Genomic DNA, 210,739 nt, shown 5'->3' with positions numbered 1-210,739 from the left:
CATTTCCCAATTGTTAATGATATTGAACATATTTTAATATATTTGAGAGCAATTTGCATTTCTTCTTGTGAGAATTGTTTCATTCATTTTCCCATTTATTGATTGGCTTGTTAATTTTGTTAATTGTTAATTTTTTTGGTGTTGAATTGTTTTGAGCTCTTTTTATATTCTGGATATTAATCCTCTGTCAGAAGAGTAACTGGCCAAGATTTTCTTCCATTATTTAGGCTCTCTTTTCAGGTTCTTGTTTCCTTTGCTGTGTAGAAGCGTTTTAATTTTATGCAATCCCATTTATTGATTCTTGGTTGTATTTCTTATGCTCTAGAGGCCTTATTAAGGAAGTCAGGATGGACACTGTGGTGAATACCTATAATTCCAGCGACTGAGGAGGCTGAGGCGGGAGGGTCGCAAGTTCCAAGCCTGTTGCAAGTTCAAAGCCAGTCTTAGCAATTTATCAAGGCCCTACACAACTTAGCAAGACTGTCTCTGAATAAAATATAAAAAAGGGCTGGAATGTGGGTCAGTGGTTAAGTGCCCCTGGGTTCGATCCCCAGTATCTCCCCCCCAAAAAAGGAAGTCAGTGTTCCTCCACCTGTATATATTAGAGTGTTGACTCTATGTTTTCCTCTAGCAGTTGCAGTTTCTGTCCTAATTTCTAGGTCCTTCATCCAATTTAAGTTGATTTTTGTGCATGATAATAGATAGGGATATAGTTTCGTTCTTCTACAAAAGGTTATCCAAGATTTCCCAGGATTACTTGTTAAAAAGGCTGCCTTTTCTCCATCTTATGTTTTTGGACCTTTGTCAAAGGTGAGATAACCATATTTCTGAGGATTTGTCTCTGTGTTTTCTGTCCTATTCCATTGGTCTTCACGTCTGTTTTTATGCCAACTGTTTTTATTACTGTTCTTCTGTAGTGTAAATCGATGTCAGGTATGGTGATGCCTCCAACCTTGTCCTTTTTTCCTCAGGATTGCTTTTGTCATTTTGGATCTTTTATTATTTCATACAAATTTTAGGACTGTTTTTTCTATTTCTGTGAAGGAAGTCATTGGAATATTGATGGTGATTGCACTGAATCTGCAAATTGCTTTTGGTATTTGGTAATATAGTCATTTTAACAATATTTATTCTGCCTCTTCATTAAGATGGGAGATCCTTCTGTCTTCTAATGTCTTCTTCAATTTCTTTCTTTAGTGTTCTAGAATTTCCATTGTGGAGGTCTGTCACCTCTGGTTGAATTTATTCCCAGGATTTATTTTATTTTTTTCTTCATTAATGGAATTGTTTTCCTGATTTCTTTTTCCATTAGGTTCATTACTGATGTACAGTAAATCTATTTTTTGTTGTTGTTGTTTTAGAGGGCTAGGGATTGAACCCAGAGTCTCACACATGCCTGGAAAACGCTTTACCACTGAGTCACATCCCTAGCTCCCTATTGATCATTTTATGCTGTTCTTGTGTCCTGCTACTTTACTGTATTTATCAACTCTAGATGTTTTCTGATGTTTTGGGGGTCTTCTAAGTATAGGATTATATCATCTGCAAACAGCGACAACTTGACTTTTTCTTTTTTCTATTTGTATCCCTTTAACTTCCTTCTCTTGCTTAATTGCTCTGGCCAAAATTTCAAGAACTATATTGAATAGGAGTGGTGAGAGTGAACATCCTTTCCCTGTTCCTGACTTCAGAGGAAGTGCTTTCAGCTTTTCCCATTCAGTACAATGTTGGCTTTGGTTTTGTCATATATAGCCTTTATAAATGTTGAGGTGAATTTCTTCTATCCCTAGTGTCTTCCATCTTTTTGATAAGAATTGTGTTGAATTCTGTTAAAGGTTTTTTCTACATGTATTGGAATGATTATTTTATTTTTGTCTTTAATTATATTAATATGATGAATTATTTATTGACTTGTGAATGGTGAACAAACCTTGTATCCCTGGAACGAAACCAACTTACCCATGATACATATCTTTTTCATGTGTTTTTAATATGGGTTGTTAAATTTCATTAAAAATTTTTTCATCTATGTTCATCAGGGATATCAGTCTATAATTTTCTTTCCTTACTATGTTCTTATCTGGTTTTGATATCAGAGTGACAGTGGTTTTGTAGGATGAGTTTATGAGTGTCCTTCATTTCAATTTCATAGAAATAATTAAGATGATTGACATTAATTCTTCTTTAAAATTCTTGTAGAATTTAGCTTGAGATTCTTGAGAATCTATCTGGTCCTGGGCTTTTCTTTGTTGGAAGGTTTATATTACTGATTAAATATTAACTTGTTATTGGTCTGTTTAGATTTTATAAATCCTCTTGGCTCAATTTGGGTAAGTCATATATATCTAGAAATTTGTCAGTATCTTCTAGATTTTCTTTTTTTTTCACTATTGTTTTGAGAATACATCAGGTTTGCATTAATAATTGAAGAAACAATTCACCAGAAGAAATAATGCGTTTGACTACCAATGGTAAATATTTATTCACTCCTGACAACTTTCATAGTTTGAAATTTAATTTTTAAAAGTATTAATAGAAAATTAATTAACATACCAAGTAAAAAGCGGTAGAATGAATTGGGCTATTAACTCAGCTCCAGTGTTATCTGTCTCCAACATTCTTGGAGGATCTTTTCTCGACCGTACTTTCATAATTCCCAGCCCAACTGGATTATTTTGAGGAAGACCCAGACTTAATATCAAATACACTCCAGTAACAAACTTAAATATAAAAACTTTAAAATGCAAAAACTACTATATACACAATCTTATCACAACTAAAGAAAAAGAGTAATGTCTTATTATTAAATAGTCATTGGTCAAGTTATTGATTCTCTCACAAGTAATCATGTAGTTAGTTTGAATCTGGGTTCATAATATGTTCATATACTATAATTACTGATAATTTTTGTGACACCTTTTAAAATTAGTAGAGTGTTATTTAGTACAGTTTTAGGTTTTTGGATTAATGGAGCAGATATACTTTCCACAGTTTCCCCTATTATTAACATCTTACATTAGTATTGTAAATTTATTAGAACTGATACAACTAGTAGTGATACATTATTATTAACTGAAGTCCACACATTATTCAGATTTCCTTGCTCTTGCCTAATGTGATTTCTCTGTTCTCAGATTTTATTCAGGGTATCACATCACACATATTGTCAGGTCTCCTTAGGCTAACCTTGTTTGTGACAGTTTTTCGAACTTTCCTTGTTTTCGAAGTTTTGATATTTTCACATATTTTGTAATGTCCCTCAACGAAATTTGTCTGATGTTCTTATCAAGATTAAACTTGGATTGTAAGCTTGGGGGAAGAAGATTCAAAGATAAAATACCATTTTATGATATTAAGAACATATGCCATGGTTATGACTCTCAAAATTGATATTGACCTTGATTACCTGGCAGAAGTCATTTTTGTCAGGTTCTTCCTGTAAAGTTATACTTTTCACTGTCCCCTTTCCATACTGTAACCTATAGAAAGAAGACATAACCTTCAGCCTACACTGAGTATGGGGGAATTATGCAACCTCTCCTTTGGGGTAGAGTTTCTAATATAACTAAAACTCCAATTTATTTATTTATTCAGTCATTTGTTGACTTGTACGTATTGATAGACAGATATTGTGCTTTAGGCTATAATTCAATACTACTTTACCTATTTATTTTACTCAAATGGTTCCAGTTTTGGTAACTGGGATCTCTTCAGTTGACATTTGACACATCTCAAACCAGTGTAAGATTTTTATTTTTAGTGCTTTCCTAATTTCTGGCACTAAAAGATGATTCAGTCCTTTCTCGAAAATGCCCTGCCCAGTCATAGAACCAGCTATGTCTCCCTTATTAAAAAATAAGAATTCCTTATTCTTTAATTGTAGAATGGTATTTTAGAAACCAAGATTTTAATACTAGTTGAGGTCACTGCTACTGTGGTCTCATTTCTTTCATGCTCTCTCAACTGACAGAGCAAAGAAATATATGTGTATGTGTGTGTGTGTGTGTATGTGTATGTGTGTGTGTGTACTAAGTTGTATATAATAGATATCTATATATATTTCTGTTATCATCTGTATCTGTATTACATTAAATGTAAATTCATATTGTTCTCTAACCCTAATCCATTACTATATGAATCATTCTAGTCTCCTTCCCCTACTTAATTATAAAATTCCATTCCAACAATGAGAAACCTGGCTTCCACCATCTGTGCCCATTTATTTAATCGTCCCTTTCCAGTTGACATGTATAGTTGCATTAGGACTGTTAACCTGCACCTACATGGAACACAAATTGATCAACTAGAGCACAGCACCTATGTGTGCTGTTCCTTTTGCCTTTAGTTTTATGGACTCCATACACTTACAAAGTTATATTTATATCCCTGAAACATTTAAAATTTATTTCAATAGGTCACATTTTATCTTATTTTACATGTATTCCACTGGATCCCAGCACCATTAATTAAAATACCTGTATTTTAGTTCATACATTTGAAATGCCATCATTATCTTATGTTAAATACTCATATGGAGCTCGGTCTACTTCTGGAATTTGTTTTCTCTTCTATTTTTAGAATGTCCAGTCAAGCAAGGACAGCAGATCCTTTTAATTACACAACTTGTATGCTTATCGTCTACTAAAGGCAGTAATCTACCACCCATACCACTATACTCCTTGCTCAAGATTTTTCCAACTTGTTTATTTCTCCTTCCAGATGAGCTTTATAATCAAATTGAGCACCAGAAAAAAATTCTGATGGTCTTTTATTGAAATAAATACACAAATTAACTAAGAAGAAGTTAACATCATTTTGATGCTGTTTTTCAAGAACATAATTTTTTTTTCCATTCATTTAATTCTATGCTAGCACCTTATAGGAATATTCTACAGTTTTTATCAAATAGGTTTAGGGCATTTCTTTTCAAGTTTGTGACAAATTTTAAAATTTATTTTTCCTGGTATTTTTAAAAAAAATTTTCTTTACTTTTTATAGTACATAAAATCTTTTCTTTAACTTTCCTAACTGCTTTTGTTTACATGTCTGAATGCTACTGAATAGTACACACTGACTAATCATTGTATATTTTGCATTGATACTTTGGAGTTTTTCTAATAAATGGTTGTATAATATGCAAGAAAAGAGTTTTGATTTTTCTTTCAAAATTACTATAAAAATGTTTTCTATCCTCAATTTTTTGACTGTTAATTACAATTTAATGTGAAAAACTAACAAGGATAACAAGTTTCTTTGTCTAGCTCATTTTGTTAAAAAAAAAAAACTTCCTATTAAATAAGACATTAGCTTCTGAACCAATGTGTATGTAAACTATCATATTAAGGAAGCATCCATCAATTTCTATGTATTTGAGTATTTTTAACATGAATTACCATTCCATGCCTTTCTCTATGAAGATGTGAGTTATACTTTCTTCCTATGCTATTTTTACCTGATAGGTTTCAGTTTACAGTTTTCTAATATTGACTATTTCTTAGTTCCTTATAGCAAATCCCACTTTGTCATAGTTTTTAATGTGATGATGGATTTCACCGATAAAATTTTACTTAGTATTTTTTATTATTATTTACAAATACAAATGAGATTGATGTGTTGCAAAATTTTCTTGCTTTTCCATCTAGTCTGGCAAGGATTTTATTAAATTTTAGAAAATTCAAATTTACCTATGAGTTGGATTTGACAAGTTATTGGATCTCTTTCAATAAAAATTAGAGCATCTCTCACTGGAAAAGTGAAAAGTTCCTCCTCTGGATCTGAAAAAGTTTCCAATGTTCAGACTGTGCTCCTGGGGGTCTTCATTTTAGAAGGCTATAACTGTCATTTCAAAATCAAAAGAATATTGGCATTTCTCATTTTATAAACTATAGATAAGAAACAAATTGCGATTTCATATTTCGTAAAGGTTTCTTTAAAATAAGTTATTTGAAAGAGGCAATTTTATGGTCTCACTGAAATAGTCATCCCTTGTGACCTAAAATCTTGTGAAATTAAATATTCAAAAAGAAACATACTTGAATCACATTACTCAATCACCCATTTAAAAATGATGCCTTCCCAGAGTTAGGATTGTCTTTCAACTGTCAGCATTGAGAAGACAACAGTTTGAGAAATCACCCACTATAAAATGTTTCTGTATTTTTATCTAAATTACAGTTGAAAACAATGGGCAACATGCCTTATATATAGACCTATAAATAAATTTCTCCTGAAATAAATGTGAGGCCAGAAATAATGCATTTTGAAGACATTAAATTTAGTATTTCCTAGAAAATCCAGCCTGCAAAACAAATGAGACATAAAATTTATAAAATTTGAATAAACAAACCATAGTGACAAAGCAGCAAGACATTCAGAACCAAAGAGAATTATGGAACTTAAGGGACCTCTCTTACCATCAACAGCCCCACCTCTTCCTGAATCCAAAATTCAAACCACTATATTGCTTAATAAAATTCCAGAGAACACAGCTCTAATTATTGACTACCACTAACCCTAACCCAAATGAATGTAAAGTGTGTCATTCGATCCTATTCAATGAATTTTTATTATTAATCACCAATTATACCTCCATGTTTTCCTTGATCTTTTACTGGGCAGCATTTGCGCTCATGGTAGCCAACATAAATGTAGGGCATAAGCATTTGATGGCCAAACCATTTCCACAGTCTCCAAATTTGTGGAGAACTAGTGATGTGCAGGAACAGTTTTAATCTAAGATTCACATAAAATCTGTTCTATGATTTTAATACAAAGGATAGAATCTCTTGTTTTCAACCATCATGTCTTCCAAGTTTAAGAAAAAATAACAGGTAAGCATTATTTCTCTTCTGCTTACATACCATCCTGTACTTATGTCACCCAGAAAGGCAGAGAACTAGCAAATCTCACATTTCTGAATATTATTAAGTGCTGCCTTCTATCTTGAAAATTGACACTGTTGTAGTATTGAAATAGTTCTTCTTTTCAAGTGCCAGGGCAAACTCTGACTGATTCCAGTAAAATGATCTGAATTTTCAAGCATAGTACAAGTCAGAATTCCAGTCAAGAACAAGCCCAGAAGGAAGCCGTTTCCACTCACCCAAAAAATCCACAGGCTTGAGCTGACTTGTCGTGTATGCTTAAGGAAACCACAAGTGGTGCTATGCTTCTGAGAACCAAAATACTTCCTGCTATTCAAAACAGAACTTAAATTTGTCTGCTGGCTGTCCTGCAGTTGTCTTTGTTGGTTAAACAGGACACCACATGTTCCATTTATGTCCCTGTTTGTCTATCAGGACAGTGTATTTGTTTTTGGGATAAAGAGCAGTTTAACTGAAGGCATAACAGAATTCTTATTCTTTCCTAACTTTGGTTGAGAATGGCCACATTTATTTCATAAAAATAACAAAAAACATATGACTGAAAATAACATAGGGTTTAATAATGAAACTTTTGTTTAAAATGCTACAGAGAACATTTCCCCTATGAAATAAACTATTTTCTATGGTTGCCTTAAAAGTTTTACTATCCAGAGGATAGGGATAAAATAATATTAAAGTTCCCTGGCAATTAATTTGGTTTCAGTTGTGGTACACTCTCAAATGCTCTGAAACTGTCATAGACTAAATATTTTGTAAATTTTACATTCTATTAAATTTGAGTATCAGAATAGTCATCCACTGAGTTTTGCTGTAAGAACTATGGTTTATATTCTCCCTTTTAGCCCCTAAAACTGCAGAGATAAAACTGGGCTAAAATGAAATATTAGTGATAACTTTAAGAGAATAAGTGTGTTACAAATTTAAAAAATTGGAAAATCAGGGACAGGGAAAGAGTCAATGTGTTAGTCTTCTCTGCCTCTGGTCCTATAGCAGCCTTAAATGTAGAATACTCTCCCCTTTCATACAGGAGGAGGTAAAATGAAAGAAATTAGTTCAGTCTCCCAAAGTTATCAATGATGAAAAGTCTATTGTATATTCAGTTCATTTTGGCAGAAATATTTTTAATATGCTCAACAGAAAGTAAATTAAACTGTTCCCCTCCTGTTGTGTGAAATGGTCATATATAAGCATGAGGAGTGTATTTAGTAGCAACTGTTACCACAATTTCTTCTACTCAATTCCACCACTGTGCCTCCACAACAGACTTGGCTTCAAAACAAAGGATCCATGAAGGACTCCCAAACATGTTCTAACACAAATTAAATAATTTTTACAATAGGGATTAGTATATTTAATTAATGATCTATTTCTCATTCATGAAGTATTCAGATCTGTGACAATCTAAAGTATATTAGTAGCTCTCTGCTTCCCACTGTCAACCTATGTTTACTTATTTGTGCATCTGTGTAAACATCTTTCTTCCAAATTTTAAGTTTCTTTGAAGGAAGTAAACATAATATCTAATTCTGTATCAATTTTGTAGAAAAGCAATCTCTTTTAACAGTGCTTGGCATTTATGTATGTGTGTGTGTGTGTGTGTGTGTGTGTGTGTGTGTGTGTGTATTTGTTGATGGATGTTTAGGTTGGTTCCATATCTTGGCTGGTTTGAATAGTGCTTCAATAAACATAGGAGTCGAGATGTCTCTTCAACATAACGATTTGATTTCCTTTGTATATACAACCTGTAGTGGGAGTGCTGGATCATATGGTAGCTCTATTTTTAACTTTTTGAAGAAACTCTGTTTTCATAACAGCTGTTTCCATAACAGCCTAGAAGTATATAGTCCCATTAATAGGTTATAAGGGTCCCCTTTTCTCCACATCCTAGCAAGCCCGTGGTAACTTTTTAAAATAATATTCATTCTAACTGGAGTGAAGTGATATGTCATTGTGGTTTAAATTTATATTTCCATGTTCATTAGTGATGTTTAACATTTTTTATATGCCATTTTTCATTCATTCAGTTTTGGGGGTGTGTACTAAGGATTGAACTAAGGGACATTTGACCATTGAGCCACATCCTCAGCCCTATTTTGTATTTTATTTAGAGACAGTGTCTCACTGAGTTGCTTAGCTCCTAACCTTTGCTGATGTTGACTTTGAAGTGGCAATTCTCCTGCTTCAGCCTCCTGAACTGCTGGGATTACAGGCATGTGTTACCTTGCCCAGTTCTTTAATCCAATTTTGAGTTGATTTTTAAACTTGGTGAGATACAGTAGTTCACTTTTATTCTTCTGCCTGTGAGTATTCAATTTTCTCAGTATCAATTATTGAAGAGACTGTGCATTCCCCAATCCATGTTCTTAGCACCTTTGTCTAATACCAGTTGGATGTAGGTGTGTGTAGAACAGAAATAGGCTCTCTATTCTATTCCATTGGTCTATGTGTTTGTTTTTATGAAAATCCAGAGGACAGGGGATTAAAGCTCTTTGGCAATTATTTTGGTTTCAATTGTGGTTCAATGTAACCTGTCAAATATGCTCTGAAACTGCTATAAACTCAAGTTTTACAAACTATAAAATTTGAGTATAAGAAGAGTCATCCACTGAGTTTTGCTGAAAGAACTATGGTTTATGTATAAAATTAAGCTAAAATAAAATATCAGTGATAATGTTGAGAGACTGTGTTACCAAAAAAAATATGGACATTTAACAATATTGATTTTTCCAATCCATGAACATAGAATATCTTTCCATTTGTGTGTGTGTGTGTGTGTGTATGTGTCCCCTTACATTTCTTTCATTAGTCTTTTATATTTTTTATTATAGAGAACTTTCATTTCATTGTGTTTTCTTCCTAGACATTTTAAAATCATCATCATTATTGTACCTACAATAAATAAGACTGTTTTTATTTCAGATAATTCATTACTGGCATATTGGTTATTGATGTTTGTATGCTGATTTTGTATCCAGTACTTTGCTGAATTCATTTATTTATTCTATAAGTTTTCTGGCAGTCTTTGGAGGTTTAAATATTTATAACATCATAAATAGTGACAATTTGACTTCCTCTTTTCCAATTTGAATGCCCTTTCTTTCTTTCTTTTTGTTTTTCAGTTTTTACCATGGTAAGTTTGGCTATCCATTTAGCTAAACAGTTTTCCTCTCCCAATATATTGCTTCCAGTTACAGTGTTTCTTAATGATTCAAATTGACTAACTTGTCTTAAAAACTTGAGTTTCCCAAAAGCAACCTCATCTGTACCATTAACTATGACATTTTTTTTTCTGAATAAAACGATCTTCTTGTTATAAATTTGTTTATGTCAAGGGGGATTTTAAAAATACACAATAAAATCCCTTAACAGATTAAAAATAAATTGGTTTTCAAAGTAAACTAACCACAAGGAAGAATAAAAAAAAAGTAGATTTAAGTTTTTTATGTTTTCTAGCCCTGAAGAGTTATACTAATCACTGACAGAAATTGGGAAGGCTCAGAAGGGGGACTGTGGAAAATGTAATGCATTTAATTTTGTGTATTTTTTGTTTAGGATCATGATAAAATATTCAAGAGAAAGTACACTACAGGTTGCCAAAATGGGGATACCTAGAGTTCTGTTAACTCAGCAACTATGCTGACTTTATGATTATTCTATCTAATACTCTTGGGAACTGGGCATGTGTGATTGTGAAAACTTTAAAGACTACACTTCTTAAAAGCCTCTGGTACCATAAATTATCAACAGTGTATTTCTACACTAAGAATAACATACAGAAATATACTTCTAGGATCAGTCTACATTTTTATTAATCCCAGGTTCCAGTGTTGTTACTCTAAATGAATAGTAAGATAATAATGACTAGCATAATACTGTACCTATAGCATCTATATAACTTTCCTACCTTTTTGAAAAATTACAATTGCTAGCAAAGTTTAGATACTATTTCCAACAACCTCTTCCAGATATTCCCAATCATCCACTCATCCTTTAAATACCTTTTTAAACAAATCTCTATTTTACTGAAAGTTCCCATATTTTAGAGCATAATATTTTTACTAACCATGAAAATTGTAAATCATGGTAAGGAGAACCAAAATTACCTACTTTTTATGTATCTTTCATAACTCATTCTTGTCATAGATTAAACAGTACTGAGTTAAAATAATCAAGATAAAAAATTAAATAATTTTAAGGAACAAAGCAAATCTCATGTTAAAAATAAAACTAAGTTCATAATAATATGAAAAGAAATGTTTTCTGTAAAAATAAATGCAAATATTACCTTTTGAACACATGGCTAAATATTTATTATATTTGCTCCTCAGGAGATATGCTTTTTTTGTCTTACAGATGAGGACATAAACATAGAGAGATGCTACTATTATTTTTCTCAAATCACATTAGTGAGCAGCCAAAACAGGATTCAAAACCAGACTTAGTTTTTACTTAATTTCCAAATCCTAAAGTTATTTTAACTATGTTTTATATCTTTATCAGAATCAAGCAAAATTTAAGACATCTGACTTTTAAATATACATGTATAAAATGACACTGAAAATTAATTTAGTCACAAAAAACACCAAAAGAAATAAACATCCCCTGGATATGGGCTGGGGATATAGTTCAGTTGGTAGAATACTTGCCTCATAAGCACAAGGTCCTGGGTTCAATTCCCAGCACCACAAAAATAATAATAATAAACACCCAGAAAATGGTAACAGTACCAACTCTGATTATATTATTAGAATATGAATAGATAACTCCTATATACATTAATAAGAAAAATGAAATAAAATAAACTTATTTTCACAATCATAAATTTAGAAGATTATTACTTTTTCATGAGCAGGTATTAAATTTTTATCTCCTTTACTTAAAGGACAAAACCCTTTTTAGTTCTTATCTATTCTACAGTGGCTTAGCTTCATCTTATAAATAGATACAGATTTAAATGTAATCATATATCCCCAATAACTAACAATTTTAATAAAAGAAATATTTTCATGTAGGTTTTCTTCTGTGTGATTCTCATACTCTTTCTCCTAGTTAATTCTTTATGAAAAACCACTAGGTGGTGATCAAGCATCACTTCCCTTTCTTGTTCTGGTTACTAATATTATGAAGATTATATTAACATTGTGTGTATGTTTTAATAAACTGAATTTAGTACAAACTAATCACAGAAATGTTCCTAAATCCCCTTCTAGTTTAGCTTTTAAAAAAGCATTTAATTAAACACCTTCAGTTGTTTTAAAATTTGAATAAATGTCAAATGTGAATTACAAATTGTTTACTCTACCAGAAGTATATCCATCAGCAATCTCCAGGGAAACAGAACCAAAAGGAGATGTATTTTGGAAGAAATTTATCACAAGGTATAGGTTCATGTAATCACGCAGACTTAAAATTCTGCACTCTGCCCTCTGCAAGCTGGAGACCCACATCAGTGGTGTAATTCAGTTTAAGCCCAAAGGACTGAGAACCAGGGGCACCAATGTAGAGTGCAGGAGAATACAGATGTCCGAGCTCATGCAGGCAGGCAGGAAGAGATGAGTGAAGAATTCTTCCTTTTTTCCTTCTTCTTTTGCTTTTCATTTTATTATTTATCTTTTAATTCTACTCAGGCCCTTGGTGGGCTGGACGATACTAACATTGGGGAGGGCAATCTACTATGTCCACCTACTTAAACGCCAGTCCAAACCTCACTTGGAAACACTGTCACAGACATGCCAGATATAATCATCTGGCACCCCCTTGGCATAGTCAAATTAACACAAAATTAATCATAATAAGTTAATTTTTTATTCCCTCTGCCATTATATATTATATAAATTAACCACAATTTTAAAAATATAACATTTCTGCAAACAACAAGTCATCATTTGGAATTTGAAAATTACGTGATAATATAAAATAACTGTAATAAACAAGAGGTCTATTTTGAGAAAATTTATTGGCATTCAATAAGTTTTTGTTTCTGTTTTTTCCTGAAGTTTATCTGGTAAATCTTAATAATCACAACTAAAATTATAATAGTATAATGTTATAGTATAATTATAATAAGTATTTTAAAGGAAGTGTTTTAACTCTCAAAAGTCTAATGTTTATTAAGAAATTTGGGAAATTACAAATTAAATTATTAATAGACATTTCCAAAACAATAACCAGCATATAATAGAAAAGTATTTTATTTAAAAAATGGAATTAATTTTATTTTTAAATCAATGACAAAAGAAACAAATGATTTTTAAAAACTAACTTGTCAATTTACCCAGTTTTTGGATTGTGAAGCAGGCTACTTTAGAAGCAAGTCAATGTCTCCTTATTTCCTTATTTTTCAGACATACTGTGCTTCTTCTGTCAAGCTACAGAGTTTTCAATCTGAGCTTTATCATTTACTAATCATGCAACCTGAGAAAACTAATTAACCTAAGTCAGAGATACCTAATTCGCCAAACTGGGAGAATTTATAGTTCCTATCTGTCTGAATTGCTCAGTGGATTAGGTGAGTTACTATGTATATGCACTATGCTTCATACTTGGCCCAGAGTTTCTACTCAATTAATGTAGAACTATTATATAGGAAGAGCCTTGAAGAGTGGGTTGGACAAAATGGATTGTCTTCATAATACTCTATAATTATCTCACAAATTAGTTCATTATCCCATCCACTTCTCCGTTAGCTTTCAAATGATCTCTCAAAAGTTCTTCAGATTATACCACTTCAAGAATTCTGATTGTTTAATTTAATTGAAAAAAATATTTGTGGAACCATAAATAATAATTATAATGACTATAAATCAATGCTTATGGCATGGCACTCTACTGGATTCAATGAGGGATTTAAATAAAATTTAAAGAAATGGTGTCTATCCTCAAAGGTGAGAGCAGAGATTAAATAATCAATTAAAAGGAAAGAAGGGAAAGGAAGAGGGAAGAGGGTAGAGGAGAGGAAGAAAGGGAGAAGGGAGGAAAGAGAAAAGATGGAAAGCGGGGGAGGGGGGGGAGTTACTTACCATTCCTCACTCAAGCAATTCAAGGAGGCCTTAAGATTATAACCATATGCAATATACTACAGCACTACCTATCACAGCACCTCTGTATTTTAATGTTTTGATAGTAAGTGTTCACAAATCTATTGTACATGGAAATGCTTATGGGATTGACATTTCAGGGTTAGGGTTACCACATAGGGATCATCATGGAACATGGGGAAGAGAGCAAGCACCAGGAGTACAGGTCATGATTCAGTGGGATGATGTCTTTGGAGTCAGATATGCCCAACATAATATGAAATCTGTAAATTGGCAAAAATATTAGGCTTCCCACAGATGAAAGTGTTCAATTTAAATAAGGTCCCAAAGGACCGAATGACCTCAGATACATCAGTTTTGTATCTGAATTCTGTAAAACCTATGATGATGCTATAATTTTCAGCCAAATTTCACAGAATTATAGGGCAAAATATTTGTTATTTAGTTAGAGCTCCAAAATGATTTTGTAATTTCTTTCTGTTGTTGGTTCTAAGTGGTTGTTATGAAAAGGTTTCATTCTGTATAAAGAAAACAAGGAAAAATTCTAACAGAAGCATAGAATGTTCCTTTCCAGTTTTGCTTTTCTATTATCCACTTGTACAGGATAAATCATTTAAACGTTTTTTTAAATTTGCAAATAAATTTTAATTTAAACTCTTTCTTTTTTTGTGGTGGTGGGGAGCAGTCTCAGAGGCACTGGACCACTGAGCCACATCCCCAGCCCTATTTTGTATTTTATTTAGAAACAGTCTCACTGAGTTTCTTAAGCGCCTTGCTTTTGCAGAGGCTGGCTTTGAAGTGGCGATTCTCCTGCCTCAGCCTCCTAAGCCATTGGGATTACAGGCTTGCGCCACTGCACCTGGTTTAATTTAAATTTCTTGGCTACATTGGGAATGTGAGAATGTCTTTGTAAATAAAAATAATAAAGGGAATGTTTAAAACTCCTACTATTTAGACTTTAATGTGTATTTTATGTTCCTAAATCCAGATCCAAACATGTTTATATTTTTAGTATCTGGAAATAGCAAATATAAATACTAGACTAATTATTTCAAAACTTAATGCCAAAATATTTCTGAAGCCAGAATCTGAAATCCTTACTTAGCAATTTAGTGACAAATCTTGAAAGAATGAGAGGCCATTGTCATACATGTTTTTGCTAACCATTTTATTTTGCTAGACAGATAAGGAAGTTTATTCAATAAATACATATTCAAATGAAAGATTTAGGTTATGTCTACTTTATTCTGTATCTGTTTCATCATAAAATATAATTGTGTATCTGTTTATTTCCTGTGAGAAAATTAAAATGCTTTCATAAGATAGTGAAAAATACTTTTTAGAGTTCTAAGCAGGTTTCACTTGTAACTTTGAGGCAGTACTTTCAGGCAATGACTATGTCCTATCACTACTTTTTGAAACCTGCATTTTTTCCCACTTAAAATTGAATCCTATGTTGTAAAATGTGATTAATTTTACCTACCAATCTTAAAAGAATTAATTCCACATCATTATCTTTATTCTGTAATTTCCCATATACAATATTTTTGGGTTTTTTTCAGAAAGCATTAAAACTTAGTTCCTCATATCTTACCACATAAATATCTGTAAAACACACAATCTAAAAATTCCTTTCTAAAAAACTACATAAATCTGTTTTACTTTGTCAAAGACACCTCATGTACTATTAAAATGTGATATTTAGCTTTTTATCTTATAAATTTCTCATGCTTATAAATTATGAAACATATATTTTTGTTTCAAATTCTTTGTCAATTTTCCTATTTCTCCTGGTATAAGTGCCATTCTTTTCTTTTTTTTTTTTCTTTTTTCTTTTTCTTGTAAACAAATGGGATACATGTTGTTTCTCTGTACATGGCGTAAAGGCATACCATTTGTGTAATCATAAATTTACATAGGGTAATGTTGTTTGATTCATTCTGTTATTTTTTTCCCCTTCCCCCACCCCTCCCACCCCTCTTTTCCCTCTATACAGTCCTTCCTTCCTCCATTCTTGCCACCCTCCCTAAACCTAACTCTAACCCTAACACTAACCCCTCCCACCCCCCACTATGTGTCATCATCCACTTATTAGCGATATCATTCGTCCTTTGGTTTTTTGAGATTGGCTTAACTCACTTAGCATGATATTCTCCAGTTTCATCCATTTGCCTGCAAATGCCATAATTTTATCATTCTTTATGGCTGAGTAATATTCCATTGTATATATATACCACAGTTTCTTTATCCATTCGTCAATTGAAGGACATCTAGGTTGGTTCCACAATCTGGCTATTGTGAACTGAGCAGCTATGAACATTGATGTGGCTGTATCTCTGTAATATGCTGATTTTAAGTCCTTTGGGTATAGGCCAAGGAGTGGGATAGCTGGGTCAAATGGTGGTTCCATTCCAAGTTTTCTAAGGAATCTCCACACTGATTTCCAGAGTGGCTGCACTAATTTGCAGCCCCACCAGCAATGTATGAGTGTACCTTTCTCCCCACATCCTCGCCAACACCTGTTGTTGCTTGTATTCTTGATAATCGCCATTCTAATTGGGGTGAGATGGAATCTTAGGGTTTTGATTTGCATTTCTCTTATTACTAGAGATGTTGAACATTTTTCCATATGTTTGTTAATTTCTTGTAGATCTTCTTCTGTGAAGTGTCTATTCATTTCCTTAGCCCATTTGTCGATTGGATTATTTGCATTCTTGGTGTAGAGTTTTTTGAGTTCTTTATAGATTCTGGAGATTAGTGCTCTATCTGAAGTATGAGTGGCAAAGATTTTCTCCCACTCTGTAGGCTCTTTCTTCGCATTGCTGATAGTTTCCTTTGCTGAGAGAAAGCTTTTTAGTTTGAATCTATCCCCGCTATTAATTCTTGCTTTTATTTCTTGTGCTATGGGAGTCCTGTTGAGGAAGTCTGGTCCTAAGCCGACATGTTGAAGCTCTGGACCTACTTTTTCTTCTATAAGATGCAAGGTCTCTGGTCTGATTCCGAGATCCTTAATCCATTTTGAGTTTAGTTTCGTGCATGGTGAGAGATATGGGTTTAGTTTCATTCTGTTGCATATGGATTTCCAATTCTCCCAGCACCATTTGTTGAAGAGGCTATCTTTTCTCCATTGCATATTTTTGGAACCTTTGTCTAGTATGAGAAAATTGTATTTATTTGGGTCTGTATCCGTGTCCTCTATTCTGTACCATTGATCCACCTTTCTATTTTGGTACCAATACCATGCCGTTTTTGTTACTATTGCTTTGTAGTAGAGTTGAAGATCTGGTATTGTGATACCCCCTGCTTCACTCTTTCTGCCAAGGATTGCTTTAGCTACTCTGGGTTTTTTATTCTTCAAGATGAATTTCATAATTGCTTGCTCTATTTCTGTAAGGTACATCATTGGAATTTTAATTGGAATTGTATTGAATCTGTATAGAACTATTGGTAGTATGGCCATTTTGACAATATTAATTCTTCCTATCCAAGAACATGGGAGATCTTTCCATCTTCTAAGATTTTCTTTAATTTCTTTCTTTAGTGTTCTGTAGTTCTCATTGTAGAGGTCTTTCACCTCTTTTGTGAGATTGATTCCCAAGTATTTTATTTTTTTCGAAGCTATTGTGAATGGGGTAGTTTTCCTAATTTCTCTTTCTGAAGATTCATCGCTTATGTATAAAAATGCTTTAGATTTATGTGCATTGATCTTATATCCCGCTACTTTACTGAATTCACTAATGAGATCTAAAAGTTTTCTGGTGGAATTTCCTGGTTCCTCTAAGTATGTAATCATATCATCAGCAAATAGGGATAGTTTGAGTTCTTCTTTGTCTATTTGTATTCCTTTAATTTCTTTGGTCTGTCTAATTGCTCTGGCTAGAGTTTCAAGGACAATATTGAAAAGAAGTGGTAAAAGAGGGCATCCCTGCCAACTATTTATTTTGTCAATTTTTTGTATTGTTTCTTTTGTTTCAATTTCGTTGATTTCAGCTCTGAGTTTAACTATTTCCTGTCTTCTACTACTTTTGGTGTTGGTCTGTTCTTCTTTTTCTAGGGCTTTGAGCTGTACTGTTAGGTCATTTATTTGTTGAGTTTTACTTCTTTTATTAAATGCGCTCCATGAAATAAATTTTCCTCTAAGTACTGCTTTCATAGTGTCCCAGAGATTTTGATATGATGTTTCCTTGTTCTCATTTACCTCTAAGAATTTTTTAATTTCCTTCCTAATATCTTCTGTTATCCATTCATCATATAATAGCATATTGTTTAATCTCCAGGTGTTGGAGTAGTTTCTGTTTTTTATTCTTTCATTTATTTCTAATTTCAATCCATTATGATCTGATAGAATACAAGGTAGTGTCTCTATCTTCTTGTATTTGCTAACATTAGCTTTGTGGCATAATATATGGTCTATTTTAGAGAAGGATCCATGTGCTGCTGAGAAGAAAGTGTATTCGCTCTTGGTTGGATGGTATATTCTATAAATGTCTGTTAAGTCTAAATTATTGATTGTGTTATTGAGATCTATGGTTTCTTTGTTCAATTTTTGTTTGGAAGATCTGTCCAGTGGTGAGAGAGGCGTGTTAAAATCACCTAGTATTATGGTGTTATGGTCTATTTGGTTTCTAAAATTGAGAAGGATTTGTTTGACATACATGGATGAGCCACTGTTTGGGGCATAGATGTTTATGATTGTTATATCTTGCTGATTTATGCTTCCTTTAAGCAGCATGTAATGTCCTTCTTTATCCCTTCTGACTAACTTTGGCTTGAAGTTCACATTATCTGAAATGAGGATGGATACTCCAGCTTTTTTGCTGAGTCCATGTGCATGGTATGTTTTTCCCCATCCTTTTACCTTTAGTCTATATGGGTATCTCTTTCTATGAGGTGAGTCTCTTGCAGGCAACATATTGTTGGATCATTCTTTTTAATCCAATCTGCCAGTCTATGTCTTTTGATTGATGAATTCAGGCCATTAACATTCAGGGTTATTATTGAGATATAATTTGTATTCCCGGTCATTGGTTCATATTTAAAATTTTATTTATTTATTTATTCATATTTTGACATAACATGGTTCCTCCTTTATTTGACAGTTCCTTTAGGATAATTCCTCCCTTTGCTGATTTGCTTCTTTTTTTTTATCTCTTCCTCATGGAATATTTGCTGAGAATGTTCTGTAATGCTGGCTTTCTTTTTGTAAATTCTTTTAGCTTTTGTTTATCATGGAAGGATTTTATTTCATCGTCAAATTTGAAGGTAAGTTTTGCTGGGTATAAGATTCTTGGTTGGCATCCATTTTCTTTCACAGCTTGAAAAATGTTGTTCCAGGCCCTTCTAGCTTTTAGGGTCTGGATTGAAAAATCTGCTGATATCTGTATTGGTTTCCCCCTGAATGTAATTTGTTTTTTTTCTCTTACAGCCTTTAAAATTCTGTCTTTATTTTGTATGTTATGTATTTTCATTATAATGTGCCTTGGTGTGGGTCTGTTGTAATTTTGTGTATTTGGAGTCCTATAAGCCTCTTGAACTTGATTTTCCATTTCATTCTTCAGATTTGGGAAATTTTCTGATATTATTTCTTCAAATAGATTGTTCATTCCTTTGGTTTGTTTCTCTAAGCCTTCCTCAATCCCAATAATTCTCAAATTTGTCCTCTTAATGATATCCCATAGTTCTTGCAGATTCTGTTCATGATTTCTTACCATCTTCTCTGTTTGTTCAACTTTGTGTTTGAGGTTAAATATTTTGTCTTCAATATCTGAAGTTCTGTCTTCCAGGTGTTCTATCCTATTGGTTATGCTTTCTATGGAGTTCTTAATTTGGTTTATTGTTTCCTTCATTTCAAGGATTTCTGTTTGGTTTTTTTCCAATATCTCTAACTCTTTATTGAAATGATCTTTTGCTTCCTGTATTTGCTCTGTTAACTGTCGATTGGTGCGATCATTCAATGCCTGCATTTGCTCTTTCATCTCATCGTTTGCTTCCCTGATCATTTTAATTATGTACATTCTGAACTCCCTTTCTGTCATTTCTTCTGCCATGCTGTCGCTGGATTTTATTGATGTAACATCTAGATTTGTTTGGGGCATTTTCTTCCCTTGTTTTCTCATATTGTTCAGGAATCAGTGGGTCATTAAGATATTGCAGATTTCCTCTATCGACTTATAATGTCCCTGAAGATTGCTAGTATATCCCCTCTTATCCTTCAGTAGCCTGAAGTCTTGGAGGAAGTTGATAATGCGGTGCTCCACGAAGAAGCTGCCTCTCTAGGAGTTGTGACCCTCAGGTGGGGTATATTCCCTGCTAGTGGGCAGAGGTGCCTCCACTTGTTGACCAATGGTCATCCAACAGGGAACTAGGCTGCGGGCTGAGGCAAGGCCTGTTTGTGCCTGTGTCTCTGGTTTTACCGTCCCGGTGGGAAAACCTCACCCGGCAGGGAAGACTCACCCAGTGGGGAGGTCTCGCTGGTCAGTTCCCCTCCTAGAGGTTCCCCTCAATCTACAACTACTGCCTGGGCTGGGCTGTTTTCCTCTGCAATGTTCCCAGGGGCCCGGACCTACCTCCTGCGCCTGGGAGCCTCACCCTTCGCAGACGAGTCTCCTTAGGCTGCCTCTCCTCAGAGAATCTGCCCGTAGTCCTGGATACTTCGCTCCACCCCTAGGCGTGTCTCTGTGGGGCTCTTCCAGCAAGAAGCCGGTCCTGGGACCCTGCTCTGCACCTAATCGCCTGGCTATGCGGCCCCTCCTCTGAGCCGCCACCTGGAGCCTCGTACAATAGCTCTGAGACCCAGAGACACGCCACACACCTCTTCCTTCAGACAGCCGCCCGGTTTCCGACGCAGTCACTAGGAGTCCAAGCAACTCACTTCAGGTCTCCTCCTCCCGCCAACCGCCCATAGCCCTAGGCAGTCACTCCGAGTCCACGTGACCCGCCCTGTTCCTCCTCCTCCTCCTCGGGGTAGCCCCCCGGGTGTTTAGGAGCGGTGCCAAGTGACCGCCAAGTGACCCACCTCGCTCCTCCTCCAGGCGGGCCACCAGTGTTCAGGAGCGGTCTCTTTGAGTCCAATCAAGTCACCACTTGCCTCCTCCTCTGGCAGCCGCCTGTGGCTCTGATGCAGTCACTCCTAGATCATGCAACCCGCCGCGCTTCTCCTCTTCCTCCGGGCAGCCCCCCGGTGTTCAGAAGCGGTCGTTCTGGGTCTAAACAGCTCACCACGCAGCTCCTCCTCAGGCAGCCGCCCAGAGCCCCAGTGGTCGCTCCGAGTCCAAGCGCTGTGCTGAGCCGCCTCCTCTACGATGATCCCAGTTGTCCGTGTTTACCGCTCCAGCCAGGGGAGGGGCGTCTCACCGAGCAACTCTACTTCACAAAGTTCCCTGCATTCCGGGGCTACCGTCCCATCCGGGACGCCTCCCCAACGGGAGAGACTTACCCGGCGGCTTTGAGTTGGTCCCAAGTCTCTCACTATCTCCTCTTTTGAATCTTGCGTCCTGGAGCAATGTGAAATGCAGCCGCCCTCTAGTCCACCATCTTGAAAACCTCCCTAAGTGCCATTCTTTTGATCATTCAAACTGGAAAATATAAAGTCATCTTGCTTTTCTTTTAATTTCAATTCATTCCTCATGCTTCACCATAAATTTCATACATAATTTAGTTTTTGGAGCAAATATCCTGAAAAGTCAGAATACTTCCTAATATCTGATAAACAACTGTGATTCAGTGTAGTTTTTTACTTCAATTGGGACAACCTTAACTGCTAGAAAGCATAGAGTATAAATTCTCCATTATTATAGCCTTTTTTCCTAAATTTGGTTAAATAGGCAGATAAACATTTATTAAAAGATATTTATTAAACATGTATTATATGATTGATTAAAGAGTTTTATTATAATTTTGCTTCTATATCTGAAGCTTTTAATAGTTAAATTATATTTTAATGTTATTAGAAGTTGACTAAAATACTTCTGGAAGTAGATAATTGCATAAAGACAACATGAAAAACTGCATCTGACCCACTAACATATTTTATGATTTCTTTCTTTGAAAGATATACTATATTCCTTTTGATTTCTTAAAAAAAGGGTACACTCTGTCTCAGTCTTTTGCATACACATTGTTTTTGGGTGACACTGGATAGTAAGACAAGGAACTATAAATTACAATGCCATATCTATTATATGTCACTTTTTAATTCTCCAATAATATGTCTAAATAAATGCTCTAGGCAGGATAAACTACTTAAGGTAACCCATTGTTAGTTGGAGTGATTGAAAAAGGATGATTTGTGTACATGTGTCCAAGAAAATGATAATATCAAATATTATAAAACCATATAAGACCACTGGATCTACTAACTCTGTTACCAGCAAAAGGCTAGATTATCACATCAGGCTTGAGTCATTTTCAAAGTGCTCTTTTAAACGTGTTCCCTGTCTCTGTTAGATACCATTGTCTGAAATCATATTTCTTAAAAAATATTTCACTTGTTCATAGATCATCAAGGCTAAAGACCCTTCATTATCTATGAAATAAATTTTAATCTGGAGGCCTAGCACTCATGACTCTCTCATGTCTATTGTGGTCAAATAAAATTTCTCACATAAATACGTGTTCAGTAGATAATTGTGTAATTAATTTTCATCTTCAACATTCTTTATTATTCTTTGCATTTTCATTGTCATGCCTGTTTTTTTTTTTTTGCCTTTGTTCCTCCTATGACCTAACCAAAGTACCTGTCATAATGCTGCACATCCTTCAAGAACAAAATATGAAATCCATCTCCTATAAGAAACTATCCCAATTCCAAACCATAGGGAATTTCTCCCTATGAATCATCTTCCTCTTTTGACATGAACTTTTTATTCTAACACTGAATGTATTAAGTACAACAACATGTATTACTCGCATTTTTCATATTTCATTACCCTATCTAGATTTTAAATTTCTATAGAATTTCCACCCTCGCTGTCCCATTTTGTTCATTAATCCTTCCCTGGTAACTCAGACCAAAATAATCTAACTTAAATACCTACTCTTTATATTCTGTATATTTCATTGACCCTTTATTATATCCTCTATGCTGTTTATTTGTCATATATAGTTATTACTATCATTCTTCACATGCTCAGTTAACTACATCTGAAGTTTCTGAGGTGACAGTTTTTCATTTTTACAATGCCTAGAACTGAATTGCATAAAATTTCTATAAAAAAAAAGACACAAAGGTACATAGCTTTAAGAGTAAAGGACCAGAAGTTAGAAAACCTGAGTTCTAGTATGTGGGTTAGCCAACCAATCACTCATGTTGAATGGTATTTTAATAAATCTTTCTAGAGTAAAATTTGGTAGAAGATTGTTAAGATCTCATAGATGTATTGATTAAAATTAGGTCATGAGTTTGCCTCTTGATGCAGTGTCCAAACTGACACACAAGAAGTCAATGGTATTTGGAAAAGGGCAGAGATGATGTAAAGACCACAAGTTCTCTCAGAGAATATTCTTGGTTGTGCTTTGTGCTTTCCAGGCATTGGTTACCTACCTACCTTGGTAATCATGGATTATTATTTAAAGAAAGAGAACAAATAGAATGCGTATATATATATATATATATATATATATATATATATACACACACATATATGTATATATGGAGAATAGAAGTTAATTTTAAGAAACTGGCTCATGTGATTACGGAGGGTCATCAAGTCCTAAATCTACAGAGTTAGGCCATCAGGATGGAGACCTAGGTAAGAGTTGCTGTTTGATTTGAAAGATAGCATGCTGACAGAATTCCTTTCTGCTTGGGGGTGATCAGTCCTTATTCTATTAAGACCTTGAAAAGACCAGATGAAGCCCATGTACAGTACAGAGGGTAATCAGCTTTATTCAAAGTCTACCTATTTAAATATTAATACCCTCTGAAAAACACTCCAAAGAAATAAACTAGGGCTGGGGTTGTAGCTCAGTGGTACAGCACTTGCCTAGCATGTGTGAGGCACTGGGTTCGATTCTCCATGCAGCATATAAATAAAATAATCGTCCATCGGAAATTTTAAAAAATATTTTAAAAAGAGAAATACCTAAACAACACTTGACCAAATACCTGGACACATGGTCCTACCAAGATTTCACAAAAATTAACCATCACAAATGAATTCTGTTATTGAGGGACATAAAGGGTAATTTAAATGGCTTGCTTTTACTTCATTCCTTGCATATTGTTATAGTTTGGATGTGAGGTGTCCCCCAAAGTCCTGTGTTAACACAGGAATGTTTGGAGCTAAAATGATTGAGAGTTGTAACCTAATCAGTTGATCCAATTTGAATAGAGTACCTAGATGGTAAATGTAGGTAGCTCAAGTGTGGCTGTGGGATGTGGATCACTGGGGTGTACCCCAAAAAGGTTCATCTTCTCTATGGCCCTTTCACCCCTCTCTCTATTTCCCCACCACCATGGACTAAGTAGCTTTCCTCTGCTGGCCCCTTTGGCCATGATGATCCACCTCACATCCTGGGGCCAGAGTGAGTGAAGTAGCCAACCATGAACTAAACCTCTGACACTGTGAGCAAAAATAAACTTTTCCTCTAAGTTGTTCTTGTCAGAGTATTTGGGTCATAGTAATGAAAAGCTTACTAACACACACTATCAGATCTGTCCTCCATCATCTGAAACTTAAGAAAGTATAAAACTTAAATGTCTTCCCTTTTGTTATTCTCAATGGACTCAGCATTCTCAGTTATAAGCAGTAGTTATGGTTAAAGTATATGGGCTCTCAAGTTAAAAAATATTTATTTTCATTATCAAACTTTGCCACTCACTAACTTTAACTCTGAACAAATTACTTGGTCTTATTGAACCTCAGATTTTTCAACATAGGAACAGGAAGAATAACACTTGCCTCATAGGTACATTACAAAGATTGCATGAGGTTTTATGGGAAATGGTATGTATAATATTGTATTAACCCTATTCATTATATGTTAAACAAAATCTCTCTCTTAAAAATCTCTCCTAGCCAGGCATGGTGGGCACACCTGTAATCACCAAAACTTGGGAGGCTAAGGCAGGAGGATCACAAGTTCTATGCCAGTCTCAGTAACTTTGGCCCTTAGCAACTAAGTGAGACTCTGTCTCAAAATAAAAAAATAAAAAGGGCTGGCAACATAGCTAAGTGGTAAAGACCCCTGGGTTCAGTCCCCAGTATCAAACAAACAAATAAATAAATAAAACAAAACAAAATCTCTCCTAAAAGAACAATTCTTAAGATCACACAATTGACTCACATTAAATCAGTCATTTAGCAAATATTTATTGAATATCATTCATTGAATCTATAAACGTTTCCAAATCAATAATGTTCTATGAAAAATGTAGAGAATAATTACCAAAGGTATGGAATGGATAGTTCATAGTCTATATAGTTATTACCAATTCTGAAAACTCCAGGGTTGAAATGAAGTCTATTCATGTTCTTTTATCAATATTTTACATTTTTTGTAACAGTGAAAGGTAAGGCAATCTTTTTCACCTCAAACCAAAAGGTCAGCTGGGCCTGGGATGGAATAACATTTAATAATAACAGTAGGTCATTGACTTGGTGCTACTACCTAACAACAAAGAGGTCTTAGGTCAGATTCCCTAGATGCAGGGATTGAGAGGGGAATTCTTGTGGAAGTTATTTACTGAAAATAGCCTCCTAAGTTTTTGGGATTATAGGGGTGCCCACCATGCCTGGCTAGGAGAGATTTTTAAGAGAGAGATTTTGTTTAACATATAATGAATAGGGTTAATACAATATTATACATACCATTTCCCATAAAACCTCATGCAATCTTTGTAATGTACCTATTTGGAATTAGGGCAGGAAATAAAAGGTAAGTAAGGCTGTGGTCTTATATGAAGACTGAAGTTGTCCTATTAGCCACTGGTTGTGAACTTCCATTCATAGGTAGGACAATAACCTCTCAGGTATAGTAGTGCCCTTTCAAAGGAAGGCAATTCTTTGGAGAAGGAAGAAGTTACGGATCATTAGGCTACATTGATAGATACACCTTCCAAAGGCAACAACAGTCTACACTAATAAGGGTCACTGATGCTCATAATAGTAACAGAGACAGTGCAGAAATTTAATACCTCTCTTACTTCTAGAGAAATTTCAAAGACTTTTTAAAGAAAAACTGAATGACATCCTATAGGTTTTCATAGTATTCAGATTCTTTGAAAATCAACATTTTTTTAAGTTATATGTAATTTGTTTTGTGCATTAAGTTTCTATGAATGCTAATGTTTTATTGCCTACAATTTCTTTCTTATGAAGACATAAAATTTATTATGTTTTAAAAACAGAGATAGAGTCTTATTTCTGTTCTGTTGGTTATCCGTAAGCTGCTAAGAAACATGCAGCTAGGCTTAAGAAACTCTTTTAGAAACAACAAGAAAACAATAGAATTTATGCTATTAAAATCAGATACACGTTTTACCAAAAGCATACTTTTGGTATATATTTTATGTCATAAGTAAGTAAATATGATAGTATATTTTCAATGTAAATAATGCAAACTTTTGTAAGACATGTTTGCAAATGTAGGCATTTGTGTAAATAGTGATAATTCTACTTAACATAAGCATCCACAATGAAAATTAGAGCTTTATGTTTTTACTTTTACTTTTTTTTTTTTTTTTTGCAGTGCTGGGGATTGAACCCAGGGCCTTGTGCTTGCGAGGCAAGCTCTCTACCAACTGAGCTATATCCCAGCCCTTACTTATTTTTTTCTCAAGGCAAATCCAAGTAATTAATTATATTAGTAGTTAACAAATACTTCAAGGGTGAATTTCCACTAAAAGGTAGCTTTAGAAAATTAGTTATTTTCCTAAGAAAATGGGCAAAACCGGATAAAGCTGAAGTTCACAACTTATCCAAATCAATTCTGGGCACTTGTACCTATTCAAACTGCTGAGTTATACAACAATATAAATGATATTAGGAACAACTATAGTTGTTCTAAGGAAAAGAGATATAAATCTTTTAAAACTATGAAGAAGTGCCATTAGGCAATTTATAATAGAATTTTCCTCCTTTACCTTGTATAAATACCATGACATCAACATCATCAACATTAATTATTTATAATACTTTAAAGCATTTCAAAGCAAGCGTTAAGGACCCAGGAAGTTGCTATGATTAATAAAACTAAAATGGAAAGGCTCTTGATATTTTTCTGTTTTTTTTTTTTTCCCTCCATTTCCTTTGTACTGATAGGAAAATGAGCATCTGTAAAAACTTGGCTTTCCTGAAGATAACAGGCAAAACTGGATAAACCCGAAGTTCATAACTTCTCCAAATCAGTTCTGGGCATTTGCACCTATTCAAATTGTTGACTTACCCAGCAACATAAAAGGTATTAGGATATTTTTTGTTGTTGTCATATTCCCTATCCTAAATCTGTCTTTTCTGAGAAAGATTTAGCAGCAAATGACAACCAACTTCCTTTACTACTTCCCTCCTCTCAAAAAAAAAAAAAAAATTAAGGCAAAATAATTTCTTTCTCTTATATAAGTCTGGAGACAAAGGTCCAGATGCAAGATCTGGGCTTCCTCTGGCTTTTAGCTCTCTTATGATTACACTCTATTCCTAAAACCTCCATTAGGAATAGAGATGATTTAAGACAGTTTCCAGTTCCAGGTTTCATGTCCAAATTTTAGCAAATAGGAGAAAACAAAAGGAAGAAGAATGGGAAGAATGGCACATCCTCTTTATTAAAAAGTAAATTAAAAATTACTCACACAGAAGTTGCCATGATAGCTGGACTACCTAGGTGCAAGAAAGTTAGGGAATATAGTCCTTATTATGTATCAATATGCTCAGCTAAAATATCAGTGATACTGTTATGAAAATAATAACAAAAGGATATCAAGAACAATTAGCAATCTCTGCATAACCTCCCATCTCTGTATGTTTCTGTGTGTCCTACTGTTCAGGCCTCCCATGGTCTCATGTTGCATTCTCCTTATATAAGACTAAGTCATTCTTCTCCCACACAAACCTCTCTACACCCCTTCCTCCAACCTGATTCCAAACAGAAAGCTAATTCTGTTGCAGTCATCAGTTGCACCACAAATCTAGTTAGTGGACAAATGTGCTTCAAATCAAGGTATGAAATCCTAAATATAAGAATTTAGTCTTTAAAACCAGATAAACATTTTACTTTTTTCCCACCCACTCCCCATTCCAACTGGTTTATTTTCAAAAGGGAGAAAATAAAATAAAAAACACTATTAGTACAAATTCTCTAAATATTACCCTTTTCAACATCAGCCTTCTTCTGCCCACCATCATTAATCATACATATACATCTTTGGTGAATTCAGCAATGCAAAGAATAACAAACACTGGCACAGGAATGTATCTTAAAGATCTCAAATGCAGAATTAATTGACTGTCAAGCTTATGATGGATTAAACAAAGAACAGTAGCATAAAACTTAAGTTATATTTCCTCAAATAAACCTAATTTAATAATGATGTGATTGAACTTGGTCAATCTTACTTGGGACTTTTGCATATAGTATTAGGAGAGACATTATCCTGAGATTACCTTAGCCTTCAAAAGTTTGTAAAATTCACCTGTAAATCCTTCCCCATTTGGGCAAGAGAGTGAAGAGAAGTCTATCATTTCAATTTCATTAACACTTTTCATTCTACTGAAGTTTCTTTCATCCCAATTTTTTATTATATTCAGTAAAAATCTATTTCTCCAAGTTTTACATTTATAAGAACAAAGCTATTCAGAATATCATCTTATTTTTAAATCTGGCATATCTGAATTTATTTCCCCTTTTTAGAGAATGTTTTGAAACACTGAATTAGTATAAAGAAAAAACTAAAATTGTATTCCTAATACATATCATATGTAAACATGACCTCCTGAGAGAATAAAAACCTGGTAAGGAAGGACAGAAAGTATAATACAGAAAAATGTATAGGCAAATTGCCTCATAAGCTATAGGTGAAGAGAAATTTGATAAAAACAAAAATGAATTGGAAATAACTTTCCTATATTCATGGGTGACTATATGACCAGTGTTATTCCACATCATGTATAACCACAAAAATGGGAAGTTATACTCCATGTATATACGATATCAAAAAATATTCTACTGTCATGTATAACTAAAAAGAACAAATAATAATAATAAATCTCATTATTCACACCCCCAGCAAAATGCACAATCCATAAGAAAAATATACTGTAGTCCCCTTTTATCCTTGATGTTGCTTTCCATGGTTTGTTTCCTGTGGTCAACTGAGGCTGAAAACATTAAATAAAATCTTCTAGAAATAAACAATGTATAATTTTAAATTGTGTGCTGTTTTAAGAGGCATGATAAAATTTCAAGCCATCCTGCTGTCCTGACTGGGATGTGAATTTTATTCCTTTGTCCAGCATATTCATGCTGCATATGTTTCCCATCTGTTAGTCACTTAGTAGCCATCTTGTTTTTGAAATCAACTGCCATGATATTGCAGTATTTATATTTAAGTAACCTTTATTTTATTCTTGCTTCAAAGAGAAAGAGTAGTGTAGATGGCAACTTTATTACAGTATATTGTTATAATTGATCTATTTTATTATTGTGTTAATCTCTTACTGTGCCAGATTTATAGGTTAAACTTTATCATAGGTATCTACTTATAGTTAATATAGGGCTAAGTAATCTATGTGGTTTCAGGCATCCATTGAGTATCTTGATATGTATCCACCATGGATAAAGAGGAGTTCTGTATTGATGAATTTGACAGAATTAAAGTTAAATATTTCTCTTCACTGAATGACATCACAGGGAAAATTATCGAGTATTTGACAAATAGGAATAAAATTTTTCATGTAATTGAAATTAACAAGGGGTTACCATCTATATAACATAAGAAATTTACAAATCTGTAAGAAAAAGATGACAAGTATAATTTGAGAATACATAAAAGTAAGCAAATTATTTAAAGTCAAATCTGAATTTGTAAGTTGATGAAGAAAAAACTGAAAAAAATTACAAGTAAGCAGACACTAATGAAGTATAGGAAGATGGGTACTCTGTGCAGTGCTGATGGGAGTATACACTGGTACTATCATTAAAGAGAGCAATCTGGGCATACTTAGTGAAAATAAATATGATCTGGTAATCTATTCCAGGGATGAATCCCAGAGGAACTTGAGCCCAGGTTCATAAGGGGACAGGCACAAAGATGTTCATTGTAGTTGCAAGTTAGAGACAGCTGGGTGCTCTTTGTTACAGGAATGGATAAGTAAAATGTCCTGAATGTATACAGTAAGATATTGCACATTGTTCAGAAGCAATAAACTAGTATTACATATAGCAGTATGGATCAATCTCTGAATGAATAGTAAAAAAGATAACATTAAACTTAAAAGTTAAGTTTAAAAATTAAAATTAATTGAAATACAATTATAAGCACAGTGAAGCCCACATAAAAATGCCTTTTTATAAATTAAAAAAACAGATGCATATATAAAACAGCACCATATGTTTCAAGGAATCACATATACTCAATGGTTTCTGTGAGCTTGTAATGTAAATGCAATAAAATGGTCCTTATAGCAAGTGGGATGGTAAACATAGTTAAAATAGATGAATGAAAAATAATCAAAAATTTTTAAAAATTGATTTAAAAATTTAACGTACATGTACAGTTAAAGTATATGATGTGTACCAGGATGTATAGCCAATTTGATAAACTGTACCTGAGATTAAAAAATACATAAATTATGTAGCCATATTGCCTGTCCTCTGTAACTTAGCCTGGAAAAAATGTTATATATGAACAAAAACAAATAAATATTCTCCTTGCTTCTTTACTCACTGCCTCAGAACATTCCAAGCTTAACAACAATTTAAGGAGGCTTATGCCATCTTACCCTGATACTTAGAGATTGCTACCTATCCAATACACTCTTCAAGGTACATTTTAAGCTCTGCTTCTCTACAAAAACTTTTAAATTGTTTCATTCACACAAATGTCTTCCTGAAACTGTTTTTATAAGTTGCTTCATGACAACTAAGACTTAACGACACATACCCCCTCTATTGCTCTGTGTTATGTCTTGTCCAGGACTTTCTTTGATAGATGCTAACATCCTAGAAATGAGAGAGTTTCTTTGAAGCTCCCTATGAGGCCCAGAATAGTGCTGTGCACACAGGAATACCTCAATAAATACCTTAATTAGTAGAATTCAGTTGCAATGGAAACTTTATTTGAAATTTTGGTAGCAAAGGATGGATAAGTGGGATCATATGGAACACTGAAAAACTTTATTGTTTTGCAACTAGAAATTAGTTATGAAAGTGTTAGAGAACAGAGGTTCTTTTTGAAATTATAGTTCTTTGGGGAACTGAAAGAGAAGAGAGAGAATAATCCCTGTCACACTATTAATAGAGTAGCTCTACAATGGTGGAAGGAAACAAAGTTTGCTTCAGATTCTTCTCTATTTTAAGGTTTTCTTTCCTTTTCTTAGTGTTTTCTTGTCTAGGACATCTTTCTCTCAACAAATCTCTACCACTGACAGGCTACATACCTTGCTTTCTGATTGTCCTAGGCAATGGTAAACTATCACTATTTCTGCCCTGAACATGTAAAGAATTTTATTTTACTTCAATTTGAAAATTAAAACTAATAAAAGACCACTCAAAATGTGCTTCCTCAATCTATAAAACTCTTCACAGCCCACTTCAAAGGAAATATATTTTTGTTTTTGATGAAAATTATCATTACAATATGATTACCAAATATATGAATTGATTTTTGTATATGAAATTGTGGCAATTCCTTTCATGGCCATGGAAGGAAGAAATGTCCTACAAGGTAGAGATGATAAATGAAACAGTGTCCTTACTGAGATTCAGAATCTCTTTCAGCTGTGCTCTACAAATAATCTGAGAACCAAAGGTTCTCTTTGAAAGGGAACTTGAACTTTGTGCGAAATCCAACAAAAGGCTGTAGCTTCCAAATAAGGAGATATGTGTCACTTGCTCAACCCTCTGGAAGGTGAAGAAAAAATGTGGATCAGCTTCAGGGAATGGTGGTTGTGAGGAACATAATGCAAAGTGGAAATAATCATGGAGATGAGGTAATAAAAAGATAAGGGTTCAATATCTACTTCAGTTACTTCCCAGTTTTGTTGTCTGGGTCAAGTCAGTAACATTTCTGAAACTTTGCTTTTAATATGATAAGAATGTGGGAAGATCTCTTTTATATCAACCAACAAGATCACTTGGCAGCTAAAAATAGTATGTATATATAGTAGATGTCTGTTAGGAACATAAGAAAAGAAACTGAGCTTCATACATTCTAGCAATTGGTTAGTGATAAATGGACCTGAAGAACAGAATGTAATCCATAAATACTTGCTGAATTAATGAATCAGAAAAGTGGAATAGAACACTGAGGAAGTTAAGTCAGTAAAGAACACAAAGAGACTCACGGGCCAGGCATGTAGGAAGCTGAGGAAGAAACTTATGAAGGCAGAAAGGAAGAAGTCCTCTTGATTCAGGAGTCAGTACCAGAGAAAAGCTGCAGGAATCAAGGTAGTTGTAGTATTAAAATGTTGCAAGCCCAATACCTACAGAAAAGACTAACAAGCATGTTTAAAGAATTAAGATTAAACAGCCTGTCTGAACACTTGGATTTAAACATTTGATGTAGCTAGAAGACAAGGAAAGCAAGGAAGTGGGTAACCCAATGAAAGCATTATTAACTTTAGAATTAGAGCAATTTAAATTCAGTTTCTATCATTTAACTCTGAGACATCTAGACAATGAAGAATTTAATTCTGAGAAATAAAGATTGTAGTATCTACTTTGTAGAATTGTCTCTTTGACAAGAATATAAAAGGACCCAAAACATGCCTGACATTTCTGTCATTACCATTATTATTATTACTGTAGATTTTCATGTCCAATAAAGTCTGTCAGTCAATTCAATATTTGTCTTCACTGCAGTTCAAGAACTTGTAATTTGTAAAGAAACTTTAATTTGTAACTTGTAAAGTAAATGGCTTCTCTATTTTTGCATTTTCTTCTATGTGTACTTTTTCCTCCTTCATGTCCTTTAAAAGTCACACTTCCAACCAAATGAATAAATAAACAAATTTCTAACTCTGGTTTAGCACCACTGAAGGAGGAAAAGGGACCATTTCATCCTCATTCTAGAGTAGCTGGATTGCCTGCCTACCTGGCTGCCATCTGATCAGCTAGGCCCAGGATGTCAGAACAGGAGAGAGGGCAATACCAGGGGAAGGGCAGGAGGCAATTCAGGCATATTAAAGTTTTCTTTTTCTTTCTTTTCTTTTTTTTTTTTTTCTTTTTTTTGGTACTCGGGATTGAACTCAGGAGATTTTAACACTGAGCTGCATGATCAACCCTTTTTATTTTTATTTTTTAAAAATTTGAGACAGGGTCTTGATAAATTGCTAAGGCTGGCCTCAAACTTACCATCATTCTTCCTCAGTCCCCAAGTCACTGGGAACACAAGTATTTGCCACCGTGCCCAGTTATGGAGGCAGTTTTATTTACATGATTCCATACAAGAGATGGACTACAACATTCAAGTGACTTAGAGCACCTTCCCAATGAGACATTCAGACCTCAAATTTACTTTTTAAAAACAATAACTTCATGTGAGTGGATAGTAGTAAGAATCTTCCTTCTAAAAGGTTACTTGTTTGTAAGATGCCTACTTTTAATTATAGGCAAAAGTTAGACAACATGTTAAGATTTTTCAACTAAACAAACTAATAAGAAAAATAATGTAAGGTTTGTTATTTACAATACATAGATATTGATGACTTGCCGGTATATATACTAGAGTCAACAAACAAAACAGTTTATCACTCCTAAATTCAGTTTCCAAAGAAACTTAGTTGGGGTGAAATGTGTTAAGAATGTTAAAGAAGGCTAATGGAATGGTTTGTGTAGTTGGTTAGCTCCCCAGTTTAAACTCCCTGATCAAGCATAGTTTCGATGTTATCTCATTGGTTAGCTAAGCCAGCACACTATTTTGGCTCAAGGATGATAAAGCATAGGGTCAGGGTAGGTCAGGAGTAGAGGAAGATGGGGGAGGGTTAGGTTTCACTTCTAATTTTTGGCCCAAGCTGAGGAAATTGTTTTCAAGGAGTTCTAGCAATCTCAGTCCCACAATCCCGGACAGAAAACATGATTTCTCAAGGAAAATGATGTCTTAACTCATGAAGCTGTGTGTGAAAATAAAAGTCGAGGGGAATACCCTGTGGCCAAGTCGTGTGACCGAAGACAGGGAAATGGAAAGAGTGCTGCATACAAATGTAGAGCACCAGGAGGTCGGTATGGTTTGCTTTTTTGCTTATGGAGCTCCCGCAGAAGGAGAGGCAAGAAGACATACTTGCACTGATTGGTGATGGGGAGCCCATGACGCGCTGAGATATTCTAAAAAGGAGACTAAGGTAAGAAGCAAAACGGACTTGGAGTCGAACAAAGGCGCTGTTGGATCGCAGAACACAATTTGAAACAGCTCAGTCTTCCCAGGAGGGTGACCGCGAGAGTCGCGAAACTGAAGGAGCCTTGCTCAGACAGCGGCAGGCACGTCCCAGCCGCTCCCCGCCGCGTCCACGCCCCTCCGGAGCCCCGCCCCCTTGAGCGGACCAATGGGAGGCTGGGATGTTAGCTGGTGGGAGGTGCGGCTGGGTTGCTACAGCCGGAGCTGGGCGGCGGCGGGTGCTGCTGAGAAAGAGTCTCGCGGAGCCGGAGGCGGTGGCGCAATGGAGGGGCTGGAAGGTGAGGAGGTGAAGGGATGCGGGCCGGGGCTCTAGCGCGGCTCCGGAGCACTTGGGGGCCCTCAACACCAATCCCAGGGAGGCGAAGGCAGGTCCGGGATGGGGATTCCCGCCGCGCCTGCGGAGGCCCGGGCAGGCGGGAGCTGGACAGCCCCCGGCGCCAAGGAGCGAATGACTCCCAGGCTGCCCCACCTCAGACGGTCTTCAGCTGGGCTTCCCCACCACAGCCGGAGCCTGCCTCTGGCTCACGCCTGCACGTCCTCTCCTGCCGTTTTCTGGTCTTGGCGGAACTCCTGAGTTTCCTGTAATCGCTATAATCACAGGCTCTGGTCAGATTTTGTTTTCCTTGCAAACTGGTCTCGGTAAATGTCCACGGCCTCCCCACTGCCAAGTCTTTGCTGGTTCCACGGGATTTGTCTCCCACCTCCAGCCAGCTTCTGACACTTTCTTGGCCAGTTTCCCTAGATAACCGTTTTTCCATTTGTGCAGCATCTTCCATCAGAGAGGTGCCAGAGCATCTCCTAAGGCAGTGTCGCTGGCCAGCTCTAGAGCTAGGACAATAGATTACCACAAGGATTTAATGGTTTATTCACAGGGTTGTGTAAGGTAGAACCAGTATTGGTTCCTTATCTTTGGGTTTATCTTTGTGCTGTAACCATGACTCCAGATTTTGCTTTGTTCCCAGTTCTTTCACTTTTCCTCTATTCTCTACCCATTTTATCCTGTGTAAGGACAGCAGTCGCTTAAAAACAAAGGAAGGAAAAAAAACCAGCATTGGCAACAACAGCTTCAAAAAATTTTTTTTAAATTGTTAATCCTTCTGATGATGAACAAGCATTCAGATAGAAAGATCCGGTTGTCTTGATTTTAGCTTTCTGTTTTCTCCTAATTTACATGGATTCAGGTGAAATTAAGAATAAGCAAAGGCACTTCATGAATCCTTTGTATTGTTGCGTGATTGTAAAATACTTATGTTATGAAGTGAAAAGTGGTAAGTGGTAACTCCTTAGTAACCTAAAAGCAAGGGGAATAATATGAGTTTATTTCATACTTTTCTTTTGAGCTAAAACACTTATTGAACACCTCGATGATGATGAATTCTGACAGTTCTCCATTTGTGGGCAGCTGCAGCTAGTGACCTCGGAAGATCTTGTTTACTTAATTTATTTTTTGAATTTCCCATAAAATAAGAAGTTGTACTACTGATAGTACTCTTTTCTTTCAAGATACTCTCGTTTAGTGGACTCCTCTGGAGGCAACTTATTTTTAAATTATCTTAAGATAACCTGGTGATATTATGACAAAGTGTATTGGTGCATGGGTTCTGGAATTCTCATAAGATTATTATAATGCACATGAACTGCTTTAGTGTGCATATTTTTATTATTTTATTCAACATCTGCAATTAAAGCAATGATCATCATCTAATGTTTTGCTTATGTATTCTAAGCACTGTTCTGCCCTGGAAATGTACCAAAGAATAAAAACAGTTGAAGCCCTACCCATTTTGTAGACCTTACATTTTTAACAGTTCTGGTAGTACTATTGAAACCTTACTAAAATTATATTTAAAATATAATGGAAGCCTGTTATAATATTACATTCCATGGGTGGAGAAATACATAGATTCTGATATAGTATGGTATGGGCATGTTTTATGGGCCCAGCTTATGATATTTCATGTTAAACAGTAGTTGATATTTTTGGAACAAAATAGGATGTGGTGCTAAACTATAAGGTGTCTAATTGTAATTAATTAGGTTGAAATATATAAAAATTCCTTTTTGTCTGGCAAAACAGTTGAATTTTGGTCAGATGTTTCAACCTAATAAAGCTCTTGAGTTTTCTGTTGAAAGAAGACAGGCCTTTCTTACTTCATTTCCCTACCCCTTCTCCTTTTAAAAAATTGGTTCCAAATTAGAGCACATTTGCAAAGACTAAAACTTTGAATTTTAAGGTTGCCGTTAATTAATTCATTCATCTGTGCCTTCATTTAATAAGTATTGATACATGGTAGACATGTCTTTTCCCTGTATTGGAAATTTAAGTCTAGTGCTTTGACAGTGTCTGATAAACATTATATTGCATTATTGCATAATATTGTAATATCTAGTGTAAAATCTTCACGTTTGCATAATATATTGTAGTGTTATTTGCATGTAAATCAAATACCACTTTTGATCTTCTAGGGCTTTTATGCTCCTGAATTGTCAAAGAGATGAGCTATTACACTGGACACTACATTTTGAAACCAGATTTAAGTTAATGCTCATATTTTGTATAGTTGATAACTGAGCACTTCTGGATGGTTTGAACAATTAAAACTAAACCTTTCATTTCTTTTCACCTTAAAGTTGTGAGATGTATCTAAGAACAATAAAGGAAGGTTTAGATTTAGGAGAGTTCCAATCTCTTAGAAGTTATCTTTCGTAAAATTAAGAGCAGATAAAAATCTAAGCAGATTTTATCCTTATATGCAGTACTGTCATTTTCTTCATAATGTGATTATAACAATTATGACAGACTCTTAGGTTGCTAAAATTATTAGATCTTAGTATTGCCTTCTGAAACTTGATTAGAAATGAAATTGTTCTTCTATAACATTGCCCTTTTTCTAGTTGAAGATAACCATTATGTCCCATTAAAGTTTCTGCTTTGTTTTTCCTTAGAATAAATGTATACTAAGTCACTGAATAATTGTCTTTATCAATTTTTTTAGCATTCATTGTATTTTGGGTACTGAGTTGGATACCAGATACTTTAATGTCAAATGTATTTAAGAGGCTTATATTTGAATCTTTGCTTTGTTTCCTTTTATTTGTATGACTTGGTCATTTATTTAATCAGAACCCCAGCTTTCTTAGCTATAAAAAACTGTTGTTGCATACTAAACTATTATATTATTGAATACTTAAAGCATTTAGCTAATGTCTAGTACATTGAAGACCCTCTCAGTATATGTTTATTGGATGGATAAAATAATAGGAGGTGTGTTAGATGACTAAAGATAGTCTAGTATTCCTTACTGTGCAGTATTTCACCACACAGTTGTCACATATTTTATACCTTTTTTTGTTTTGCAAAAAAAATTGGGATACAATATACTCTATAGTCATGTATATCTAAAAAGAAAAAAGAAAAAAATTTTAAATTGGGGTACAACCAGTATGTGAAGCTTTTTTTTTTTTTTTTTTTTAAAGAAATAGGCTGATTGTACTTAAAAATCTTTAATTATTAACTGCCCTTAGTGCAAGTTTGGGATACACAAAATACTTCTGAAAATATGTTAAAATTGAATAGTCCAAACCTACAGACATCATTTCTTTATGATGTTTGGCGTACATTTTTCCAATCTGAGAAAAAAAAGTTAACCCATTAGTTGTTATTGATTTGTGCATTATAGTTGAAATAATATACTTGAGGAAATTTACTACAGTATTACAAAGTATGGACTTAGAAAATTTAATCTGTGTCTGAAGATTTTGCACAGCTGTCCTTGGTTTAGTAATCGGAGCATTGTCCTCAGCTCCACTCATATAAGATGTGCTTACCTTTAGTACTGCAGCCCTCTAAACACACCACAAATTGACTTTCAAAAATACACTGACCATGTGTGTACACTGAAAATTCTAAGCTTTGTCCTTGCAGTGCATGAGAAGACAAATGAGTATCCATATGCCACTGTAAATACATTACTACTCTAAACCTTTTAAGTGAGGTGATGAACAGAATTATACCATGTGACAGTTGTGCAATTTTGGACCAAAAAACAGGAGGCACTGATTATGCAGTGGTGCCAATTATGCAGTGAAATACAGCAGGTAAAACATAATATGTCATCCATCTCCCTAGGTAATTATGGCGGTACGGGAGATAGATGTGGATAGACAGAAGAAGAAAGAGGCTGAAATGCTTAGATGTGGTGAGATTTGGAACTAAGGCATTGGAATGAGGAATTAAAAGGGAGGACAGATTTAGAAGATACCTCTGAGGTAGAAAATTGAGATATCACTGCTATATGTGAAATGGAAAGAAATCAAAGATAAAGCAGCTTTCTAGCTTTAACTAGGAGTTGGGTAATATCTTTAAGAGGAAGATCAAGTTTTCTGGATGAGGTAATGAGTTTGGCTTTAGAAATGTGTTTATGTAGTACTTGGGGGTATCCTGTGGAAAGGTCTCATAGTTGCTTGGAAATATCTATGTACTTGGAGCTTTTGGTTTAGTAGTTATTGACATACGTTATGCAAGTGGGTGCAATCATCCAGGCAAACCGTATTTAACAAAATGAGGGAAGAAACTTGCAAGAAACTAATGCTTTAGAACTGAGCACGACAGGAAATTAGGGTGGGAGAGTCTAAAGAAATTTTACAAATTGTCATTAAAAGAAAATGGAGAAGAAACTGTGTCCTAGAAAAACATACATGCAGCACCTGATATTCCTAGGAAGTCCAGATACTAACCCATCCAAGCCCTGCTTAGCTTGTAAAATCTGGAAATTTGGGGCTTAGGAGAAAAAAACAGAAGCCAAGAGAGGAAGGAATTTAAAGATTGAAGAGATTTATCAATAGTACCTCCTGCTGCAGAAAGATCAGCAGAATAAGGATGCAAAAGCAGGATTCAAATTTAACAATTTAGTAATTTAATGGTGAGTAGTTATCTTCATTTCTTTAAGTCTTTAACTCCCCACATTAGTGAAGCTTTCCCTGATCCTGTACATTTCCCAAAGATAGCATTATGACTCTCTTTCTTCCCCTTATTTTGTTCTTCCTTCATTGTGTTTATCACCACCTGGCATTATTTATTTAACTATTTTTACTTCCTCCATTAGAATAGTAGAAGCTTCATAAGATTGGAGTTTTTGTTTTTTTTTATTCTTGGATTCCTAGAACAGTTCTTATCTTGTGTTAGGTGCTTAATAAATATTTACTAAATCAAGGAAAGAACCTGTTTTAATATAGTGGTTAGGATTAATAAGTATGCCTACAATACAAATAGGGAGTGAATGAGAGGTAGGCAGGGAATAAGCAGAAAATGTCAATGTCTCAGAAACTGTGCTGCTTAGGATTAGTCCTAAATATCTCTTTTAGGAGGAGGGCTTCTCATTAAATAAGTCTCCTTTTTTCTTTCTTTCCTTATTTTTCCTGCAGTACTAGGGATTGAACCAGGGCCTCACACATGTTAGGCCAAGGACCTCCACTGAACTCCCTTAGTCCTTTTTATTTTATTTTGACACAAAGTCTGGCTAAGTTGCCTGACTGGTCTTAAATTTGCAATCCTCCTGCCTCAGTCTCCTAAGTCAGGGATTACAGACTTAAGAGCCTGCCTCTTAAGTCTATTTTTTGAACGTGTTTCCTTTCTAGGTAGAAAGGAAAGTGCAGCCAGAAATGGGTTTACAGTAGTGTTTGTGGGTATACACTTGAAGATTACCAGTGGATACCTGAACCATGACATAATCAAAGGCCCTATATGTATTTTATTCCTTTACATAGCTATGATAAATTTTAACTTAAAAATTAAGCATAGTAAAAGATTAACAATAACTAATAATAAAATAGAACAATTATAGCAATATACTATAATAAAAGTTTTGTAAATGGCATCTCTCTTGACTCTCGAAAGAGTTAAAATGTATATTAATAGTTTTGGACTGTGATTGCCTTTGGGTACAGGGAACTGTAGAAAATGAAAGGGCTTGAGGATTTTGAGTTCAGAGGTGGCGGACTTTCTATGTCATTTTGGCAAAGTTTTTTTGTTTTGTTTTGTTTTTACTGAACTAGAATGCAAGTAACTAGTGTGGAGTGGAGGGTGAAAGTTGTGTCTTGAGTAGGTCGAATGTGATTGTTGAAGTCTCCTAAGATGAGCTAAAGAATGAAAATCTTGTGAGATTTTGGAGATCATTAGTCTGGAACCAGGCAGATTTTGGAAAGGATCTTTGGAAGAAAGGGTATAGATATGCTCCAGAAGAGAAGTTTGTTGAGTGTTAAAGGTTAGATTCAGATGAAGTGTGATAGAACATAAAACTGACTGCCAGTGGAGCAAATAGACATGCTCCTGTGGTGTCCAAAACTGTTTTATTTTCCAAGATTTCTTTTCTTTTGAAAATATTCTCTCCTGTTTCTTAAGTGAATACATTTTAGAGTTTTATGGTTATTTTAGATACTATATATTCCTTTATATCACTTATCTTGTTTAATATTACATAAAAATACAATTTTAGACCCTGTGGTGGCAATTTTTGAAGACACTAAATGTTAACAACTTAGAACAGAATCAGTGTGTGTTAGATAACTTTCTTAACATATATTGGCTTTTTGAGAATTCTAGAGTATTAAAGTGTTTTATTGACTTGACTTAGTTCTACCCATCAGTTAAATGCTTCTTTGACAGCATTGATGCTGTGCTACAATATTCAATCCTTCTGAATGTCATCTATCTATTTTCATGTTTCAAAATTTACTAGTTTTTGCCACTTAAGAGAGGTTAGTCTAATTTGCCTACATGCCTTGGAAATAGTAATTTTTATTTCTGTAAGATCGTGAAGTCTTTTAATATGTAACATCTTGGATCTTTCAAATTTTAAGGTAGATTGAACAGATAGAATCCTAGTTTAGCAAATACTAAACTACATCTGTTGTGACTTGAGTAGGAGGTATCCCCCAAATGTTCCTATGTTAATGCAGGAAAGTTTGGAGAGAAAATGATTAGATTGTGAGGGCTATAAGCTAATCAGTTCATCCTAGTTTAAATGGAGTAATGGGTGTGGTTACTGTAGGCAAGGAGGAGGAGGTAGATAACTAGGGGTGTACCCTGAAGGGTTCATATTCCCCGCTGTTCTCTTTGCTTTTTGGCTGCTATGGACTGAGTAACTTTCTTCTACTATGCCCTTCGTGAAGCTCCAACTTATGTTGGCGTCAGAGTGATAGAACTGGCCAGAGGTGGACTGAACCTATGAAACCATGAACCAAATAAACCTTTCCTTCTCTAAGTTGTTCTTGTCAGGTATTTGGGCTGTAGCAGGAAAAAGCTGACTTACACAGAAATTGGCACCAGGAGTGCAGTTGTTACTATGATTTGCCCATGTAATTCAGAAGCCTTTGGAAATGGTTTATGAGAGGAGTTTGGAAAAGTTTGGAGATGCAGGCTGGAGAAGCCTTAGAATGTGGTAAGCAGAGCTTAATGGATGACTCTGGTAGGAGCTCAGAAGACCAGAATGCCAAGGGGAATGCCAACAGTAAAGACTGTACTTTTGAAGTTTTAGAGGGGAACAGGGACTCTGTTAGGCATTGGACAAGAGGCCATTCATGTTACATTCTGGCAAAGAACTTGTCATCATTTTGCCCATGTCCTGAGACTTTGTGTGAGGATGAATTTAAAAGTTGTAGACTAATTAATTTGACAGAGGAAATTTCAGCACAGCATTCAGTCAGTGACATGGATTTTTTTCTGGCAGCTTTTAGCCAAGGATACTGTGAGAATCAGGAGCAGAAAGCAGAGAAGGAAGACTTAAAAAAACATTTGTAGTTTGGCCAGAAGAGTACTGTATGATTGGGGCCAAGGAAGGTATGATTCTTAAAGAGAATACAGCAAATAAAGAGAAAATTAATACTTTGTACAGAGACAGTAGGAAAGATGGTTTGAGGGCATTTTAAGAATTGGCAAGACCAGCCCATTGCAGGCTCAGGAGTGTAGAAGTGAAAACTCCGTTAAGAGACCATGAGGGTACCCTGCTCGTACAGAGGTGAGCAGAAAATTGTTTTTTCTAAGATTTGTTTCACAGTGCTCAGCCACCTAACAACTCAGAGACCATTGCACCTTTTGTCAAGTCAGCTGACTGTTACTCAAGCTATCTGTAGACCTTGGGATTTTGCACGCAGTGCTGGTTCTGCAGGAGTGCAGGTTGCTGAAGGTAGGGGATCATGGAGACTCCCACTGAGATTTCAAAGGAAGACCTTGGAGACCAGGCAATGTGTGGCTGGGTTTGAGTCCCTGTGGGGAGCCCTCGGTAGGGAAATACCTGAAGCTTTGAGAAGGAAACCAAAGCTACAGTGTAGACCCCTAGATTAAGAGATGCCTAGTGGATGCCAGTGTGGACTGTTTGCTGAGGAAAGCTGCTGGCTGCTAGAGAACCAGGCTAAGAGAGAGGTCATGAACACTGCAACCAGCGAGGCCAGAGGGGTGGGAATTTCCAAGCACTTTGGAGAGAACATCTCATCATGCATCCAGATGCTGGATGTGACACTGCAGGACCTAACATTTCCCTGGATGGATTCTAATCCTGCTTTGGTCCCATAACTTCTTTAGGAATATGAATGTTTCCCCTATGTCATTGTGTTTTGGATATATGTAGCCTCCTTTTTATTTTTTGGGGGACCCACAGCTAAGAGTTTGCCTTGAGACTCAGAAGAGAGTTGATTTGGACTTTTGGGCACTGATGGAACTTTTAAGATTATGGGGACTCTTGGAAATGAAATAAGTATAGTTTGCATTGCAAGTTGGGCATGAGCTTTTGGAGGTCAGGGTGCAGTGTTATGGTTTGGATATGAGGTGTCCACAAAAGTTCCTGTGTAAAATGCAGAATGTTTGGAGGTGAAATGATTTGATTATGAGACCCATAATCTAATCAGTCCATAGTTTGAATGGACTGAGTGGTATCTGTAGGCAGATGGGATGTGGCTGGAGGAAGTGGGTAACTGGGGATATGCCCTGAATGGGTTCATATTCCCTGTGGCACCCTTTCCCTTGCTCTCTTTGTTTCCTGGCTTCTGTGGTCTCTGTAACTTTACTGATTTGCCCTTTAGCCAGGATGCTCTCCCTCACCCAGGGCCCAGAGCCAATGTCACCAGGGCCCAGAGCAATGACACTGGCTGACCATGGACAGAACTCTGAAACCTTGAGACAAAATAAACTTTTCTTCTTCTAAATTGTTCTTGTCGTATTTTATTCACAGCTACCAAAGTTGAATAACACATCTACCCATGTGATTAGTCATACATTTCCTTGTAGTTCACATAGTGTGAAGACTTTTCCAACAAGGAGACAAAATGTTCTTCGCTATAGATCCTTTCAGTTTCTCAGCTCTATAGGTAGAAAAGTAGAAATGATTCATCAACATAGTACATACTCCTAAAATATTTATTTCATCATCTGCATCAGTTTAATCATTATTATATTTGAGGAACTTTTTCAAAAATATTATACTAGTAAAAAAGATGCATTGTCATCCATGTACATTTCTTGCTAATGTAGTTGTAAGGAGTAAAATTGTGTTACATTATAGTATGTTACAGGTATAAGGGGGCCACATATGTTATTTAACCTAACTTGTTTGTTTTGTACAAGAGGAATCTGAACCTTAGAGAAGTTAAAATCTTACCCAGGGATTTATAGTTCTTAGTGACAGAGTTGGTCTTGAAGTTAAATAATAGTAAACAAATTCAAGTGCCCTTTCAACCACTATCATTTCCTTTAGTGAATATCATTAGAAGAAACTGTGGCTTTGAACTCCAAAGCCTAACCTATTTTTCATGACCTCTGGGTATACGTTTTGTGTTTTCAGTAGATCTTGACATCAACACATGTGCAAGTGCTGTATTTCATGAACCACAATGGTATGCTTTTTGACCAGCAAATACAGCAGGGCATTAGAAATTTGTGTATATCCGTTTTGAATGAAGTAGTGACTTTTCACAAAGATTTTTCTTTTTATTGAGATAACTGCTTTTTAAATGTATTCTTTCTTTATGCCTTTTAGTGACAGCAATTTTCTTTTCCTTTAAGAAATTTTAAACATGCTTGATGACATGTGAAAATTAATTTTAATAACTGGATTTTATTGTATGGTAATATTATAGCTATTAGTTTTCTGTTTTTTGTATAAAAAATGGAAGATGATTTGTTCTCAGATATATAGAATAAGCAAATAAACTTGTGTTTGCTTTATGACAGCAGTGGTTTTGTCATTCCACCATTGTGCTACTATTACTTGGTATTTGCTTGGTAACTGGTAGGTACTCAAATAGGTACTCAGATTATTTCAATGTGTCAATTGATTTTTCTCAGTAGTTAAATTTGGGGGAGTGGAATTGCCAGTGCTTCATGCATGATTAAGTATGTGCTTCACCACTGAACTACAGCCTCAATAGTTCATTTTTATAAGATTTTGCTTTGTTATCAATTCAAGAAGTAGATACTGAAATATACTTATAAGCAAATGAAATATATATTTTTAAAATTGCGTATTGATGAAGTTTAAATCATTGCTTAGTATTTAAGGGGATACATGATAACTGTAAGCTTAATAGACTATTAAACATGCCATGTACTTTGACTATGTTATTTTAATTTGTTCTAGTTAGTTATACATGACAGTATAATGCATTTATACACTTTGATACATCATACTTAAATGGAGTATAATTTCTCATTTTTCTGGTTGTACATGTTGTAGAATCACACCGGTTGTACAGTCATATATGTATATGGGGTAATAATGTCTGTTTCATTCTATTATCCTTCCTACCCTCACGTGTCCTCCCCTCCCTTCACTCCTCTCTACCTAATCTAAAGTAAGTCTGTTCTTTCCTAGTCTCACCCCTGTTGTGAATTAGCATCTGCATATCAGAGAAAACATTGGGCCTTGTTTTTTTGGGATTGGTTTATTTCACTTAGCATTATATGGTCCAACTCCATCGATTTACTGGCAATGCCATCTTTTAATGAACTTAATGGTTAGTCTATCTAGTAACTGCTTCAGCCTTTTGGATTGTTAATGGAGTTAAGGGATCCAGATAAGTGAAATTGCTGTCCTTAAATAACCTAGTCCCTGGTATTATATAAAGGACAAATCAGGAGTATATTAGCTTTGCTTTTGTAATGTTTAGTGCTTAACTGCAACTATATAGACATGGTGTCTCACTGAGATGACAGTCACTTTTTTACCTGTAAAATAGGGCAGTGGAATACTAGAAAGATCGAATGAAAAAGTTTTTCTTTTGCTATATTAGAATGTTTTCTCACCATTGCCTATTTTGGTTTAGTTCACTAGTTTTCTGTGATCTCACTAAAAGCTCTAGGAACATATTATATGGAGTCAAAATTGACATTTTTTTTCATACTTTTTAAGGTTACTTCTAGAAGAAAATATTTTTGTCATTCATATGGTAAAATAATTTTAACAATAAAATATTAAACAAAATACCGGAAAATTGTATATGTTTACAAAAGTATCACTTTTAGAAAATTACTGGTATGAAAATAAATTTAGGTTGATAATTAGCTAGAAAATAAAATGACAAATGGATTCAGTTATGTGGAGTCTCAAATAATGTAGTTTTTAAAAAAAATAGTATAATTTGTTGAATGTAGGTACATGATGGATATATTAATTTTAATTAAATGGAAATTGTAGCTGCTTCTTCATTATTTAATGAATTGTGCTCATGAGGTCAGAATACCTGAATTTATTGGTTCAGCAAATCTTAATGTAAGTATTATATATATAAAAGAATGAAAATTTGCATAATAAATTTGTATCCTAGTTCAGTGATCTTACCCTTTTAGCCTATACTTTCAGTTTTCTGGAGATAATAGAAGAAAATTCTTTTTATTGTAGTTTCCCTAGGTTATGTCAGGAAGCCACTTAACCAGAAAATCAATGATAATTCTTTTTGCCTTGAAGATTAATAAAATTAATTTGATTTTTACAGTTACTAATTTACAGTGAAAATAGCTTATAAGTTAAGAGAAATGGTAAATTAGTTTGGTTAAATAATAGCAAGAAAACTAGACGTTTCTAATACTGTCACTTTGGTTATTAATCACTCTCATTTACCATGATCTTTTTGATCACTGATAATTCTAAGCCTTGTGTCATTTTAATTGATAATTTTGCTTATTTTGAAATGAAACAGTATTTTTTTGTAAGAACTAACAATTACCTATGAAACTAAGACATTGAAATTTGAAGCTTCACAATTTGAGCTACAGAAATTATTTATAAAATTCTTTCCTGTTTTAGAAATGGAAGTGTTGTCCAAGTTGGAGAATTGTTGCCTTGCAAAATTTGTGGAAGAACATTCTTTCCAGTAGCATTAGTGAGTAGACTGATTCTATACCTTTTTCCTTTGGGGTTTAAGAAATCTGTAATTGTGCAGTACTTCAATAACTCTCATGGGATGAACTTATGTGGAATAAGTTTTGAAGGGATATTGGGTAAAACTTCTTGAGGAGTTTGGATTTCACTTGTGTCATTCATCCAGAGTGTTTTCTTTACTTCAGAGTTTATATTATCAGAAGCACACGCACACAAACAGAAACAAAACCGCCCCACCCTCCTTTTTTTTTTTCCTTTGGTACTTGACATTGAACCCAAGGGCACTCCTCTGCCACTGAGCCACATCCTACGTTTTTTTATTTTTTATTTTATGTTGAAACGGGATCTCACTAAGTTGCCTAGGCTGACCTAGACTTGTGAGCCTCTTGCCTCAGCCTCCAATTACAGGCATGTTAACCATGCCTGGCTACCAAACATCTCTTATGTATACAATAATATATTTATAGATACAAAATGATATAATTCCTGGGATTTGCTTTAAAATACTTCAGGGGGAAAAAAAGCAGGGATGGATGAAACAAAAGTGCTAAAATGCAGTTAATTGTCCAAGCAGGTGAAGAGTACATGGGAGTTCATTATACTAATCTCTCAACTCTCCTGTGTTTGAGATATTCCAAAGAAAAAATTTATTTTGTTTTACAATATATAAGTACAACTAAAATATATTATTTATTCTTTAGTTTTAGTTGCCTAATCTATTCAAATAGAAGCCCTTCTAATTAAGTTTAATAAAAATTAGCTAAATATGAAAAAAATAAAAATTATGCCTTACATACCATAAATATTTTAACTTTGAACATAATTATGTATTTATTAAAACTTTGATAAATAATATCTTAAAAATAGGGATCTGCTGGCAAAATCTACCCTGCAGCTTCTTGTTTCCAGTTTGTTTCTTTAAAGCAAAATGAGGAATTAATGATCAAAAATGTTCTTCTGACAGTAGACACCTAAATAATTTTACTTTTTGTAATCCTTTAGAAACATGTAGGGATTTTTTTTTTTCTCATCAAATCACTGTTTTTCAAAGTATTTTCAAAGCCGTCAACTGAATTTTCACAGACAAAAAAAAAAAAAAGCCAATTCTTCCTCATTTATTTATCTAATATTTAATTAAATGATATAATTATAACAACTACAGTTTGTATAATCAGGTTTGAAAATAAACTCTACATGTACTCGACATATACAACCAAATTGTGAGAATAGACATACATGGGTATAGTAGAAAATCACATTCTAGCCTCATTTTTATTACTTAAGAAATCTTATTCTGATAGCTATAATTATAGTGCTTATTTGTTGAAATGAAATTGAAACCAAATCTGTGAAACAGTTGATTACTAATTGTCTACTGAAAGCTTAACAGACTCCATGACTTCAATCAAATAAGCCAACTCTCAGATTTACTTTTTTTCCAGATAAAATTTGATGGTTCCAGCTTCTTCAGAGTTTATTAGAACATGAAAGAAAAAAAATGCATATAGTGTAATGTATCAGTCAATATACTGTATATAGTGAAGGAAGATTTGTTTTAATCTAATTGTTTATTTAAAGTCTAGTTAAGGGAACTTTACTGGTATTTAAAATGAATGAGTTGGCAACTATTTAAAAAACAAAAAACCCTATAGGAATGGAACACTAGATATTTAAAAAAAAATAAGTCAAAGTCATAGGAAATCTTAGGTGAAGATAAGTAAAAAGTGTGAATTCTAGAAGGGGGAAAGAGATAGATATAGGACCACTTTATCTTTTTGTTTTTGTGTTAACATTAAATTAATGTACAACTATTACGTTACTTTTGGTAATTCACATTATTTCTGTTAACTTTTGGTAATACTAAAATAAATGCATTCTTCTCTGTTTACATTCTTTTTCTAGTATCCATGTTTAGGTGTAAAGACCTTTGCTTTTCATACAAGTAGTTTGATTTTATATTCTTTTCCTTTCCTTCTTAGCAAAATTTTGCACAAATATTTTCTACAATTTCTTGCTGTAAGAAAGATTACATATGGTATGCATTTATATATACATTTAAAAAATTATAGTTAAGACAATGTGTACTTATCATTATTTGAATCTTCATTGTTTCAGTTAGGCTCAGATTTTTAAACTGCTCTCAACTTAAGTTTTCTAATGTTCTCTTCTATAGGGAAGAAAATAATATGTGCATTTCTTCTCTTAACAGAAAAAACATGGACCCATTTGTCAGAAAACTGCCACTAAAAAACGGAAGACTTTTGATTCAAGCAGACAAAGAGCTGAAGGAACTGATATTCCAACAGTAAAACCTCTTAAACCTAGGGTAACTTTTGAACTGTATTATCCTTACTGTTATGTATATTAAAAATTATAATTATGTTATGCTATGATTCATAAAGTTCTATGTATGTGTTCAGTTTTAAAATTTTCATAAACTTACACTTTAATTGCAATTTTAACTGTAAAGGGGACAGAGAAGTACCATATCAAACTTCAACAATTACAGTGAGAATTTTGTACCACTGGAGAGATAATTGCTTACCTATCAGTGGGAAATAATTAAAACAAATATCTTCACACATTCTTTTTAAGTCATTATTAATATTTAAGATATAATTTAAAATTTGAACTCTTTACCATTACTATAACCTCTTAAATTTATATACAGAAAGTAAAGCTTTTTCTTATAAATTTGTTAGCATAAATTATAACAAATTGTTAGCATAATAGAAATTGCCTTAATGACTTGAATGATGACCGGTGTTTATAATTTATATTATGCTTTCTGGGGATAAGATTTTTCAGTTGTTCAGTTGTCCCACATATATCTTTTACCTTTTTTTTTCTTTCTTGGAACCAAAGTGAAGAACCTCCTGTGATAGTCTCTTAATATCTATCATATGTTATAGCTAAGAATAAATCACTTAAATATATTTTCAGATACAGTTTTAAATGGTCATTTCAGTGAAATGGTCTAAGTGAAGTATCTGATTGAATAATTTTGAAACAAAGCCCTGTTTTCAATGCTAATAGTTTTTTTCCCAGGGTATAAGGGGAACAGTTCCAAAGGAAATAAATCTTAGTAATGAAATTATTTTTTAATAGGAAAATCAAATGTTCATCTTCATTTTACAGTCTGTGAATACTTTGTGAATACAAAGAATGGTGAAATTTGAATAAGGTATAAAAATCATTATTTGAAGTTTTTCTTAGTAGCCTGCCAGATATTACAATTATATTAGCTTAAGTGGATAAACTAGCCCAATCCTTGAAGTCTGTATAACCTTATGTGTATGCCCAAATGCCTGGATTTGACTCCAGTTGTGCAACATGCAATGTTATTTTGGACAAGCTATTTAATCTGTGTATGCTTCTCTTTACCTATACAGTGGTGATAAAAGTGGTATCTATCTTGGGGTTACTGTGGAGATTAAATAAAATTATTCATAGGGAGTTACATTTATTTATTTATTCATTTTTAAATTTTTTTTGATTTTTTTGGACCTTTATTTTTATTTATTTATATGTGGTGCTGAGACTCAAACCCAGTACCTCATACATGCTAGGTGAGTGCTCTACCACTGAGCTGAATATTTAATATTTTTTTAAAGCAAAGTAAGAACCATTGCTTTGCATTAATTAATTTATTGCCTTGCTCCCAAAAGTGTAGTCCATAGAGCAGTAATACCAGCTGTATTGAAAGCTTGCTGGATTTGCAGAATCTTAGGTCCCACACAGATACTGAGTTAGATTTGCTTTTAACAAAATTCTTAGGTAAGTCATATACCCTTTAAAGTTTGAGAAGCGGTGTTTTAGAAGATTTGAACATTGTAGCATGGTTCTCAATGTATTAACCTGGATCAAGGAAATTCCACAAAATTATAAGCAGTCGGGGCAAAGCAATTGCATGAACTCCATTCTTGGTAAAACTGAAGGCACAGACTACCAACACATGTAAGTGCAAAGCAGTTGAGATCTAGGTTAAGGTACTGATAAGGGAAAGTCCTGAAAGTTTCTGGAGTCCCATGGATCAGATAGTAAGAATCTGCCACCTTAAAGTAAAGGATCTTATTTGCAGTAAGTAGTCTGGATCTGGTCTAACACAGAATATTGTTGCTGATATGTAGCCTGGAAGGCTACCTTAGGCCTCTCTTCCCAAAAATCTCTTGCAAGTAGCTGTGCCAGGAAAACCTGATTCATTCAATGATGAGTAATAAGAAACCTGTTAGTTTATATTGATACAAACATACTATAAGAAGAAAAGTAGAAAGGAGCAGTCATACTTGCCAGTAGATGAGTAGTATTCATTATGGAGCAGATAAAGTTATGAGCAGATATTTACCTTAAGAAAGTTTTTATATTTAAGATTTTTTTTCTATCTATAACCATGAATGATGTGGGTCTTTAATGTTTCCTTTTATCAAAGTTTTGTGGCTCTCATAATCCATTTGGAAAGTTGCTTTCTTGTGTTTTATTCTCAGGATTTTTGTGTAAGGTTGTCTGTAGGAATTCAAAAGTAAAGGCATCTAGACCAGAAGGTTTCTTTGTAAGAAAGCTTTTAATACTAGTAAATTCTTTTTTTGTTTTTTGTTTTTTTTGGCAGTACTGGGGATTAAACACAGGGCCTTGTGCTGGCAAGGCAAGCACTTTTACCAATTGAGCTATATCTCCAGCCCCATAAATTCATTTATTAAAATATGACTTATGATTTTCTATTTCTTCTGGTACCTGTTTTGTTATACTTTTTAAAGGATACTGCCCATTTCATTTTAATTACCAAAGTTATTGGTGAAATGTCTCTTTATAATTTCTTTTTCATGTAAAAACCATATCATACTATTTTTCATTTAAATTTTATCATTTTTCTCTTGCTTGGTCTGGACTTATTAGTGTTTTAAAGAACCATTTTTTGATTTTGTTTGTTGAACACATATTCTTGATTTAAAAAATAAAAATGTAATAAGAATAGCTGAGAATTAAAAAAATAAAGACAAAATCTTTATTTTGTGGTACATGAGTCAGCATCATGTTTAGTTAAAAGACATTGAAGGTAGTCCGTTAAAGTCAGGAATGAGATTAAACTGCAACTGATAGGGTAAGTGCCAGCTGATACTGTTAGATAAGAAAAAGAAATTAGATGCATAGACATTGGAAAAGAGTATTACTAGAAGATACAGTATACTGGGAGATATGATATTACTGGTTAAAAGAATTAACCAGGAAAACATTTCAAAAGGATAATAAATAGGATTACCCTGTCATATCAATATATGTTATAAAGTCTCAATATTTAAAATGCTAATACTAACTTAAGAAGAGTTAGAAAAGTGGAATGGAAGAGAAAGTATTGAAATATGCCCAAATCCAAAAGAGTTTAGTATGTGATTAATGTGTTTTCACAGTTCTGTGGGGAAAAAAAAGCTAAGGGGTGGTTTGATAGCTGCCTTGTCATGTTAAAAGAAAATAAAGTTGAATTCGTATGTCACACCATGTACCAAAATAATTACAACTGAATACAATTTTAAAATTTAAAAATTTAAAAAGGAAATCATATATGTTCCAGAAGGAAACATGGGAACATTTTGTTTTGCCTTGTTTTGTGTATGGTCCAGGCTTAATGTCACTGCAGATCCAAAGACCATGAAAGAAAAAGATCAGTAAATTAAAAAACAAAAGTTCTGCATATTAAAGGGCCTATGACAAAGTCAAAAGGCAGAGCAGTTGTTGGAGGGAATAATAGCTAAAGAACTACTAGAAATTGTCACAAACAGACCCAATAACCCAACAAAAAAACAGGACAAGGAATATAAAAAGTTCACAGGATAAATGGTACAGTTGGTTCTTAGTGAAATGAAAGAATGCTGAATCTCACTCAGCCCAAGAGAAATCCAATTAAATCCACATTAGAGAGGACAATATTTCACCTTTTTAATCAGTTGAAATCTCAGAAGTTTGCTAACTTTATTTGAGAGATTATAGGAAAACCGAGAAATGCACTATTACTAGAAGCATAAATGGATATAACACCTAAAAAAAAAAAAGCAGTGTCCATCAATTAGAATTATATTTTAAAAGTTGCATACAGTACAATTGCATAAAACGTTAATTTGGAAAGGAGTCTTTTAAGGATTCCTGTTAAGATATATGATATTAAATGATTTGACATTACCTCAAGTTTTATTTCCATTTATTAAATGTTTTGATATGGTTTTCTTTATTTATAGCCAGAACCACCAAAGAAACCATCAAATTGGAGAAGAAAACATGAAGAATTCATTGCCACCATAAGAGCAGCAAAAGGCCTTGATCAGGCACTTAAGGAGGGTGGCAAACTTCCTCCTCCTCCTCCACCTTCTTACGATCCTGGTATATATAGAATACTGTTGATACATATGTAACAAAACTTGAACCTAATGAAGCGTAATCTTTAAATCTTTGGTATTAAATAATGGTCATTACCCAGCTACCTAGGATTATAAAGATAAATCTGTAGAGCATCAGAATGCATTATCTTTTTATCACAATACTTGTATTTAAGCATAAAGAATTATATTTAAAAATTAATGTTAGTATCTAGGAGATAATTTAATCACATTCACTGTGGGTTGAGATACAATCATTATTTTCTTCATTGAATAGCTAAAAATTGCATTGTTCATTGTTAACAAAATGTAAAACAAGGTTCTGGCAAACCACATGAGATATTGTGAGCCTTTTAGACCTAACAGCACAATTGGCTATTGGTTATTAGAACAGCCTAAAGAAGTTTATTTTAATGAAATAAGTTAGCTTCATTAAAGTAGAATTAGTATTCTAGATTGAGGTTTATTTCCTAGGAAAGAGAATGTTCTTTAGCAAATCTAGATGGGATCATTTTTTAACATTTTATTGAGGAGGAGAGGTTTGCAAACTATTTTAAGAAAAGGTCATAAAGTAAACTTTTAGACTTCGTATGCCATAAGGTCCCTGTTGGAACTACTCAGCTCTCTCATTATTTCAGTAAGTCACAGATAATGTGTAAATGAACAGGCATAGCTGTGTTGTTCCAATGAATCATTATTTACATGAACAGGCAACAGGATAGCTGAATTTTGCCCATAGGCTATACTTTACCAAACACTATTTTAGAGTATAAGTAATTATCTTTAATTGTATGAATGTTTCTGAGATGCTCCAACTGGGCTTTGAAGCACTTCTGACTTTACTTTTCCCATGAAGTTGAATTCTGTACTTTAGAGGTATTTAGATATTGCATACATTTTTTTCTTTTTGTGTTTGTATTAGTGAGTGAGGGAGTGCTAATTCTTAGGGATGATGTGAGATTTAGAAAATTTTTAATCTCTTTGACTTGACACAAAAACAATTTCTTTGTTATCAGAGGTTTTAGTATTTCCAAGCTTTAGATAAGTGTAATTTCTAAAGATTACACTGCCTATTCAAAAGTAAATGTGTTGAATTCAATGGAGATTTTTTTTTTTTTTGAAACTTATTTTTTCTTTATTCCTCGTTTCTCATTTAGTTGAGGTCCTTTGTAATGCCACAAAATTTGGCTCTGGGTTAATTTTGACATTCAATATTAAAAGAACTTTGATTTATAGTTACAACATTCTGGAAGAATATTTTGTCTTAGAAATATTCATTATCTTAAATTTGAATTAATTATGTTAGTGAAATTTTTAAAAATCACTTCTTCTGTCTGTTAGGACCTCTAAAAGAAAGTAAAATTGTTGGAAGTGAATTAAACTATTTCTTGATGGTTTTCTGTAATTGATATATAAGATTCTATAGATAAACCCATATTTTAAGTGGTATTTTAGTATGGTTTGGTTTAACTAGTCTACCATATACAGTTTATATCCAGGATGAAAGCATATGGTATTATAGAAATAAAAGAGAAATGATATTTTTCTTCTACTTATTCATTCTTTTCTACTGAAGATTTATCATTTGTTCTTTTTTTCTCCAATTTGATTCAAAGTTAGAAAATTAGAATGAATTTTTTGGACTTTTTCTTTAAAGTCTTTACTAAGTTCGTATAAGTCAGGCTGGATGTTATGTGGCAATGGGAGTTTTTGCTTATCAGATATTAACCATGTTATGCATCTTGAATTACTGTTCATAAAAAACCAATGATTCTTAATATCCCATTTCAGTTATTCTCTTATTAATCTGTTTCTGTTTTTGTCTGTTTTAGATTACATTCAGTGTCCATATTGCCAAAGGAGATTCAATGAAAATGCAGCCGATAGACATATCAATTTCTGTAAAGAACAGGCAGCACGTATTAGTAACAAAGGCAAGTTTTCTACTGACACCAAAGGAAAACCAACTTCTCGGACACAGGTAAAATGCTCAATTATAATAATTTCTACCAATCAATGAGAAAATGGCACTTTGAAAATCATAGTTTATGTTTATACTTTATAGAACATTACACTGTAATTTTCTCACCTGCCAAAATAGATGTCTACAGGATTTAGTAAGAAATTAAAATGGTTAATTGAAAAAACATTATTAAAATTAATTAATTTGAAAAGTACTTGAGTTGGTAGGGGCTTGAAAGCATACCAATTTAAAGAGTAATAAAGTAAGAAAATTTGAAGAGTGATAAAGTAAGAAAATAAGTTAAACATAGGTGTACCAAATTCAGAGCAAACATACAAGAGTTAGAAGGCTGAGTTAATGGCATTAAAAGTCAAAATTTGAAATTTATGTCAATAAATTGTTTCCATGTTATTATGAGAAATGTACATGAAAGAAGGGAAACTTGGATTCACATCCTAATTGTTAGTTTGGAATTTCTAAACAAATAACATGCCAAGTATGTAAACCTTTATTAATCTTTGAAGTGATAGCTGATGATTATGAGAAGCAAATGAACAATGTATATGAAAGCATATAATTATAAACTATTAATATATAAGGTTTTGTTAGGGTAAATCAGTTTTTACAGCACTGTTTTTCTCTAAACACACTAGTAACACAAATATTGATAATATTTAGACTTTTAAGCATATTTCAGTTTTCATTTATGAACACTGTTTTTTTATTTCTCTTTTGAGAAGGGTTTGCACTGTGTTGCCCAGTCTGGCCTTGAACTCCTGTGCCTAAAGGATCTTTGTTCCTTCTCAGCTTCCCAAGTAATAGAGACTACAGATGTGTACTACTGTACCTGACTTAGCACTTTTTTTTTTTTTTTTGAGTGTTGTAAATCTAAACAACAAATGGTTGAGTCCATGTCTTTTATTACTTACAAATAATATGTTAGATTAAAACACCCCAGTACCATAGGGGGTGAGACTCCCGTACTCAGTTCTTAAAATATTATTAGAAATAGATCATGCTAAGTGAGATAAGCCAATCTCAAAAAACTAAAGGACGAATGATCTCGCTGATAAGCGGATGAGGACATATAATGGGGGGTGGGACGGGCTAGCATTAGGTTTAGGGTTAGGTTTAGAGTTAGGCTAAGGAGAGCAGTAAGAATGAAGGAAAGAAGGACTGTGTAGAGGGAAAAGAGGGGTGGGAGGGGTGGGAGGGGTGGGGGGGAGGGGAAAAATATAATAAACATCATTACCCTATGTAAACGTAAAAAAAAAATAAATAAAAAAAAAAAAAAAAAAAAGAAAGAATATTGAAGAACAAAAAAAAAAAAAAAAGAAATAGATCATACCATTATTATCTTCATCATTGTGGGGAAACATCTTTGTTAAAATGAGCACAGTGCCACATGCCCATAATCCCAGGTACTCTGGAGACTGAGGCAGGAGGATCACAAATTCAAGGTTAACCTGGGCAATTTAATGAGATATTTTCTTAAAATAAAAAGGACTGGGCCTGTAGCTCAATGGTAGTGTGCCTGCAGAACATGCTTAAGGCCCTGGATTTAATCCCTAGTACTGCAAAAATAAAAGTAAAAATAAAACACTTTTTGTTGAAAATTAGATTTTTCTTTATACCAATGAATTGTCTAGACACTTTAGTTGAATTTATTATGTGTGTGGATTTATTTCAGGGCAAACTGTTCTGTTTCATTGATTTTTATGCCTGTCCTCTAATTACTATTGCTGTACTAAATTTTGTACCTTAATTCTGAGAACAGTAGTCTAAATTACCTATTTATTTTTCTTTTTAAAAATAGATTTGGCTATTCTGTAATTCACCTTCATATGTGAATTTTACAATTAACTTGTTAATTTCTAAAAAAAATGGCAGCTAATATTTGAGATTATATTAGATCTTTAAATCAGTTTGGGGAGAATCAACATCCTAATGATATTGGATTGTTCAGTCTGTGAACTTTGTTCAATTTTTGTTTATTTAGGTTTTCTTTATTCCAGCAGCGGTTTTTGTTTTCAATATATACATCATGCATATATTTATTGTAGTTTTCACTGAGTATACCATTTATTTGGATACTTTTATGAATGAGATTATGTATTATTAAATTTTCCTTTGTTGCTAGAAGTACATCTTTTTAATATATTTATCTTGTATTCTGTCGTCTTGCTAAATTTGTTTATTAATTATAATAGCCAGCTTGTATATTTCTTATGATTTTTTTCTTCTGTGTACACAAGCATTTCATCCATAAATTAAGGACAGTTTTGGTAGCTCCTCCTAATGTCTATGCCTTTATTTCTTTTTGTGATGTACTGCTATTCTTCTTTTACTGTAATGAATTCCTGAAATAATCAGCTTAAAAATAGGAAAGGTTTATTTTGGCTCAAGTTTTGGAGGTTTCAGTCCATGACAAATTGGTCATCCCTTTGCTTCATCACTTTGCTTTGGGCCTGTAGTTACTAAGTGCATCATTGCTGGAGTATGTGGTATAGCAGGCCTGTTCACCTCATGGCATTCTGCAACTCCTTTTGAGGGCTCACTCCCAGTGACCTAAAACCTTCCACTAGTTCCTAGCTCTTAAAGGTCCCATTACCTTCCAGTAGTGCCACAGGCTAGAGACCAAGCTTTAGCCTTTTAGTCCATTGTTGAATAGGAATGTTGAGAGTGGATATGCTTGCCTTGATCCTATTTTTAGTTGAAAAGCATTCAGCTTTTCACTGTGGAATACTATATTAGCTAGCCATGGGTTTTCATCTCTGACTGAGAATGTTCTCTTCTATTTAATGAGGATTTATTTGTTTGTATTTGTTTTTGTTCTTTAACTAAAAATGGAATTTGAATTTAATAGACTACTCTTTATCTATTAAAACATTAATATAGTTTTCTCCATTGTGTTATGATTATGATAAATTACATTGATTTTCAGATGTTAAACTCAATTTGCATTCAGTGAGTAAATTCTTAGTTAAGAATTATTATTTTTATGTTTTTTAATTGATATGCTTAAATTTTGTTGAGAATTTTTGCATCTATCCTTATGAGAAATGTGATCTGTAATTTGGCTGGCATTGGAATGAGAGTAATACTTGCCACATCATAGGTTTGCAGTTATTTCCTATTTTCTGGAAAAGTTTTTATCATTTTTTTCTTATTTTTTTCCTAGAATTCATTAGTGAAGATTTCTAGGTATATGGTTTCTTTTTTCTGAGATTTTAAATTATTATACACATTATTTTATTAGCAGTAAGGTTGATCAGATGTATGTCTTCTTGGTATCAGTTAGCATTCTGCATTTTAAAAGCAGTTTACCTCTTTCATATGTGTAGTTGCATTTATTGATCTGAAATTATTAATCTTTAATGCCTACAAAATTTATAGTGGTATCCTCTTTTTCATTCCTGATACTGATATTTTTGTATTCTCATTTTTCTCTCCAACAAGTAGTTTTGTTTTGTTTCCCTCTTTTTCTAATCTAGCTAGAGGATTATGAACTTTATTACATTAAAAATTTTTTTTTTAGTTGTGGATGGACTCAATACCGCCTTTTTATTTATTTTTATATGTTGCTGAGGATCAAACCCAGTATCTCTCACGTGCTAGGTAAGCTTTCTACCACTGAACTACAACCCCAGCCCTTTATTAAATCTGTACAAAGACTTTTGATTGCATTGTTCTAAGTGCATCTTACAAATTTTTTTCTCCACATTTTTTTAATGAGTGCATTACAGTTGGACTTACTGATCGGATTTGTTATTTTATATTTGTACATGCACACAGTACACAATATAACAATATAATTTGACCAATTTCACTCCCTAACACTTTACCCCTTCTTCCCTACCTCCCTTTGGCCCCTGGTCCCTTTCCTCTACTGATCTCCCTTTAATTTTCATGAGATCTGTCCCCACTTTTGTTTTCCTTTTTCCTCTCTAGCTTCTGTATATGAAAGAAAAACATGATTCTTCCCTTACATTTCTGAGTTTGACTTAGTTTGCTTAACTTATGGTGTCTAATTTCTAATTCTATCCGTTCCCCTGCAAATGACATAATTTCATTTTTCTTTATGACTGATTAAAACTCTATTGTGTATATTTACCACATTTTCTTTATCATTCATCTGTTGATGGACACCTAGACTGGTTCTGTAGTTTGGCTGTTGTGAATTGTGGTGCTGCAAACATGGGAATGCATGTATCACTGTAGTATGATGGCTTTAATTCTTTAGGATAAGTATTGAGGGGTGGTATCACTGAGTCTTATGGTGGTTCCATGCCTAGTCTTTTGAGGAACCTCCATACTGATTTCCATAGTAGTTGTACTAATTAGCAGTCCCATCAGTAGTGTAAAAGTACTCCTTTTTCTCCACACCCTCTCCAGCATTTATTATTAGTATTCTTTTTTTTTTTATTGTATACAAATGGGATACATGTTGTTTCTCTATTTGTACATAGAGTCAAGGCATACCATTTGTGTAATCATACGTTTACATAGGGCAATGATGTTTATTTTCTTTTCTTCCCCCCCACCCCTCCCACCCCTCTTTTCCCTCTATACAGTCCTTCTTTCCTTCATTCTTACCGCTCTCCTTATCCCTAACCCTAAACCTAACCCTAAACCTAATGCTAACCCCTCCCACCCCCCATTATATGTCCTCATCTGCTTATCAGCGAGATCATTCGTCCTTTAGTTTTTTGAGATTGGCTTATCTCACTTAGCATGATATTCTCCAATTTCGTCCATTTGCCTACAAATGCCATAATTTTATCATTCTTCATTGCGGAGTAATATTCCATTGTATATATATGCCACAGTTTCTTTATCCATTCATCAACTGAAGGGCATCTAGGTTGGTTCCACAATCTGGCTATGGTGAATTGAGCAGCAATGAACATTGATGTGGCTGTATCTCTGTAGTATGCTGATTTTAAGTCCTTTGGGTATAGGCCAAGGAGTGGGATAGCTGGGTCAAATGGTGTTTCCATTCCAAGCTTTCTGAGGAATCTCCACACTGCTTTCCAGAGTGGCTGCACTAATTTGCAACCCCACCAGCAATGTATGAGTGTTCCTTTTTCACCACATCCTCGCCAACACCTATTGTTGCTTGTATTCTTGATAATCGCCATTCTAATTGGGGTGAGATGAAATCTTAGGGTAGTTTTGATTTGCATTTCCCTTATTACTAGGGATGTTGAACATTTTTTCATATATCTGTTGATTACTTGTACATCTTCTTCTGTGAAGTGTCTGTTCATTTCCTTAGCCCATTTGTTGATTGGATTATTTGTATTCTTGGTGTAGAGTTTTTTGAGTTCTTTATAGATTCTGGAAATTAGCGCTCTGAGGTATGGTTGGCAAAGATATTCTCCCACTCTGTAGGCTCTCTCTTCACATTTCTGATAGTTTCCTTTGCTGAGAGAAAGCTTTTTAGTTTGAATCTATCCCAGTTGTTGATTCTTGCTTTTATTTCTTGTGCTATGGGAGTCCTGTTAAGGAAGTCTGATCCTAAGCCAACAAGTTGAAGATTTGGACCTACTTTTTCTTCTATAAGATGCAGGGTCTCTGGTCTGATTCCGAGGTCCTTGATCCATTTTGAGTTGAGTTTTGTGTAGGGTGAGAGATAGGGGTTTAGTTTCATTCTATTGCATATGGTTTTCCAGTTTTCCCAGCACCATTTGTTGAAGAGGCTATCTTTTCTCCATTGCATATTTTTGGAACCTTTGTCTAGTATGAGAAAATTGTATTTATTTGGGTTTGTGTCCATGTCCTCTATTCTGTACCATTGATCTACCTGTCTATTTTGGTACCAATACCATGCCGTTTTTGTTACTATTGCTTTGTAGTAGAGTTGAAGAGCTGGTATTGCAATACCCCCTGCTTCGCTCTTGCTACTGAGGATTGCTTTAGCTATTCTAGGTTTTTTATTCTTCCAGATGAATTTCATAATTGCTTGCTCTATTTCTGCAAGGTACATCATTGGGATTTTAATTGGAATTGCATTGAATCTGTATAGCACTTTAGGTAGTATAGCCATTTTGACACGTCAGCCATTCTGACGGGTATAAGATGAAATCTCAGTGTAGTTTTGATTTGCATTTCCCTAATTACTAAGGATGGTGAACATTTTTTCATGTGTTTGTTGGCCATTTGTATTTTTTCTTTGGGGAAGTGTCTGTTTATTTGTCCATTTATTAATTGGGTTATTTGATTTTTTTTTGATGTAAACTTTTTGAGTTCTTTATATATTCTAGATATTAATTGTCTGTTAGAAGAGTAGCTAGCAAATGATTTTTCTCCCATTCTGTGGGTTCTTTCTTTCATTGTTAATTGTTTACTTTGCCTGTTCAGCAGCTTTTTAATTCGATACCATCCCATTAACTCTTTTAGGGGTCCTATTAAGAAAGTTGTTGCCTGTGCCTAAAAGTTGGAGAGTTGACCCTGTGTCAGCACTAGGAGTTGTGTAGTTTCTGGTCTAATTCCTAGGTGTTTGATCCATTGCAAGTTTTTTGTTTTTTTTTTTTTTTCTTTTGTGTTTGTGTGTATGTGTGTGTACAGGGTAAGAGATAAGGTCTAGTCTCATTCTTCTACATATGGATAACCTGTTTTCCCAGCACCATTTGTTAAAAAAGTCATCTTTTCTCCAGTGTGTTTTTGACACCTTTATTAAGGATCAGATGACTAGATATGTGGGTTTATCTTTGTATCTTCTATAGTACCATTGGTATATGTGTTTGTTTTGATGCTACTGCCATGCAGTTTTTGTTACTGTAGCTGTGTAGAATAATTTGAAGTCAGGTATTGTGATATCTCCAGCGCTTAAAATTGCTTTGAGTATTCTGGGTCTTTATTCTCTCAAATGAATTTTCGCACTTTTTTTCCAGTTCTGTGATGAATGTCATTGGTATTTTCATGGGAATTATATTGAATCTGTATTTTGCTTTTGGTAGTATGGCCATTTTAACAATATTAATTCTGCCTGTATACATATGTGAACATGAGAGGTCTTTCCATGTTCTGAGTTTTCCTCAAATTCTTTCTTCAGTGTTCCATAGTTTTCATTGTAGAGGTCTTTCACAATCTTAGCTTATTCCTAAGGTATTTTTTAATTTGTTTGCTTTTTGTTTTTTGAGACTATTGCAAATGGAATTGTTTTCCTGATTTATTTCTCAGCATATTTGTTGTTGGTGTTTAGGAAGACTGTTGATTTTTGCATGTTGATCTTGTAACCTGCTACTTTGTCAAATTTATTTAGCTCTAGCAGTCTTTTGGTGGAGTTTTTGAATCTTCTGGGTATAAGATCATATCATTTGCAAACAGTGATGACTTGATTTTTCTGTGTTTATCCTTTTCTTTCCTTCTTTTGCCTAATTGCTCTGGCTAGAATTTCTAGCACTACATTAAATAGGAGTGGTGAGAGTAGACATCCTTGTCTTTGTTCAGATTTTAAAGGAAATACTTTTAGTTTTTCCCCATTTACTATGAAGTTGTCTTTGGGTTTTTCATATTTAGCCTTCATAATTTTGAGGCAGATTCCTTCTAATCCTAGTTTCTTTAGTGTTTTTATTATGAATGTGTGCCAAATTTTGTCAAAGACCTTCTCTGCATCTGTTGAGATGACTAAGTAATTTTTATCCTTAATTCTATTTATATGATGAGTTATATTTATTGACTTGTATGTATTAAACCATACTTGCATCTTTGAAATAAAACCAACTTGGCTGTGGTGTACAGTCTTCTTCATATGTTGTTGAACATGATTTGCTAGTATTTTATCAAGATTTTTTGCATCTTAAGTTCAAGAGGGATATTGATCTACAGTTTTCTTTCCTTGATGTGCCCTTATCTAGTTTTGGTATGAGTGTGATACTGGCTTGATAGAAGGAAGTATTTCAGTCCTTTCTATTTCATAGAATAATTTGAGGAGTATTGGCATTAGATCTTCTTTAAGGGTTTGGTAGAATTCAACTAAGAATCCATCCAGGCTTTTCTTTGTTGGAAGGCTTTTTATTACTGCTTCTAGCTCATTTCTAGTTATTGGTTTTCTATGTCCTCTTGATTCAGTTTTGGCAGATCATATTTGTCTAAATAAGGTTTTCCAGTATATACAAATCTTAATAAGGTTCTTATTGTTCAGTTTAAAATTCAAAATTTGAAATTCTTTTACTCATAGTTTTATTTCAGAATGAAACATTTAGTTATGAATAGTTGGGGCTTTTCTTAATGTTTTATTTTTGTTTAATTCTCTTGTAGTCTGATAAAATATTAGGCAAAATTTCCATCCTAATGAGATTCGTTTTATTGACTCGAATTTTCTTTTTTCAATGAATGTTACATGGCATCTAGAGGGAAAAAGTGTGTTCTGTTGTTGAGTTTTACAAGTAAATGAATTTCTCTTAGTATTAACATTTATAATTTGTTATTTATGTCTGTCTTATCATTATGAAATGTCACTTTCCTTTGACAACATTCCTTTTGTTAAAATGTGTTTCTAAGAATATAGCCATTTACTTAGTTATGCACTTTTCGTTCCTTCTTTTCTTTAAATACATGTCTTTGCATACTCTGTAGACAAGCCTATAATTGGTTCTTGTTTTGCTTTTTAATTTAGCCTAGCAACCACAATCTGTTGGTTGAAGTGTCGAAACATTTCTATTTAACGTAATTATTATTGGTAGGTTGTGCTGAGATCTGCCATGTTGTTGTCTTTGATCTTTGATTCTTCTGTTACTTCTCTCTTTTGTCTTAATAAGCAAATACTTTTTCCTGTTAGCTAACTCTGCATTTTTAATAAAAATTTATCTAGGAATAACACAACTTATTCCTATCTATAGGTATTTCCATTTACCTCTTACCATCCTTAGTGCTATTGTCTGTTGTTTATATATTGTTCATATATGTGTGTGTATATATATATATATGTATATATATAAATAAATAAATAACTTTATAGATATTATAAAACTGTCAGTACTCTTGCTGTTGTTATATGATGATAGACTCATTACTTTAAAAATCATCTTCTTTTAGCCAGGCATGTATGTGCTTGGGAGGCTGAAGCAGGAGGATGGCAAGTTCAAGACCAGCCTCAGCAACTTAGCAAGATCTTGTGTCAAAATAAGAAATAAAAAGGACTAGGGGCATATCTCAGTGGTAAATCACCATTTTGCTCAATCCCCAATACCAATAACAAAATAAAACCCAGTAATCTGCTTTTAAAGTAATTGAAAATGTATAAACATTATATACATATGTATGTACACACACCTATATTAATTTATACATATACTTGTGGGTTTTTTTTTTGTTTGGGTGCTGGGGATTGAACCCAGGGCCTTGTACTTGCAAGGTAAGCACTCTACCGACTGAGCTATCTCCCCAGCCCCATACTTGTGTTTTATATTTACTCATGTATTTATCTTTCACAAACATTGTCATTCTTGCTTGCAAATCTAAGTTGCTATCTTTTTTTCATTTTCTATCAGTCTGGAAAGGTTTCTCAAGTGGGTATTGCAGATCTACTGACAATGAATTTTCCATTTTTGGTTATCTGAAAACAGAGAACTGTTTATTTACTATTACCATATTCATCACGGTCTCCTTAATTTTATTTTCAGAAGCATTTTGAACATGGTATGGTAACTATTTTTAAGTCCTTGATTGCTAAATCTGACACCTGTGCCCATGTGGAGTTGATTCTGTTGAATGTCATTTTTTGTTGAATATGCACCATATTTTCCTGTTTATTTGCTACAAATTTTTGGTTGAAAACTAAATATTGTAGGTAATATAGCAAATCTATTATTTTTCATTGTATTGTTCTCTTTCTAGGAGTGGGAGAGTGTCTTATATCTTAGGCAGTTAAACCCAGAGGACACACAGTTATGGGTCCTTCATGTTTTCTAGTCTCTCAGTCTTTTTTATTTTTTTAATCCTTTTGTAGTTATTATCTACAGGAGGATCATGCAGCCACTTTACCTCTTTCCCCCAAGTTTGTTAACTTGTTACCACATTTTTAATTTCTTAAAGTTGGCCATTTTTTAACTTTCCTACCTTTTATTGTTTCCAGTCTCCTGGAAATTATTCTCATATTCATCATTTATTTATTTAAGTGTAATACATGTAATTATTTTGTTGTAATATGTGTCTGATAATTGTAGTATCAGGCAGCCTTAAACATGTTCTGTCTTCTTCCCATATTCATGGACTAGACTCATGTCTTTGGTCATTATTGACTATTTACAACTTGTTATCATTAAAAAAGTATTTATGATGGTTATTATGCCTTATATGTGCCTTCTCACAGACAAGTTTTGTGTTTGTTCTTTCCAGGTATCAGGAATACTGTGAGTCTGAAAACAGTTTAAATTAAATTATTGGTGTTAGTTTGCTTGACTGATCTTTGTGATAGCCAAGCAGATATTATAATCTCAAATTGGAGTTAGACTGGCAATTTCTTTTCCTCTCATCTGACTTTCAGTGCTTTTAAAATTATTTTGTACATACATTTTGATATTTCCTGGTCATTTTTTTGTTTTTCATTAAAGGGTTAGTCCAAATAGACCATTTTCCAGAAAATAACTTTTTATGATTTCAGCAAAAATCTTTATAAATATAAATATTTTATTTGCACCATAAACATTTTAGTGTATAGTCAGTGGGATTAAATACACTCAGTGTGTAGGCATCACCATCATCCATCTCCAAACTCTTTTTTCCTTGTAAAACTAAAATTTTAGATTGGGAGAATGTGAATTTTTGAATTACTAGTTTGTAATTCATAATCAGAAATTACATTCATAGAATATTTTATTTTTATTATTTTAGTATAAGCCACCTGCACTGAAAAAGTCAAATTCTCCTGGAACTACGTCATCAGGATCTTCACGATTACCACAGCCAAGTGGCACTAGCAAAACTGTTGTAGGTAATGATGTCCACACAATCACTTAATTTTTTAAAACTGTGTTAGAGAAGGAAATGAAGATAGAGCTCTCTTCTGGAGTATTAAAATAGTTTTATAATTAAGAGATGTGCATTAATAATTATTTCTAGATACAAATGAAGCACCTTTCAGTAACTTATACTTTAGATATTTTATTGTTTTTTGTACTGAATATCATGTGTTCATGTAATAATAGCTAAGTTTTTGAATCTTTGACCACAGTATTTTCCATTCATTTCTACCTTGGTTCCTCAGACTTTTCTGATTTGATAATTATTCCTAATAAAAAAAAATTAGTGGTTTGAAGAAGATATTGACCACTAAAATGTACCTTTATTTATATGTAAATTATAATCTAGAAATTAAAAATGGATATGTTACTTCCTGGAAATAACATTTTAAAATATTACTTTTTAAGAAGAATTTTTTATTAATAATTTGACTTATAGCTGCAAAAAGCATTACTAAAGAATTGTTTTCCTTGTCAGATGCTGTATTCTATGTGAGTTTTCTTTTTCAGAGAATTCTTTAACTGTTGCCTTTTTTATTATAAGGTACACCTTCAGGTAAAGTGCCTTCAGTTAGCAGCTCTTTGGGAAACAAACTTCAGTCCTTATCTCCTTCTCATAAAGCTATAGCAACCCCTCAGGCAGGGTAAGTTTACATTCAATAATTTATTTATGGCATGTCTTTAAATGGCATTAACCTTTTATTTTAGTTCTGGAAATTGACCTTTTCATTAAGCTTAATTTTCTAGTTTTTTTTTTTTTTTTTAACCTATTGTTGATTAGAAATATACTCATTGTTGAGAATCTAAACTAGTATTACCATTTTAGAAAATAATCTGATGGTATTTATCAACAGCCTTAAAATGTTCATATTTTTGGATTGAATAATTTTACTTCTGAGGATATACTCTCAGGAAATACATTGAAATATAGAAGGATTTTGTAATGATTATAATTTACTAAGCATTATGTGTCAGGCACTGTGCTAGACATTTTGCATGTATTTTTATTAAAATCACTCCACACCTATAAATAACAAAATCAGAAACCGTTTTTTCAAAGCCACAAAGCTGTTAAGAGAAACAAGATAAAAATTGAAATCTGCCTAACTCTAAATATTTATTCATTTGTTTTTATTGTTTTCATTATGTTAAAAAATGAAATATAGTCACTAGCTTTGATTGAATAGTACATTGTGAAAGTTTTATAAAGGGATATTTTATAACCATAAAAATATAAATAAATTTTAATAAGATAATTCAGCTGTAAACAGAGAAAATGATACAAAACTCCCATGTATGGAACATTGTAGTATGTTGGAAACTAAAAGTATATGTAGAAAAAAGACAAAATATGCTGAAATGTTAACAATAGGTAATTCTTTTCTGTTTTTTAATACTTTTTTTACATTTTCTTTCTACATTGTTAAATAGATAGCTTTTAACCCATTTTATCCCATCATCCTATTTATGGAACATCTGTAAAAACTTAAATTGACAACAAGTAGGCCACTCTTGGTAATTTTGAAATAATTGTTATGTTGGCAGAATTGAATACTTGGGACTTAAAGGATTAATGAAGTAACTTAATTAACTTTTAATAATCCATTTTAATATGGAAAAATTGGTAATGCCAGAGATTTTACTACCAAGTCATCTGTTATAAATTCACTTTCCCTTCCATTTTAATAAATCAGAAAATTAGGGCATTTCTATAGGACCATTACAATGAAAGCTTTTGTATGTATCATTACATATGCTGATGGTTAAGGAAATATAGTCCTGTTATTTTCAAATGTAAGTACTCGTTGGCTCACATTCATTTTGATTTTCATGTAGGAAATATATAAAAGGGTATTTATCAAGTGAGATTAATGACCTTTTGTTTCCCAGTTCATACCACATGCAAAATATAAGACCTAAAAGAAGTTTAATGTAGTTATTATTGTAGGAAAAGAAAAATTTCAAGCTAATTAGATCTGATGAATTAAATACTTTTCTTATTGTTGTACTTCCAAAAATAAGAAGCAGACTATCTTTTAAAAAAGATACATAGTAATGGTAGAAGGGGTAGTTGAAAAATAAGATAGTAACAAATTAACAGTTGAAAAAATAAAAGAATCTGCATTAACTAGAATATTGCTATATAATTATACTTATACTGGTAAAAAAAATATTTTTTCCCTTCTCTTGGTTAAATGAAGTAGGTATTCACAGTGAATTTTGCAAAACTTTTTTTATCAAAGAATTGTCTTCTATGTTAGGTCATAGTGTTTGTAATATTGCTTATGGTTTCATTTATAGTGATTATGAATTTAAGAGGCAAAATTTTTTAGTGCTTTATACTGGTAATTTTATCAGTTGGCAATATTGTATTTAAACACTGTTCTTAAGTAGGATATGTGAAACTAGTATAATAAAAAGGATTGCTGATCTTAGAAAGCGAGGCTTCTGCTTTCTATGATGCCACTAATTAGGTAGATGACTTTGAATATATCCATTTCACTTTAACAACATTCTGAGTCTGTTTAGACCTTAGTGACTTATCTCAGAAAATATGACCAGTATTAATGACCTATACTTACCTAAAATATGTTTTTACTATTAAGCAGAGATTTTTGAGCACAATGTTTGTGTGTTGTTTATAATGCCATAAAGACTAAAAATTTTGTTTATCTCATATCTCATTAAACTGTGAATCATATCTGTTCAAATTCTGATTATCCATTCTATGTGTTAAAAGAGGGTTTCCTAGTAATGGAAAGAGAGCAGTGGTTATTTGTTTCTGTCTAATATATGTACTGCATTAACTAGAATATTGCTATATACATTAAATTAGAACCATTCACAACTGTTTAGTGACAGATACCATTCCTACTTTAGAACAGTTGAGGTAATAATTTGTTTCCCTTGCTAGATTTTAAGCTCCATATGATAGAGACCACAATATGACAGATCAGAGATATACCTACAAAAGCTGGCAGAATGCTTTCCATACATTATATTTTAGTGAAAAGTTAAAAAAAGAATTAATAAATTAAATCACTCATCTACACCTTTTTTCACATCATAGCATTATGGTCCTAGTGGAAGTGGGAGAATTACTTGAAGTTTAAATGGCAACCATTTTTCTCATTTATTCAGTTGATTCAAGATTGAGTAAAAATGAAATTAATATGTCTGGTTAACTATAACATTCAAGAAATTGAGCATCTGTTCACATTAGTAAATGATATCACTTCAGTGGCTTGTAGTTGCTTGAAGTTGCTTGAAGTCTGGTGTATGTACTCTGGTGTGGTTCATTTTAATCAGGTAACTAGGGATCTATAATAGCATATATGGGAGTAATGAAACAGAAAAATTAAGCTTTGCGCTTGGAAAAATTCTCATGTTTGGTAATTAAATTCTAGATATCCTGTGGGTCAACTTCAACAGATTTTTTTTTTTAAAGGAAAACACATTCTAATGTAGAAATTATGCTGTATTCTTTGCAGTTATCTAGTTATCTTTAATCCTAGGAAATTTTAGAAGTGTAATGAAACATTTAATTTTTAAATAAATATTGCCACAGCCACATTGAACCTTACATATTGGAGTTTTATACAGTTGTGCATTAAGAACTGTTTTCTTAATATCAGTTTAAATGTATCTCTACTAATAATTTTCAGTAGCTAAAATATCAATTTTCAGAGAGTTACTTCTGTTCAGTTACTATGAAAAACGTAAGATTACTTTGGAGATTAATAGATGAGGTAAAGTTACAAAAACATATAAGAAATATTTTTAATTAAATGTTGAAGTTGGTTTCTCTTACTTTGAAGTTTGAAACTATTGTATTAGGGAGCTAACTTTGCCATAATAGAATTGAGTACTGAATTATCTGTTAAGGCTTGATGGATTTAAGATCAGAAGTAGACGTTTGACACATTTCAAAACTTTGTCTCAGAGCATCATAACTACAGAAGTCCACAAAGATACAAAATGCTTCCTGGCAAACTTTTTCCCCAATATGAGTTCAGAAATTTTCTTTTTATTACATCTCAATGTACTATACTTACACAAGACTTGGTAAATCAGAGTGAGTGATTTATTTCCTAGTTGAATTCGTTCTTGGTGTCAACAGTAAACAGGGACCTTTCCTAGTAAATCTAGAAATAGATTGATGGCATTGTCAAATATTTTTTTTAAATGTTCATTGAACTGGGTGATGTGACATATACCTATAATCCCAACTGCTCAGGAGACTGAGACAGGAGGGTCACAATTTGAGTGAGGTAAGACTAGCCAACTTAGCAAGACCCTATCTCAAAATTAAAATTAAGAAAAGAATTGGGGATATAGCTCAGTGAAAGAGTACTTGCCTAGTATGTGCAAGGTCCTGGTTTCAATTTCCAGTACTTAAAAAAATGAAAAGAAGCTCATGAGGATGTGCATATTGTGAAAGCCTGCAAAAATACCGTACAAAATTTTGATCATTATTGAGGCATATAAGTTTTGGTTTTGATACATAGCTTAGCCATAGCAGATAATAGCAGAATGTAAGTTTAAGTGATTTTAGTTCAAAGATAGCATTTACTAACATTGAGCTTAGGAAATATTGAAATGTATAGGTTTATGTGTGTATGTGTGATCACACAAATATACTCACATAAAGTAAGTTGAATTTTATAACAGAAGTATGTGGTAAAAATCATCAGTGGAACCTGCCTTTAATTTGGGTTTTTAAAATCTGAAAATATTTATAATTACCCTTAGATTTTTATTTGATTCTATACATATCCTCTCTTAAATTGTATTTTGTTGATATTCACTTCTTACCATATTGGAAGAATCTGACTTTTTTTTTTGGCAGGGGGTGCTTAGGATAGAACTCAAGACCTTGTTTATGCTTAGCTAAAATTTTCTAATTTTTAATTTTAGTACCTGTTTTCCTGAGAAAGATCTTTTATACCTTATTCATAAATCACAGGTGCCATTTTAAAGATAAACCTAACCACATTGGAACAATAATGTCTTTTTAATAGTTGTTTTAAGAATTCGAAGAAAAAGTAATCAATTAGAATTCTAAATCTTTCTCATGAAGAAACCAATTTTAATCTCAAACATTTTAGAAATTATATTTATATACATATTTAATGAAGGCAATTTTAAAATTTTAATTCCTAATTTAAATACCACCACCTGCAGAATATTAATACCAACTTTTACAAAGAAACACTTGTATGTTTAGGCCACTGAAAACATAAAAATGAATGTAATGTGTTTCTCCTCAGAGACCTTTATAATCTCGAAAAATGAATAGATTCTTTTGAACATTAACAGTTTTTATCTACCACTATGCCCCCAGAAGTTAGCACAATGTCTGACACATGGTGCTCAGGGTTTATTGAGTTAGTGAATGAGTGGAAACAAAATGAATGAACAAATGTCTCTTAAATAGACTGTAATTTGAAAGTTAAGCAGTGTGTTATTCAGCAGTCATTTAGGGTAGTTTTAAACATTTCCTAATTTAATTTTCTCTTCCCACTGTGAATGTTTATTGGTTGGTAATGGTATATATGATGGAGTAATTTGGTTGATGTAAAGCAGTGAAATAACCTATCAACCTGCAGTTTGTACTTTATCCTCTAGATGGAGATCCTGTGTACCTTTGCCAAAAAAAAAAAAAAAAAAAAAATTCACATGACTTGCTTATTTAATTATTTTATGTGTGCTTTTTAATATTGGCATCCATGTTTTTTTCACATAGATAGTACTTTACTTTTTCCTACATAAAGTTTAGGAATAAGCTCCTTATTAGAAAGTCAGATATAAACTATTTAATTCTTATTTTTAGAATCTTAAAATGCAGAGGAAATTGTAGAATAAGATAATAGAGAGGAAAAGAGAAAAAACCATATGATTTGTGAATAACAGCTTGTAGTTCACTTCTAGTTTCACAGATTTTCATTGAAATATTTGTTGTCTTTCCTGATTGATTCCATTTCCCTACTATGTGTGAATGTGGTAGTTGATGTGCATCAAAACTGTCAGGGTGTGCTGAATAGTCAGAATTTGGGTGTCTAATCATGAATATTTTATGAACTCTCAGAGATTTTTTTTTTTTTAACATTAATTGTTACCCTGGCAGTTGGAAAATTAAGGGATGGTAGTGGATTTCTGATGAATCAGAATGTCTTTTTCTTAAAAAAAACTTTATATAAAGAAACAGTAGCAATCACCTTATGGGTACACCTTTATATATTTTAATAGTAAGATGGACAAGTTAGGCCCTCCACTTCGAACTGGAAGACATGTGCAAAGGTTGTATGACAGTGATACACAATCAGACAGTGCCATCAAAAGACATGAGTTATTACCCATTTACAAGTAAGTATTTGTAACTCAGTTTGGTTAATATTTTCCAGATTTTTAAAAGGCTTTATATAATACAGTACTGTAACTTTTACCTTCTTAAAAAGAAATCTTAAATCATTTTAAACCAAAAAGTGCTAAATAATCTCCTAGGACTTAAAACATTTCATTGTTGTTCAATATTTCTATTCTAACTAACACTATTTTTAAAGCATATATTTTATCCCATTAAATATTCATTTTTAAAGGATTTAATAGCAGTCACCTTCAGCAGTTGTTTTGTGGAGTTTTCAACAATAATTTTGAAAAGAAGAGTATGGAGAAAATTGTCATATATACTATGTAATACTACTAAATTATCTGTTAAGCAGATGCTGAAGAATTATAGCCAGGAGGAAAAGATCTTAGAAAATAATCAAGGGGTTCTTACTCATTTTTTTATTAGATGACTTTAAATTATATGTAAAATAGGGAAATGGTATTACACTGCCAAGATTCACTCCTTTGTGTTCTGGTATAGCTTACTGAGAAGAGAGTGTGGCAATGACAGTTATTTTTAAAATTCTACAGCATGAGTCTTCAGGGTTTACGTATAATACTAACTCTCATTTTAAATGATGAAGTTAGGGCCCAGTACATTAATTTACTTACTAAAACTACAAAGATTATTAAATACTTTATTTTAAACCAGTGCACATAATATAATAACATTCTGCTTATGTATATATGATATATAATAATAAATTTAACTAGATACACAGTAAAATAAAGATGGGAGAAATATTTATGTTACTGGTAGCAGCCATGGTTATTTTTAAGTAGTTAGTGATAGATCCTAGAAGGAAGACTTTGTATCCTAAGCCATTTGTGTTTGTGCTCCAGCTACTCTCTACCTTTTGAATCATATCTCAAACAAAAACAAAAACAAAAACTGACTAGAAGTAAGATGGATTTAAGTATAATTCTACAGTTAAACCTACCTTTCTTATTCATTTGAGCTAGAGCAAGCAAATTTCAGATGTAGATTTTGGATGCTAGTTTTCAGACTGGTCTAGAAGAAAGTAAACATTCAGAACCTAATGTATATTAATAATATTTAATAATGTATGTTATTAAAATAAATGTTAGGTTATTTAATATCACAGCTATTAATGTTAACAACCTCATATTTTCCTCTAAATGTAAACATTTTTAATGTATATATGTTTAAATGTATGTATTTTCATGGCTGTATTTGTGTCATCATTGTATATCTTGGGCACATATTATATGAAGGTGATAAGACTTCTAACAGGATTGTTCTAGAGCTTTAAAAAGGGGTGGGGGGGGGTATCCTTCCTAGTGAAATGCCATTCTTTGACAGTGATTTAGGAGATTAAATTTCTCAAAAGGCACTATAGTTATTCTACAACATCCCTAGATACGCTCTACAGAAATAGAGTAGAATAAATCTCATGGATGAACTTGGAAAAGTTTTTGAGGAAGTCTAGAGCATCTCATCCACATAGCAAGGTGGTTCTTTACTTACTGAAGAAGTAACTACCCAAAGCAGCCGCCTCATGGAAGGTAGAGTTACATATTGAATATGAAATTTGTAACATAACCTACTGAAGTTTAAATTCAAGTACTAATCTGGCCATATAATGGCTTTACAATTTACATCATTTCATTGAACACAGGCTCTTAAAACTGAGCCTGATGGTGCATATTATAATCTCACCTATTCAGGAGGTGAAGTTAGAAGGATCACTTGAGCCCATGAGTTCAGGGCCATTCTAATACAAGGCACCAGACCAATACCTCATCTCTCTCTCCCTCTCTCTTTCTCTCTCTCACACACACACACAGTTACTTAAGTTTTTGAAATGGGGATAATATCTTCCCTGAGATTTGTGGAATGATTATAAATTATTTGTAGTACTTGACTTTGTATTTGAAATTAATGTACTTGGTATTTGAAAAACAGTCAGTTGTTACCTATGTGTATTTTAGAAGTAATTAATTTAAAATTTTAGGAGATTTTTTCAACTTTTCCAAAGAGTAGAATAGGGAGAATTTCAAAAGCCCAAGAATTTCTAATATAGAGGAATTAGAAAAATATTCTACTTGCTCTTGTAATGTAACCTTGGTTATGTGTGAAATGAAAAGAATTGACTATATCTTTAAAGAAGGGGAAAGAACTAATTCTTTATTGAATGTCTGAATCCTGGCTTTACAGCATATTAACTGTTCACCTTGGTAAGTTACTCAAGGGTTTTTTGTCTTATTTGTTTCATCTTTAAAATTAATTCTTATATGTTTCATAGGATTATTAGCATTAAATAAGTATATATATGCAAAACAACTAGAAATATGTTTGTTTTATAGTAAGCATTATTATATAAGTATTGTATCAGTGACAGTAGTCGTATTAACATTAGTATCAGTAACAGTAGTAATAGTTATTATCATCACCAATGCTAAATATTTATATAAATTTATGTCTTATAATTTTCCTACAAATGATCATTTTATTAATGAGGGAACTCAAAGAGGTTGATCACTATCACAAAGCTGGTCAATAGCAGTTAGGATTTGAATCTAGTTTTATCTGATTGAAAGCCTTATGATATTATATCATCGTTCTACTTTATAATCTTTCTTTTATTTCTGAAGTTTAAAAATAGGAATTCAGTGATGATCCATTCAACAGTCTCCCTTATACTACAGATACCAGGCTGACTAGTTCCTGTAGTTAAATCTTTAAAGGGAAAATTAACCTATTTATTTTGTTGTTTCTTTGAAGAACTTTCATAAATTTTTATCCTGTAAAATGATTAGCTAATATTTCTTATATTTTTAAGTCATATCTCATGCTTAGGACAATAATAAATTGCTTGTTTAATGCATTATTTAGCAGTTATGTCTAGTCACTTAAAAGGAATACCTCTTAGGTTTTGAGGCATGTGTAACTTTATACTTTGAGAAACCTTTCAAAATAATTAACATATAAATTTCATGTAATGCATGTGTGAATATTTTAATTGATTTTATGTATTATCCAGACAGTCTTAGTGAATGAAAAATGCTGTGGTTTATCCTTAGTATTAACTATAGCTTGTTTTCAGTTATAATTATGTGAACTTTTGTCTTTTGAGCTTTTCTATAGAATCTAATTATCAGTCTAATCATGCAAATAGGTAATTTGAAAAATAAATGTCTATATTCAATACTTTTTCATCATTTCATCTCTTTGTTTCTTCTAGAACTAACATCAAATCTCGAAATTCCACACCACCTAGTTTGGCAAGAAATTCTTCCTCGAGTATACTTACAAACAAAAGAAAAACATATACAGATAGCTCCATAGCCAGGTATGTTTAGCTTTCTCATCCTAAAACTAAAATAAAAGTTGAGTATTTATAATTTTTGAAGTCCCATGTACAAAAATAGATAACTAGTTATTTATAGATAATCTGATTTTTTCTTGTTATAGGATTTATTATGGTTTTCAAGTTGTACACAAAAGAAATGGTTGGGGAATAACATTATCTTCTTAGACTCTGTAGATACAATTATTGTTTTAAATGCTCGGAGACTATTTTTTCAGTTCTACTGGATTTTTTTAGGGTTTTGTATCAATTTTAATTGCAACATGGATATTTTTACATCAATAAGTAGAAATAGACCTTGTGAACCACTGCAGTTATAATTTTCAGCACATTTTAATATTTAAAACTAACCTCTTAGGTGATTATTCAATTACTGTTCTTTCTAATTTGTCAAGATATGTGCCCAACTTTGGCATTCACTGTTTTTAAACATATAATTAACTCATCTCAATTGTATGTATTTAGGTAAGTAGACAGATATCCCAATTTATAAATATCCCAGCTTGTCCTAGAAAGTTTTAAGGCAAGGCACATAAATCCATTGTGAAATCCAATATTTAAAAATATATATATATTTTTTCTGAAACTGAACATGTTCAGGACCCTCCCAGAGATTTTGATATCATTGGTTTGGAGAGTGGGCATCCTCATTTGCCATATTAAAAGCTTTAAAGTGATACTTATGCATAATTAAGGATAAAGAATCATAGAAGAATTGACAAATTGCTGTCTTTCAAACCAGATTCTTTAAAAAGTACGTTTTGTCCAGTTTTTGATGTATACTAAATATCCAAGAAATAAGCATGTTTCTTAGAGATCTGAAATGTGGTTTCAGTATGCTGTTTTAATATGTGTAGATTGCAGTCTGTTTTTCAGCAACAGAAAATGCAGTTTAGAAAGCTCCCCATAAGAACACACATAAATTTAACTTACATAGGAATCAGTTTAAAAGCTAAGTAATAACTTTAATTTTGGTTGAGAAAATTTGGAAACTTCAAAGACAATAAAAAAACTAAATATGTATATTGTTCATAAAATAGAAAACTTAATATCATAACTCTGTCATATAAAGCTATCTACACTTCCCCCTCACCAAATTCAGTGCAATTGCAAACAAAATTAATGAATCTTGATGAATTGTTTTCAAAATGTATATGAAGAACAAAATCCTAAATTAGCCAGGACACTAAAAAGAAAAATGCATGAATGATATATGAAGTTGTAGTGATTAAGGTAGTTTGATATTGATTCAATGATAGACAAATAGAACAAAAAATTAGGGTGGAGTGGTTGGTTATAGAGAGACCTCATTTCCACAAATGAGTAGAAATCATCCACACTTTTAGAGGTAGCAATGCAGATTTCAGAAGTGAGCATACTGAAACTAACAGACATGCCTATGTGGAAAAAATTTTACACCTAAATCATCTCAGGTATTAAAAAAATCAGTTGCAGGACTGAGCTTGTACAGCATTTGCCTAATATGTGCACAGCCCTGGGTTCAATCTATAATACCACGCACACACACAAATAAGTTATATAAATTCATTAAAGTTCTAAATATAGAAAGGAAAGCTATTAGGATTTTAGAATAAGACACAAGGAAATCTCATTATCATCTGAGTTAGGAAAGGATTTTTTGAATAATTTAGCAAATACTAATGGTACAGAAAAAGATTAATGTGTTTGATCATATTAAAATGAAAAAATTGTTGTGTATAAGACTCACTGGATAAAGTGAAATGGCATGATGGATTGGAAGAGGATACTTACTATATACATAAGTAAACAAATTACAGCCCAGGATATGTGAGGGATTTCTACAAATTAAAAAAATACCCATATAAATAATATATCTGATTTTGATGGAAACAGGACAAAGAATCTAGGAAATGACAGTGGAAAAATATACAAATTGCAATAAATAAATAAATTAAAAAAAAGATGTTCAATCTCATAAGCAGTCAGAAAAATGTATTAAATCAATAGCAGGCTACCATTTCTCTCTTATCAGGTTAGCAAAAATGAAAATCTCTTAACACAGTACAAATTGCTAATGAAACCTGAAGTTAAAGTGAGAAACCTCATATACTACAAGTGGAAGTTTAAATTTTCTAATCAATTTGTAGAGAAATTTGGCAATATCTACTTAAGTTGAAGTTTTGATATCATGTTAAATTTGTATTAATGTATGAACATTTTCTTAAATGTATGTACCATAGTATTTAAAAGATCTTTTATATCTCGAGGTAGTTCTTATGTATCTCACTGACAATAATGTTGCTTTATTTTTCCCTTGGTACTTTCCCTCCATTGGTGTTGCGTGATTCTAATTCATTAGTAGTTTCTCTGTGATTCAAAGGAATTATGCTGATGCTACTAATTTACCCTCTAAAAAGAATGTGTTTTTTAATGTAGAGAACTGTAATTCTATACCTTTCCAGTGTGGCTAAAATTAGGAAAGAGTAAGAAGTATTCAAACACATAAAATGCTGACTTTTTTTTTTCCTTTTTATCTCTCTGATTTTTAGATCCATGGTGGCTTTTCTTGAAAATAGTGATTCTTTATCAACCTAACCTGTTTGTATGTAAGAAAGTACCCAAATTGGGGAGTATCTAGAGTTCTTCAGTAATTACCTCTGTTAAAAAAAATTAAAAAAGAATTTCTTTTTTAATAGTGTCATTCTTATAATCAGTGTCTTAAGAATCCCCTTCCTCAGAAAAACACCTGCCAGGAAGGACTGTAAAGATGTTCTTATAGAAACCAAAGAACAGTTTTTCTGATTCATTAATTACTATTTGATTAATAGGATATGCATTTCTCCTCTGGTTTCTTTTATGAAACCCTTATAAACTCAGGCACTTTGCTCTAAAGTTTTGTTGTTGGGTGGTTCTGCTAAATTATTCAAGAAATCCTTCCCTAACTCAGATGATAATGAGACTTCCTTGTGTCTTATTCTGAAATCCTAATAGCTTTCCTTTCCATATTTAGGCCTTTAATGAATTTATGTCTGTGTGTGTGTGTGTGTGTTGCTGTGGATTAAACCCAGGACCTATTTTACCTTCAGTACTGTGTCTTGTTAATAAAGCCTACCTTTCTAGTGCATGCATAGGACCTTGTTAAGTGTTTATTGAATCATAATAATCTAATGCAATTGAATAATAGAATCAAAGTAAATAATAAAACATGAGTGCAGATATCATACACCCCACAATCCTGTGGCCAGCGGGAAAGACCTGGAACCTAGAGATTTCCATCATTCCTCATGCCTGGGTTGCTGTTTTTCTCCTTGCAGAAAAGACATTGTAAATCATTCTTTTCCCATTTTGTGGTAAATGGCTAAACACTGAACAGATAGAAAGTATGGCTGCATTTGGTCATGATTAATTCTCCTATCAATGACAAATACAATTTTAAGGATAACATTTGAAATTACAATATTTACCAGCAGAGATCCTTCCTTAACTTTATCTACAAGAATATTAAAAATGAGATTAAACAAGCTTTTATTTAGATTTATTGTCTCCTATTTCTCAAGGGTTGTGAGTTAATAACTGTTGACTAATGTAAACCTTTATTTTTCCATTTCTTTCTCTACTGCTTCAGGTCAGATGTAGACTATGCATCTTCACTTAATGGTGGAAACATTAAAGGCATTGAAGGAAATTCATCCGGACACTTACCAAAATTTTGCCATGAGTGTGGAACAAAATATCCTGTAGAATGGGCAAAGTTCTGCTGTGAATGTGGCATTCGAAGAATGATTTTGTAAACAGAATCCCAAAAGAAACAGCCAGATTGACAGTTTTATGGTTATTGCTGCTTGAACAGCTAGAGTATATCCTCTAGTTATTTTGTGTAAAAACTATTCAAAATTTCTTTTTCAGTAAGTTTTGGAGCATAATTCTTTTGCTGTATAATGTATGTTTGTATATATGTGTATATATACTGTACATAATAAATACCTGATACCCCAAGCTGTGCCATTCAAGGAAATACTCATTTACCTTTCAGAAAATTACTTCAGTGGAATCATTAACTTAGGTATTGCCCTTCTGTTGTTAATGCACATTCAGTGTACCTCCACAAACACTCCTTCTCTAGTGGTTGGGCCTTCAAGCTTTAGGATAATCACAACTTCAAGCAAAAAATCAGAATAAATGTTATTGGTGCTATCTACAGATAGTATCATAGTAGGATGGACACTTGGAATTTTGTAATTGATGAAACTTTTAATTATTATTAGTTGATGTGGAGTCATTTTGCTATTGAATTCTCCAACAACTAATTTTATATTCCTAAAAAATAAGAGAAAGAAAAAAAACCTAAGGTCTGTTTTTACCCTTAACTTGGTGGATTATTAATTAATTATATAATTTAAATATAATTACTCATTCTGTGAAAATGTAATTATGCAATTTCCTTTTCAGAAACACAAGACTAAAAATACAAATGCATTTTATTCTATTTATAACAGTGCATTTTTTTTACTTCTGTGTTTATTAGTTAACATGTATTAGTTGAACACTACTTCTAGTGGTGTTCCTAATACCTGTTTTGTTTTCATAACTTGTTTAAAGTAGATTTAATTTACTGCTGTATTTTTGCCATATTTGAAAATGTAATTATTTAATGTAAGTGCCCCAAATTCTTTGTAAAATCTTACATGTTTAACCATTTTATTTCTGTGTATCTGCATTTTAAGAAAGTAATGGATTTTAAAGCACACCATCTAATCAATAATAATTGTGTAATTATTCATTAGTGTTGAGCATGCAGGTAAAAAGTATTTGAATTTCAGTTCCTTGTAGTACAATTAAAGGTAGTTATGAGTAGTTTAAGAGTATCTCTAATTTTTCCTACCCATATTTTCTTCTTTACTGTGTAATGCTGAAACACCATTCATGTCACAATGAAAAGCCACTAAAAAATGTACTGTTTTGATGCATAGCTGACTTATTATGTAATTAAACATACACAAAATCTATTTTTTCTCTTTAACTTGACTGACATAGAACACTGATCACTGTCACTCTCACTGTAACATGATATTTAGCAATAGCTTTCTTTGATGCTTGTGCAATCATATTTAGTAATTCTCAGTTAAAATTCAAGTTAAATTCAGTTAAAACTCAAGTGAACTTTCTTTTACTGTAATGGTACAAGCAAATCTTTTATATTTTATAGCTTTTTATGATTCATATCAACTATAAGGATCATTGTAGAAATTCATATTTTATAGTTTTATTTCTCTGAAATTTGTTTAGTTTTTGGTTTTGATTTTTATTTTGTTTTAGTTGGGGCAGGGGTTAAGACCGGTAGAATTGTCATTTTACTTATAGTTTCTTTTCCAGGTATTTTATTATCTTTTTTCACAGTTATTTTATTCAGTCATGTTGATGAAAAAATCCCATTTGGATAGCTGTAATGAATTTAGAAGACTAATGTACATACTAGTTTTCCATTTTAGTGACTTCTGTCCTAGTTGTTATAAATCATATGAAGAGCTCTCAATTCTTATTTTATCTAGGAATGAACACTATTTTCTTTCAAGTATATTTTTAAGAAAACCTAATCTTTTTCTGCTTACAGAGGGGATAGATAAATGAGTTTAAATTAAATAAATTGGCACATTTGTTTCTCATTGAATTTTGCAGTACAGAGATTATTATAAACAGTAAGTAGGTAAAACATTTATGACATATGAAACATTGTGACAATGTATCTAAGTGCATTTTTATTTTACTCTCACATTAATTTGTTGTACCATAGTTTTTAAACAATCTTCCTATGCATCATTTATTTTTATTTATTTGCACAAGCATTTGCCAATGTGGTAGAATGATGATTGTAAGCTTAAATTAAAAATGTAGAAATTGCTTATATATTATTCTGAAAGTTATTAGCTTGAAAAAGTAAGATTATTGTGACTACTGTTGTCTCTTCATTGTTTTTTATTATAAATATCTTCATTTTGAACAAATTCAATAAAGACACAAAGCATAAAAATGTTAGTTGTTATTTATGGATGTCTTATCTTTTAGCCAAACATAAATGGATGGATAGAGAGATAAAGACACATTGATATACAAATATAGATGGGTGGATGGATAGACAGATAAAGACACAATGATAAATAAAATATTTGAAATAAAAGATTTGTTTAAATGGGGAAGTATGTTTTCATTGTTTATGTCATCAGTTTCTTTTAAATTACTATTTTTATTGAATTAGGATTTTATGACTTTCAAATATTTTAAATATTTTAGTTTTAAAATTTTTAAGAGATAGAATTATTTTATTTATATCCAATAAAATTTAGGAATTGAAAACACTGCTATCAAGGTTGATAGGAAATGTGGATATTTCTAGTTAAGTACTATCCATCAATGCAAAAATCTATTTGTGGTGAATATTTAAGGGTTTAGGTCATACTTTAAAGTTATTATGAAAATGTGATTAGAACCAATTAATTTACTTGGTACTCAGTTTTCTTTGACTAGAGGTGAATACTTTCCCTAGGAGTAGAAGTTCAGAGAATGAAAATATAGTAGGAGAAATGTAGGGAACATTCCTCAAGCTTATCTGACAGCAATCACTGACACCATGGTCTAAGCAAGCCAAACAGTCTGAACAGAGAAACTGAGGTAATGGTAAAGACTTGCCATGGAATGAAGGTCTTTGCAGCTCTTGAGGCTGAGTTTGAACTGCGGGAAGGCCTCGTTCTGTCATGCATCCCAGAAAGCTGTGATGTGAGGTCGCCTGAGCTATGCTATCTTGCTCCATGCCGTGTGCAGGAGCTTGCCATTCCCCCCAGGCCTTTGTCTCAGACCTGTTGCTGGGCAGAATTGCTTAGGCATGCTTGGTTTGTTTACACTACCTCGACCCTCGACGTATAGTTCACCTATAGGCTGACTCTGTTATACTTTAATAAGCATGTTAACCTGATTGGATAATGTGCCTCTATATGTCCTGTGCAATCCTAAATAAAATTAGATCCGTGCCTTCAGAGCTCGATGTCCGATGCCTGAGTAAGCGCGCTGGGTAAGGCTAGGTAAAGTAGGCATCGTTCGTCCTCACCCTCAGCGAACCCGTCTCTGAACATCTACAGAGAAATGCACAGATGCAAGTCAGAAGAGCTTTTGGAAATTTATTTGCATTGGATATAAAGTATTTATATGGTAGGTATATTTTTAGTATTAAGTTGGTTGGTTTTTTTTCCAGTTGATTGTATTGTTGAATATAGCAGTGGAGAATTGTAACAACCACATTCATTTTTATTTTCATTTAGAAAAATTTCAGTTAAATATTATGCAGGGTGCCCAGTAAATAGTACAATTTTGCTTAGCTTATATATGAATTGCTTTTTTTAACCACTAGAGGGTACTATTGGATAATTTAATATCACTAGCTTCCAATTACTTTAAAGACCTTGCAGCAATATTGTTATGATTTTTTGACAACACAAAATTACAGCTATTTATAAGAGCAGTTTTTTTGTTTAGTAATTCACATATTGATATCTTAGAAACCTAATTCAGCTCATTTGGGGCATCAGATGATACTGATAGAAATATCTAATATTTATACTTCCCAATATTTCATTAGCATAATTACGCATCTCAGGCAAATTACCAAACATTTGAGATATTTCTTTGATGTTTCATATTAGTTGCATACCAATTTAGTAGGTAGGATTTATATATTTTTTAAGACAAAACTCTTCCTGTACCCACCTCCAGTCATCTAGGCTAACTTAACACTGTCTAATATATGAGAGTTAGCATGTATGTGATCAGTAGATAAGTGGTTACATACTAATGTAAGGTACGCGAAGCTAAAGCTTTATACTTACAACTTTTAGAAAAGGTTTTATGTGCTCTTCATTCTATGAAGTGCTAGAGATCAATAGAATAAATAAAATACAATTAAGTCCCTGCCTTTAAATTGATAAAATTTATTTGGAGAAACTGATGTGTAAACAAATAAATTGCAATTCTTTTTTTTTTTTTTTTTTTAAACGAAACTTTGTCATGAAGGTACCAACCAAGTACTACAGAGGAAAGGGCTTCTTACCACCACAAGTTAATACAGCTGGCTATTTCCTACCTCCTTTTCTTTGTGTCAGTGCTCTGGAGGGAACCTGGTAGAACATGAGGGAGAACTGCATTACCTTTGGGTGGAGAAAAGGCAAGTGACTGTGAAAACAATGTGTGTGGTGGGGTCCCTTGGATCTGATAAATGAACTCCTTCGCCCTGAAAATGGAGGAAAAACCATGTTGAGTAGAAGTTACTGATAATGCTCTGTGATCAAACTCCTCTCACATAACTTAGTCCTCTCATTTCCTTCTTTTTCCTTGTACAAATAATTATTTCTATGCCTATTTCGAATTTATAGCAATGAGGTCGGGGATAGGAGTACCCAGCAGTGCGTAGTGTTGAGTACCCTCAACAATTAAATGCTGATTTTTTATTCTTCAAATGATCAATCTTAAATTAAAAACTACAAACTGTTGTGGGGTATCATCCACTGATAGCAAACTATAAATTGATATACTTTTTTGAAAATTTGATTAAAAGGCTTTACATCTTATATTTTAATAATTTTACTTCTAATATTTTTTAGGGAAATCTGAAGAATAGAAAAATATGCAGAACATGGTTAATAATATTATATAGTAATCAAAATTGAGAAAATTTAGTAAATTAGTAAAGCACGTCCAAATAATTTTAAGGTTATAACAAGGTAATACTTAAAAAGCATTTTAAACAGTGCATATGTACAAACTATTTCAATTATATAAAAACTATATAGATAAAAGGCTTGAATATATTCAATATATTGTGCTTGTTTCTATGAGAACAATGTGGTTATATTTTTGTTACTAGCATCTTGTGAAAATCCTATTTGGTGAATTTTCTGTATTAAATCTTACTGCCTGAGTTTATTTTTGCATTCTTTTTTGCAATAAGAGAGAAGCTATGTGACTTGGAGAAAAATATAGGTACATATTATATATATATTTTATATATATATATCTCCATCCTTATTATATATATCCTTATATCTATATGTTTATATATATCCTTGTTTATATCCATATATATATACATATAATACATATAATATATATATATATATACATATAATTCCCTCACTCATGGAATTTATTAAATCGGCTTACATTATCAGAGAATGGATAGTCCCACAATGGCCATCTGTAGATGGAGAGCTAGGGAAAACAATAGCTGCTCAATTCAAGAAGTAGGAAACATCAGAACAAGTGGCACAAATTATGCAACCCCAGTTTCTCTCCAGGAAGTCCTGAGGAGAGTAGTTTTTCCAAGTCTGCATTCAAAGTCTAAACAATCAGGTGTCTGATATCCTAAGGCAATGGCAGCAGCAAAAAACACATTCACTAAAGAAGAGTAAAGCATATGTGTTATGCAAGTTTGTCACTTCTACATCTTGTTCCATCAGGGGCTAAGACTACTGAATGGTGCTGCTTACCCTCAGGACAGGTCTTCCCCACTGAATCTATTGATTCACATGCCAAAAGTCTCTGGAAACACCCTTATAGATACACCCATAAAAAGCTCTACCAATTTTCCTGATATCTCAATCCAGTTAAGTTTTCAACCAAGATTAACCATCACACTTTGATTCTAAAACAAATAATGTAAAGCAAATGCTGCATTCTCCATTTCCTAGGGAGACACTATTCTTTAAAGACAACAGTAGTAGCTTAGTATGACCATCACTGTAATCTCAGTGAAGGGAGGTTGAGGCGGGAGTATCACAAGTTTGAAAGGTCAGCCTGGGAAACTTAGTGAGACCTTGTCTGAAAATAAAATCATTTTCAAAAGAACTGAAGATGTGGTCCAGTGGCAAAATGCCTGTGGGTTCAGTCCCCAATACCAAGGTCGGGGAGAACAACAGAGAATTGAAATTGGCACCCTTATTTCAAGATGTGACATATTCCCCATGACAGCACTTTAACTGAATCTTCCCCTGGAGTAGCCTGTCTTATTTTGTGCATTGTTTCTGACTAAACACCCTTAAACTTGACTGTTTTCTCCCAAAGATTCTGTGAATTATTCAGTAACTTTTCATAAATTAATTTTTTGTCTAATGAATCTGAGGATTTGCACTTTGCATGCAAAAACTCTCCACCAATCATATTTCTAATGTCCTCATGATTCTCTTTTACAATGCCTTTGGTAATGGTTGAAGTACTTAAACCATATTCTACAGGAGAAATCTTCAATATAATGAATTAAGACACATTCCTTATCCAAATCATGGCATTGGATTACTTCCAAACTGAATTTTTTAAAAATGCACTTTGAGTATAATGTATGCCTATCTTGCAGGACTAATTTGAGGATTATTGGTAACACATATAAAATCTTTGCCACAATTTCTGATGCTTAACATGATCTCAATAAATATGAATTAATTATTATATAACTTTGGATATTGTGCATGTTATATGTTGATAAATTATATAATTCCCAATCAGACACTTATTTTAGTTCCAGTGAGCAAAGCAGTCAAAAATGCCTGTCCTTTGTATTCTAGTGGAGAAAGACTGAAAATAAGATCAATAAAATTTATATTACATTATGATAATGCTATAGGGATATTAAAAGAGGGACAGGAAGGAGAATGGAGGTGGGTTACAGTTTTACATTGGGTGTTCAGGTATGGTTTACTGAGAAAGTGATATTTTAACTCAGACCTGAATGAGGGGGTGAACTATTATTGTTTATCCTTTTTGTAGTTGCATTTTAATTGTTTATTGGATTATTTCCCTTTTTAGTGCTTTCTGTCAGAGTATTCAGTATAGTTGAAATGTACAAGGGAATGAGAAAGGAAAGAGCATTTCACACAGAGAGTAAAATTAGTGCAAAGGCTCTGAAGTGTGAGAAGAGTAGAAAATTAAGTCAAGTAACAAGGCAATTAGAGTGTATGCTTTAGAGACCATAATATGACTTTGGCTTACTCAGAGTAAGACAGGAGTAAGAAAGTGACATGATCAAGATTAAATATATAATCTAAACATATGTTATTTGGCATTAATTTAGTGAGAAAGGCAAGTGTAATAGTTGACCCTTATTCTTCCCTATAGTAACCATATGTATTGATCAAATTAAATAGTCTTAGCACTCAGCTTTCTGAAACTTATTACGTTTTTGCTCTTCGCTTGAGTATAACACAAAAGGAACAGATTCCTCACTTAACAGTACTCGACAGTTCATTAATCTGTCCTCTATTGTCAGTCATTAGACCCTATTTGTTATTAGATCAACTCCTTTGTCAAGTTAAGGAGACGGAAGTTTAGTCATTCATTCTACTTCCTGAATATGGTTCCTAATATTCATAAATAAATGACTTTCATTCTTATTTCCTCATTCAACAATGTAAAATAATCTCAATAAAACCTTCACATGTAGGGGACAGAGATCCCTCCATCTAAAATATATTGACCAAAGGAGTTTGGTGTAAATTGCATGTAGATTAGAACTGTCTGAGTGTACAATTTTATTGGTTCAACTCTCTTATTCTTCACTCACTGGTAAATACCTTTTTAGCTCCCCTATTCCTTCAGCTTGCTAATGTCCAACTTAATAAAACTTTACAACTTCCTCTCTATTTCAGACTCCTTGGTAAAATCCATGTGAGTTTGTGGCTCCAATTCCAGGTACAAAGCATCTGAATAAACACATTTTATTGAGTTATATGACTATTCCATCAATAGCAGGGTCTTATTGCATTGCCCAGTCTGGCCTCTAATTCCTGGGCTCCTGCAATTCTTCCTCAGATACCCAAGTAGCTGGAACAACCGGTGGAAACCTCCATGCCTGACTGATGACATGATCCAATATCTAGAAGATTGAAAAAAAAAAAAAAAAAACTAGAAGACTTGTAGAGCTAAGAAATGAATTCAGAAAAGTAGCAGGATATGAGATAAACATACAAATATTAATAGCTTTCCAATATCCAATAGTGAATTTGCAAAGAAAGAAAAAAGGAAACCTATCCAATTAATAATACATTTTTAAAATAAAGTAAAATAAAATAAAATGCTTGGGAATAAATCTAACCAAGGAGGTGAAAGACCTCCCACAATGACAATTTATAGAACACTAAGGAGAGAAATTGAAGACCTTAAAAAATGGAAACTCCCATGTTCTTGGATAGGCAGAATTAATATTGTCAAAATGACTATACTACCAAAAGAGTTACACAGATTCATTGCAATCCCCATAGAAATACCAATGACATTCTTCATAGAAATAGAAAAAAAAAAAAAAAACTACCATAAAAGTAGTACTAAAATTTATTTAGAAGAATAAAAGATCTTGACTGGCTAACCCAATAGTGAGTAAGAAGAGTAATGCTGGCAGCATCGCAATACCTGATCTCAAATTATACTACAAAAACAAAAACAAAACAAAGCAAAAACAAAAAATCCCAGCATGGCATTGGCATTAAAACAGACATGAAGATAAATGGAATAGAATAGAAGACACAGAGATAAACACATATTCAATCATCTGATATTCAACAAAGGTGTCAAAAACATGCTGGAGAAGACAACCTTTTTAAAATGGTGCTGGGAAAACTGGATATCCATATGTGGAAAAATGAAACTAGATCCTTATCTTTCCAAAAATCAACTCAATGTGAATCAAAAACCTAGGAAATAGACCAGCAACTTTGCAGCTGCTAGAATAAAATAGTCAGCACTCCAACATAGTAGAGTAGGCACCAACTTCCATGTCAAGACCCCTAAAGGTAAAGAAATATAATTCAAGAATCAGTAAGAGGGATGGCATCAAATTAAAAAGCTGTTGCACAGCAAAGGAAACAAGAGAGTGAAGGAAAAGTCTAAAGAATGGGAGAAAATCTTTGCCAATTGCTCCTCTGACAGGGGATTAATATCCAGAATGTATAAAGGACTCCGAAAACTTAACACAAAAAATCCAATCAATAAATGAATACAAAAACTAAACAGACATTTCTCAGAAGTAGAAATACAAATGGTCAACAAACAAATGGAAGAATGTTCAGCATCTTTAGCAAGCAGGGAAATGCAAATCAAAATTATATTTGAGATTTCACCTCATTCCAGTTAGAATGGCAATCATTAAGAATACATATAATAAATTTTGGTAAGGATGTGGGAAAAAATGATACACTCATGCATTGTTCATGAGATTACAAATTAGTACAACTTTGGAAAGCAGTATGGAGATTCTTTAAAATACCAGGAATGGAACCACCATATGACCCAGCTATTCCACTTCTTGTAATTTATTCCAAAGAGCTAAAATCAGCATACTGCGGTGATATAGGCACATCAATGTTTATAGCAGCGCAATTCACAATAGCCAAGTTATGAAACTAAACCAGGTGCTTGTCAACAGATGAATGGATAAAGAAAATGTGTTATATATACATAATGGGATTTCAATCAACCATAAAGAAGAATAAAGTCTTGGCATTTTCTGGTAAACAGATGGAACTAGAGAACATCATTCTAAGTAAAATAAACCAGACTCACAAAGTCAAGGGTCCAGTGTTTTCCCTCATATGCTAAAGCTAGATCAAAATAAGAAAGAAAAAAAGGCAGTAGAGGCTCCCCATGAAAATGAAAGGAAGATCTGTAGAAAAGAGGAAGGGGATTGAGGGGGAGGGAGAAGGGATAGAAAAAGGGAGGAACAGTGGGAAGAAATTGACCAAATTATGCTATGTACTTTAAAGACACAGAAATAGAAGGAAGACTAATAATGTAGAGGAAGGGGAACAGGAGGAGGGAGACAGGAAAGAGAAGTACTGGGGACTGAAATGGAGCAAATTACATTCCATGCATGTATGATTATGTAAAAATAAACCCCACTGTTATGTATAACTATAATGCACTAATAAAAACATTTTTATTAAATATTTAAAACTATGGGGACTGGGACTGGTAATTATCAATGCATCTACTTATTTTATTGTCTCTTCCTGTAACAGTTACATAGATTCTATTATTGATCAAAATTAAGTTTGAGAGAAATTTCACAACAAATAAAAATTAGAAATCAAAGAGATTTTTGAGAACACAAAGTTTTAAAGCCATACTCTTAAATTGTTTATAGTGTGTAATCCTATCATTGATTTTTTTGGGAGGGTTATTGGGGATTCAACCCAGAACCCAGAGGGGCTTAACCCCACATCCCCAGCCCCTTTTTATATTTTATTTTGATACAGGTCCTTGCCAAGTTGCTGAGGCTGGTTTGAATGTATGATCCTTCTGCCTCAGTTTCTAAGGTTACTGGGATTACATGTACCACCATGCCCAGCTTATCATATTGATGTTTAAGTGAGTTATATGTTATTGTAGAGATGTATTTTCTGTATCATTTAAGGGGTTTCATAATAGAATGGCATAATGCAATCCATCCTTACTTATTAGCTACTATTTTGTCTACTTTTATGTCTGGCTTTTCCCATGACAGGCTGAGTAGAAGATCATGTATTCATTCAGAGGAAATTAGCAATGTTAAACAAATTATATAAATAATGATTGTATTTAAAATAAAATACTAAGATGAATGTTTTCAAATAATAATACACAATATATGCGATAAAGTATCTAGAATTACCATGGAAGCCAGAACAATTGAGGAGAAAGAAATTGAGGTGCTCCTTGAAATATAAGTGGGATCTGCATAGAATTTGAAACAATTTTCTAAGCAAGTAAGATCTTAATATAGACATGAAAGTTTTATGTACAGACCATAAAGACTATCTGATTTAGAGTATACAGCACGTGTTTTCAGAGAAACATATATATAGTAGAGTTGAAATGTCCTTCTTAAGGTAATTGTCATGAAAGTATGGTCTACCTGAAAAGAAACTTCCCTGGTCCATGTTTCTTGTGGTTTAGTTTAAAGAGAATTATCAGGATAGAGAAAGGTTGGTCAGTGGGTACTAAGTTATAGCTAAGTAGGAGAAATAAGTTCTGGTCTACTAGTACACATTATGTTGTGTATAAATAGCAACAATATACTGTATATTTAAAAAAAACTAGAAGAAAAAAATTAAATATTTTCACCATAAAGAAATGATAAATATTTAAGGAAATAGATTTGCTTACTCTGATTTGAACATGACACAATATATACATACATTTTAACTTCATATGGTACCTCAGAAGTATGTAGAATTTCGTGTTGATTTAAAAATACTATAATTATCTTAATCATGAGGTGTATTTCCTTTAGTATACTCATGGAAAATCTGTTTTAAAAGATTTTTAACTGAGACCTTTTGTATGAAGCAATATTTATCTTGCTGTTATTCTAACATTGTGTTACTCTTGTGCTGCATCAATGGTTTTATATAAAAGTGGTCTTCTATAAATGAAAGATGAACATTTAGCTAAGTTAATGCTAAACTTTTCAAAAAGGTATACTAATTGTTGAGCGCAGCGGCTGAATTATAGGTCCTGAACTATCCTGTGATAGAGGTCATGCCCCTCTGAAGAACTCTTCTGGGAAGGCATCTCCAGATTGCTCAGTTGCTATGGTGACGCCATGTTTAATAAGAAGTTCTGTGCCAGCCATGGAGTTATTCAATTCTTGTCCTTGAGGTTCAGCTGCTTGCTGCTGGGGGTAGAAAGTTATGGGCACAAGCTAATAATCATAATCAGGCTGCTCATACTCATGAACTTGATTCTGCTTGCTTTGAAGAAACTTTCTTACAATCAATCCTTTGGACGTTTAAACCTATCTAATAAACTTGCCAAGCTTGCTTGTGGTCAGACTTTCCCACTGGGGTTGACCTAACCACCAGTCCGGTTTTTTCTCTATTTGTGTGTCTGTTTATCTTTTCTCAAGCCCCTCACTGCCCAGTTTAGCAACCTGAATAAACAGTCGTGCAGGTCATGGCAACCATGGTTTTGTAGACCGTTCCCTATACTTTTATGAATTGTGAATTCCTAAGAGAACATTTATATGACTCAAATCCTCCTTTCTAGTTTTGTTTATTCTTTTTAGTAGCATCAATAATGATTGTGATTTCTTGGGACAAACTGAGAAAATGCTGATTTAAAGCCACCTATATACATATTTCAAAGAAAATGTTCATTGAGATGAGTCTCTATAATTGGGGAATTAGGACTAATAAAAATTAAATATCCAAGATCATTATTAATGAACCCCTCACTTATATCTACTTTGCTAGTGGCTAGGACAAAATGAGAAGGGAAATACAACCATAAATATATGGGTAGTTTTTTCCAACCATTTAGCACAAATTTTTTTGAGTCTGAGTTTTCTCTAAAATAAAAAAACAAGGAAGAAGATTATAACAATTCTTTTAATAAGTATTTTTTTTTAAAAAAATTCCCTTATTTAGCCACAGTCTTAAATATTTTTTTTTTTTTAGCACTGTTAGGGAACATTATAAACAGCCTTTTAAAAGTTTGCCTCTAGAAAAGTAAATCTCTTCTCCTGTACTTGATGGCTTAACAACAGCACCCGTTCATCAAGGTAGAGGAATACCACATGGTTTACCATGTTTTACTGTGGCTACAGCCTACGTAGGGCCATCTGAAAAGGAAATTTTTGTGAGGAATTCTAACAAGTTTGGTCCAGTCCCTTTTCTGGAGTAAACAGTGATAATTGAACAGAAAAAAAAAAAAAAAAAAAGACTCAAATTTCTGTAAATGGGGCCTTACAACAAATTATATGCAAGGGACTATACAATTCTATTCAGCTATTTGTTTCATTGAGCATGAATCTCCATATGGGCTGGGTAAAATGAGGAGAAAGAAGATATGTCACCACATAATGAGGGTGTCACTGGAGTATTTTCTGTACATCAAACAGCATCAGTCAGCACATAACTAGATGGCAACAAAGCTGTGAAAGGTCACAAAGATTGTGAATTTAGTAAAATACATACTGGCAGTTGTTTGGGGGCCTTGGTCTGCCTGGTGTTTTCATTTCCCTTTTTAATGGAGTGAAGGCTGATTGTAGACTTTTCTAAACAGGATCTAAACAGGACACAAAATGTTTCTTTTAAAAGACTAGAATTTAACATAAAAAACAGTGTTCCTACTTAGAGTTTTGGGGACCTGTTCTCATTCTGATTCTTAGAAATAAGATATTAAAGGTCATGCATTCAAGAAAAGTGGGGGAAGATCAGACAGTGATGGAGTATGAAACATTTTCTGGAGATTAAGTGAATCTGACAGTGTTAACACATAGGTTGTTTCTTATCAAAGGAGAAATATTATCCAAAGTAGGCACAAAGTAAGAAATTTGCAATACTGTATGAAAATATTTTATATAAAGATATATAATGTCAAAAATTAAATATATACAATCCATTAATTAAAAGACTAACATATATTATTCTCTAAAATATACTTCCCAAATTGAAAACTCATTAAGACAAGTTTTATTATACACAAATGATAAAAGTTACTCAGTACTAAGGTTTAGCATCCTTAGAGTAAGTGAATTTCTATTTTTTGAAAGTATCCTTTATTTTCATTTAAGAAGATTTGCTATACTGTTATTGAAGGCACTGTGTTATACATTCATATTTAATTATGTCTCTTGAGATCTCTCTTAAGTATCTTGAACTTCTTTATGATGCCGTTTTTCAAAATGTAGGATACTCTTGTTCTCTGAGCATTATCCATACATCAATGTTAACCCTAAAACATCTCCATTACAAAAGATGAAAATTTACACTCATAATACAGTACATGGATGCACAGTGGGTCACTGAATTGCTTTGGTAATAAAAGTTTTAATTTTGAATCTTTAAAACCTTTATATTCTTCATAGATTTGATGTTTTCTCCTGAAATATTTACACAGGTTTAGAAAGTATTATTGCAACCAATACCTTACATGATTGTCTTTCAAAATTGGTATAGTCTCAATACCAAATGACATACGTCCACATGAATATGAAACTTTTGTTGATGTGCAGCATTCAGCTTTCATTGTTTATGTCCATCTCCGGGTACTACAATATGGATTTCTCAATTGTTCCAATCACTCTTACCAGAATGCATTCAGTAACTTCTAGGAGGTTTTCTATCCTGAAAAACTGCATAAGCAGATCAATTCTTGAAAGATGTTTATGTTTCTATATTGCCACTCCATAGTTTTCAGTGTTCTTTAATACCCCTCAAAATTTTATTCCAACAAGTTTTTATCTTTTGTAGTAATGTCTTTAGGAAACATGGGTCATTCTTTTTCTGTTCCTTTAAAGGTTTTTCTTCCTAGAGGAATAGATGAAAAGTTAAATTTTATATTTTTGTAAGAGTATATGCTTTAAAATATACAATCTTCTATTTCCATCATATTAAGTTGTACTAAAAATTCAGTGCAATATAAAAACAGAATCTTACTTGATATTTTGAAAACTATAATTGTATCCATAATTGTGATAATCAATGCAGGGAATTCAAGGTGGTTGTGCTTTCAGATTCAGTTGCCATTTTCACAACTTTAACACTGAACAAAATAATATTGTTTAAACTTTCATTAAAAATTTGTAGACAACTCAGTTGATTTTTTAACATGGAAAAATGTATTTTTTAGTAGAAGGAATACATAACACTGAAACTATTTAGATTATTTTGGCAAAGATGATTAATAAGGATATACCTGTTGAAATTATGTCCTATAGTCTAACCCCAAAATCTGGCCCTCATCAAAGAATGGCAGATGTCTGCCTCAAAGGTAGGTTTCAGCACCTGCTGAGACCCTTATAAAGGGCCACCTGTACAATGTAGAGAAAATGGAAAAAGAGGTAACCTATGAAGCAGACATAATGGAGCAGCTCTATGTGGATTCATATTCCTCTGAATATGGTTAAATTTTCATTTAGATAATAACTAGTTATTGCATATTTTCTAGGCCAGATATTGTAGTCAGTCCTCTACATGTATTACTTTATCTGCTTAATAATCCTATGAACTTAATAATATTACCTAATTTCTCAGATGAGAAAATTGAACCACAAAGAGTACACATAAGCACCAAGGTCACATGACAAGTAACTATAATGGTTAAATCTTGATTTTATCTGTCCTATTTTTAATTTATTCACAAATTCAGATCTCTTTTAATTACATATTTAGTAACACTAGCACATGACATTTAAGTAGTTTTAAAGATTAGCAACAGATTTTGAGGATAAATAGGAGGGTATTTTTTCATCCTTTTTTTAGTAAGGGTTCCAGGACACTTTTTTAAACTACAAATTGAAGCTTACTTAAGTAAGTGAATATACTTGAGTAGTAGAAATACAGTTAGCTTTCCACATCCAGGGGTTTCACATTCTCAAATTCAGTCAGTTGCAATTTGAAAACTATATGGTGAAAAATGCACCTGTACCAGACAAATACAGACTTTTTTCCTGTCATTATTCCCCAAACAATATAGTGTAACAAATATTTACTTGTATTAGGTATTATAAGTAACCTGCAGGACATGCATAGGTTATATACAAATTCTGTGTCATTTTATTAAGGGATTTGAGCATCCACAGATTTGGTAAGTGAGGGAAGGTCCATCAATACTGAGGGACAACTATACATAGGTGTGAAAAAAGGGCAGGAACAAGAAAGTTTGATTTTACCTCTGCATTCCTGAGAACATTCCCCTTTCTGAACTTTCCAAATTCTCTTAAAGACCTCAGTATTTTTACATTACCTCTAGCTCATATGTTCATTTAATTTGTCTAAAATTTTGTACTTCTGGTGGAATCTCTAAGGTTTCCTGACTTACAGGGTGTGTGGACCTCTAAGAACAGTGCAGAATTTTTATGCTTCCCTATATGTATTCATCAAATAGCATAATAATAATGGTAATGTGAAAGAACCTGTCACTCTCATGAACTAGTATGCTCATTTTTCTATGTCCCACTCTAATCAATACATCTTTTTAAAGTTTAATAAGATTATAATTAAGTATTCTGCCTTTTTTTCTATATTGCTTTCTATATTTTCTATATTGCTATATAATTTTTTTACTAATACCTCGTATATTTATATATATATATATAAATACAGAGTATTCATATATGATATATATATATTGTATAACCTATACTAAAAATAGATATGAGATGGGTACTCATTTAATTGTTATTTATTTACAAAGATGGCTTTTTAGAAAAAACGTGAGTAAGCACAGAAAATCAGAAATAAGCTTGTCAAATCTGGGACACCAAGAGAACATTGGCTTCTATCAAGTAGATAAAGTAGTAATAAATAAAACTGTCCAAGTTATAGAATCTCTATTTCCATCAGTGCCAATAGTGTTCAGAGGTAATCTTACCATTTTACTTTCTAGGGGAAACTTCTGGTACTCAAACAAAACAAATTGTTTTTTATGTCATCAAAATGTTTTCAAAAAAACATTAAGAAATTTAAGAAACCTTTGACATTGTATGTCAGCTAGTACTATCTCTAAAGAAGGAAATAATAATGGTAGTAATGGATATTATATTAAACTTTGAATGTCTTTTAGTACTAAGCACTTAAAATGAATTAATGCCATTTAATAATTCCAACATCCTACAATGTGAATACTATTATTTTTACATTTTGCAGATGAGGAAATTGTTATCTAGTGTCAAAATAATGTCTTCCAAACTACTTTGTTGTTTGATTGTAGTCCCTAACTCTTAGTGGAAAAGTAGGGGGAAATTAGCCTTAGATTGTATCTCAATTTTTAATGCCAAAAATAAAAGGAAAAATTGATGGGTATATATACCCAAAGTTTTAACATATATTTAATAAATACATTTTAGTACCTGTTTTGCTGACTAGGATTCATATGATTTTGGACATATATGGATTAAAGTTATTAAGTTTTGGAGATAAAAATTTACCATGCCTCTTGCAATCTATCACCCTAATTTCCTTGCAAGTGATTATGGCAATGAAGTATTCTTTTTTCAGTCCCCTCTCACAGACTATTTGTTCCCGTTGCCAAGGAATCAATAGGCACTTTCCAAGTGGAGACTTCTTCCAGCATGGAGTAAATATATCTCAATCTTAGGTGGTCATAAGCACTTTCAGTTCTATGATAATGAATGTGATAGCGAGAGAATGATAGTATCCCAGCACAGGAATGATTTATATTTTTCCTCAAAGTAAACACTCTCAGCTTACCTTGCTGGTGCAGTTCAACAATTTTAATGTGCCTTGTGAAATTCTTGATAAGTGGAGATCGAAATCCTCACTGATATTCATTTTAAGAAATTGGTTCAACTTGCGAGCAGCACGATTTAGAAAAGCAGCTTCCTATTATAGGAAAAAGTTACAAGGGCTGTGGTTCAAATAAAATATTAGAAACTGCAGCATTCTTAAGGAACCTAAAGTCAGAGCAAATCGTTAAGTAATACCCCACCTCCACCCCAGCTTTCTCTTCCTGTTAATCATGTGACTGACAAGTACAGGACTGAAACTGTTTAGCTCCTAGGCGACAGCATGAAATGCCCGGAACTTGGTTTAATGATTATCTGACTCTTAAAGTCTCTTTACTCTGTTATATGTGACCTTATCATTTATAGGTGAACACATTATAAGATTATTCACTTTTAAACAGGATAACTAAACGAGAAGGTTTCTGGAAGCAATAATGATGAAAGGTACGTGTGGTTTTTCTTACTGATACTACTTACTGATACTAACCTTTGAGCTATGAATGAATAGCTAGTTGCTAATAAACAAAAAGATCCATAGTCATGTATAACATACGCTTTTAGATATCTAAAATAAGAACTTTTAAAAAATAAAGAATTTATGGCTATAATATGAGATGCCATGAGATTAATTCAGATACTGAGTTAAAAAAAAAATTCTCAAATAGTACAAGAGATTCTGTAGGAAGAAATGATGCAAACTTTTAGAGATTTTGTACATTGTGATGTTATGCCAAGTAGAGGTGGTATTAGTTTAAAGTTAAGTAAATATTGAAATAAAAATTTTTTAAAACGTCTACACCTCAGTTTTTAACCCTTGACTTGTACTTGTCTATATGCAAACAAGCACTTAAGAAGTCTTTTCCCAAATAAGAAATTTAGAAAAAAGAGATACGTGAATTCAGTAGTTCTAATATTTTCAAGGTGAGAAATTGGATAGTACACAGAAAAAAATATCTATTAAGCACAGGGCTACTTGTAAAATAATAGCATAAAAGGAATTCATAGGATAATTTAATAGAATAATGGGAGTTGTGTACCTAAAAATCAAAAGAACATGCTATTAATATAATTGTCTAAGAGGAGCACAAAAAATTGAAGCTTCTATAAAATCAAGTTTGAATGACAAATAAACTCCAAATAATTATCATTACCTTTGTATCATCACATGAATGTCTTTTAAAAAAGTTAGATTCATTATTCACACAGTTGCTATGAACTTCTATCATTCTGTCCTATAATAAATAAAATATTATGGTTAAACCGAGGACTTTTCTAATATGTAGTAATTATAAAAACAACCATCTTATAATATCTATAATACCTTGTATTTATAGGTTGTATTTATATGTTTGTATTATATGTTATTTTAAAGGAGAATAAATTTTGCCTGGCATGACCAATAGTTTTCTATAGCTAAAGAATAAACAAGTATATATTCAATCCTCTCATATATTTAAAGTACTTCTTGCACTCCATAATTTAATTTCAGAATTCATTAAGAGAATTTAGGTCATATAGGGAAATAAAGTCCCTATTTTAGAGGTTATGCTATATAGACGGATTATTGTAAAATGTGAAATCAAGAAATTTGATGAATTTAAGAGGTCATCCCATCCAATAGCTTGCCATTGATCAAACAGGAAAGGGCATTTACATTAGAATGAAGGGACAGTGAGTTAAGTTGAAATTCATTCTACAGCTTTTTTAACAAGACAGTTTGGTATTGTTGAAATAAATTTTGCTGAGAAATAATGGGATTGAATATGTGTGTATTATAAATGTAGAGTGGGAAGACAGACTGGTACATGCTCATTTTTCATTTCTAAGAAATTTAGTTTAAGAAGTCAAGGTAACTGAGTCAAAAATGGTGGAATGAGACAGACATCATTACCCTATGTACATGTATGATTACACAAATGGTATGAATCTACATCGTGTACAACCATAGAAATGAAATGATGTACCCCATTTGTGTACAATGAATCAAAATAAAAGTCTGTAAAAACTTAAAAGATAAATTAAAAACAAGAATTTAGTTGATATATTACAAAGAACTCTTTAAGGATTCAGATTCTCTTATGCACAGGGTTGAACTAGCTCTGTCCAGTCAACTAGCAATTCCATGCTAACAGAGCTTCTAGAAAGACATCATGCAATCTTAGTCTATATGATATCATCAAAGAAAGAGAATAAAGAGTAGAACAATAACAGAATTGTCTGATTTTCATCTGCCCTTCAGAAAAGTTTGTATCACTCTTATCATGGATGGAAAGCATAAATGGTCTCTGCGTTTATCCTGACTTTAAAATATATACAGTATCTGTTTTACCTATAGGAAATCATGCCTGAATACATAATTGTTTCATTTACCCATTCAACATGTACTAAAGGCCAATGGGCAGGGTTCTCTACAAAATTCTACCTGGAAACAAAGATAAGAAAATATAGTCCTGGTTTCTTGGGTCCTTTGATAGAAAGGGTGGTTCCTTCATCCATGGGCACATTTACATCACTTCTTATCTTTAGAAAAATATGCTTTTGAAAATAGAAGATTTATTTGTGCCAAACACAAACATACTGCAAATATTTCAAGTGCAAAAGGTATATTTTCTTTAACTGTCTTCAATTTGCCATTGTACACATTCCTGAAAAGGTAGTGAAGAATTAATATTTGCCTATTAAGCTATTTTCTATTGATTTTCATTGTTTCAAGAAGAAAATAAATAATATATAATTTTTTCTCTGGTTAAACATGAATCATTTAATTTTTGCCATGCTACTCTTCATAAAAGAAGATAGACAAATATGTAGCTGTTAGTTATGATATTTTCCGATTCACTAAATATATTGTATGAAAATATATCACAGAAATAGTGCCAATTTCTTGGCACATTTTAAACAATTGCCTGACATGGTGTGTGGATATTTGAAAAGCATTAATGGTTAGGTCAATGTTCCAAATAACTAATAAAACTTGTTTTTGGAAGATCTTCAGAAAGGTAATGTAAAAGATTGACTTACATAAAGGTCACAATTATTATTAATAATTTGACTTCAACAAAATTTATGAATATGTTTAACATAGCTTTGCATGGGTGCCAATTATAGTTACTTTCTAAAACTGTTTTCATTCAAGCCATATCAGAGAACATTTCAGAGTAAGAACTATAGAAGTGTAAGACAGAATCTTAAGTACTCATCTCTTGACTTAATAAAAAATAGAATTATTTTACCAGTATCACAATAAGTTTCTAATAGGTATCTCAACATATGTGAAGGTTACTTCAAATTTGTTGTGAATATGGAAAATCATAAGAGAAAGATCAAGATTACATTGACTGTAAGCTGCATTATTTTCTAGTATAAAATATACTATACTATATTGTGTGTCTAAAATCTCCCCATGACAAAGACAGTGTGGCAGCAGTGGATAATGCAAGTTAATCTCCCTGTGTCAAATTATTTCTAAAATACATGTCCTTTCAATTTATAGAATTAGATCTTTCAATTCAGCAGTTTCCTTCTAGCTTTGAAGCTTTTTTATTACTTTATTTCTTCTATAGAAACACTACATGTAAGGTATATCTATTTCACTTCTTTTATGTATTTATCACTTAAAGCTTTTTTCATTTTGTGTGGTTTTCTCTACCATGTATTACGTATGCATGTTTTAGGTGAATTAATTTCTGGTCTATATTTTAAACTTCATTTTCCCCTCTGAAATCTAATCTCTTCTTTGATCTTGTATTGCTTTTTAAAAATGTTTTTACTTTATTTCTTACAGAATGTTAAGAAAATTTTGACATTTTTCAACTTTCAAGGATAAGTAATCTTTTGATGTATATTCTTTCTTTAAAATATTTTTTGGTTGTAGATGAACACAATACCTTTATTTTATTTATTTATTTTTATGTGGGTCTGAGGATTGAACCCAGTGCCTCACACATATGAGACAAGCACTCTACTACTGATCTAGAACCCCAGCCCCTGATGTATATTCTTCATTTTCCTTTTGCTTACATATTTGTGTCTTCTTTTGTTTATTTTAGTAGCATCAATATATAGTGCTTTGTTTTTGATTTTCTGAAGAGATATTAAAGCAGAATACATTTCAGCTAGTACTCAACATCTCTACCCACTGTATGGGAGAATGTATCAATTTCCCAGGGCTGCTGTAACAAATGACCAAAAATTTGGTGACTCAAAGCAGTAAAAGTTTATTATCTCATATTTCTGTAGGTCAGAAATTCAGAATCAGGGTGTCAGTTGAAGGCTCTGGGGAGGATCTATTTTTGTTTGTCTCTTCTATCTTCTGATGGTTGCCAGCATTCATTGGGGTCCCTTGCCTTATGATCATATAGTTAAACTCTGTCTCTATATTCACATTCCCTTCTTTGTGTGTGTCTAAAATCTCCCCATGACAAAGACATTTGTGGCAGCAGTGAAAAATGCAGGTTAATCTCCCTGTGTCAAAATTCTTGACTTACACCTGTGGATTCCTTTATGTTATAAATTTTCAGGGATCAGAATTCAATATCTTTGGGTGGTTATTAACATACTACAGAGACATATGTTCCTCTGATCATTGATGTTGGGTTTGACCAAAAGGTATGCTTTTGGTAGTGGATGTTAGCAGACTGGACCAGGGCAGACTAGAAATGTACATGCACTATGGATTTAGGTTCCCTTGTACTCTTGATTTTTAACAAGAAGGTGAGTATCTGGTAACAACTTGCATTCATTATTTATTACATATAATAAATTACTACAAAGGTAGTATGGGACAATAAACTATTGCTATGGTACAGTCTGTGAATGAGGGATTTGGAAGGACTTTCTGGATCTGCATCTTCCACGAGGATGTAATAAAGATGTGGGCCTTGTGTGTAGTCTCCTGGGCTTAACTAGGACTGGAGGATACATCACAAGATATCTTGTGTGTATGGCTATTGAAGGAGGCCTTAATGTCTCATTATAGGAGCCCAGTCATGGACTTTCTTCAGTGTCCTTACAGAATGATGCCTGGTTTTCCCCAAGTGTGCAGTGCACAAGAGAGGAAGGAGGAGGCTCTGTGCCTTTGGCAACTGAGTCTCATACTGCCATTTCTATCGTATTGTATTGGTATGAGTGAGTCACTAATTCCAATCCACACTCAAGGGGAAGGAAGTGAAACTCAACCTTGTGAAAGAAGTGTCAAGGAATTTGTGGGCATATGTTAACACAACCACATAGCTACTCCTCTATCGTTTTACTTAGAATAAAATGTGGAGATCATCAACTCTAGTCAACCTGCATACCTGTGAATCTGTGATCTGTGCATATATATATATATATATATACATATATATATATATGTATTTGATGCTTTTGTGGTTATTTTTTATACAGCAAATGCTGGCTGATAGAGAAACACTGCTTTGGAGGGTCAATCAATTGTGCAAAATAAAGATGGAAGGGCAAAGGTAATGAACAGGGTCAGCTGCTTATCTTACCCAATTGCTGTATTGTTTGTTATAAGATAGGTATCTACTTAATTGTTCCATGTTACTCTGTTCAGTAGAGAAATTCAATATGGCCCACAGTACATCTTCAGCATCACATGTGCTATAAGATAACTAAAGTCTATTTATTGCTCACAGCTGATTCTGGTCAGCAGCTACATAACTGGTTCCTGCTTCCTTTCCTCCCACATTACATTTATTTTGCGGGGATCTTTCTAAGGATTGGAAAGTTTTGACATAGCAAAAAACAATTCAACCTTAAGTCTCTTGTCATCTTTTGAAAATAAACTTGGCTCCTACATAAAGATTCATCATTTCTGATCATAATTATCACAGCCCATCCATGGACAAAACCTTGTGACATATAAAGACTCACTCGAGGGACATTATAAAATGTGCTACTTATTTTTAGAGAATACATACTCCCTATGAAATTGGTAAAAGTGTGTCCAATTTTTGAACACTTTTAACTGGAACATATGTTACCATTTGTTAAGTAGCTTATCAGTTTATAACATGAATTGGTATTTAATTCCTGGTTAAAATGAAGTCATTTATTCTTCACTAAAATACTTGTTGAGCATCCACCATGTGCCACTAAGTAGTGGGAATGCAACTGATAAAATTATGTATTATTTCTTCTCTGAAAGTTTGATGGAAAAGACAGACATTAATCCAGTAACCAAAGTTGATTCCCAACTTGATACTTCTTATAAATGAATATGCAACCATGAAAAAATATCAAGGAGATTTTACATAGGGACCTCAAAAGAGACTTCCCCTAGAGGAGGACACTTCGTCTGTGTTGTGAAGCAAGAGTATTCTGGGGGAGAAGAGAACAGGAAAATTCAAGTTATAGTAAACAGTATTCATGGCTACCTTTGAAGTGAAAGGGAACATAGCATGTAGGTGGCTCAATACATGGCAGCAAAGGAGCTGAGCGTGGTGGGGCATGCCGAGGCTGAAGCAGGAGGATGGAGAGTTCCAGGTTCAAGCCAGTCTCAGCAAAAGCAAGGCACTAAGCAACTCAGTGAGACCCTGTCTCTAAATAAAATGCAAAATAGGGTTGGGGGATGTGGCTCAGTGGTGGAGTGCCCCTGAGTTCAATCCCAGGTACCAAAAAAAAAAAAAAAAAAAAAAAACAAAAGACAGCAAAGGAAAGCAGGAAGGTGTCTGGCAGAGCTAGAGAAGCCTCTAGTTCCTAATAAAGTCAGAAGGTTTGGAAGAGACCAAATAATGCACAGTTTTAAAGGCATTTTTAAGGGGGTTTTCCTCAATCCCCAAAGCAATGGAGGAATGGTATTCACAGATTTACCTTTTTTAAGGATCATGTCTATAGGAGTATGCTAGAGAGTATGGAAGGATTCAAGAAAGAGTATCCAGATGGCTCTTTGTGAAGCTATTGCATAAAATATTCTTGAATAATTGTTTATTGGATTTGGTAGTGGGAGAGAATCTAGAGAAAGATTAATAGATTTGAAAAACATTTAGGAAGCAAATTTAACATGATATTTAAATGAAAATTTAGGAAGATTGATATATCAAGGATGATTTCTCAAAAAACTAAAGGACGAATGATCTCGCTGATAAGCGGATGAGGACATATAATGGGGAGTGGGAGGGGTTAGCATTAGATTTAGGGTTAGGTTTAGGGTTAGGGATAAGGAGAGCGGTAAGAATGAAGGAAAGAAGGCCTGTATAGAGGGAAAAGAGGGGTGGGAGGGGTGGGGGGGAAGGGAAAAAAATAAACATCATTGCCCTATGTAATCGTTAAAAATAAATAAATAAATAAAAAAAAATAAAAAAAAAAGGATGACTTCTAGGTTTTCTGATGTACATAATAGAATAAACTATGCTGCCATTCACTGAGATAAACAACAATAAAATAGATGGAACAGATAAAAATATGTGTTTGATTTTAAATGATTTTTGAGCTTATTTCAAAAATTCAAGATCAGTCACATACATAGATACAAGAGAGTTAGCAGAAAAACCAAGGGAATAGATTGAAGGAGTAGTGGTCCAAAATATAAATGTCAGTCAGAAAGTCAAACTAAGCTGTGCATGAAATTTATCTGCATACGGAAAACAAAAGTAAAAAGGAACAACAACAACAACAACAAAAAAAACTAATGATAGGCTGGTAAAGTAATGGTAGAAAATAAAATGCAAAATTAAGCAGATAATATTTATTTTGAGATAGTATTTATAAACAAGGGAATATCCCTATAATGAAACATTCAAAGAAGAAGATACTCAGAAGCATATATTGAAATGTGTATGCATATGTATGCACACGAACACAAATACGTAGGAGTGCCCTTAATTGACCTCTGTTTAGCTAATTTGCTGTCATGATCAATATTCCCTATCCTTCTGCAAAAACGTTGACTACTGCCCATAAAACATAATAACTCTCACTGGTAGTCTAATTTCTGATATATTCATAGCACTTTGACTCTAACCATTTCAGTTGCATATTTACTAAGTAAATTCCTTAATAGTGTTATGCTTATTACTTAATCATAATAATTATAAACAAATTAAATGTTAGTGTGAAAACAGAGTTGTTTCGAGGACTTCTAGTCTCTATTCAGGCATGTAAGAAACCCTAGAAGTTGCTACCCCATACTAACAACACAAAGGTTAACCCATTGAAAAATCAGCTCTTGGTAGATCATAGTACACATATCATCTCAAAACAAATATATCTGCTTAATATTTCATTTTATGTTCCATTATTACCTTTGCCATTCTATCATCAGTTTCTTTTTTCCATATCAGTTTGTTTTCCTTATGCAGATAAATTTTGTTCAAGACACAATTTGACTTTTTAGTTGGCATTTGCATAATGTACTGGCACTCATTAAAGCAATCAATTCCCTTGATTTTCCTTCTCTGATCTGACTGTGTAGATGAGCAGTTAGAGTAAACTGCTGCCCCTAAAATTGAAAGAAATAGACTGGTACAGAGATGTGGAGATAAGAAGCTCACCAAATTGGAGAAAGAATCACAAACTATTGAAGCAGAGACTTGTGAGCAGAAACCTCCTTAAGAATCAGTGTGGGAGTAGAGATACCTAAACAGTAATAGATGAATTTCTGGAAACATGCTATGGAACACCTCTGAGAGAAGTCTCACATTTCATAAGTTCACATCCAGTACTTCTAACTGCAAGATTCTCACAATGAATATCAGAGAAAAAAAAAAAAAAAAAAAAAAAAAAAACACAAAACAAAACAAATGAAAAAAAAAAAACAACCTTGTTTTCTTGGCAGGAGGAGAGGAAATAACTACTGTGATATAAGTCAGAGCATTCTGTTCTCTTTAGCAATTTCTACTTGGGAGAAACTATTTTTACCAAAGTCTAACCTTTTAGGGTCATATCAGAGCCTGACTTCGCTGGAGGAAGGGAGATATTCAACTCCAGGTCCTTCTATACTCTTAGAATGCCATACTATACCACCCACAGAAGGAAAAACAAACAAACAAACAAAAAACCTGGGAAATACTGGTAAAGTTCACAGACCAGGGACACAAGCTCATCAAAAAGCTAAGACAATCACAGGACCAGAATACTCTACTTCCCCAGCACCTTACCATGACATCACTATCAGCCTATTTACCACAGTTTCTTTCATCCAGATCAGCATGATCAGCTATCAATAAACAATTGCAAAGCATACTAAAAGGCAAAAGTCATAGTTTGAAGAGATATAACAAGCATTAGAACCAGAGTCATCTATGGCAGTGATGTTGAAATCTTCAGACCAGGAATTTTAAAACTCTGTAATTAACATGCTAAGGGATTTAATGGAAAAAGCAGACCACAAGCTACATACAATTGTCAGAAACTAGGGCTCCATAAAGAATGGAAGAGCATTAGAGAATAAGTGAAGATAAAATAGACTTTTATTTTTCTTCTTAACTGATACAACAGAAACACTTACTTCAACAATGTGTCCAATTACGTGTGTGTGTGTGTGTGTGTGTGTGTGTGTGTGTGTGTGTATGGGTGCTTATGTTTTTTATGTATACATGAAATGAATGACAGCAATAATAGAAGGAATTAGGAGGGAGGAATTGGTAAATTTTGTTATTGGAAGATCCTTGCACTGCCTTTGAAGTAGTATAGTGTTCTTTGGAAGTAGATTTGGATGAGTTGTTTATATGTATGTTACTATTTTAGTTAGTTTTTTCACCTCTCTGACCAAAAGACCTGGTGAGAACAATTTTAGAGGAGGAAAAGTTTATTTAGGTCTCATGGTTTCAGAGGTCTTAGTCCATAGATGGCCAACTCCATTGCTTTGGGTTCAACGTAAGGCAGAACATTATGGCAGAAGAGTGTGTGGAGGAAAGTGGCTCAGGACATGGTAATCAGGAAGGGAGAGAGAGAGAGCATGAGTGAGCGCAAGTACTTTCTGCTTATGTGGAACAAAATATAAATCCCAAAAGCATACCCTCAGTAACCCACCTCCTCCCGACAAACCCTCCCTGCCTACAGTTACTACCCAGTTAATCCATATCAGGGGATTAGTGTACAGATTAAGATTCTCCTAATCCAATCATTTCATCTCTATATTAGCATGCATTATCTCACACATGAGCTTTTGAGGGACATGTAATATCTAAACCATAACAATTATAAATTCTAGGAAAACAACTGACAACGGTGAAAAAAGAAATATTATAATTGGTATTCTAAGAAAGGAGAAAAAATAGAATCATATAAAGTGCCCAATGAAAAGAAAGAAAAAACAATTATGGAAGACAAAAAATAAAAAAGAACAAGGGCAATAAATAGGAAATTGTAACAAATATGGTAAGGATATTTATTCAACTATGCCAGTAATCATCGAGAATATCAATGATCTAAATGCATCAAATAAAAGACAGATTCTCATGTTGGGTAAAAACAAAGCTTACCTGTGTGTTTTGAAGAAACCAATTTTTACATAGAAAAAATTGTTAATTTCAAATAAAGGAAGGAGATATATATGCTCTTGCCAATCAAAAGAAAACATGAGTAGCCATATTGATATGCAAAAAAATTTCAGAACAAGGAAAGTTATAAGGGATAAATATAGGCATTACATATTGATGTGGACTCAATACTCTAACAACATAATGCCAAAATTTGTGAGGCAAAAACTGATAAAGCTACAAGGAGAAATTGAAGAGTTTACTAATATGGTTGGACACCATGATACCTAACTACCAGAAATAGATTAGCCAGAAATAAATCAGCAATGACATAATTGTATTCCATAGCACCATCAATCAACAGATATAATTGACATCAATAGACTACTTAATCCATCAACAATATAATACATATTTTTCTTAATCTAACATGGAACATCAGTAAAGATGGATCCCATTTAACAAATTAAAGAATAGAGGACACCTAATGTATACTTTCAGACTGCGATGGCATTAAAGTAAAAATCAATAATGGAAAGATAGCTGGAAAATTCTCAAACACTTTGAGATTAAGTAACACATAATGTCAAAGAAGAGGTTGGAAGAAATTTGAAAAATATTTGTGACTAAATGAAAATATGAATTACCAAAATTTGTAGGATCCAAAATTTGTAGGTGGTTTAAACAAAATTTATAGTATTGAATGCATATATTAGAATAAATGTCTAAAATCAGTAACTTCAACTTTTGAATGAGAAAACAATAAAATACAAACAAATACAAGTGTGCAGAGCTAAAGAATAAATATTAGATCAGAAATTAATCAGGTTAAATCTAGAAAATCAATAGGGAAAACTGAAAAAAACCAAAACCTTTAGCCAAGCTGAGGAAAAAGAGACTATGCAAATTGCTTCCAGGAAAAATGAAAAAGGGGATGTAATTGAGGTCCCATGAACATTGAAAGGATCATAAAAATATTGTAAACACAATTATATGTCTAAAGTTTTCACTTGATATTCTTGATGAAATAAACCAAATACTTGAAAGACTATCTGCCAAAATTCACACACAAAAAAATAGAAAATCTGAATAGACCTATGTGTATTAAAGACTTTGAATAAATAATTAATAATACTATTATAAAAAATTTAGTAAGACCAGGTGGGTTCCTGATGAATTCCATCAAACATTTAAGGGAGAAATTCTATCAGTTCTATATAATATCTTTCAGAAGGTGAAAGCAGAAAGAAAACTTCCTAGGTTGTTTTATAAGATCACCATCATCCTAATACAAAACTAGACCAAGATATTATGAGAAAAAAAAGGAAAAACTACAGACCAATATCTCTCATGAACAGTGATGAAAAACCCTTAACAAAATATTAACATGTTGATAATAAAGTACAATAAATAAAGTACAAGAATGTACACTTAACCAAGTAGTATTTATTCCAAGTATAAAAAACTGATTCAATTGTCAAATATTAATGATCATATCAATAGGATAATTAAGAAAAATTGCATGATCATATTGATATATGCAAAAAAGAGTTCTTGACAAAATTCAACCTCCATTCATAATAAGAATCCAACAAACTAGGAATAGAAAGTAACTTTCTTAATGTGATTTTTAAAAAATCTACAAAACTCCTACAACTAACATCATATTTAGTGGTGAGAAATTCAAAGTTTTCCTGTAACAAAATGTTTACCTTCTCACCACACCCCTTCAAAACATATTAAAATGCAATAAAACAATAAAAGGAAATAAAATGTATTATAGATTGGGAAGGGAAGAATTATCCGGTCTTTGTAGATGATGCACTTTGCTGTGTAGGAAATCTGAAAGAATAAACAAAATATTTCAGAACTAATACGTGATTATACTAAGATTGCAGGACACAAGGTGAATTAAAAAAAAAGTCAAATGCTTTCCTATGTATAGTTCACTGGGTTCACCACACATGGGTCAAAATCTGCATATTTAACCAACATCAGATTGAAACTATTCAGGATATTACAAATTTGACTTGTTGCTGATATGTATGATGTAGTTAGGACTACAATGTTGTGTATGAACAGTTTCTTGTCATTCCCTAAACAACAAAATATAACAGTGATAATATAGCATTTACATTCTAAATATTACAAGTAATTAGAAATAATTTAGTGTATATGAGAGAATGTGCAAAAATTTATGCAAATACTACATCATCTTATGTAAGGAATTTGAGCAGCCATAGATTTTGATATCTGTGGGAGTTTGGAACCAGTCCCCCAAAGGGACTGGTATTAAGGGATGACTGTACCAGTAATGAACAAATAAAATTTGAAATTAAAAATGTATTGCCATCTCCCTTAGCATCCCTAAACTGACATATCTATGCCAAAATCTAGCAAAATATGTATAAGATCTATATGAAGAAAGCTAAAAAACTTTGATGAAAAACATCAAAGGAGAAAAAAAAAATGGAGAGATATTCCATGTTCATGGATAGGAACACACTGTAGTGTCAAGGTGTCAGTTCTTTTCAACTTGATCTCCTGATTGAGTGCAATCCTAATTGAAATCCTCTAAGTTATTGTATAAATATTAAAAACTGATTCTAAAGTTTATGTTGAGGGGAAAAGACCCAGAATAGCAAACTCAATATTGAAAGAGAAAGAAAAATTAGAGGACTGACAGTCACTATCCAAACTTAAGGCTTACTATAAAACTAGTAATCAAATTAATTTGCTACTTGTGAAAGAATGGACACTGGGACAGAATAGAGATCAGAAATAGACTCCTGTAAATATAGTTAACAGCTTTATAAAAGGATTAGAGGCAACACAATGGTGTAAGTGGCATTTTTAGCAAGTGGTTTTGGAACAAATAGATATCCAAAGCCCAAAACAAAAATATAGATACAAACCTTATGCTTTTCATAGAAATTAACTCAAAATGAGTTATGCATCTAAATACAAAATACAAAATTAAAAACTTTTAGATGATGACCTAGGAGAAAACCTAGATTATGTTGTGCATAGTGATGATTTTTAAAAATACAACACCAAAGGCACAATCTATGAACAAAATACTTGATAAATTAGTCTTTGAAACTTCTGCTTTGCAAAAATTAATATCAAGAGACGGAGATGGCAAGCCACAGTCTGGGAGAAAATATTCATAAAGGATACATTAGATTAAGGACTATTATCTAACTCAACTCTATGTGGATCAAGGACCTAGACATTAGACCAGAGATCCTGCACCTACTAGAAGAAAGAGTAGGCCCAACTCTCCATCATGTAGGCTTAGGAACTGACATCCTCAACAAGACTCCTAAAGTGCAAGAAGTAAAATGAAGAATCAATAAATGGGATGGTATCAAACTAAAAAGCTTCTTCACAGTCAAGGAAGTAATCAAGAATGTGAAGAGAGAGCCTACAGAATAGAAATCTTTGCCACTTGCACCTCAGATAGAGCATTAACCTCCAGGATATACGAAGAACTCAAAAAACTTAACAAAAAACTCACAAAACAAAACAAACAAATAACCCAATCAGTAAATGGGTAAAGGAACTGAACAGGCTCTTCACAACAGAAGAAATATGATCAGTCAACAAATAAATTTTAAAAATGTTCAACATCTCAGCAATTAGAGAAATGTAAATTAAAACTACACTGAGATTCCGTCTCACTCCAGTTAGAATGGCAATTATCAAGAATACAAGTAACAATAAATGTTGGCAAGGATGGAGGGAAAAGGGAATGCTCATATATCATTGGTGAGACTGCAAATTGGTGCAACCCCTCTAGAAAGCTGAATGGAGATTCCTCAAAAATCACCACTTGACCCAGTTATCAGCATATATCCAAAAGATTTAGATCAGCATATTACAGTGACATAGCCACTGTTTACAGCAGCACAATTCACAATAGCTAAGCTGTGAAACTAACTTACATGTCCATCAACAGATGAATGGATAAAGAAAATGTGGTATATATACACAATGTAATGTTCCTCAGTCATAAGGAAGAATGAAATTATGCACATGCCAGTAAATGGATAGAACTGGAGACTATCATGATAAGTGAAATAAGCCAATCCCCCAAAACCAAAAGCCCAATGTTCTCTGTGATATGTGGATGCTAACACACAATAAAGGGGGTGTAGGAAGAATAGAGTTTCATTGGATTAAACAAAGGGGAATGAAGGGAAGGGAGGGGGAATGGAAATACAAAAGATAGTAGAATGAATCAGACATAAATTTCCTATGTTCATACAAGAATACATGACCAGTGAAACACCACATCATGTATAACAAAAAGGGATTTTAATTAGAATAAGTTATAGTCTATGTGTATATAATGTCAAAATACACTCTTCCATCATGTATATCTAAAAAGAATAAAAATTTAAATAAAAATAAGAAAAAAAGTCCATTATTTATACACAGAAATTCCAAAATTCAACAAAATAAGATGAGCAACTCAGTAAAAATAATGGACCAAAGGCCTGTATAAAGAACTCACTAAAGAAAATATACAGATGGCAAAGCATATGAAATGACACTTAACATCTTATGTCATCAGAGAAATGCCAATTAAAACAATGAGCCACCAAGGCACACCCATTAAAGAAAGGACAATATCCAAAATACCACACCAAATACTCTCAAGGACATTAATCAATAGGAACTCTCAATCATTGCTGGTGGGAATGAAAAATGGTACATAGCCATTTTAGAAGACACATTGATGGTTTCTTAAAAAAAAAAAAAAAATCAAGCAAACTCTTGATATACAATCCAGCAATCTTGATCCTTGGATTTACTCAAAGGATTTGAAAACTTATGCCCACACAATACATACAAATGGATGTTTATAGTGGCTTTATTCATTGTTTCTAGACTGTAGAAGCAATGAAAATGTCCTTCAATAGACAAATGAATAAATAAACTGCAGCACTTCCAGACAATGGAATGTTTTTTTTAGTGCTAAAAAGAAGTAAACTGTGAAATCACAGAAGAACTGGAAAATGAATTGCAAACTGCCAATGAAAGAAGTCAATCTGCAATGTCTAGATATTATTTGATTTTGATTATATGACATTCTCTGGAAAAGGAAATAATATGTACAGGAAGAACATCAGTGGTTTTTAAGGGTTAAGAAGGAGAGAGGGATCAGTGGGGGAGCACTGAGGATTTTTAGGGCAGTGAGTATATTCCAGAAACAGAAAGTACTATCACTTGAAAACATAATATTTGAAAAATAAAGACATAGGATGTACAACACTAAGATAGTTCAAAGCCAGCCTCAGCAAAGCAAGGTGCTAGGCAACTCAGTGAGACCCTGTCTCTAAATAAAATACAAAAGAGGTCTGTTGAGTGGGTTCAGTGGTTGAGTGTCCCTGAGTTCAATCCCCAGTACCAAAAAAAAAAAAAAAAAAAAGAATGTACAACACTAAGAGTGAACCTTGATATAAACTAGGGACTGTGTGTTATCATGATATGTAGATTTATCAGTTCTACTGTGGTAGGGCATATTGCTAGTGGGAGAGTTTGTGGGAGCAAAGATGCATGAGAACTACGTATTTTCAGGAATCCAAGATGGCGAACTAGGGGGAGGCTGCACTCCTTTGTCCTGCATGACCTGAGACTCAAGTAGAGGAAATACTGTTTCTCTGCAAGACAGTCTTTGCCTCCCCCTGTTCCCTTATTCTTTGCCCCCTGTTTGTCCGACATGATTACCAGCCCTTTGCCAGTACATTGCCTGCCTTTCACATGCAGAATGCTCGCTGACTGCTGTGGCACCTGCCAGGTGTCCATTTGCCTGCCTTTTGCCTCCACATTGTCTGCCTTTAGCCTGCACTATCACCCACCACCTGATGTCCACCTGCCAACACCTGCTGAGTGTCCCCCATTTGCCTGCAGATCACCTGCAACTTGCCCGTGGAGCACCTGCTGCCTGTTGCTGCCTGGAAGTCCATTGTCAGTGTACCCACAGGTTTATTACAGCCATCCCCACCATCTCGGGGCATGGCTGCCTGAGTCTAGGGACACTGCCAGGGTCTAGAAATACATTGTTGGGGTACCTGAAGGTCTGGTTGCACTGGAGGTCTTTCTGCTGGGTATGCTAGTGGCCGCCATCTAGTGGCCTCTTTGCAGGATCACTCCTTTGTGTGAGCGCATCCCTGGTGGTCTCTCTGCAAGTTGGAATGGCATAAAGATCGTGGGGCTGCAGCAAGGCAGAGCCTGGGGAATCTGAAGCCCAGGTCCTTCAGATTGTGACTGGGTTTGTGTGGGCCTGTCTGAGTCTGGAAAACCTGTGGAAAGCCAGAGACTAGGGGCAGTTCCCTGGGGGGAGCACAGGTTGGAGAAATTGGAGAAAACTGGGCTCTCTCCAGCTCAGTGACTCCTGAGGGGCACAGGGATGGAAGGGGCTAGCTACAATAGGTGGGAAGACTGGAAGAGGGCATGGGGGCATCTTGCTATCTGCTCATCCACCGGACTGGAGCTACTATCAAACCCCATCTACTGGTGGAGAAGGGATGCTGAGAAGATTTTTGAAAGCCAATGGAAGCAATCCGCAATTTTCCATAAGACTCTCCCTACCACACCTCTACCATCTTTGAATCGAAATATTTTTCATGCATCAATTTGTTGAAGAGTGGGAAGTCTGAATAGCATATTACAGTTTGGTTGTGTATTCTTATATTTTAATATTTTTTTAAACCTGTATGTATTTTTTCTCTCACTTATCTGTCTTCCTGAATTCTCTTTCTCACTTCTCTCATGCTTACAGTCAACCTCTATTAATTCCTCCTTCACTCTTACTAAACATTTTTACCTCTATCTTCCCTCCTTTTCCCTCAAACATTATGTCCTACAATACATCTGTTCCCTCTTTGACTATCATTTGAAACTGTAAACCTTTTCAGCAAACTTACTGTTTATATGATAGACAATAATTGAACACCTCATTTCTGTTTACTGTGACAAAACTGTAGATGCCTTAATAGGAGCTATTAAGTTTAAGATTATATGTTGTTTGCATTGGATGCTATTAATATTGGTCTCCCCCTTCAAGGTGAACTACTGGAAACCTTCAGGGATGCTATAAGATTACAGGGTAGAAACTGTACTTCCTCAGATTCATATCACTAGAGGGGAAGACACATAAACAACATGAAAAAACAAGGGAACAAAGTACCTCAAACAAACAAAGATGTTCCAACAATAGAATCTATAGGCAACACAGTGGAAGAAACAACAGAGAAGGAATTTAGAATGTACATAGCTAAGCTGATCTGAGAAGTAAAGAATAGCATAAAGAGTGAAATCAAAGAGAAAATACAGCAAGTGAAAGATCATGTCAATAAAGAGTTAGAGATAGTGACAAAACAAGCAGAAATTCTTAAAATGAAGGAATCAATAAACCAAGTTATAAATTTAATAGAAAGCATCACCAACAGACGAGATCACTTGGAAGACAGAACCTCAGACAATGAAGACAAAATGTATACTCTTGAAAATAAAGTCAACTACACAGAGAAGATGGTAAAAAACCATGAATGGAAACTCCAAGAAATATGGGATAACATGAAAAGACCAAATTTAAGATCTATCAGAATAAATGAAGCCATGGAGATACAAACCAAAGGAATGCACAATCTTTTCAATGACACAATACAGAAAATTTCCCAAATCTAAAGAATGAAATGGAAAATAAACTACAAGAGGCTTACAGGATCCCAGGTTGTGAGAGAAAAAAATCAGATTACATATAGGAGGAAGTAACTTTGGATTTCAGCTGATTTCTCAACCCAGAATCTCAATGCCAGAAGGTTCTAGAACAACATGTATCAAGCTCTGGAAGAAAACGAATGCCAAACAAGAATTTTATATCCAGCAAAACTATGCTTCAGATTTGAAGATGAAATAAAAACCTTCCAGGATAAACAAAAGTTAAAATAATTCACAGTTGAAAGCCTGCACTACAGAACATTCTCAGCAAAATATTCCTTGAGGAGGAAATGAAAAAAATCAATACCAGCAAAGGGAGGAAACATACTAAAGGAAAAGCAACTCTTAGCAAATACATAAAAATACAAATACAACCCTGCATTCTATCACATCATAATGGAATGAAACTAAAAATCAATGATAAAATACAAAATACAAGCTACTCCAACACCTGGAGACTAAATAACATACTACTGAATGACTAATGGATAGCAGTAGAAATCAGGGAGTAAATAAAAAAATTCTTAGAGGTAAATGAGAACACTGATACAATATATCAAAATATCTGGGACACTATGAGTAGTGCTAAGTGGAAAGTTGCATTGAGCTCATTCATTAATATAATAAAAAGCCAACAAATAAATGACCTAACATTACATCTCAAAGTCCTAGAAAAAGAAGAATAAATCAATACCAAAAGCAGTATAAGACAGAAAATAATTAAAATCAGAACTGAAATCAATGAAATTGAAACAAACAATTGAAAAATTGACAAAATGAAGAGTTGGCTCTTTGAAAAAATAAATAGAATTGATAAACCCTTAGCTACACTAACAAAGAAAAAGAGAGAAAATGAAAATTACTAAAAATCTTGATAAAAAAGGAAATATCATGATAAAAGATACTACTGAAATATGGAAGATAATAATAAAATATTTTGAAAATTTATTCTTAAATAAAATAGAAAATCTCAAAGACATTGACAAATTTCTAGAGACATATTAACTATCCAAACTGAATCAAGCAGACATACACAATTTAAACAGATCAATTTCAAGCAATGAAATTGAAGATGACAATAAAACCCTACCAACTAAGAAAAGTTCAGGACCAGATGAATTCTCAGCTGAGTTGTATAAGACCTTGAAAGAATTAACACCAATTTTCCTCAAATTATTCCAATAAATAGAAAAGGAGAGAACTTTTCCAAACTCATTCTATTAGGCTAGTATCACCCTGATAACTAAAACCAGACAAAGACATGTCAAAGAAAGCAAACTTCAGAACAATATCCCTGATGAACATAGACACAAAAATTCTCAGTAAAATTGTGGCAAATCTCATACAAAAGCATATCAAAAAGATAGTGCACAACGATCAAGTGGGGTTCATCCCAGGGATGTAAATTTGGTTCAACATCCAAAAATCAATAAACATAATTCATCACATCAGTAGACTTAAAGACAAGAATCATATGATCATCTCAATAGATGCAGAAAAAGCACTTGACAAAATACAGCACCTCTTCATGTTCAAAACACTAGAAAAACTAGGGATAGTAGGAACATACCTCAACATTGTAAAAGATAACTATGCTAAGCCTAAGGCCAACATCATTCTAAATGGAGAAAAATTGAAAGCATTTTCCACCAAAACTGGAACAAGTCATGGATGTCTTCTTTCACCACTTCTATTCAATATAGTCCTTGAAAATCTGATTGCAGAGAAATTAGACAGAGAAAAGAAATTAAAAAGATATGAAGAGGAAAAGAAGAACTCAAACTATCACTATTTGCCAACGACATGATTCTATATTTAGGAGAAAACCCCACCAGAAAACTTCTAAAACTAATGAAGGAATTCAGCAAAGTAGCAGGATATAAAATCAATACCCATAAATCAAATGTATTTCTATACAACAATGATGAATCAACTGTAAGAGAAATCAGGAAAACTACCCTATTCACAATAGCTTCAAAAAAACAAAATAATTGAGAATCAACCTAACAAAAGAGGTGAAAGACCTCTACGAGGAAAACTACAGGACACTAAAGAAGGAAATTGAGGAAGACCTTAGAAGATGGAAAGATCTCCTATGCTCTTGGATAGGCAGAATTAATATTGTCAAAATGACCAAACTACCAAAACTGATATACAGATTTAAATGAATTCCTATTAAAATCCCAATGATATTATTCATAGAATTAGAAAAAGCAATTGTGAAATTCATTTGGAAAAACAAAAGACCCAAAGCAAGAAGAGTGAAGCAGGAGGCATTACAATCCCAGACCTTAAATTATACTACAGAGCAACAGTAACAAAAAGGGTATATAGTATTGGCACCAAAATAGACATGTAGATCAATGGTACAGAAGACACAGAGACAAACTCATATTAATATGGTTATCTCATACTAGACAAAGGCACCGAAAACATACATTGGAGAAAAGATACCTCTTCAACAAATGGGGTTGGAATGAAGGGACTTTGGACTGTGCAGAGGGGAGTGAAGGAAGGGGAGTGGGTGTGGGAATGGGAAGGACGGTGGAATGAGAGGTACATTATTACCATATATACATGTGTGATTACACTACTGGGTGACTGTGCACCATGTTCAGCCAGAGGAATGAGAAGTTGTGCTACATTCGTGTACAATATGTCAAAATGCATTTGACTGTCATGTATAACTAATTAGAACAAATTTAAAAAAATAAAAAATTTAATTAAAAAAAACATGTATTTTCAACTGTTTTATTTGCTGTGAACCTAAAACTGGTGTTAACTGGTATTAACAAATAAAGTTTATTAATTAAAAAAGTCATTTTACGAAAATAAAATTGTATTGGAGTTACTTAAAATTATTGAAATAGGTATGGGTGAGACAACAAAAATATTGAGGTAAATCCAAAAGACCTAAGAGAAAGTGACACAGATTATTTTTCAAGTGTCTAAGGGTCTTGGAAAAATAGAATGTGGAAATTTTACAGGATGCATTATGAGTGTTTATTTTTGTAAGAAATGTTATGGGAAACTAGTAAATTCATATTTGAAGAAAAAGTTATGAAGTAAATTCATACTTGAAAAAAAAGTTTAGGGAATAGCAATGGATGTACTTTTACTTATTTAATATTAAAAATGGCAAGTATTTATCTTTTAACTGACATCCTCCATTAACATTTTCTGTTACTTCAACAATGACCAGTTCCAACCAAGCTAGGAATATGACAGGACTTCAGCAAGGGTGCTTCTGCTTCTCAGTTTCAAAGTCTACATTTTTCCTGTCACATAACCTGGGGTGCCAAAAAGTACAATTCCTTCACCTGTGTCTAACAAACACACAACACAATGTCCTTCTTGCTCAAAAAGCCTGCAGGTGTGTATTAGGCATACTGCACACAAAATATAGATATACAAGCAAATGCAGTAGTTATGAGGGCATTTTCCTTTCCTGTTTTATTAAAAGTAGCATAATAGTTATATATATATATATAGATGTATATATCTTAAACTTGTTTTGTATTATTTTAACTTTGCTCTGTATGATTACTCTCATTCTATATAAAACTCATTGAGAACAATTTTTCATAACCATATAATAGTACATATTAAGTGTATTCCACCATTCATTTAATATTTTACATATTGATGAGTAAACAAGTATTTGCTTCTACAATGTTATAATAGACATCTTTGTACATTAGTTGTATATACACATATACATATTATCTCCTTCTATATTAATGCCTCCCTAGTATTGTTTCCCAAAAGTGAGACTTGCTGAATAAAATGGTATACCCATTTTTAAAGTGATCATACTTCTATCACACTTCCACCAGCAAATAATGGAGCTTCTTTTGTTGTGTTCTTGCCAGTGCCAGACGTCATCAGTCTTTAACACTTTTACCAATCTCGATATGTGAAAAATTATGCCTCATTATAGTTTTAATTTGCATTTCCCTGACAACTAAAAGATGAGCATCATTTCATGTTAATCGACAATTTGCATTTCCTTTGCTATAAATAGCGTGTTCTTATCCACATTTTTATGTTGTTTGTCTTTAAGTGATCAATTTTTACATTTTATATTAGAAGAAGTTTTAAGACTTCCATTTTATTTTAGCTGTATCTGTTATATAGCATACTCTGTGTGTGTGTGTGTGTGTGTGTGTGTGTGTGTGGTCTCAATTTCAGAGTTTAAAATATATTGTCAGATATCCATTATATTTATGTTTCATAATTTGAGGGTTTGAATATGTTTTATTTTCCTTTTCCTATAGTGATTTGAACAGGTTATAATTCTTTTAAGTATTTTTCAAAAGATTACTAATATTGTATTCTCCATCAGTCTATTTGAACACAAATATCTACCAATCATTTTTGTATAAGAGGAGTGATTTATTTATTTATTTTTTGTTTTCAGCCCTTCTATAACCTCTTACTTTGCAGATTATTAATCCTCAGGTGAAGCATGTCACTGCAGTCTTTCTATTTTTACACCTATCTAAACATTACCAAATATTTCAGTATTTAATACTGATTGTGTTATATCATCACCATTTTTTTACAATTGTTATCTATTAATATCTTTTTCAATTGAAGTAATCTTAGAGTCAGGATTTGCAATTATTTTTCTGGTAAGGAATTGTGCTCTTTGTGGGTCTCGGGATTTTATTTTCCTTGGCATAGTGAGTAAAATTTGGGTGTAAGATTGTGGACCCACAATTGGAACACTTAGTTCTCACAAAACTCAGTAGACATTGGTTAAGTAGAGGTAAACATTGGTGAAAATCAATGAGTAGCCTAATTTTATTTTCTTTTGTTGTAACCCTCCTCTCCAGGAGAATGTTTTTGGGAAAAAAAAAAATCAGCTTGCTATATCTTATTATTTGTCTTTTCTTATTGTTTTTGACTCATAATCAATAGATGAGTATATATATATTTAAAAAATAAATCTCTTCAATTTTGGAATATTTTCTTTTATTTCATTGGTCATTTTTTTCCATCAAAAAAATTTATTAGTCATAGATTAGTTCTCTGCTTTGTCCATAGTGTCAGACACCTTTTCCTATTTATACTGAATACATGCACAAAGACCAATACATACCCACACACATAAACATAAAGGGGAGATAGGATGGGAAGATAGTATTCATAGGTGTATAAATTCTTTGCTTCTGATTTTTAGTAAACCTTTACACATTCTTCCTGCAGTGATTACAGCATGAAGTCACTCTTTTTCATACACACCTTGTTCTAAGCCTTCAACTTCCTATCTAATGGAGATAAACTCCCCTCAAAGTGCCTGTGATTTCCAAAATTCCCAGTGTTATCTATTGCATTATCTGTAATAAACTTTGTAGGACCTTACACTTGACCTCCACAACATCTAGCAAAATCTAGAGAAATCACCTTCATGAAATCACCACTGCTCTAAGTCAAACTGTTTTTCTAGTGAAAACTGCTGATAATCACACTTCATTTGTGGAGATGGATAGAATTTATTATGCCAAAAGGTTTTCCTGACTTTTATCTGATTTTGGAACTTCAAAAAAAGCACATTGTACTTACTGGATGTATGGTTATCATTCAACATCATATCTATCTCTCCATCTTAATTATTTTCATAGTTATGTGTTTTTTTTATGAAAGTTCATCTCACTCCAAGATCCAGGTTGGGTTTTTAAAATGTTATTACTATAATAATTATTATTATTATTTAAAATTTGGGATTTTATGTTTTTGTTTTTTTGAGATGAGTTCTCTTTATTTTAGGTTACCATGCTGGTCTGAAACTAAGGTAAAATGATTCTCCTGCTTAGGTCTCCAGAGTAGCTGGGACTACAGACCTGAGCCACTACACCCAGCTGTTGATTGGGCTTTGATCTGTGTAAGACTTAGATATGAATTCAATAAGAGTTATTCCTCCTACCTGGCCAGAGCAATTTGCTCAACTATCCAAGATCTAAAGCAGCAGAATTTTGTTCTTCCACTGACATAAGAATTGTTCACAAGGAATACAACCAGAAATACTTAATTTTAGGTAAGGAAATGATCATTCTACTGATTTTCAAAAAAGCAAGAAACCCTGGTTGCTCCCGGCAAGCCACAGCATGAAGCTAACTGACACAAGGAGGAATGTGGAGCCAAAGAACTCAAAGAAATATTTCTTTAGTTCTGACTGAGTCACAACTGACAGCAATCAACTGTGGAACTTTTGAGTTATTACAGGTCAATAAATGCTCTTCAGTATTCTGTTTTCTACTTGTATGGGAAATCATACCAACCCAAGTACTTAAGACAAGCACAGTCTGAAGTACAGTGTCTTCAGCCTGAAGGCTTTCATAACTGATTCCCAGTGTTCTGGTTATTCTAAAAGCTGCCCTTCCCTTTTGGATGCAACCACTGCCACCAGTGAAAATCTATGACTTGTTCCTACCACACTTACATGTGTCTGGGGGGAGTTTGCCCATAACATTAGATCAGATCTAGTCTTCTTTCAACAGATTTTTGGAGCAATGTATTTCCAGCCCCAAAGAGAAGATTAAGTTTCCTCTCCTGTTTGAAAAAAAAAAAGTCACTTTCCTATCCTAGGAATCCCTCTTTGTAGAATAACTGACAGGGCAAACAATGCCCAACAGTCACCACCACAACCAGACAGAACAGATTTATAAACAGATGAAGTAGGAAGACTAATGACTGTCAGATCTAGCTTGCAAACACAAGATTACAAAGTACGCAATTTTTCAACTACCAGGTTTGCCATATCAGTAATATGAGCGTGATTTTTAATTTCAGTCAAAAAAGTTTAGTAGAATTGAAGATATAAATTCTAGTAAAAAATACCAAGACAACACATTTTTTTCTAAATTCTGAAAACTGCCCATGTGGGATTGCTTGTGATAATTTTTTATGTTTAATCATGAATGTGTCTATTTTAAAATATTTATTGGATATATATGCTTATTCAGATTTTATGCATAAAATATATAATGATATCATCCTTAGTAGTCATCAAGATAAGCTACTACCAAAAGCAAAATTATTTTTGACTGTCCTCCAAATACAGTAGAACCTGAGCTTAATATTAAGTAGTACTTAGATTTCTGTATGTGATTGAGCTTAATCTTAAATTGTACTTAGATTTCTGTATGTGATTAATTGGAAAGACAGGGGAAGTAGGAGATTCCAGAATAGGAAACACAGAGCAAAGGTACTGTGGTACAAAAATGTTGAATTCAGTAAGTAATCCAGTTTGATTGTGGTATTGGGAGTATAATGGACACAGAGTGAAATACATCAAAACAGATTATGTTTCTGAAAAGCCCAGATAGAGAATGAATTCTGCATTGGGTAGACAACGAGTGATAACTTATAAGATGTTGAGCAGAGATAAGGCATGATCTCAACCCTGCTTTATGATGTTAAGTCTCTATTTGGGAAGTATTCATAATGTATTTCTGACTGTGAAGCTTATCTACTTTGTTTAGAGCAGAAAATTAGGGCATGGGTAGAGGTGAATTACGGAAGAAATAGAGCATGAGGAGGAATGAAGGCAGAAGAATCAGAAGGAAGGTTGCTGCTAAAAATTCTCTCACACTGGAAGTGTACAACCAGCTAAGTGAAGTCACTAGCTCCAATTCGGTCATATCTTATTAGGTAAATAGGCATTCTTTAGTTTGGAATGGCCACAAGGAAATAAATTATAAAGTAACTAACTCCAAATCTACAAACCATGTTCTACCAAAAAAGTAGGAGAAAGAAAAAGAAAACACAAATAGATATATTTTGTGAGCTTAACTATGTTTACTTTGCTTAATATTTTAAATTCCTCTATTTATGATACATTATGCTTATTGAACAATTTTTGAGAAGGTAACAGATAACCAAGTATTTGCAAAGATATGACAGTAGATTCTTATCAAACCTTATATCTCCTGTCTCTTCCTCATCCAGTGCCCAACATTGCTATTTTAACAAGCAAAGGGAGGAGTGGTGAGGAGAATAGCTGGAAAGTTTTGGCTTTAGAAGTATTTCATTGTTATGACCATAAATAAACACTATTTTCTGACAATCAAAAGACAGAAGATGCAATACAGTAGTTTAATAATCAAAAGGTATTTCCTACTAAGTTTTATTCTCTAATTCTAAGGTGAATACATACTACTATTAATTAATTAAAACTTTGAATACACAAAAGTGTGATCATGTTAGTTTCCCACTTCATCATATGACAAGAGTAACCCAGTGAGGCAGTTCTCAAAGCAATTTATTTTACCATGCTTCTCATTTAAGTTATAGTCCTAAAATAGCACGTTTCATATTGCATGTTTCTATAGTACAAAAAAAGAGTAGCAGGAATAGAAAATTAAATATTTAAACATTTAACATTGATGGTAATGCACTGTAGAGGACACCAACAATAAAAGCAAAGAATATCAGACTAAAGATGTTGAAAACAACTATATTCTTAACTATGGTGTTTCTGGATAACATTATCATGAAACATGATCCCCCATTATTTTTTACATAGGAGAATGAGAAAAGCAAACTTGACCTGGTTATTTTCTGCTTGTGAAAATACCTCTAAAGAATTTCTTTGATGAAATTTAACTTAAGAAAAATAAAATAATCTGCAGAATTGATTGGAAATACTAATAGTGCTGAATAGAGAGCAAAGGAGTTTCTCACAAATGGGTAATTAATGAGTCTTAGGTATTAAATTCATTCCTTGTCTTGTGTAAACCTGCACATGCATTGGATTCCATTTTCTGGAGGTGAATGTATGTTTTATTTTTGTGGGAAACTTTCTCCACTTTACCAAAGCACCTTAGAAACGCTTTGTGGTATTTTATTAATTTGTATTAGTTAAGATGTGGTTATGTAAGACTGGGGATAAGAAAGGGTGTTCCAGGAATTATATGATTCAACAACTGGCAGATTTCCCTAGATAACAATGTTTGTGTAAAATACAGACACTGCATAATTATTGAAAACCTGGCGGCATATCCACCTGCACTTGGTACAGTGCCACAGATTATAAAAGTATGTGTAGTATCCTCCTGTGGGTGTGTAGAAGTGTTATTATAGGATTCATCCAGGGCATCCATGCTCAGGGCTTTCTAAATAGCAGGCAAGCCTACAGCAGCACAATGGGAAGAACACTGAACTGGAGTTACAGATAACTGTGACTGTAATTGGAATTAAAATGATTTTACAACAGGGATGAACTTCAGAGATTACACAAGTCAAAATTCTTATTATGAATTAGGAAAGTGAGGCTCTAAAGTGATGAAGAGACTTGTCCAAAATCTCATAGCTAAAGTGGTAAAGTTCTGAACCCAAGCAGTTTTGTTTCTATCCCAATGTTTTTACTGTGGCATTGTGTACAGCCTCTCCTTGACTTTCCTCATATGTAAAATGGAAATACTGAACTAAAGCAGTGGCTTTCACACAAAGTAGTCCACGTAGCCCTGGGGTTCCTCATGGCCAATTGGGGACCACTTGGAAGTGAGCATATGACAATGTAGGAAAATCAGGGTTTAGGCCTCATCAGAGTTCTTCGTAGTATTTTATTTTAAAAAATTCATGACTAAATAAAAATTTGAAAACAAGTTAATAAAGATTCACTTCTAAATTCTACAATTGCAAAATGATCTTGTATGTTTACTAGAATTTTAGTCTCATAAGTCAAGCAATTATAGTCATTTTTTATTATAGGTTTTTATTTTCATCTGTTTTTATGGATGTGAGATAGCATATTTAGAAAGCATTGTTTTCAGACCTTTTATTTCTAAATAGATAAGAACCATCACTTTTTGAATGCTTACTAAGTTCCCTGGAACCGTTCAATGAGATTTACATATACAAACACATTTAATCCTTATAGTAACTCCCATAAAGTATGGGTATTAATGTCCTTATTCTAGATATAAAGAAACTAAGGAAAAGAAATACTAAGTAATTTACCTATTGTCACACAGCTATAAAATGGCAGATTCAGGCTGAATATTGATATGGGGTCCAGAGAGTCATGACATCAATAAGTGCACTTTAAATTACTCACCGACAGAATAAAACATATCTGTAATCATTGTAGTGCAAAGAAAACATTCTTTTCTGTAAAGTAAATTTTTACTTTTGTATTTATCCATACCAATGATGATCTTTAAATTAATAACTTGCATAAATAATTATCAATAGTAGAACAACAACTGCAGCACAAATATTATCATGTGATCTATGATGTCTTGATCAGTTATCTGTCTGAGATTCACCTTTATAAACACATAGGTAAAGAAGCCAGATTAAAAACAACTTACAATATCTAATGCTAATGTCGATGTGGGTTCCAAACCAAAAAAAACTCATATAGTAATTTTCATGAAATAGCTATTAAAACATAGGGGTATTAGACATAACATTGTCCTCCAAGATGAATGCACTGATTTAAGAGAAGGCCGACCAGATGTGAGTAAAGCAAGCCTTGACAATAAAAGTCAGCACTATTCAGAAAGGATTTTGAAGGGATCTTCCTTCATCATTAGGAAAGATCGTAATCATGGGGCCTTAACCCATTGCACCAACTTAAGAAAGCTTCTGCTTCCTGTCGTGGCGCTTGAGTCATTTCAGTCCCACACTCCTTTTGGGAAACATCTTTAAGAACTCCATCTACTCAATTAGTATTTAATACATTTTATTTACTTTTTCTTACTGTAAGAACTATGTTGTTTTGACAGTCTTCAAGATCTCCATTTTATTTCCATGGAATAAAAATATTAATGAGTGAACGACACTCCCAAACTTCGGTGGATATCAGCTGCCATCTGTAAATTTTACTATAGCTTTCAAAAAGTAACACGCCTTAAGCAACTTAGCAAGACCCTGTCTCAAAATGAAATATAAAGAAAGCTGGAGATGTGGCTTAGAGGTGAAGCACCCATAGATGCAATCTCCAATATCAAACAAATAAACAAACAAACAAAAAACTATGTTAAATTGGGATTGATGAAAGAACCTTTCTTTCAGAATGCATCCCAGCTCCAATTTATTTTATATGAGCTTTGTGAGTTATCTTTCTAAAGTCCAGATCTAATTGTACTGCCAATTATAAAGCCTTCAATGGTCACCTGTTACCTGGTCCCAGAAGATCGACTTAATATTTCTCAATCTGGCATATAAGGCCTTCCTTATATGTTTCATATGTTGAAATCAGATATCAGATCATACCCTAACTTCCAATTTTTCCATACTGAAATCTCTACCTAAGTTCAGGTCACAGGAGCCACTGACTTTGAATCTAACTACCAAATCCCTGGGGTCAAACTCTGTTCCCTAAATATTCTAAACTACAATTATTATTATTCCATTGTATTGCAATCCTTTATTTTGAGTCTAGTCCTCCTTTAAAACTGTGAACCTCACAGGATTGTGACCCAGTATGTAGACTAGTCTTTTTTATATTTGTGTTCACTATTTAACAGTTTGCATACAACAAACCACTAACAAGTATTTCATAAACACATGCAAAACTGCATTAAAAGTCAAGGTTACAGGTTTTGAGTCAAGTAGTCCTTTCTGATGAAAAAGAATTCTCTGTCATTTTAGTCTCCTAAAACATATAAAATTATAAACTCTCCTTAGTCTCTACTAAAATTATAAACTCTAAAATTATAGTCTCTCCTTAGACACTAGAGTTCTTGGAAAGCAGGTCATATCATTCACCTTCAAACTGGTATATTACTACTAGGAGTTACTTAATAAATATTTAATTAACTCACCTATTAAGGAACAGAAATTGAGATTTTATAGAGGTCTGGAAAAACTGATTGCAAACCTACCAACTTCTATGCTCTGATCATTTTAGGAGATTGAAATTGCTCATCAGTCTAAAGGTTAATGTGCAGTAATGGTTGTATGTTATCTTAAAAGTGGCAATCTAATCAGCAATTAACAAATGTGCCAAATGTGAATTTATAATCACAAGAGCTAACATACTTTACTCTAACTGCTTTCCTACTTGCCTGAACTTTGTATATTGATTTCAACTCTAGGACCCATTGGGTTTTATTAATGAGAAAATGTGAGAAGCCCAGTACTAGACTGAATATATTCAGAGTTCTGGCAAAGTGACATGGGGTGCTCACAGGTAGAACAAAATATTTACCATAAAGTGATGGCAAGCATAGTAATTAATCAAGTTTGGTAGGCCAAAATTTATGTAGAATGAGAAGGGAGTGTTTTGTTCTGAGAGCCTAACTGAACATACTGTCTTGTCCAGCAACAATCAGCAAGCCATTGGGTAGGCTGAAAGGGTTTGTGTCCATCGCACATAAGCCAGTAGCTGTGAGAAGCCACTGATATAACCAATACAGTAAAAACTCCAAGTCATGTAATGATTTTAAATGTCACTGCTATGTTCTGAATATTTGTGCCTCCTCAATTCATATGTTGAAATCTTGACACTGTCCCCCTCCAAAGTGATGGCATTAGGAGTTGAGCCTTGGGGAGGTGATTAAGGCAGGAGGGTGGAGCTCTCCTGAACAAAATTAACATCCTTATAAGAGACACCAGAGAGCTCTCTAGTTCTCTTTCCGCCTCCACATGAGGATATGTGCAGTCAGCAGTTTGCAGTCAGGAGGAGGGCTTTCACCAGGATCCAGACATGTTGCCACCCAGCACGAGGGGCATCCTTATGATTTCTATTACTTATGAACTACCCAGTCTGTGTTGCCTTGAAATGGCTGGCAGAAATAACCAAAGTGTAGTTCAGGTATTCCAACATCTTTACACTATCATTTAAAAATAACCTTCAACTATTTTTAATGTAAATATATTATAGTATGATAATTCATTCACTGAGTCTATCCATATTTTTAAAGTAGCCTGGACTGTCCCAGGTAATATTCTAGATGCTGGGGATACGGTGACTAAGACAGAGTCTCTGCCTTCACAGATAAAATAATTTCAAATAGTAGTTAACAGCCATGAGGAAAACAAAAGAATAAAAATGTATGGCAGAGAGGGAAGAGGCTGCTCTAATTATAAAAGACATGAGCTTTAGGTTATTGATTGACTTTTCACTGCATTTCTGCATTTTTTGGGGGGGGGTTTTGGTTGCACTTTACATCTAGAACTAACTTATTTCCTTCCTTCCTTCCTTCCTTCCTTCCTTCCTTCCTTCCTTCCTTCCTTCCTTCCATCCTTCCTTCCTCCCTCCCTCCCTCTCCTTTCTTTTTCCTCTCCTTTTCTTTCTTTATTTTCTTCATCCAAAGAATTTTCATTGTGGTTCTGACCCCTACATCCTGACATATGATTTTCCACCTGTGCACTTTATATTAGAATAATGACTTGGCTGGATTGTCTTTATATTAGAATAATGTCTTGGCTTAAGACATTTCATTTTCCTCAGAATGTTGTAGACATTCCATTATATTTTGCAGTTAGCTGTGGAAAATCTGAACCACTTTGGTTCTCCCCAAAATGACTTGCCATTTCTACCTCTCTCTTGAAATTTAGTTATTTCACCAGTATACAAGCTAATGTCAATCATTATGTATCATTTTTTATATTTCATCATATGTCATTTTACCTGTTATTTTCCTTCTTTCCTTCATTTTATGGAAAAATTTTATTTATTATAGGTTATTTTACTTTTCCATTTGAGTGGCTTCTCTTCTGTAAAAATCATGTTCCATAAATTGGTTTGTTATTGTTTCTGTGTTTCTTATTGTTTTGGCAACTACTTTGTGTTTGTTTTATTCTATTCATGTTGAATATAGAAAACCTATTATACTTTGTCTTGCTTTTTATTATTCATATTACTTCTAATGTATTTGCCTTGTCTGAAGTGAGGAAAGGGTCCATTTTGGGATTTTAATGTTTCCTTGTTTCTGTGATACTTTCATCTCATTCTGTTCTTGTGTCATGCCATCTTTCACTGAATCCATATGTACTTTTAAAAACCATGGTAAGAAATGCTAATGAATATTTTTATTCTGTTTCTTGAAATCTATCTTATTCTACGGTGGATTGTTTCACATGTTGTTTCTTTCACTTTTTTTGTTTTCACTTGGCTGTGGTGTATCTGTGTGGTTGTTTTCACCTCAAGATGAACCACGCTGTGCTGATACTTGACTGCAGATCTCACAAGTCCATTCTCATTTACCAGAATTTCTCTTCAGACATCTTTAAATTTTTTAAAACTTCAATAAATGGCATCATATGCACTTATCATGTACAACCTGATGTTTGAAATATATATAATATATATATATAATCATAGTACTATTATTAAATCTAGCTACTTAACAACTGTATTACTTCCCGTCATGATTTCTGTGGTGAGAACACTTAACTTTGAATTTTTCCAGAACATAATATATCATCAACAACTACAGTCATCTTGCTGTAAAAAAAAAAATTAAAATAAAAATAAAAAAATAAGAAAACTCTTGAATTTATTCTTCTTATTTAACTATAATTATGTATCCTTTGGTCAGTGGCTCCCAAGCTCCTCTCTTCTACCCTCCCCAGCCTTTGGCAAGCACTCTTTTACTGTCTACTTCTGTTGGATCTACTTTTTTGATTCCGCCTATGAGTGACAGCATTACTGTGTTTCTATGCCTAGGTTATTATATTTAACATCCTCTCTAAGTTCATCCATGTTGTCACAAATAACAAAATTCCTTTTTTTTTTTAGGGATGAATAATATTCCATGTGTATATATACCACATTTTCTTTATTCCATGTATTTGTTAATGGACACTTAGGTTGATTCCATTTCTTGGCTACTGTGAACAATACTGAAATAACCATGGAAGTGCAGATATCTCTTCAATGTACTGATTTATTTTCCTTAAATGTATACTCAGTAATGAGATTTCTGGGCAATATGCTGATTCTATTCTTAATTTTTAAAATGAAACTTCCACATAGTTTTCAGTAATGATTGCACTCACTAATTTCCATTCCCACCAACCAAGTGTGAGGGTTCCCCTTTCTTCACATCCTCGCCAGTACTGTAACTTTTTGTCTTTTTGAAAATAGCTACTTTAACTAGATTAAGGTTAACAACTCATTGTGGTTTTGATTTGCATTTCCCTGATAATTAGTGATATTGCACATTTTTTTCATGTCAGCTTCTAAGAAACATTTCTTAAAATCTTTTACCCATTTTTTTCATTGAGTTGTTTGTATGTGGTAAGTGAGCAACAGGATTATGTATTCTGTATGCTCATTAGAAAACCTAGGCACCCAGGTTACAGAAAGTGGGTATGTGGCACTAGTGCACCACACTAGAGAGTGGGAGAAGTTACGGGCAAATACATTGTTGGATAAAGACTCTCTCTCAGACTTATTTCAGAGCTGTTTTCACTTCACAGCAAAGTTGAGAGGAAGGTACAGAGATTTTCTGCATACTTTCTGTCCCAACACGTGCATAGCCTGTCATGGTATCAACGCTGTGCTCTCTTTTTAACAATTTATTTCTTGTTAAAGTGAGAGTGTGGTGAACTGAATCCCTTGGTGAGACTGGGGTCACTTTGCTTTTGAATTTCTTTGCAGTTGAGAGTGAAGGGTTTGCTTCTTATAGAGACCCATCCCTTCCAATTGTCCCCTCACTTCACCTGCCTTTCCTCAATAGACATCTCCACTGACTCTCTGCAAAGTGGAATATCAGAGAGCCATTTTTCAGAATGTTGTCCATTTTTATCACCATCTATATGAGTTTTGATGACTGATGTAACAAATTCTTCCAAAGGGGGTGGCTTAGAACAAAAGAGATTTATTCCTTCACAGTCCTGGAGACCACATTTCCAAAATCAAGGCGTTGGGAAGGTTGGTTCCTTTTGGAGGCTCCTAGGGATAGCCCATTCCATGTCCTTCTCCTAGCTTTCAGTAGCTGCAATAGCAGTCCCTGGCATTCTTTGGTTTGGAACTTTGTAACTCCAGTCTCAGTCTTTGTCTTCACATGAACCTTTCCTCTGTCTTATCTCTGTTCTTTTCTTCTAAGAAAACTAACTGTTGCATCTAGGATCCACCTAATCCAGAATTATTTCATTTAGAGAGGCTTGCTTATATATGCAAAGATGCTTTTTCCAAATACGGTGACACTAACGGGTTCCAGGTGACATGTTCTTTAGGGTACCATTGTTCAATCCTTGTGTATTGGGAAGAGTGATGTTTCAGGAGATACTGTTATTCATATGAGTATCTGGAACATTTCCTTCATTCTGCAGCTGTCACTTTTCAATGTCTTTTTAGATGAGGAAGTATATTTTCTTTGGTTTGAATTTCTATTCCTTTTAGGTTTAAGTTTGCAATTTTAGCTCATTGTAATGCTACCTCTAACATCCCAGAAATACATTTTAAATCATGAGTAACAATGGTACACTCACCTTTTGTATCATCCCAAAAACAAAGGGGGATAGTAACCACCATGTCCCAGAATGCCTCTTCTCTAATTCCAAAAACCTAGTCAAGCAAAGGGAACAACGAGAGCAAGCCTGGGATGCAAAGACCAGGTACATATTATCTTGAAGGACACTTGCTTTCTCTTATGCACACTAGGAACTAGGCAAGTTAGTGTTATCTGTAGAAAGCTACTTTCTTGCATGTGCACCAGGATAGTTGCTCCTTGGGGTATCGGTTGGACAAGCAAACTAAACAAATTGATGCTGATGATGTCACTGCTTCTTGCAATCTAACACATAAAACCCCTATAGCCAAGGGAGCAGGGGCAGAATTGAGGGCACTATGGAAAGGATATGTGTCACTTGTCTAGTGGTCTGTCCCAGGACTAAACACCGTGAGGAAGGGGAGGCCTTGCTGGGCAAAGTCCATGAGAGGTGGAGGTGCTCTCTGTCACCTGTTACTTCTGAATTTTTCTCGGAGCAGTCCTGATCTCTTGTAAGATTTTCCCAATAAACCAAATGTCTCCCATGCCATTTTCAGACACTTTCTTGGTCCTGTCTGCAACCTATCCCACTGCCCTGGCACAACCAGGCACCTTTAGACTATTGTGTGACCATCTAATGCAGTATGGTGAGGTTCATTATGAAGGTTAGAATCTATGTCCTGTTATTTCTTTCTTGTAATCAGATCATATTTCTCTATAAAAACAGGCATGACATGCTCCAGCAGACTGAGAGTGCACAAGAGTTCAGATCTTCTCCGTTTTTCATTAAAACTATCTTTATCATCAGTTAGACTAGTAGAAATTTCTCTTCAGTCTTCTGAATTGTCCAAGAACATACAGGATATATTTAGTTCAAAATGAATAGATTTCCTTCCATATAGAGAAAATGGGACTATTTTATCTATCTAGTTTATAGCATATGTTTTTTTCTTTCTGTCTTTTATTTCTGCTGTAGCTACAAAGTATCAACACAGAAATACAATACAGCATAGTCTCATATTCTTGCTGGTTTCAGTTACCTGTGTACACTCCAATATTGCATAGGTCTAAATACACATTTTATAATTATTAATTCATACTTACATGTAAAGCATTACCTCCAAAGACATTTGTAATGGCAGAGTACTTGGATCAGAAAGTGATGCTAATCCTAACATTGTTTTCCAGGGTAAACAACCAATTTGAATCTGCTGTTCAGTTCATGAAACCAATCAAGAATCCTTTTCCCCAAGATGAACTCCTCCCCCTTGCCAGTGGATACTAGTCAGGAACAACTCAGTCTTTCCTAAAGATTCTAGTATTCTGGAAACTCAAAAAATAAGGGTTGGGATCTTCAATTCATTCTTCCAAGAAAACTATCTATGGAAATGTAATTACTTCCTCCCTAGCAACTAGCTGTTCATGCCAAGGGATGCTGCATGTGGAGAATTTATATAGTTACAAAATAAATACTGCTCATTTCCTTTAATTTATTTTGTTTCCTAAAATATATATTTAGTTTATGTTCATTTTTACACATATATTTTAAAAACAGGTTTAATTTTCTAGAACCACTTTCCTGTCCTTATAGGAAAAAAGACAGAATTTATATATACCACCCATCTCCTACCCTCACCCCAGAGTTTCTCCTAGTTTTAATGTCTTACATTAGTGAGGTATTTGGCTAAAATTTACAAGTCAATAATAAAACGGTTTGCCTAAGTTCTTGTATTAGGCTTCATTCTTTGTGTTATAAAGTTATATGAGTTTTTACAAATGTATTGCTATGGTTTAGATATGAGTTGTCCCCCAAAAGTCCATGTGTCAGACAATGAAAGAATTTTCAAAGGTGAAATAATTGGGTTATGAGAACCATAATCCAATCACTGGATTAATTCCCTGAAATGGATTAACTGGGCAGTAACTGTAGGCAGGCGGGGTGTGGCTGGAGGAAGTCATGACTTTGGGCTTTATATTTTTGTCCATGGTGAGCAGAACTCTCTCTTTGCTTCCTGATTGCCATGTTCTGGGGTGGTTTCCTTCTCCACACTCTCTGCCATGATGTTATGCTTCACTTTGGTCCCAGAGCCATGGAGTTGGCCATTTATAGATTAAGACTTCTGAAACTGTTGAGTGCCAAATAAACTTTTCCTCCTCTATAATTGTTCTTATCAGGTCTTTTAGGTACAGTGGTGAAAAAACTGACTAAAATATGCATGAAGTTGTGTATCCACTGTGACAGTGTTAGAGAATTTCACTGCCCTTTCATTATTCTGTGTTCCACCTATTCATCTCTTCTCTCCCTCTGAAACCCTAGCAACCACTGGTCTGTTTATTATCTATGGTTTGCCATTCTAAAATGTCATATAGTTGGAACACAGTATGGCCCCTTTAGACTGGATTCTTCATACACTATGTATTTAAGATCCCTCCATATCCTTTTGTGGCTTGATAGCTCATTTCTTTTTATCACTGATTTTACTGCACAGAATGAAATGTCAGTTTGTTTATTTGTTCACTTATAAAGGATGTTTTGGGTCTTCCATTTTGGGATGTTATGAAAAAATAAACCTCCTATGAAGACAATCATGCAAATTTTGGTGTAGATGTGAGTTTCAAACCCATTTGGGGTTGCATGATTGCTGCATTATGTGATTATGGTGAGATTTGTAAGAAACTGCTGTGTCTCAAAGTGGCTGTGTCATTTTGCATTCCTACCAAAAATGAATGAGACTTCATGTTGTTCTATATGCCAGCATTTAGTGTTGTCAGTGTTTTAGATTTTAGATATTTTAATAGATGTGTAGTGTTAGCTCACTGTGTTAGTTTGCAATTCCCTACTGAAATGATATAAGGCATTTTTCATAGTTTATTTGCTATGTATGTATCTTTTTGGTGAAATGTTTGTTCAGATCTTCTGCCCATTTTTATTGTATTTTTTAATTGTTGGGTTTAATAGTTCCTTGGATATGTTGAGTACAAATCTTTCATCAAACATTTGTCTTACAAATATTTTCTACCAGTTTCTGGTTTACCTTTTCATTTTACTAACAGTGTCTCAGAGCAGAGTCTTAATTTAATGAATACCAATTTATCATTTTTGGGGGGGTGCCAGAGATTGAACTCAGGGGCACTGAACCACTGAGTTATATCACTAGACCTATTTTGTATTTTATTTAGATACAGGGTCTCAATGAGTTGCTTAGTGCCTCGCCATTGCTGAGGCTGGCTTTGAAGTCTTGATTCTCCTGGCTCAGCCTCCCAAGCTTGCTGGGATTACATGAGTGCACCGCTGCACCTGACAATTATTTTCTTAAATGGGCTGCATGATTTGGCATTGTTTCCAAAGAGTCATTATCAAATACAAGGTCCGTGAGAATTTTTTCCTACATTATGCTTTATTGCTTTTATAGTTTTGTGTTTTGCATTTAGGTCTATGATCCATTTTGGGTCAACTTTTATAAAAAGTATAAGGTCAGTTTTGTTTTGTATGTGGATAGTCAGTAGTAGCATCACTTACTGGAAGAGTTATCCTTTCTTCATTGAGTTACCTTTGATCTTTTATCAAAGAAAATATTATATATATATATACACACACACACACATGAGGGAGTATTACTCAGACATAAAGAAGAATGAAATTATGGCATTTTCTGGGAAATGAATGGAACAGGAGATCATCTTGCTAAGTGAAATAAACCAGACTTGGAAATTCAAGGATTGAATGTTTTCTCTGATAAGTAGAAGCTAGACCAAAATAAAGGGGGGGGGGTGAGGAAAAGAAAAAGGTTGGAAGTGATTCAAAATTCCAAGATAATAGAAGAGAGATCAGTGGAGTAGGGGAAGGGGGTTGGTTGAGGCAGAAGGAGGAGGAATGGGAAAAGGGAAGAACAGAAGACTGAACCTGACCAAACTTTCTTTCTTGTGTGTGTGCGTGTGTGTGTGTTTGTGTGTGTGTGTGCATATATATACATATATATATATATATGAATATACCACAGTTAACCTCACTTTTATGTGTATCCACAGGGAACTAATTTTAAAAATATGTAAATAAGTAGAAGAAAGATCAGTGGAGTAGAGAAAGGGAAAAGGGAATGGGGGAGAGAAGGGAAAGGGAAATTATAATTACTGGGGTCTGAATTATAGCAAATTATATTCCACACTTATATAATTATGTCAGAATGAACTGTAACGTTATATATAACTAAATGAACTAAAAAATGCAGAAAAACAAAAAATAGGCTAATTTATCTTGATCTGTCTGTTCTTTCATCAATAACACATTACATGATTACTGTAGTTTTATAGTAGATTTTAATCTTGGGGGGGTCAGTGTCAATTCATTGACTTTTTCTCTTTCAGTATTGTGTAGTTATTTGGGGCCTTTTTATATTCCATATAAACTTTAAAATCAGATTGTAAAAATCCACACAATAACTTGCATATTTTGACTAATCACATTGAAAAGAATAGGTATCAATATTTAATCTTCCTTTCCATGAGTGTGCAATATCTCCTGTTTTCAATTTTATCTCTTATTTTTATTATTTCTTTCATTCTGATTAGTTTAGTTTTGACTTCCTCTGTTTTACTAAGGTGGACACTTTTATTGATTTTATATTTTTCCTCTTTCCAAATATATGCCATTCAGTAGTCTAAGTGCTGCCATTCATTTGTTCAAAATATTATTAAATTCATTTGAGAATTCTTCTTGGACTCATATGTTATTTATAGGTGTGTTTAATCAAAAAATAATTTGAGATTTTCATCTACTTTTCTGATTTTATAGAATTCCAATTTAGTTTGAGACCACACTTTTAATTTATGAGTTATACATTTTTAAGAATTTAATATGTTTTATGGTCCAAGATCTGATCAATATTGTGAATTTTCCATGTGAACTTGTGAAAAATGTGTATTATGCAGTTGTGGTTGAGATATTTTATAAATGCAATTAGATCAGGTTGATTTATGGTGGTTTTAATTCAACTATGTCCTTACTGATTTTCCGTCTGCTGAATCTGTCAGTTACTGACAAAGAGTATTGAAGTTTACCACTTTAATGGTGGATTTATTTATTTCTCCATGCAATTTATCAATGTTTGCATTACAGATTTTAATGCTGATGTTAGGCACATACACATTAAGGATTCTTTTGCCTTATTAGAAAATTGATCCTTTTATTATTATCTAATGTCCTGCTTTATCCCTGATAATCTTCTTTACTCTGAGGTTGGCTTGTCTGAAATAAATAGGGCTATTTCAAATTTGATTAGTATTAACATGTATCTCATTTTTTAACCCTTATTTTTAATTTATATATGCCTTAGTATTCAAAGTGAGTTTCTTATAGATATCATGTAGTTAGGCCTTTTTTTCTTTTCTTTTCTTTTTTTTTTTTTTTTTTTTGGTAAATCCACTCAGATACTCTCTTTTAATTGGTGTATTTTCCCTTCATTTCTTTAGATAAAATATTCATAAAACAAAAAGACTCAACTCTTAAAAGGAAAGATACTTTGTGAAATTGCAACTTGATCATGCTCCCAATTTTATACACTGGAAATATGTATTATAATGTAGCATAACTTGATGAAATAACAATTTAATTTTTATTTTAGTCAACTTAAATCTTTTCTCTGTTAATTATTTGAATATAGTATATTCATAAACATTTTAAAAGTTTTATTTGACAAGAATTTGATCTTTCTTCAGCCACTTCTGTTAGTAAACGAATGAAATGCAAGACAAAATCCCCACAGGTATTAAGGGAGAAAGATAGAAAGGTATGAAATTTTAAAATGTTTTTATATTTTCATTATAGTTACACATGATATTGGGTCCATTTTCATATAATCATCGATGTATGGAATATAATTTGCTCCACTTCAGTTCCTGGTACTTCCTCTTTCTCTTCTGTCTGCCCTCTATTTATTTATAGATTTTTAAAAATTTGTCCTTTATAAATATACATGAAGTAGAAATTTACTATAGTATATTCATACATGTACATAGCATATTTTGATAAATTTCATTCCACGTTCCTCTATTTTCCTATCCCTCCTTCCTCCCCATCTATCCTCTTCCTGTACTCCATTAATCTCCTTTCTATTTTCATAGGGTCTCCTTATCTTTGTTTTTCTTCTTATTTTGGTCTAGCTCCAGCATATGAGAGAAAATATTTAACTCTTTTTTTATTTATCTTTTAATTTTTTTAAACTGCATTTTGATTCATTGTATACAAATGGGGTACATCATTTCATCTGCATGGTTGAATCTGGCTTATTTCACTTTTTTTTTTTTTTTTATTTTCAAAAAATATTATTTATTCTTCCTTTTACACAACTTCCAACATGGTCCAGCACAGTTCTGGTAGAAAATAAATATTTTGAAAATTTGCTTGTTTGAAAATGTCTTCATTCTATTTGTGCACTTTGTTAGGAATTAAATTTGAAATAAGAAATAATTTTGCTTTGGAAATTCAAAGGCAGCATTTCATTATCTTTTGACTTCCAGTGTTACTTTTTTTTTTTTTTTTTTAATTTACTTATTTTTTTTACGTTTACATAGGGTAATGATGTTTATTATATTTTTCCCCTCCCCCCCACCCCACTTAGTATGATATTCTCTTAGTTCTATCTATTTATCAGCAAATGCCAAAATTTCATTGAACTTTCATATGACTAAGTAAAACTTCATTGAGTATAGGTACCACATTTTCTTTATCTATTCATGTGTTGACAGACACCTGGTATGGTTCCATAATTTGACTATTGTGAATTGTGCTGACATAAAAATTGATATGCCTGTATCACTATAGTATGCTGATTCTAATTCTTTTGGATAAACACCAAAGAGTGGTATCTCTGGGTCATATGGTGGTTCCATTCCTAGTCTTTTAAGGAATCTTCATACTGCTTTCCAAAGTGGTTGTACTAATTTGTAGTACCACCAACAATACATCACATTCCCCTAACATCCCTGCCAGAATTTATTATTATTTGCATTCTAATTACCTTAGAGAATAAAAAGTGAAAAAGGCTAAGAGTGATTAAAGTGTTAGTTAATGATTATGAGTGGTATGCCACATTACAACTGGGTATATATTTCTAAATGACATTTGAATTGAATGGTTCTTGAGTTCATGGGGAAAGTGTAAACCTATTTGAGATCCATCAGTGCAAAGATGGAAGTTGAATCTGTGAGGGCCCTAGAATAGAGAATGAGTCAGAGTTTAAGACATTGGATGTTTAAAAAGTCTAACATAATCTATCAGTAATTAGATCTTATAACAAGACAATCTTTCATGCAACTGTGATTAGACTGAGTCATTCCTAGAAAGTGATCATTTCTAGCAGGCATTATATTTTGAAACAGCCTCTGTTTTGGTGACTGAGTTACATAATGCAGTAATATGAGCTAGGTTAAGGCAAAAAAGTTTTATGGATAAAATAACATTATCTAACATTAAACAGGTTAACATAAAAAAGTACCTGATATTTGACTCATAACTAATTTCCAAAGAAACATGTTCAAGAAAAAAAATACTTTCTAGCCCATTTGAAACAAGTTCTGCGTCCTTGATAATTTATGTTACTAATTTTCAATTCACATAATATTTGGAAAAAATAATAATATTGTGCTGAGCATTCTGTGAAATTAAAAAATAAATAAATCAAACATAAAATTTGTCCTTACAGATACTGCTAGGATAGTATGAAGAAATAAGATACATATTTACATAAGTATGCAAAAAATGTACAGAAGTAGTAATCACAGGTCATGTTAAAACAAATTAGGAAAACATAATATAGGATATAATAAAATACTTAGAAATAAATATAACAAGAGATGTATAAGCCTTTGTTATGGTTTGGATGTGAAGTGTTCCCCAAAATCTCACGTGTGAGATAAGAAGGTTCAGAGGAGAAAGGATTGGGCTGTGAGAGTCTTAACCCCATCCCCATCAGTGAATTAATCCCCTGATAGGAATTAACTGTGTGGTAACTGAAGTGGTAGGTTGTGGGGTGGAGGAAGTGGGAACTGGGGTGTGTGACTTTGGGGTATATATTTGTATCTGGCAAGGGGAGGCCATTCTATCTGCTTCCTGGTCATCATGTGAGCTTCCCTCTGCTATACTCCCCTGCTGTGATGTTCATCCTCACCTTGAGCCCTGAGTAATGGAGCCAGCCTTTGATGGACTAAGACCTCTGAAACCATAAGCCCCAAAATAAATGTTTTCCTTCTCCATAATTGTTCTGATCAGGTCCTTTAGTCACAGCAGCAAAAGAGCTGACTGAAATACTTATAGTCTGAAAATCACAAAAGATTATTAAAAGAAATTTAAAGGGGCCTAAATAAATGGGAAAACATCCTGTGTTTATTAGATCATAAGCCTTTTTAAGCATTATTTAGAAGACAGTGCTCCTTAAATTGCTTTAAAGGTGCAACACAGTCCCTACCAGCTTCCCAGCTGACATCTTTGTAGGAGGTAAATGAGGCAGTGAAGGAAGGAAGGGTGGAAAGAAGGAAGAATTAATGTAATTTTTTTCATTCTCTAAACATATTGAGCACTAGAAAAGACTTTAGAAATGATCCCTCTTCGTATTTTTATAGGAGATTAAAGAGTCCCAAAGAGCTTAAATGAGATATTCAAGATTCAAACAGATTGTAAAATTCACTTGGAATTATAAGGAAACTGAAATAACCAAAACAATCTTGGAAAGAAAGAACAAAGCATAAGGATTCACACTTTATAATATCAAAACTTTATGGCTCAATGGAATAGAAATTGGGAGTCTAGAAACCTATGTACCTCTGGTCAATTTATGTTTGGCAAAGGCACCACAAGTATTTAAGGAGGAAAGGGACAGTCTTTTCTTCTGAAAATACAGTTTTTGTTTTTAGCTTTATAAAACAAGCATTTCTGAGTAGATTTCACTTAGGTTCCCTGAATATGTCCATTGCAGATACATTACAAGGCCCTCCTTCTCTTTCTCCTTCCGTTCCTCTAGATATGGAGCACTGCACATAGCAGGGTATCAATAAATATTTAAGAAAGGAGGTAAATAAGACAATGAAGGAAGGGAGGGTAAAAAGAAGAAAAAAATTAATTTTTTTAAAATTCTAAAAACATTTGAGCACTAGAAAGGACCTTAGACAGGGTTCCTATTCCACATTCATAGGAGACAAAATAGTCCCAAAGGGGTTAAATGAGACAGTCAAGATTACAGTGCTTGTTAATAGCAAAGCTAATAACAATTTAGGTCTTCTGATCCTTTACTAATGTCATTCATACTATGCTTCAGTGCTGTTTCACAGAAAAGTGATCTAATTAAGGATATCATTGAAAATGTAGTACTCATTGCAAAATATTACTTTACTGATCCTTAATGGATATGTAATCATGTATTCTAAAAAAATGTATAACTTCAAAGAATTCTTAATTGAATTTATGGTTTGGGCAGTTTTTTCTTCTGTATTATTTATACTTTGTTACTATGGTTGAAGTAAATACTGAAAAATTGAAAACCAAACCAAAACAGCTAATACCCACAGTGTGCAATAAATGACTTTGTAGACCTGACGCAGGAGAATTTAGAAATCAGATTATAATCAGAGGCTGTTCAAGTATTTCCTCTAAATTTATGAATTCTTTTCATATGAGGAAGGGGGGATGAAATGTTACCTAGTAGGCCTCTAAGATCATGGAAATTCCTCAAAAGTGAGACATTCTGAGGGTGGAGCCCAGCCATCTGTTTTAACAAGCCTTTTAGCTCACTCAGAAGCACCCTAGAGTTATGAGTCTTGGCTCATGCCCAGCAACAATTTTTACCTAAATTACTTCAATTGCTTACTATTGTTTTCAGTCCTGCCTCACAAATTATCTACAAGGTTCCAGAAAATGTTACAAGATGAAAAACTTGATAATGTCATTTTGTTTTCCATCCATTGATCAAACATTTATTAAAATTTCTAGCCCCTCATAGTATAGCACTGAATGCAAAAGACAAAGATTTCCATTCTTATGGCACCTATATATTCAGTATCTTCTCTTTATCCTCCTACCAAACTCCTCAGTGACTTTCTGATACCTAGGGAAAAGTCCAAATTCCTTGATATGGTAGGTCTGATACTCAGAGGGTCAGGCCTTCTCTGAAGGTCTTGGTTCATATATTCTATAATCCAGTGGCACCCTGTCAGTATACTTTCTGGCAGGGTATACTTCTATTCCTTTTCATCCCTTCTATCTCCTATCCCTTTTTGTAACACCTGGGTGTATTTTAGGATTTAAGAATTCTGTCCACTGTGTAGTTTTATCTGGCCTCTTTCGTAATGGGAAGACCTTTCTCACCTTGGTGCATATTTTGTATCCTGTACAATTCTATCATATGGATGTAATTACATTGAAAAAAAATCTGTACATCAAAAGCAAGAGAAAAAAGTGAATATTGGAAAAAGCTGTCAACATACAAAATAATTACAGAGAATTTAAAGTAATATATGTTGTACTTACCAGATAATGGGAATATCAGTAAAAGTCAATGGGAAAATGAAGAAGAATCTTAAGTGCTATAAGGGAAAGAATATTCTTAAGTTTCCCACCTCTTCTCTACGATCTGTCCTTGCTTCTGTCCGTGCTACTGGCTGAGCATTGCTTACTTATGTGCAGTGCCTGTGGCTTAATGCTTGCACTGGGACAATATATCACCAAGGAACTTTACATTGCATTTAATTCTAAAGCAATTGCACAAGAGAATATCTAAAAAAGTATGTAATACAAAGAATAAATATTAGAAATTGTATCTATACACATGACAAGAATACATAATAGTCAAAACAATTCAACAAAGGAAAGCACTGTTGGAAGAAAATTTTCTGAATTGAAAAAGTACAAAGCTACAATAATAAAGACTGTGTCATAAGGGTAGACTGTGACATAAGACTAGACATGTAGATCAATGAAATAGAATTAAGAGTCCAGAAATTAACCCATATATTTAAGTTCCAATGATTTTCAACAATAATTTCAAGACAATTCAATGGGGAACTTATTTTTTCAATAAATGGAAAAGCACAACTGAGTAGACACATGAAAAATAACCAAGTTGGACCCCTACATCCTATAATGTATAAAAATTAACTCAAAATGATCAAAGACTTAAAAGTGAGAATTAAAACTATAGAGCTCTTAGAAAATAAAAATAAGCATAAGAATCTTTGTGACCTTGGGTTAGGCAATGGATTTTTTTGATATGGCATCAAATGCATGAACAATAGAAAAAAGAGATCAATTGACTGTATCAAAATAAAAAAGTTTATACTTCAAAGACACTATTAGGAAAGTTAAAGGACAGCAAATGTGATGAGAGAAAATGTTTGAAAATTTGAAATGTCTGATAAGGTTCTCATCTTCAGAATATATACAGAATTCTTACAACTGAAAAGTAAAAATAAAAATAAAATAACGTGACTTAAAACTGAACAAAGGATTCATATAAACATTCCTCCAAAGAAGATATACAGATGTCTGGTAATAATGAACAATAATTAAAGGATGCTTGACTTTACTGATCATTAAGGAAATGCAAATCGCTCTGAAATACCACTTTCTACCCACAAAAATTGGTTAGAATAACAAATTCACAACAAGAAGTTGTGTGAGAATGTAGGTAAACTGTAACCCTAACACACTGCTGGTAAGATTGAAGTGGTACAACAACTTTGAAAAGAGTTTGATAGTTAACCAAAATATTCAACATAAAGGAGCTGAATCCAAAATGGCTAAAGAGAAGTGTCAGGAACTCCAAATAGCATGGATAGTCAGAAAGGCAACATAGAAAGAGAAACAAAGCATACTGCAAAACCTGGTCCCCTGGTTGTAGGGGAACGTCACATTTCTGGGAAAAGGTAGAAGGAAAGGCATGAGCAACCCCCACAATAGCAGCAGACCAGAAGTTTGGACAGCAGAATTCTAGTTCTTCCAGAGTTTAAAGCTAGTTTGGGGAGCTCACTGGGGTCTGAATTACTGCTTTGCTTCAAAGAAGCAACTCACATTGCAGTAACCTCCAATCCTCAGAATCCGAGTTGCTACAACTCACTGCTAGATGCTATTCTACCTTAAGGCCCAGTAGTCAGCTCCCTGATGTCACCAGAAGACTTAATCCAGTGCATATTCCATAGAGTGAAGGACAGAACCCACCGCCTTTTACAGCTATAGGAGACCAGCTACCAATGTCACAGTCAGATGCAACTCACACTTGCTCTGAGGAGCGTATTCCTATCCACATTCTGCAACTCCAGGACAGTAACAACTAGCACCACAACCCCTGGAGTCACCTGCACTCATCTTGTGGGACCCAGGAAAATCTCCATAGCCCATAGCCTTGGGACTGCAGTTCCTGGTGCCAGAAAACACCAGAATCATCCACACTTGTTTCTCAGGAACTGGTACAGTATGCATTTATATCCTACAGCTTCAGGACCATTGCTAAAGTCCAAGCATCAACTACACATATCACATTGGACCCAGGGAAGATTACACACACACACACACACACACACATACACACACACACTTATACATATTATAAAAATTATTTTCCTACAAAAGCTACTCCATAAAATAGAAAGAGGTGACTATTCATATATATATATATATATATATATATATATATGATATATATCCTATAACTCCAAGAATGTCACAACTTCCAGCATCACCTGAACTTGCCCTGTGAGACCTAGTACAGGTCTTTTCAACATCCCAGGGCTTTGGTACTAGGGATGCTGGTGTCAAAATTCCTTGAATCACCTTTGCCTGTTTCATGTAACATGGAGAAGTCCTCTTTGTGTTCCACAATCCCAAGGTCACAGTTGCCTGTTAAAAACACATACCAGCATTAGCTGTGTTCATCCTGCAGGATTTGGGAATGTTCCCCTTTATATGCTGTGGTTCTAGGACCATGGAGAAGGTGCCACAACACCTGACATCAACAATAATTGCTTTTGAGACCCTGGGAAAGGTATCTCCACATCCCATGCCACCAGGACCATGGTTGTTGCTATCATAAGCCTGAAACAATTGACACTTAACTCTGCAGGACCTAAGGACATGCACCTTTGGAAACCCACATTTACTGCAAAGTCACACAATTATCTTCATGAAAAGGTGCAATCTAGACTATTGAGTCACTAGTAGACACTGGTGACATTGTCTATACTTGAATAAATCAAATGTAGGTTACATTGTTGAGCTCACTTAGAACCAAATTCAAACAATCTTTTCAATTGATATCCTGTATCTTATGTGAATAAAAAAATTTTTCCCACAAAAGCTACTCCATAAAATAGAGAGACTTGAATGTTCCACCAGATGAGCACACATTCATGTATGGACACAAGAAACATGAAAAAGCAAGGAAGCATGGTGCCTCTAAGGGAACAGAATTGTTCTCCAGAAATAGATCCAAATGTGCAGGAAATCTATGAAATGCCTGAAAAAGAATTTAAACTAATGATCCTAAGGAAACTCAGTGAGATATAAGAGAATATAGAGACAATGCAATAAAGTGAGAAAAACCATTAAAGATATGAATTAGAAATTTAATAGAGATAGAAATCATAAAAATAATCAGAAATCAGAGCTGAAAACCTCAACAAATTAAATTAAGTTAAAAATACAAGTAAGAGCATTCCACATCAGGCCAAACTGAAGAATGCATTTCTAAACTTGAGGATACAGTAGTTTAGACAATTAAAAAAAAAAGATTAATAAAAATTGGAAAGAAACAAAAAATAAACAAAACAATAAAAAACTTTGTATGTAGATTAAGTTTAACAATCAAAAGACATAAATTGACTGAATGGATAAAAATAGCAAGACCCAACTATATGCTGCCTACAAGAAACCGACTTCACTAGTATATACACGGACAGACTTAAAGGGCTATGTAAACAGCAACTAAATATGAGCAGGAGTAGCTATGCTTATATCAGATAAAACAAACTTTATATAAAAAACTCTAAAAAGATTCAAAGACAGTCATACATGATGAAAGGTTCAAACCATTATAAACATATTTGCACCCAACATTGGATCACCCACATATATAAAACAAATATTATGAGATCTAAAGGGACAGGCAGATTTCAATACAAAAATAGTTGGAGATTTCAACACCTATTTTCATCAATGAACAGATAATCCAGACAGAAAATCAACAAAGACACACAGGAGTTAAAACATACTATAGAGCAAATGGGTCTAACACTCATTTATAGAACATTTCATTCAATAGTACCAGACTATATATTCTTTTCACCAGCAAATGGATTTTCATATGGGATAGCCCATATGTTTGGACATAAGTCAAGTCTTAACAAATCTTTAAAAATTCAAATCATGTCATATATTTTCTCAGACCCCAATGGAATAAAACTATATAATTCAATGACAAGAAGAACAATGAAAAAACTATGTAGATACATGGAAATTTAACAACATTTCTAAATTATGAGTGAAGAATTTATTATTATAAAAAGGGAAAAATTCATAAAACAAATGAAAACAACATATCAAAAACTTGGGAATCTATCAAAAGCAGCATTTAGAGTTTATAGCAATGAATGTATACACTGAAATTATTTTCAAATATTATACATATTTTAAATAACTAATAACACACCTCAAAGTAAAAACAAAACAAACAACAAACAACAACAAATCAACTTACAGATTAGCAGGAGGAAAAAAAATAATAAAGATCAGAGAAGAAATAAATGACATCAGGACTAAAACACAACAAAGATCAAGGAAAATGATTTTTTTTAAGATGATAAACCTTTAGCTAGACTAGCTAAGAAAAATAGAGAATATCCAAGTCCATGATATCAAAGATGACAAAAGAAACATTACAATGGATACTATGGAAACATAAAACATCATAAGAAAATGCTATGTGCAATTATATTTGCTAACAAATTGGCAAACTTAAAGAAAGGGATAAATTCCTGGACACATACAACCTACCAAGACTGAATCAAGAGGAAATAGATAATCTCAACAGACCAATAATGAGTAATGAGATCAAAGCAGTAACTAAAAATCTCTGAACAACAAAGGCCAATAGCAATATGACTCAACAATTCCACTCCTAGATCTCAAAAAATTTTTTATCAAAACTCGCATACCAACATTTATAGTAGCATTATATATAATAGCAAAGAAAAAGAAACAAATGTCCAGCAACTGATGAATGGATAAATATGGCACCTCCATACAAATCATTTTGTTGAGCCATAGAGAAATGAATTATCAATACATTATCCTATGAATGAACCTTAAAAACATTATGCTCAAAGAATTCCAGTGCAAAAGGCTCCATATTGTATGATTCCATTTCTATGAAGTGTCCAGAAAAGAGAAATCTGTAGAGACAGAAAGCATACTAATGTTTGCCCGTGGCTAATAAGGAGGAATGAAAAATTACTACTAATGGGTACAGAATTTCTTTTTGGGTGATGAAGATATATTGGAATCAGATAGCAATGATGATTATACAACTTTTGAATATACTAAAAGTCACTGAATTATGATTTTTAAAAGAATGAATTTTATCTCAATACCAATAGTGCATTATGGTTATACATCATATTGGGATTCCTTTTGATACAATCATACAAGCATGAGATATAATTTGTTCCAATCCAGTCTCCTGTATTTTCTCTCCCCTCCTTCCTCCCTCATTTTTTTCCTCTGTTCTACTGTTCTTCCTTCTATTTATTTATAGGTTTTAAATTAGCACTTTATAGATAGGAAGAAAAAACTTTAAAAATAACCAATGTCACTAACACTGGAAGAAATATAAATTCAAATAAAGGTAAATTTTCTATTGCCTTGCAGGTGGTTTTTAAAGTAAAAATAATAAGAGCTGACAAGAGTGATGATATCATATATTGATATAAGAATTACAAATCTATCCATTCTTTCCAAAAAATAATTTGGCAATATGTACCAAGAAACATAAAATGCTGATTCTATTTAATTTAGTCACTACAATTCTAGAAATCTGCACTCCATATTTGGCAGATCACATAGAATAAGGCACCTTATCATTTATTATGAACTTTCTTTCCCTCTGCATTAAGTAGAAAGAATGAATCTCATCCTTACCCTGGGCTCTGTTGGGACTCCTAATTAGAGTTGGAATCATTTCCACATTTTTACTACTATAACTCTATTTCATGTTCACTTGAAGAAAATGTTAGCAAATCTATCTAGTTTTTTAATCTCATTTTATATAAATCTTTATTTTTATGTATATCATTATTAATGTACATAGAAGTTACCCTGAGAATATTGTAGTATATAAATAAATGCTAAATTTGTATAGGAAGTGCAGGCTTAACAAGGTATACTATCTAAATATGTTAGATACCCCACAACATGCACTCTCCCTTCAGCTCAAATTGATCTGTGTTGTATCACAGTTTATGGCTTCTTCATTTCCAAGCTTTGCCCACAAACAATCTGTTTGCAATAGTAATGTGGTGGTTGCTCTTCTTTTCTTTAAAGCTACCATTTGCATTCTTTACCACCAAAACTTATGCAGTACCCAAATGTGAGCTTCTCAAAGAAGGATCTATTCCTGGTTTACCATTAAATGCATTCCCAAATCTACCACCACCTGAACAAGAGGGTTTTCTATGTGCACATATCAGGCCTCAAATAAAGGTCTGAAGAATGATTAAACTACCACAGAGATTGCCATTGGGAAACAGGATTGTGGTGTTGAGGTGCGTGGGCTAAGATCCTGGCTCTGCTGCTTGGTGACCCTTGATCTCAGATTCTTTCTTTGTGATGTGAGAGTAATAAGAGTATTTTTCTCATAGGAGTATTGTAAGGAAATAGTTTGACATATGTAAATCACTTAATCATTAGAAGGACACCATTAATATTAGTATTATTATGGTGTCCCTGAGACTTAAACCTGCTGGTGTCTGTGAAGCACCTAGCAAATGCTGAGGAATTGAATGACTACATATGTTCACAAAGAATTACCCTTCTTTCTGACTTTCTTTCTCCTCTCCTAGAATTTATCAACTCCTATTTTCCAGAAGTATACTTATGACTATAATGGCACTTTTCAGTTGGACCGATCAGTTGGGTCCTCTTCCATGTCTTGTGAATCAATCTGGAGAAGAGTAGCCATGCTTTGCTTTTTTAAAATAATATCATTGCTGTTGTTGCTCTTGTTCTGGTTATGTGTGTTAATTAGATAATATGCTCTATGTTTCCAGAAAAAAATGTGCCATGAATCCACTGGATAAACCTCTCCTTTTGAATATCTGATGGCATCCCTATCTCGCTCTGTGTGTGTGTGTGTGTGTGTGTGTGTGTGTGTGTGTGTGTCTACCTTTCCAGATTTTTACACACATAGTTATTTGTAAATGTTGTTGAAATACTATTTGGTTCTTTGCCCAGCCAATAAAATTGAATGAGAAATGTTACTCTAAATCAAAATATTACTCAGAGCACTTAATGTATTATCAAAAATAGCATGAAGTATAAATTGCACATTTACTATTTAGTGTTTATGTTTTTTTTTTTCTGGTCAAGGGGGAAAGTCAGGCATCTTTGTGGTAGTGTTCAGCATTATCTTGAATTTCCCCAAACTCAAATTCCAAGAGGTAGAACTCTCAATGTCCCAGGACATCATACCATTTCAACATAAATATGAGGAAGAAAGAGTGGAAGGAAGGAACAGATAAGATAATTTCTCCCATTTTATGAATATTTGAGATAGGATTTATCTTTGTCATGTACAGTTTTAACCATGAAAAGGACTGATTACATATTAAATCAATATATCACATTGTATTGATATATTTCTTAAACCATAAAAGAAAATTAACTTTTGCAAATGGCATGATTATCAATATAGGAAATCTCAAAGACCATTATTAACAAACTCCTTGGAGAATGTGAAATGGTGCAGCCACTTTGGAAAACACTTTGGCAGTTTTATACAAAGCTAAGCATAATTTTATAATTTGTTATGTTTTGGCTCTAGAATGCCCCTCAAATTTCATGTGTTAAGACTTGGTCCCCAATGCAGTAATGTCCAGAGGTGGGACTTTTGAAAAGTGATTGCATGTGAGGCTCTAACACTATCAATTGATTAATCCATTTCACGTATTAATAATTTGAATGGACTACTGGGAGGAGGTGGAACCTGTAGGCAGGTGGGCCATGGTTGAAGGAAGTAGGTCACTGTGGGCATGCCCTTGGGGAGTATATCTTGTTCCTGGCCCCCTTCTCTATCTCTCTTCTTTCTTCCACTCCCCTGCCTGACACACACACTCTCTCTATCTCTCTCTCTTCTCCTCTTCCCCCTCCTCCTCCTCCTCCTCCTCCTCCTCCTCCTCCTCCTCCTCCTCCTCCTCCTCCTCCTCCTCCTTCTTCTTCTTCTTCTTCTTCTTCTTCTTCTTCTCGCTCCTTCCCTTCTTTTCTCCCTCTCTCTCTTGCTCTCTCACTCTCTCCTCTTCCTAGCTACCATGAGCAAAGCATCTTTCCTCTGCCACACCCTTCCACCATGATGTTCAGCCTTGCCTTAGGCCCAAGCCAATGAAGCCAGCTATGCACTGACTGAAACATCTGAAACCATGAGCAAAAAAATCTTTCCTCCTCTAAGTTGTTCTTGTCATGTGTTTTGGTCACAGTGAGGAAAAACCGACTAACACACCATATGATTCAGCAGTCAGACTCCTAGATATTTATCCAAATGAGTAGAACACTAATGTTCTCAACCAAACACTGCACATGGAAGTTTATAGAAACCTTTATTTATAATTGCCAAAACTGGGAAGCAACCAGAATACATCCTTCCATCAGTGAGTAGATAAACCATAGCCTATCCATTGAATGGAACATTATTATACAATAAGAAAAAAATGAGTTATCAAGCCACAAAAAGGCATGGAAGAACTTTTGATGCACATTTCTAAATAAAGGAATGCAGCCTAAACAGGCTATATGCTGCATGATTTCAACTACATAATGTTCTAGAAAGGGAAAAACTAGATACAGTAAATAAATCTGCGGTTGCCAGGAGTTCAGGGGGAGAAGGGGAAGGATGAGTCAGTGAGCATAGGAAAGTTTTACAACAGTGAAACTACTTCTATGTCATACCATACTCATGGATACATGATATTATAGTCTACCAAACCCCATAGAGCTGTATAAAACAGTGAACCCTAATGTCAGCTATAAGCTTTCATTCAATGATGTATTAATAATGGTTCATCAATTTTAACAGATGTACTACATTAATGCAAACTGATAATAATAAGGAAAACTGTGCGGAAGAAGTACATGGAAATTTTCTACTTTTTGTCCAAATAGTCTATAAATCCAAATATGCTCTAAATATAAAATTGATTAATTAAAAATTATTTATAAAAATAAAAATTAACTTAAAGGATATTACATATGATTCATATGTACAAAATATATATGCATATATATGCATGTACACACCTTTGTACACCTTAACTTCTAGATGTTACACTCTGTTATTCATCCTCTCCTAATGTAATGTATCTATAGAGACTAACATGATAATGGGGAAGTGGGGAAATGCAGGTGTAATAATGAACGCTTATAAGAAATTTGGTCATAAAGGGTTAAAGAATCAAAATGGATAGTGAGGGTCTTAGGGTCTAGGAAAGATTTATTTTTAAAGGACATAATGATATAACGATGAAACTATTAAAATATTTAGGTAGTAGTTCATTACATCTTATTTAGTAGTTATTTCACTTTTGTCCAAAAATATAGATGGATACTTGATTATAAAATGACATACCAAAAGTATATTTGATATTTTCCCAATGAGCAAAAATGTAAGAAAAACAAAACAAGCACATACCAATTCATTGAAGCTGATCACTAGAATATTCTCATATTCTTTACCTTCTTTACCTTTAATATCACAATCAGATGAAGTTGCTGGTAACAGAGCAAGGATCAAAGGAGGAATTCCAAAGATATACCTAAAAGAAACTAAATTCAAGAGTAAATAAGAATGAGCTAAAGCTTATGTAATGTTACGTTTGATTGTGGTTTTACAATGGGCTTGACCTCTTATTTTTAATAATTTTAAATAGGTATCTCAGTTCCTGAATAGTGGGGGAAGAACTCTATAAACCGAAATTATATAACAACCAAAGTAAGATTACATTTTGGAATTTAGGTTTCATTCACTTTTTTAACATAGAAATTTCTGTTAGGGAGTTCAGAACAGGTGTGATGAGATCAAAGACCACTTCTGGAAGACACTCTAGGGGTAATGATGGCTTAGTAAATGTGGATTGATGTTGAACATCCTTGTAAGAGAAGGTATCTGCAGGTAAAGAGGTACACTACCATTTTAAGAAGCTACACATTATTGAACTCTTATGATGTATGGCATGTGATTGTTTATGTGAAAACCTGGACATGGTCCACTTGAAGGAATCATTCAGTCCTTCCTAGAGCAAACACTGTGGGAGATTTATCTCCATGGCACTGCACTGTGATCCTATTCTTTCTTTTCAGTGATGGACCTTCAAGTGTTTACCCTTCCCCAAATTCCTACAGAGTTACACTTGTATTTTGGGACTCCTTTTCCTATCTTTTCACTATTTTCTGTATCTGCGTACCCAGAGACCTACATTCTATTCAAACACATTGTTACTCAGCTTCTTGCCATGTTAGAAAAACCCAACCAATAAATTCACACTCTGTGAACTCATTATGTCTGTCTGCTTTAGATAAGCCTTCCCAAATAGAAGCAACTATACAATAAAAGGAATGAAATTATTAATGGTATGATTTGGGGCAGTAAAAATACACTAAATGGAAATTCAGTAATGTCCAGAAATATTAAATCTGATGTATTTTTTCACCAGCCTGCCATAGTGTCTTGTTTGCATTGTTCTGTGAACTCTGAGTTATGTTGACAATAAACTTCTTGTGAGTTTTACAAATGAACTTTAATTGTACTTGTTCAGTGCAAGGCATTTCCACATGTGTACCTTCCTTAATTAAGAGTACAATTGACATTCCTTCAGTCCAAAGAACTATTGTGGCAACTGCCTAAAAACTGCTAAGGATATCATAAAATTTCCAATAACTGTATTATATTATTTTTAGTCTTAAAAAATCAGTAACATTCCCTAATAAATCATGCTCTTAGTGACTGATATTTTTACAAATACAGAAAGTAGACTGGGCAACAGTTATGGGAACACATATAAATCATACTTCTCATCTTCATATGACTGACATATGACATAAAATGTAGGAGCGAGAGGCAAAATCTATTCATAGATCCAATACCAACTATCTATATGCATCCTCACCAAGAACACATTTAGGAGACAAATGATTATGATCCTACCTGCAAGTAATGTCTTTTTGTAACATACAAGTAGTAGATGTCAAATTTGGATGCTCATCTGAGTTTACTGTCTTATAATTTGATCAGAAATGGCCATAGTATTTTGATAACACGTAATTACATTGGCCTTCTGCATTAAAACTGCTTCCATATAATATTATTCAGTTTCACCTTTTGTGTTTACTATCATTCCTTCCTTCTGAAGATCTTCAAGCAGTAATTAATTGCTTATTAATTAGTGGTAATTAATTCTGACCTATATTGAATATGTATGGATTATTTAGAAACAGACTTTTTATTTCTCTTTTCATTTTCAGGAGGAACAGACAACAAAGGAAAAATTATAAAGCATATAATTTGGAATGAACTTCAAGGAGAATATACTAAAATAATTAAATGCTAGAGTGAAAAGGAGATATGTTTACCATTATACATAAATGTTATTTCAAAGGTTCATATTTTATATCTTAAAAATGAGGCTGTTTTATTTTCTATGAGCATTGTCTCTTCACTCCAATTTTCAGTCATAGTTACTCCCCGAACTCACATCAACCTACTTCATTGGACGGCATTTTGTTCAGTCTTTGGAGTGCTACAACCAAGTTCTAAATTCTAAAACATAATTTGCTTTGCCTGTAAAGAGAGTCTTCTGTTGCCATAGTTGTTGTGAAAAAGCCAGCTCCACACACTAGGACAAACAAACCATGAGCCTTTGGAAATATAGAGACCTGGGACTTTTGTCCTGATATGCCTTTTGGGACTAACTGAATGGCTTCACCTACCTGATTTTTTAAATGAAAACTTTAGACTAAATGATCTCTTAAATATTTTTCAGCTCTTAAGCCCCTTAATTCTAAATCTTACCTGACCTTCAAATAGAGAAACTCTTTAGATTTGAAATTGCTTTGGGGATAATTTCTGTAAACATGAGATCTGAGACCCACATCTCATTGATTCCCAGCTCTCTCATTAATAATCCAATTTATCCTGCAACTGAAATCTTTTCTTCCATACTATACACTCAAGTAATATATGAAGATTGTCTGGCTTGAGGGGATTTTGGACATTATCACAATGGGCAAGGGACTCAGCTTTTATTTTATTTTGTTTGCCTCTGTTTCATACTACATAGGCCTCTCCCCTCCCCCTCCCCCTGAACCTTTCATTGGATTACAGAAAAGACAAACCCTAAGGAATAATGCAAGGCAAGTGTGGGCTTGTGGAATTGTCTTTAAATCTCCTGAAGGGACTGAAACTGGAGAATTTGTTTCCAGTAGGGAATTCGGTTAAACAGAATGATAGCGGTTTAAAAATTCTTGTTGGTTTTTAATTTAAGCCAAACAATACATTCAATTCTTAGCTGCTCAAGTTATGGGGTCAAAGTGAAGATAAATAGTTTCCTACAGCCCTCCAAATCCAGGCTTTTATCATCAGTCTTCAAGACCAATAGTGTTGATTGAAAGCCTATTACACAGACCTCTTTTCGCTGGGAATATAATTCCCAAACATTTCATGAGACACTTAAAAATTATTTATATTTTACAGGTGTAGAATCTAGGGCCCATAGAAAGTTAAATAGAATGTGCCTAGTAAGAGTCAAGATTCAAATCTGTTCTGTTTAGGTAAAGGAGTCTAGAAACTCAGCTTTTAGCTGCTGAGGCACCCCACTTCCTAAAAAAAGGCATACATATATTTAAGAGGAAGGCAGAAGAACCAATTTCCTTTTCTGCATAAACTTTACAAAGGTAATTTCTGGCCAAGCTCTGAAACTGTATCATATACCCTTATTTCTGAGAAAAAGACACTAAATATTTGCTTTTATTTGAGTAGGTAATGTGAGTGACACTAGGAGAAAAAAAATCCCAGCACATGAATGTGAATACACCTGTTAGTTGGTCCTACAAAATAACCTTTTCTATTTTTAAGATATTTAAACACTGAAATGGTGCCATTTGTAATTTTCTAATCATTTTTGGTTCTCTACTATTCCATTTTTTTTTGTCCTCAAATATGAAGAAATCACCCAAACCAGATAGCATAGTTGAGGATCACATAGTGAGTCATCATCTACTTAGAAATTGAGCCATTTCCATGTTTTCTTTGCAATGCCCTTGGTTCCAATGCAGTCACATCTTTCTGGTTTTCCCCTGATTCTAACACTTGCAGTTCCTCTGATCTGAAGTAAAAAGGTAAGAAGACAAATGAAACTTGAGGTGTGTTTTCTTTCTTCCTTTCTTTTTTTTTTTTTTTTTTTTTTTTTTTTTTTTTTTTTTTTTGGTACTGAGGTTTGAACCCTTTACCATTGAGCTGTATCTCCAGTCCTTTTAAAGGTTTCTATTTTGAGACAGGATCTCCCTAAATTGCCCAGGCTGGCCTTGAACTCAGTAGTCCTCCTGCTTCAGCCTCCTAAATGGCTGGGATTACAGGTGGGCGTCACCACATTGGGCTTATCTACTTCACCTCTCAAAAGAAACAGATGTAAACAGTATTCCTATGCAGTCTTGATGGTAGAAGTCCATCAGGAAATAAAGGTTCCGTACTAAAATATACACTCTGAGTTTCTTTTCTCTTTTTATGTCTCTACTTTAGATCAGAGGTAGTACAAGGATTAGAATTAGGAAAGAACCAGAAAGAGGTGATTGCAGGAGAAACCAAGGGCATTGCATAGAAAACACAAATATAGTTCCATTTCTAATTCTACATTTAAACTTCTGGAGGCCTTCCCTAACAAATCCATAATGGTCTTGGATATTCTCTCATGCTTTCCCTCCCCACTTTATTTTGTTACTGAGCTGTTGCTCCCAGTTATGTCAATTCTAGGTTTTTAAATATCTATGAGAGGGGAAATGAACAGAGTAGTCAGGGAAGTGCACAGACCATCAAAAGGAAGAGCAGAAGGCTGGCTCTCTATCTCGCACAGGTTTTCTAACTTAAGTAAAACAGTAAAACATTCCAATTTCCCTAAGCAGATCCTCTCCCCTCACATCTCCTTCTCCTGTTTTCTTCCAACATTTAAAATTTTTTTATGGTTAGCCCCTTACACTGATCACAAGGCTGTCAATAGGATCCAACCCACGTTAATTCTGTCCTTGTCCATTTTAAATCCTTATTACGCGGAAATAAAATATATCAGATATCTTCAGGGGTTTAGAATTTAGAAGCATGCCTATTTAATCCTGCTTCCATCAAGGATCGAGCACGTAAGACAAAGCAAAGTCTGGCTTTTCTCAATGCAAATCCTGGGACGTGGGTTCCCAGAAAACAGCGCAAGGTACAGCCCCAGATGGAAACTCCCAGTCTTACTGAGGGGGAAAAACGGGGTTTTACAGAGACCAGTCCCTTGGGGCTTAAAAGCGCGTCCCCAGGGAGCTTCGCTTTCAGTTCTGTGAGAAGTTCGGGGCTGCAAGAGTCCAGCTACTCGTTGAACCCAGGCTGCCTGTGAGTAACTTGGCGCTGCCTGGAGCACGGGTATGGCTGGTTTGGCTCAGTGCTCGCCCAGGGCAACGCTGGTTAGGGACAGACTGTCACTGGAAGTCACTGACTACCTCTGAGATCTGGCTGCAAGTTGTCACCGCTGAGCGGCGTGGAGGTTGCAGCGTTCAGTCTCGGGACAGAAGGTAGGTGTCGGAACTGCTTTTCACAGTCTGCTAGGGACAGCAAACCCAGGTGCAAAAGACTATGGGCCACTGTACTCAGGAGCTGGTAGCGGCTAACCATGGGAGAGGCAGTGTTCTCCGCAGGTCCAAAGGGCAAGCCGGGCTATTCCCGGACGTGCCTTGGCGCAGGGGGGGGGGGGTGGGGAGAATCGCAGCGCGTCCGGGAGTCCCCAGGCGCGCCTGGCGCGCGAACTTGTGCGCCCCGGAGTAGAGCGCTTACCATGGAACATTGTCTGCAGGAGGCGGGCGTAGTCATGATGACCACAACTGCAACAGGAGCACGCTCTCACCCATAATCACTCCCAGGACCATGGTCTTCCGCGGAGTTGACACAAGTCCGCGCTGAACAGGCCAGTCTCTGCAGCTGGTTTCTTTCACCCACGCCGCGCCTGTTGTTTCATCCATCCCAGGAGGGGCGGCACACATCACAGCCTGGCTCTGTGCTTTGCTTTTTCCATAACTTCCGTAGGATCAGCCGGCAGTGTACTTTCAGTTTCTTCTTTGAGCTTAGTCTGTAGGTTCAATCTTTAGGTTTATCCTCTGGACGCCTTTACCATCTCCTCTCTGCTGGGCACCCGTGTCCTTCCTTAGCGCTTTCCATGCACCTGGACCAGGACCAGAGGGAGGTGCAAACTTGCCAAGTACCGCAGGAGAAATCAGGTGGCCTTCTGATTCAGAGCGATTCAGGGTAAAAGACTTTTCAGATGACTTCTAACCGCCTTGGCAACTCTTGGGCGACCGAGAGCTAAAACCATTGGTTGCTAATATGTCCACGGAAACCACAAATGTGCTGGGCGAAAGCTGGGCAATTGCAAGAGGACGCCACCGAGGAGGCGTCGCCGCTTCTGCCGCGGATGTGACAGACGTTGCCAAGTCATCTTATAAAAAAAAGGAAGTGAAGAATGATTAAGAGGGTCACGCCCTCTGCCCCTCCAACCTCTCTAATTAGTTTCTTTCTCTGTCTTCTGTGCATGCACCTGCTCAGGTGGGATCTTAAGGAAAAGTAATTCTGTGGCCCCACCTAATCTGGTAGGTAAGTGCTATTTTTAGAAAATCAAAGCCCAAATTAAGTAGAGAATGTGGAAAATTACTGTAACGATGACTTCCACATGTGTATCCGACATGGATGGCTAATAAATCCAACTATCCATTTCGTCTGTGTGTCACTGAGGAGATAATGTTTTCTAAGACCTGAATTACCTAAGCATTTTCTACTTTAGTTTTGTTTCTGATACTCTGCAGAAATCCTGCTTAGATGAAGGTGGGTAATGCAAACCAGTAACAACAGAGATAATAAATTATTGTTTATTTAGCATATGCTCTGTGCCAATATTGTGCTAAGCATTTTACATATATTGTCCCATGCAAAACTTTCTATGAGGTAGAACATTCTCTTATTTGCACTTTACACATGCAAATCAGAGACTTCCTTAAGTAATATGCCAGAGTTTACTTAGCAGAATTAAGACAAAAAACTGCTATATTCTGGCTCCAAAGTCCATGCCTGGAATGCTTGTGTTAGAAGGAAGACCTTGCAAATAGTACAAATTATATAGAAATTGATGCTGGAAGGATGATGACATCATGTGGGTGTGACCCTGTCCCACAGTGGGGAACTCAGGAAAGGTTTCTGGAGTTGTGACTTCTAAATCAACACCTGAACAGTAATGAACTTGGAGTTGGTAAAGAGCATTCCAGATTCTGTAATAGTGTAGCAAGGAAAAGAGACCAAGAGGAAGGAGAAGGAGATAAAGAAACAATGAATTAGAGAGTGAGGAACAGTGACTCAAGCCTGAAATTTGGATCTTTTGATTCCTCTAGTAGTCTTTTTTCCCACATTGGCAAGTCCTATCAGTGCCACCTCCAAAATAAACCCTGCCAGCTGACTACAGAAGCTGTCTAAGGAATCTTCCAGTTTTCCCTCTCTCCCACTACCCCTTCATTCTGCTCAGAGGAGCATGATATCTGGTTGCACTTCTCACCCTGGGGCCACTTCCCACTGTGTACCAGGTCCTCAAGGCCTTGTGTGATCTAGGTCCTACCACCCTCCCTGGTACCCATTTCATCCTCACTATGCTGCAATATATGGACCTTTTCTTCCCTATGCCCAGGCAAGCTTGCTTCCATTTAAAACAGTGTGTAGTCATGGTTGGCATTCAGTATTACTAAGTGATAGCATGAGAGAGAATGATGGCATGAAGATCGTTCTGTACCAATATTGTGCTAAGCATTTTACATATATTGTCCCATGCAAAACTTCCGGTGAGGTAGAACATTTTCTTATTTGCAATTCACAGAGGTGGGATCAGAGACTTCCTTAAGTAATATGCCAGAGTTTGCCTAGCAAAATTAGGACAATAAAAGAGAATGTATGTGAAGGTAGAAAGTAAATAGAAGAAAAGTGGAATAGTAAAAGGGAAACAAATGAGACCAGGAGACAGAATGGAATGGGAAAAGCCAACTATTCCCATTTTATTGGCACCTAAATGGGCAATAGGTAGAAGGGAAAGATGAGGCTAGAGTGACTGTTAAAGATAAATTCTATAACTAAACATGCCTGTGTTGGTGATTAGTTATTTAAATCTCTAACGGAAGCATGGAGGCATGTAATGGCTCATGGCCTGCACTTTTTTCTTTCCCTTCTTCTGTTTTCTAACTTTTCAGGGACAGAGTAAAAGAGCTTCCATCAACAACTTGCCCAGGAGGAAATCCGTCTTCCTTTTTGATGCAATCACCATAAAACCTGGCAGAATAAGGGCCTTTGCATAAGCAAATTTTGGGGGAAAATTATTTAGAACTCCAGGAGAGAGTAAATTCATCACTGGACTCTGTCTTTTAAAGAGAATATTCTGAAAGCATTTGGACTTTTTATGATTATATTAATAGGTGCACCTTTTAACTACGTCAAATTATAGACAATTCTATGACAAAATTAGTATCAGTGGAAAAAATTCCCAAAGTCTTAAATTAGCTATTTTTCTTGATAAACTGAATTAAATTTTTTTTATCTCACAGATGGGCAAGGATAAAGGGTTTTATAAATTTTTAAATTGCTAATGATTTATGATTAAAGAAATGGAGCAGTTATTATGCTTACTCATAGAACCAATGAATTGTGCAGAAAAACCAAAAAAGAGACAAATATAAATTTTATGAATTATTTTCAATAAATATTATAAGGGAAGATAATATTCTTATAATAGAAAAATATTGAAATGAAATTATATGATGTCAGCCTGAAGAGAAAATTGTTGTATGTTAGTAACCAGTGTTTCTTTTAACGTTCTACAATCTTCAGTCCAAATGGTCAATTATTTTTAACCTGAAAATATTTTCCTATTAACTGTACCATATTGTCCAACTTAATATGACTATTCCTTGTAGGCTGGACTCTGAATTCCATATAGTATACTAAGCATGGATGTTTTCTGAAGTTCCTGTGATTTAATTTTTCAAGAAAAATATTAAACTTGTTTCAAATACATGTGTGTATACAGGCATGCACACACAAAGACAATGTTAGGGGCATGGGATCTATGTAGTTCCACAGGGTACTATGTTTTGAAGGACCCATGTTTTGCTTACTGCTGTGCTGTCATTGTGTTGAAATTCTTAATTATTTTTGAACAAGGGGACTCTTATTTTCATTTTCCTCTGGGTCTTAAAAATTCTGTAACTGGTCATGCACTCTACAAATGTTGTTACACCTTATAAATAGCAATGCATGTCTTTAAGGTGGCTTCAGTCTGTGTAATTCCAAGAATGATAAATGTATGAAAAGGAAAGGATAATATGTTATTTTTTTAACCAGAGATTTAAGATAATTTAAATTCATTTTGTAGTGAAATAAGGATCCAAAATTTAATTCACCTGTTCAATGGAAACAAAACAACTATAAGAGTGAATTACCTTTAATCTAGATCTGCTCTGTTTGATTTCCATGTCTGAGCTTGGGAGACAATGTTGAATTTTATAAAGTGACTACTGGGCATCTATTTACATGGTCATGTTTTTTTCTTTTTGCATTACTGAACGAACCATACATTTAACATAATGCTAAATTTAAATTGCTAATATTGGCATTTTGCAATTGTACTCATAATCAGGGTATGTTTGTTCTTTATATTCAACTTGGATTGGGCTAGTTTTGTCAAAGAGTTTGCTAGCTTCATAATAGGAATTGGAGTTTCATTGTTAAAGCTGCATCAAAACTTTCTATGAACTATTTGTCTCTGGAAGACTTACTAGAGAGTTCAAAAATAATCATACTTAGTTTTATGGAACAAAATTCAGCTATAGGATCAGACTGTCTGTTTTGAGCATTATAAGAGTCAAAATGAAAGGTGTATTCTTATGGCTTAATCAAAATGGCCATGTCAGACTGTCAGGAACTCTGTTGGAGGTGTATAGGTCAGCATATTGGTGATGGCCAGAGTCATGAAAATGAATGAAATTACTCAACTTGCATTTTAGAACGAGAAAAATTATGCCTGGAGGAAACTTAAGATACAGCACTGCAGGGTAGATGGGGAAAGAAGTGCCTCCTGGCAAGTAGTGACAGAAAAGTCAAAGTCAGAAGTCAGCACCTCAGAAGGCAAGGGAGGACAGAATTTCAAAATAGAGTAAGCAGTTAGTATTTCCAGAAGTCACAAAGAGGTTGAGCAAGATAGATGTTGACAAGTGTGTCCACTAAAATTGCCAGAGCAGAGATTATCCATGGTCCTCATGACAACAGTTTGAGAAGAGCAGTGTAGATAGATTCATGGAGGATGAGGGAAGAAGGAAATAAAGTGAGAGGGGACAACTTTTTAAAGATGTATAGTAATGACAAAAGGAATAGTATAATGGTTTGAAAGGTGAAAAAGGCATGATGGAAACTTTTGTTATCAAGGAGTACTTGAGAATACTTATGAATTAATTCGCAAAATTAGGTTCAGGCCAAGTGGGAAAGAATGAGGCAAAGAAACCAGAGATAGCTGACTTTCTTTTCTTATATTCTCTTCATTTCTATGTCCTTTTTAAAATTTTTGTCCTTAAGCTTTATAATTTTAAAAAAGAGTGCACTATCCAGTGCCTAATTTTATATTCTTTAAAATGATCCTTATGAAAATCACTTGTATATTGTTGGAATAAGGATTGTTTTGTCTAAAAGAGAAATCTAATATTTCCCAGGTTGCTTATCTGAGTGAGCAGCAGTTATAGCTTATGCAGTTTGCATCATCTGACCCTTTTGTATGTCAATGGTGTGTTATAGGTGATCAAAACTTTCTTTTATATGCCAGATTTTAGAGTAGCTATGCTCTTAACCACTGCCTTTGTAGGAAATTACCTACAACAATTTTCTTCATGCATAGTATTTGAAATAAATGGAAAAATGTCTTGCCTAAGTACCTGCACAAATTCCCTTTATATTATGCACTTACTATGTGAAGATATTGAGTTATTCTTATGAGCTTTTACACAGCAGTGACTGTATCTCACTCAACTTAAAATTCTCTGCAGTCAACAAAATGCCTTTCAAGTTACAGACTTTATCCAAGTATGACCTGTGGAAAACAGAGACATCACAGGCACAGGTCTTGACTTGCTTTTCTTATGGAGAATCAGTGTCTCAGCGATGTTGTGTTAACATCAAGGAATGTTACAATATCAACTACTGACTGACATTGACATGTCGAAATTTAATATTTAATAGAGATTTAAACTATTTTTTCCATGTGGAAGGTCATCTTTTTAAAATCCATTTATTGTTGGGTTAGAAAATTAGTGCAACCTGCTTCCCCTTCCAACAGGTTTGTTCCAGCATATTTGTTATTACCTTGGAGTCCTAGTACATCCATTAACTCATCTATATGACATGGAATGATTAGATGTATTGCAGCAGTAATGAAATTAACAAACATCAACCTAAATGGGGTGTGGTGGTACATGCCTGTAATCCCAGCTATTCTGAAGGCTAAGACGGGAGCATCACAAGTTTGATGCCAGACTAGGCAATTATCTCAAATTAAAAATTACATTTTAAGAAGGGCTGGGGTACTGTAACTCAGTGGTAGAGTGCCTCTGGGTTCAATTATCAGTACCATAAAAATAAATGATTAAATAAATAGATAAATAACAATCTAGAATGATCTTGTACCTCCCTGAGTTCCTGGGATATTGGTCATATTGCTCTGTGCCAATTAACTAACATTCCAAAAGACTGGAACTACCATTCACATGAACACGAAAATTGTCAAGAGACTAAAATACTAAGTCATTGAGTATGGTATGTCAGACAATGATTTCTTCAAACAAGGGAGTAGAATGTCATATATATCTTGAGTAACATGTCCTATTAAATGGTGGCTGTATGCTTTGCTATTCTTGTTCCTTTTACCATGTCAGCAATTCTCCCTAATTAACCCCAAGTTTTTCTTCTCATTTCTCTTTATTAGATTTTTTTATGGCCAATTAGTGTTTTGATCTTCCTTGGTAAGTTATTACTCAAATCAGTTAAATATAAAATTTTCTATTTCCTATTTTTTGTGGGTTTTTTTTGTCCAAAATGATATCATATATTGTTTTCATTCTCTGAGACCTTAAACTTTTATCTAGATTGGATAAGTAGGATCATTTTGATTCTAATTCTAAATTAACCCAGATTATAACTTTTCAATTCTAAATTAAATTCTATGAAATTAGGACCATTTACCAAATACAAATATGTTTCTACGTAGTCATCTAATGGATTTACATTTTTAAATTTTTCAGTATATATGTTTTTCTCTTTATTTTCATGCTCTTTTGGCTTAAAATGAGGCATACTCAATATACAAAATGAAGCAAAATATTATTGCATGTACTGTGCATTAATCATTCAAGAATGATCTAATGAATGGGACTAGAGGTGTTTTGCAGGCATTCTTCAATAACAACCATATTTAAATTAGCAAATTTAAAATAAAATCCAAACTCAGCCAAACCAAATCAAAACAAAACATCAAAATTGAAAATTTCCAATAGTCATGAAGATCAGTATCCAAATGCAAAATTTAAAAAAAGTTTGCAAATTTCAAAGAAATCTCATAATATTGAATCTATAAAAGCACCAGGAAATATCAATTAAGCAGGTCAAATTCATAGTTTTGTTACTGTTGCTTTAATTTTGGTAGGGAATAAGATCCTTGGTAGGGTCTTTTTACTTTAGCTTTCCTAAATCTTTCTAAGCCCTTGATCCCCTGAATAAACTCCTGCTTCATTGAATTGATTTTTATATTTTTCAGTGTGAGGCAAGTACTCTACCACTGAGCTACATCCCCAACTATTTTGACTTGAATTTGGTTTAATACAAATCTTTCCTTATTCTTTATGTAAAGTCTTTATTGACTATTAAATTGCAAAAGGAGATAAGTTTTATGGCAAACCTGTTCTTGCAAGTAGACCTCTTTGGCAGATCCTTTGGCTAATTTCCATTGTGCAAGTACAGCTAAGTTCCTATAGCTTATCAGTAAGTGGAATTAACTGGAACTTTGCTTTTCCAAGACAATAAGTTCTGGCTCAAACAATATGTATCCCCACCAAAAAAGCTAATATGTTAAAAGCATGATCCCCAATGCAGCAAGGTCAGAGGTCAGAGCTCTTATCAAAGCCTAAAACCCCCCCTCTGAAACTTGCTACACTGGAAATCATGTTTTCAAGACATGAACTTTTCAGGGAACATTTCATATCCAAACTGTAGCAGTCATCTGTGTGAGATAGGGTAAATATATTGAAATTACATTGTGATTGTTTGAACAATTTTATCCCCATAGTGTGAAATCACTGAAGGCACAGGTGACTTTTTTTGTGTGATGTCTTTTGAACCTAGAACAGTGCTTCTCTTGCATCAGATGTTTGATGTATATTTTCAGGATGAATGGATGGCTTCTTATACTATCACATGAGTCATGTGACTAGGCTTTCTGTTTCCTAACAGCAGACACCTTTCTTGTTGGCTTTATTCTTAAGCACTGTCCCCAAACATCAGGGACACTCAGTAAGAAAGTAACCGATATCATATTAGATGGAGACACATTTATCATTCTGGTTTCATCAACTGGTAAAGAAGATATAGATTAATTAGAATATGTCACTCTTCAGAAATTCAAGAAGTGAAATGACTCCATCTTTTAGATACATTCAGTCTAGTTGTATATTTAAAAAACAAACTGGGTGCAGTGGTTCATGTCTATAATCCCAGCAGCTCAGGAGGCCAAGGAAGGAGGATCTTGAGTTCAAAGCCAGCCTTAGCAACAGCAATGCACTAAGCAACTCAGTGAGACCCTGTCTAAATAAAATACAAAATCGATCTGGGGTTGTTGCTCAGTGATCGAGTGCCCCTGGGTTTATTCACCAGTACCACAAACAAACAAACAAACCCACTATTAGGATTATATCATGCATATCTGATATCAACAGTGGTTAAGTAGCATATAGGTCTATGCTTAAAGCATAACTTTAAGTATACAGGACACTTCCTATCCTGAGATGTTTAATACCCACAAACCTCATATAATCTTGTCAGGACAACACTAAAGATGAGGCTTTATTTTTTTCTAAAATGGTCTCCAGAGGGATTTAATATTAGCTAAACGTGTGTTTGTGTATGTGTTCTATAGTGAGAAATAGATATGTTAAAATAGGACCACAAAGAAGAAAATAATTTAGTCAAATATTTATAGCTTCTTACACAAAACATTTATTTAAAACCTTCCCTTTAAATATTACTATTGAATTGAAAATGTTTTCATTTTTATTGTAAGATCAGCTTTAATTGCTTTGTTTTCCTCCTATTATTTCCCAAAAACAAAGAAGACATTTCAAATTTAGGAGAGTGATTCTAGATAGTATTCCAGAACTGCTTGGCTTTATTTGCACCGTTTGGTTGATGAGAGTTATTTAGTAACAGCAATATTTCTGATGACTAATAATGGTTTCTAGGTGGCATTGTAAATAAAATTTGTAAGTGTCTTGGAGATGGAAGGTTATGTTGCATAAATTGAGTCCATAAAATATATTTTATAAACTAGTGTAGATGTTAGTTTTTGTTAATTTTGAAGTTTGGGGTTTGGAATTATGAATTTAAAATACATTCTCTATAAATTGGATGAAAAATAATTTAATGATTTTCATACTATATAAGTAAATATTTGTACTTATTTGTAATTCATCTATTTAAACTCCTCCATATTATTCAATTTATTTTGAATACTTTAAAGTGTACCATGTCAATCATATTTCAAATTTCAGTAATGTTGATAAGGTAGAGTGGCCACAGGAAGAAACTGCTCTAAAACTAACAATTTATGTTGGAACAGGTACTCATTGAACAGCAGTATGAGTATTTGTATATTATGTATCTCACTAATATAAGGTATTATGAATATTTTAACAAGTTGGACGTTTTATTTTCTGATTTTTTTTCACTTCAATATTACCTGGAGAGTCTATGCACCCATTTTATACTCATGCTAACTAACATTCCTCAAAATGTTCTTTGGAATTCTCTCTTATAGTTGGTTTCAGAGTCTCTAGCACATTGCATTTAGAATAGTTGTGGTTTAATAATGTGTTTAAATTTTGAAAACAGTGAAGAACAATGTAGAAACAAAAAAAATGGATCTTGGAATTGGGAAAAAATTATGAATTAATTTGGGTAGGTTTCCAAATTCAAATGCCTCTGGAAGCCAGGTAGATAATACAAATCAAATGCCTTAAGCCTACTGGGGACTGCAGTGGCTGGAGAGCTCAGGCCTTGTCTAAAGGTCGCTAGAATGCAAGATCAGCATTGCCCAATTTTCCAGTCTAGCAGGCTAGGCTGAAAATTGGCATATTTTACTGGACCTTCCCAATTGTTAAATGTTGGCTTAGTTCTTTAAATACTTGATTTATAATCTCTGCTTTACAATAATACCTTTTCATAGTGCTTATACTCTGCAGGTTTTACTTGAACTTTTCATAAATTCAAATGTCTGTGCATTGAGTGTTTTTCTCACTAGTTTATTTGTAGCATATGTTAAGAGTAAGAGCAGAATACACAGATATCATATAGTCTCCCTCACATGAAATAGCATGTTCCCCCTACCTTATCCTCAAATGATTTTCTCTATAGCATTTATCAACATTTGATACAATGAATCTTTACTTATTCATTTATTGTCTTTTTCTTCACTGTAGTACAAACTCCAGAAGAATTTTTTTTACTGGTGTTTCCTTAGTTCCTAGAACATTTATAGGCAAATAATAGAACCTTAAAAGTCCATTGAAACAATGAATACTCCACAGATAATCAACCACAGGTGGGAAATAAAGAATTATTCATGCTGGAACTGACTCATCCTGATCTGTGAGAAGTAATTATATGAATCTATCCTCAGCTCTGCATGTAGAAGTGTTTCATTGGATGCTAAGGTCACCATAGTGTGATCAATTTCATGAAGGAAATTAGCAAATGATACAAATATTTTATCATTTACAGCATAACATTGGATGAAGGAGTTGTGAAATACTGGTCAAAGGAAGCACTTTCTAATATTTAAAGATTTCCAGTAATGGAATGGTCTGATAGGGAGTATTTAGTCCTGTGTGAAAGTTTCACTTTTTGAGACTACACATGGTAAAACTTATTCAGGTGGTGGAATTGCTGGATCATAGGATATGTTGCTCCATTAAAAATAACCTACTCCTTTTCCTGTGACTACTTTGAAGAATTTTCTGTCTTTAGTTTTTCTAAAGTTTTACTATGGTGTTGCTAAATGTGGGTATCTTTTTATTTATCCTGCTTAAGATTTATAGATCTTCTTAAATCTATGATTCAAAACCTTTTAACAGTTATAGAAAATCTTAGCAATTATTTCTTTAGGTATTTTCTCTACCACATTCTTTAACTTTTGTTCCTGGATGTTATCCTCTCTCATTGTTCCTTCAAAGTCTCTTACCTGCACTGTATTTCTATTTCTTTTCTGGTATTTCACATTATTTAGTTTCTTCTAATCTTACTTCTGGTTTTATTTCTTTAATCATGTCTAATCAAGTAATAAATACTATAGACACTTTTTTCAAGGTTACATTTTTCTGTTTTTGATTTTTATTTGACTCTTTTATCAAATCTTTTGTTACTTTTAATAGATTATAGTATCCTGTTGAAATATTTAAACTTGGTTTTTAATTTTTTATTGAATAATATAGCATGTGTTCCATCACCTTAACTTTTATTTGTGATAAGTTTAGTGTATCAAGTGTCTGTGGATATTTTATTCTACTTTTGTTTCTGCTAGGTTTCACTGTTGGGTTCTTGTTTGTTTGCATGCCTGGTAGTGGTTGCATGCTGAACATTGTTTTTGAAAACTTATTTGTAAAATTAATTAGAGTTCTAGAATGATGGGCATGTCTCTCCAGAGAGGAGATTATCCACTCTTTTTGTTTTAATACATGAGGAATTTCTTTGATTTTTATTTTCCTCGCCTTCTACTGAATTTTAAATTGCAATTTATATTTTTAATTTCCAAGAGTCTTTATTCTTTGTTCATTCTTATATATAGGGACCTGCTCCTGTTTGGTGGCTATAATATTTTCTTTTATGTTGTGAAGATTTAAATATTCATTTGAAAGAGATTTAAATGTTCATTTTCTCCTTGGATTATCTTCCCTTATTTGAGTCTTTCTTCTCCTCCTTTTTTATTTAGTTCTCTATTTCTGTTGTTAAAAGCAGAGAAGATTCTTCCACTCTTTTTGAAGAGGGTGATTAGTATAAGCCTGGGTAACCAGAAGCAGGTATAGAGTTCTAACCTTTTAATGCTCAGACTTCTCCTTAACCCCCTTAATTTTTGCCTCTCACCATTGTCCTGCTTCCTCTCTACTTCCTATTCCAAAGTTCACTACCTTGGGTTCTGGTTCTCCAGAAAATGAAATTTCAGACTCTTGGAAGGAGATGGGAAGATGAATGAAAAAGTCACAGCCTATTTCTGTGTGATAGGGCTGTGGACCTAGGTTCAAAAAAGCTACAAAGACTGTGCCTGGATTTTAACCACACCCTTTACTCTCGCCTTCCACAGAACTTGAGAAAGGGCTTTCCGTTAAGGAGAACCTATTCTCTTATAATTTATATCACCTCTCCAGGTACCCTTCTTTTTACAGATTCCTTCACTCTGCTATGTCAGTTACCATGTCTTCATATTTCAAAAATTTGTTGACATATCTCCTGTCATGTTTCCTCCTGCTTTCAATATTTTTGTTGAATTTTGTAATTTTTTTGTCTGTAAATTTTGGGAAGTTTCTAGTCAGTCATAGCAGAAATGAGTGCATGCTTCTATCTGTCATGCTTAAGAAAGCAGGTGAAATTATAGGTTTCTAAATGCCCAGAGTTCCCATACTTTGACATGTTTTTTTGTGCAGCCACTTTATGCCTATTCTCAGATCCATATTTCCAATCCAATTTCAGTTCTGTTAGTACTACTATCGCTATTGCTACTACTACTACCACCACCACTAGAAACAATTAAAACATTTGAATAGCACTTATTAAATGCCAGCCTTCTTTTAAGTACTTGGTATATTTTCTCATTTAAGCCTTCACCCTCTGAAATAGTGTAATAGTTATCTATTGCCACAATAATGCTGTGTAATAAACCACTCAAAAACTTAAAAATACAGAAAAGATAGCAAATCACAGCAATCATCATTTCCTCCCCACAAGCTATTGTGTTGACCTGAACCAGGTTCACAAGACATTTACTGGGTTCAATCCCTGTCTTCTTACTCCTTGGGTGGAAACAGGGTCTGTAGGATGCCATGAAGGACTATGTGACCCACCTCTGTGTGGTCTCTTTGTTTTTCAGAAGGTTGTCCTGGGTTTACCACATGGTCATAGCAGAGTTCTAAGGAGAAGGAGTGGAAGCACACAATGCCTCTTGAAGTCCATGCTCAAACCGCCTACATCACTTGTTACATATTCTATTGGTGGAAGCAAGTCAAAACACTAACCAAAGATCAAGGGTTGGGGGAACAGACTGCTTCTTAATAAGAAAAGCTACAAAGTCAATGTCCTAAGTATTGTAGTAAAGAACTAGGGCCACTATTTGCATTTCCCCCCACACTGGGTATTATTTTTAACCTCATTTTAAAGATATGGAGACACTAAGTAACATGCTTCAAGGTCATGAACTAATGAAATGTGGCAGTCCAGTTTCAGTCTGTGTTCTTAACTTCTAAGCAGTATCTTCTCCCTCTCTCAATTCAAATATTAAATAAGTTCAAAGAGTGATAGAGGAAAGGCAAAAAGTTGCAAAAATGTTTTGAAGTAACTCTATAGATAGAATAAAAAATTCCACACAGAAAAGGAAAAACAGGGTCACTATGAAAAGATGACATTAACAATCCTACTCTCTTTGTGAAACCAGGCCAGATCTACAAGTAACCTTGGATGTCTGAAAGAGAAGTTCTGTTGAAGGTGGTTGACTTAGTGGAAGCTGCAGCTTGTGGGAACCCGTCTCATCCCCTTAACTGGAAGGCGGTCACAGTATAGAAAAACATTGCTTATGTGGATAAGATCTTGGTGGTATAACAGCTAGGAAAAGGTCTTTTGCAACTTCTTCTATCAGCTGTAATAATAGCTTTAAACTCTGCAGCTTGGTTGAATAAGTTGGTTTATAATACTTAATTTTTATAAGATGTATTATGGGACAATGTAGTTCCCCTCCTGAGTGAATGTAAGAGATGTTCACAAATGTGTTATGTAGTTGATATTCTTTTTTTTCCTATTTATTTATTTATTTATTTATTTTTACAGACTGCATTTTAGTCATTGTACACAAATGGGATACAACTTTTAGTTTCTATGGTTGTACACCATGTAGATTCACACCATTCGTGTAATCATACATGTACATAGGGTAATTATGTCTGTCTCATTCCACCATTGTTTTCTACCCCTGCCTCCTCCCATGTCTCATTTCCCTCTACATAATCCAAAGTTCTTCCATTCTTCTCTTAACCCCCACCCACCCCCATTATGTATGTAGTTGGTATTCTTAATGTGTAAAATTTTTAAAATTATACTTTCATTATACTCTGTAATAGCATCTTTCTTGACCCCCTCATTTTCCTGTTTTCCACCTTATGTTTTTTACAGCAGTCTGAGTAATCTACCAAAATGCATATGTGATCATAACACTCTTCTGCTTAAAAATCTTCTATAATCTCCATATGTCCAGAGAGAAACTTCAGCTCCTTAAGGACCTTTATCAGGTGGCTTCTTTTTATCTTCCTTATAGTTTTCTATCTGTTTTCTTCCAACTAATTACCTTGCAAAATTCCAAATGCCTCATACACTCACAGGTTTTTCTACCTTTGCTCACCTGCTGTTTTTGTAAGAAATATCTTAACATAGTAACTTCTTGCTCTCTTCCCCCTCCTTCCCTCCCTCTCTTCCTCCCTCCTTCCTTTCCATCCTTTCTTTCTTTTTCTTTCATGTTTCTCAATTTGAGAGCTGGGCAGAGAGAGCAATGCTACAATTGGAAAAACATGTGACTAGTACCAGCCAAGGTAATTGGGAGCAAAAGTCACATGTGTCATTTCTGTACAGAGGAAAAAATTATGTGACCCTTTGGTCTTCTCTCATACCTCATAACTAAAAAGGGTGCATATTCCAGGTGGAAGAACACTAAATTGATAGGATGCTCTCTCAGTCTGGATCTCTATTTGACTCTGAAGCAAACTCCCCCACCATTCCTGTGATAAACTTGTATGAATGAAAAATCAATATTCTTGTGTTAAGTTACTGAGATTTGGGGAATGATGTAGTGCCACATCATAACCTAGACTATCATAAAACATTATTTCACTATTAGTTTTAATATTCATTTTTGTCATTATTAATGAATTTAAACTTTGATACATTTATTGAGCATTTATATGTTATTTGTGATATTTAGTATTTCTTCAATAAAATGGCTATTCAAAGACTGCCTATTTTTGTGTGAGGCTGTTCATATTGATTTAAGTTACATATCATTGGTGATAAAATAATGTTTCTTATTTATTAGTTGCCTTTTAATTTTGTGATATATTTTAATACTCAAAGGTTTTAAAATGATCTGTCTTAAATATTTTTCCCATTTTCATAGTAAAATATGATAGACTGAACTTTTTTAATTTCTTCTTTTTTAAAGCATGAAACTCTGCAATCTATTGTGATTTATCTTGATTCATGCTGTTTTGTAGAGACATAGTTTTGTACTGAACCTGTTCATTTTAAAACTTAACTTGACTCTCTCTTAACTAAAAGATAGCTTTGGTGATATGCTTCTGATTTATTCCCTAAACTTCCTTCTTAGAATATTAAATATTTATTTAGTACACTCAGGAGAACTTGGCCACTTGGGACTCCCCTGACAGTCCACCTACTCCAGGGATACAGAGGACACCTAAGGACAGGCAAGAAGCAGGGGAGATGCATGGTTCGGTGATGCAAATGATATGTCATGACAGTGGGGGAAATGCATTCTTCCTCAGTAGTTCTTTAGTTAGTGTTTTATTTCTTTACTCTTAGATATTCAGTTTTTCATGTGGTAGTAAAGTAGATTAAGGGCTGAGAAGCATTTTGCCATGCTGATGGTAAATACTTGACTATTTTTGCAGTTATGTAAGTGAAATATCTAAGTAATTTACAATTGTGGAGACTTTCATTATGCTTAGAGATAAACTATGCAGTTAGTGAAAATTATCTTGCTATGATTTCAGTTACATGATATGGGTTCAAAGATTTATAATAGGATGAGGTAATGTTCAGTTCTCTAACCAAGTACATGTAGATGCCCCTCCTTTGCCACAAAGGTCTGATAACGACCACAAGATCTATAACAGCCTACAAGAGAGATTTTACACATGGTAATCAGAAGTGTGCCTGAGTGGCAGTGTCTGTGTGTGAATGGAGGGGAGGAAACAGAGAGACAGAGATGCAGAGAGAGAGAGAGTGAGAGAGAGAGAGAGATAGAGAGAGAGAGAGAGAACCTAATCAATACAGCCTTGCCAGAAGCAGGTTTACATACCAAATCAACAGTCTTCTGCTTTAATAGAAGATCTTTCTCTTTCATGAGATAGATCCCCCATCCTGCCTTTCTCAGACTCACCTTGGAAAGAATTTTTAGTGATTCTGGGCTGTAATAGTTCTACAAAAGAAGGCATATGGTTCTAACTAGTATCAACAACAAAGAGAACTGGATAATAGCAGCCATATTATCAGTTTTCAGTATTTGTAGAAAACATCAAATCCTACAGTGTTAGCTCAAAATTCTACTAACTATTTGAATTTCCCAGGAAGGTGTGGTTGAAACTATATATGGAATTGATCTATTAATTTAATATAAAATGCATAAGCATAAATGCTTTATGCTTTAAAGACAAGCCTTCTGAATATTGACAGGGTAACATTTCTAAACTTCTCAAGACTCAGACCATTTCTTTAAATAATCTATTTGCATTTCATTGATTTATATCTTTGAAGATTATTTATTGATTATTTGATATATGTTAGGTATAGTTCTAGATATTGCATTCGTGATTTATAACAGTGATAACATTATTGGTGTGTTGTACTGGGAATATATCAGTGAACAAAACAGCAAATATTTCTGCCCTTATGGAGTTTCTATTCCAGTATGGGGAGATAGACAATAAAGCATAATAAATAACCTTGTTACATGATATATAAGAAGGCTCTATGTACTATGAAGAAAAATAAACGTATGTATGGGAGCCGGGGAATACCCAGAGCATGAGAGCCTTCAACAAGATTAGGCTTCCACGGTCCAGTGCTATGTGAGCAAAGAGAGACCCCTCTGATACTGGGGCAAAAAATGTGAGAATATTTTGCAATAAGAAGAGGTATGATTCTGGAATTAATTGAAGGTAGAGACATCAGCATTTGCTAACAGATTGGATATAGGATTTAGAACAGTAAATGCAAAGACTCTGAGGTAAAGAGTTTCATCATTCCAGGAATACCAAGAAATTCACTGAAGCTGAAGCTAAAGGATCAAGGAGGTCAGACAATGGTGAGGCCAGTTGTGCAGGGCTTCATAGGCAATTGTAAGAATTTGGCTTTTAATCTAAAGTGGAAAACCATCTATTTAAGGTTATAAGTTTACATTTGAAAAGATTCACTCTGTCTTGTTGAGAACAGACTGGAGTGGGTTAAGTGTAAAAGCAGGAAAACCAGTTTGGAGAATGTTGTAATAATCCAGGTGAGAGAATTTAGTACTTAGTCCAGGATTCTAACAATGAGGGTGTAAGGGAGAGGTTAGATCCTATATGTAATTTGAAGGTACAGTCATCAGTATTTGTTAACAGATGGGAAGTAGAATATGAAGAAAAGAGATGTGTCAAGGAGAAGCTTAATGTATTATGTCTGATCTCCTAAATAGATGATGATTCCATTAAGTGAGATGAGAAAGGGAAACAGCATTTAGAAGAGAAGGAAAACCCTGCTAGGGAGATGTTAATCTAAAGAGCAGGTGTCATATTAGATCCTTAGATGTGTGGATATGGAGTTCAGGGGAGAATAGTGAGTTGCAGACACAAACTTTAAGATGGTCCCTGACTGCGTGATACTGAAGGTAATGAATCGCTATGAAATCACCTTTGCCAGTGAAAGTAATCAGAGAAAAGTTGCAGTGAGGCAGCTGGGTATTAAAAGTTCTGGAAGAAGAGGAAGGGCTCCAAGAGAAGCAGAGTAGGAGTGTTAGTGAGGGAGGGAGAAATCAGGAGCATGTCTTGAAAGCCAGTTAAGACTTATTTCCAATGCATCTAGCTGATAGAATATAGTGAAAACTGAGAATCTGCGTCCTTTTAACAATATGGAGGTCATTGGAGTTTGATCTAAGCCTGGCTCAGTGGAGGTGCAAGGCAGGAGAAAGAGGGACAGGGGTGTACGAGGGCAGAATCTGAAGGGAGAGATGGGTCCAGAGAGTTGAATGTTTGTATTCTTTTTTTAAAAATGAATATGTAAGAAATAAAACATAGTTGTATGGTAATGGAAATGATCCAGTACACAGAGAAATTGAAGATGCAAGGGAGAGAAGAAAAGCTGTTTCTTGAATAGGTTAGGTTGAAGGCAACTTTGTGATTAATTGAGGAGTTGGCTTTAGATGACAATATGGGCAGTTTGTCTGTAATAACAGGAAAATAGAGCATGCGAGGAAGCAGTTACTACATATATGATGATGGGAACCCGTGAGGGTGTCCTCTGAGGCTTCATTTCTTTTTTCCCCCACAAAGTAGGAAGCACAACTGCTAGCTGTGGCAATAAGAGGATAGAAGGGACTTTGAAGGTAGGAGGAGGGAAACATTTCAGAAAAGAGTCATCTAGGAGAATGGATGAGGTAATCAGAGTGCACAAGGAATGTGGGGTGGGCATGCAGGAAAGGTGTCCTCATAGCTTGGGGAAGCTAGGCACTCCACAACTAGTCAAAATCACCCTTAGAGTCTCTCCTGCCCCTGTTTCCTGGCAAGTCCAATCAGAATTACTCTCTGTCTAAACTGTACTTCTTGACTTTTTGTGATTTACTTTGTATTCTTGTCACTAATTGTTTGTACCTTGTAACTGAGTCTTTTAGTATATTAATAATTAATGTTGACCATTGAGGCTATGTTCGATTAACCCTGGGTTCATAACTAGATTTAAAAGAAGGAATTGTATTTCTGAATTAAGTTTGTGGATTGGACTCATGGAAACATGATTAATCTAGCTATGTTATGAATAGAGCAATATCTGAACTCTGACCATGAAAACTTTTGTTCTGAACAGTTTTGTGAATAGGCAAGGAGAATATAGATTCTATGAATGTAGAGGGAATGTCTCCTTTAGTAGTTCTGTTTGTGGATAGATAGGGAGGACAGCAGAGGGCAAAGGGACCCCTGGAAAAAGAAGTGTATTCCTAATTATCAACTTAGCCCCAGTACCGTTTTATGGCTATGACAGAACAGTCTGTATCAGGTGATAAAAGCTACGTGCATTTTCAATGCCCAGCTAGTCTGAATCCTGAAATCACCACTGATAGATTTTGACTCTAAGCTCAAATTATTAGAGTAAGTAGAGAGGTTTTATTAATATTCTATGATATGCCAATTTAAACAAATATCATTAATAACTAAGAATGACTTTAGTATAACAAAGTATGGAACAGATAAAAAAAGAAAAAATGAAGGAACTGAACATTCTAAATTAGAAATTCTAAAAAAACCCTTAGAAATCTAGAGTTGTAATCAGGGCTGGTTCAGTGACTGGAAACTTTAAACAAATCCTATAAATTATAAGGTCCTAAACTTCTTATTTGAATATGCAGGCTTGAGCTACATGTTTTCTAAGGATTCTTTTAGTACTAACAAATAATTCTATGAAGTATTTAAGTTGTATCATTTATTAAAATAAAATGGGAAAATATTTTGATGTCTATCCTAATGTATTTTATTCTCAATTGCTAAGTAGACCTTTAGTTATTTTATAATAAAATTAATACATTTTAATAAGCAACAGATGACTGAAAAAGAAGAAAAAAACACATTTAATCTCAACTCTCACTAATAATATTTTGATGTCCGTAAGACTGTTGCATAACAATTATTACTGTAAATGGAAAATATTTATTTTATTTTAATTAGATTTTTACTGTCAGAATGTTAGATGTAAAAATATTAGTTTATCTTTACTGAACTCTCATTTTAAATTATTTGTAGTCAATATGGTTTTTTCTTCATGGAAAAACTAATCAGCAAATAAAAATTATTTAAAAATTCTGATTTTTTTTTAGTTAACTATACCTTGTACTCTTAGAAAGTAATTTTCAGCAATTTTTTCTAACATTTCTATAATAATAATAATAATAATAATAATAATGTTGAGAGAAAAAAATTCTGCCTGTTAAAACTTTCAAAAAGCTTATTAAAGTATTTTATTAAGAAGTTCAGAAAATTATAAGGTAGATGTTCTGTAGTTTTTTGGTATTTATGATTATTACAGAGTTTCCTTTGATTTATTTGGGAGAAATTATATTAATAAGCCTTCAAGCACATTTTTATATTCTGAGATTGAGCATAAGTTGGTCATGTAACAGAACTTCAGTAAAGCAATGAATTACAAATTTCAGGTTTTTTTTTTAACCAATTGTAGTTGAGGTAGGTCTGTGGTTTTATTATTTTTAGGCTATTTTGGTTGGGTTTTGTTTTAGGTGAAACTATTAAACATGTTTCTTTACTTCAGGACTTTTCAATGTCATTAGCCCTCAAAAGAGCATTGTAACTTTATGTGAAATAGTGTGACTATTTTCTCCTTCCTTTGAACTCAAAAAAATCATCCTTAAAATCTGGATGAATTCTCAAGTAATATTGTGTGTATGTAAAATATTCTATATACGTGCATGTGTATATATGTATGTTTTATATATAACATATCATATATATTTTTTCTATGTATATTTTTTGTATATTATGTATATATTTATATCTTTTCAGTGTTCCATTGTTGATTTGTTTTAAGACAATTTGATCTTCTATCTCTTTCTAGGAAATGCTTCTTTCAAACAGGTTTTCAAATTTATAAGCACAAGATTAGGTACTTTATATAAAGTAAATAATTTCTCTGGGAACTTGAAAGGAATTTCCTGTAAATAATATTCTACATTATTTTTTAGATTTATTATACCCTCGACACTATTTTTCTTCTTTCCAGGAAGTAAATATTTTTGCAAAGAATCTCTATATTTTAGAAGCTGTGCTTTCTACTGTATTTTTTAAACTTTTTTTTTTGTTGTTTAAATTTATCTTAGAAGGAAGACTGTGAAAAACAAAATTTGCTCCCCAAATAGCATAGAATGATTATTCATGATTTCCTGCCCCTCTTTTCCCTGGCTGCCATTCTTAAAACTGAATATTAAATTCAGTTATGCTGCACCTCAGGTAGGTAGGAAAAGAGCTATTGCCATGAGAAACTTTATTTTTGCATTTATTTTCTGTTTATATGTGCAGGAAAAGAAATGTACCACATTTCAGTTGTAGAATGCTGTGTGAGTTCCAGTGTGAGTAAATTGGTGGGGAAAAGGAGAGTGTTGTGTGTTATGTCTTGCACTGATGTAGGGAGGCGTACCCTTCTATTCTGGATTATTCATCTCCTTAGGTAGGTAAGTGAGAAGTGAGGTTGGCTCAGGGCTTTATTTTGATAGCTTACATTTCCCCGTGGTATCTTGCACAATCACCTTTATGCATTTGTGAAAATTTCTCACCTTTGCTCCTAGAGTATAGAGACATCAGGAGGATTCCTTCCCCACTGCCATGTGGAGAAAAATATGTCACTTTTCAAAAGAGTGGAATATAGAACAAACAATAACAATATACTGAAGAGTGGTTGCTCATTTTCTGAGTGTTTGTTTATCTTGGGGCTGGGACAGTCTAGGGCAGAGCTCATCACACTTAGGCTGCCTGATCTTCTATCACTGTTCTGCAATTATTCACTCTTAGTGAGAATTGGCAATATTTTTTTGCTTACTTCCCTGAAAATGGCATATTTTCAGGAAAGGAAGTTGCACTTCAACTTCTGATGTTTTTTTCTTCACACTGATTCAAATTTACTGTATTTGATAGTAGTTCCTGCCAAAACTTTGTAATATGTCTTGGCAATATTTACTAGTTTCAGAACTGATAAACATTTCTTAGTTTTGCTTCTTTTTGGCTATATCTTTGACTTGCATCTCAGTTTCTATGAGGAGGATTTTATGAGTTTCTCATAAGAAATGACCCATTTTTTTCTGTCCCGTAAACACAAATGAGTGAAACTACATAGAATGTGTGATTATTTGAACCATGACAGTTAAGATCTCGTGAAGCCATTTTCAAAATGTGTTCCTCAGATCCAAATCATGTTGATGGGAATTATGAGAGAAAAGGTTTCCATAGTCAAATGCTAGTAAGTGAAACTATTTAACATGATTCTTTATTTCAGGACTTTTCAGTATCATTAGCCCGCAAAAGAGCATTGCAACTCTGTAAGAGAGACATGACATGCAGTAGACTCTAGAACTTATTTAGGTTTAGTATCTATTTTTTTTCTAGAAAGTAACACAAAGGAAAAATAAAACAGTAGAACAGACTCTGGAAAATACTGTTTGTGTTAGTCAGTTTTGCGTAGTTATGACCAAATATTATCAAGAACAATGTAGAGTAGAGAAAATTTATTTTGTTTCAGAGATTTAGTCCTTGGTAAGCCAACTCCATTACTCGGCCCAAGTGGAGGCAGCACAACACAGTGGACGGGTATTGTGGAGGAGCAGTGCTCCATTCATGGCAGCCAGGAAGTAGCGTGGGCAGAGAATGGGCCCTGGAAGATGGAAACTTCCAGAGCATATCCCCCCATGACATACCTCTTCCAGAGAGGACCCATCTGACTACAGTTACCACCCAGTTAGTCCATTGTACTAGAAGGGAGTGATGAGGCTACAGCTCTCTCAATCTAGTCGTTTCACCTCCGAACACTCCTGCATCAACACAGGAACTTTGGGGAGACATGTCATATGCAAACCATAATGTTGATATAAAAGCAAATTTCCTAGTTGCAGGTGAAGGACAAGTTTTCCAATGTTAGTCTTGCAAACGCACTCTTAGAACTGTCCCTCCCTCTCTTCCTCTCTCCTTTTCTGTCTCTTCATTTATGCATCACAGGTTTGATCCACTATGCAGGAAAGCCAACCATGTAGAAAATGCTTGCCCACTGTGTGTGCAAAACAGAATAGTTCCCTTGAATTATCATTTCATATGTGTTAAAAAGGAATAGTTGATAAGAGGGAAATAGTATGTTCATCTCCTACCCTATAAGAATATTGTGAGAACTGAATAAACGATGAATGTAAAGTGTAATAAAAGTCCCAATGCTCTACATTAAAACTCGTAGACCAACACTTAAAACATGGTCTAGTAACACACAGCTCTCTTGAGATTCATTGTGATGTACGTTGCAAGTTCATGATAATTCCAAGTTTTTGCTATTATGTAATTTTTAAGAGACAAAACTTTGTGTGTATCCAATTATCTTTATAATAATATTGTTGTCATTCATTTGCTTTCTGACATATTTTCTTTAGTGGAAAACAGAAGGAAAAAGTTTTAGCTAACCTGTTAGAATTCCCTAGGAATGGACTCTTTTGTTATTCGGCATATGCTATGGTACAAGCGCATCTGCCAGAGTTCATGTGTGGGAAAATTAATCCCCAATGTAACAGTTTTGAGTGTGTGTGGGGAAGGATCTTTAAGAAGCCATTAAACCAGGAGAGCTATGCCCATGTGAATGGATTAATACCATTTTCTTGGGAGTTCAACTGCCATTGCTGGAGTGGATTCCCTAGAAAAAAATGAGTCGGGTCCCTTTCTGTCATGTATGAGAGTGCTTTCTTGCTCTTTTCCCATCCAACATGGGATGATAAGCAAGAAGGCCCTCACCAGATGCCACAGTCTTGATATTGGACTTTCCAGCCTTCAAAACTATAAGAAATAAATTTCTATATAGATTTTCCAGTCTCAAGTATTCTCTTATAGAAGCACAAATTGAATTAGGGCAAAAAATTGGTACTGGAGACTTGAGATACTGCTTTTACATCCTGAAAATGTGGATATGTATTTGAAACTGTGTAATAGGCAGAAGCTGGAAGGGTTTGGAAAAGCAATCTAGGAAAGTCTTATATCACCATGAATGGAACGTTACAGATGATTCTGTTGAGGACTCGGAAGAAGCGAGTAACTGTAGGGAAATCTGAATCTTCTTAAGAGATTACTTAGGTGACTGTGACCAGAGTACTGTCAGAAATATGAACAGTAAAGGCAACTCTGATGAGGTCTGAGAAATGAGGAATAGGTATAGGAAACTATAGTAAAGGCCATCCTTGTTATAAAGCAGTAAAGAACTTGGATAATTTGTGTCCATGCACCAAGACTTTATGGAAAATAGAACTTAAGAGCAACGAACTAAGATTTCTGATGGAAGAAATTTCTAAGCGGAATGTTAAAGGAGCTACTGGCTTCTTTTAACTGCATAGAGTAAAATGAGAAAAAAAAAAGAGAAATGATTTAAAGACAAAATTAATAATTCAAAGGGAAACAGAATGCAAAAATCTTGAAAATTTGTAGCCTGGTCACATAAAGAATGAAAAAAGCAAATAGAGTGCAAGGACACAGCCAAGTGATGCTTTGATAAAAGGATTAGCGTGGCTAGGAGGGAGCCAGGTGCTATTCATCAAGATAATGCAAGAATGATCCTGAAGGCATTTCAGAGATTTTCAAGCTGCCCTTCCTATCACAGGCCCAGAGCTCTAGGAGGACAGAATAGCTTTGGCGGATGGGCCTTGGGTGCCTTCCATGGGCTTGCTGCCCAGCAACAGTGCCTCAGGACTCTGCTCTGTGTATATTTTTTTCCTTCTGTACAGCTTGCCTGCCCTAGTTTTGGCACAACTGGCCTCAAGTGCACCTTGGGCAACCTCTCTGGAGGGCACAGGTGGTAAGGTAAGCCTTGGTGGTGCTCACAAGAGCTGTGAGCACGTGGCTTCTTTCACCTGAACTTCAAAGGGTTTCACAGACAGTTTGGGAGCCCAAGCAGAGACCTGATACAGGGACATAGCATGAATTTTATAGTTTATAATATATTTTTCTCACACTTATTCTCAATGTTTGAGGGTTAGAAAGAATTCAGGTCTATATGCTTGACTGCAGATATTCTAACTGGAACTCTGGGATTAGTCTGCTGAGCTCTGTTTGGAAGCTAGGGAGTGAGCCAAAGCCAGCTCTGGGGACTCTGACCTTGCTGTTAAAGCTATCTCCATGGATAGCCATCAGAAGGTGATCTGAGTGACTGGACTACTGAATGCATCTCACTTTTAATTCTGGAGGCATACCAAGCAAACAACCCTACAGCCTTAAATGTGGTGTCTGACAGGATAAATTCATTTCATGGTTAGAAAGTTGAAGCTCAGTGGTCAGTGATTTCTAGAGAGCCAAGTTTTGGAGGCAGGACCCTTATCATAAGGCACAGGCACACAAAGGAAGGGCTACATATGGCCTATGGACACAGATGTATTCCTTAGAATCCTGATAATCCTTCAAGTTTTACAGGGAAACTTAATTAGAGAAACAGGTGAGAATCATAAGAGGAGTACTTGGGGGTTGGGATTGTGGCTAGAGTTAGGTCCCTCCTGTCTCTCCTTGATTTTGCATCTTTTGCCACCATTATTCTTGTCTCTTCGAATCAGCTTTTAGTGAATGCAAAGAATGGTGACATTTCCTCAACAACAATGGTGAACAAGAAGGGGTAGGAGTATGGGAAGAAAGAGGAGTTATAATCCAGAAAGTTCCTATTCTTGATTATTTACCTTAAGTCTGCAACCTGGGGCTCCTCAGGTGCATCTGAATAGATCAGTGTTTAAGCCTCTCCTGCAAGTCATTACTCCCAGGATCTCTGTGTATAAGGCCCAGATATTTTATAAAGCTCCTTGGGTCATTATGCTATGCAGCCAGAATAGAAATCTAGTGGTGTCTACCAACCTAATCTCCCTTCTTCCTTTTCATCTTGCTTCCCCACCTTTTCTCTTCCTCCTCCTCCTTCAACCCAGTCAGAGATAATAATATGAACCATGCCCCTAAGATTTTTCTCATACTGCTCAGTAGAACCTTCCAAGGAAAGAGGAACCCCAGGTAACATGACCTTGTGAGACAAATAATTCTTCATCTCTCTTTGTTGTGTTTGCCCATAAAATGGCCTGGTCTACATAAAGAACAAAGTGTAAGCAGATATCCTTATATAAATATGTATGGCTTCTGAGGTGAAGGGCAAATATATTTTCTTCATATGACTGTGTTTGACAATTTCTGAGAATGCTCAGATTCTGAAAGTCGATTATATAAATCTAAGGTAATAATTTTGTTTTCCTATATTTCCTTCTGAACTTTTTAAAGTATAAAAATCAAAATTTATTTCAATCAAGTACAGAGGAAGAGATGAGTGTGGCTTATTTTCTTTATGGTGTCCCTGAAGATATCATGTGCAAAAAAGAAAGAAAGAAAGAAAGAATTTGGTGAAGAACAGAATGATGGGCAAAGGTCATGGTCTTCACATTTCCAGAAGATTTTTCTAGACATTAGAACCATTGTCCCTCTTTACACTACTTCTGGAACAGTTATCACCACAGCATCGAATGCTGTTTATGTCATCAGCCAAGAAAACTTACTTGAAAAAGAACCCTGATGATAGAAGGAATGTTTGATGCTTCCAAGAATTTTATCAGATGAAAATTTTCAGATCCACTCCATATTTCAGCAAACAAGGCTCTTACTCCATTCTGTTATCTCTGATAGCAATGATAATTCATCACTGTTCAGTGGGAAGAAAATAAGAGGTGAGGAAGAGTCAAGAACCAACACTCATTCTTTTATGAAAAGTAGGAAAGAATGACGGAGAAATAAATTCTTTTACCAAAGAAACCTTCAAGTGATGAAAGCAATTCTTTTTGCTCTGAGTTAAGAACAAGTAGGTCTTAATAATAAAGTTCTTGAGACAACATATTGGTTATAGTCATGAAAAATGCTATTAGTATCTCTCTTGTTCATAATGCCACATTTGTCAGTAATTAGGCATGCTGGAATTTTCATACTGTTTGTGAATCTCAGATTGTTTTTCCAGTTTCCATTTTGCTCTCTAGAATTTTGTTCATTTTTGAATTTTATGCTTTTGAAAGTGATGTATAATATGTTTTTAGCTAAATTTGCCTTCTCTGGTTGTTTTGCCAGGTTGCATTGAATCACATCATCTATGACTGGTGATCAACATGAGTCAGATTGAATATAATCCATCTTATCTTCATCACTATCACCATCATCATTATCATCTGCATGCTACAATGACTACTATATTTTAAAAAATCAATATGTTCATATTCTATAGGAAATTTCAATGTAGGTGATAGTTTTTTATTTAATTTAGTTTATTTTGTTTTTGGATTACTAATATAGAAACCATATTTTATTCAGCCACCAGAGGGAGCTCCCAAATCTATGCATTCTAAAGGAAAATAAATGTGGTTGTATTATGGTTAACAATCAAGCATTCAATCAGCTGTGACTCATGGTGTTGTCTGCTCATATATCAGGTCTTTTGTACATAAAGTGCCTAAAATCCTGTCCTTCTACACATGCCACATTATTTTAATGCAGTTCTTAAATAATAGTCTTTTTCTGTTTCTTTTTCTTTTTCTTTTTTTTAGTTTGAGTCATTGTTATTTCAACCCTATATTTTAATTTTGGATAGTATTGATTAATTCCTTTTGTTCTGAATGTATAATTATATATCCCCTACCTTTTTTTTTTTTTTTTTTCGTTCCCAGATTTTCTTAAATTGTACCTTTACATTGTCAAACTTATGATACTTTACCATAAATTCAGTGGTTACTGCTTAGCACGACTTCTCCTTTCCTTATTCCTTTGTTTGGATACTAGATTTCATTGTCAAATTTTGTTTTCGTTTTTGTTTTTTGTACTGAGGATTGAACCCAGAGGCACTTAACCACTGAGTCACATCTCCAAACCTTTTTATTTATTTTTATTTTTTATTTTGAGACAGGGTTTCACTAAGTTGCTGAGGTTGACTTTGAAGCTGCTGGGATTACAGGTGTGCATCACCATGCCCAGCTAATAGCTAATCATTTTAAAACTTTGTTTGTTAGTTTGTTTTTTAAAGAAGTGTCTTTGTGTTCTGGAATCCTTAATGTTTTTCACTTTTGGGAATGATTTCTTGTTGCCTCACTTATGTATGATAAAGGTAGGTATGATATTGTCAGGTTGTGTTCCCTTTCCTTCATCTATGATTTTATTTTATCCCAAGAAGATTCAAGTGTTTCAAATTTTTTTTTCCAAAATATTGTGTGGGTGTGGGACAGGGAAGAAAATTATCCAAATGTTTCCTGCAGGCAGAGCAAGTTTCTACAGAACTGGCTCTCCCCTTATGATGGGTCTTGGATCTCCCAGAACAATCCTCCTTTTGAATGTCAAGCATCTTAAAAGTGAGCCTCTCAGCTACATTTCCTTGGTGTTTGCCAGGTCTTTCTCCACCTGCCCCCTTAGCTATATTGAAATATAATTGGTATATTAAAAAGGTGTACATTTTGTAATTTGGGCATATGCACACATCTGTGACACTGTCACCACAATCAAGGAAATATACATATCTGAAAGTTTCCTTAGACCCCCAGCACACTTGTTGTGTGTGTGTGTGTGTGTATGTGTGTGTGTGTGTCTGTGTGTGTGTGTGTTAAGAATGCTTACCTTAGTGGGACAATTCTGGCGAGGGACAGCTCCTAAAAGAATTTTGTGTTTACTTATTTCCTCTGTACTCTGCTTTAAAGCGTCCCAAACTTTTTTCACAGTCATGTAATCAACCCGAGTTTGTAGCTGTGGAAATTGTTGAACACAGAGGTTAAGCAAATTACCCAAGGCCATGGAGCAGATGAGTGAGCGAGCTGGGAGCCGATCCAGGACTCCGAACTGCTGGGTTGACATATCATCTTCCATTGTTTCACAGGGCTGTGAGCTGGCCTACTTCTTCCCATCACACTGAGTTAGAATCAGCTATTCTGATTCCCATTTCTGATTTGAAATCAATGGAATTTCACCACTATTACTTGACTGTTGTCTCAATAGAAAACTGAATTATAAATAATGAATAGAGGTGAAGCAGATTCCTTCAGAGTCAGTGTTGATATATTCATTCTCCTTCACTTTCTTTAACCTCTTATTCTTTCCCAGCTGCTTACAAACATATGCAGTGTGATAACAAAAAGTTTTAATAAAGACACTGCTTGAACATCAACATTTTGGACAAAGAAAAAAGTATTTTATTTGATATTGACATAACTGTATTTTAACTAGATATTTATTTTTCTGTGGATAATTTTAAAATGATCAATTTGTAAATAAAGTAAAAATATTAAATAAATAAAATCACCATTTGATTTATATTTTTCCACAAAGTACAGCCACTTTCTAACAAATATGAATATATATTTAACAGGTTGACAGATTCTAGCTTTTTGTTGTTGTTGGTTGTTGTTGTTTTGCTTTTGGTACTGGGGATCAAACTCAGGTATGCTTTTCCACGTGCTACATCTCCAGTCCTTTTTATTTTTCAGAAGTTTGAGATAAGAGGATTGCAAGTTTGAGGGTCTCAGTTTTTTAGCTAGATCCTCAGCAAATTGAGACCCTGTCTCAAAACAAAATATAAAATGAATTCTAGTTTTTCATAACAAATTAGTTCACTTCCCTTCCTACTGAAGAAACTTAATCAATGATAGGGTCTCCTAGAAACAAAGAGAAGTCAGTAGGCTTTCTACACTGCTGTGATTGTCACCTGGTTTACTGCTGTTTAAGTCATTTTTTTGTCACTGTGACCAAAAGACCCAACCAGCACAATTATAGACGTGGAACAGTATATTTGAGGGTTCAAAATCTCAGAGGTCTCAATCCACAGACAGCAGACTCCATTCCTTGGGGTTCAAAGTGAGGCAGAACATCATGGTGGAAGAGTGTGGCTGAGAGGAGCAGCTCACATGGTGATTGGAAAGCAGAGAGAGAGAAACAAAAAATATAACCCCCCCCCAAAAAAAAACCCAAAAAATAAACAAAAGAAAAGGTAAAAATAATTAATACAATAAAATAAACTTTGACATGTTGCCAAATACAAATATATACCCCAAAGCCATGCCCCCAACCCCCACCTCCTCTAGCCACACCCACTGCCTTCAGTTACCACTCAATTAATCCCATGAGGTGATTAATTCACTGATTGGGTTAAGGCTCTCATAACCCAATCATTTCTCTTCCAAATCTTCTTGCATTGTCTCACACATGAGCTTTTAGGGGACACCTCACATCTAAACTATAACAACTGCTTTACCATCTGCTGCTGTCACAGATGGCAAGGAATATGCCACAGTAGGGCCCTTGATAAGAGCATGGGGCATCCCAAGCACTACCCTTGCCTCCCACTCCACCTACTAGTCTAGGAGTCCTCCACTGCTCAGCTACCCCTACTAAGAAAGCCACAGGACTGGCTTGGTACAGGGTCCCTTATCACCCATGTTCTGTCTCCTGCACTAATACAGACCAGGACTGCTGCCTCTTCAGCCTACCACAGGGGGCAGACACTGACTGATAAGTGTTTATAAAGAAACAAATTCCTAAGGAAAAGGAGGCAGATACAAAAATATAAACAAAAGAAAAAGATAAAAATAAGTAATACAATAAAATAAAATTTGACATGTTTCCATTCTCACCTTTAATAGCACATTGCATGAAACAGTTTATTTCCCTTATTTAAAAATAAACAACTCTTCATTAATTCTGAAAAACTATGAACTTAAGCTTTAAAACAGGTGTAATTTACATTTTTTTCTGCATTTTTTTTCTGGGTAGTGTTTACTTTTTTATATTTTGTATTTCAAATTCAATAATTTTATAAATATGTTTCACTTGAATATCTCACCTTTGTTATAATCCTCCAAATGAATAATGCATTCCTTAGAAAGCCCCCTTTGCAAAGGAGAAAGCACCATGAACATTCATTTTAACTTCCTTTGCCAGTCAATGGTTTTCATCCTTTGCATTTTTAAAAACCTGAGCAAAGGTGCATAAAACATTCTTATTCTTAATGAGAAGAGCTATATGCAAAATTCAAAATTTTCAAGACTGTGGAAAGCATTATGAAGAAATATCACTCCTGCTGATGGCTGAGCATACTCTTGCCTACATAATCCTATGTTCAATTTTTAGCATGGTAGTGACAAGCAAGCTCAACTGCTGGGGTCTGAAATTTTGCTTCCCTACTTATAGCATTATTTTGGGCACGTTACTTAATTTTTCTGTATCTCAGTTTCTTCATTTATACAGTAATAAAATGGAAATAATAATATTTATCAGTTTGTTAAGTGAATTAAATAAGATTTTTAAATTTTGCATATTACTAAAAAAATAACAGTGCAAGACACTTTATTTATCAGGATTAAACTCAGGAATGCTCTACCACTGAACTACATCCAAAGTCCTTTTTTACTATTTGAGACAGGGTCTCACTAAGTTGCCAAGGCTGGCCTCGAAATTGCAATCCTCCTGTCTCCGTCTCTTGAGTCACTGGAATTATGGCATGGGTCATCATACCTGCTTGTTAACTTGTTTCAATAAAATAAAAGATACTTTTCTCTGCATCACTATGACACTATATACTAATGACTGAGTCCTTTCCCCCTTACGTACCCATAATCTTGAATAGAAGTCATGAGGTTGAGATGCATTGGGGAGCTGTCTGGGTTCCCAGCTTTCTCATCAACCGAATGGTGACCATGATATTCCTTGGAACTGTGATGTGAAATGGAGTGAAGTGGTACACATGGAGTGCTTAGGAAAGCCTCTAATTGGAAATAGGTACTTGTCAAATGCACACAAATAAATAGAAATAAACATGTGAAAAGTTATCATAGAAGTTCAAACAAACCACAAAGATTCAAGAAGATAAATAACTACCACAGAAACAAATTGTTCAGAGGGTCAGATTGTTTTGGCCTTTCATTATTGGATTCAAATTAAACTATTTCAACCCACACTTTTAAAAGTAAAGGAGCTCTTTAGAAAGAATTTCTAAAAAAAAAAAAAAAGGTTCTCCTTCCTTCGTTTTATAAACATTTCTTGACATAGAATTAAAGACACCAATATTTTAATAATAACTTTCTATTATGAGAAAAGTCTTGAGGAAATACTGTTAAAGTTTACTTAAATGTATACAAGACAAATGGAGATACTTGTGTGTTTCTTTCTTCTTTGCACAACTCAGTGGTGGAGAAATAACCGCTTATGGCTTTTCTTGTGAAGATGACTATAAGAAAATGAAAAGCGTGAGGTCTAATTACAAGTCAATGATTTACATGCAAAAGGGAGGTAAAATTGTGTGGTGCAGAGTAGGAGCCATCTTCATCTTGACAAACTGGATTTTATTATAACATGATTGGGAATGAACCTTAAAAATGCCCCTTAAACACTGTGGCATGGCTAATAATTTTGAAAGTATATATTGTGGTGGTATGAGAGTTTAGTGACACACAGATAATTTCAGATAATTTGAGAGCTGCCTTAGTTTTGGTGAAACATAACCATGTTAACTGGGGACTTGGTGGATGGTGGGAGAGACTGGGCTTAGGAATCTGTCCAAACGGAAGGGATACAACAGCACTGAGGTATGACAGGGTACCTGGGAAAGTCTCTGGAGTTGGCCACTGGAAGGAATCAAACATGCTCTGACACTGAGCAAAATCAATGAGCAAGTAGTGCATGGAAGGAGGCTGGGAAGTGCTATGTGGGAGATGTTAGGGCAGTCCCTCTAGCACCAGATAGGCATCAGTCTATCACAGCATCTGGAGGACAGGTGAGGACATGACAGTGCAGACCTGTTGGGAAAGAGGTAGCTGCAACTCAGTGTCAACTGAGTTAGAAGGAAACAGAATAATCTGGGGCACTAGACATATTATGTAAACAGGATTTATAAAAATTTCCTTGTTTAGAGAAAAGATAGGTTTTAAAACCTAGGTTACTCAGCCATAAAGAATAATAGAATTATGGCATTTGCAGGCAAATGGATGCAGTTGGAGAATATCATGCAAAGTGAGATAAGCCAATCTCAAAAAACCAAAGGATGAATGATATCACTGATAAGCGGATGATGACACATATAGGGGGTGGGAGGGGGGCAAGAATGGAGGAAGGAGGGACTGTATAGAGGGAAAAGAGAGGTGGGAGGGGTGGGGGGGGAGAAAAAAATAACAGAATGAATCAAAAACTATTACCCTAAGTAAATGTATGATTACACAAATGGTATGCCTCTACTTCATGTACAAACAGAGAAACAAGATGTATCCCATTTGTTTACAATAAAAATGAATTTAAAAAAAAACCTAGGTTAATGTTGAACCTACAGGTGACAGCCTAACCATACAGCATAATTAAAACGATCTTTGCCAATAACTTACAGTGAATTTCAGAGAAGGATTTTATTTACTAGCCCTCACAAAGGCAGATGAAAACCAAAGCACAGTTCAGTGAAGTTCAAAGCAGGACCACCGAGGAGGTATTCTATGGATCTATGTGAGCTGCTCTCTGTCAAAAAGTTTTTATTTTGTGCTGATGGTACCAAGACTCAAGAGTCTGGGACACACAAATTTTCTTATGAAGGGTAAAGATATAATTTAGAAGTATATGTAAATATGGAAGTCTAGGGATGAGAAATAAATAGGTTTCATCACCTAAATCGAGAAGTGAATGATGGAAGCAAAGTGTCCTTCAGAGGGCAAGCCATTTGGATTGTTTTTATCTTCCTTGAAATATTGTTTGGGGCTCCACTTACATAATTAGAGACTGCAGGATTTGATCCTGGTATGGGCAATTCAACAAGCCAAGTTGACAGCATACAGGACAGCTCCTGAGTAGGCTGGCCCCTATGGAGCCATGCCTCCTCTGATGTGGGCAGACAGGCAAATGATAAGCCACGTCCTGTAAAGGCTTGCTTCTTTTTCAGAAGATAACACAGGAGAAATGGAAGAGAAGCAAAGGCCCTGGTTGAATTACGTTAGGTTTTACTACCTTCACTACTTATCCAAAGACAATTGGATCTTTGACCTTTTTTTTTTTTTCTGTTGTTGTTGTTCTAATAACCAACATTATTTAAATGTTGACATCAGAATTGTTCCTCCATGACTAAATGTCAGGGAGAAAAAAAGAATTGTTTTTCTGAGGAAAAATGCTACCACCTACAAATCCTACACTCAACCACCTATTGGTCACGTACTTCAGAAACAGAAAGTTCTTTTCTCAGATGTGAATTCTCAGAAAATACAGGCCCACAATCACTTCTGAAGAAAAAAAATCTCACCAATCAAATCAGAAATCTATTAAAATAGAGATCATAAAAATAAGAAAGTTATGGCTTAAAAAGAGTAAGCACTGAAACTATTTGAACATTGTTTTATTTAATCAATAGCTCTAATATGTATGTAAATATAAAAATTAATTCTTTAAATAAAAGATACATAACATGTGTCCATACCAAGTTGGACCTATGAATTCATATTATTTTTTTTATTAAAACCAACAACTGGGATGGAGTTGGTAGGCAGAGAAGAGAAAGTAGATCATGCTCGTGTTTCATCTTTCATGGGGGAAGACAATAGATGGTCCTTCTGCACTGATGTAGAGCATTGCAGATGTACACAGTACAGCCTATTTTTAAAAAATCTTAATTTTCAAACAATGAGGAGAAACAAAATAGAGTGGCTTCTAAATAGCTATAGAAATTAATCAAGCAAAATACCTATTAAAGAAACAATTAAAAGTAAACAGAAAGCACAAAAGAAACAGTGCAAATGCAGGGATATTCATACCATTAAATATTTTATGTACAACCACAAAAGAAACAAAGCTTAAACTCATTATGAAAACACAGTGATCAAAATTTGACCACTCCAAAATATCTAAATATCCACTACACACAAACAAAATAGCAAAAAGTAAATAATAATGGGATGTGTGAAGATACAATTGGCAAACAAACCTAAATCAAAGAGTGGCACTAATAATCTCCAATGACATACAATTCCAAACAAACAAGTAAATGAAGGAAAGACGAAGTATCTGTGCACAAAATATGTAGAACCAAACTCTAAGGAGCAAATATAAACCAATATTGACAAATACAGAGCAGAAATTGCTAGAGAAAAGCAACAACTTCAGACATGTGACCAGAAACCATTTTTGATTTCTTAAAAGTGATTAAATATAAAAATGAATAGGGATCTAGAATGCCCTATTTAATAGGTTTATTTATGAAGATGAAAATATACATTTCTTCCGTTAGTAATATTTTATCCTTTTCATTTTCCTTAAAACATTAATAACACTGATGATATGTTAGGCAACAAAGGAAATCCCAATAAATTCCGCAAATGGGGGAATTTTCAGGTCAAATTTTAAAACAAAACTCAAAATTAAACACTAGAACTCATAACTTTTTGAAAATTGAAGTTAATTCTCTAAGGAACTCTTGAGCCGAAAATGAAGTTAAAATTTTCAGGGTTTCTATTTCTGACAATAATATAAAGTACATGCCCTGAAGAGCCACAGCACAAGTACATTTCTATGAGGACAAAATATAATAAACCATTTTTTAATGTGTTCACTATAATGTTAAGGGAATTCTTCAGGGTCAAAGACAAAGCATTAGAAAGCTGATTGAGAAACAGAACCAAAATTCAAGACTCCTCTGAAGACTAGCTCCAGAAAAAAGGAAAGCTTTCCCAGGAGACCAGGCTTTGGCTCAGACAAGAGGAGGGGGCTAGGTAGGAAATGAAGCTCCTGAACAAAGCTGAAAATCAAAAGGGCTAAAATATTAGGGAAATAAGGTATGGGGAAAAAATAAAACAAAAGAAACAGGAAAACTTCTTGTGAATAAAAGTAGAAGACATACGTATTTGTTTTGGCTTGAACTTCTGGTGGATAAACTAACAGAAAGCTTTCCACTGAGAAAGTGTGACCACATTGGCTTGGAGTTCAAATTTACACTACTCATGAGAGTTGGGGAACCACGAGCTGGGAAGTGAACTTCAGTCAATGTATAAGCAAACAAATTGTAGCATGCACAGCAAAAGTCAAGTAAAATGAAACAGAAAGGAAGGATAAAGTCAATAGCAAGAATTGAGCTGCCAGATTATGTGGGAAGGAAAATGTAAATCCTGTGGAGATGAATATCCCCTTCTCCCAGGTCACATGAAATTCTACAAAGTCCTCTAAATATAAATTCCCTATCAAACTTAAAATACACTAAGAAGTTAGCCACAGTGAATCAGAACTGAATGCAGAAAATAGGAGAAATGAGCTGATACAAAACAAGGAAATTGAAGGAACTTACAATGAAAAATAAAAACAAGTACATGCTTAACAGGACTTTCAAACCAAGAGAATAGAGATGAGAGGAACTATTTAAATAGATCAAAACCAAGATTTTCCATAATTGATTAAAGGTGTGAATTCTTGTCTTCCAGGATAAATGAATCTTGAACAGATAAAATAAAGATGAAATCAATACCTACATGTATCATAGCTTCCCAACTGAACAGCAAAGATAAAGAGGTCTTTAAAAAGCCACAGAAATAAAATGAAACTACATATGAATAAAACCGATAACAAATATCTTAACAATAGAAGCCAGAAAAGTGTGGAGAGATATTTTCAAAGTGCTGAGAAAAAAATTATCTGACATTTTTACCCTATTCCAAGAGTGAGGGTGAATAATACAAGGGGGGGAAAAAAGAGAAGGGTTTAACACCAACTGCATTCAAGGAGGTTAGAAAGGACACTACTTCAGAATAAAGAGAAATTACCAGAGAATATGAGATGCAAGATTAAAGGGAGAAAAAAATAATGTTGCTTGCTATGATGTAAATAAATATAAATGCATATAGTGAATTCATTTATATAGAACACCTAAAACTATAATGACTACATTTTGGAGTAAATAAATAAATTAGATCTTCAGAGCAGTGGCATCAAATATGGGACAGAGTTGATTAGAGATAAGTGTTGTAAAGTCTCTTTTGTTGTTGGAAAAGAATATAAAGAAAGAAAATTATAATTTTCCATTTTAATTTTTAAAATTCTAGAATAATGATTAGAAAAATACAAATGTAAATCTACAAGAATATGAAACAAATAAAATAAGAAAAAAACTTTTGCCTTCAGGGAGGCATAAAAGGAAAAAAGATGTCTTACAGTCAGGACAAATAGTAAGCACAAAATAGCAAGGTAAAAAATGTTCCTAATGTCAATAATTACATAAATAGAAATGGAACATAATCACCAGAAAGTAGATTCTTAGCTTACTTTAAAAATATCTGCTAAATGCAATTTAGACTCAGCAACTTAGACATAGAAAGGTGGCAAAAAGATACTAATCAAAGAATTTATTAATTTATTAATATTAATAAATTACATTTAAGATAAAAGATAGAAATAAAAAGAACCACTACATAGAAATTAAGTGCTCAAGGAATTGGGTTATTATATTTTTTGGCCATCTCCATGTGTGCAATTGGCAGTAATTAGACCTTTGCTTATTGTCTTTTTCATAGTTGATCTTTCTCTTATAAATTATAGAATTTTTTTCTACTCTTTATGTTAATCATTTATAGTTAAATGCATTGCAAATATTTCCCCTAGTATGTGTCTATATTTTGAACCTTTATATTATCTTTGGGGATTGGTTCAGATTTTTTTGAATGCAGTGCTGAGATCCTGCTAGAAGGAAAAGGGATTCATATTCATCAAGGTATGGTATGCAATGGCATATGATTCACAAACTTACAGGTTGCTTGTGATGAAATGACCAGTGAAGCAATCATTTGGAGGACTGAGTGACTACTGTGGTTAACTCTCATGGCTGCATGTTGACAAAACACGGTGGAATAAGAAGGTTGCTCTTTAGTTCAACAAAGGACTTCAGAAAGAAAAAGTCTCAAGTCTTTAACATTAAAGGGATGGGATTCTTAGTCAAATAACATTAGAAACATCTGATATATTTTATAGTAAATCTAAAATTATCTCATTTCTTCAAGTTCTATGATGATCTCTCTGAAAAATCAGAAACAAAATTTCACTGTATTGATTACAGAGGGTGAATTCACAGCCTCCTCAAATTTCTCATGCAAAAGTTAAGAGTGATTGGGAAGGAGTGAAATAGGTATATTGGGAAGACTTGTGTGAAGCTATGAATATTGAATGACAGAGTGACCATGAACATTCTCTGCTAATGTAATCATCCCTTCTTCCTGTCTTTGAGATCAGTCATTTCTAATGAAAAATTCTTTAGTAAACTTCCTGGTAGAATTGTCTTAGAAAAAGATGCCAATTCTCAGCATGCTCCAAGAGAATATGTACAAAATGAGTAGGAAGAAAATAGCTTGCAATCCAAAACTTCAAAATGTATATGAATAGATATGGCTAATTTTATCATCATGCATACGCCAACCAGAAAATTTGAATTTAATGTGCTTGTTTAGCAGGTGGAAGGAGCTCTGATATTTTACCTGGTTGTTTGGATAAAACTTAGATTCAGTGGAAGGAAGCTTAATGAGATTGAGATGCAAGAACATTCTTGGTAAAATACAGAGAAAATAATCCAAAGGCTTAGGAAAGTTGGCAGGTTGGAATGGATTTATCATGTGCAACACCTCTCCACATTGCTTTTTTTTTTTTGAGAAGGCCCAAAGGGTTTTTCCTCATTAAGTCATTGAAATATTTTTAACTAGAAGAAATGCTCTCATCCCTGAAACATGGAGTTGTTCTCTACAGGCTAGATGCAATGTTGGGAGGCCATGACTGATTTGGACTTTCCTTGAAAATAATGTGACATTTACTTGACAGAGACTAAGTAGGCATATTGACTGTCATGTACAATGGAGTTTAAAGTTTTAACCCACAGAGATCTTTACCAGGAATAATCAATCTTAAGTCTCTAAAACTAGAGTAACTGTGTAGCCTACTTAAACATTACTTGATCTATATAACAACAACAACAAAATTTCAAGTTGAGGGACAAATCAGTGATTTGAGTTATCATGATGGACACTCATATCCTCTCTCCTAATTCTAAAACTAGTCAGTTCACAGACCTAGAGCCTACCAATTGAAGGAGACTATTGGGTTGCCTGCAATACCAGGTACCCCAGTACTTATCAAAAGAGACCTTAGGCCTGCTAGTAGATAATTGTACATTAGAAAAAGAAAAATATCTAAGCTTTGGACAACTGACACAAATTTCTAGGGATTCAAATGCCAATGTGGGGTTTACAATAGATAATGGAGTTATTATGTTGTATACTAAATTTGAAACACCCTGTCTCCAATATATTTGTGTACTCACCTGTGGTTATTTCTTTAGTTCCTGGATGTTAAAAGGAATGGTCATACATAGCCTCTAGAACACTCCCTATATTGAAATGAAGGTTATTATGGTAGGAAGGATAAGTGGAAATCACTGGAACTTTCCCTTCCTGCCAGTTCTTATGGGTAGAGTATTGAACCTATCAAACATGACATTCCTTTGTGGGAATTGCGTAAGAATTTGCCACCATGAAAGACCTTAAAGATTCAGGACAGTAATAGAAATGATGTCCCCACTGATCTCTCTCTCTCTCTCTTTCTTAATTAGAGGTAATGTGTCTTTAAAAAGAAATGCATTGTTTGAATCTTCATCAGGTGGAGATTTCAATTTCATCTTCTGTTCCAGACTTGGATTTTTTTCTAGGCTTTTTTCCTTATAAACTGTAGATAGTCACCATTTTGAAATGATGTGCTACAGGCTGGAGTAGACTCAATGTATATGATGGAAGTGGATTTGAGAAGTACAAAGAAAAGAATAAAGTGAATAATGTTGGTACTCTGCCAAGAGTCCCTCAAATCTTTATTTTTACATTTTATTTTATTTTTAAATTATTCTTATGTGCCAAGGCTTTAGTGTGCTTCAGCCTCTAATCACCTGCACTTGTGACGCTTGTTTTTTTATTACTGTCTTCAGGTTACTGGTGCTTATATTGCCTGAATAAACAGAGAGAGTGACTGGAAATATGCATTTCCTGGGTCTATTCACTTGTGGCTGACTGACACCTAAGGAGGTATGAAAGTTCTAGTTTCTTTTCCATTAATCTTGGCTTATATTCCACAGTTAATTGTGAGATTGGGTAGAAGCTATTTGCAGGGCTCAGTCTAAGACTGACTTGTTTGTCTTGGACTCCTTCCCTGCCCTCCTCCCAGGTTTTCCCTGGTAATGCTCCTTTAATAAATTACTGACTTATGATTCCTTGCCTCAGCACTTACTTCGGGGGGAACCAACCTGATATATTGGCAATGCGCTGTTAGAAATATGTGTTGGAACAATGATTTTATTCATAATGAATTGCAGCAAAACTTGCAAAACACTTGTTAATAACAATATGAAGTAATACATAAATTGCCAAATGATCAACATTAAAAGAATGCTTGAAAATGGAGAAACATTGTACTTATGTAGGAAGATTAAACATCATGTAAATATTTTCTCTTAAATTTCTATAATAATTTAGAAGCATGATTCTATAAAAATCTATAAGAATTAGGTGGAAATAATTACTATTCACCATGGTGATTTTCATATTAAAATTCTATTGACACTATTATACTAATTTTATTAATAATTTTTTAAAAATATATATTTATGTCTAAAGGTATCACTTACAAAGACTATAGTAAAATAACTTCAGAGAAATTTCTTTACCACAAATATGAAGAGAATTATGGTCTATATATCAACTATCATAAGACCAAACATTTATTTAACATACCATATGTGCACATTGATGTTCAAGTCACATATCCACATATAAATCCTCAAAACCTCACTGAGAATTTCGCACAGAGTTAAAGGGAAGGATTAAATAACATATTCAAAGACTCATAAGTCGAAATTGGTAGAGTTGGGATTTAAAGCCAGGTATGTTTTACTCAGATTGTGTTGTTAGCCAGTTTGCTATGCATGTATACATATGTATGTAAATGTGTAGGTAAATATATGTGTGTGTGTGTGTGTGTGTGTATTCCTACATACATATATATTGCTAACAATATTTTACACAACATAAAAATTAGGAATCAGCACAAACAGGTAACCTTGTCATTGTATGGAAGGTACATATCTTTACCAGAAAAATGTTTTAAAATTGTTTTGAGCAATAGCAATGACTGAAAATATTGTGCTGTTCAAAGTACTTGCCCTGAAGATGTGGGAACTGAACTCCGTTGGGTTTATTTCTGTCATCTTCTCAGGATCACATACTGTACCAGTTATCTCTGTGTCTTCACTGTTACTTCTTTATGATCAGTAATCAATACATGTTTTAAGAAATGGAACGGGTTAGTCTTTGTTCTCCTTCATCTTCCATTTTATCTTCTACAATGTCTAACATATTTGAACAGAGATTTATTAAACTTGGGTCAAATATCAGATTGTACATGTCTTACTGAAAAATCTCTGCTGCTTTCACTCAGATGCAGAATTCGAACTACTGTAGGATATTTCCATTTCTTCTGTTAGCTTATATGAAACATTGTCATTGTGGGTAGTTGAGTGAACTACAAAATCATCATCGATATTTAACCTGTTTCCAACATTTAGACCATCAATTGCTGAAATGAAATAAGTGTTGGTACAAAAACCAGTTTAGACTCAGTTATAAAATTTTAGCTCCTTTCTGGATTTTTTTTTTCAAAAATACAGCACTGAAGAAAAGTACATTTTAATTTCAGACATATATCATCTGGGTATGGTGGTGCATGTGTATAGATAGTCTCAGCTACATAGGAGGCTGAGGCACGTTCAAGATCAGCCTGGGCACTTTAGAAGGACCCTGTTTGAAAACAAAAATTAAAAGGGCTCTGGATATAGCTTAGTGGTAGAGCACTTGCCTAGTGCATGAGAGACCTTGGATTTAATGCCCAGTACTGTAAATAATATTTTATTTTAAACATATTTTGATAACAGATATTACTTATATTGTCCTAATTGTCAAAAAATTAAATTAAACATTGGCATTCTTGCTGAAAATGATGGAACAATGATTTTAGTTGTATCAATTGGCCATAAAAATTGTACTTAGAGATACACATATTGTCCCTTACATATATGGTGTTATAGTCATATAAGCTATTTCAACATCAATTCTTTCCTTCCATTTAACTCATGAAAAATAAATCCACAGATAATAGTTACTAATTCTTTGAGAAAATTGATTTTGTTATACTCTGTGAGTAGGGAGGCCAGAGATTAATCAGCATGTATCAGTTCTCCTTTCTAGTCATTTTAATCTTAAAGTCAGATTTGCTGAAAAGTGAGAAGAGATGGAGTTAAATACAGCAACAGAAATAAATATGTTTTTCATTTGGTATGGTGAGAGGATTACCAATGAGTACGATGATTCTGTATCTCTACTGATGAAAAATGACTGACTGGTAAGGAGTGAACATTCTGGCAGGAAACAGGAAGCAGACACATAATTCACAAGCCAGACAGTGAGAGAGAAGCCCCTGAATAAAAATAAGCGTGGACACATGTGTGGATGACAGCACACAGTGGTGGAGGCTGCTGTCCCTGCAGGAAGGGCAATGGCATCCAGGTTCGGAGGACATTTCATCTGCAGGTACTACAGAACTATAGAAAAGTTATGGAATTCTTTCAGGAAGGAATAATTAGAAGAGGCACTTTAAAGTGGGAAAATATAGCTTCGCTTTCTTCTCATGCTTACTTAGTAAAATTTGTACCTAGCCTGGCATTCAATGTAAATAAGCTTTAGAGCACCCATGTAGTCTGTCTGCATATGTATACACAGAAACTGAGGTCCAGAGAAGCTAACTGGCTTTATAAGGTCCTGAATCTCAGTAGTGGCAAAGCTGAGACAAATGCCAACACTTTTTAGATATCAGGTTATGTACACCTATTTGCATTTAAAATATACAAATTACAAATATATCAATTAGATTATAGATTTTAAATACTTTTCAATTTAACTCCAAGCATTTATTGCATGTGCCTACTATGTACAAGCAGAATATTAGGAAATGTAAAGTTGAGAGACACTATCTCTGCACTGATGAAGAGCTTATGAATTAAGAGAATCTAATATAGAAATGCAGTCAACCTGCTAATAGTGTGTTTCCAACTCTGTCTAATCAAAATATCTACTTATGATGCTTTAAAAATTCAGACTCACGTTTGTGTCTTGGAAATACACACACACACACACACACACACACACACACACATGCTTAGATGTAGTATAAATGCTTTTTAAATCGCTTAATAAACTTTTCAGGTGACTTTTATGATGAAGCAGTTTGGAGAGATATTATTGTCATAATTCCCAAATTTGTCTGCACTGTGGAATCACCTTCAAAAATTACAAGTGCCCTTGTTCCAGTCATCCCAACCCCCACCCCAAAGACTATGACTGGTTCTGGGATGTGACCTTGGAGTCTCTGAGTGATCCATCAAGATACAAACCAGTTTGGGAACTACTTCACTATAATTGTGGGGATGCGGTGCACAAGCAAAATGTCATGAAGTAAATGTCACCCAAGAAATATTTAGTCTAATAAATATTGAAAACCAATCATGTCACAAAGCATTTTTGGTGTATTATCTTTTTTAATCTTTGAAATAAATCTATTGGGTTAACACAATTATTTTACCTGTATTTTATAGATGAAAATGTGAAGTTTAGAAAATTACTCAAGTTCATGTGGTTTGAAAGAGGCTGAGCGGGTATTTGGAACTACTGCTGCCTGTCTGGAACTTGTCACATCATCTGACTGACTTTCAGATGCAGTCTGAAGGATGGAAATGTTTATGATGGACAGAAATTGGGATGAAAGGCATTCCAAGAAGAGACACCAGTGTTGGCAATGGAAGAGGGGGACAAGACAGGTGGGAAAGTTTGGTTCCAGATAATAGAGGCTCTGAATTCACTGACTGTTCTTGTAATCATCAGAAAATTGGTTGATTCATTCATTAAGCATATTGCTATTTTATCATGACAAGCATTATATATAAACGTTCAAAAATAACCATCTTTAGATTGAAAATCTTGGGTTAAATATTTACCTAAACTTTAGAAGTTAAACTTGTTTCCTTTTTTATTTTGCTTGTTCCTGTTAATGTATTACCTCAAATTATAAAAGACACATTGAGGACCATGCCATAAATGCAGACAGAGAGCTAAAAAGTGCAGAACAATCATTTTCTCTATGACTTTAAAAGACCAGGGATAATGTTTGTCTTTCCCAGCAAGTGGGACTCCAGAGATTTCTAGCCAAGACAAATGGTATAAGCATTTATCTCCTCCCTACCTACAAAAGTGCTTTTTATCTACAAGAACATTGTATCCAGTCTCTTATTTCAATACAATTTAGGTTCTTCTGATTATCAAAGAGAAAAGGCAGTTGGGTACTGGCTGTCTAAAAATAGCTAATCTCTCTCACAGGAAGGAGTTGTCACCTTAGGACCCGCAGACAAAAGCAGCCATTAGAAAATGGACATTCTGGCACTTTGAAGAAGGGATCCTAAAATCTCTGAATCTTGACTCTGAGAAGAGTTTTCTTGAACTGAATCATATTTTCTCTGCTGACTGTGAACTTACTGTTATTTATATGAGTTATGTGCTTAGCAGCCCTGTATTTTATCAATATCAATGAGTAATCACAAAAGTGTGTGAAACAACAAAGGAACTCTATAAAATGCTTTTGCTAATTACTTTTGCATGAAAAGGAAAGACAATGGTCACAGTATGATTTTAATGTTTGGTACTACATTATTTAGAATTTAGGAATTGGGAATCCAATCATTGTTTATTCATCAAACATGTTTTAAACATCTGTAATGTCACAGGTAGTGTAAGTATGTGGCAAGGACACAGAGCAAGCAAAACGAAACATTCTCTGACCTCAATGATCTCACAATTTGTGGGGAAAATCATTGAATAATCATATAAAATACAGCTGATATGTGTTGAATGTCATTTATTATGTTATATAATAAACCCAACAATGTGCCCATTAAGGAATTGTCAATTTAGAGGAGGAACATATTTCAATTGAATAGTTTTTTATGGACAAAAAAAATAGGGAAAAAACCCAAATGATTAAGATAAGAAACTAAGTTTAAGTTCAATTACTATGTGGGTAGAATTACAATCTATCAGGGAAATGTTGGATAATTTACTAAATACTCTTGACATACTGCTTTGTTAAAATTTTATAAAAAATATAAGGGCTATTTAAGATATTTTATATAAAAAGAGATGTGTATACTCCAGATATGGAAATGATATTAGCCCAGGTTTACAGGCATGAAAGTCCATGTTCAGGCCATAGTGAATAGTTTAAAATAGCAGATTGTAGGAGGTTTGAATTAGAATTCTAGGATATAAAAATAAAAGATAGTTAGGGACCAGAATTTAGAAGGCATGGAATATCATGCCAAGAAGTCTGGAATTTATTCTTGAGATATTTGCAAACTCTACAACATTTCAAGTAGAGAATGTTGAGATCAGATCTTCCTTTTAGAGCTGTAACTCTGGTAGGGCTACAGAGGAAAGACTGAAATTGATTGGAGAGGGGAGAGGGGAGTGAGAAGACAAGACTGAAGGTACATGCACTTGTTAGGTAGCTATGTACTGATAGAGGTGGGAAATAAAGAAGGTGATCTCATTACGGAGAGGTGCACAGAAAAAACATTTTCAGAGAATAATGTAGGAAAAAATCATAATTTGGAAGGGAGTGAGGATGAAAGGGAAGCAAAGAAAATGACTCACAGGTTCCTAATGTCATAAATCTAGGACAAGTTTGTCATAATTTCAGAAATAGTCTGAAATTTGGCCCTGGACCTCTGATGAGAAAATCATTGGTTAAAAAAAAAATAACTATTGAAAAGGATACATAGAATAAAAATTAATCTATGTACTCTGTGTAATAGTAAACTATAATATTTCTGTTTTAATATTGCATATAATATATTATTAAGCTTAAGTTTATGTGTAGGGTAAGTCAAATTACCCCTCTACATAAGCAAGGGCTTATCATTTCAGCACATTTTCTTGCATAGTATCTCTACCAGATATTTGGTTCATTCTTTAATAGGGAGGAGTAATGAGAAAATATTAGAAGAACTATATTTTGTGATGCTAGACATAGATCATTTGTTAACTGCACTAGTAAGTTTAATTAATACTAAATTTATTTACTCTTTACAAAGAACTGCAAGCGTTTGCCCATTCTAAGGATATATATTAGATTTGAGAATATTTTTTTAGATTGGTTTTTAAAAATCCAACTTATCTCTTTAACCCAACAAGTACAGTGAATATAGTTATAATAAAAATCTCCTTTAAAAAGATCATATTTGTATTTTATTGGGAATCTGGTTAAATTTGACTTAGCAGCCAATAAAACTGCATTTATTTACCCGAGGCTTTGCAAATGCATAGCAGAAAACCATTTTCCAAGATCAAGTTTCACTGTGGATTTCAAGGGAGTTTCCACAAAGCAATTTCCCACAAAAATCTCTCAGCCAAGTTCTATAATGTCAAGTGTAACAGACTCAATTATTGAATCTTTATCCAGCATGGAGATGAGATGGCTTCTGATCTAGTATTACACCAGTAAGAACATGTCACAGGTCAGTAAGAGCAGTTAAATTAGATGGAGTGTGTGTGTATGTGTGTGTGTGTGTGTGTGTGTGTGCATGTGCTTATTGAGCACTAGTTTTATGATGCTGAAATACAATCTATAGTGTTCTTCAAGTTATCGTAAATAGCTCCAAGCTGGAGTTAATGGGGAGTGATATTTCTATCTCAAATGTGTTATGGTATACTTTGTTGTAATGTAATGCAACAGGATATTTTCAAGTTCCTTGGGTATTAATCACTGGTCTACTAAACTTTCACTAGGTAAAATGGAAAGGTTTTAAGAAATAAGAGAAGAGCAATCATGGCAGGGCTGATGAAAATAATTAAGCTTAAAAGCTAGTGGTATTATGAACAGTTTCTCTTGTCACTGTGAGTTGAAGATGTCCTATTTCACCTCTTTAACTGTGAAAAGTAATAATGCTTAAAAGGACTCTTATGAATTTCTGAAATTAATACATTCTTATTAAAATGCTTGGAATTAAATAGATGCTATGTTGTCAGTTTTTCATAGCAGAACTTAAAGGTCTTCTAAGACTGCTTGATATTCTTCAGGAAATTTTCAAATAAAATGTCTTGATTCATTCTCAAAAGTCTTACAACCAAGTTTTCGGTAGTTGAGGCTGGATTGCTGAATTGGTGGAAAAGAAATACAGGTGCTGGCAGAGCTTGCCAATCTCTGGCCTTTGCCTAACCTGCTCCATGGCTGCCAGATTCTTCTTATGTGTTCATAAGAAAACTTTTTATACTTTTAATGAATTCTTCTCTTAGGTCTCTCCCTCAGTTAGCTCATTTCTCCCTTCTTTTTTTTTTTTTTTTTCTTTATGTGTTTCTTGAACTAGTTTAAACTTTATTTCTGTTTCTGAGGATAACATACAAATCTTCATTAAGAGGAGGGTAGTTTACCAGTTTGTGATTATCAATTGAAATTTTCTCTCTGAATCCCATATACTCTCCTCAATAAAAAGAAAGAAAGAAAAGAAAAATGGAGAGTCCACCCTGATGGAAGGAACTGGATGTCTTCCCAGGGGCTCCCCTCCAGTTTCTGCTACAATCCTTGCCATCACCACCACATGAGCACCCTGCCACCAACAGCTCTTTCTGGAACCATGGGCCTTTCTAAACCATGGCTTGAAAATCATGGTGATGTCTCCTGGAGTCCTCAATAGTGAGACAAGTCTTTTGTATCCTCCCCTTCTTGCCAAAGAAATCCATTGATTTCATTAGAAAATGAATGAGTTTGAGAAAATAATCTTCTCTGTATAAATAATCCTTATCGAAAATACAGCCCCCAGAGCTGGGGTTATCACTCAAGTGGCACAATGTGGGCTTCACTGTGCAGAGTCCTGGGTTCAGTCCCCAGCACAGAAGAAGACACAGCAGGGACAGTCAATGAATTTCCAAGTAAATAAGAACATGCCTTGGCATGAACTGTAGTTATAAAACCAAGAGCACAACTTCTCCAAATTCCCTAAGAAACAAGGGATTTCATATTTCTGACTGTTCATACTCGTTCAAATTTTCAAGTGTTATTTGCCATTTTCAGTAACGTAGAGTGTAATAAATGAAGGAAAGTGGATTTCCATTATAAATAATTGAGAGAGAGGAACAGCTGTTTTAAAAGTATGTGAAAGGATCTATTATTAATTGAACAATTTATGCTAACTTTTATTAATGTCTTTAGCTTATTTTTTGTGGAGTAAGTTAATGTAAGTAAACTGAATGTATGATTATAATTTACTGAGACTTAGAACCTCCAGGGGTACATACAAAAGACTAAAATGATTCCATTAATGAGGCCTAGTTTTAATTCCAAAATTTCAAACATTAGTATGAAATAAAAATCCTGTGCTCTTATTCCTGAATGCTGTGTGCATATGGGGTTACATATGAAGGGGTTTTTAGAGTCTGGATGTGGTACAGGTAAGGGTATTTTAGGTGAGACAATTAGTATTTTAGAAAAACTCCTCATCCTTTAGGTGATCCTGACTTGCTCCAGGGTACTAATTTTCAAGAGCAATGTGCCCCAGTGTTTTATCTTTAGTTGGTTATTCTCTCTTGCTTAAAAAAAAAAAAAATTACTATGCAGGAATCAGGAGGTCTGAACTTCCTCTAACAATCAAAGCCAACCTAATGGGTCTTAGTTTTCTTATCTGTAAAATGGAATCTAAATTGTAGTATCTTATAGTTCTACCAATTTGGGAAAGTATATGCTGCAAGTCAATTTCTGCTCAGAGATGCCATGTTGCGTGAATCCAGGTGACTCTTCTCACATGGAACACACAGTAGCCCAGAGCTGATGAGTCAATATTTTAATCAATCCTATCTTATTTTCATTTGAATTAATGAGCATCATGACTAGATTTTACTAAGCATACCAAGTTTAATTTACTAACACATGAATCACTAACAAATTCCTCTGGCATTTCTGTATGAGAGATACTAACTTTCTCAATGGTTCTTTTGAATATCATTTCCATTTTGAAAAATGAATTAGCCAAGAACCAGAATGAAATCTAAAACCAAACCATAATTAGTGAGGAAGAGAATATTAATTAGTGTTTTTCCTAGACTAGGAAATATTTGTTTTGCTTTTGTGTGTGTGTGTGTGTGTGTGTGTGTGTGTGTGTATGAATCCTTTTTCATCTGAAGGAAAACAATAAAGAGCAAAAGAAGAACTACAAGAGATGTTCTTCCTTCAGGCCATCTCACGAGTGAGGCCTTCTTTTCAGTTTCTATCTTGTTTTAAATGGCATCCTTCCTTGCTTAATTTATAGCAGATGCCAATCACTTGTAATCCTATTTTTAGTTTGCTTTAAATTGACACATAATAATTGTGCTTATTTATGGGGTACACTGTGATATTTTGATACATGTATACATGTGAAATAATCAAATATCCATCACCTCACACATTTATTTTTTCTTTGTGGTGAGAATATTACTCTCTTCTAGCTGTCTTGAAATACTTAATACAATATTGTTTTAATTCTCCCCATAGACTTGTCACAATCCTGAGTTTTTAGATCATTTGTTTTTTATGATCTATCTCTCCAGTAAAATAAGCTTCGTGGTTAAGCCTATATCTTTCACTTCAATATCCTCAATATTTAGAACAGTTAACAAATATACAGCTATCTGTTGAATAAATGAATAACAGTCCTCTGCCTGTCTCAAGAGAGAAGTAGCAGAAATCAGTGATCAAGAGAAAGTTCACCAGAGACCAACCACTCTGTTTTGAATTCAAGCTGAATTAGCTACAATTTGCAAGACCTAATATAAAATTAAAATCTAAGGCACTTTGTTCAAAATTTATTAAGAATTTTGAGATAGCAACCATTGAGTATTAAATCAAGTGTGGACCCTTCCAAGTGTAGGGTCTTTCAACATAACTACAAAGATTGCTTGTCCATAAAGTTGATCCTGAATAGTCTTGGACAAAATATTTAACTTTTCTGCACCTTTTCATGTATGTCTATATTTCCTGAGAAGATCTTTGGGACAATTAGATGAATTGATATATGTAAAATTCTTGGAATAGTATTGAAACACAAAAAATCTTGCGTGCTAAATCATGTTATAATGAATATATATTATTGTTATAATTGTTCTTTTCTGATATATTCCTAGAGTGCCTATTAAATAGCAGAGACTTAGTAAATTATCTGGAATAAGAAGAAAGAAAAATTCTTGTCATCTTGAGACCATATGCAAGTAAAAGACATGGCATACTGAAGCATAAATGAAGTTGCAAAAATGTCTTTTTTAAAAAATTCATTGGTGATTTAGTTTCTTTCAATTGTCAAAAAATATGAATGTAGATTGAATTATGAGTCTTTAACTCAGAGTATCATAAAAACAGAAAAGGAATTAATTTAGGATATTTAAAGTCACAATTCTTTAACACAATTTTACTATACAAACACACATAGGAACAGATTTTATAATGACATTAGATAATATGCAATAAGGTGGTATTAATTTCTAAATCTTTCCTTTTAAAGAACTAGTGGATCTATTTTTGTCAGATGAAATTAAAGGAAATATTTGTTTGGTCTCCTTTCACCATTTTAAATTATTGTATCTTTTCCATGTTCAGACCCATTTTTAGAGTAGATGTTTTCTTGAATAAAAGGTCTTCCTTGTTTTAAATTCTAACTACAGCAAAATTCAATGATGACAGCACATAAATTTATGAAATCTAAAATTTTCTCATATTTGTTTTAGACTTTAAAAAGTACAGATTCAGTACATTCAGCCCATGAACAATTTTTTTAAGCTTCAACTATGCGACAGGTGATATTGTAGTTGCAGAAGGTATAGCAGAACAATGAGCTTTGCTCCTAGCAGCTTCCATTCTAGTGGGAAATGTGCCCAAATACCCATGCGAACAGCTATATAATACATGAGGGATGATAAGTGCCATAGAGAAATGTCTGCAGGGTAAAGGAAGAGAAGGACAGGGAGGCTACTGTAGGTAAAGATGGTGGAAGTCTTCTCTGATGAGGTGACAAAGAAGCAGAGGTTAGACAGAGCACAATCCGTGTGAGAAGTGCTCCTGAAAGATGGAAGGGTAATCCGAGACCTAGAGAGGGGGAACTGTGCTTAGATTGCTCAAGGGCCATCAAGGAAACCATAGAAGGGACATTATCCTAAGTGACATAGGAAATAACGGAATGCTTTTGGCAGAGTAGGATGTGATGAACTGATGTTTTTTAAAGGAAACAAGTCTCACTGCAGAGTGGAGAATAGACAGTAAAGGGCAAAGGCAGAAGCAGGGAGATGAACAAGAAAACTACTGTGGTGGTCCAGATAAGATGTAGTACTAACTATAACCAGGATGGTGGTGCAATGTACAATTAATGACTCAACTCTGCACATACTGTATTTTGATATTAGAACCATCAAAATTGGCTGATGAAGGTAACTTGCTACTGGTTTCCTTCTTGCTCTTGCAAGAGTTCTGTTTTTATTCTTCACACTTGACTAAATCCTACTCGTTTCAAAAAACATTGGTTGATGGTTGGTTGTAAGGTGTGAAAAGTAAGGAGGAGTTGGGGAAGTTTCCAAGGATTTTCATCTAAGCATCTGGATTAATGCATTTGTCATTAATAATAAATAAATCTGAATAAATCTAGGAAAGGAGTGATTTTTATATTTTTAAAAATTTGGTGTGTGTGTGCAAGGTTCCTCAGAAAATCAGGTGCTCACTTTCAAAATGTTGAATTTCCAAAGAGTTTGAAAGTTGAAGATTTCAAAAGATTTTAAAAAGTTGGAACCTCCCTGTATGATTCAGAGGAAGCTCCTGCCCTTTATTTAGTGCTCATCATTCCCTGCTGTCCTTTTATATTATTACTGCAGAATGATGCATCAAAAACCAAAGTACAGTTTACACATTTTTAAACTTTATATAAGGACATCATACTAGTTAGATAGTATTGGATTGTTTTCTCCCTTAACATTATATAATATAAAATTTTTCCAGGTTTTATGTGTATTTATTTCATTAATTTCAATGACAGTATGACATACTTTTGAATGACTAATATTAATACCTTCTCCTTAAGATATTTAAGCAGTAGTTTTTCTATCATAAAAACTGCTGCAGGTATTATTGCATATATATTCTTGTGTACATGTGCTAGTGTTTCTTTAGGACTTCTATCTAGAAGATAAATTATAAGACTGAAGGATATGGACATCTTCAGCTAGATCTAGTCAAATTGCCCTTGCATGTGTTATATCAATTCATTCTCCCTTTAGCCTCCATGGTAATTATCCATACCATTATCAGTGTGATTTTAATATTATCAGATATTATTTTCTCTTGTCATTTTGATGAATAGAAAATGCTACTCATTATATTACCCTCAATTTCTTTGATTTATAATGAGTTGTATATTTTTTCATATTCTTTTCATATATATTCATAGTCCTTTTTGTAAATTCTCTGTTCATATTATTTGCTGATTTTTATATTAGATTGCTTAGAGTTTATTATCAATTTGTGAGAGTTTTGGCTCTTGCAATTTCTAGGTCTTTCTCTCTCGCTCTCTCTCTCTCTTGCACACACACACCCTTTTTTTGGTGCTAATTTTTGATTGGGTAGTTTTGTCACAAATAATATCCTTGAGTCTATTAGTACTTTCTTTTATTTATGTTTGATATCTTTGCTGTGAAGTCTTCAGTTAACATAAACCCTCATGAAAATGACTTAAAGTGTATAATTTTATACAATAAGAATTTCAGAGCACTTGTGCTAAAGATTTTGTCAGTTCAATGGCCTCAGTAATCCTTACAGATGCAGGCTCTTTCCATCTTTCTGCTGAGTCATCCTTCACATTTCTCTTCTGTCTTTTGGTTTATTGCTCTCTTTGTCACTGGATGGCTGCCACGCAGGACTCACACACAAATATGGAAAAAACTAGTAGAAAAGTTGCTGGTGTGATATTTAGGAACAAAAATTCTGAGGAAGAACATCACATTTCCATTCCATCTCGATGGTTACCCTGAAATCAATGACAAACAGGCTTCCTCTTGTAAAAATCAGTGATCAACTTAGTCTTTTTGGAATTGACCTCACACTGCAGTGGGTGGGAATAATGTTCTTTTTTTGGGAGATATTAATCTGCACACCATCAGACTTCAGTTAGTAAAGAAGAATAGAACTCTACTTTGCAGAAAAAGCAAATGGATCCAAGGTCTGTTAATAGTTTGTAAATATTATAAACATAGTCCCTGGTCAATTGCATTTTCTATGCATTTATTACTGATTTATACTGCATTAATGATTTTTGATCTTTTTATAAGCAACTGTTGAATTTTCTTATTAGCTCAAATAACATAATAGATTACTGTAACAATTTTATGAATGCTTTTTTATTTTAAGCACAATTTTGTATCTTTCTTTTCATTATTTATTCTCCTTACTTTCCTTGTATTGACTAGAGCTTTTGACATAGTGTTGAATATTAACAGTGACAACATCTTTGTCTTGCTTATTGTAATGGGAATTAATATTTTTTCTGAACAGATTTACATATTAGAACTAATCTCAATGTGTGAACATTTCTAAGAACATATATCAGCCATGAATATTACATAAAAGTTCTAACAGTTGTACATAAAATAAATAGGTTATTTTGTAAGGCCTTAAGTTTTTTACTTTAAAAAGTTTCCAAGCAATATCTTTCCAAGTTCTTAATAGATATATATTTGTAAGAACAATTCAGGATTATTTCAAAAGTATTCTGGATTATACTTACAGAATTTGATATTACCTCTATTTCCAATACTAATAAACAGGGATGTATTTATCGACAATCTTATTCATTCATTTTCTTCCCTCAATAAACTTTAAAATCAGAAATTCTGTGTTATACTTGGGAATACATATATTCTTTGGGGGAAGATAAATGCATTTTAATTAGTTACAGAATTAAATGCTCTAAGTAGCTAAATACCAAGTGCCAGAGAAAGAAAATTGAAATACGCCCACAAGAAAATTTTAAGGAAGCAGAGACTGTAAATCCCTGAGTAGGTCCATTATAGAAAGAGTACACATATGATGAGTATCCACCACAGAGTCAAGGGTTGCAAGCTTCAGCAGAGGGA

The 210,739-nt window shown here is 33.9% G+C and overlaps 2 protein-coding genes and 3 long non-coding RNA genes across 9 annotated transcripts; 4 read left to right on the top strand and 1 right to left on the bottom strand.

The window, feature by feature from the left end:
• Nucleotides 1-34,757: 34,757 nt before the first annotated feature.
• On the top strand, nt 34,758-81,879 carry Zc2hc1a (zinc finger C2HC-type containing 1A). Its single transcript, XM_047548378.1, has 10 exons — nt 34,758-35,044; nt 46,757-46,832; nt 49,041-49,157; nt 53,059-53,200; nt 55,029-55,177; nt 65,999-66,098; nt 66,671-66,770; nt 72,376-72,492; nt 75,723-75,830; nt 79,456-81,879. The coding sequence occupies exons 1-10, from the start codon at nt 34,758-34,760 to the stop codon at nt 79,619-79,621; spliced, it is 1,362 nt and encodes a 453-aa protein (XP_047404334.1). The 3' UTR covers nt 79,622-81,879.
• Nucleotides 81,880-84,022: 2,143 nt separating this feature from the next.
• Il7 (interleukin 7) lies at nt 84,023-157,582 on the bottom strand. Of its 4 annotated transcripts, none has more exons than XR_007108358.1 (6): nt 156,955-157,582; nt 151,567-151,700; nt 98,238-98,318; nt 97,052-97,183; nt 92,813-94,147; nt 84,023-84,105 (listed from the first exon to the last, which is right to left on the bottom strand). XR_007108358.1 is itself a non-coding variant. In XM_047550126.1 (5 exons), the coding sequence occupies exons 1-5, from the start codon at nt 156,962-156,964 to the stop codon at nt 94,034-94,036; spliced, it is 471 nt and encodes a 156-aa protein (XP_047406082.1). In that variant the 5' UTR covers nt 156,965-157,582; the 3' UTR covers nt 91,937-94,033. The 4 variants fall into 4 exon arrangements, 2 of the variants coding, with proteins under 2 accessions (XP_047406082.1, XP_047406098.1); XR_007108356.1 differs by lacking the exon at nt 84,023-84,105 and adding an exon at nt 87,636-87,738; XM_047550126.1 differs by lacking the exon at nt 84,023-84,105 and having other exon boundaries at nt 91,937-94,147.
• On the top strand, nt 137,349-153,572 carry LOC124983164 (uncharacterized). The gene is made up of 2 exons (XR_007108361.1): nt 137,349-137,421; nt 153,396-153,572. It is a non-coding gene; the product is annotated as an uncharacterized LOC124983164 (long non-coding RNA).
• Nucleotides 155,754-185,726, top strand: LOC124983158 (uncharacterized). Of its 2 annotated transcripts, none has more exons than XR_007108359.1 (3): nt 155,754-156,695; nt 183,567-183,731; nt 184,742-185,726. It is a non-coding gene; the product is annotated as an uncharacterized LOC124983158 (long non-coding RNA). The 2 variants fall into 2 exon arrangements; XR_007108360.1 differs by lacking the exon at nt 184,742-185,726 and adding an exon at nt 156,974-157,767 and having other exon boundaries at nt 183,567-184,108.
• A 10,706-nt stretch (nt 185,727-196,432) lies between these two features.
• LOC124961507 (uncharacterized) lies at nt 196,433-202,578 on the top strand. Its single transcript, XR_007104268.1, has 3 exons — nt 196,433-196,531; nt 200,149-200,370; nt 200,927-202,578. It is a non-coding gene; the product is annotated as an uncharacterized LOC124961507 (long non-coding RNA).
• The last annotated feature ends 8,161 nt before the right edge of the window (nt 202,579-210,739 follow it).

Source organism: Sciurus carolinensis, chromosome 1 (assembly GCF_902686445.1).
Source record: "Sciurus carolinensis chromosome 1, mSciCar1.2, whole genome shotgun sequence".
In the NCBI taxonomy this organism is placed as follows: domain Eukaryota; kingdom Metazoa; phylum Chordata; class Mammalia; order Rodentia; family Sciuridae; genus Sciurus; species Sciurus carolinensis.
This window is presented reverse-complemented; position numbering and strand designations above follow the sequence as displayed.

What these genes read in the sequence shown, in the direction of transcription:
- Zc2hc1a (XM_047548378.1), top strand. Translation starts at nt 34,758, where the DNA reads ATGCGGGCCGGGGCTCTAGCGCGGCTCCGGAGCACTTGGGGGCCCTCA. An exon ending in GCGGAACTCCTGAGTTTCCT is followed by an intron (nt 35,045 to 46,756) that starts GTAATCGCTATA and finishes TTCCTGTTTTAG; the next exon opens with AAATGGAAGTGTTGTCCAAG. An exon ending in ATAGCAACCCCTCAGGCAGG is followed by an intron (nt 66,771 to 72,375) that starts GTAAGTTTACAT and finishes ATATTTTAATAG; the next exon opens with TAAGATGGACAAGTTAGGCC.
- Il7 (XM_047550126.1), bottom strand. An exon ending in TGATCAGCTTCAATGAATTG is followed by an intron (nt 98,319 to 151,566) that starts GTATGTGCTTGT and finishes TATTTATTATAG; the next exon opens with GACAGAATGATAGAAGTTCA. An exon ending in TGTTGAACTGCACCAGCAAG is followed by an intron (nt 94,148 to 97,051) that starts GTAAGCTGAGAG and finishes CTATTCCTCTAG; the next exon opens with GAAGAAAAACCTTTAAAGGA.